Source organism: Periplaneta americana, chromosome 3, assembly GCF_040183065.1.
Source record: "Periplaneta americana isolate PAMFEO1 chromosome 3, P.americana_PAMFEO1_priV1, whole genome shotgun sequence".
Taxonomy (NCBI): Eukaryota; Metazoa; Arthropoda; class Insecta; order Blattodea; family Blattidae; genus Periplaneta; species Periplaneta americana.
In genome coordinates this window covers 153,719,409-153,928,432 of record NC_091119.1, presented here as the reverse complement: position 1 = coordinate 153,928,432, position 209,024 = coordinate 153,719,409, and the positions used below count along the sequence as shown (strand labels likewise).

Below are 209,024 nucleotides of genomic sequence, written 5' to 3'. Positions count from 1 at the left end.
AAATACTGTAATAAAATTTTAGAATGTTGTACACAATTCACAATATCATTAACAAACAATAAAAACAATAATGGACCAAGATTGGAACCTTGAGGCACACCAGAATTTACCGTAAAAGGCTTAGAAGTATGTCCATGAAAGTTCACAACTTGTACTCTTCCTTTCAAGTATGATTTAATTAACGATAGCAATGAGAAGGAAAATCCATATTGTTTCAATTTCAATAAAAGAATATAATGGTCAACCTTATCAAATGCTTTCTGAAAATCTGTATAAATAACATCAACTTGTAATTTATTATCTAGTTGGGAGGAAACAAATTGAGTGAAATGTAGTAAATTTGTAACAGTTGATCTTCCAATCATAAACCCATGTTGATCATGTGAAATTGATTGTGCTACGTAAGTATAAATTTGTTTATATATTAATGATTCAAATATTTTAGCTGGTGTCGATAAAACTGCAATAGGTCTATAATTTTGAATTTCGTTAATTTTACCAGACTTGAATATTGGAGTAATTTTTGTACATTTCCATGCTTTAGGGAAACAGCTGTATTTTATAATGAGATTGAATATACTAGTTAGTGGTGATACTAAATTATCTGCACAAGCTTTAAATACATAAGGTGGTATACAGTCTGGTCCTGCAGATTTTTTGGGACGTAATTGTCTTGTAGCACATTTTACATCTTCATGTGTAAAATACATTATGTATATTATATATATATATATATATTATATAATATTTATATAATATATAATATATTATACTTAATATATTAAATATATTATATAGGCCTATGTGTGTCTGCACCGGTATGTATGTGTGTATGTAGCCTACCGGTATGTTTTTTAGTAGGTTATTTTACGACGCTTTATCAACATCTTAGGTTATTTAGCGTCTGAATGAGATGAAGGTGATAATGCCGGCGAAATGGGTCTGGGGTCCAGCACCGAAAATTACCTAGCATTTGCTCATATTGGGTTGAGGGAAAACCCCGGAAAAAACCTCAACCAGGTAACTTGCCCCGAACAGGAATCGAACCCGAGCGCTAACCGTCTACCGGTATGTATGTAATGTGTGTGTGTGCGTGCGTAATGTATTTATCGAGTGATTGTATCTGTTGTATATTGATAGTTTACATTGTTCCTTGACTTGAAACTTCTAAATTATCGCGAAATGCAATGTAAGCAATAGACTTACTCCTCCAGTACAAGATATAGGCCTACAGCTAGTTCAAATTTGAAGGAATTGTGTATATGGAAAGTGGATAATGGCTAACATGACTATATTTTTTATCCTTTAAGTTATGCATCGACCCCCAGAATGCAGTGGCGTAGCATGAAATTTTGAGCAGGGGAAGCTAACTCAAGTTGTCTTTCATGCAATATGAGAAAACGTATTACAAGAATACAGTCTTAAAATAAATAGTAGTCAATTTCAAGTCAGCAGTCGAAGATTGGTTGGAACATCGTAAGTAACACCAATAAGGCATGACCTCAAATGAGACGTAATAAAATATGATTTCACGGTTTACACATATCTCTTAACAAATAGACACGTATACCTATAACATTAGCTCACTCCCTGTCATACTTAGGGAAATCACAATATTAGTATCATTACGTAAGTATGCGTCTGTCTTTTGGTTGTGTCCTTCATTGACAGCAAGGGAGTCAGTCATTTGTTTTTTTAAATTACACTTTTGTTCGTAAGTCAGTCTTGATAATACAATTGTCCTAAAAAAATTCAAGTAAATTAGTGTCAGGAACTGTTATTTCGCTCATTATTTATTATATCAGCCACAATGCACACTAACACTTCAACTGAACATAACTGACGAAAAGGGATAACTCGGAAACTACTTATTTTCAATGTTAAAGCTAGCTTCTTTTCGAGCCTTGCGACTAGGGTAGTTTAGTTAGAAAGGGGTGGAAAATCTGCGGGGTGGATTACACAGAAGAAACCGGTTTGCTTGAAAGCTGGTGTGTGCAGGCTTCTTGTTTACTGCTGCATCACAAATCATCCTGAGCTGCCGCATCACAATATTTAACGCGTAAATATAAATTCTATTAAAATTGATAAATAATTTTGTCCATAAACTGCAGGTTTAGTATGAAATTATTATTAACTGGGGAAGCTAAGCTTTTTAGCTTACATTGACGCTACGCCACTGCCAGAATGGCAATTTTTCTTCAAAAATTAAAATTTTGTTTCTTTTTTGTTTCTAATTATATCCTGATTCTTCTAGTTTTTAAACATTATATAACATGTTTAGGTTTTCCCACTATTGATGGACGAAATTTAATTGTTTTATACTCCATGCGCAGCTGCTTGCGCCAAGAAGTGGGTTGAAACTATTTACGAAAGGCTTACAGACCTCACTGTGCTGTGCAGGTGTTTGCAGGACAAGACTCAGATTGCAAACGAGTATTTTAATGGTTTGATTTGAAGACGTTGCCCCAAAGAAACATATGTAGGTCGTACAACCCTGAAACTTGGGGTCATGAATGCTATCTGTCACTTCAGTTATAGTGCAATACACAATACCCTAGACCATATATACCCAGATTGCTCGGCCTTATAGGCTTTGACGGTAACAACTTTTGTCAGGTTTACTATGCCGCCATCTAGTTATTACATAAGGAGTAACGTCATAACTCCCATTTTAATTGCGACTTTACTACCATCTCGTGTTCGTTTACAGCGGACGGGTGGCGATCCTGGCGGTTCTCTTCAAAGTGCTGCCGATTTTAACATAAGGTTGAGCAATCTGTTGCATATATGATCTAGGATAATACGTACACAGATTCAAGCGTTGGATGCACCGAGGCATCGCTATGACTTCCTATTCATAAAATCGTTGACTTACGACAGCGGTCATCAGCACAGTGCACTCTCGGGCTAGCGTCTCCTACCTGCGGATAAGAGACCTGGCTGCTGGCGGGTATGCTCTCTCCCTCTTCCTGCTCCACGACGGGGCATATTACAATGCATTTCTTACCCATAACCCATTTCAGCGAGTGCTGACGACCACTAGCTTACGAGTTCACAATTCACGATGATATTAGGCTGGGATTACGATCAACGTTCGTTTGCGTTACGTTTCGTTGCTTTCATTCGTACGTTGAACTTCTACCGAACGTTCAATCAGCTGTTTGTGATAAACATTGAATTTTACGATAACTTTGTTTGAGACAACATAAATAAAATCCTAGTATTACAAAAATATGTTACTTACTTACTTATGGCTTTCAAGGAACCCGGAGGTTCATTACCACCCTGTCATAAGCCCACCATCGTATCCCACCTCCCTCAAATCAGTTTTAATATTATCCTTCCTCCTACATTTCGGCCTACCCAAAGGTCTTTTCCCCTCCGGCCACCCAACTAAAGGCTGGTTCACAATAAACCGGGAACGAAAACGACAACGAGAACGGAAATAATGTTAAAATAAATGTATTTAAATGTGAGCATTTGTGAATGCATACATTTAATTGCATTTATTTTAATCATATTTCCGTTCTCGTTCGCTTTGTTTCCGTTCCCGGTTTATTATGAACCAGCCTTAATACTCTATATGCATTTCTGGATTCGCCCATACGCGCTACGTGCCCTGCCCATCTCAAACGTCTTGATTTAATACAAAAATATATTACAACAGAATAATATAGAATGACGATAATGATGAAGTAATAATATTAATAATAATAATAATAATAATAATAATAATAATAATAAAACCACACACTACTAAATAGCTGGACTAATGCGATTTACGGATATATTATTTATGTACTAAAATTCCCTTTATTTCGGGTTAAAATAAAATAACGTATCTAAAATACTGTCAGTGAATTATCAAAAAGATAAAAAAAAAATAATAAGTTAACCTCAAGTATGAACCTTGGTCCTATTACACTACGACCTTTCACTTTATCAATGCGCTAAAGAGAACTACGTGACCTGACATAATCAAACAAAAATCGTTCCTCGTATTATGTAATTTTTAATTGATATTATTTTATTTAATATTTCAGTAGCAATATGGCCGCATCTACAACGAAAGAATAGGTGAAAATCAATTAAGCGCGCGCCGAGCTTCTGTTCCGTGACTGGATGACGTTCAACTTACGTTTATCTGCGTTTGATAAAACTATATCTTGGCAATGTCGTATCAGCGTCGTCTTGCGTTCGTTCATTTTAACGTTAACCGTAATCAAATACACGGAGTTTGTATATGTCAAACTTCAACGAACTTCACCGTAACGAAACGTACCGTAACGCAAACGAACGTTGATCGCAATAATTTGATCTTAAAATTGATAATATTGGCATTGAAGTCACAGTTATTTCTTTAACTCATTAAAATAGAATATGAACATTTGTATTACCGATAAGAATAATCCCTAAAGGTAAGCGTTCACTACATCGTATCGCACTCATCGGACGAATCGCACGGATCGGAAAAAGACTATCTTTGCTGTAATTGTTATGTAACCGCGTTCACTACATCGTATCGGACGCATCGCCTCGCGGCAAATCCGTTCACGTTTCTCGGATGGGCAACTTTTCCGATGCGTGCGATCATGGCCTTCTTTAATAAATCAATTACTATTATGTTGTGTCATGTTCAGTGTCGCGCCAAAATGGCAGACGGAAAACTTATTTCGCTTGTAGAAAATTGCGAAGAATTATATAATTTGAGGCGTTCCCATTACAGTAATCAAATCGTTTCTTACACTTATATGTATTATGTAACCAATATCTCTTTCGTTTCTTCCTCTTCAATTAAGCCGCATGAAGCAATTACAAATTTTTATTCGCTGACAGACGTAGCCTAATTAATAGACCTAACTTCAACTCCTCTGTTTTCAGCAAAGTCAATATCGTACGACGTCATGTTTTAAACAGCTGATAGGGGAATCCGATGAGGCGATGAGGTGGAGCCGTTACAGTGAACGCACTGCACTTAAAATAGCCGTTGCGTGCGATTCGTACGAGGAGTGCGATACGATGTAGTGAACGCTTATCTTAATTCGATGTGAAATGACCTTGGTTACTTGAACAGCACGTGTAACAGCAGCACTACTCCAAATTAGGTAACCTTATCCATTTCATTGATTTTCTTTTCGTCGATAAATACTCGGTATCCAGGACAACAGGCTAGTCGATAAATGAACCTGACCCTCTGCCGTTAGTATGCGGACTATAATGTACTACAGTGGAAGCAATGTTAGCGTATTAAGTTCTTGTTCAATGTTTTTCTTGACGGAAAATATCGGAGTCAGAACTGAGAACAATTTCAACTACTTTCAATGAGTTTATAAGTAATAATGTAAGAGTTGCGAGAAGACAGATCTATTTGCGTGGTCTAGACAAGTTTCGGATAAAAAGAAATTGAAAAGAGGAAATAGTCAACGTTAAACACTTCAAGACCAAGACGTTTCACAATCGCGATTTGAATTTTCTGTACTTAATACAAATTTCCCCAACCAAAAACTACAATCAATCTTTCTCATTCATAACAATTTTCCGTCAAAATAATTTTACAGAAGTTATTGAAACAATGTATGGAGATAAGATTCAAGTTTTGACCACGAAACATAACAGTGGCCATGACAACCCCGTGAAGGAAACGTTCAACAATCAGAAGCAATATCAATTCGATATCAACACTCAATACTTGACAAGAAGGAGACGTTGTAATGCCGTAATGTTTGTTTAATATTAGGTGTCTTTTAAGCAGATTATCTTCTTTGAACTAAATAAGACTTTAGAATTCAATTCAAAAGTGGAAAAAATTCAATATACGTTTTGCATATTGTAGTGTTAATTTTTTGTCGAACTTGGTAATAGCCTATTGTTATGTTTGTTTTGTGGTAGAGTTTGATATATGGTTGAAAGCGAGCATGTCTTTAACAAAGAATAAGGTAGAGCAATTGAAAGAGGAGCTTGAATTCTTAGAAGAAATCTCGAATATTGTAGAGAGATTTACTCAATCTCTATCTGTAGTCGTGAATGAAGAAGACGTTCACAAACAGAACGCGTCAGAAGAAATGAACATAAGTAAAAACTCATCACACAGTATTCGGCAACAAAATCATGACAATGTATGTGGTGTGGTGCAACAAAATAACGTAATGAAGGAAATTCAACAAAAGAAAGAACCAGACCATGTTGAAAAACAGGGCAGTGAGAATGAGAACGAGCCTTCACCTAATGATCAGCATTCATTGCTAGAAGAAAATATAACAGAAAATTTGGAGTTCTTGTCCTGTAACAGTACTAAGGTGGAGAGTGAAAATACAAATTTAAAATCAGATTGTGATCAGGAAGAAGTGGAAGAAAGATATGAAGAGATAAACGAACATAGGAAAAGCGACTGTAAACAGGTACTAGAAAAACAACTGAGGGAGGAATCAGAGCTTCGTAAGGTTCTAGAAAAATTGTTAAAAAAACATTCTAAATTACATAAGACGCTTACTGAGAAGTGTAAATTCGAGAAAATGAAACGAAAACAGGCTGAAATTAAATTCACTAAAGAAGAGAAACGACGTAATTCTCTTGAAAAGAGATTGGAATCTGAAAAACACATTTGTAAATCTCTTGAGGAGAGTATAGTAAATGAAAGGATTTGTCGTAAAAAATTAGAGGAAAATTTAAAGAAAGAAATAGAACTTAAAAAAGCAGCAGAACAGAGATTACGATTTGAAATAAATGTCACAAATACCGTTGAAAACAAATTTAAAAAGAATAATGGAAATCTGCAATTCACTGAGAAAGATTTTCGATGGAAAATTATTGTTGCAGACGAAGATGACTGAACGTACTTTGGAAGAAGATGTCGATTCTGGAAAACATAATTATTTTATCGACTTGGGGTCCAGTTCACAATGCTGCAGACGAATATGACTGAACGTAATGTGGAAGAAGATGCCGATTCTGGAAAACATAATTATTTTATCGACTTGGAATCCAGCTCACAATGTTGCAGAAGAAGATGACTGAACGTAATGTGGAAGAAGATGCCGATTCTGGAAAACATAATTATTTTATCGACTTGGGATCCAGCTCACAATGTTGCAGACGAAGATGACTGAACGTAATGTGGAAGAAGATGACGATTCTGGAAAACATAATTATTTTATCGACTTGGGATCCAGTTCACAATTAGAAGTTTCGAAATTGATGGAGAAATTACAGAAACCAGGAATGGAAAATTTGGAAAGAAAAGAAAGGTATGCCTACATGGTATGAGTATGGGCAGTATTTGAAACAACTTTTTAATATTATTTTGTCAGTGAAAAGCTTAAATCTAGGACACATTTTCAATTGCAAAAGAGTATGATAATTTATTATCTTTATATTAAAGAAAAGACAGAACCAAGATGACTTCATTTACTTAATTGCAATTGGAGTGGATCGATTTCCGCTGCCATAAAATTCACATTTTACTATTATTTTATTGCATTGTGACAAAATCTGCACACCTGTGAATAATTTCAGGATGTGATATATTAATTAAATAATTGCCAATTTTTGTTACAATTTTTCATTGCAAATTACGGATATTTTTATGTTTTAATCCGTATTCATTAATTGTAACTTAAAATGTGGGGATACATTTCAGGAGGTGTTTTCTGACAGAAGAAGGAACATGTCCGAAAATGAAAATTTTCCATAATAATATTGGTATTCGTAACTAGGGAACGAAGTCTGGACACCAAAACATTGCCTAGAGACAGCTACAGGTTTAAGGAACAAATGATGACGACTGTTGTTTACTTTACTGATGTACTTTCAGGTCCGTATGCAAAATGAAAGACGTCGCATGAAGGGAACTCTGTTCATTCGAAGTTAAGGGTGCGGGTTTTGTATTGTTTACTACATTATAATACATTGTTTCGACACATCACGCCTATTTTCTGTTTAAAAAGTAAGCCTTCCGTAAGGAGTTCAGTGGTGACCTAACAAAGGTACTGTAAAGATGTATTAAAATGCCGCCAATAAAATATGTAACTTTGCCTGTGCTTGTAAAAGACTTCGGATATTACTATTTTTCAGTCAAGGACGAAAATATATTAGGCTATGCTGTAAAGTGTGTAAGTTAGACATAAAATTTAATAAGCGTCATGATTTACAAGAGCATTGTGACCTAAAAGACACCACAAACATCTGGAATCGTTCAGTGATTTGATTTCGGATCAGTCCACTTTTTATTATGACTTGTGTGTGTTGTAAGAATCCATATTTTAAACACTTCATTGAAAAGTATACGTTTAGAAAATTGCCGACTTCAACAACCCTATATACACAATATTCACCTTATTGTTAGGAAATAACTTTAAATTCTATACCATCAGATGTTGGTAACAAGAAAAGGGTTAAACTAAAACTGAAGAGTGTTCTTGAAAATATGTTGCATACCGTATTCGAAACTCTGTGAAGTGCAATATGAACTAAATAGTGAACAGACACAAGATTATTTTTGTCCCTTTTGCGGTAGAAACGTTTGAATCATGGTGTAGTGAAGCCAAAGCTCTCAACTCCACCATAGGCAGAAGTTTAGTGCAGCTTTCTGGGGACCCTCGAAGCAGTCAATATCTACGTCAGCGCATTGGTATCGCCGTTCAGCGCGGTAATGCTACAAGTATTCTTGCATCCTTCCCCGAGTCCTTTTATTTAGATGAAATTTTCTTCCTTTAATTATTCAATTTATTTGTATTTTATTAGGCTATAGTATACATGTCAATGTGAATACAGTTTCCTTATATTAATTACAAATAATGTATATGGTTTACACAGGTTTTAACTTAGATTATAATAAATAAACATTAGCTATCTCAAATTCGCATCAATAGCATCGCGTCATGTCGAAAGAAGTGTTTGATTGACAATCTAAACAGGTTTATATGTGACAATTTACGAATGTACACAATTTTACAATGCAACAAAATTAGTGACTCTTAAAGTACACCGTTTTTATTTAAAATGTATCACAATTTTCTACAAAGAAGGGAATGAAGTAAGTTGCTATTGTAAATGTGTGTTATAACTAGAACCCGGATGTTTGGCAAAATGCCTTTTTACTGGGTAGAAGTAAATCATTATTTTCATAGATATAAATGTGATTTGGGGTAATTCAAAGTGATAGGGAAAATTTTTATTTCGCCTTTTTAAGGTGTTTCTTGCTAATACGAGTATAATAATAAATGCCTTTTTTGTTATATTGAAGCAATATTTCTTGTTTATTTGCAATTTTCTAATTAATTGTAATGTAATGTGTATGAAATTTAACTATATGAAAAGAAGACTCACTTTACTAACAATAGTAAATAAAAGTAATTTATTTCGGTGCTTAATCTGCTAATAATCGTGCTTTAATACTATTGGTGTAATATGAATAATGATCGACAATCCACAGTTATAAAATATAATGTCATGTCTTCACGATACCAACAATCAGCTTTATAATTTTAAATATTAAGTTCGTTCTCATAGAACAGGCCTGCAGAACTGTAGCTCTTGAGAGCGACTGCTTTCCTCCACTTTTTTTACCCAATCCACCTTTTCTACCTGTGCGGTCACGTCGTTCTAGTTACGCTCGGCTGCATCAACATTTATTCTCGGGGCGGAAGTCGATCATCCCTTATAGAAGTGGAGTGAGGCTGACGTCATAGTTCCCCTCCTTGCGAGTTCTGCAGGCCTGTCATAGAAGTTGTCACGTAGCATTTTCAATTGTTTACTTTCATAGTTATGTTACAGTTTTGTGTTAAAAGTGTTTATTATTGTAGGAGAAAGAAATATGAGTGAGGAACAGTCAGTTATTGTCGGGTGACAGAAGGTATAAGCAAATACCTTCATATTAACATGGTGAAAGAAAAAATGTAACTTTTTTATCTGCCCCTATCAGAATGTTTGCTTGTAAGCCAAGCCTAGACACACGGGGGTTATTCTATCCACAACGACTTGTAGAACATGTTCTTCCAGAACAGGTGTGCGAACTAGAAGCGCCCGGTCTCTGTTTGCACTTATTCCGACAATTTAATGACTTCGCAATTATGAGAAACGTAAAAAAAAATAAGTTCGCCAGGGGCCGTTAACAGAAAGAAAATAAAATTTCATTGAAAAAATTTATTGCAACAGACACAGCAATTATTGTTGAGCTATTTTTCAACATATTCCCCACCGGAATTGAGATATCTGTCATATCATGGGATCAACAGAGAGGTGCAGACGGCTGTCAAACGCTGAGTCCGATCTCAGGCGGCTGACTTATACGACACAGGGATACAGAAATTGATCCCACGGTATGACAAATGTCTCAATTCTAGTAGGGGGTATGTTGACAAATAGCGCAATAAATCAATCAATAAATCTTTCAGTTGGTGAGAGTAAGTCACTTGCAAGATATTAAGCGAAGTTAATGGGTTATCCGTTCACGAGCTTTGTGATTATGGAGAGGAGGCAAGGTGTGTCGCGAGGGTAATGGTTCAGCTTTGTCATAAAGCTCTCCTCGGGATCGGTTTCATGTACTTAGTTTGCTGTCCTTATCCAAACATTAAGAATTAAGGCGAAATCGGTAACTACGAGGCGCATCCAGAAAGTAAGTTTCCCTATTAAAAAAAAAGAGCACACACTTTCAGGAAAACATTTATTGGCAACAGGTACAGCAATGTTTCAGCTATTTTTCAACATAGCCACCATCAGAATTGAGACACTTGTATCGTGGGATCAACTTTTGTATCCCTCTGTCGTAGAACTCTGCCGCCTGTGAATGGAACCAGTGTGTGACAGACGTCTTCAGCTCTTCGTCGTTGCCAAAACGCTCACTGGAGGACAGGAATTTCTTGAGGTGCAGGAGAGGGAGGGAGTGAGTGGGGAGGGGGAGGGGGAGGGGAGGGAGGGAGAGGAAGGGGGGATATATATATATATATATATATATATATATTCGGCCCATAGACCTGACAGAGCTGCCGATGAATTTCAATTGGCGCAATGCTTTGTGCATTAAAGAACTTTATCACCGACCGAACCTCGCAGGCGGCGGGAGAAGGAATAAGAGCTTCCATTTCGGACCACTGCTGCCACGCTACTGGCACCAGGCGGGACCTGTCCGGCTGGCATATGATTGATACGTCATAGATCTGTTACGCATGCGCAATTGACACGGCTAATTACGTTTACTTCCAAGGGGAAAAAATCGGGAAACTTGGTTTCTGGATGCGCCTCGTATATCAATGGCTACCATCCATCCTACAAACATGGCGGTTTATTAGTGTACATGACAATGAAAATTCGAGTTAAAAAGAAATTTCAGTAAATTCTTCTGTCCAGTAGACTGGGGTACACAGCCTATAAATTAATTATTGGCAGCTTCTATCATTTACAATCTGTATAGTTTAAGTGATTAGGACTACTTTATGGTTGTGTGGTTTAACTATTTATTTGCCTCATAAAACTTACATTGTCGTTTCTGTAATATGCGAAGTCTTATGTAAACAGATAACTTGTATTTTTAAATATCATTTTGAAATAGGCCTATTTTATAATTGAGGTACTTTGTAGCAATTTGTTATAACTGTCATAAATGCCTCAGAATTTTGTTACTTTAACTCAATAAAAGTATGTTACTAAAGTGTGTTGTTTTTCTTCAGCCCTAATACTTAATTTCAGCTACAATTCTTTCATACTGTGGAACTTAAATATAATCTCAAATTAAGAACCTTGGTTACTCGTCGACTTGTAAATGTTCATATAATGTTATTTTAGTGAAACATCATGTTTATCTCCAGTAATACACAATTTCATCTGCATTTCTATCATACATCGGAACCTTAATAACAACCTCGATCGCTTTTCGACTTGTAAATTTGTACATACAGTACTGTAGGCCTATGTGTTTTATAACATTTTAGGATCATCAGATAGATCATTTTCGAATGTACTCAACACGTAAAATGTTCATATCAAATTATTATTAATTCATATTAATAACAAAAGAGAAACAGAATACTTGCTTTGTAAAAAGATGTTTGTGTCTATATAAAAGCAAATATTCATACCTTTTGACTTCATTTCGACGAATTATTTGTGTCTGTTTCTAATTCGCTGCTAAATAAATGAAGGGTTCGGAGCCATAGTGGGCCAAGCGCCATTTATTAAAAACGGAGAAAGTAAGGATTAAAGTTAAGTGAATATCATAGTTTAATGAAGACTGACATATCTTTAAGTTTTAATGTGTATACTTCATATTACTTGCTATATGTTTCCATTGAATTATGGTAATAACTTCATTTTAATCCTTGTTTTCTACAGTTTTAGTAAATGGCGCTTGGCCCACTATGGTTCTGAACTCTTCAAGTGTTGTGTTCATATCATATAACTCTTGAGTCAAGTTATTATAAATAATTAATTTTAATTTTAAATTAATCACGTTTATTCTTTTGATTAATTATCTGTATTTCTCTTAACACTCAATCTTACAAGTTACATATAGAATATACTAATTTATAGTAGCTACTAATATTTCTACATGAATGAATATGTTGACATTCTTCTCTCACATAATAAAGAACTCCAAGAGCTGTAAAGACATTAAGAAAAATTTACACTGTAGCACACTCATTTCACCGAAGTCCAGTACCATTTTGCGATGGTCTGCTTGTAGGTATTTAAACATAATTATACAAGAGAAACAGGAAAACTTGTTTTGTAAAAAGATGTTTGCGTCGTTATAAAAGTAAATATTCATAGGCTACCTTTAGACTTAATTTCGACTTTATTTTTAATTCGCTGCTAAATAAATGTTATGTTCATAATATATAATTAATATATATATAATATATATATAATTAATCCTAATTTTAAATTAATCTTTTGGTTAAATCTGTATTGAAATATTACCTTTGGAAATAATTATATCATTTCGTTTTACGTAATTAATTTGTGAAGAATATCTGGAAAGTGGAGTAACGGTCAGCGCGTCTGGCCGCGAAACCAGGTGGCCCGGGTTCGAATCCCGGTCGGGACAAGTTACCTGGTTGAGGTTTTTTTCCAGAGTTTTCCCTCAACCCAATACGAGAAAATGCTGGGTAACTTTCGGTGCTGGACTCCGGACATTTCACCGGCATTATCACCTTCATATCATTCAGACGCTAAATAACCTAGATGTTGATACAGCGTCGTAAAATAACCCAATAAAATAAAAATCTGGAAAGTAAGAGCTGATCGAATATTATCGACGAACCAGAATTCTGAAAATTTTCACTTATGCACAGTCTATTAAAGTGAATAATTTGAAAGTCATATAGTCTAATATTAAATATGTGGTATTTTTCGTTAAAAATATTGGTTAAACGTGAGAAATACAATTAAGAATAGCGCCATCTGTGAAGTCTGTGCTTTGTTTCTCTTCCTTCATGCGCAGTATCTTCTGATCGCAGTTACGAGATATTACAGATCTGATATCAAGTACCGAACATACTAATGGGCGTTCATAACAGTTGCGAGAAGGATAACGAATAATTCCCCAGTCTCATTTTTTTTGTACCTGGTTATTTAACGACGCTATGTCACCTACTAGTTTGTTTAGCGTCGATGGTATTGGTGATAGGGAGATGAAGCCGAGGATTCGCCATAAATTTCCTGACATTCGCCTTTCGGTTGGAGAAAACCTCGGAAAAAAACAACCAGGTTATCAGCCCAAGCGGGCATCGAACTCGTGCCCGAGCGCAACTCTGGATCGGCAGGTCCTCAGTCTCATAGCCATTAGTAATGAAATGTATAATTCGTACTCAGTATGGAAAACAAGCAACAATGGATGTAGGGAATGCACACAGGTCCCCAAAAATGACTGTATTCATTTACGGCAAATTTATTTGGTGAAGACATTGGAAAGCTCGTACAACGCCACGATAAATGCGTCAATTATCGTGGTGATCACAAGGAGAAATAAAATATGGTTGTAAGTGAGGCTTAAATATAATAGGCCTAAACCATTTGATTTTATCTTTGTTTCTATATAAGAATCAAACGGCCATCTTATAATAAATACAGTCATCGAACAAATTCGTAATAATTACGTCACATTGACGTCGTTGTTTACATTCACAGTATGTCTGTCTACTGTGTTCAAGAAACTCTATAGTAAAGTTATGCGTACATTGGTTGCTAAAGTGCAGGGCGATTTCTCAGGGCATGCTATGCTTGCTGCGTAAGCCCATATTTTCGTAGCATGTGTATTTCTCAAAATGGCGTTACGTACATTAAAATTTATTTTGATTTTTGGAATACTGTATAGGCATATTACCATACGCAGGTTGCACACCGCAAGTATCGCAACGTTTGCTCGTTTCTCGGAGCTACAGGAAAGACGTAGAAATAGCGAGAATATGATGCGCGCGCAAGTGCCTTCCTCCTTAGTCCGTCCTAGGCGCACATGCTTCTGTTATGTGCTGTTTGAAGCTCTGGTCCGAGAGCTACACCAACGACTATTTAACGTTACATAGAGCAGTACTGACAGCGGGAATGTGCTGTGATTTGCGAGTGCAATGTAATTGTATGAGCGGAATGCATGCTGAATGTATTATTAATTGCAATGAGTTCGGAATTGTGTGTTATTGAAACCTTATCATTATTAAATCCATTTTCCCGAAGGACTATTCAAGAGAAGACAGACATTATAGAGAATACATGTGCGCTCGTTCAGTGCAGCTCAATACAATAATGTGCATTGGTTGGCACGGTCGAAAAAACTAAATAAACTGTTTTGTTGGCTATGTCTGTTATATTATATCGAACTTCTACATCCGATAAGCGAATATGATCCATGACTCATAACGATTTCATAATTATAAAATGAATTATTTATGTGGGTCTGATTATTTTTATTAATTATAAATTATTATATCCTCCCATCTTCCCCTATGAATAAAAGAGCAAGCCTAACTTTCATGACTAGCATTCGCCCCTGCTAAAGTGTCCCGGACCCTATGCCAATGACTATACAGCCTGATTAAAGATGAACAAAACTAACTGCCGCTCTGCTCGCTGTGTTCGTTGCATTTGTCTTTCTCGTGCGCTTCGAGTCTCGCTCATCATTCTCGAAATAGCATTTGGTCGACGTCGAAAGATTTCATAACTTTGAATAACATACACCATTCAATTAGATAACATTAAATAATTGATTAAATGGTGATCTTACTCGTGTTAATTATGTAAGCATGTGCGGCTTACAGCTATTTCGATGCTACTTGTCACCATCCTCAGAGCCTTCTGTGTCTCGGCGCCATCTCAACTTCGCTGTCTGTAAGATCGCCATTTAATCAATTATTTATATTCAAGTGTTAAAAGTAGTGTACGAAAGATTCAACATGGATAAATAACATTATAAATGTTTAAATGAGACAAAAAAAAAAAGACAAAACAGAACAGTATCTTACTTATAAAAATGTTCTGATTCTATTATATGATATTACATATGGTTATATGAATAGAAAAAAAAAACAATTCTCAACTAAATTTGCATTTCTAAGAAACGTAAAACATAACGTTAATATCGTTTTACTTGAGATTGCACACTTGATCTCAACCTATGAAAAGAAAATTCCTAGTCTTTTAATAAGGGCCTAGTAATTAAATAAAGACTGGGGAACGGGTTATTATACACTGAAAGATAGAGATGATGTTTCAAATAGACTACTTGATTGTTTATACATATATAACAGTTTCCAAAGTAGAACAAAGTTCAGTCAGGTATAAACAAGGCGATTGAAGGCTGCTTGACGTTCAGGACTTCGGGAGTGATCAATCTCGGCGTCTCGAAACATTAACAAGCAGTCTTTACGTCAACGACGCGACGTATAGAACATTGTCGTGCGGGTTTTCGGCTTTGCGGGCGCTGTTAGTCTTGCTTTTTCGGCCGTTGTTCATCTCTAATCCTGAAGGCATTCACTGCATACAGTAGTCCGCTGAAATCCAACTCAGGCGAACGTCCTTTCGAGACTCTGGGGTTTGTGGCAGATAGAACGAACGTTAGCTAAGCTCAGAAGGAGATTCACCTGTGTCCAGATGGTGTGAAAAATAGTGTCTTTCCATGTACTACATCTAGGCGACATGCAAAACTCCGGAATGTATGAAGCTGTCCTAAAGAATAAAATTCATTGCTAGGCAATATTACGTCCGTCTCAAGACAAGCGGTGCAATTATAATTAACATAATTCCCAGAACTTACAACTCTAAGTTATATTTCTTCTGAAGATAGAGAATTTCTTCCTCAGTTTGGAGCTCTTTTCCCTATTTAACCACTATTGTGTATAATAAAATAGTTTTTTAATTCAATTTGCGCGAAACTGTTCTAGATTCATAATGAATTATCGCCTTCAGCATCCTTATGATTCTGAGGCATTATCGTAATAGCTTTCTGAATATTTTCACGACGTTCCAATTCCAATTGTATGTTTTTCTCTATAATTTTATGTCGTTTTATTTCGTTGTTCAGATTGAATTCTATTCTCTTATTAAAATCCATTTCTTCTCTCAAAGTAATCTGCATAATTGTTTTCTGCTTGGAACATTTCCTTAAATTCTCTTGAATTAATTCACAACGTCTTGTTTCATCTTTAATTTTACTCATGAATGATTTCTTTTCTTTTATATACTTTTTTATTGCTTCTTTAACTAAATTTTGCTTCTTTATCTCGTTTTCTACACGTTGCTCCAGGATTCCACGCAATTTCACCTCTTTCTGTAGAATTTTCTGCAAAGGACTGATATCAGTAATTTCTGATTGATCGCTACCAGTACTTTCTTTCCTTGCACCATCTTGTCCAACTGATAACAAGCTTGTTTCATTTTTTGATTGCTGATCACTTTTCGTATCGATTTTCACACTTATTTCCTTGTTGCAATCTCCATCACTTCCGTCTATTTGTTGATCCTGACTTTGTTTCATGATTAAATTCAAAAGTTCTAGTAATTGTTGTAGAAAAGTCCATTGTTCCATAAGAGAATAGTCCATTTCAAATTTATCATAGCACTGTTTTTCCATTTTAATCACAATTTAACGCATCATCAATAGTAAGGTAAACTTATGAGTTTATTATATAGTTTTTGTCGTTTATTGCTATTCGAACTCTTCAGTTATTTACGAAATGACTAATCATACCGCATATTACGAAGTAGCAAACAATAACAACTTACACTTTCTAATCCTATCTATGATATTTAACCACAAATACAGTATCTACAAAATTAAAACATAAAGAGTCACAAAACGCACAAACAGCCATATGTCCTCCATATACACGCACTGATTTGCAAATATTCATTTCAGTATTTTGTTATTTAAACCTTTTCCTTCGCAAAGTTAAATTTTACGACAAAATAATTATTTATTTACTGCACATGCAAGAAGAAAAAGATGAACGTTAGCTGCTCACAAAGTTACAACAATGCACGATAATAGAAATCCAATTCATAGTTTCGGTTGCGCTCTAATTTGACTCAAAAACATTATCAGAATGGCTCGGCACACTTAAGTGATGCAGCATAATAATTCCAATAAGGTCAAATGTGAGACCCAAGGTTCTCTATTGATCGGTTTACCATGGATACCGTCTGTTTACTTCATGAAACATGTGAAGTCCAGAGGAATGAAACAAAAACAGTAGAAGTTGCAGTCTGAAACTAAAATTACTTTTCATTCAATTTACTTGTAATGTCACATTTCAAACAATAAATTGGAAATGATGTAGCTACTAATTTTGCTGTAAGTTAAAGTAGTTACTTTTCTTAGGCCTATAAGTTACGGTACCTTTCTTTCTTTCTTTCTTTGTTTCTTTGTTTCTTTGTTTGTTTGTTTGTTTGTTTGTTTGTTTGTTTCTTTCTTTCTTTCTTTCTTTCTTTCTTTCTTTCTTTCTTTCTTTCTTTCTTTCTTTCTTTCTTTCAATGTCTAATTTCACAAAATGAAACAATTCAATATTCTAACAATACAAAATTTCTTGGTATAAGGCTAGATGAACATTTAAAATGGTCTGTACACCTTCAGGAACTAGGGAAGAAATTAAGTAAAATTTGCTTTGCCTTGCGATTACTAATAAGAGCATCATCAATTGAATCTGCTCGCACATTGTACTTTGCATACTTTCACTCTATCCTAACGTATGTTATAATCTTTTCGAGTAATTCACCCAATGCAATCCAAATATTTAAACTACAAAAGAGAGCTATTAGAGAAATAGTTCAAGTGTCTCAAACTACCAGCTGCAGACCATTCTTCAAAAAATTACATATCTTGCCATTATCCTGTATTTATATTTATGAAACCTTAAATTTTATCAAATATAATTTGCATAGCTTTCCTACAAATTCAGACACACACCAGTACAATACAAGAAATAAAGATAATATTTTTATTGAAAGTTTTAACACAACTCTATATAAAAACATTTTCATTCATGCTGGTCTTCTTATGTTGTACAATAGCCTACCAAATTATCTTAAAGAAATATCTGCACATCAGAAATTTAAGAAAGCTCTTTATAAAATTTTAATCAAAAACTCCTTTTACAGTATGAATGAATTTATTGAATTTATTGAAAATTGTCATAATTGAATAGAAAAAGAATGCCTTACTCCAAAAGACTTTACTTCCTCTTTTCCAGATCCTGACTTCGAGAAGTACGTCTTCTCATGAAAGACGCGAGGGTTAAAATTGACTCCTGACTTCAAGAAATATTGCAAACGGGACTCATAGCTGAAATCGATCGATCTGTGGTTTTCTTCAATCAAGTTCCAAGTTTTTTATATTTGTATTTGTGTTGCATTTAATTATAGTTATTGCTTTTATGTATATTATGTAATTAATTATTAGTTTGTAAATATGACATATCCCATATCATGTATATGATCATTGGATGTAATAAATGATTATGATTATGTTAAAATGAATATTATTCCCATAAAAATAAATACAGAACAAACTTCACTTTCTTTCATGATATGGAATGACTGCTGTTACAAGATATTGTATTTGAATATCAGAAGTCGAAAATGACTTGACCACTTTCAATTCCTTTCGAGTTGCTGTCTTTGTCTTCCTAGAATTAATAATGTCACTGTTGTTTAAATTGCATTATTGTTCTTTTGGAAATAAAATTAATTTGTTATAATATGTTTATTTTTGTTTAAAATATAAGTTTACAAAAAAGCATAGTAATTAATTTTTAAAACCTTCATATTTTACACTTTTTTATTTAGCTGAAGGCTTTAATTTATTCTTGTATGAAATGTGTTGTTACAAATGGTTTTATTGGAATTTAAACCTTTACATTTATATGAAAGTTTTTCTACAAATTTGCAAACAAATTTTTTGTTGTTTACTGTAATCTTTCATTAAATTCATTTAATTTTCATACATGTATGATACTAACACCACAAAAATATTGGAAACTTCATTTTAAAGAACTACACTGCCTGCTCGGCGCATCCATGCATTCGATGGCTGCCATTAGATGCATTCAAGCAGGCGGTGGGCCCAGGATAAAAAGTTCCACAGCAGGCAGTGCAAAATAATCGTACGAATTACTTGGCAACCAGTATAATAACAATTCATACTCAAGAACCAATCAACATTCTTCTTACAGTATTGTAATTTTGTTATAATTTATTTTGAAAATAATTGATAAACAGCTGTGTTTCAAATTTGTAAGTTTCATAATATTCGGATATTATTTACGGTACAAATTATAAAGTACAGCTTTAATGTGATTCCTCTTATTTTATTCTTTACTGGTAAGAAACTTATTTTATGATTGTGCACAGATGGTTAAAATTTAAAATATTTATACTAATTTAGCCAAAACTAAGCTGTAATATAATAATACTCATTTATATGGAGAAACTATTTCTCTTTGTATATTGTACAACTTAAAGATCATAACATTTTTGTTATACTGTAATAGTTATGTTCGTATTTTCCTTCTAACATGAAAAGGATGTTTAATATATCCAGCATTTTCAAAGTACAGAATAAAATAAATATTTCTGATTAAACTAGAATGTTGTTTTACCACTCGGTTTTGGTAATTATTGTGACGAATAAAATTAACATATGCCTGCAGCACAAACCAATGACTTACCGTCTTCCATCTTGTTTATGATTAAACAGCGAAAAAAAATTACTCATAAAACATAAAAGAAAATTTAATAAAGTATGAAAATAAACACTGTAAGTGATTAATAGGCCTATCGAAATGATGAAGCATTATAATATGTTATGTCTTCACAGTCAATTATATAAACTAACGGTAATCTAAAAAAGATATCAGCAAGGAGCCTCTATCAGAAAGTATTTGTTTATTTATTTATTTATTTATTTACTATCATTCATTAATTCATTCATTCAATCATCCAATTTGCTTCCCATTAGGTGCCTTAGATGCAGTAAATGCGCTAGAACAATTAAGAAGTGCCAAGTCACATATCGTCGTTGTTCCTGCAATAACTCCTATGTGACATATTTACATATTTATCGATTTTCAGATTTTTGCTCTATTAAATAACTTAAATAGTGATACAGCAAATAATAAAATCTCCTGTATGTATTTATATTTCTTTTTTTTTTTTTTTTTTTTTTCGAAAATGTAAGAATTCGCAGTCTCCTATATACCACTGCCATAGAATGAATCAATGTGTTTTTTTCTTTTACTGAAAAATTTTATATTTTTACATAGGAGTTATTGCAGGAACAACGACGATATATCCCTGAATAAGAAAACGTTTACCACATTAATTAAAAATTGTATCCAATAGAGTACCAGTATATCATAAACTGAAATGCTGATAATAATAATAATAATAATAATAATAATAATAATAATAATAATAATGATGATGATAATAGTTATGAGACTAGCAATTATGTTATCCTGAATTTTAATTCGTCATAATTATTATGAAACAACCACAGTTGTAGACCTCATTGCCCGTTCTGATCCTACTTAGGCCCTACATCAGTCTGGAAGCCCCCTGAAAGGTCGACCTTCTTCTTCCACGAGGGTAGCAACTTCAATTCTAATTCAATTTTAAAACATATTTGAAATCTGAAATACAATAGCCTACCTAATATTGTTTGGATTCGTAGCATAACACTAATAAAAATAACAATATGAATCAAATAATTAATAAACATATTATAGCCTACATTCTGCCAGTCTGCTTGCTTTCTAGAGTGAGCTGTCTTTCAGATGATACTAGTCCCTTAAATTCTTTTATTATACCGGTATTGTTAAAATTAATAGCAGAAGCCAATTCTTGCTCAGTATTTAACAGTATGACAGAGTCTAGCTTTCTTGAGGAAATTATTTTGTTTTCATATGTGGTAACTGGGAAAAGCCTTTCCACACGTAAAATTGTCCGATTTCTGAAGCAATTTCGTGCATTCTCTGGAGGTGTTTGCAAAGATAACGTTAGAAAGTGACTAACCATATTCCCGAAGCTGTTTTACTTCAACTTATAGCTCATCAATAATATTATGAATTTGTTAGTCGTAATATTATCACTTACACTTTATTTCTTTTTTTCCTTTCCACGTTTTACCTCCCCTGTAGTACCAACTTACAGACCACTGCGGTTTAGGGGAAGGAGAGTACCGGTATTGTCTTTGACTCAACACTAGACATCTACATATTGCGGGTCTCTCTGGACATGGGATTGGCACAACGCTATTATCCTCTATAAACGCCGTAAAATGGCATACTTTGCACATCACAGAACAATCACAAGACATCAGACATCCATCCTGTCTCATATTCCTATGCCAGGAATCGAACTATGGATCACTTGGATGGACAAAGCGCATGCTATCCTTCAAATATTAAGATGTCCATTTATATGTTCTCCAATAGCACAGTCTTTTAATGCAATTTCACTCAGTTATAGTTAAAGCGTGTGATTCCAAAATGCGTTAAGTTTAAGTCCATTTTTATGAAAGGGCTGGGCTAGTTTTTGTATCCACCGGCTTACAGACTGAGCGAGTTTTCAAGTGACATGCACAATAACAGAACCTTTTAGACAAGGATTGGTGCTGTTTTGGAAGAAAACATGCTTAAAATATGATAAAGGGCTCAAAGAAATGCATAAGTCATTAAAACGCCCAAATGGACTGAGTGAGTTTTGTGATCAAACTCTTCAATTTTTCCTTCGATTTTAAAATTGAATTAATCTGAGTTTTGCTGCTTTCAATTTTTCCGCTAATTTTCTTTCATGTGAGCCACATTCACTTTCACGAATTACTTTGATTCGATCCTTAAAATAATGATAATACATTCTAATTTTACTAAACAAGTTTTTACTCGTAACAAATTTATACAATGCCATAAGAAATTAAATTGTTAAATAAGAAAGCAAATACCATAAAGACAAGCTGTGGTCAGAGCCTGAAGGCCATGTGCAGCGGTCCCAATCCTTAACAACAACCTCTTTTTGCTAGAAATTCCTACATTCCTTAGAGGATTCAGGCATTCAGTACTAATAGTTATCAGTGTTGTCAAATTTCATTTTAACCTTGGAAGATTCAGTGCAATACTCTTACCAAGCTCTCAGAATTTATTTAATGCATTAAGCTATTGCATTATAAAATTATAATACTGTACTTTAATTTTGGAATCTGGTCTCTTAAAAGGAGTAGAATTGAGTAAATGGCTATTCAATGGCTGGTTAGCAGTCGGGGAGAGAAATAGTCCATAAATAGAGGTAAAAATACATTTGTTTTATAGATTTTTACATCGGTTCTAAGGAAAATCGATCTCTAAGAGAGGTGGTCTTTTAATTTAAGTGATTTTTCAGAGAGGTTTCACTGTACTACATTATAAACTAAATTATTAACTCCGCTATAATTATATAAAAACAAAATGGACGTAAAATAATACTACTGGTATTCAAAATCTAAGTATGAATAGTACCGGTATCAAGCATTCTGTAAGAACTTGATCTTTTATTTGGGAACACAGTTTGAGTCCATTTTCATTACCGTATTAAATGATATGGACTTCCCTTTCACCATTCCTCATGTTCATTCGTTCTCATATGCATAAATAAATATGCAGTGACAAGACATATAATTGTGAATTGTGTGGCCAGAGATGTGACAGATATCACATAACAGTGTGTTATAACAGACTAAGAATACTGAGTGAATATAGTAGAAACTAAACCTCAATGCCCATTCGGGCAATCATTTCTTTATTATTATTGTTACATGCATAAATATCAAGTATTATTATTTTAATAATGACGTCTTAAATGCATAGTTAATTTTTTACATTACATATACTGGACGCAAACTCATTATGTTATCCCATTCAAATATGATATTAAAAGTACCGTCAGATGGGGATACTTTGTGTTCAAGAGGTTACTTTGTGCCAGTTCCTTTCTCTAAATATAACCGAATATTACCCATGATATAAGGTGCACTGGAAAGTTTTACTGGTCTGATGTGAAAATAGACATCTGAAGGCTGCGTTTAACATGCGGAGAGTACCTGATTGAAGGACTCGAGGAAAGACGTTCACCATGATGAAGCACCAGCATTGAAAAAAAAATCTCTACCACAACTGTCAGAACTAACCACCTTTGATGAACTTTCTATTGTACAATATCCTATCATCTGTTATGAAGATGAACTGTTTCCCGCCGAAGTCAATTACATCAATAAGAATGAAGGATGTGTGACTGTGAGATGCATGCAGAAGAGCAAGAAACACTGGAAGTGGCCCAGTGATAGACTTACTGGTTACTACATCTGTACTAATAATAAATCTGTGTACGGTAACCACAATTTTTCTGGTAATTTTCGATTTTCCAAAAATAATTGGTGTTAACATGTATAATTAACCATACCGAGACCGAAAAACACTTTTTTGACATTTTTGTTTGTATGTCTGTCTGTCTGTCTGTCTCTGTCTGTCCGTCTGGATGTTTGTTACCTTTTCACGCGATAATGGCTGAACCGATTTATATGAAAATTGGAATATAAATTAAGTTCATTGTAACTTCGATTTTAGGCTATACAGTATGTCATTCAAAATACTTTATTTAAACGGGGGGTTATAAGAGGGCCTTAATTAAATAAATCGAAATATCTCGCTTATTATTGATTTTTATGAAAAATATTACATAACAAAAGTTTCTTTAAAAACGATTTCCGATAAGTTTTATTCTATGCAAAATTTTGGTAGGACTGATATTACTACCAATTAAAGACTTAGGTACTTATCCATCCATTATCAACACATGTTTTAAATATAATATAGGGCAGTACAACACCTTATTTCAAATGGTATCGTTTGGTGACAAAGCCTTCTTCCAGCTGAGAGTAACAACAACATTCAGTTCTTACAAATATATTCTATTTCAGACGCTGTTAGATCTAACATAATACCAAACTTAAAAGTAGAATTAATCGAACACCTCCAGAACATTCATAGTTCTAAATACAACTTTGAAAGTAATTCAGGAGCAAACGATTTGTAATTGATAATGAATTAATTATTAACTAACAATAACAAAGCTGTATTTGGAAATATAACAGATTTAAGTAAAGTTATTTACAGCAAGTGCTGCGGAGCTAGTTGATAATATTTTGATGAATATCCGTCTCCTCTCTGAGTTTTCGCATGAAAGGATTGGCATACCTATGAGGATTTGCTTAAAAGTGGCTGAATTAATATTGACATGATATATTAAATGAATCCGTGATCTGTGTTCATTATGTTTTCAACGTTGATTATGATTGTGATAAAAACTCACATTTGAAGTTCTATAATAAATAATTTATTAAATAGATAATTTCTTAAACTTTGTGTTCCTGTATTTCCTTCAGTTGTATACTGTAAGATAATATTGCACAATGCTAACTCCTAACAGTCTGTCTTGTTCCACATATAAAAACCATATATGGCACAAAGTTAGCCTTTTGAGGGATAACTTTAGGTCACCATTAATGACTGTATAATAGATCATTATATTACATGACATGCAATTCAGCCTGAAGATCTTAAACTAGAAGGTTCAAGATAAATGGTGATGGGCAAGTTTTGCCATTAACCGCAATTTTTGGTTGTATGGCTGCAAGGTAAATTTAGAAAAGCTCATAAAATGGCAACAAAATATCCCCATCTGACGGTAGTTGCCGAAGTGTTATTAAATACTGTATCTTTGTAGAAATAACATTGTTTTAACGTGATTTCTAGGGACCTTAGAGTGAGTAGATAAGGAAGATTGAATATACAGCTGATACCTCATGGCTGAAATATCTAGTGCCCATAAGAGAGCTTCAGATACCGAAGAGGACGATGAAGTACATACGAGTAAGAAAATAGCATCTCAAGGGACCAACCTGCCTAATCATATACATCAATCTGCAAGCTCAAATTTTCTATTGCAAGAACGAGAAGAATCAAAAGATGCAGTAAAATTAGAATATAATTCAATTCAGGATCACCGAGCAGTAAGAAATCTTGTTATCTCATGTATTGAAGCATCGTCTTATAGGCCTCGCCTCTCAATTTCACCATTAACAATTACAACCAACGTGCCACCTCCCAGCAGATATGCAACTAGTTTGCCAAATGATTGTCTGAACCCTTCAATCAAATGCATGATTGTACCACCTTTATCAGAAACGAACTATCAAAAAATTAATTCTTCTGCAATTACATGTCCTAAAGAAAAAACTAGCGTATCAGATCCAAATATTAGAGACAGCTTTTCTTCTCTAGTAATTGCTCCCTCGCATAACTTCAGAAATATTTCAAAGGTGAAAGAGCATGCAAGGGAAAGTTTGACAAAAAAGCGGCAAACTGTTTATGTACGAAAAGTATTAAGTTTGGAAACGGTGAGAAATATTTCAAAAATATATTATTCAAAGTTCTTATCAGACACTAATATTTCAGAGAACTCACCTACAAAATCAATCAATAAACAGGCAACTAAGACTTCAAAAATACCCATCAAGACTGCTCAAAATGAAGATTTCCTTCACCAACAAACAAAATCCATGCGAAATGATTCTGTCGAGGAAACAAGAAATGATTGTTCACAAGTACTGTTCTCAAAACTACCAAAAGTGAATGAAGAAGGTTCAGCAAACACTTGCGTTAAACTTGCATCTTTGAAACTCTCCTCAGAGACATTACCGAGACCAGTATCTTCTGCAAGTATGTACAATCAAAGAACGCCTGCATTTTTGGCAAGTGATCAACCTCATGCTAGAGTGCAGTCATGGATAAATACGACTGTGCCTAAAATTACTGAAAAACCAGTAACCAGACCTATGTCAGCTGTAAATGTTGATAATAAAGATAAACAGATACGTTCTAAGAAAGAAAATCCATTTAATAAATTTAAGTCAATTAAAAAGAAAATTTCTTCAAAAAGTGCAGAAAAAATATGTTCAAAAGGAACTTCTAAGGATTTATACAGACAAACTAGGCTATCTCAAATGAAGACGTCAACAAATATTTCAGAAAAAAAGTCTGTAAAAGCAACTTCCAAAAACATAACAAAACAAATTTCACCTGTGAGTGTATATAAACAAAACAGACCAGCAGTATCTCTGAAAGATAGTAGCCCTGTACCTAAATTGCAGACGATCAAAAGGGAAATGTCGAAAAAGAATCCAGAAAAATTTCCTTTGAGAAAATCCGCCTATGTGTCAAGCAGACCAATATCATCAGCAAGCATTTGTAAACACAACATCTCAAAAAGTCGACTTATGACTAAAACCCGACCAATTGGAAAGGATAGTGCCTCTTCTAGTGTTCTCTCGGTTTACAGAAAGAAACAATCCATTAATTTATCGTCAGATAAAGACAAACAGCAACAACAGAAAGAAAACTATACTCCAATGGTTAAAGCCAACTGTGAGTGTGAATTTGCAATGCCGCAAATGATTAGAGTTGACACTGTTACTTCAAGATCACGCCCGGTTTTGAAGAATCTTACGAATGAAAATAACAATCTTCACAATCAGAACAGGAAAGACACCACAAATTCCAGTTTGCAGGCAACTACTATGAAAAATATGCTACCCAAGCTGAAAGAAGTACCTTCTCATCCCCAGGTACGCAGTTAATATTTAAATACATATAAATAACTGTGACAAATGGAATAGATGCAAAATAGCATGGTATTAAACTGAGTACTGTACCGGAATTCTAAACTATTCATAATTTTTGTCCAATTTATTGTCAAAAAATATGAAACAGTGCAATTGCATATGAAATACCAGTATAGATACCTAGGCTAATCTTTCAGAGGTTTGTTAAAAGTCAAGCTCAGCCTCATATATATGAACAGTGTTCTGGCACCTATTTGTTGTATTTTTATCATGGAACCGCTTAGGCCTTCAAAGTCTTAAAGTTGGGCGAAAAGAATGTTAAAAACGACAATTCACATGCATCGGGCAGTACTCATCTCTACATCCGCTATAATATATTCTTCGCAGAGTTCCACCACCTTTTTCTCCAGAAGAAAATCACTGTGTGTGTGTGTGTGTGTGTGTGTGTGTGCGTGCGTGCGTGAGTGTGTGCGTGCGTGTGTGTGTGTGTATCCGTGCGTTTTTTTTTAGCGCTTCAGTAAAGTGCTTCATGCCTTTGCTGCAGCAAAATGAGGGTCGAAAAAAACGTAAGTAGGTAAACTGACTGCAAAATGGTGGACAATTAATATTGGCTTCTATTTCTGTCGTAATAAATTTAACCCTAAAAGAACCGAACATGTTAAATAGTTTCGACTCCCATGATAATGACATGGAATTATTATTACTAGACGATTTTGACAATAATAAACGTTGCAAAACACCAAAACACACATTCCGCCATGATGGATCGTGCAGCAAACTCGTAAAGTGAAGTTTTGATTTGCTACACACTTACTACAGCGACGGTGAAGCAAATTTAATAAAAGAACGGTCTTGCTGCAGTGCTTTACTTCTTGCTTTAAGAAAAAACGCACGGTATATATATGTACAGTGATATCCTACTATATATATATTCATATATTCGATAAGTAATGGCAACAATGCCATAAATAAGTGCTCCTAGCAGTGACCATTGAAATCTTGTACTACGTAATAGAGCAGCAATTGTTTCATAAATTTGCAATATTTAAGCCTCGAAGTAGTCATATTTTGTAAATATAGTGGCTGTTTCTGATTTGTCGTAAACAATACAGCTCTAAAAGTACGAACAAAGATGCTTCATAAAAATCTAAGTTGCAAGAGAAAAACACACAACTCAGTGCTTTAGAGCATTACAAGAAGCCTGTGAGAGAGAAGTCCTACCATACTGAAACATTGCAAGTTGGGTGTCTGACTCTTTGATTTGCTAAATTTCTTTTCCGGTATAATTATCTAAATTTAGGATGATGTTTATGCCATTATATAAGCTCTTTATTCCTTCTATAAGTTGAGTGGGGTAACCTCTTACTCTCATTATGTTCCATAATTTCCTTCTTATCACTCTGTCGAAGGCTTTTTCAAGGACTACAAAAGTTAAATAAGCAGGCAAATTAAATTCTCTCCTATAAATTGTCTCATAATAAATATATTGTTAGAATACGACCTTCCTTATCTAAATCCATTCTGTTCTTCTAAAATCAATGCATCCATTATTGGTTTTAATCTGTTATTTAATATTCCAATATATATTTTATATATAGAGTTCAATATGCTGATACCTCTATAATTACTTGTTTTATTCCTATCTCCCTTTTAAAAATATATATCACATTTGCTGCTGACCATGATTCAGGAATTACTTTATTCATCCAACACCTATTAAAAATATGTAATAATCTCGATTTTAACAACAAACCACCTTGTTTTAAAAGCTCTGCATTTATGCAGTCAGGTCCAGGTGCTTTTCTACACTTTAATTTTTTCATCGAACTTTCCAACTCATCCAATGTAATTAGGTCACATCCTGTTTAATTACATCTATTTTAGCTGTATCTGTCTCTGATTCAATAGCAGTATTATGCCATTGGGTGGTTTTATTATCAAAAAGCCCAGAACCTCTCTGATCACACTTTGATTTGGTGAAAATAAGATACAATACTTACAAAATGCTCCCTTTAGGCGCCTGGTGTATGCCAGCCATGGAGAATATGTCTCCAAACATTGATGATTAAATTTCCTCTTTAAGAGGGTAACACTTCAGAAAAATTATAGGTCTTAGATGGAATCCAACAATCTTCCAGTAACTGTTCCTTTTTCACAGTCGAAATCAATTGTAATTAGCCCAATTCTCTATGACATTGATTATAATTAATTTTACTTCTTTAAAGTTTAAAGGACAATGACGAAGCCAGTGTATACATTATTGTATCAGATATGGTGCAAAATAAAGCAAGCTATTAAATATTAATAATAAAGTCAAATATAATATATTGAAATGATGTAATTTTATTCAAATACAAAGACTTTGTGTAAAAGTGTAGGTATTATTATGTGCTTTCAGAGTAGTAAAGACATTAATAGGTGTCATTACAACTAAGAGATGTAATATGTTATTTTCATAAGCAGGAAGAAGTACCAATGCAATGTGAATGCGAAGATATACATGAGCAAGAACATGATCTTCAAGACAGTAAAATGGAGGTGATTTCTGATAGTGTAAGAGACACAATAAAAACAGACAATTTTACAAATTTGGTAAGATTAATACCGGTAATAATAATAATAATAATAATAATAATAATAATAATAATAATAATAATAATAATAATAATGATAATAATAATAATAATAATAATAATAATAATAATAATAATAATAATAGACACGTAGTGACAGATAGGATAGCAAATAAAAACAACTGCAACATTATTTTGATTAGATAAAACTAAGAATGAAACATAGAGTTATAGATTTTTCTGTTCTTTCAATATACATTTTAAGAAACCGAAAACAGAATAAATTCTTCTTCCTCAAAATAACTTAAGCTTGTTTTAAGCAAAGATTAGTAATCCTTTCACATTTTCCTTGGCATTCTTGGGTTTCCTCTACGGTACGAGATATTATCACGTGAAGTTTCAATGGAAAATGAGACTTAAGGGTACTGTATAAGTTTTTTTTTTATTTTATTGGGTTATTTTACGACGCTGTATCAACATCTAGGTTATTTAGCGTCTGAATGATATGAAGGTGATAATGCCGGTGAAATGAGTCCGGGGTCCAGCACCGAAAGTTACCCAGCATTTGCTCGTATTGGGTTGAGGGAAAACCCCGGAAAAAACCTCAACCAGGTAACTTGCCCCGACCGGGATTCGAACCTGGGCCACCTGGTTTCGCAGCCAGACGCGCTGACCGTACTGTATAAGTAGATGCTTATCTACTTTCAGGGGTGTGAAAAACTTACTTTAAATATTACATAGAAACAATGAGCATACCGGTACTTGGAAAGAGTAGATGAGCATATGACATGCGAGATAAACTAATGCATTCGATGTACTTCACCAGCTAAATTCAGCTGAGTGAGAACTAATTATTCCTAGTTGAGTGGTAACGGGACTCAATTTTTCAATAACCTTTTATTGAAGCTTTAATTTCATCATGAATTTGTCTGAATATGTCTTATATATGTGGAGGTCTTACAATATGCGCAATGTAAGAGGAGGTTTTGACATGAGTTTACTAACAGTTCCCTTATAAAAAAAAAAAAATGTTGCAATTGTTTAAATAATTTAATAAGCAACATAAATATTATCGAAATCACTCACAACGGTAAACATATTCTACCTTTAATATCAACTTTAAAAAGAAACAACAATCAGTAATATTACAAACTGCTGTGGTATGGTAAGGTATGTATCAAGTTGTTTCAATCTTCACTAAAAATCTATATAATGCCTGCCAATGAAACCAGAAACCGGATAAAGTAAAGATTAATAATAATAATTATAATAATATTAATAATAATAATAATAATAATAATAATACCGAAATAATCATTCAGAAATGAAGTTAGGCATCACTTTTTGACTGATTAAATTGTTTGTATGCTACCGTAATGTAGAAATAGGTAGACCTACATAAAAAATACTTTTTTTCCATTTAGATTTAGACTAAATTATGAAATAACACTGAAGAACAGTTGTTTAACCACTGTATATAAATTCATATTTTGTTCACAAAATAATATAGTAGTAGATTAGCACCAGTCATCAGTTATCTTGCCCTCAATAACCATTTGTAGATTATATTTTCCATATTGATTTGAAGGTCCATTATTCCATATGTGATGTTTACTGTTAAAGTCACCAACTATGATAAACTTGCGATCAGATGGGATCAATAATTCGCAGGTGCTCGTGTAAAGGGGGTTAAGTATGAATTGGCTAAACTGGAATAAGTAGAGATTTGAACTATCCACAATTACTTTTTTCTTGTGTTAAAGGGGTTAAGTTATTCTTCCATTTATGATGCAGTTACAGTGCTTCATAGTTTGTGACAAAGGTGTTTTGTTCAGTACCAAAGGAGAGAAGTTTACATACCTTACAATTTGACTTAACCCCCTTTACACGAGCACCCACGAATTGTTCTATATCTTCCATTACTAGGTTTATTCCTGGAGGTACGTATACATTGACAAGTGAAAATGAAATGTTACTTTGAAGTACAGTAATAATTTTGTCCTAATATATTCAATTTGGCCTTTAAATTGTTGTTTAGATTCAATTACATGAATGGAGTTGTGTATCATGGTAACAACACCTCCACCCCCTCTATTTTCACGAAACAGAAAAAAAATTTTGTAGTCAGCAAATTTGTAAAATTTTAAAATATCATCAATCTCAAAAGATTCTTGTATGCATATTATAGAAGGCTTTTTGTCTTGAACTTCTTGCTTGCCCCCTCACCACGACAAGGTGAGTACCCACGAGACACAGCCCTGCAGTATATATTGACTACACCCCAACTCTGGCTACTAGCAACAGGCATCTATAATGAACACCGATCAAAATACCCCTCATTTCTCGTGAAAAACAACAACTGAATAGACTACAGTGGATTATAGTGGACTTTAAGTTATCAGCAAACAGCTGGATACATTAAGAAGATTGATTGATTGATCTTTCCCTCGGAAAAATGAAACAGTTTTATCCTTACAATGGATTCTGCATAACTGGGAACATCTTATTTAGCTATTTTTCTCTTGATTGTTCCGAAAATATAAAATCATAAAATAATAGTTAACAACTATTATGGAAAAATAAATTACTAATTAAAAATATTGTCTGGTACAGCTTCTTTATGTAATTGTAACTTTATCAGGATGAAGATATGAACGAAATACTGCTTAAGTTCAGTAATTTGAGTATATACGACGACGCTGAAGAAAAATCACAGTGGAATCTGCCATCACCTGATACTACATTCAGTTTCAAAGAAGTAAGTGTAATCATTTCACTGCAGTGAAACATGATAATTATTTCAAATTTTGGCTAAGCTTAGAGATTTATAGTAATACTATACTAAACCATTTTGCCAATTTACCATGAACTGGTTATTTTATGACCACTTGTCATCTGCATTACTTATAGCTTTATTGAATTCACTAATTCCATGGTCCTACAGCCCTTGGTGAGCCTTGACTTCTCCTACAAGAATTTTTTTAATATGACACTAAACAGACCGTAAAATTCCAATTTGGGTGTTCTTGTTGCCATTATTTCTTAATGTCCTTGTTATTGCGCCATAAATTTTTCATATTTAGCCGTTTTTTTATTTTGCTATCAAACTGAAATTATAATATTACAGACCAAACAAAATTAAAATGGTTCTCCACAGCATGACGCCGAGCATCCACCTAAAACAATGCAGGACATCTCACTGACAATGGGCAAACATCTAGGCTATAGGTGAGAATCGACCCCAGACCTTGTTTACACTGTGGTCAGTAGCTCATACTGAAGAGGAAACACAGTGACAATCTCACTCCACTTTTTGTTCGTGTACACAACAATGTCAATGAACTTGAGTACAGTCACAGTCTGCATCAGTGGCGTATTATCATCTAAAAAGTTAATGACATTAAATGTGGCTAATTGAACAATATCTTTATTTTCTATACTTTCATCTAGTGCCAAGGAATACACTTCATTGTTTGTATTAATTAATTAATTGTGCCTCTACATCAGAACTAAGTACTACCACTATTCTGCCCACAACTGTGTGAGATAACAGACTTATGCACTTGAATTGTTCGATTATGTTAGGGCAAACATCTTCTGCAGCTAAAACTAAACAGTCTAACATTCTTCCCCATTGCGAATGGTTTCGTTTTATCAGCAATATAATTATTTTGAAATGCGGAAGCTGGCACGAACCAATTTTTGTGCTGTGGTTTGATCACTATATTGTGCGATTTTTTTCAGTGTTTTGCCTTTTTAGACTTTCTAACAACTGCTTCCTCTCGTCCCCTAAAACAGAAAACAAATTCTTATGTTGATATAAAGTCATGTAGAATTACATTAAGCTAATCGTTAAATTTGGCGCAGCTGAATATTAATTGATGAGTTAATTCCGTAATTTATTACATGTTTATTTTAGAGTTAGAATAGTTTTGACTAATGATAAGAGCTTCATTAAAGGTTAAGCGAGTATAGTAAATGGATGCCAAGTTTTTTTAATTGCTTGTTAGTGTTATTGATCCCTCCTATCATGAATGGCGATTGTCTGCACAGGTGGGAGCTTTAATTTCCTGCTACTCTGTGGGCCTTCATGGGCTGTAAATTCTAGGTTGTGTTCAGGCATGGGTTCAATTCCCTTTTAGGCTGATTACCTGGTTGGGTTTCTTCCCTCAGTTTTACCCACTCTTAAGGCAAATGTCAGGTAGAATATGGAGGTTCCTCGGCTTCATCTCGCCAAATACCATCTCCCTATCACTAAATTCATGGACGCCAGATAACCTAGTAGTTTATATAGCATCGTTAAATATTCAATTACAGAATTGTAAAAAAGCCGCAACATAAATGATTCGGAATATGTATGATAAGAACTTTCTTGTGTTAAGGGGAGAGAATGGTATTTTTTAAAACTTTTTTCCTGTTTGGTGTAAAATATTAATTTTTTGTATGTCGAGAGCTCATAGCTGTAGCAACTCAACCAAAAATAAATATTTTGAAAAAAAAAATTATTTGGGGGCCCAAATTTGACAAAAAATATACCCAATGCAGGATTTTACTAAAATCGATATATCTAAACCATTTTTAAAGGTAGATTCATCCAATTTTTTGCAATGTACTTGCAAAAGCATGCTCTACAAACTGTCTGTAACAGAATTTTGATATTTGTCGCTACGTTTGTAAAATAAACAATTAAAAACACTTTTCTTCTGATTTCCTTTCTTGCAAACGAATGGACATAGTTTTAAAATGAAATCAACTAAAAAAATTCTGTTACAGAGAAAAGTTTCCTAATAGTCTAAAGAATGTGTGTTCTAAATGTTATGCATCTATCTTTAATAGTTCAGAAGTTATATCCATTTTTGTCTGGCAATGTAGCAAAAATATGAAGTTACCGTAAACCAATAAAAGGGAGTGAGTGATTTAAAAATCCATAGCGCAGGAAGTTTAAAAATGGCGTCTTAACATCCGATAAGGGCACAAATACCCACGAAATGTTATGCAATGCATTCCACACATATCAAAGAATATTTTAAAGAAAAAATTTTTTTCTTGAAAATTCAATTTACCAGAAACAACAATAAAAGGGGGCGAGTGATTTAATAATCCATAACGCAGGAAGTTTAAAAATGGCGTCTCAGCATCTCATAAGGTCACAAATACCCATTTTTCACCAAAAAATACCATCCTATCCCCTTAAATTTTAACGTACCTTGTTAAGATGTTTCGACCTATTTTCGGTCATCTTCGGTTTCCATATGACAGCCTACCAGATTACTAACTGTATCCGTCTCGTGTGGAGTTACTGGTCTCCTCAAGTGGCGGATAGGGGAATGCTACCAGATATGACGGTTACTAGGGAAATAAAATACCCTGGGCAGACCAAAACCAGTACTGCTGCCTTGCAGTGAGTAGTTGGTTCTACAAAGGCTTGGGGAAAACAACTGTGATTACAAATAACCTGGCCCTCCAGGGTGGGAGTTTAGACGTGAGACTGATGATCTCACTCTGGTGAAAAAAAAATATATAGTTGAGAAACATAAAGGATGCAGGCTGGGAGATGTCTAGAATGATCTTGCAAGGGCAGAGATAAAGAGATGTAGACAGAGGGCTTTGGAAAGAAAGGATTGGTCAGCTGTTCTTAAGGAGGTCAAAGATAAACTGAAAGGGCTGTAGCACCACAGATGATGATGATGATGATGATGATGATCATCATCATCATCATCATCATCCCTCTCTTGAGGAACTCGTCTGTGAAGTAAACCACAATGTATTGACTATTGGTTAGAGTTCACAGGTTGGTGATTCTGGAAGGAACTATTTCAACATTGGTAACTTGACTTCCTTGGTTGAGTACAAAGGAAGCAGTCTACGTGAGAGAAAAGGTACATTATTTATTCATACATTAATTTTTTTCATTACCTCTCTGTTAGGTTTTATTGGTATATTTTAGGTTGGTATTTAATTAATCATAAGTATTGTTGTAGTGTCACTAAAGTATTTTTTACCTTAACAGCAATCAGAAAATTTGAAATCTTATACAGTGACTTTCAGCAAACGTTTCCGGTATTTCTGTTGGCTAACCAGTGGCAGGTATCCTCTCCCTGCTATCACTGCTGCTTGCATTCTCACGTTCATGGTGTTTCGCTGAATTAAAACTTATGTACTATGTTATATTAATAACATTCAATACTCACCCTCCTAACAGAAGCTGCTGGGAGTCTTGTGTGATACATAACTCACATTACATCACTACGAAACCTGTTTCACTATGCCTGTTCACTAAATTTAGTATTTTTTTCTACACGGAATTTAGTGGAAATTTATATCTAAAATTGTCTTCTATTCTGGATATCTTTTTCCGTATTATATTTTCTAAATTGGACATCCCTGTTTTATGACTAACCATTAAAGATGATGATTCGACTATTCTCATTAGTTTGTCTCTCTTATCTGCAGTGCTGATGAATCCCCTAATAATGCTTAACATCTGACTGGCTTTTATGTTAACCTTCAGATATAAACTCGTTTCGTGTACTTGCCAAGAGAGAAGGAATGAGGGAAAGAGTGCTAGAGATGACCACAATCCCCATTCCCTGAATTAACTTCGTCAGTCTGTACTATAGTCTGTCATTGAATCCGCTAGTAAAGGCACACAGTTACAAAGATGAAATTGCCTAAATTTCCCCCTTATTGTTAAGGTAAGAAAGTGAAGTTTTAGCTAACTAGAGTGTGGAGGTGACGAAAATTAATAATTAATTGCATGAAGTCGAAACATAAATTAATGAAAATTGTTGTTGTTGTTTTCTAATGCCAGGCGTTTGACAATAAAGTCATTTGACCTCTTGCATTCCAATACTTTTCAAAGATATTATCATGGCCAGCCACTGAAGCACAGATTTTGAGGTGTTCCGAATCCATCTCTTGGTCTGAGTCGCACAATGGGCAGATAGGGGACTGATATATTCCAATTCTATGCAGGTGTTTGGCCAAACAATCATGGCCTGTTGCCAATCTAAATGCAGCTACAGACGATTTTCGTGGTAAATCGGGAATTAACTGTGGATTATGATGCAGAGAGTTCCATTTTTTCCCTTGAGATTGTATTATCAAATTTTGTTTCTTGAAGTCTAAGTATGTAGATTTAATAAATCTTTTCACAGAGTAATACGTAGATTTAGTAACAGGTCTGTAAGTAGCAGTACTGCCCATCTTTGCTAAAGGATGAAAATTGTACAGCGCACAATATGCAAATAATAATGTAAGTCGAAACACAAAGCCATGTAATAAATTTGTGGGAGGAGGGAAATCAACACGTGTTTGATTTTGCTTTGCTTTCCCTACTCTTCTATCCATTATTATTATTATTATTATTATTATTATTATTATTATTATTATTATTATTTTTTTTTATTTTATTTTTTTATTTTTTTCCATTTTTACTATATTTTTACTTCAACGATGTTTTCAAGAATGCATATAATCATTTCTAATATCAAATTTCAGCATCTCCAAGTAAATCGTCGTTCTAATAATATTTTGGTATTGCAGCGAAGACATGGGCATTGAGTTCCGCAGCCCACAGTCTGGATCTTAGACGCCGTCTTGAGAGTATCTCTGAATTTCGAAAACACTTGCTGGAGATTCTGTATGAGATTGAGGAAGAAAAACATCGGTTGGAGACGAGTCGAGAATTCTGCATATCAGAAATCATACACTTCAAACAATATTTTAATAGATACTTTTATGTTCCAATGTGGCAGTTATGAAAATGAACCAATATTCTGTTGAATGTGTTCCTTGTGGCAGTTATAAAATTGTACCCAGTGTTCTTTATTTTTACTGAACTCAGAAAAATTAGTGTTTTAAATATATTACATGAATATAACACATTAAAATACTCAACCAAGTTAATTTATAAACTGCTACAAATTTCAAGTTCATTTATATCTTGTGCAAAAGAGTTAGTGCCAAAAATGTTTCAGAAGATTTACTATTATCAGAGAAAACTTTTTAAAAAGGAAATAACCTGATGTGTTTTTATGTTGTTGTTTCTTTAATCTCTATAGAAATAATCTTTAGTTAGTTTTATGAAGTGCATAGTTCGAAAGTTTAATTGTATGGTCGATCAATTGAAAAATGTGCATCATATTTATAAGGCTAAACTTCTAAAACAAACATTTGAATTTAATTTAAGATTAAGTTATAGACGATCAGTAATCAATCTCGTTTCCAATTCCTCGACTTATAATCATACTTAACTAAAGGCTGTGAAGAATAATTCATATGGACAAATGCAAAATAAATTCTCACGATTTATAAATACAGTAAAGAGAGAATTTATAACTAATCAATGTTCGCAGAGTTTTTCCATCCATTTAAGACAAGTACAATGCTGACAAACACAAAACAATGAAAGTAATATGAAATTTCTTAGTACATGTGCCACTCTTCACTTTCACACAAACATCACATTGTACATTCTCTCTCAGTGGTAAACTATCCCAAAATTGCATCTGCTCATTAAAATGGCTCAAAGCCATTTGGAGTCGAAAAGGTCCCAGAAACAGATTTAAAAACTGAGAAGAGACAGATGATGTCTCTACTTGTCCAATGTTTAAATATCTCAAGTGCACGTTGTCCTTAGTAATTTCGCCTATCGGCTCCCATAGTAGATCTTGCAAAAGTCCACTGCTGTCATTGAATTTAGGAGGTGTTGGATTACTGCAACATAAACAATCAGTTTACTAATCATGAAAAGACTCAACACAGAATAAAATTGTATTGTATTGTATTTATTTACATTCCATGGAATTCGTACATCGCTTCACAGCTAGAATATGGAACATGTCAAAAAAATCGTAATAGTACTATAAGTCTTAATTCTAGTCACAGTCTAGTTGAAATATATACAGAAGAGTTTTACAATATAGTCTACTGGTTCAACACAAAGGTATAGTATCAATACTTAATACAACACAAGAATATTCATGAAGCATTGTTGAATGTCATAAATTCACCTAGAGAATAGAAGGCGTGAGAAATTAGGTACTTCTTTAAATTGGCCCTAAATAATCTTATGTTTTGAGTTTGATTTTTTATATCCATAGGGAGGCTATTCAAAATTTTTACTGCCATATGAGGAGCAACTAATCAAAACGTATATTGTCCACCAGTGGACAAAATTGAGTTTGATATGTTATCGTGTACTTTTTCATACGCTCTAAACGTTCCCATATTCAAATTACTGTACATCAAATCGTATAATTTGGCAGTGAAAAAGTGCTTTGAAAACCAGTGGTTGAAACAAATTGTATATTGTCCATGAAGGTGATTGAATCGAAACGTATATAGTCCACTAACATATTTTTTTTTCTATTTTTATTTGTTAAGGTTGGCAATTACTGACGAATTACAAAACGTTCATAGCGTTCATGTTTATGTTATGGATAATAAAATTATTATGTTCATTGTTGCGAGAATTGGCACTTTTATAACTTAATTATTGCCTGAGTATAAAGACAGTTAGTGATCAGAAACAAACCAAGAAGTGCGTTCTTCTAGTATTGCTTAATCAAATTATTATGGATTTAGAAGAGGAAACTGTATTAGTGGGAGAAGGAAGTGAAGACCGTGGGACAAGAAAAAGAATGAAAAAGAAATCAAAGAGAGAACAAGAGTACGAAAACAGGTAAAGTTTAAAAAATACAGATTGTATTATTATAATAGTATCGTCAGGTGAATGCATTCTGTTCTAAAATTAAACTTAATAATTTTTTCAATATAAATATTTTTACAGTCTCTTCTTGGTTCTGTCTTCCACAGATATCGTGATAATGATCCACACTTAATGCAATTTGAACCGCCCTGCCAGCACAAAGAAGGTTGCTTTCGTTGCTGTTCTATTCCTGTTAATGCTCTCTGTAAAGCAAAAAGGACAGTATTTGCTAATCCAAATAAAAAACAACAGGATATGCGGCTATCGTTCCTTTTGGATGTGAATAGTCCAAAATGTAGGCGTGTTCGGGGAGATACTGCTAAAGTAAAGCCTACTGCTTTCACAGTAAAATACCATGTAAGTTAGTGTTCAATTTTAACCAATTTGTACAGTATGCTGCTGATATATATTTTTTTATTATTTAAGAGGATTTAATGTAGCCTATTTTCCCCGCAAATAGAGATTTAAAAAATAAAATCATCACTTACTTAAGATTTCTCTCAGTTTTTAAATTGAATATTGTTTAATTAACACAATGCAGAGAGTTTTATTTTCACCAAAGTACTTAGAAACATTCTTACACTCTCCTAATTTTATTCACAGGTCAAATCAGCAGGAGAAAAAATTCCTGTATGTGCTAGATTTTTCAGAAAACTGTTTAGCATTGGTCAAACACGTGTAAATACAATTTCAAAGGCATTGCATCTGGTAAGGGAGTAATTGACAAAAGAGGAGGTGACCATAAGGTTGGGAAGTATGAAGCCAGAAGGAAGGAAGTCGTTAAATTCATATCAAAATTAAAAGGGACAGAGAGTCATTATAACAGAAGTAAATCTCAGAGACTTTACTTATCTTCTGACTTGAGCATAAACAAGCTTTTCAAAATGTACATCAACACTGTAGCATCCAATTTGAAAGTGAAGAAATCGTTTTTTACCAAATTGTTCAATACAAAATTCAATTTAGGGTTTGGCACACCTGCTAGTGACAAATGCAGCTACTGCCTTAGAATACGACATGAGATACAAAACGCTGAAGATGGTAACAAAAAGCAGCAGTTAATGTTAGAACTTCGTGCTCACAGATTAAGAGCAAAGGCATTTTATACGTTAATGAAACAGAAACAGCATGGAAGTCTATCCTTTGCTTTTGATTTACAATAAGTTCAGCCTCTTCCAAAGCTCAATATAGGCGAAGCATATTATGCCCGTCAGATATAATTTTATTGTTTCTGTGTAACCAATATAGAGGCTACAGAACCGGCTTTCTATGTCTGGAACGAAACACAAGCTGGAAGAGGGCCACAAGAAATTTCTTCTGCTGTTATAGATTTTCTGTCAAATACAAACTTTGATGAAGCCACCACTACTCTTCGACTCTTTGCCGATGGATGTGGTGGCCAAAATAAAAACCAACACTTAATACATTCAGTTGCATTTTGGCTCATCAAGAGATCTCCGCCAAATCTGAAAGAAGTGTGTTTCTTCTTCCCTGTTCGTGGACATTCTTTCTTACCCGCGGACAGAGTTTTTGGGCTCCTTGAGAAAAAACTACGTACAATTCCTGAAATTGTGACTCCACAAAAATATAAGGAAGTTCACAACGATGTAGGAAAAACAAGGGATATAGGGAAGATTGGAAATTAAACAATTATAAAGAATTGTCAAAGGTTTGGAAAAAAATAGAAGGCATAAGTGAAATGAAGAGAATTATTTTGAAGAAATCTAAACTGGCTGGAAAAAACAACAAAGAAGATGTCACATTCAAAACAGAAATCCACTATAATATTGACGATCCCTCAAAATCGTTCACAACATTAGCTAAACGTGGGTATAAGGGCCATGCTGTAGGCGAGGTCTCTGAACTCCCATTAACTAGTAGAGTAAAGGTAGAAAAAAGGGAAGATGTAAAAAGTTTCTCAGATTAAGATTTGGTGAAGACTGGATTTTGCAAGAAGAGTTGAACTTCTTCAAAGAAGCAATGGATCTGCCGCATGCAGCACAACGTGATGACGAAGAACACACCTGTGATTGTTTACATGAAGAGCCCGGATTTTGTAATTTGTAATCACAGGATAGTAACAATGGTTTAAAAATATATGGTGTATCATTAACTTCATAATATAAATAAATGCATTCCATTGTAATTTTGTGAACTTCCGTAATAATAAGTTTAATAATAAATTTCAAACCTTTCTTTTAGGTACATAATTAGCTTAAGAACATTATTTTGACTCATATTAACTCATCAAAATGTATATAGTCCAGTATTGCAAATCAAAACGTATAATGTCCAAAACATTATTGAGTTTTACAATGTAACCAGTGAATTAAAGATCTGCTGCAATATGGGATTTCATTCAGTACCTCTTCATCTAACTAACTGTAAAAAGTGCAACAGATTTCACTGGATACTTTTCCAGTAAACAGTTTTTCGCCTCTCCTAAAAAATTTATATTAATGGACAATATACGTTTTGATTAGTTGCACCTCATATAACGCACTCCTTTTTGATAGTACGATAGACTTGTCGATGGAGTATGAAAGTAATTTTTTATGCGTATTTATGCTATGAATTGTTGAATTAGTAGTTACAAAGTTTTCACGATTACATACGAGGAAATTTATTAATGAAAAATATACTGATAAACCATGGGCATTATTGTAGATTTTTAAAATGGTCCTACACGACTCCCTAGATTTGGCACCTGCTATTATTCGTATTACTCTTTTTTATAGTAGGAATATACTGTTACTATCTGTAGAATTTTCCCAGAATATATGCTACTATAATCAAAACTGTATTCCATGATCGATTGAAAATTATAAAATGATCTTAAATCTGAATCCATCTTACTGAATTCTAAAAACTTGATGCTTAAAGAACTACTAATACTCCTGAGAAGACTCTAGTAATTTGACAGACCAAAAAATAGACAGATGTTTGACAGTTTGCAGTTTCTTTTAACAAAATTTCGAACTCAAGATCTACCACTAATAAATTTGAACAGCTTTTACATAGACAAAGAAAAACAAAATAAATAAATAAAATAATAATAATAATAATAATAATAATAATAATAATAATAATAATAATAATAATAATAATAATAATCGAGAAGGTGAATGGAGTTCAAGTCTACTACTACCAGTGCTATAATACAGTAGGCCTTATAACAAGCTGAAGAACTGCTTACCTATATTTCATGAAGTTTGTCCAAAGTGTGATTACGACTTTCTGGACCTCCTCATCATTTTGACTCATAGACAGCACATTCCCTTCTAGTGGGAACAAATACATTAAATCATCTCCATGTTCCACACCTGAAATGAAGATTCTTCGTTATACATATAGCTATAATATTATGACAACAATATTGAGAATAGATTTGTCAGCAATGTTTGGTTAAGCAAGGAATATAGACTACTAGTATATGACAAATTTCAAATACCAGTAATTACTCCTATAGGCTTCAAATCATGCTTCACGAGAAGTAAACTGTAATGATAAAGAAGTTATATGTTCAGTTCATATTCGATTTATTGATTATCAATGCATGAAGTTCATATTTGTGCTGTAGAAACTTTTTATTTATATTTATTTTTTTAATCTATTATCATTTCAGATTTCTGTTTAATTTACATTTAAGTAAGTATGTTTTTTTGACAACTAACTTAGCTAAAGAGTCATATATAAGTATTTTCAGAATATTCAATTCTGTTTTCGGAGAATGGTGTACCCTTTATTATTCACACAGTGTGTTACCTATCATAATTTAAATAATTCAAAATAAGATCTTGAGAAAGAATCTGATTAAAAGTATTAAAGTTTAGCTTTGAATAAGATTCTTTGCAAAAATATAAATTTTCAGATAACTACTACAAGAACTAGGTACTGAGAAATGTTACCAATATAACATTATTTCATAATATATTTGTTAACTTTTCTCATGCGTTCGACTTAGTATACAGAAATAAAATAATAGATTGTTTAGTTCAATGAAATACCTTTTAAACTAATAAGGCTAATTGCATAAACATTGTGACAACAGAGTAAGAGTGAAAATAAATAATGACCTCAGTGAAAAATTTAAAATTGAATCAGGAATTAAACAAGGAAACAACCTATCTGCTACCCTATTTAGTATTTTAATAGATACTGTGCTAAAACAACTGGATTTAAGAAGTAATATATCTACAAAGTTAACACATTGTATAGCATATGCGGACGATATAGTATTAATGTCCAGAATCCAAAAGTCTTTAACTAATTTATGAACAACTAAAGAATGAATCCTTACATTATGGCCTAGTAATAAATGTACAAAAAAATATATATCTAGAATGTATGAGAAATAAAAATAACCTAGACAATGTTCTGATTAATAACGAACAGATTGAACAAATTAATTATTTTTAATATCTAGCACAATAGTGAACAGTAATAACTCCATTGAGGAAGAAATCGAAACAAGAATAATATTGTGAAATAAAGCCCATTACGCAAATTTAAATCTGTTCAAAAGTAAATTATTATCTAGGAAAGCAAAATTGAGGCTATACTATACTATAATAAGACCTGCAATGCCATATGCATGTGAAACATGGGGACCAGTAAGTTTACTTAAAGAAGCAGATACCCAAAAATTATTATCATTATTTGAAAGGAAACTATTGAGGAAAATATATGGGCTAATCAAAAAGAGGGATGGAAGTTGAAGAGTTCGGAGAAATAATGAATTACCGGTATATAAACTAAATAAAAGTGGAAACATTATTAATTTTATTAAATTACAAAGATTAAGTTGGTTCGGCCATATAATCAGAATGTCAGATGAAAGATTAGTCAAGGAAATATTTAAATTGAATCCAATAGGAACAAGAGCACAATGGAGATTATTATTATTATTATTATTATTATTATTATTATTATTATTATTATTATTATTATTATTATTATTATTTCCTCTGATGAGAGCCCCCTCGAAGGTTGGGGTCCTAAACAGAAGTTCGCTGCTGCTGATCATCATCATCATCATCATCAGCACTACCTTTTGTTTCATCTGTGTCATCACTGTCGATATATTTTTTAAGAAAGAAAAGTGGTTTGTTGTATCTGATGTTATATTCAGCTAATTTACCATTGTTCTTCAGTGTTGTTAAACGTTCAGGTACAAAAATGCGCCCTTTGTAGGCAAAGTTATATTTATATATCGGCCAATGTCCAGTTACAGAATGCAATAATGCTGCCTTATGCAGTCCATGAATTAGGTGACGATGTGACAATACCTGTAAAGAGATATTTCCATATAAAATAGTATTTGCTCACTAAAATATAAGATATGCTCCATCCTGTATAACTTTATCACATTATGCACCACCACCAGTGAAGTTACGCCCATCGTGGTAGGCATGATTCAAAAAGTAGGAAAAAGAAAGGAAGGGTACAGGGGAAAAAAAGATCAGGGTGACATGAAGCAAATTTTTCAGGAGAGCAAATTGAAAGTTCGACCTTAATCATTCTTTAATACAATGCTCAAATTTAAACTGCATGTTTCTCAGACGTTGATCGATTATGCTCAATAATATTTAACATGATGATACACTCACATATTAGGTAGGCCTACCTATTGGTAGTAATAACTCGTTTTTTACTTTTGGCGAATCCTGATCTTGTTTCCCTTCAAATGTAAGCCATTATTATATACTACTGTACTTAAGAAACGCGCTCCTTTTTGGTGACAGAAAATTCACAGAATGGTTAATCGGAGGACAAATAATCGAGGTTCTACTGTACATAATGCTGATTATTGCTTATTCAAATAACATTGGCATACATTGTTAAAAGCAATTAATTCAAGATAATATGTCAACATAAGCTTACTTCCAACAATTTCCCATCATTATCGCACAAATCCTCTGAATCCGTGAGATAATAATGTTTAATCCTTTGTACGATGTCATTTTTTACACTGGATGGCAGCATCAGCAATTTTGGTAGAATCTTAGGGCAGTGAGATTTCAGCAACATTCGAAGAACTTTAAAGGTGAAAAATGCTAGAATATGAATATTATAATATTAATAATAGGCTAATCATTAAAATTTACAAACACCATTATGCATGACTGTATCAAAATATGAGTGCTGAAAGTCAAATGTTGCAGTTCAGTGAATGTACTATGTAAACTGTTTTAAAGTGGATACTTACATGGCATGTAGTCACTGATTCCATTATTTGTGCTACCCATCAACCAAGGAACATTTTGATAACTGCCATTAACAATCAAATCCAGTGGATCATCTGAGATGAAAGGCTCAGGGTTATAGCGTGAACCATGTTCTACCACAGGTGTGAATCCAGTGCTTGGGACAAGCCATATATCCTGTAAAACAAAGCATCTGCTCTACTGTAAATAAAATCAGTTATGTTTTCCATTAATGCAATTTTATATGTGACAGTAACAAACTCTAAAATAGAAAGAACCTAAAACTCCACATCAGTTCAGGGGGTCGCGACCCACACTTGGGAATCACAGAATTAGAGTATATACAATGCGTGCCAGCGATTTTGGCAAATGGATTTTGTTAATTAGAACTTCAGAGCGAGTTACTCATTGTTGCAAGGTCGGTTGATATCTCTCTCAGGCTGCAGTGGTGACAGTTGTACAGTAAACACGCCTGAATCGTGGATACTACTGGATAGTCACCTCCAAGAACTAGGTACATATCGCAAACTGTAGAACTAAAGTATTATGTTGTCCTACGTGACTTTGCTCAAACCGTATCTAATTATAGAATGGAATGGCATTTTCTGGAGGGGGCACTATGACCCAGCACTGTGACCTTTCACGATCTATTGCACTGACTCTTAAGTTAGGCGCATTACCAAACTCACACTGCCTGACTACACTAAGGTTCACTGCATACCCAGATTTCGAGCAAGCCATCCCACTCATCTTTAAGTCAGCCCCCCTCTGTGCGTCGCTTGTTGGCATTCGGAGAATGCTATAGAATGATGACGAAATGGAGAAATGTTGGTGGAATGATGTATATATCTAATATGTGGAAACAGGAGAACCCCGAGAAAAACTCCAACTGCGATGATGTCCGCCAAAGTGTCACTACGAATTTTTCAATGAAAAATCCCAGACCTAACCGGGACTCGAACCTTGACTGCCTGCATGTCAGACTGAATGTCTGATCACTCAGCTACTGCAGGGGACGTATATAATTTTACTAGATACTGTAAATTTTCGATGACTGATTTATATTCTAACTCTTCCATTCTGGATATTTCTTCCTTTTCCATGAACTCACTGTTGATGACAAGATTCGTCACTGCTACTGCTGTCACTGGTTGATACCTACTCTTCTATTAGATTTAGTTTTCTTTTACTTGTAAACCAAGTTCTTTTACAATTTGTTATAAGGCTACTAATATCACTTAGAATCTAATTGTGTCTTAGTCTTCTGACTGTTCGACTGTACTCCATTTTATTGGTTGTCATAAATAAATGTCTTCCTTACTGTGACGAAAATCTTGTCTTCTTCTGTTTAACCAATCACAATCCTCATTCAGAAGAATTGACAGGCTCCCGTCAAATCCATGCAGAGGCAGAGTTGCCGCATCTTTTCCGAATTCCAAGAATCCCTTCAGTCTCACTGTGTCATTTCGAGGGTCACCAGGATTGTAGCAACTGTGCAATGTTGGGACGAGGGGACAGGATGGAATTGTCAGAGGTGTTTGTGTAGGAAATCATAAATCTGTAAGTGGATGTTCAAAAGAGCCACCGAACTGCACTCCATGTAATAAAATGGAGTATATTACCTCCTGTGTGTAAATATTCTGAATAGTATAAATACGTCGACTAGCATATTTATCACATCCTTTCTGTTTGAGATCGCCAGTACTTTTAATATCACCTCAAAATTTGAGACTGACCAAATACAAGAACAACTTCACCCTCCCATTTATTAGTTCATTATACATTATAATATAAATAAATAAAATATTATAAAATAAATATTATATTAAATTATAAATAATCACAAAGACAATTTTTTAATTTGGCTGGGACTAAATTGCCATTCAAACTTATAATTTATAATAAAATACATTAAATTGTTGCTATAAAATACGAGTATTATATTTGATGTATATCATTCCAGCACAAATAAAGACTTATGGTTTAAGAGAATTCGCTATACATAGAGGGCATCCGAAAACTACTTTTTCCATACCAGGGATGCTGAAAAAGTTATTTCCGCAAAAATATGGTAATGTATTTCGTAAAACTTCGTTTACCCTCAGCGTGCAACCTTCAACGAAAGATGGTGCAGTTAAAGTCGACGGAAGAACATTTGACTAAGAAATTATGTGTATATAGAACTATTCTTTTCGTTGCGAATTTTCTAGCTTTTAAAACCCAAGTGTACAGTACAGCAGAGCAGCTAGTGGCGAAGAAAAGGAGAGACTGGCTCATTGTCCAAGGATTATTATTCCTTGTAAACACATGCTACGCGTAATTTAAATCTTTGAAGGAAGTTCTCATATTCACCTGGTGTGTCGAATGATGATATTTCAATGTGTCTCTTTCGGTTACTTAACACACTTGAAATCGGGCGTTCCTGTTGCTTCTACAACTTGTTCTTGTATTTTCTGAGTGTTTATTATGAATCTTTGGGAACACAATTTGATGCAATTCATACCTACCTATTTTTCGCCTCTCGCTTAATGAAGTTATAAACATGAGTAATAATTCCTTTGTTCTGGTTATGCAGTGTTTTTCATTTTAATTTAGAAAATATAGGCGAACGAAAGTCGCTTACAGCAAGCTATTGAATCCACTTGGACTGTACCGTGGTTCATTTGTATGTTTCATAAAATGATGTAAAAATATAAACAACACAGAGAGTGTTATCGCAATTCATTCATACAGGACAACAGTAGCTCGTCTACTGGGCACTGTGAGCAAGGTCGTACACAAATTCGGTGGCTTCAGCTGTATCTGAGTGAATTTTGTTACACTTATTTTTTAAGCATTAAATACTTACAAACATTTTAATCATACTTTTGACGATCACATCTGCTGGTAACATACGCATGCATGTTACTAATGAAGCTGTTGATTCTGTTGAACAACCCAAAATGTGGGCTTGCTTTTGGGCTGTTTGTAGTGGATTGTCATTCCTTGCCCAGGGCATAAATATGGTCCCTTCCATGGATATTGCTCGATGAAACAGTCCTGTATGAATAATATGTATTCTTAGAAGCAAAAAATAAATACTTAAGCATTCATGCAATCAGCGTCTTCTCATTTAATATGTATTTCTACAATAGCATGGCTTTGCGCAGACATATAGATGTAACAAAATGAATTGAAAACTTTTAGAAAATTGCTTTTATGGATGTTTGTTGAAAGAAAACAGATGAAGTAATGGAAATGAAACTTATCAGTTTGAATTAAAATTTAGTAAACAGTGCCATACTCTGCAATAAAAAGTAAAATAAAAATGAACAGCTAAAAAGGACTATATTTATTTATTTAACACTGCCTATTATTATAGGCTGGCTACAAACATAAAATATAAAATAACAAAGGATACAATTTCATGTAAAATACTGTGATATATTTTGATAACATTCAAAAGTAATAATATAGGCCAAAACAATTTATATTTTGAAATCTTAAATTAAAAATTACTAATGACTAACTCAAAGATTTGGCACTTGAAAAAAAAAAAAACTCCTGAAGACAGTAGCAAAATAGGAAAAGATTTTGAATCTTACAACATTGTTTCTTATAAATTTGAAGTGATCCCTTTATGGCTAACAGAGCTATGCATTTCAGGTTATATATATAAAATTTGTTTTGAACAGTAAGTTCTGTGGAAGGTCATTTCATGTTACATAACAGTGAAGCATATCATACTTTGAATAACAAAACTTTTCAAGGGAAAGAGATAGTAAATACTTAATTTGAATAAAGATAGTTACAGTGACCAGTATAGCTTTCCAAGAAAATAAGATAGGAGAATTGATCTGACTCAAGACAACTTTTCCTCATGTTGACGAGGTCATGAGACTAATTATTCAGAGCTGACACATTTGCTTGCTGTTGACAAAACAGTATTGTGGACATAATTTTGCATGACAAAAAATGACTGTTCGGGATATCTATGAAGCACTTGAAAGATTACACGCAATTTATTTTGGTCAATTTTAAAGTAAAGTTCCATTAACGTCTGTTTTATTTTTATGTGAAAACAGTGTGTCTACTTAATCTATTACGTTACACACAAACTTAACCCACGGTTTTCTTGTTATTTATCTGATTGATAAGATCTTGCTATTTGTTTGCTAGAAAATTATATTTAATTAATGATTGTGGAGTATTATATTCGACATCATTTCCCATAACTTTTTACGATTTACATTATCATATGCTTTTGCAAAATCTACACACAAAATATATATCAGTAAATTAAACTTCTGTTTTTTATTTTTTTTAATTTGTTGCATTGTGAAGATGCATCTGTAATGCTTTTTTTTTTTTTTTTTTTTTTTCGAAAAATCATGTTTTCCTTCTTCTATGAAGTGTTCACAAAACTGATTTAATTTATTTTTTAATACCTTCGCATATAGCTTTGAGCAGAGTAATTCCTTGGTAGTTGTTATAGTCAAGTATCGAAATCAATTGTAACAAGATTATAAAAACACAGACTTGCCTTTCATTGGTTGTAACATAATAAGTAATATTATAACACTATGTATAAAATTTCACTCTCATAATTCGATGGTCAGTCAATATAGAATTGCAATAAAATATGTCCATTCAGTATCTGGTATTATGCAATGCTGTAGACGTAAGCACTATGTAGTTAAACAATTTCTGAATAGCGTATTAACTCCATTACAGGAAGTGAATTAAATTTAGCAACTCTTATGACTTGAAAGAAATTCCAAAATAAAATTACCAGCATTAATTCTTCTTCTTCTTCTTCTTCTTCTTCTTCTTCTTCTTCAGGTAGTTTTGACCTTCTTAACGATTCTCCTCCATTCGTTCCTATTCTGTACGAGTTTTGTCCAGTTCCATCTTTCTTAAATCTTCTAAAACATCGTTTAACCATCTATTTTTTTGTCTTCCCTTTTTCCTTATAGTTGGTGGTTTTCAGTTATAAATTTTCCTTACTATTTTTTCATCTTCCATTCGGTTCACTTGTCCAAATCAAGCCAGTCTCTGTGCCTTTATATAGTTTATTATGTTTTTATTTTGAATTGCATTATTTAGTTCTTTATTATTCCGAATTCGCCAATTACCATCTGTATCTTTAATTGGGCTAAACATTTTTCGTAGTATTTTCTTATCGAAAATTAAGACCAGCATTAATTAAATTTACTATTTCTCTTATAAGTACCGATACCGGTAATACTTCTTCCTCTTATTCCTACATCTTAGTTGTACAGGTCACTCACAAAAACGCTGTCAGGTAACTGGATAAATAAAGTTGTGCTGTGTAAGGAACAGTTTTTGGTCTTACGTTTTTTTACACCACTCATATTGAAGTATGTCATTTGTGTCTCTGCCTACTTTATTGGTGATTATGATGAAGAATCCTATTGTGAGGTTGGAGTACGGTACCCATTAGGTCGAATTCTTTTCGCCCCATATGTTGATATGACATGAGTATGGAAGTAGGCAGGGTGAATGAAGATGAAGGTGATAATCACGGAGTGACATGAGCCCAGGGTTCAGAGCCGAAAGTTACCCACCATTTGCTCTTAATGGTTTGAGGGAAAACCTCGGAGAAATCTCAACCAGGCAACTTGTCCCAACCAGATTTCAATTCCGGACCCCTCTACTTTTGCAGTCAGACCTACTTACCACTATTTCAAAGCAGTGGACTTCGGTCTCATGTTGCTGCTTTAAATTTGTCTAAAAATGGACTAAATTCGAACTTTTAAGTAATAAACAGAGCGCAAACCTATACTGAAAGAATAAGCAGAGAGTAGACTATTATATGAATACTGTCATACAGCTTTGTAAACTGAAGTACCAATAAAATTTAACTGAAATACTTCGTGCATATAGATATCACAGCAATATATCTTGGTGTAAATTAATTTAAAAATATATCTCATGATATGAGTAATTAACTGTACTGAGAGAATACATAGGATTTTAAAGAACATTCTTTTACAAACTTACCTACTGTTAGAGGTGACAGCATATGATAATGAACCGAGGCTCCTCCAGCTCCATAACCCATAATAGTCACACTTTTAGGATTACCACCAAATGCTTCTATATTGTCCTGTACCCAACGCAATGCTGCCACTTGATCCTTCATGCCATAGTTTCCAGGTGCTTCATCATCACCAGTGCTCAGAAATCCTTAGAATAAAAAATCATAAAGTTATATTGTTATTTTACAGTTACCGTTTTGCATTGTATTTATGTATATGGGCACCGGGAGCGATTCCAAACTCTAAATGGGGACACTTAATATTCATCCATTACAGCATCAATGCTGCGCGGTGTTCAGTGGGGAAGAAAGGGGTTGAAGAGAAGTCATGGCTCCGCGAGAGAGAGTAGAATTCGCTTTTGATGCCCAGCCCTGATGTATACTGTATAATGCTCATTATTTATGAAATTCGCCTTTAAGTGTGTTAGCAAGTGACGATTTGAATTAGATATTCAAAATTCCAATATGTACTGATACTCTGAAATAGACTACAGAATAAGAAATAAATTTCTGAAACTAACCATTCTTCTCTTGTTTTTTTATTTTCGTTTCTCTTCTCCCCCCCCCTTTTACAGAAGAAAAGAAAGAGTGCCAAAGGTAAAGAGGCCTACTGTTCACAGCCATAACTATTCTACAATTATTGTGTGAAAATAGTACCGTAATCCGTTGTTGTTGTTGTTGTTGTTGTTGTCTAGTGCCCTGCATCTGGCAATGAAGCCATTAGCAGTCGTGCTTTCCAATACTTTTGAACTGTAGTTTCTTCTGATCTTAATGCTTCACAGGTCTTCAAGTGATCTTCATTCATTTCTGCTGGATCATTACACAGGACACATATTGGTGAAGCTGAGATACCTATTCTGTAGAGATGACTTGCTAGACAGACATGATTTGTCAATAGTCTGAAGGCTGCAACTGCTGTTTTCCTTGGTCTCTGGGGGATTATATCTGGGTTGGAGAGTAGTGCAATCCATTTTTTGTCTTTAGCATTTGATTCTATTTCTTGTAGGTATGAATGAGAAAATTTTGTAGTGATCAAGCGTTTTATTGAGGAATATGAGAAATTAAATTTAGGCTTTTGTTTTATTGTTGTGCCTTTCTTTGCAAGTGTGTCTGCGGTTTCATTCCCCATGACTCCACAGTGTGTTGGAATCCATTGGAGATGGACAATCTTATTAACTTTTTGGAGTTGTGTTAACATTTTGTAGCATTCTCTTATTTTTGTTGACTTCTTTGTAGCATTGGAACATATTCCCTGAATTGCAGCTTTAGAATCTGAAAGAATTACTGTCTTGTTATATTTATTTAAGAGAAGGTTTAATAATTGTCGGAGAGCAATGTGTATAGCCTCTATTTCACCATCATAATTTGTTGTCTCTGCCAACAGAATGATAAAAGGAAAAATGTGTACATGTAACCCCAGCTCCAGTAAGGTTTTCTGAGGTGGATCCATCGGTATATATGTGTAGCCATTCTTCTGTAGGGTATCTAGTATTGATCGTTTCCAGTGCTAGAAGTTTTTGTATTTCTTTTGGTGTGTCTGATTTACTTATTTCCTCTGTCAATTCCAAACTGAAGGTAGGTTGCAATAATTCCAATGGATTTTTTTTTATGAGTAAATTTTCTCTGGTGTTATGAATGTTCAATTTGGATTTAATCTGTGTTACCTTTTCTAGGAAACTACTATGAGTTTTAAGGATTGAGGAAGGGAGGTTCTTTTCTGTCCATTTAGAGTTTGGCAGTCGTAACATTTTCTCATGTTGGAGCAGTGCTTGTTCTTCTATTTTTGTTGTTATGGTGGGATCCGTGTTAAGGTAAGCATGGCATCAACAGGTGTGGATTTAACTGCTCCAGTGATTAGACGAAGAGCCTGATTTTGTAGTTGTTCAAGTTTATTGATGTTAGCATTTGCTGCTGTTATTAATGCTTCAGAACAGTACAAGAGGTTTGGTTTAATATACATTTTGTATGTTGTATTAAGGACTCTCCTTGAGCAGCCCCATTTAGCAACAGCTAACCTTTTTAGGATTTGCAGTTTCTTTTCAACCTTTTCTGAGATGTTTGTTATATGTTTTTTCCAACTAAGTTTTCTGTCGAAAGTGATGCCCAAGTATTTGGCATCACCAACTGCTTTGAGTGGTTTATCATTATAATTTATGTTAATAGTCACTGGTTTATATTTTATTGTAAATAATTCATAAGTTGTTTTTTCTACATTAATAGTCATGAGATTTTTGTAGCTCCATTCATGTACTTAGTTTAGGGCTTTTTCTATTCTGTCTTTAATTAATTTAGGTTTTTTGGAGAGCCTGGAGTCCAAATGACTACGTCGTCAGCAAATAAAGCAATTTTGGTTTCTGAAGTTTTTATTATTGATGGAAGGTCGTTTATATAAATATTAAAGAGTGTTGTGCTCAGAACAGCACCTTGTGGAAGTCCTCCGTGTGTTTGTTTATATTTGGAAATGTATGTATTATATTTTGTACCATAATCTAAAATTGATAGTTTTTAGACAAATATTGAGCAGAATCCATATGATTTATTTTGCAGAAAATAATCCTTTGAAAAAACAGAATGATTGTCAAAAAATGCTGTCAGTCTTAGCAGGTTTTCTTTTCTCAGAGTACAGTTGAATATTTTTTGTTTGTACTACAATTAATCAAATACCCTTGCTATTGTAGTTCATACAGTCCGCTAAAGCAATATCAGAGAAATGACCCTCTAACAAATATTGCGTAAATAATGAGCTGATGTGTCAAATTGTCATGGCATCTTTACAGTCATATGTAAGAATTTTTAAGAATTACATATATGTAAAGTAGAACTTACCAAAAGCCCCTAATCTGTAATTTGGTGCGACCACTACTATGTCTTGATCCATTAGATACAGAGGGTTGTTCATCTTAAAACCAGCTGAACCCCTGTAGAATTCTCCATCGTGAAACCAGACCATAACATCTAGCAGTGTTCCGCCATATGGCTTTATCTGAAAGTTTTACTCTGTATATTACAATGATGGATGGAAATTGAATATAAATGGAACTAAAAAAATTAAACCTACAATATTGTTAAAAGAATTACAGAAGAACTATTGCTAGTGAAACATGAACTATACATACCGGTATTCACTTTAGCTTTGAATATCAATTATATTAGACTTCTAGAAAAGCGAATATATAAGAATGTGGTGAAAGAAATCTAGAGCAGACCTATTCAGCGATTTAATGTAATCTCTCCATCAAGCAACTTATGAGAAAAGTACTAAAAAGTACTTTGAATTGAATTTTATGAGGGAGGCACTATGACCCAGCATTGTGATCTTTCAAGATCTGTTACGCTAACCCTCAAGATAGGCGCACTTCCAGACCCATATTGGCTGACTACACTAATGCCGCGTATCCAGGTTTCAATCAGGCAACCCCAGCCTAGTTCCTAGCCAGTCCCCTTCGTGCGCCACCAGGTGGCATCCTGTGAGTGCTATGGATTGATTTGATGACAGAATGGAGAAATGTTGATGGAAATATGTAGATGCCTAATATGGGGAAACGGGAGAACTCCGAGAAAAACCCCAACTGCGACCTAGTTCACCACAAGTGTCACTACGCACTTGGCAATGAAAAATCCCAGGCCTCACTGGGTCTCGAATCCAGACCGCCTGCATAGCAGACTGAAGGTCTGACCACTCGACCACCATACAAAAGTACTTTGAAATATTACTTGTACTGAGAAATGATCTCATGTACCATTATAAAATAATTAATTTATTCGATCCTTTATTTGCTTGTGTTTTATGTATGAAAAGAGTGGATGAATATTCTGTTGCACGTGAAACATTGTTGATCATTTATGTACAGCTACAACTCGCAAGATGTAGACGAGAAATGAATGGAGATCCTTAGAGGTGGATTTTCAGATCCAGATATACTACCACAGAAGTGACTCAGGAATCACCAGTTATTGCAGACCAGCCTTGAAAATTAGCTGTCTCACCAGTTAGCCCTTAGCAAGCTGGTGGGGTCCATTTTATACTCCATACCCCTTAGCTTACAGCGTGTGCATTTCAGATCAACTTTTGGAGGATTAGACATCTCCTGATTGTCATCATGATAATTGCTAGCAACTCTCAACATGGGGGTATCTTTCGTCTAGCACAGAGAACACTTGCATATGCCAACAAGTCTCATCCAGTGGTCGCAACGGCACCGTACATGATTGTAAGTGCTTTTCAGGGAAATGCCATCAATATAGCTTAGGGGTAACGAGTTGGACTCGTATTTCAAGGCTACACTCGGGCATGGGTTCGAATCCCGTTCGGGCTAAATATCTGGCTGGGTTTTTCCAATGCTACATGCTACAATATATGCAGGAAAATATGAAATATGCAAAAATATACACCATTAACTTTTCATATTCGTCATCAGGTGTTCAAAACGTGCATAAAAATGTTTTAGCATGACTTTCAACTGGCCAGTAAAAATATGCTTTTGCATACGAATTCTAGCCCTACTCATGACGAATCCTTGGTCTCATATCACCAAAGTATCATCTCACTAGCGCCAATTCCACTGACGTCAGATAACCTTAACCTACAATTGATACAATGTTGTTAAATAGCCTAAGAGAAATAGTCTAGCTGATTATGTCCATCTGACATCACCAAAGCTAGTAGGCCTACACCTAATCGTAATTAATTTTTGATGACATGAAATGATACGAAATGTTGAGAGAAATGAGAGAACCTTAGAAAAACCCTCATCCTCTAGTCTTGTCCGCCACAAGAGAGTATTAACTCCATTTAACACCAGGGATCAAATCCCCAGTCTGTTACATAAGTCTATGCTCTAGCACTGAGCTACTGCAAGAACCCATTCCCAGTTTGCTTGTGTTGAAATCTTTATGAGACACGCTGCATTCAGTTTGTGTTATTTACAAAAATGGATAATACTAACTCTAGTAATTGCTTCCATTCCGCTGAGCAACGTATTTGTCATTTAAAACAACAATGATACCGGTACGAGTCTATCCACTTACTAAGTGCATTTCCACAAACTCTTCTGTCTTATGAAATTAAAAAAGTATAGTAAGGTAATTATTCAAATATGATAATTAGTACCGGTACCAGTAATAAAGGCTTTTGGTCTCTCTCTCTCTCTCTTTCTCTCTCTTGTTTTATACCGAATAACTTTTAACTATTCTACCCAAAAGTTTACTTTAGGCAAAATATATATTTATATGTATTACTTTTTGTCAATTGTTTTAGCAAGACTGTTTCGTTACCTGTGGTGTATATACATTGAGGTAAAGACAATCTTCGCTGCCTGACACTCTGCTAGAAATTGGTGAAATACTGATACAATCCTCTGCATCATGTTTTGCTTCTAGAACACCACTCCAAGGCAGAAGTTTATGTGGTGCCTGTACAAAAGAGAAAAAAAATTAATTGCTTAATCTACTTACACCGTATAATGTATAAATGAAGTCAAATATCTTACTTTTGGGGTTATAAAGACTACGTCCTTTTGTGTGCAATCCATACAACGAAAGTTTATGTTCTTATTTCATTGTATATGAAGGATTTCATCCACAACATGATAGAGGAAATTAATGTTTACATAATGCGTAAAACATGTAATAGGAAAGTATTGTCAACTTTATGGTGTCAGCCTGGCTGACCTTCTATCCCCAAGGTTGCGGGTTCGATCCCGGGCCAGGTCAATGGCATTTAAGTGTGCTTAAATGCAACAGGCTCATATCAGTAGATTTACTGGCATGTAAAAGAACTCCTGCGGGACAAAATTCCGGCACACCGGTGATGCTGACATAATCTCAGCAGTTGCAAGTGTCGTTAAATAAAACATAACATTTAATTTTATGGTAGCCTATGGTATTCATTTTTAAGTGGTTACTTGAGTTTGAAGTCAGTATTACATGATGACGATGATGATGATGATGATGATGATCATCATCATCATCATTATCATCCATTATCAATGGCAAGAATTAGACCTATTGACCTGTTCCATCTCAGAATTGTTCATATCATCTTTTAATAATAATAATAATAATAATAATACTGGTAATAATTAATTTTGAATTATACTAACTTTTACATATAAAAGGAAGAAAATGACTGCATGATTTGATTTATGGACTCCTATGCCTTTTAGTGCCATATACCAATATTTCATATTCTCATAATATTCTCATTTACACATTTCTTATATAGAAAAACTTGTCTGTGAATCAAGATGGTGCTTTAGACCAATAAATTATCTTTACAACTTGATTATGTTTCTCACAAATCTCAAAGAAAGTAGCCTACTAGTATACATATATTTCTCACCTGAACAAATGTATGTGGACGAACTAAATAATATAATCTTCCAATATGAAAATCCAAACGTTATTTTTATTTAATTTCAGTTATATTTATAATTCTTATATTGGAAATGGTCTCAAACTTTATCAGAAGTGTTCAATTTAAAGTGTACTATTTTCTGTAACAGCAACAAACAAATAACTTTTAATTATTATGTGTACCGGTACTTACTTTAAAGCGAAGGTGGTTAACTGGTGGTTGAGCATAGGGGATTCCCATAAAAGCACAATAGCATTTTCCTTCCTTAGAATAAAAGTAAGTTCCTTCTATTACTCCCTTGTTCACCAACACTTTTACTGGTTGAAAATCGCAGCAGCTATCATAAGATTCTACAAACTGCAGAAGAAATAATTTCAGTGAAATGAAATTGACAATATGAAGTGCGACAGTAAATGTACCTTTACATTAATCTTATTTAAGAAATTATTAATGAGTTATTTTCTTACCCTCAATGGAAAAATAAATGACAAATAAATTTGGAGAAAGGAGCACAGCAGTACATGTTTCATACTGCAAAGAAGTACGAAGATAATTCTGAAAATAAACACAAGATTCAGTAAAATAATAAATTGTAAAGTTATGCTACACCATAAATAATACTTTTAACTTACTGGAAACCATAAATATACTAACAGAAATGCATAGATAAATTGCCTTGATTATAATTACAAACTTCAATATTGAAATTAATGGAAATTAAATTCAGGCACACTTTTTCAAGTGTAAAAGCAAATCTTACCATATAACATATAATAAATAATTTAATTACTCTTCATTACACAAATTTCACTTTTTACCACATATTACGTTTAAACAACTTTAATTACATAATTTTCATTGCAGAGTTCTGTATTTTTTTAGCGTTCCGAAGTACAGAAATGAAAATGATACAGATTTATTATTATTATTTGTGTCTTATCTATCCGAAAATGTTTGATGTATAACAGTAACAGCAAGTATTTTTATAATGCACATATAATACAACTGCTAACATTTAGAATCTTAAAAGCACTAGAATGAACATTTATCAGAATGTAGAAATTGCACTCAAATGAGAGTGTTGGCTTCCCACTCACCAATTACTGAAGAAATTAGTCATATGGGAACAGTAAACACTACAGAACAGGTTCTACTTGTCATTATTCCAATAAGCAACCTTGAAACGATAAATGAATTGATAATTTCGCAAAGCAACTTATAAAGCTTCTTACTACCGTACTACCTACACCATAATGACGCACGAAAAATAGGTAGTTTGCAGTCAATAAAGGCTGGAGACAAGCGGTTATAATTAAGCTTTGAGAAAGAAACTCTCCAGAATGTTTTGAAAATTTTGTTAATCTTTCTAAATATAAAGCATGTTCTTCTAGTACCTAATCAAATGCTCTACCACACAAACTAATGATCCCTTTTTAAAGCATTCTGTTTAACGTGAAAAGGATGATGAAGATTTTTGTTAAAGATGTTGATAACAGAAAATAATGTCATTGTTAAATTTTCGGTCTTGCTAAAAATTTTAAACCACTTCATAATATTTTTAAATTCACAATTTAATGAAATTCTGTGAAAACCAGATAGATACTGTACGAAAAAAAAGGCGATGAAGGAATTATAACATTTATAACCTGCTGATTTCTTTTCCCCCCTATTAAATTTAAATAAGATAGACAATGGCAAAGTCTACATCCATAACATAATGCTAAACTGTTTTGAATCAGTATGGATTGAAAAAAACCTGTGAATAAAAATTAAAAAAATAAAAGGATAGATGTAGAAAGAATATTGTCTGAAAAATAAAGAATTACATTCTTGATCTTAGGACTAGCAGGAATGGTACACTTTCAATTAACACAGCCAGAAAGACTGGATTCTTAGGGTTCATAATTTGTATTAATAGTTTGTTAAAGTTAACAGCAAACTTTCCAAGCATGAAACTATTGTATCTGTCATTGTATAAGGACTCCCAAGATCATCTAGAAATGTTATTTATTTATTTTTTTAATTAGGAGGTCATGCCGAACAGGGATGCAATAATAACCTGACATGTAGACAGTTGAAAACAATTTTTAAGAAGCTTATTAGATATTGATTCTGTGATCCATGACCACTCATATTTGGGCAAAATAAATTATAACATTCTGGGTGAATTTAGTTATGTTATTGTATATTATATATATATATATATATATATATATATATATATATATATAGGAAGCTTTGTAGTGAGTCATTTAAAAGCAAAACTGAAATACAGTCTTTGTACAGAATGTTTAACTTCCCAAGATAATATGTATTCAAATTTGATATATGAAAATAATGTCTAATAAAATATTATTTTTATTGATTTAACAGGATTTATTCACAGAAATTTCGACATCCATCTTCCTGGATTTCCCTGTCTCAGTTATGAAAATTTCCCTGATGAATCATGAGTACTACTATGAGTGTAGCTCCATGTACAATTTTATATAGCTCAACTAAAATATGTTTTTATATTGACTTAATCTGTTTACTATGTATTGTATTTTTTTGTTTAGCATAACTGATGAATTGTATGTACTGTAAATTGAATAGTATACTGTATAGGTCAACTGATGAATTGTTTAAGCTTATAAATTGAATTAATCTACTTCATATGAATTGTATAGCTTAACGAAAATAAGTTTGTAAATTGAACTAATTTGATTGTATATGTTTGTATAGTTTGGCTGATGAATTGTATATGTTCTTAAAATGATTACTAGTCTGTGTAGCTCTACTGATGAATTGTATATAGACCTACTGTAAATTGAATGGTAATATGTATAGCTCAACTGATGAATTGTTTATGATTATAAATTGAATTAATCTACTTGATATTAATTGCACAAATTTGTATAGCTTAATGAAAGTATGCTACTTTGTATTGTATATATTTGTATAGTTTTGGCCGATGAATTGTATATGCTTTAAATTGAATAGTAATCTATATAGCTCTACTGATAAATTGTTTGTGTTTGTAATTTGAAGTAGTTTGCATGATATGCATTATCAATTTCTGTATATCACAACTGGTTGAATTGTTTATGCCTTAAATTTAATTAAATTGTTTTGTATTATAATATAGCTCAACTTATGAATGATCGTTTGCGTTTGTAAATTTAATAATCTGATTGGCTATGTATTGTATACTTTTAGTAGAGCCATCGATGTAGCTCAGTCGACAGACTCGCTGGGCTGCTGATCCGGAGCTGCGTTCGGGCTTGGGTTGGATCCCCCTTTGGACTTTGGTTTCTTCGGAGGTTTTCCCCAGCCATGGGACTGAAGCCGGATGGTCTATGGCGAGTCCTTGGCATCAACCCCTTTGATTTGATTACCTGGTTGGGTTTTTCCGAGGTTTCCCCCACCGAAAAGGCAAATGCCGGGTAATATTTTGGCGAATCCTCGGACCTCATCTCATCTCACTACATCTCGCCAAAATGTAAAAAAATGTAAAAAAATTGTACAAAATTGTAAAAATTGTAGAAAATTACTAAATTGTAAAACTATAAAAATTTGTAAAAATTGTAATTGTAATATTGTAAAATGTTGACATGTTCCACATCTTAAAGCTTCATTGCTCATGTAAGATCTATGGAATAAAATAAATGAATGAATGAATGTACAGTTTCGGTTTCGCGTCGGTTTTCAATCTCTAATTAAAAACTTTCTTATTTTTGTCATTTGCATTGTTTAATATATAAAATAATTTAATATACCATGTTTACATTAATATAAATACCGGTACGAGTATAAACCAATAAAAGTTTGGTAAAATTGATCTTTAATGTGCTTGAATATTTTGGTACATCCATTAAAATTAACTTAATTGCAAATACAGATTTCAAAAAAATATATAGGCCTACAGTATGCAATACATATAAAGCTTAATTGCATCTCTAAAAGGCTGCAAAATATCAATAAAACTTACCTTATTAGGACCTTTACGGATATGAATATACCCGAGAACTTTATGCTCTAACAAGGTTAAAAAGGCAACACCAACTATAACAAAAATAACTAACAAAATAAAAATAATAAATAAACCAAAAACCTCCTTAAACATAAATACTATTTATAGAATAAATCTATATTCAAAGATTCTAAATCCATTGCACTTATCTGCCAAAACAGTATAAATTTAATATATTGTAAATTTATTTCAATTCAACAATCGGATTTTATTCTTCCAACAATAATTCCTTTCTACAATTCACCTTAAACGCTCTCGTCAACAATTGGATCTTCACTCGACACAGTATTCGTTATAGCACTCCACCGACGACAATGACAATTTACTTGGACTATTACGCACAACAATGAACTGTTAATCTTAACTAATATTTACAAAGCACTATTTACAAATCAGAACTACCAGTTCTCAGTTCACAGTTCTTCTATCTCAGTCACTCGAGTTCACAGTATCTCGAACCACAGACCTTCAGAGACAGTTCACTGTACTCGAACTCAGGTCCCTCCAACTGCGGTCCACTGCACTCGAACTCAGGCCTTCGGATGCTGATACAGTTGCGGACGCACACTCGAGTCGAACTCCGGTACACAAGACTGGCTTGCTTGCTCTGGCTTACTCACTGACTGAATAACTGAAAACTGCTGTCGTTCCTTCGCGACCGTAATTTATAACCACAGCGACGTAGCCTCGAAAGTTCGAATTCGCGAGTCTTCCACTTCGACGGATTTCTCGGCCTCTCTAGGCAAGCAGAAGATGCGCGCGCAAACTCCCTCTCCACTCTCTCGCCGCGCGCCGTCCTAAAGTGCTCCGCGCGATCTTCTCTCTTGCGGGACGCTGGTCGTGAGTTCGAATCTCACGTCGCTGTCACAATATTTTTATTGGCCTCAGCAATATCTCTAAGTTGAATGCAACAACCGTCCTTCAATGTGGCACACACTGTCACCCGTGGTGGATGTGCTTGGGTGTCTGCATCGTTGGTCATCTTGCACATCTGTCTTGCAGTTATCGAACTCAGTGTACCAAATCCACACCTCTTTCTGCACCGTACATCTCAACAATTTGGCGATGAATTTCTGCTTATAAGGTGCTCTTCAGATGCAAAAATCAGATCACACTAATCACTTCCACATTTGACCATGTTTCCGTGCACGGAGCTATCGTACAATTAATATTGCGAGGGTCTGACCCAGGGGCGTATTTTGCGGGCTACCGGGGCTACCGGTGGTAGCCCAAGGAAATTACAAAAGAAAAATTTTATAATATAACATAATGTAATAATTTTGTATTATTAGTTTTACCATAGTAATTAAAATTAAAGTAATTGTTAGATATATTTTGTGTAATAATAGGGTCAGCGGTAGCCCAAACCCTTTAACCAGTATACGCCCCTGGTCTGACCACAGTATTGTGGTCTGATGATTTGACGCAACATATGCATGATAATGAAGTGGATAAGCTGTGATCTGCTGCTGCAGCTCTGGCAGAAAATCCGAACGAGAGGGGAATGTTACCTGTGAAAGCTCTTGTTATCTTACTTTTTTAATCACCCTTGTAGTCCATCTTCTCGATGTGTCATAGTCATTAGGTTTGCTCATTTAGCACTTTTCGACAGTTTTCAACTGTTGTGAGTATCCTCATGAGTCGATGTGCGCATGCTCATGACAGTTGCAAACTATCAGAAACTGCTGTACGAACAAACCTATTGTTGTTGATATTCTTTTGTGTCCTCATCTAATAATGATCAGTGTTGTCAAAACTCTCAATGAAAAGAAAGCATAATTTGAATATAGTGTACTCCTATACTAACAATGCTGAATGGTTTAATTTTAGTAGTCCACTGCTGTGGAGTAACGATTAGCAAGCCTGACCGTGAAACAAGCGGGCCAAGTTGGGACAAATTACTTAATTGAGGTTTTTTCCGGGGTTTTCCCTCAACCCAATAAGAGCAAAATAATGCTGGGTAACTTTTGACACTGGACCCAGGACTCATTTCGCTGTCATTATCACCATTTCATTCAGACGTTAGATAATAACCATAGTAATTAAAAAAAAGTCGTAAAATATCCAATTTAAAAATTTTTAATTTTAGTCGCCAAATTGATCGGAAAATACAGCTAAACACTATATAGAAAGTGTAGTTATAAAAGCTACACCTAGTTACAAAATAGCTAAGTTGGCGACACTAATAATGAAATGTTTGCAATTGCCAACTGTTAAACAGCAGTTTCTCCAGTTATGAACATTTTCACATATTAATTCCAAATATAATTTTTCAAAGTGTTTTATATAATTTATTACACAATATGAGTTATTACACATCTCTTGTGTTTGTGTTCATCTCAACCCCTAGGGCAGTACATGACGGGGACATGCTAAATTTTCTAGGGTTATTTTACTACATTCCATCTAAACTTGGTAAACCTGAGCTATTGTGTTTAGGAGAACGCCTTATTACGCAAGCAGGAGTTGAGAAAAATCGCAATTGCAATTGAAACGTGATTGTATTTGTGTTTTCGTATATTTAGCCGTATTGGCGAAAGAGGGCTATACGAGGGATGAGTGTATTATATAACCGTAAAAGGTTTGATAAAATAAATACCAAATAATATGCTTTATTAGACCTTATGAGCATGTTTGTGGATGCAGTGCAGTCCATTATAAATTGAGGTTAGGGAGAGCTCTATCTTTATACTTTATGTAGAGTATTGTTAAAAAGAAAACTTAAGTGGCCCTTGTCATCAATTAATATACAATCCGTGAACATATAACAATTCATGATAATTTGTTGCAACAGTTTGTAATAATAACTGCACGGTATACACTATTGTTTTGAGACTTGAGGATTTAGCAACGGTTTGACTACTGTAGGCCTATATGTCTGTTTATGTTCTAATGAATTTAATGCATAACGCATGTATGTAATCTGACAATTTTTATGCAGGCATACTCAAAAATGTATACACACTTCAAAATCCAAAATATCTGAATAAACATTTTATTACTAAAGTGATACATCAAGGGATGGCCGTGAGACATGTTTAACAACTACTATGACAACAAATGCTCGGAGTGCTCCCCATTAGCATTCAAACACTTCTGGGTTCGATGAACTGTTCCATGTGCACATTAATCAGTGCATCCATTGTGATGATTGCACACGCCATTTCAATTTCCTTATGTAGCTGGTTTTCTGTGATACAACACATCCTTTAGGGTCCCTCATTAGTGGAAGTTAAATCGGGTGATCGTGGAGGGTACTCAAAAGCACCTCTTCGTCTTATCCATTGATCTAATATAGTCTTAGTGAAAGTGTTATAGCGCCATCTAGTTAAAAATAAAATCGCTCATTCCCATAGAGTACATGAATGTCAGGTAAAATGGATGTACGAAGATGTAGAGGTACACAAGACCAGTGACAGTTTCAGAATGATCTAATTAGGTACATGGAGGATGACAGTCCATAACAGACAATGTCATTAGTAAATTGACTCGTTGTATGAATGTGTGGAGCTCAGTACACACAATAATGGTGATTCACTCTACCATTCTGCTTAAATTGCTCGCAAATTTCTTCTTCTCTTGTACCTTTTCCTTGAATGACAAACATGCAGCCATATTTTTTTTTTTTTTTTTACTATCCTGCCACTTGCATTGTTGACTCCGACATTTATGCGATTAGCATTATCTTTTAATAGAATGTCACACTACACATTACAGTATTAGGGCTAATTCAGTTAAACTTTGAGAGTCCACATAATATAACATCTGAGAAAGTGTGTAGTGTAGAATATTTTATAGAAGACAGGGAGATGTTTAATGTTCTGCACGGGAATTTTGCAGTTTTTAACCTCCTTTACGTAGACTTTCAACATATTAAAAACATAGTTATTCACACATATTTCGGTTCCGCGATGAAAAATGCAGCAAAAATGTGCTGGAACACCGTCCCAGTGCATTGCGCCAGAAAAAAAAAAACACTGTGTAAGACCCCCAATTGACATATTCATTGCAAGGAACTAAACATTGTATTAAACTGTTTTAGGTAAAAATGGAACTTTCTTCATCTTCTTCATTGACTTCAGTTGGTTTGGGGGATGTGGAAGGTTTTGGAGGTCTATTAGGCATTCCTCTTGATCAACCACACGCATTGGAAGCACTTGGTACTAAACGCAGAAGGTAAGTTTATGAAGTTCATAGTGTTGACCTTTTAAGTAATTAGCCTGTATTTATTTATTTTTCTTACAGGTATTCAAATCCAGTGGAACTTGACAATTTGTCATTGCCCATATAATTAGTCAATGTGTGATTTGTAATTTGAATGTATACTAATATTATGTGCTGTATTGAATTATATGTGCTACTATTTAGTCCATGTTCCATAAATGGATACGTTTCCATATACGCTGTAGCAGACAAAAGGACTCGTTTATGCCACATATGATTCAATAACAGAACCCGTTAAGGACAGAGGGTTACGAACACACATACAAAAATTATGGCAAAACATGCAGTATCACTTTTGACAATATCTACTACAAGATTTATAATAGCCATACATAAATTTTACCACTGAATCTTGAAAGAATGCTGAATTGAATGGCTGATAGTTCACTTAATTTAGATTATTAATTTTTCCTTTACCATTTGTTTAATTGTTGCAACAAATCCAAAATATACTGAAACATAAGATATCAGATAATAGACGACGTTAAGATAATGAGGAGACAAAGAGGAAGGCAGAAAATAGGAAAGATTGGAGAAAGCTGGGTTTGCAGTGAAAGACCTGACTTTGGGCAGAACACTGAATGAATGAATGAATGAATGAATGAATGAATGAATGAATGAAGGAAGATAAACTAATGATGCCATTGATCCCAAACTTTTGCTAGATCTTACATATTGCCTTGTTATAGTGAAACTCAAGTTTTAATTTTTATAACTTGAAAATTAACATAGTTTCATAATTTTATACATGCTGTGGAAATTATTTTTTCCAAACTAATGTTTTAAAATATCACAAAACCCACATATCTTTTTCAAATTAAGTAAAACGTGAGCTTCTTATAGCTGTATGTACATGCAAGATCCGATAAAAATTTAGGACCAATTAGATCATTAGTTTAACAGGAATTTGTACCTATGTGATCTTACATTTCAGTGTATTTTCGATTTGTTCCAACAATTAAACAAATTATTTAGGACAGATGAATAATCTAAATTTAGTGAACTTTATGTCATTAAATTCAGCTCTCTTTCGAGATTCAGTGATAAAATTTATGTGTGGCTGTCATATTGTGGTAGATATTGATGTATATCGAGATATTTATTCTGGGCATCCTCTGCACATAACTTTATAATATTTGCTATTAATTTTCTAGCCTCACTGTGAATTGTTTTATCACGTGATCTTTCTGCCATATTACTGATGTATTAGACCTATTTATATTTTTTTCTTTTAATTGGTTTATTTTACGACGCTTTATCAACTACATTGGTTATCTAGCATCTGAGTGAATGCAGGTGATAATGCCAGCGAAAGGAATCCAGGATCCAGTACCGAAAGTTACCCAACATTTGCTCTTAATGGATTGAGGGAAAACCTCTGAAAAAACCTCAGCCAGGTAACTTGTCCCAACAAGGATTTGAACCCAGGCCTGCTTGTTTCACGGTCAGATATGTTAACCATTACTTTACAGTAGTGGATTTATTTCTATGTCAATAATGGAATATAATCTGAAATTATAATAAACTACCTGATTAAACTTGCCTGGTGTAAAGTAAAAGACTACGGAACATTACAAAAATTAGCAATATCAATAACTATAAAACATTATTACGACAGTAAACAGTTCCGCTCATAAACCACCTTACACGACTACTGCCAATATGTGGGTGCAGTTTAGAAGTAGCGTGAGCTGCATTGTGCATGCTTGACCAAGTCCCTCTCCCTCCATCTATGTGCTTCGCTAGCTCATTTCCCCTTTTGCCTATCATACACTGAATTTTCTGTTATCAGATAACAGTGTATAAGTATAAATGATTATTTCTGTTTCTTGAAATTTGCAGTAGTTCTCGTTCTATCAAACGCCGAAGATTTGATGATGAATTGGTGGAGTCAAGTCTTGGAACACCCGGGAACCTTGCTTCTAAAGTGGCTCGAACTCGTACACAGTCAGCCTCTAGTCCTGGCCTCAGTCCTTACAACACTACATACAGTTCACGTGTGCCCTCAACTCCAAGTTCCAGCAGCGCTCCAGGTTGGTGCATGTCAGACTTGTAACTAATTTGAAGACCTGAATATGTGTGTGTGTGTGTGTGTGTGTGTGTGTGTGTGTGCGTGCGTGCGTGCGTGCGTGTGTTTTTTTTTTTTAACACCTTTTATGGACTTCATAACATTGTAATCAGGAGTAGGTAAATCCTGGGTGCCAGGTCATTATGGCGCATAATAATTTTTATGTGGTGCCTGAATTCTTTTATTTGGTTCCAAATGTTTCAATACTTTGATTTCTTTTATGTCACTACGACTAATATATAAAGTTAATAAAGGTTATCATATGAAGAAGTTTGAGTGTGCTTTTTAATTAATATTGCTATATTTCTTGTACATTTCAAGATAATTATTGTCCTCTGAGAGTGTGTTTGTATTGTGTATATATTTAATATTGTTTTAATATATTTCAGTAAATGTATGTTCATCTTGGCTCAAATGCTTTTCTTATTAGGTCAGTTGAATAAAAATCAGTAAAATCTTACATGATTACTTGGCACTGAAAATTATTACTGGTCGGTAAAAGCAATTACTAATTTTCAGTTGAACAACAGTTTATTTTTACTGACAACAAATATATATATATATATATATATATATAGAGAGAGAGAGAGAGAGAGAGAGAGAGAGAGAGAGAGTGTGTGTGTGTGTGTGTGTGTGTGTGCGCGCGTGCGCGCGGCGGGCGTGCGTGCGTGCGCGCGCGCGTGCGTTTTTTTTTTTTTAATAATTTTCATTAACATAGGCTTAAATAAGTTACTGTAGCTCTTAGAAATCTTAATGCCAAATTTGATTATTTTCAGTATAACTTACATATTGCATTTGCAGGATTTGTGTGCGTTAATATTGTCATAAAGTGTGCACTGATGTAGCTTGATGGCTTCCCTGTTTGATCAGTGAAATTGCTGTCGCTACAGAATATTTTTTCCCCCCCCAGTTCTTCTCTATCTTCCAGTAATTGTGGAAGAGTGTCATACATAAATTGTGACTTTCACTTCTCAGATAAATTTCTTATTTCTTTCTCATAACACTTACGTTAAATAATCAATTTGTTGCAAGCATTGTTTAAAAAAAGTGTAATTTTGTTATTAATCGTGAATCGAGTTTCTGTTTATTATAAACCAAAAAAAAAATTCTTACTGGTATTGCCTTGTTTTAGTGGAGCTGGGATCGTCGAGTAGTGTTGTGGCTTTACCATCTGTGATGACACCACTGACACAGCCAGAGAACCGACAGCCACGACGCAGCACAAGCAAACCTTCATCTTCATCTGGAGGAAGAAGAAGCAGAAGACCTCGACACACACATTCAGTTGCCACCAAAGATCTTGGCCGATGGAAACCAACAGATGACCTAGCATTAATAATTGGCGTACAACAGGTCAGGATTTACTTACCAATTTTCAAGTTTGAAATAATGTTACCTTGAACTGTTCTTATGATTGTAAACAGCTTTAGTTTAATTAACATGAATGCACACTGGTTCGAGTTCTGATGATGAAGGAATTTTCTCGTGAAATTTCGGCCAGTGTATGGGACCAGTGTCCAACATTGTGATGAATTTGGGAAGCTAAAATTGGTAGCAAAATCCGGTTATGGAAACCAGCTACATTACTGGTCAAAAGTTTTCGATCAGCTATGAAAACAACTATATACTTTATTTCAATGTACAAACACATCGGAAACTAAATAGACCAGCAAAATAAATATTTTCTCTCTTTAGCATTATGATATGATAGAATATTCAAAACGAAATCCCTCTTTTAACCACAAATCCATAGTTGTGATAGGTGATCGAAAACTTTTGACTGGTAGTGTATAACAGCAGGGGAGATCATCGTGTTAGGCACATTATACTTCTGTTCTGGTTGGTTGATCATTTACCTCTGCTGAGGCATGTGAACATGAGACCGCTGGTTGGCCTTGGCCCTTATAGGCTGTCATACTACGAATTTATTTATTTAATAAACTATCCTTTTATTGAAGACAGATTGATAATGTGATTCGTAAAAATTAGCTTCAGGTTTCCTGAAATGGCTGACAGTTTTGTAATCTTCCTGTGTTGATGTTTCATTAGTCTGTTGTGTTTTCCTGTAGACAAACGATCTCCGCACAGTTCACCGAGGCACCAAGTTCTCCTGTAGGTTTACAGTCCAGGAGTTGCAGCAGAGATGGTATGCCTTACTGTATGACCCATCTGTTTCACGTGTGGCGGTGGCTGCAATGCGAAACCTTCATCCTGAATTGATAGCAAGTGTCCAAAGTCGTGCCTTGTATTCAAAGGCCGAGGAACAGCTATTAGGTACAATCAAATCGGTATGTATAGTGTTTTCCTAATGACCAAAAAGCTAGAATAACGTTTTTAGGAATATTTTTCAGTGTTAATTATAATGGTTATGTATTTTGGGTCCCTATCATCACTGCATGGCGCTTCCTCAGTTGCGGATAGAGGAGACGGCCTACTGATAGGGAGGGTAACTGCGAATATATTGAATAAGCAGTTGTGGACAGCTGATAAAGGGTGGTCCTCCAGCTTGGGGGTTGGGAGAAAGGCTAACAATCTATCACCGTAAAAACAGCTTGTTACGAAACCTCAAAATAAGCCTTGGAATGGGACTGATTCCTTGGGACGATCACAGCAAAGAAATAAGGTTATGAAATTTGGTACTTGGAATGTTACAAGTCTATATAGAATAGGAGCGGTAATATAAGTAGCAAAAGAACTAGCTAGATATAGAATAGACTTTGTGGGAGTACAAGAGGTTAGGTTAGATGGGAATGGCATATCACAAATAGGAGATTACTTGTTGTATTATGGGGGAGGAAACAATAATCACCGATAAGGAGTAGGATTTTTTGTTCATAAAAGAATAAAATCAGCAGTAAAAAAGGTCAATTTTATCAGTGACAGGTTATCATATTTAGTACGTAAGGGTAGATGGTGCGATACTGGAGTTATAAATGCTCATGCCTCTACAGAAGAGAAAGACGACTATATAAAGGATAGCTTCTATGAGGAATTGGAACATACTTTTGATCAGTTATCTAGATATATGAAAATTTTATTGGGGGATTTCAATGCTAAAGTAGGACGGGAGGATATTTTTAAACCGACTATTGGAAAAAAGAGCCTACACGTGACTAGTAATGATAATGGCGTTAGGTTAGTCAACTTTGCCACATCATAAAATTTAATTGTCAAAAGTACAACGTTTTCCCATAAGGATATACATAAATATACTTGGACTTCTCCAGATGGATATACACACAACCAAATAGATCACATCTTGTTAGATAAACGAAGGCATACTAGTATAGAGACATTCGAACCTTCAGGGGGCAGACTGTAATTCTGACTATTATTTGGTAATTGGAGAACTAAGAGAAAGACTATCAGTAGCCAAGTGAGTAGAGCATCAAGTTAAAATAAGGAGATTAAATATTCCGAAATTAAAGGACGAGGAAACTAAGCAACATTATCAGGTCGAAATTTCAAATATGTTTGCCGCTTTAGGAAATTCTGACGAAGTTGAGGAAGGTGTGGTGGAGGGGTGGTGGAGGCGGCTGAGAGCAGGGGTGGGGGTAGTGGAGGTGGCAATACCGATTTAGGATGTTAACCACATGTAGAGTCAAATATGAAAACTATTCCGATTTCATCTACTTGTGGACTGTTAAAAAAACAAGCAATGAGAAAAAAAATGTATTATATGTGAAATATATCTACAGGCCTAAGATATTTCTCGGCAGAATCACCTCCGTATTAGAGTCGCTTATAATATTTGTGTACCGTATGAGCTTTTATATCTTTGTGTCAAAGAAGGTTGCCACCTGGGAGTTCAATCATATTTGATACAATCTGCCCAAGCTTCGCATTGGTGTTGATACTTTGTGATTCAAACTACTTCTCATATGGGTGATAATTGCATAGTTCAAGGTCCAAACTGTAAGGAGAGTGGAGAATGCCTCCTAACCAGACTGGTCTAGGAGTGCTTATTTACGTACATACTTTATACTCATGCAAAGTTGTGAAAGAGTACAATGGCTTACAGTTGATTGTAAGAGCCATAAACTTCACATATTTTACTTAATTTTTTAAGATTTCTGAACAGTTTAATTACAATAATAATGCATCAAGAATAATATTATTGGAGATTGAAACAGTTATTATGAACTTCTGTAGTTTAATAAATGTCTATTGTAAAGGCAGTTTTAAAGGGAGATCTAAATATTTTGAGGTCACTCTCAGTGATCTAGGGGTGAAGTACTCTCCTTTAGACCCAAGGCTTGTGGGTTCAACCCAGCTGGTGTTGATGGATTTTTCAGGATGCAAAAATCTGGAGTGCAAGTTCTCCAAGAAGAATTTTAAGCTGTTTGTCCTATGTCGGAATTTTCCAACATGTTAAAGACTTCCAAGCCTAAATTTCTCCTCTCTCACATCCTAATAATACCTTAGTTGCTTACTAGGTGTCATTTGAGGCGATAAGCTTATCACTTGTTTCTCTGCAAATAAGTGTAATTAAATTCCTTGTAGGTATTGAAGCCTCCACTAGGGGGTACCTATGAATTTAATCAATGAATGAAATATTTTGAGGTTGGTAATTATATTATTTGAGCGAAGATTACATTACATGCATGACCAATTTGATAATTCTTTTTCATCTAAAGTTTCATTGAAAAGAAAGATTTATTATTCATTCATTTATTGTTCAGTCTTCTGATTGTCTTGTCTTACTAAACTTTGTTATTATTTTCCAATGACTGTATGTTGGATTAAGTCAGTTTTTCTCAGACCCATTCTCTTTTGCAAACATCTCGTTCATGAAACCACAAGTAACTTTTTGTTTTAGTACACCCAATGTCAGTTGTAATTTATTTGTAATTATTTTACATTTATTATTATTATTGTTGATGATTTTTGTTTTTATGGTGGTGATGGGTATTTACTTTTGATTCATAATTGATACAGTATGTAATGCTTTCATGTGGTATGGTGGTAGTGGCGGTTGTTTTACAGCGCGTTTCATCTAGATTGTGGAATATTTAGCTTTAAGAGGAGAGGATGGTATTTTTTAAAACTTTTTTCCTATTTGGTGTAAAATATTAATTTTTTGTATGTAGAGAGCTCATAGCTGTGGCAACTCAATCAAATAAAAATATTTTGAAAAAAAAATATATATATATATTTGGGGGCCCAAATTTGAAAAAAATATACCCAATGCAGGATTGTACTAAAACCGATATATCTAAACCGTTTTTAAAGATAGATTCTAACAGTTCTTTGCAATGTATTTACAAAAGCATGTTCTACAAACTGTCTGTAACAGAATTTTGATATTAGTCCCTACGTTTGTAAAATGAACAATTAAAATTTAATAACAATTTTCTGATTTCCTTTCTTGCAAACAAACGGAAGTATTTTTAAAATTAAATCAATTAACAAAATTCTGTTACAGAGAAAAGTTTCCTAATAGTCTAAAGAATGTGTGTTCTAAATTTCATGCATGTATCTTTAATAGTTCAGAAATTATATCCATTTTTGTCTGGCAATGTAGCAAAAAAAATGAAGTTACTAGAAACCAATAAAAGCGGGCGTGTGATTTAAAAATCCATAGTGCAGGAAGTTTAGAAATGACGTCTCAACATCCGATAAGGGCACAAATACCCACAAAATGTTATGCAATGCATTCCACACATATCAAAGGGTATTTTAAAGGAAAAAAAAATTTTTTGAAAATTTAATTTACCGGAAACAACAATAAAAGTGGGCGAGTGATTTAAAAATCCATAACGCAAGAAGTTTAAAAATGGCGACTCAACATCCAATAAGGGCACAAATACCCACAAAATGTTATGCTATGCATTCCACACATATCACAGGGTATTTTAAAGAATTTTTTTTTTTTTTGAAAATTTACTCATTTTTTCACTAAAAAAATACCATCCTCTCCCCTTAATATAAGCTGTTTTAAATTGAGGCTGCTATATTTATGTAATTAGATCTAGTCTAGTGTGCACCATGAGGAGACAGACTGCTTTCATTCCCTGTTTTATTTTAAATGTGGGTGCATTGCAGACATCACAACCTGGACTAGAAGTCTTCCAGAATTTACTGGAACAGAATCCACATATCCTGTTCCCTGCTCGTACTGCTAAGGCACTTCTGACTCACTGGCAACTCATGAAACAATACCACCTGCTGCCCGACCAGACAGGTGAAACACCAAAATTTACGGCTTATGGTATGGAGGTATATTAGAATGACTCTAGAAATAATGAAGCAAAGCCTTATGCTATGTTCTTCTAGTACTGTCATTTCAGTAGCATACATTTTGTGTTATGCGTAGTACAGTAATTTCTCTCTTCTTGTCATTTCATACTAATGCAAATTCAAGGTGGCAATGTTGCTTTTTCACTTCGGTCTTGATATAGTTCAGAAAATTGGAATTTACACTGTGTTTTCATGAAGAAAATTATATACATGTTTAGAAAAGCATGGCAATGTGTCTTTTATGTACTTTAATTAAATGTGTCGCTTATTTGCATTAATTTCATTTACTGAAATAGTTCTCTTTCATGTTACAACTGTAAAATTTATGGACTTCGTAGTCAATTGTTCTAAGTTCGATTTACTGTGCTTTTCACAATGATACAATTTTTATGAAATTGTAATGAAATTCATTTCGACTCTTGAAATATTCACTGTTTTGAATCATGTTTTAAAATATGTTTTTAATTTTTCAAAGAAATTAGTGGAGTACAAATATATTTGTCTATGAAGAGTTTCCTTCTGAAAATACGGTCCTATTGTGATGTGGTACTGTAAATTCTACCTAGATCACTTGCTGTCCAAATATAAATTTCTTGTGTTTAATAGCTTCAGACTATAAAATGTATTCAAATGTATTATTGTAGCAGTAGAGACATGCATGGTTAGGTTTGCACAAAGTGGACCATGAAAATAAATAATATTATATTTCTTTTAAAAGTTGAGAGAAGCACAATAAAATAAAATTTTCTATGCTACTTAATGTGGGGTTCCTGCGACTATCACCAGCATGACATAGTTTTAAGTTTCATATTATAGAGCTACAAAACTTTGATAATTCTGTCTAGAAGTTACCATCATTATTTGTTTTAAACTGAAGAATAAATTATATTAGCATGACTTTAAACTATTGGTTGCTTAAGTATCAAGTTTTTATACTCGTCGACATATGTGATAAGCCTCTTATTGGATGTTTGCTTTTAAAATAACAAATAACATTTTACTTTACTCTCAATTAATTTCTTCTGTAAGAGACTCTGGGGGGTCATGTTTGTCAGGATCCATGTTCATAGAACACATTATATAATGATACTTTAGTCTTGTTTCTAAGTAAATAATTTTTTATTTTTATAACCAAAAATTTTAGTCTATACCATTACAAATGTTTATGTTTTCTTTCTCACAGAAAACAGATCAGTACTCAATAATTGCCCTTATGTTGAGTTTTTTTTTATGGTATTTTAGATTATATGATCTTTGATCCTGGCTGACAGATCCATGGACATGCATGTTGAATATATTATATTCATATAACAGTTTCTTATCTCTATCTGTAATTCTTCTTTTTTAAGCTCTAAACTTACGTGAAAAGCTGTTTTTTATTTCTTTTAGTACTGAAACTCAAGTGTCTGAAATATTTCAATCAGTGTTTGTTATACGTGCATATATTGACATTTACTCATGATTAAAAAGTCTTTTTGCTCCAAAATTCCTATGAAGATTACCTTACCAATCAAGATTTTGAAAAATCATTGCCTAAAAAAACAAATATCAGATTTTTAAATACAAAAATACCGTATTTGCTCGCGTAATTTGCGCCCCGCGTATTTTGCGCACCCTAATTTTTAAGGGATTATTTTGAACTTTATTTTTGCTCTGTGTATTTTGCGCACACATTTTACGTACATATTTTTTTCAGTGTAGTAGGGATTTTCCTTCCCTACAGTCCATCGTAGGTCATTCACCAGCAACTGAAGTACCTGCTTCAGAAAGAAACCCCAAAGTCCTGCTATTTTAACAATGCTTGTCCTTGGTAGAGACAAGTTACCGGTATAGAAAATTAGCCCTACCGTAAATACTTACCTATACATATACTAATTGAGATAAAGTCAGAACAGGACCTCTTATTTGAAAAATCCGCATATTTTACGCACCCCAATTTTTCAGTGGCCAAAGTTAATTAAAAAGTGCGCAAATTACGCGAGCAAATACGGTAACTGCTTTTAATAACACTGGTTGGTCAACAATGATTTTGTTAAATGAGTAATTCTTTTTTTTTTTTATCGATTTTTTTTCTCTCTTTTGATATATTGATTCTGATTATGAAGTCAGAATTTCTCTGTTGGGCTCGGTTTTTTTTGTAACACATTTACAATTTTGTTCTCTTCATAGCCCTTTATCTCCATATCAATATATTTGAAAGTGTACGCTGAGTTAGCTCTGTGGTAAAATTTCTACCTCGGGACCAGGAGAGATGGCAGTGCACAATCACTAAATTGTGCATCAATATGCCTAGGTTAAATCCCAAATTTCTCCACAGTGCATATGAAGAGAAAGCATATGTTACTGTTGATAGTTCGGATGAGGACGTTGAGCCTGGCAGTCCCCTTGGTGCTATTCGACAGGAGTAGACTACATGCCAGCACTGGGTTTCCCCTTCTCCCTTCCTCGCCTTCATCATCATCCTCACCCATTCGCTACACTATACTTACACGAACACTTACACATACACTCACCCTAGTACACTACAGAACTCTTCACAGATGCACATCATGCATAATGTTGCCTGCCAAAGTGGTGTGCAACTTGAAAATGGGTCACAGTCCTGCCATCTATTCGAAGTACGTGGAACCCGAATCACGCAAGTAAAGTGGGTGGGCATTGGACACACACATATATTTAAAAGTATATTAGTCCATATTAATATTTTCTGTATTAATTTTGATCATTGTTGGCATATTTCATTGCCATTGAGTACGAAGTAAAGCTAGCAGCTCACTTACCGGAAAAAATTCGTTCGCCCCATTCAGATTTTCATTCTTTGCAATATTTATTTGGATTTTCATTCTTTGGAATATTTTAAATGGAGCATCGTCCACTTCGCTGTATCGCCTCTGCTCGCATGACCGGATTTCAATCAAAATTCTTGCCAGAGAATTCTAAACGGATTTCCGTACAGTTCAAAATCGAAATACAGAATGTCATGGCAAATATATCGATTGCAAGGCCTCCAAACATGGTAATATTGAAGGTATAATGAAATGGATGACACGAAGGTTATTTTATTAAGTTCAACAGTATGAAGAGCTTTATAATTTATGAAATTAGAATTAAAGCAATGTAATATGGAGGAAGAACATATGGAATGAGATTGGGAAAATACTAACTTAACTAGGTACTGGTATGTCTTTCGTAGTTACAGAGCTATTCATTTTATTTCCAGGTTCAGTTCAGAACACTACAATGAAATAATGTGCTCTAGGGTAAATTACAACACTATTTGATTATTCATTCGGAAATGCGGACAGTGAGCGATACTGTAATAAAAATCCGAATGCAACGAACTAATTTTTTCTGGTAAGTGAGTACTACTTTAACTGTAATGAATCCTGTCACCTCTGCTTTTCCAAGAGCACAGCTATCTGGTTACCTTTTCCATCTGGTCCAAGCGTTTTGGAAATGTCTAGAATCAGAGGAACATCACTGAAGAACATCAGGCCGAAAGTTCCATTCACTAATAGCTCTGATATTTGAGAGAAAATGTCACTGCCGTTGATGACTTACAAGAGACATGATGATGATGATGATGATGATGATGATGATGATGATGATGATGATGATGAAGACGACGACGACGACGACGACGACCTTCTGAAAATCTTCGACTATGTGGAGGATAACTCTGTTAAAGGTCATATGGTTGGAAGAGGAAGGCAACAAGCAATGTTCCACGCTGCCATATGAAATTGTTATATTCGAATTTTACAAAACCTTACAAGAACTCTTAATACTTATGAAGCTCAATACTGTGCTGGGAAATCCTCGTATCTTTCGCTGTACCAGGTCCTGCTGCTTCTACAAAGTGAAGAGGCAAGAGTACGGAATGATGTTGAAAGACTAGAAGGTAACTCATCAACGAAAAAAAAAAAAGTACACAGACATCGACAATAGAATACATGGAATTGTCTGCAGTATGAACATCACAGTGAAGGCCATAACACCTGAGTCTATTTTCGAGGGATCGTTCTCAACCTCGCAGAAAATATTTTCTTAAATTACATACAGATGCCTCAAACTAGCAAGCTGTCTCGTTCGCGCAGGCGCATAGAGCACTTCTCCCCTACCACTGTCCGCCTACTACTGTGCACTGTGGACTAGAACGGTACAGCTCAGTTCTAATAACAGTTGAGAAGGCTGTATTCTGTATAAGAACGTGGCTATGTGTGACTCGTTTGTGATAAAGTATTTCTTCTATTATGATGAGTAGTACATTATCGGGCAAAGCTCTACATAGTCAAACTTGCGAGATGATTTATAATGTGACGGAATTCAAGAAAAAAGAAAGTGAAGTCAGGATATTTCTCATGGATGTTAAGAAGATGCGGGAAAGAGTGGCAGCAGCAATAGGAATTTCTAAGATGATGTTAACTAGGATTGTTGCAAAAAGCACTACATTCAAAGTGGATGACGTCATAGCACTGACAAGGGAAAAAATAATGAAATCACGGAAGAGTCTTTGAAGAAGAAATGTGAAAAATCCATGAACTATGAAGAGGAAGATGTGAAGTAGATTCCTCTAATAGAACAAGCTGTGGACAGTTGCAGTTATCATTTTTGTGGGGAGTCTAGAGAAGAAGAAGAAGAAGAAGAAGAAGAAGAAGAAGAAGAAAAAAAAAAGAAAAAGAAGAAGAGGAAATTAAAAATTTGTATTGGATTTATAGTTGGGCTTTGATATTTAACACCTTTCAATCTAATTTTTTCACTCTCAATTTTATTTTTCTTTGTATTGCAATCCCCTCCTGAGCATGAGTCTTACTCATTCAGGAGTGGGTTAGTTTATCTCACATTGTATTAACTTGTATTCATTTGAAACTTACTAGCAATAAATAAATAAGTAAGTAAATAAATAAATAAATAAAGTGAGCAGCGATTCAGATGGAGATTTTTCGGGAGTAAACGAGATCCCTTTGGAATGGCTAAATAGAAATTCAATTGTGTCTTCCTTTTATTGATTTGTTCATATTGTGCAGATAAGTGATCTGTTTTCCTTGATTTAAAGTGAAAAATTGAAGTTTAATGACAACACTATAATCTACAATTTGGGTACATATAACTAAAATAATGATAAAACATTTAAGTCAGTCATATACTGTGTTATACTAATGAATACATCTTTGCAATTAGAAAATAAATCATAAACACCAATAACATTAAACGAATTATTATGTATTAAAATACTGATCAATATATTATAGGGAGGGTGCATCTTGACTACATTTTCAAGAGGTCAACTTTTCAGGTAATATGACTATACATGGGAATCGGAGCGTAGGTGGGCCCCCTCCGTTAGCTCTACTACTTCCCCTCTCCAGGCAGCTTCCTAGTTTGAGGCATCTGTACTTACATCAGTCACTATCTTGATTTGACCACATCTTAACCAGTCACAATGTTTTACTCATAAAACCAATATTTGATATTAAATTTTCATAACACCTGGTTTCATTTACTACAGTGTTGACAAGTACAGTAAGCATGTGTGATGAATAGAAGCATGTGATGAATTACAGCATGTAACAAAATATACCACGTGACTATTCACAATTTGTGATGAGTTATTCATGGCGAGTCATACTGGTTACGATCTTGACTGTGATGAAGGGCCTTAACCTATATAGGGCATGCGTCTGAATTTTCCAGATATGAAGTTAGCATGCCACTGTGCAATAGTGAGATATAATTTTCTATGAAGGAGATATTATGTAGCATGTTATTGACTGTCGCTCAGATCAGCACTACTATTATCTGTATCCTTTTCTCAAAATATTTCTTTTTTACTTTTATTTCACTATTGCTCTGTTGAAACCTGCAGTAATACCAACAATGTAAGTTACTTTTATCATTAACAACTTTATGTCATGAGTAACTGTCAAGAAATCCGTATAATTCTTTTTATTTGCGTAAATAGAATTTGGCTGATGCTATAATATTTATTGTCTATTTATTAGTTCAATCCCTGCCACGAGGAGAGCATGTCCTGAATTTCTCTGATGCGGAAGAACTCATCAATGATACAGAGCTAGCAGAGACGCAGGATGAGGCTTTAGAACAAGAATTGGCTGTAGCAGATAGGTGAGTTATATAAATATTCTGTGATAAACATTACAATCGTAAGGCAGGTTACATAAGGTACATTTTAGCATAACTTGTTTCTCCTGACTAATTCCAGTTCTCGTGATATTGTATCGTCTTTAAGATATAAACTGAGACAACTGAGTGCTTTAAATGTACATTATAAAGCCTTTACTTACTTACAAGTAGCTTTTAAAGAACCTAGATATTCATTGCCACCATCGTGACTAACTAATTCAACAGTTCATAGCATAAATACACGTCAAAAAAATGACTTTCATACTCCATTGGCAAGTCTATCGTGCTATCAAAAAGGAGTGCGTTATATGGTAGTAAAAATTTTGAATAGCCTCCCTATCGATATAAAAATTGAAACTCAAAACATAAAATTATTTAGGGCCAAATTAAAGAAGTACCTAATTTCTCACGCCTTCTATTCTGTAGGTGAATTCATGACATTCAATAACACTTCATGAAATTGATACTAAAACTTCGTGTTGTACTAGTAGACTATATTGTAAACCTCGTCTGTATATATTTCATCTAGACTGTGACTATAAATTAAGATTTTATAATAGTATTAAGTTTTTTGACTTGTTCCATATTCTAGCTGTAAGCAATGTATGAATACCATGGAATGTTAATAAATACAATACAATACAATACAATACAATACACATAAGCCCGCCATCAGTCCCTTTCCTGAGCAAGATTAATCCAATCACTACCATCATATCCCACCTCCCTCAAATCCATTTTAATATTGTCCTTCCATCTATGTCTCGGCTTCCCCAAAGGCCTTTTTTCCCTCAGGTCTTTCAACTAACACTCTATATGCATTTCTGGATTCACCCATACATGCTACATGCCCTGTCTGTCTCAAACGTCTGAATTTAATGTTCCTAATTATGTTATGTGAGGAATACAATGCGTGCAGTTCTGCGTTGTGTAACTTTCTCCATTCCCCTGTAACTTCATTCCATCTAGTCCCAAATTTTTTCCTAAGCACCTTATTCTCGAACACCCTTGACCTCTGTTGCTCTCTCAAAGTGAGAGTCCAAGGTTCACAACAATACAACCAGTAATGTAATTGTTTTATAAATTCTAACTTTCAGTTTTTTTTAAAGTAGATTGGATGATAAAAGTTTCTCAATTGAATAACAGCAGGCATTTCCTATATTTTTTCTGCATTTAATTTCTTCTCGAGTGTTATTTATATTTATTACTGTTGTTCCAAGGTATTTGAATTTTTCTGCCTTTTCAAAGGCTAAATTTCCAATTTTTATATTTCCATTTCGTACTGTGTTCTGGTCACGAGACATAATCATATACTTTGTTTTTTCGGGATTTACTTTCAAACCTATCTCCTTACTTGCTTCAAGTAAAATTCCCGTGTTTTCCCTAATAGTTTGTTGATTTTCTCCTAACATATGCACGTCATCTGCATAAACAAGGAGCTAGTACAACTCATTCAATTCCAAACCCTCTCTGTTTTCCTGTACTTTCCTAATGACATTTTCTAGAGCAAAGTTAAAAAGTAAAGGTGATAGTGCATATCCTTGCTTTAACCCACACTGAATTGAAAAAGCATCAGAATATTATACAGCTTTTAAAGTTAAAAATTCATTGCAAGAAATGGCTTTATAGATTAACCTTCGAATCTCTTAGTGTAAAACCATCATTCTATTATGCAATTCCTGTTTCCCCCCCCCCCCCCACAAATGCTGTATAGTACAGAGGCTGCTGTGAGGCTTGGACATACAGTGTTTTCTATTAATAGCAGTTTTGTATTAAGAAACGGTTTTTTGGCCGTGCTCTTTGTTCCTCTGATGTATGAGACTCGCATAAAGAAATGGGGTATATAACAGACGAAAGAGTGTAAGGAATTGTTATCAAACAGAACCACGAAGGTCGTGGTTAGAGGTCATAATACTTTGTATTAGATAAACCCGAGTCTACTGTTATCGGGTTTGTAACAGTTGTTACTTTCAGTAAATAAATAAAACCAATATTGCCAATTTAATGTGAATGTGTATATAGAGTGATTAAGGAGGAATACTAAATATTTTAGGTGGTGACAGTATGAACTAGTCCACACCTGTGGAGTAATGGTTAGCGCGTCTAGCCGCGAAACCAGATGGCCCGGGTTCGATTCCTGGTCAGGGCAAGTTACCTGGTTGAGGTTTTTTCCGGGGTTTTCCCTCAACCCAATATGAGCAAATGCTGGGTAACTTTCGATGTTGGATCCCGGACTCATTTCACCGGCATCATCACCTTCATCTCATTCAGATGCTAAATAACCTAAGATGTTGATAAAGCATCGTAAAATAACCTACTAAAAAAAGTATGAACTATTCTCAGTAAAGAAGTATATATTAAACATGTGTCCAATTTTCAGTGGGTGTGGAGATACACATAAAATGCCTTACAAATTATATGGAGGAACGACAAAATAGACCATTGTGCATGTTGCTTTTCTGAAATAATCTGAGGGTAGCACTGTTCATAATGATTGTAGAGAAACAGCTGTTTGTAGTTCCTTTAACTACAAGGATGGGCTTGTTCTTCCAGCATCACGTAGCCCCTGTATATTTTAGCTGTCAGGTGACACATCATCTAAATCCCAGAACAATGAATTGGCCATTGTTATCACGTGTGTTTGTCGTTATGGTCCCCAGATCTTACACCTGTCGATTTTTTCTTCTGTGGGGATGGATGAATAGTGAAGTGTACAAAAACAAAGTAAACATAGGGAACAAATTGCTTGCTCACTTTATGAATAGGCTGCCCTTTTAAAAATTGACAAGACCACCTCAGAAGAGCAACACTTACTGTTGTACTGTAATGAACAGGACGAATGTAGAGACCTCTAAGAGATAAATATGTAACTATTACAGTTCTTCATTTTTCAGGCATGCAAAAAAGGAGATACGACACTTGGAGAATGAATTAGGACGTTGGCAGGTTCTTGTTGATTCTGTGACTGGTATCAGCCCTCCTGACTTTGACAACCAGACACTGGCAGTATTGCGTGGGCGGTTGGTTAGATATCTAATGAGATCGAGAGAAGTAAGTAATTTATACTTGTACATTGATTCATAACAAGTACCATTGTCTTTCAGTATTCATATGCTAGAATGGTTTGCTCACTTGATGCCCAAACTTTTTCCAGAAAAGTCCATGTGTAATTTTAGTTTTTAATGAAAATTTGTATGCACTTGCCTTAAACTTTGAACAACAGATCTCTTTTGCAGATGCTGAAAATGGTTCCCTTCAGAATCCAGGCAGTTATAGACATGGCATTTGAAATACTTTTTTTTTAAGTGCCCACTCTACTGAAACCTCTTAGTATATAGTTTCTTTGAAGTACGTAATTTTGCGAGCCTTATTCATGTATATCTTTCTTATAGGAAGGAAGTCTGTTGGTGCTGAATCATAGGATTTTAATAACCGAACATGTTTTTGACATAGTAGTTAAAAAAAAAAAAGAACTTTTAATTTCTCATCTTGTTGGAAATTGCCGTGCATTAATTCATTATCTATTTAACTGATTTGCAGAGTCACTGAATATTTCGAGATGTACTTCTGTAGTAACAATTTATAAAAAACGAGCTGGGCCCCACACTAATATGCTCCAAATGCAAAGATTCTATATGCACATCATGCGAATTTTCTTTTGTCATTACACTTGTATTATGAGGGTTGAAGTGCCTGCTCAGTTGAAACCATGCTTCATCCATAAAGCAAAATTTCAGGATATGTAATATTAAAATACTGAAATTAAATAAGAGTGGACACTTCGAAAATAACTTTTGAACCAACATTGCTTGATATGTGCATAATTTCGCTTTTGACAGCTCTTTGACACACACAATTTGGAAAGTTAGCCTCTTGGGTAAGTCTTAATGAATGTGATAGTGATGCCTGGAATTGCTCATTTAACAAGAATTATGACTGAATTTTTTTAACTTTTATACTTTTCAACCGATTTTTATGATATTTTAGGAACATACTTGTACCATAGTACTCATAGTTAATTCTCAAGATATTGCAAATTACATTATTAAATATCATTCGGTATATTGGAGTGCAAGAGGTCAAATGACTTTATTGTCAAATGCCGGCATTAGAAAACAACAAACAACATATCATTCGGTGAATGACAAACAGTCAGGTATCCGGCATTAGACCAAACAAAGATTTTAAATAAGTAATTGTCCTTGATAAATTCTTTGCATAATAGTTTTGAATTTTTATATGGGTGAATATTATAGCAGATAAAATTTTTTTAATCTTTAATTTTTATGATTTAAAAAAATAGACGTTATTTACCTAATTAGAAGGTCAGAAATCATATAAAAAATCACTACATATCAAAACTCAATATGAATTTCGTTCTTTGTATATATTACAACATTCTCACCAAGTTTTAACCTATTCCGACAAATATTCTGCAAGGAACATTTTAAACACAGAAAAGTGGTGAAAATTAAAAAAAAATGAGTATTCATCCCTTTGAAAAATATCTGTTGGTGGCTTTCAAATGGCGGAACAAATAAGATGATAATATTATGTGAACTTTCTTCTCACGAATATTATGTAAAGAAGAGAATTGAACTTTCTTCTCACGGAAAAAAAAAAAAAAAAAAAATAAAATAAAGTTTTTTTTTTTTTTTTTTGCCAAAATCTCAAATTTCAGTCATAACTCCACTTTAGAATTGTATCATATATTCAGTTTCTAGGCTACTGAGTTGGATTAATAAGATTTCCTATTGTCTCTAATTTTGTTATTAATTTTTGGGTAAGTTTTTTAAAGATACATTTTGTTCACTGAGAGTGTTCTGAAATAGCCTATGGCATGTTTCAAACAAACTTGTGCGCCAAACTTTTGCTTGATTATGTACACTTTTATTGGTCAACAATTAAGCCAATATTAAATTAAGCATGAATGTGTCAAAGTCACGGGAAAAATCAAATGAAATGGAGATGAGAGAGATCTGTTTTACAAGTTTCAAGCTTTTTGTTTGTACTTAACTCCTTATTAAAGGGTAAATATTTGCAGTGACTTTATTACGATTTTTTTTAGATCTCTAGCAAGCAAATTATTAGGTATTTTTTATCTTAAGTTTATTTATACACACTTCAATATTTATGGTCATATCGAGTGTAGTATCTTTGGGTATATCAGTAGGCTATTTACTATTGTTGAGTTTCTGTTTCTGTTGTGTTTTAGAGATGGCTTGTGCTCATGTAACTGATTGAAATTTTGTTTTAATGTTTAAGATATTGGTGATTAAGGCGGTGATGAATCATTGTGTGTAAATTTCTAATTCAGCATTTGCCTTTGTGGCAGAGGGAAGCGATGAAAAACATCAGTCAGATTAGTTGGCTACAGGATTTGAATGCGGAACCTCCCGAGTGCGAGTTTCAGACATTACTGTCTGAGCCACCTCACTCGGTTTTTTGTATAATTATCCATCTTACCAATTCCTAAATCGCAGTTGACCTATGCTTATTTGGTTACTCTCTTGCTAGCTCTTTTTGGGTATTATCTACATATCTCTTCTTGAGGTATCCAAATTATGAATTTTTGTGATCAACTTTCTTCAGGCATTCATTGTTTATGGCCATAGCAATACAGTCTATTTCTTTCAGAAGTGTGTCTAATATCAAATTTATCCAACATCTATCAAATCTCTGATACTATTACTATTATTTCATCTTCACAGAGAATTTATTTCTATGGCAAATTCTTTTCTTTTTATTCTGTCTTGAATTTTCCAAACTTCTGATTCGTATTTAATCCACACTTGTTAAATTGGAGTGTTTGTTGTTCTCTGGACCTCAGTCATTCTGTTTGTTGCTCTCTGGACCACAGTCATTCTGTTTGTTGCTCTGGACCTCATTCATTCTGTTTGTTGCTCTCTGGACCTCATTCATTCTGTTTGTTACTCTCTGGACCTCAGTCATTCTGTTTGTTGCTCTCTGGACCTCAGTCATTCTGTTTGTTGCTCTCTGGACCTCATTCATTCTGTTTGTTGTTCTCTGAACCTCAGTCATTCTGTTTGTTGCTCTCTGGACCTCATTCATTCTGTTTGTTGCTCTCTGGACCTCAGTCATTCTGTTTGTTGCTCTCTGGACCTCAGTCATTCTGTTTGTTGCTCTCTGGACCTCATTCATTCTGTTTGTTGTTCTCTGAACCTCAGTCATTCTGTTTGTTGCTCTCTGGACCTCAGTCATTCTGTTTGTTGCTCTCTGGACCTCATTCATTCTGTTTGTTGCTCTCTGGACTCAGTCATTCTGTTTGTTGCTCTCTGGACCTCAGTCATTCTGTTTGTTGCTCTCTGGACCTCATTCATTCTGTTTGTTGCTCTCTGGAACTCAGTCATTCTGTTTGTTGCTCTCTGGACCTCAGTCATTCTGTTTGTTGCTCTCTGGACCTCAGTCATTCTGTTTGTTGCTCTCTGGACCTCATTCATTCTGTTTGTTGCTCTCTGGACCTCAGTCATTCTGTTTGTTGCTCTCTGGACCTCATTCATTCTGTTTGTTGCTCTCTGGACCTCATTCATTCTGTTTGTTGCTCTCTGGACCTCAGTCATTCTGTTTGTTGCTCTCTGGACCTCAGTCATTCTGTTTGTTGCTCTCTGGACCTCATTCATTCTGTTTGTTGTTCTCTGGACCTCATTCATTCTGTTTGTTGTTCTCTGAACCTCAGTCATTCTGTTTGTTGCTCTCTGGACCTCATTCATTCTGTTTGTTGCTCTCTGGACCTCAGTCATTCTGTTTGTTGCTCTCTGGACCTCATTCATTCTGTTTGTTGTTCTCTGAACTTCAGTCATTCTGTTTGTTGCTCTCTGGACCTCGATCATTCTGTTAAATGTTTCAGTAAAGTGGTAGCTAGTTTTATTAATTAACATTTTAAGCATAGTTTTTTTTGGCGCTCTTTATGACATGAATCATTTTGACAATGTTTCCAATTCCAGTAACATTTTTTTTGTTTTTTTTTTTTTTTCAGCATTTTATTGCAATAACATTTTGAAAGCTCCCTATTAGATATGCACGAGTATGAGGAAATATATTTTTGTGTTGTCATTTCTTCCACTACTTTCTTGCGTTCTAAAAGTTTTAAGGGCTTGGTGATGGAGATCTCTCAAGAGTTTTGTTTTCTCAGATCACAGTGGGACGCTCAACCCACGACCACAATGTTGATGTGGATCTATCATTGGAGGGCCCTGCTTGGAAGGTGTCACGTCGGCAGGGCACAATCCGACTCCGAAATAATGGCGATTTCTTTTTATCCAGTGAAGGGAAGAGGGCAATATATGTTGATGGACGCCCAATATTAGCAGGGAACAAGTACCGCCTCAATAACAACTCTGTTGTAGAGGTAAGTGTTAGTTTTCTCGTTATATTTCTAATAAATGCTCAGATTAAAAATAGAGTTTAATTGTCGATTCTTGTAGATTGCAGGTCTTCGGTTTATATTCCTAGTGAACCAGGACCTGATTAGCGTGATTCGGCATGAGGCTGCAAAACTGAATCTTCAGCCCTGAGCAGATTGTGGTTTGGGCCGAACTCTCATCATAAGCATCAACTTTTCTGGCGAGAAGTTCACTAGAAAAAACGGGTCTTGTTATGTACCTGGGATTTCCCTCCACATTCAACCCTTGTAGAGGCTGTTTTGCCTATGATACACATACCACACTTTACGTCAACTGAAGGTATACTAGATATGTAATTTGTATTTATAACCATATTTAGTTCATTGTCTTTGTTTACTATGTAAACCAATGAGGGAGAGCTTGTTTTATCACTGAATTACTTACCTCCTTTTTACTGTAAATATAGTGAAACCTCTATCGCTTTTAAAGGAACTGGAAAGAAGAAACTACACAGACAAGAAAAGCTGTAGTTGCAGAAGAACATTAAAATGCACAGCACAATAAAATAGAAGAATATTATTAAAAAAGTGTCCCTATAAGACACTGAGCAAAAAAAAAAAAAAAAAAATTTTTACAGTATCTATTTCAATTTTCTTTTTCTGAAGTATGGTGCCTAATGGATGCCTATTTTGGTGGAACTATGTGTTTCAAAGAAAACAGATTCAGATTCTTCTTCACTTTCAAATTCTATCTGTGACTTTGTCATCTTTTCCCTTGTAGAAAGTAACTTACTTTTGGCAAATAAAGCATAGGCTTTGGCAAAGTTTAGCAATGATTGAGGTTCATGTTTGCCAGATTCGTCACCTTCGTTGCTACAAATTTCATCATTTTCGTTGCACAAGTTATCAATGCTCGAAATCCAGCAGGTGACGAATAAAAAGAAAAAAATAATCTAATTTTCTTGCCACATCAGCTTATTGCTCTGTATTTGCTAGGTGATAGACAAATAATTGTAGTGATTGGCTATGTTAGTCTCTTTTACAATTCCGTAATATGTAGATAATATAACTTACAATGATAGGATTTGTTAAGCTGTTATCAACAGCTAACATACACCATACTCCACATTACAAACCATGATTATAAAGTAACTTTCTTCTCTTCATGACTGTAATAAACTGACTTCCACCTGCTTGTTGTAACAGTCAACCAGGTGAAAAATGTACTGTACATTGTAAGCATTTTTGTATTTTCTTTTCTTAGAAGTGATTGTTTTAAAAATGTCGTTCAAGAGCATACATTTTGATATAGATTGCGAAAATTTGTGACTAACGTCAGTTTACTAAACTACTAATTCAGTTTAACATTGTTTAAATCAGGTTTTTTTTTTATGGACCTATAGAAATTTAGTGATATCCAAGTAAATGATACAAATGAGAGCAGTAGATAGAGGTTTTACTGTAGAGACTTAAAAAAAAAATAGCTTCCAAAACAGTGGGGTGTTAAGTGCACCTAAATATTAAGCTTGCAGTCACAGATGTTTGCCTAACAGACGGCCAAAATATTTGCTAGTTGTATTCTGTGGAAATAGTGCTAAAGTACACTTTTGAAGTGTTTTGGTGTTACGGATGTCTATTCAAATATTTTAATTTTCAACATACAAATTCGTTAACATTTATTGGGTAGTTTCCTAGTACCCGGTACTCGTCACGTAAGTCGTTTTTATGTTTGCACAGTGGTTCCTTTCTGAAAAGAATTTCAATAGTTTGTTACTAGATGTGATTTTAGTCAGTTTGTAATATATTTTTGGTCCAGGGAAAATACACATTTCTTATGAATAGACCTATACAACAATGGCTGACTTAACGGCTTATGTAACGAGTACCAGGTACTAGGAAACTTTCATTTATTGTAATGAGGTCTTGATGTTTAGTACATGAGGTCTCGTACAGACAAGAAATGGATGTAGTGCTTGAGACATCTAATTACTGTAGTAAAACCTCACTAATTTCTGTCATAAGTTAAAAACTTTGCTTACATGAAGGAGATGAATTCTGTCTTTCCCTATGAAGTCATATTTTATGAACAGCAGGACAGAGGGATCCTTGTGACAATAAACAGTTTGTGTAATATTCTGAGCACTTCACAACTAAATTGATGAACACATAGGAACTTCAAAAGCTAGTAATAATTTTTGTCGCCATGTGAACTTTAGACAATTATAACGAATTTTGATGCAAATAAATGGTAGTCATTGTTATGTTTTCCATTAAAACCACAAGAAAAATTTGTTTATGTAATAATGTACTCTTATGTAGAAAATCAAAATTACAATACAATTGCATAAAAGTTTTCACAGGAGTAGTCATAAGACAGTAATCTGTTCATGCTTATTGATGATGAAAAATCATAGTTTCTACAATGACAATACAGTTAGGTTTCCTTCCAAACTGACCATATGAGTGCGTATCAGTATAGCTATCAGTTTTGAAAGAATAGTCACTTTTTCTTACTCAACTTTGAAAACTGAGTCTTCTATAGGAAATAAACATTTTGGCATATTGAAGGATGTTTCCTATTCTAAAAGGATATAAGTAAATTTTAATCCTCTGTGTCATCTGTAATTTAAAGACTATTTCTTACACAATATTTATTCTTCAGTTTGTCAAGGTTATAATGTGACTTCTTTTGCAGTCGCTAGATGATAGCATAGTGAAACTGATGAAAATTGTCTTGAAAGTGAATTAGACTGATCAACCTGTTATGTGTGATCAGGGGTTTATATTGAGACAATGGAATTACTTAAGGGGGGAGGTACACATTTTGCTAGTATAATTTTGCTATATTTGAACATTTTTTCATCAGAATCAATAAGTCCTTTGGATATAAAACTTGGCATGCTTAATATATACTATCTGTACATCACTAAGCAATTTTATTGTTTTTGAAAAGCTAATGGTTATTTTTTTTTACAAATTATGCAAATTTGTACAGTATTTTGTACAGCCGGGTACCAGGAATCGATAGCTTTAGGGCAGAATGTATGAACTTGATTTTCATCTGTAGGTCTCTTTTGATACCAAATTGTCCAGATTGCTCTTCTCATTTCATCAACAGATGCATTATTTGCTCTAATTGCATTACCATAATACACAGTAAGTGTATTAATGACAGCATTTGTCAAAAGGTTCTTCTGACAAGAGACTTGCCATCGCTAAAGGTACGGTTTGTTTATGGCGATCATCACCGGATGCACATTGCCAGCAATTATAATCGCTGGCGATGATCGCTGAGAAGTAGTTTCTTTATTGACGCACATCGCTGTCGATTCTCATTTGTTTATTCCTTTATCTACTGCATATTGTAAGTAAGTTAATGTAAAATTTGAGGTTATGGCAGCCGAAATGTAGTGCAAGGGAGCTGGTGGAAAACTTACAGAAGAGAGAATTTCTGCCTTACCGAGCATTGAACGGAACCCTGTGGATGTGATAAAAGTGTAATCTGTAATGTAAGGATATTTTAAGTAATAATTTTTTATAACTTCACATTTAAGACACTTGCTAGTTTTCTTTAAAATTTCACCAAGTTCTTGCCACATAAATTTCTTCGCCTGTGTGTCCTTATATTCCTTCAAGCTCATATGAAAAAGAGCATTATGTTGTGACACATATCCAATGATTATTTAGTTTTCAGACTGCGAAAAATTGCAAAAGTCTTCATTTGTTTTGCAGCCATAACATACAGACTGGTTAATGTGTACAGATTAGACATTCGATATTACAACATGGCCTTCTCTAAATATCGATTATTGAATATGAATGAGGTGATGTGCGTCCTGAATTTTCTTCAGAAGCAACCTCCAGTGATCTGCATCGTGTCCAATGATCTGCATAAAGAAACCGTGTGCATCCATTTCAACAGCTAGGAACTCCAGGCGACAATCGCTGGCAATGTGCGCCCGGCGATGAGCGCTGTAAACAAACCGCAGCTTAAGCATTTTCCCTATCATGCTTTTAACTTCTGCAACTGGATCCCCATTCTCTTCTGTATGTGTAACACATTCCTTTTTCTCTATTTAACTTCTACTCCATATAGTTGGTCATCTGTTACAGCTTTGTAACTGTTCATGTTACCACAGTTCAGATAGCTAAGACCATGTTTTTCAACACTGCGATTGAAAATTGTTTTCATGCCCTCCACCTCCATATTACCTGCAGTGCCTTCGTGCTTTATGTCGGATAGATCTTCATGAGTCTCAAATCATTCTGTGTACTCATTGGAATCAATCTTACCTTTTCACTGGCCACAACCTTTACATATTGTCGACAAAACCTGTGTATCGATAACTTTTCCTGTCTTTGCACAGATTACATGGCACACACACCATCATGTGAACTATGTCCCCTTGTTAACCATGTTTCATCACATGTAACAGATATGTCACTACTTGTAGTAAGAGATGCCTTCTCTTCAGCTGCCCTGCTTACAAATTCCGAAACAAGTTGTGATGTAGCAGCAAGAATTTGTTCCTGTACAAGAGACTATGTTGCCTTTTTCACAGGTGGTGCAAGTTATGAGCCCACAAAACACAAAGAATCCTGCTAATCCTTGCTATAAGCATCTCATTGAATACATGGCATGTCTGTTTACGGAATATATATGGTTATTTTTACCTAATTTATAGCAGCTGTCAATAGAACTTACTTCTTCACTTACTACATACTATTCTAACACTGCAACCTAACCCTACTATTCTATGTACCGGTACACTAATATTTACATTTTTTTTCTACATATACAATGCATTCTTGAAACTTTCCAAACATTATATTTATATTAAATGTCATATTTGCATCATTATCATTAACAAATCAATGTTGCTGGAAAGTTTCTTGGCTGAAGCACTACTACAGTCTAGATTAGGTAAATCACGTGGTCTGTTATATTCACTTTTTGTATGCTTATTCCCATTACATTTGGCCCTTGTATTCCTATTACATGACTTACTTTACTAATTTTATGCTGACTACAAATACTAACCTGAACTTTACTATAAGCACAAATAATACAACAATTTTCGATAATAACAAGTTCCTTGCTTTCAAACATATAAGCAACGCTTCTCCAGCAGACGAAGACAGAAGATAACTTCCTATTTCTCAGGTAGTATGAGAAATTCAGTTGTCATTACTATGGAAACAGCTTGAATGCGTAAAATTCAAATTAGAACGAAATATTACAAATAATACAACATGAAGTAATGAGGGTGTGGCAGTACCAAATTTAAAGGTATGACCTCTAATACACACTCTTACATTTTCGAACGTACTTCTGGAAGTATTCGAGATATTTTGAATTTTTTTTCACCAAATTAAAGATGAAAGAACATTCTATAAAAGTAGATAAAAACAAAAAAACAATTTTGTCTTCAGAGATATACCTCCCTCCTTAATTCAATGATGCAATACAGAAAAGATTGAAAATCATTTATGTATACATTTAAGTTCACTGAATACAAGTAAAAGTGATAGTATGGAATAATAAAATGATTAATGTTTATGGGCGATGACACTCACAGGCCCTCTAAATAAGGTAGTGTATAATAAATAGTACATTTTGACACTGAAGTTTGGGAATTCTACTTTATACATGAAGTTAGTTTAACATTGCTGTTAGACAAGCCCATAGCTTTCTTTGAATCTATGGTGTAAAGATTTGATTAATTTCTAAGTTGACAAATGTTTCACTTTTGTATACTTTTTGTTTTTCTTTTTTTCACCCCATATATTAAAGTCTTGGAAAAGTAGACTGATAGCAGGTGTTCTTAATCCTTTGCATTGCAGTATCTTCTGTCCATGGTTTAGGATATGCATTCAGTTATTGTTGTATAACAAAACATTATTAGTACATGATGCTTTGCTATAGTTATTGCTAGCATCTCAGTGCATTCAAACATATACAATCAAAAACATTCTATATAAAGGCAGGACAGCTCAATGATAAAGCATTGCAATAAGAGTGGAAAAGCTATGGTATTGCCATCTGTTAGTCCTGGGGTGATCAATCCAAGTTCTTAGCTTGTATACACGAAATTTGTGTAATTACAGACAGTCACAATTTTTCTTAGCAGGAGGAGAATAAGGATTGATGTGATGTGTAGGTTACTAAAAATATTAAATTATTCATGAATAACTTGTGAAATTGTATTTATTTTCAATAAGCAACCATTGATCAAATTTTATTTTTATTTTGTATGTTACAAACGTGTACTTTGCTATGCTTACAAATGCTGAAATTTTTTTGCTTCTTTTTTTTCCTGGGATTTCTTCCAAAATCTGCATTAATTTTCTTCAAGTAACAGTTATTGAGCATTACATTGTAATACCACAGTCTACTATATACAGTCACGAAGCTTGAGTTTTGAGGGTGCTAGAAACAATAGACTGTGACAGTACTATTTTGCATTGCCTGTAATGAGGCGATATTAGCGATCCTAGTGGTGAGCAACTATCTAATGTTTGCATATTTACTATGTATTGAGCTTCGCAACTGTATATACTAGACTGTGGTAATACTGTATTTATTTACAAACTCAATCCAGCATGTTTTAAACAAAGTGTTCAGAATTGTTTAAAACATATCTGTTGTTTTAAACACAATGTTTAAAACTTCTCCTTCTTATTCTTCCTCCTCCTACTCCTCCTCCTCCTCCTCCTCCTCCTCCTATCACATGTTAAGCCTGGTGGCATATTACGGTTTCACTCCATTATTTCAGTGGACAGCCCAAAGATAATGTTTAAGACATGTTTTTTAAAATTCATTTCATACTAGTTGTTTCTAGAAAAGATGCAGTAGCAATGTTCAGACTCAACACACACCATCTTGTTTGGCTGGTCATTTGCACAAAATTAACGTCAAGGACTCACCAGCATGCATCATCTGTAAAGACCCAACCTCCACCATGAATGCTGACCATCTACTTCAATGTTGTGCAATAGAACAACATAAGAAGCTAGAATCCAATTTACTAGCGATCTACTGGAATGCAAGAATCACATCTAATGAATGCCATTGGAATAAAATAAAAAACAAATTATTTCGTTTTCTGGTGGCTTTATTTTACCCTAATTATTTGCAATATATGAGGTCTGTTCAAGAAGTTCCAGAACTTTATTAAAAATCTATCTCTAGGCTTGAATAATTTCAAGGAAAAATTGTTCCGGGGCTGGGTATCGATCCCGGGACCCTACGCTTAGCGTGCGAACGCTCTAAGGACTGAGCTACCCCAGGAACACGACACCGTCACAATTTTTCCTTTGTATCCACACAACTCAAATGAGCTGACAAAATGCCAGAACTTAACTATGAGTGGACACAAATACCGTGTGACTTAAATTGTGGCTTTCTGTTAACGTACCTCCAGTAACGAATGTATTATGCAATTCTGGCTTTCAGATAGTAGCTCCCCATAAAGCAGGTTTGAATAATTTCCTTGAAATATACTTGACAAGTGTGAATAGAAGTATGCCAGTTGTAGGGCTTTCTACCCTATATTCTAAAATTGTTTACATTTAGAGAGGAACTTAATTTTAAAAGAAAGTTATGATTTCGGGTTGAAATATAATTTCAAGCTAAAATGTATGTAGATCATATTTAACAACATTACAACTTGTATCGTGTGCTATAATATGTATGTGGATACATGTGAGGAAGAAAGAAGACAACTTTTATATACGGTCTTTTGTATTTGTTGACAATAAAAACTGTGAAGTGTGTTCGAAGATATATTTTGTATTTATGCATGATTATTTAATCTCTCTACCATCTCTGTCATCAGATATCTTTATCTTTTAGTGCTGCTTATGATTAGGTTTTCTCTGGAGCGGTTGTTTGCGTGCTTTCAATCGGAGACCTCCGGTTACCTGCGATTGATGCCGGGCAGGTTGTATATGTGGTGTGGCACAGACATACACTTTCCGCTGAGCATTCCTTTAATCGGATCAGGTAGTGATTCGAGTCCGCTGACGTCCACGTATCTTTTAAAATAAGTTGTAATTTGTTGTTGTTTATTCTCTCTTTTATGTTAATCTCTCTCTCTTTCTTCGTCTCTTTTTTTTAGTGTTGCTTAAAGTGCTACGTTAGCTGACAGATTTTTTTTTCTAGTTTTGAAATTCATAGTATATGTGGAAATACATATTAGTTTTATGTCATTGATCAAATTAATAACATTCAATATAATGCAAAACTAACGCAGAAGTAAAGCTTTTCAGTAGGTAATGTAAACATTTATACTTTAATTCCCCTAGAAACTCTCGTTTAATTGCAAACAGGGTTTGTCAATTATTATTCTAATCGGTTTAGTTAACGTAAAATATATTACGGGAGCTTCAGAATGAAACAAAAGAAACGTGGGCTATCAATGGGATAAAGTATACTGTACAACATAATTTATTCATATTCTTCACCGGACAGAATTGTGATTATTGTGTTAAAGGATGTCAGCATTTGAACTACCTCTTCTAAAACTCGCCACTCTTGCTCTGTAATAAAAATATAAGTGGACATCAACTTAAGGATAATTGTAATTATATTATTGCCACATGTTTCTTTAGTTTCATTCAGAAATATTTTAATCCAAACAGTAAAATATAACTCAAGTTGTCTAAACAGTAAAATATAACTCAAGTCGTCTTGTAAATATTTCATATGTTTTTTATTCTCTCGAAAGTTAAGTTTTAGAGAAATTTCAAGACTTTTTCCTAGACTGTGAGCCTTTGGGAACAATAGCACTAAAACAATTTAAAAAGAAATCGTATCAAATGTTTTGCGTAATTGTTTTCATCAAGTTCGCGATTGTGCAATCGCTTCAAATGGTCTAACAAATTCGAAGTTCCACCACCCTTAGAGTAAATTCGCCCACAAAATTTACAGTGTGCGACTTTATTATTACCTTCAACTAAATTAAAGAATTTCCATGCGACGGATATCCAATTTGGTGCCATTTTATTCCACTTACAACTACCGTCAGTCTATATGCGCTGGTCGTCCTTGAGCTGTCGCTTCGCTCTGAACTACCGCATCCCTCTGTATGGACCCTGTTCCACCTACAGTAGTACCGGAGATCACCGGTGGAGAGCTTTATTCGTAATCTCCGATTCCTCCGCGGTAGTAGTCACTCCGATGAGCAGCACTGTTATCTTTCCTTTAGTAGTTTCATGTGTTTTATCATAAAATATTACTTTTCATGTGTTACTGTGATGGATTAGCATAAATATTAAGCCTTTCATTTAAAGTATAGGTAAATGTTATGGTATTGCAAAGTATTGATTTTGATGTTGACGAAAAAATATATTTTGGGCATTTTAAAACTTTCTTCTTCAGAAACGAGCTTACAGACACATCGGCAAAAAAAGGAGCAAAGGTTGTACCAATTTTTCACACTGATGCATTATACTATAGCATAAAACTTCTATTAAACAAAATTTGTCAGAATAAAAATCAGAATAATTTGGCTTTACACGTACAGGAAAAACATTGGAAGGATGTTATGGAAATTCCAGGTTGGCCAAGAAGAGCGGCAGTTGTGTCTTTCCATCTTACAACAGGCCACGATTGTCCAGCAGAACATCTGCACCAAATAGGAATCCGGACCAATCCATTCTGGATGTTCTGCTATTCACAAGAGGAAGTGGACAGAAAACATATTGCATGCTGCATGGCTATAAGATCATCCAGTGAATACGACAGATACTGGGAAGCAAGAGGTCGTATGGATTAATGGCGGCTACGCCAAAGTTCTGCCACTGGAAAAAAGAAAATTATATTACTGTTGCCATCTGGTTTATGGTTTATCTCTTCTGTTTAGTTGCAGCGGCAAAAACGTATTACGGCGAACGCCAGTAGGGGAAGTTATCTCCACCCGCGCTGCTCGGCACCTCGCTCGCATGCTCTCTCTCTCTACTGCCTCTCTCTACTATCTGTTCTGCTTCGATGGATCACTGCCTACCACAATGTAATACGCATTAGACAACTGTCCACAACCACAATGCAATACGCATTAAACAACTGTCCACAACATGTACTGACACAACACAACACAACATAATGTGGTTTTCATTAAACAACACTCACCTGTCAACTTTGCACGTCCTCGAAGTAACACAATAGTCTTTTTTTTTCCCACAGGTTGGACCCTCGTAATGACTAGCAAGTAGCGCGTTAACACTTATGCCACCCCCGTAGTCAATCCCTACCAAACGACATTCACTAGCCCACCAGTTTCTACCCACGCTATTCGGTCATTGTCCCCTTCTACAATACGTTATGGCAGTTCCCTTAAACATAAATAGATTCATTTTCCCTTCTACCCCCCACTCGCCTCGGTAGCCAAGAGGTCTAAAGCGTGAACAAAAAGCGTGCGTTTAGGTTTAGTTACGGACTTTCTCGGATCGAATCTCCCCTCCTGCGAAGTCGTAAGAAAAAAAAAGAGAGAGGCAAGAAGCAAGGAACAGAGAAGGAGAGGCTGGAGAGAGAAAGAGAGAGAGGGTGAGAGACTGACAGGACGAAGTTCCTCTTTTGCTTCGTAGATGTCGTTACTCTTTTTGTTCCACTTTCCTACACTAGATGTCACCCCACCCTAAACCCCTATTTCCACTCTTTCCCGCTAGGGTGTGTGGTGAGCTTGTAGGGGAAAAGTGGAAAGGGGACGTGGACGGAGCTTTGCGTTCGCCGTGTTACGTTTTTCCCGTTGCAGCAACATCCGACATTTCTATGTCATCTGGATTTGAGTTAGTAGCATTTTGAGATGTCATGGTTATCATTTTTAAAATGTTTTTGTATTTGCATTGTTCCTGTTCTTTTTTCTCTTTAAAAGTCGAATATATCCAGTTCATTTCTTATATCTCAATTTTATTTTAGTTGAGAGTGTATGAATCTTTGATTTTTATGGTTTTGCTGGAACATCGCATTAATAAACCTCAATCTTACCCCTAGACTATAAATATGTTCAAAGAAGTGTAAGGAATCGTACAGTGTATGTTCCTTTTCAATTGTGTATGTTGTTGTTGTTTTCTAATGCCGGGCGTTTGACAATAAAGTCATTTGACCTCTTGCATTCCAATATTTTTCAAAGATATTATCATGGTCAGCCACTGAAGCACAGATTTTGAGGTGTTCCGAATCCATTTCTTGGCTTGAGTTGCACAATGGGCAGTTAGGGGACTGATATATTCCAATTCTATGCAGGTGTTTGGCCAAACAATCATGGCCTGTTGCCAATCTAAATGCAGCCACAGACGATTTCCGTAGTAAGTGGGGAATTAACTGTGGATTATGATGCAGAGAGTTCCATTTTTTCCCTTGAGATTGTGTTATCAAATTTTGTTTTTTGAAGTCTAAGTATGTAGATTTTATAAATCTTTTCACAGAGTAATATGTAGATTTAGTAACAGGTCTGTAAGTAGCAGTGCTGCCCTCCTTTGCTAGTGCATCCGCATTCTCGTTTCCCAGGATTCCACAATGGGATGGTATCCATTGGAATACAATTCTTTTATTGCGTGATATTAATTGAGAGAGCATTTTAGTTATTTCTTCTGTTTGAGATGAAGGTGTGTGTTTAGAGACTATTGATAGAATAGCTACTTTGGAGTCTGACAATATAACTGCATTATTAAATTTATTGATGTGGCATAGAAGATTCTTGAGACTTTCACTTATTGCAATGATTTTTCCACCAAAACTTGTTGTTCCATATCCAAGAGATCTATAAAGTGAGAAGAGACAGCATGTAACATCTGCACCGGCACCTTGTTCTCTGGAGATCAAGGATCCGTCGGTGTATAATGAAGCCAGTTTTGTGGAGGGTATCTAATATTAATTTTCTCTAAAGACAATTGTTTCATTATTTCAATGTTTACTTCTGATTTCAGTATTTCTTCTGTTAAATTTAGATTATATTCTATATTTAATAGAGTTAAAGGGTTTGGTTTAATTTGTAAGTTTTCTTTTAAATTCGGGATATTGATTTTCTGTTTTAATTCTTGAACAATGGATATGAAACTTTTTTGAGTTTTCAATCTACAGAGAGGACTGTATGAATGCCAATTGTTTCTTGGTAATCTGATAAGTTTTTCATATTGAATCAGTGCTTTTTCTTCTATTGTCATTTTGATGCTGTTAATATTAGTGAGGAATCTCATAGAATCTATTGGAGTTGTATATAATGTATATGAGTTTGCGGTATGAAAAATAGTTCAGTTCAGAGGAAATAGGGATTGCCATGTGATATACCCTATAGCAGTGTTTCTCAAACTATGGTTCGTGGACCACCTGTGGTCGTCGAGGTCTGCCCTTGTGATCCTTCAAAATAGACAGAACAAAAATAAAATTCAAATGAATTGCGTATCACACTATAGCTGAAAATCTCAGAGTTTGGAAATGACATATGACAATCACCTTTCACTTTTTCTCCCAATACTGATATTTTATGAAATTTCTTACCTTACTCGTCTACCCACTTCCCGCTCTACTCTCAGCAACAAAAGAGGGATTTTTAAAGCCCTATGAACGTGGATTTTCTCGCCATCTTTTCCCTGCATATCTGGCGCCGAGCCTCTAAACCAGCCACTCGAATTCATAACAGAGGACCAAAGTACCGAACCTTTTCATGTATTTATGACTTTATTAATAGTTTTGCTGACATCCAGTCTGCACATTGAAATGAACACGTAACTGTACATTGTACACCAATAATAGAATGTGCCAAATTGCATATTTACTTGTTGAAAATCGAGTATGTTTCTCCATTAATATTTTATTTGTTTTTCCATATGATGATATAACAAATTTTAGACTCCACCTATTTTAAAATCCGACAAGTTTACTTTTTACACTGCGTGTTTCATCTCTAAGTGCCGTTTCAATTTCGCGGGTTTCATACACTCCTTTGAAAGCACTTTGTAACAAACAACACACCGAGGTTTTGGTTCACTCTCATTGCCACACCAAGCAAATCCAAGTTCCAAATAACTCTTGACATATTTACGAAAGTATTTTTTCTTTGAATAGCTACCACTAGAACTAGATATTTCTTTAATGGCACTATAATCACTGATATTAATATATTTCTTCACACACAGCTTCTGAACTATTAGCACTACCTAATGAAGCATATCATCATGTTCCTTTCTTTTCAAAGATCCGGATCGAAGTCAGTTTTCCATTATTTATAATAGGTGCTATTTAACAGAGACATGGACAACTACTAGCATGTACCACATAAGGATTTCAAACAACTAACTGCTAACAGGCAAGCAATGAATCAACAATGCACAGAATTTCTTATAAATTGTGATTGGCTACAAAAAATATAATTAGAAAAGTATTATAATAAATAAATTAATTATATTTTAAAATATAAGTATACTGGTATTAAAATATGCAACAAAAATGATAAATTTGCTTTCGTAGGGAACAAGAGTAAGATGGTCCGCAGAACTGTTCTGACTTAAAAAGTGGTCCCCAGTTGAAAAAAGTTTGAGAAACGCTGCCCTATAGGATCATCCCTAAAAACCCTCACCCCCACCACAAGCAAAAACTGAAGTAATATCTGAAGGAGCAAAGTATCTTCCCCCTATGAGATACTTTACAACAGTTTACTTTTAGCTTACAGTGCACCGAGTTAGCTCTGTGGTAGCATGTCTGCCTCCAGACTAGCTGCCCTAGTTCGATTCCCGGTGGGGTCAGTAATTTTCTTGTAAAATTTCTACCTCAGGACTAGGAGAGATGATGGTGCACAACTTCTAATCACTAAATTGTGCACCAATATGCCTGGGTTAAATCCCAAATCTCTCCGCAGTGCATATGAAGGAAAGGCATATGTCACTGTTGATAGTGATTCGTCTGTCGGATGGGGACGTTAAGCCTGGTGGCCTCCTTGGTACTATTCGACAAGAGTAGGCTACATGCCGGCACTGGGTTTCCCCTTCTCCCTTTCTCGCCATCATCCTCACCGATTCCCTATACTAGACTAACATGAACACTTAACATACACTCACCCCAGTACACGACATAACTCTTCACAGATACACATCATGCATAACATGGCCCGCTGAAGTGATGTGCAATTTGAAAATGGGTCACAGTCCTGTCATCTATCCGAAGTATACGCAACCCGAATCACGCAAGTGAAGTGGATAGGCATGTCACACACACGCACCCCCCCCCCCCCCACTGTTTTAGCTTACAGTTACACTACTGTTTTTTTTAACGCCATTTTAATTCATATATAAACTCAAACTTCCTCCAATGTTCATTAAAAATATATAAATATATACATGTATAAAGTAATTTTTGAAAAAAAATTGTAGAGGTATTTGGAATCGACACTCTGAGAGGAGAAGGATGATTATAGAAATTTGTAAACAAAAATACTTATACCATATCTGCTTAAAGAGTACAATTTATAAATGAAGTAAAACATGTTTTAATTTTGGAATGCAGGAGAATGCCTTTTGTGTGTAGTATAGAGAACGAAAGTTCAAATTATTATTTTATTTGGGTGCATTTTAAATTAATCACCATGTGATTGTTATTATTATTATTATTATTATTATTATTCATAAGCTTGTTACGAATCCTTCAAATAACTTGGACTCTCACTTTGAGAGAGGAACATAGGTTAAGGGTGTTTGAGAATAAGTGCTTTGGAAAATATTTGGGCTAAGAGGGATGAAGTTACAGGAGAACGGAGAAAGTTACACAACACAGAACTGCACGCATTGTCTTCTTCACCTGACATAATCAGGAACATTAAATCCAGACGTTTGAGATGGGCAGGGCATGTAGCACATATGGGCGAATCTATAAATGCATATAGAGTGTTAGTTGGGAGGCCGGAGGGAAAAAGACCTTTAGGGACGCCGAGACGTAGGTGGGAAGATAATATTAAAATGGGTTTGAAGGAGGTGGGATATGATGATAGAGAATGGATTAATCTTGCTCAGGATAGGGACCAATGGCGAACTTATGTGAGGGCGGCAATGAACCTCCGGGTTCCTTGTAAGTTAGTTTATTCATTTTTGAAGTCTAGAATTTCTATGCTTTCAATCCTGACAATTTATTGATTTGATCTACTGTCAAAGAGGGAAGAGGACACTAGGAAAACCTTTAAAGAGACGGCTTGAGAACGGGCCATTAGGCGCAATACACTTGTTGGGGCGATGATGAAATATCATACTGCCATCTATGGTATGCCATAGAATACCGAGTTCCTTCGTAGTTCATTGTTTGCTCAACAGGTTGATCCAATGTCGCTGAATGGTCTTTACAATCTATTCTTACCGGCAATCAAAAGTAAAAGCCCAACATGGCGGCAGAAAAGCCGCTGGAGCAGAACACATTGGAAATAAGGACCAAAAGTATCGAGCAAACTCTTATCCCACTAGTAAAACAGGTAAGAAAAGGAGTTTAAGTGCTTTAATTTCGGAATAATGCTAATATTTTAATGTATATGCGGCAAACCAGTGAACATATTAGAAACTTCATTACTGTTTTGACCCTGTGAACATATATTCAGCGTGCTTGTTCTGGGTTTATGCTCCGCCCCTTACCGGTGAGGTGGATGGAGGGTTGGGATTGGTTAAAATGCTAGTACAGAGAAGGACAAGGGAAGAAATTGTTCAATGAGATATGTCTGATATTTGTTATTGTAAGGATATAATGGGGCAGAAAATCAATTATGGGTGAGGATGATAAACATTTGAAATCTGCCATAACATTGCCAGCATATGGGCAAAAACAAACATTTCAGATCGTTAATGGGCGACATAGTACATGTTATTTTGTACGTATCATGAGAGGGAGGGCCACACCTTCCGATAATAAACACATCATGTTTTGTGAACGATAATGTACCATTCGTGAAAAAAGCATTTGATGATTAATTAAACATAGACTTTTTTATGATTAGAAGTATAATAATTATTTTTTAAACGGTCTTTATTAAAGCAGGCTTCCCGTAAAATTATCCGTCAGTTGCGCTTATTTTTAGTTTTAGAATTCGTATTTTGTTCTTCAGATTTATTTGTTGATTGGACTAGTAGAAGACTTAATAAACAACAACATTGTATGTTTTAAGAGTCTATGAGACATTACTATCTGTACCATATGTTTCAGTGTTAGAACTTATCACCCGATTAATGGGAAGCCGATTCTTTAATTACGATACTTGTTTTTATTTTCAGTTTTCATTTGTAGTCATGAATTGATACAAAATAATCAACCTGATTATAAGTAATTTTATTATACGATAATTCTCATACAAATTACTACAAACGAAGAAACTCTTGTGAACAACTCATCATGTTATAGGGCTATTATTGATCTGTAGTATGGGAATTTTAGTCATTTTACTAGAATGTTTCAATCATCACAATACCGAAGAACTTGACACAGACTATTCTTACTGTTTTAGAATCTATTACATCATTGCCACTAATACGTTGTATGTATTAATCAGCATATCGCTGGAAAAAGTGGAAAAGCTCGTAAGTCCTGAGAAAATTTTCATGAATGCAATAAGATTGTTCTTTGTTAAATTTGTTTTGACATACGAACCAAAATATGATTCATAAAATCGTGTGAAATAATTTTGAGATAATTTTATAAACCATACTTTTGTTAATTTTATGAATCGTACTTTTTCCCTTATGTCAAACAAAATTTTACACAGAACAGTTTTATTGCATTCCTGAAAATTTTCGTTCTCAGGGTTTACGAGGTTTTGCACTTTGCCAGGGATGTGTTTTGTATCTAATGTTTAAATAGGGCCCATTTATATGGTCATGTTCCTTTACATTTTTTAACTTAGTCTTTAAATTTGTTTAGATTTTCATAAGGACCACCATACATTTTATTTTAAATGGAGATGCCTTGCCATCGGTTTGAACTAAAATTCCATTTTTTTCTTTCAGTTTTCATTTGCAATACATTTCAAATGGAATTTAGATGACTGCGTTTCTACGAAATTTATACCGCAGCCTTAAATGCCGAAAACAGTGCTCCAGCACCTGGTGTTTATATACTGATGCATAGCAGTTAATTATATAGTGTCAAATATTTATTAAATTAAGTTAGCCATCAAACTGAGAAAGGAGTATTCTTTCAAATGCGTTCGTGTGGGGAGAAGAAAATAATATACCTTTATAATTATTATAACGTAATGACATTCTGAGTTTTATCAACTTATTTTCAGAAAATTGACTGATCTGTGGTATCTGCCTCTTTTTAGAGAGAGGGAAAACAGGTCGCATGTGGTTTTTGTTCAAAATATTAGTCTCACTAATTTAAATATTGCAGCACAAAACCATATTTGCATTAATTGAGTTTAATAAAATATGTGTATTTTCTTTTTTGTGTGAGCATGAAACTACAGTACAGTGACATACTGTACTTGCAAGTGCGATGAAATTATGTTGCAAGATTATGCAGCATTTGTCGGGTATGATGACTTGAACATGGTGGGGATAGGTATGTTGACTTGAACGTGGTGGGGGTATGGGGATCGTAATAATTCGCCATTATCTTTATTTCATAAAACATTTCTCCACAATTTATAACTGAACAAGGTAATAGTAATAGTACCCATCTCTGACACATCATAGCATATTTGGTTCATGAATGTAAACTATTAAGTTCTCCGATTCTTATTTTTATATTCTACTATATTCGATCATTGATTAACCATTTTTGTACAAAAATTTTAAATGTGTAGTTCTCTTCTAAACTACTTTCTTCGCGAATATATACATTTAATCATTTTCTGTAAACAATGTACGAATATTTAATTACGAGGGAAGAAATGTTACTAATTATGTTTGCTGCCAACGAATACAAATACAAATTTATGTTGTCATTCGGCTATTGCATGAGTGTCCAAACTCCTATAGAACTAAGAGATATTGCACGTCAAGCATGCTCTGCTAAGGTCAATAACTTTCCATATAAAATAGTAAAAACGACCTTGAAGAATATGCACTGCGGGTTGCTTACGCCAGGTGCTACTTCGAACGAGTTGCAATTGGACATCTATGGGCTAGCAAGTTATTTAAGTTTATATTAATTTGATTACGTAGAAGGATAAACGACATAGACAGGAAATGTCTTTTTTATGTGTGTATTATATAGAACAATTCATTCCCTACCGAATATCCTAATAAATAAATTTAAACCTGATGTTTATTGGCAGGGTAAATGTGATTTTATATAATTAAAAATTATAAGAACCTTGCATGTGATATAGGACTTCTGAGTTCATAAACTATGTGAGAATCTCATTTACTTCTAACATAAATTTATTACAGCAGTCGTCATTTTTTATGAATTAGCTTATCAGATTTACTGATGATTATAGGTGTGTTGGTAGACTGCGTCATCCCGAAGAAAATATTTTAATGCGGTATTTATAGCTGTTATTGTCAAATGAACAGCATAATATAATGAACCTGATGTCATTTCAGCTTCTATCACTTGTCCGCGGATAGTGAAAATTGTTAAAGATATAATTTTGTAGATAGAAAAAAAAAAGATTATATAGCTGTGTAATGTATTAAACTATTACAAATATTTAGTTTATTTACCGAGTTCATTGTGTATTAACGGAAGTCGTATTTTCATGATGGGACTCCATGATAAACATGAGAACTAGAAAGATCTTAATATGGAAGTAATTAACACACATTTATTAAAATTTAAGATAAATTATTTGAAACATTTTTAAAGAATAAAGTATATTAATTAAAATTTAATTTTAAAATTCATTTGAAAAGAGCGTGTGTTAAATTTCAAACCGAGAATAAATTATAAGTCTATTATAAAATTGTAAATTGAAATTGATATGAGTGTACATTATTTTCTTAAATTTGGTAAATATAAAATTGTTATGCTGATGTATGTTTAGTTGTTACGGCTGCACGATATCGGAGAAAAGCCGTCAACATGCTGATATTTTGCATTTTGCAAGTAGGAGAGCAATAATCTTGTTTCGAGTAAAATCGAAATTAATTACGTCGAGAATGGAATAATGGAGGTTAATTGATTAGTTCGTTACGAATTATACATTCACATCTTAGAAGACGTGGGCCTATTTAACACGTTTTTAAGTTATTATAAATAGCAAAATCTGAAATCCCGTACGTTTTTTTCTACACGGAAATTACATCACATAATTATTTCCACTTATATAAAATAAAATAGAAATAACCATCGACGATCGATACGTCGCCTCCGAGTTGACACGTACTCACTACTTGCTAAGCAGCTCCCATTCCCGGGATTGGAACATGACTAAAAACTAAAATATTGGTCAGATTTATCTATAGTATACTGCGGAACAACTGGGGATCGCTTCTATTCTAAATGGAGCTCAAATAGCACAACTCGGTCGCATAACTAACAATTTACTAATTTGCCATGCATATTGCTAATAATTGTTTTAATGGTCCATAACAATCCATCAGTCATGCCGAAAGCGCGGGATATTTGTCGCTACTCAGCTGTCATGCATTTGTGGGCTGCATAACAATACTTAACTGTCATGCTACTCATCGACCATCGCTGTGGCTGTGCGTTGCGCTACTGGCGCGGCGCTCTCCACTCATTCTTATCTAGGCCCAGTTTCGATCACAGATACCACCCCTACGGTCGGACCACTGTTTCTTGCCCCGTGAAGCCGTTTGTTACGTTTGATGCCAGTGAGAACTGTACCAACGATCTAGTGCAGGGATTTACTGAAAATCGTTTTTCGAATGAGGTTAAGAGAGAAATCTTTGTTGCAGTTTTAATCGCATTATTTGGAAATAATACTAATTTATAGTATAAGAGAATAACATTAAATTTTATGCGCGAGTAGAAAGTTTAGCACAGGGGGCGAAGCCGAAGGTGATAATTTCCACGAGCGCATAAAATCTGTTTACTCTCGTGTGCTCTACAATATTTTATCCATTGCTGGAATCTAAATTTAATTATTTGTATCTAAATTTAGTTCTAAATTATACGCGTTTTCTTTGTGAATGAATTTATGGATTTTGTGATTGCTAATGCGCTGGTTGTCATGGAAAAAGTTTTTAATTCACAACAGTGAATTAAAAACTTTTAATTCAATGCTGTGAATAAAGACATTGTTTAGGTTGCTAAGGGCTGTGAAATAAAGACCAGTTTAGATACCAGCTATAGACAAAAGCTTTTACCTACTTTTGTTGTAGTTGGGTTTCCTCTATTGCAAAAGTATCATTTTATTTTCATATATAGTAAAACACACGTTGCTATGTATTTTTACATAGTAGCATGTTATAAACATTTTATAACACGCTACAACAATAATTGCACTTGTTGATTTTACGTTACCGGTACTATAATGTGGTTACTAAGAAACACTATCGCGGCATCCTGGGTTTTATCCCTGCACTTTTATAATAATAATATTATTAAACCTGATAGTTTGTATGTTTTCATTATATTGTAATGCCAGACGAATTTCTCACGTTTTTCTCATCCCAAGTAAACATTTATTTGTTATAGCAATTTGTCAGAATCTGAAAAGTGCGATTAACTTGTATCCTAAATGGATAAAAGATACTTATAAATTAAAAATAGAGGAAAATACGTAAGCTAAAACACTCTTGTTTTTTTTTTAATCTCCAACTTCAAACGCCGTGTCCTTACAATAGACATAGAAGAGACATTGTTATTGAGAAAACGCTTTTGTCATTTTTTTTATCTGTTCTGTGTTACCACTTTTGATACTGATTCGTCCGTCGGACGGGAACGTTAAGCCTGTCGACCTCTTGGTGCTATTCGACAGGAGTAGACTACGTGCCGGCATCAGGTTTCCCCTTCTCCCTTTCTCATCATCACTCATTCCCTACACTACACTGACACACTCAAACTAGTACACGACATAACTCTTCACAGATATACGTCATGCATAGCATGACCCGCTAAAATGGTGTGCAACTTGAAAATGGGCCACAATCCTGCCATCTGTCCGCAATATGCGGAACCCGAATCACGCAAGTGAAGTGGGTAGGCATTAGATACATTATTATATTTGTGAGCTCACGTATCAGATTAGTGAAGAGTAAATACTGGAAGTAATATCACTAAGCACAATGTTAAGTTATTAATATTACCACAGTCTACGAATATAGAATGCGACTAAATTCTATATTTTCTATAAAAAATCTTCTGATTAAGACGCTAGGCGCTAAAATACGTAAAAAATGTCGCCGAGATTAACCGCCGACAACTGAAACAGCTATAAGGGGGGAGTTACTGTACCTCCTTGGTTACTCGTAGGTGAATTTTCACAGAAGTATAGTTAGAATGTAAGGAAGAACTATATCTGGAGCCTCATTATAAACCAAATTGATATTTTAACATTTATATCGCTTTGAAGTGCCTGTTTTCATGTATAGAAAAATATTTAAATGATTGCAATCTGACCGATAATATAGCCGATAGAAGTGCTTAGGCCGGGTCCAGTTGTCGACAGAACATCGGTCAATAGCCTTTCATATTCTTTTAACTTATACTGAGTGTTCATTTCAAAGTGTGTCATGACGTCACTGTTGTGAGTCAGCGATTTGAAGCGAGTTTGAGCTTTTATGTCAGAGAAATTCCCTATTAATCAAGGCGTTCAATCTAAACTTGAGAACGTGTACGATATAACTTGAACGTCGTAGCAAAGATGGCGGTCTGTAAAGTCTGTGTGCTACCATAACCTCTTTCGAACTGTGTTTTGCGCGGGCAAGTCGTACGCAGGGTATTTGTTATCGGTTGCGTACCGCAACATTCCACAACACAAATCAAATGCTCCGTGTCCATGTTGACCGTCCAAGTTAATGTCAACAAATACGTAAGTAATCGTCTTAACCCTCTCCACATATCCCGACAGTAAGAAAAGACTCACCTCAGTACGTGTTTCCAAACAGTTCACATTCCTGCCACTACCGGCGTTACCGTACGTATCGGTACGTACTCTTCAGAATGAACGCCGTACTTGCCAGGCAACTTCTCTGGCACATAAGTAATACGCCTCTGTGGAAGTGTAGGAAGATTGAAATCTCTGTCGATCTGGTTGGAGAGTTGGTATAGCGCTGGCCTTCTATGTCCAAGGTAGCGGGTTCGATCCCGGGCCAGGTCGATGCCATTTAAGTGTGCTTAAATGCGACAGGCTCATGTCAGTAGATTTACTGGCATGTAAAAGAACTCCTGCGGGACAAAATTCCGGTACATCCGGCGACGCTGATATAACCTCTGCAGTTGCGAGCGTCGTTAAATAAAACATAACATTTTTTAATTCTCTAGGCTCAACAGATAGCCACATGACGGCTTACAGCGAGCCATGACACACTTTGAACTGAACACGCAGTATATGTAGAGGAGACTTAAGGTTAGAATTTCGATAACATTCCTGGAGAAATATCGAACGGTACAAGCGAAATGGTAGAAATAAATCAGGGAGTGCGACAAGGGTGTCCCCTCTCACCCACTATGTTTAATATATACATGGATGAAGTCATACAAATATGGATGACGAAGATTGAACATTTTACCATTAATAAGCTAAATTTTACAACATTATTTTATGCAGACGTTCAAGTGATAATTAGTGGCAGTGAAAATGAACTACAGAGAGCAATTTTCAGATTGAATAAAGTAACCATTGATTTTAATATGAAAATCTCAGCAGAAAAAAACAAAAACTATGGCATTTGTAGGATCACAACCATTACGGGTGAAAATTGAATTAAATAATATAATTGTACAACAAGTAAATACATTTAAATATTTAGGCTGCAATGTGACCTACAAGGCAAACTCAGAGATTGAAACTAAAATCAATGTTTTTAATCATTTTTGCGGAACTATACGACAAACATTGGGCAGAACAGTGAGGAAGGAAACTTTATTAAAATTTTACAAAATTATGGTTCTACCAGCATTCCTTTATGGCAGTGAGAGTTGGACATTAAGAAAAGATCAAGAACGTAGAATTGTAGCTAACGAAATGAAGTTCTTAAGATATGTGGCAGGTTACACCTTGATAGATAAGAAGAGAAATGAAGATATAAGGAAGGAGCTAAAAATGGAAAGTTTAATCGAGACGATTAACAATTATAGAACTAACTGGATACAACATGTAGACCGAATGCCTGAAACACGCATAACAAAAGCTGCTCTACAGTATATGCCTAGAGGAAGAAGATCGCTGAGAAGACCTAGAAAGAGATGGCGAGATCAGTTGTGAGGAGACGTAACAGGCCATTCGAGAGGCCTAATACTTGTTTGAAGAAGATGATGATGATTCCTGGAGAAGAGATGGAGTCCGGCGGCGACTGGCGTGGATAATATCAATAACGGATCTAGGTGGTTGGATCCGACAGCCGAGGGGAGAGATCAGACCTCAAACGAGACCGACGGCCGACCTCTTAAGTAATCCCTTGCTTTGTTCCATGTGACTTTCAGATTGCACAAACGTAACGTAACATAACATAACTCTTCACGAATGCTAGACCAGAAGTCCGATTTGACGAACAAGTATATGCGGTAAAGCCTAAATTTCAGAGGTCCTAGTCTTGCTGGTGATGAAAATCGTAAAAAGATTTCTCCAGTTTTTCAACAATATCTGTATATTATAAAAGTAGTTTCAAAATAACGGCAAATTAATACGTTTTGTACTGATTATAAGGAAGGAGGGAAAAAGTGAGTGGGGATTCATAGAATCCATAGTTCCTTTAATTGCGTAAAACATTTGAAATAGTTTGGCCAAGGATTCCATAATTGTCAGCTTTGTGTCTTAGTGTTCTTTTTGTATTAGCGGTAAACGACACCAACCGCTCAGATATTAAATGCAAAGGAGGAAGGTGATTCGGATATTCTGGATACAGTACATTTACAGTTGATGTAGTACTTACAAATGGCTCTTAAGGAACTCGGAGATTCATTGCCGTCCTCACATACCTAAGCCCGCCATCGGTCCCTATCTCTACCATAATATCTCACCTCCCTCAAATCCATTTTTATATTAACTTCCCATCTACGTCTCTGCCTCCTGAAAGGCCTTTTTCCCTTCGGCCTTCCAATTAACACTCTATATGCATTTCTGGATACAATTAATGTATATAAATTATTATATTTCATAGCTACTATACCTGATAAAATTGTTTGTCTTTTTTGCGTTGTTTACATTCACTAACACGTTCTTTTCCATTTTTTAAAAATGTTTTGATTACTTATTCACCATTTTTATTTTAATTATTAGACCCTACCTTGTCTCTTTCGTCCTCATGAGGGAAGAAATTTTCTCATGAAATGGCCAGTTATGGAACCGGTTCCGACCCAGCATCGTATGCACTTGGGAAGCTACGATAGGTAGCGAAATCCGGTTACGAAAGCCAGGTATAACGGCTGGGAGGATCATCGTGCTAACCACACGATACCTCTGTTCTGGTTGGATGATCGTTCACCTCTGCTGTGGTATGTGGACATGAGGCCAGCAGCCGGTTGGTCAGTCTTGGCCCTTTATGGGCTGTCGCGTCACGGCTGGAACGTGATTTCGTAGAATAAACTCATTGAAGCCGAGATCGGGAGTAAAACTTAGTAAACTTGTTTTTTGAATTCTGAAGTTTTACATGTATCCGATTTGAAAACATAAATATAATTTTTCTTTCTAATTCGTCGTATTTATACGTCAAGATTTAACATGCAATGTGAAGTTAAAGCGTTCTCCTCTAGACCCAAGGGTTGCAGGTTCAAACCCAGCTGGTGTGGATGTATTTTTCAGGACGCAAAAATCTGAAGCGCAAGTCCTCCGGAAGGAACTTCAAGCCGTGTGTCCCGTGTCGAAGTTTTCCGGCACGTTAAAGACCTTCAGACTTAAATTAGAGCCTCTGGACCAAATTTCTCCTCTCCCGCGTCCTAGTAATATCTTAGTCGCATGCTAGGTGACGTTTATTCCTCTGTCCCTGTCGGCAAATAAGTGTAACTAAATTCCTTGTGGGTACTGAAACTCCGTCAGAGGGTATCTATTTTCCGACATCGGAACGATGGGTTAAATACATACATAAATATAAGAGGCACTCAATAAGTTTCCGGACTGCTCTGTATGCAGCACACAGGGCATAGGAAACTGAAACCAAGGAAACGTCTGGAATCTGTACTAAGTGCATCACTTTGAAAGGCAGAGAAGGAGACTATTCATAAGGCGTATATGAAGAGTTTCCAGAAAAAAAAAAAATCGCAATAGATCCTTGACATGTTTGCACAAAATCACGTGTAGAAGTTCAGTTTTGAAAACAATCTGTCGCTGTTTGATAGACTGATTCAACAGGCATGCAAGCAACGATCTTCAGTGACACGCACATACATGTTATATGTTTAACGGAGTAATAGGCCCTAAATACAAATGCAGTTCGAAAATATATTGATGGGACCTTGTACAGTACATACGAAGGTCACTAGTAACTTTTGGAGCGATAATGTGTTACACTCTCGCAACCATTCTTTTTAAATGGAATGGTAGGTATGCATACCTGACTTTGCTTCATTCACACAAGCGTTTCCATCTGTGAGTAACGAGCCGAAGTTGTAATTATTTTTGATGCCGAAGTTGTTTCCCTCGGTGCACCGTTGTAGGCAAACTACATAGCCCCGCACGATGATTATTAATGGTGCAATAACGAAGTATAGAGGGGGGAGGGAAACTCCGCGGAAACCTACCACAAAACACCGTCTTTTCCATCACAATTTCCACATGAACTTCCCCAGGTTACAAGCGTGAAAAGTCCATGCTTTAGCCTTTCGGCTAACTGTGCGCCTGTTCGTTTCCTTCTTTCTTACGTTTCAATCACTAACAACGCCTGAGAACACTGCACACCCGCAACACAGCTGCGACAGAGAAGTTGCCGAACAATCTGAGGTACGATAATATAGAATTTATTTACAAAAGATTAAACACAAGGTCATTCAAAACAAAGAGGCAGTATGTAAACAAACTTTAGCTTGTACATTATGAGCCATTATTATCGACAATATATTGCCATTTCTCTGGAAGTTTATAAATTCCTTACTTCCAAAATCTAGCGGTTTTCTGGTTGATGAACTGTTCCATGTTGAATCTGCAGTCCTCCAAGGTAGTGAGGCGTTTGCCATTAACCCTTAAATTGACAATGTATCCTATAGGATATAAGAGGATAATATGTTATCTATATATATAATTTGAACTGGTAATGGAAATTACGGGAAAACGGCTGGACGGATTTTAATAAATGACCCCTCATTTTGAAGCTTGGAATCCAAAGTTTCTCAGAAAAATAGTAGTTTTCAGTGAAATGTCAATTTTCCTACATAATTTTCCTATTTTCCAAAGTCCATCTTTCGTCAGTTCTGAGAACTAATTAATTGCATATCAGAATAAAACAAAAAACACACTACAATAAACAATAGACTATTTCACATCATAATGTCAATATGTCGATCTTCATTTGTGTAATTTTTTGATAATGTATACAAAATAATTTACAGGTCTGATTCTTCGGTCTGTAGTTTTATGAGAACAACTGTGTATTGGATATTAAGAACTACAAAACTTAAGAATGTTGGATGACATTATTACCATTAAAATGAAATATTATTATAGTTAATGCAACACATAATGATATACTGATGATATGAAAGTGAAACCTTTTGGGGCTTTAAGTAAGTAGACGCAGAGAAAGAATATTTTATATTAGATCTTCATTTCTATAATTTACTGAGTAACGTATATATATTACTGAAAACTATAAAACTTACGTTATTAAAAATGAAATACTTTTGTAGTTATTAATCAAGTAGTGTGGGTCTTTTCATATATTTAATGGCAGTGTGGTATAGATATGTATATGATGTCTGATTCTCTAATTTTCCTTGGTAGTAATTGAGTCATGCTTCCTATTTTAGCTGCGTCTTTAAACTGCATAAAAATTAATTTAATATTTCTTTGGTTTAATAGATTAGATTTGTGATCGCTGCCAAGCATATTTTGTTGTAGGGAAAATAGCATGCCATTTACTTCTTGCTACCGTGATGAGTGAGTTTATTTCCCGCAACCAGCAACGAATGAAACACTGAAACTGCTAACGATTTACGATGGACAATTTTATTTAGGGCGCATATAAGATTCTACAACTCTGACATATCATTCGCCTCATTTTCTGCATCTCAGCAATAGATTCCTCACAACAGGATATATTACAGAAAATATACGGGATAACATTCATTGTTACACAAATTAATCCAGCAGTATTTGGTAGATCAGTATTGTCTGGAGGAAGCGCAAAAATTACAATTCCTAAGAAAAGACCAAAAAGTATTACTTACTTATAAAATAAGAGGCCTACAAGATTTTGTCGTCTCTTGATCACCTCAGCAAGATCTCTTAGTGGGAAAAAGTGATTTTTCCCCTCTACATTTCAGGATAGATCACGAAACATGCAGCAGCTATACCAAGATGCTAAGTCTTTTGTTCAAAGCATACAAACCTTACATTTTCTTAACTTTCACCTACAATCCGCAATGACCTGAAATAGCTACTTCCTTACTCCCACATGAAAAACTCGCTGATCGTCCTGACATTGTTACTTGCTATTTCGCATTGAAACTCAAGAACTGAAGACGGATAGGTGCAAGGAAAAGTATTTGGCATAAAAAAACATTAAGAGGGGGTATGTTTAACTATTATGGAAGCAAATAACTTTCAAAATGTCAAGTATTCTTCACTGAAAATAAATCTGAAAAATTTTTATTTGAACGTCTCACGAACTTAGTTTGTAGCAGCATTTGCTGCACAGGCCACTAGTATGCTATAATTTTAATAGAACAATAGAAAAAAATTGGTAGGAAAATTAAAATTTCACAATACTATAATATTGCACAACACATAAAAATATGGACATTGCGACAGTTGTTTTCTTTACGGTCCGACAAGGTTTAATAAAGTAGTGTGAGAAATTAAGCTTTGCCAAGTTAAGGGTTAAGGAAATTCTGAATAGATCAGCTCCCCTTCACCATTCCTTCCAGTGCAGTTTCTTTTCAACCAGTGATCCAGCCAATTCCTTTTCCTCTTCCTGATCAGTTTCAACACCATTCTTTCTTCATCCACTCTTTCCAACACTGCTTCGTTTTCGTTTCTTATTATATCTGTCCATTTCACATGTTCGATCCTTCTCCATATCCACATTTAAAATGCTTCTAGTCGCTTCTCTTCACTTCGTCGTAATGTCCATTTTTCTGCTCCATATAATGCAGGCATTATTGCGACACAGAAAATGTTTCTTTCATTTTTAGATTATTTAAATAATACAAAAAGGATGTTGACAATTGAGCAAATTTATAAGTTGTACCAGCAAAAGCCAATGCGCTTATGATATTGTTGACAAATGAGAAAAAAATTAAAAAAATCCTTCTGAATGAAGGAAAAAAAGTCCCTGTCCAAAATATTCGCGGACCCCCAGATTGAGCTTCGGGGACTCCCGGGGATCCGCGTACCCCACTTTGAGAACTAGAGTATTATGCTGTATGCGCCATTAGTGGCCAACACCTCTTTTTTTTTTTTCAATTTTCTGTAACCTTAGTTATGACATTATCGTTTCTATGTCCTTTTATTACGAATCCTATCAGTTCTACAGCTGCCTCTGACATTCCATAAAATTGCATTTCTGCTATTGTTAGCGAGCCTTGTTACTTTTCTTCATTTAGTAATTGCTCTTATGCTGGATTACATCTTTCTAAACTTGTTGATACTGATGCGAGGATTTTACGATTTCAGGATGTGTTATGGTTTTTAAAACATCCAACGTTTCGGAAATGTGCGTCGACTTCAACATTAGTTCAGTCTTGGAACATGGCTGTTGTTAACATAAAAAACGATTCCTTTTCTTTCCCATTCTTCATGATTAAGCCAACACGTAGTTCCGAAACGTTGGATATATTTCATAGACTATGTTTGACGCTAAAACACTAACGTTGAACACAGTGAAATTATTAAATTATATTTATTAATTTTACGTAACATAGGCTTACATATCTTTATGTAAAATGTGATCATATCCACAAGTAGCAAAAATGTTAAACATACAGTAGTTACAGGTTATGTAATAAATTTAAATTTTCTATCTGGTTCAATTTCGCCTTAAAATGTGGGCGGAAAGGGGAAGATCCATCTAAGATTCATGACAGTCAACGACTTGTGAATAGAACTCGAACATTCGTGCTTTAAAAATGACTAATTATGGCGTTAAACATTTCAAGAAATACGCACTAATAAACAAATAAATTACGTTTCCCTAAAAGTGACAAGAATACTAATTCTCGATTGTATAATTTGAACCAAAGTAGCTTCGTTGTCTAAAATAAGCGATAACTAGCACTTTATGGCCATCACTTGACTGTTGCTCCTCGCAATGGTTTTCTGTCGTGAGAAACTTTTCCACGCTACACTCTGTTATTGAGGTGTATTTAAATGTTAACTGTTCTACAGGTAGAGGAAAGTATTTGGTATTATATGGAGAATTTGCCTTGCACAATAACTCCAGTTTCTCACATCTGTTAGCGTTCAGAAATTTTTCAAATTGTGGACATTAACCATTCTACCCCTGAACAATGGCTATTCCTCGACTCGATAGAGAACAATGTTATGTCCGGGACTCATATGTTTTGTTCGAGTGTTTTGTTTCGTAATCAACATGGGAATTCGTGTATAGCATCTCCCTTTCATGTCCACATCAGAGTAAAGAGTATTAATATCGATAATGTAACGTAAAAAAGTATATAAAACTTCTTGATTTGCCATATACTGTAGATGTTAGCATAATTATTGAGAACACTGCATTATTTTGTAAGAAACGCGAATATATGTAGTTGTATATAACCTAACTTATACCGGTAAATTGATAGTTTTATACAAATCTAGCTTTCAGGTATAGCCACAGCATAAGAAGAGTATCTTCCTGTGAAGCTGATTTGAATAATTTTAAGGGAAAAATTGTTTCGGGGCCGGGACCTTTGGCTAACCGAACCAACGCTCTACGGATTGAGCTTGTGTGCACTCAGTGTTGAATGTTTGACGGTTTGTCAATCCACTTTGAAGTATGTGGATAAAAAGGGAAAAATTGAGTCGGTGTCTGGTAGAGTTCCTGGGTAGCTTAGTCGATGAAGCGTTGGTGCGCTTAGCCAACGTCCCGGGCTCGATACCTGGCCTCGGAACAATTTTTCCCTTAAAATGATAGTTTTGTAGTTAATTTATGTGCATAAAGTTAAAGCCTCTGAAATAAAACAAACTATGAAACTTCCGGAAGATACTTATCGATAATTTAATCAGTGAAGTTATAATATATTAAAGAAATCTGTCTTGAATAGGAGCCCTAAATCTGTGTTATGACAGGTTCGAAATATGGAGTGTCTCAATATAATGTACTCACACTTTGAATGTTATAATATCACAAATACAAATTAAGATAGAATTGCTTGATAATTATTGCATAGGATATGGTAGTGCGAAATCTATGCGTGCGTTCGTTTGTTTTGTAGTATAGGACGCGCCACCGATTTTGACATGTGAAATAAGTAATGGGAAACTTAAGTGCGAGTGTCTAACTTTTGTAGCAGTCTATAAACGATAAAGCTGGCAGTTGTGATTGGCAGATTGTTGATGTGACGCGTATTTAGGAGGAGGTACCGTTCTCAGCTGCAGTGGCAACAGAAACTCACTGACTGGATACTGTACTCAAGGACACACCGCAGGAAAGTTAAGTGCGAGTATCTTACTTTTGCCGCAGTCTGGGCAGCAAGACTGACAACTGTGGTTGGCAGATTGCTTAAGTGACGTGTATAGGAGGTGGTACCATTTTCAGCTACACATCAATAGATGCTTGCAGACTGTGCATTGTACTCAAGGACACGCGTCAAAAACCCTGGCGTCAGCAATAGCGGTCAATTCTACCAGAAGGCACCACAACATTGTAACCGAAAATGACAGAGCCACTTTTATCGTTTGAGCAACGTGAGTGGATTCATAAGTGTTATCGGAATTCGAAGAATGTGAGTGAGGTGCGATGTTGGAGAATTTGATTTGGAATACCACCACATACATGGAGAACAATATTGCAAGATTACGTGACAAGTTAGAGGCTGATAGAACAGTGCAAAAGGAGAAGAAGAGAGTGACCGAGAGTGTCGACGACAACGATAGTGTTTCAACAGTGTTGCTGACATTCACACAATCCCCGAAGAAGTCTAAGGCAATGCTCTTGTGAGATTAATTATGTAAATCCACTGTCCACCGCATTTTGCGGCGTGAAAACTGGAAGGCGTACATTCCGAGATTCCTTCGTGCAGTGAATGCGGACGATCCAGCTAGACGACTTCAGTTTTGAGTGGAGTCCGTCAAGTTAGCTCTGTGGTAGCGCGTCTGCCTCCAGATTAGCCGTCTCGGGTTCGATTCCTGTCGGAGTCAGAGATTTTCGTGTAAAACTTCTACCTCGGAACTAAAGGCTGTGTGATGTATCTTGTCTCACTGTGAAAAGAAAAAAGAGGTATGTCTTACTTCGTCTGTATTTTTATGGCGATGGGGGAGTGGAGCGATGCCGTCCATCTATCCAGTGGCGGAAGGGACTGGTTGATACATTCTGTAGCGCAAAATAAAATAAAATATATCTCTTCGTACTATATAGTTCCGTCACTGAGTTTGTCTTTCAAGAAACTGAGTTCCGGTAGCCTGTACAATAACAAGGTTTTGAAAGGAATCCTGAAAATGTACAACCCTCATTTGAAGGGACTTGGTTTTATTGCTACTGAGACAAGATAAACCTTACCAGGTATAGGAGAGGTGGCGGTGCACAACTTCTAATCACTAGCTAGATTGTGCACCAATATGCTTGGCTTAAATCCCAAACCTCACCGCAGTGCATATGAAGAGAAAGCATATGTCACCGTTGATAGTGATTCGTCCGTCGGACGGGGACGTTAAGCCTGGCGGCCTCCCTGGTGTTATTCGACCTGAGTAGACTACGTGCCGGAACCAGATCACCTTCATCATCATCCTCGCCCATTCCCTACACTGCACTTACACGAACACTTACATATACACTCACCCTGGTATGCGACATAACTCTTCACAGATACACATCATACACAGCGTGGCCCGCCGAAGTGGTTTGCAACTTTAAAATGGGTTACAGTCCTACTATCTATCTGCAATATGCGGAACCCGAACCACGTAAGTCAGTGGTCGTCAGTACTCGCTGAAATGGGTAAAGGATAAGGAGTGTAACTAAATATGCTCCGTCGTGCAGAAGGGAGAGGGAGAAAGCATATCCGCCAGCAGTCACGGATGCACGCTAATGCCTCTTATCCACGGGTAAGAGACGCTAGCCCTAGGGTGCAATGTTTTGATGACTGCTGACGTAAGTGAGTGGTTTATGAAAATGTATGGAGAAAGAAATCTTTTCAGGAAATAATTGTTTGGTGTGATGAAACAACTTTTAAACTTAATGTTACTATTAACTGACGTAACTGTGTACTGGGCTAATGAAAATCCCCGCGTAGTGGAAGGGCGAGCAATTAATCTACGAGGGATAACACCGTGGTGCGGTCTGTTTTCCAGAGGAATGATAGGGTCTTTTGCTTGAAACGACTGTTACAGGTGCCTACTTTGTATTGCAAAACAACACCATTCCGGTTTCTCAATGAAGAGTGTAACTTTCAGCAGGATAGTGCGCCACAATATTACCACACCAATGTGAGAAGATTTTTTGAAGTCACTTTCTCCGGGACGTGGATAAGACGAAGAGGAAATATGGAGTATCCACCTCGATCTCCTGATTTAAAACCTATGGATTTCTACCTGTGGGGTACACTGAAGAACACTTTGTACGCCACAAAACCACGGACACTTCAGACATGTCACATCAAATGAAAAATACTTGTGCTGCTATTCAGCTAGAAACAATACAGTTTGTATTTCGCTCTGTTGCACGTCATCAACATGCATGGATGTTGGTCATAGATATTCTGAACACTTGTAACTTTAAGTTAACCAACACAAGAGAAAGTAAAGGTCTGTTCATTTATTTAGTTCAAATAAATTGGGATAAATTTTGTATACGTTATTTTAGAGCACTCTGTATAATCATTTTTACTCGGAGTAAAACATTAATGCATCTATATTTGAAATCAAAAACACAAAATGGCGAATCACTTTAAGAAACGATTTTCTTCGTGATTTTTTTTTGTATTATGTAGAATAACTGACAAATGGAATAGTCTGATTCGTATCGTCCCTCTCCTCTCGAGCGTCATTTCTTCTCTCAATTGTCTTAGAAGGCTAGAATAGAATAGTATTCAACATTGATAGTGAAGTAATATAACTGTGCAGATTTTAACAGCTTATTCCTTGAATAGAGTACAACAAAAACATTCTATCAGTTCCAAATGAATACTTTTCTCAGAAAAAAATAATTTTCCCCTAAATGTTAACACTGTTTTGCTCGATCAGTACTAGCTGTGCGATTCTGATCTTTGCTCTTATCGTTAGAGAAACTGATAAATGATTAATCCCTTTGCATTTTTTCAATAAAATGGACAGTTTTCTTGCAAATTAAATGAAAAGATTAACACGTATCGTATACACACATACACAATTTTCGCGCTTGACTTTTATGTGTCTAACAGCATTATCATGGTTACTTTCTCGACAAACAGTTCATTATTAAAGAGAAATAAATACGTAAATAAATCTGATATCATGTCACCATCCAAAATTGATGCTTCAAGAGAAACCAATACCATTGCTGCTTACCTTTAGCTTTGACATCTCGAATATTGGCGAACATGAAGTAGTTATCTTTGATCAGAATATTAACGATATATAAATTTACATATGGAAGATGATCGGATTTTCCCTTCCTGTATCCTGAGAAAATTGAACAATTACTATGCAGCTAATATTATTACTATATTTGAAAACTGCCCCCCCCATTACGGACTTAGTAGGTATACCCTAAAATATATATATATATATATATATATATATATATATATATATATATATATATATATGCAAACATAGATAATGAAATTAAAAAAAGAAACAAAGAAAAGGGCATGAAAAATTACAATTGCTATTAATGTGACACCATGTGATTAAGAATTTAACAGGATTTTTTAAACACTGTTATCACAATGCCATCCCTCAGAGATGTTGGAAGAGCAAATTGCCATCGAAATTATTCGAAAAAAGCTAGTGTAGTCTCTCGAACACCTATGAGCAAGCCGAATACTTCAACGTGAATTAAGGAATATTTCAGGTTGAAATAGTTGACTATGGGCTCATAGATCGACTTCTTCTTAAGGTGGACCTCGGCTTCAAAGCGTATCGTGGAGTCCAGAATGATGCCCTATTTAGTGTCAGCATTGTACTCGTACGCTAAAATATCTACTTGTCTCTTTGACCCATTTTCAGTTAGAAGATTTCTTCTTCTACTATCCAGCCCCTATTTCTTAATGCGGCAGCAAATTTGGATCGTATAAGATGGTGTCTAGAGTGCCTCAAGAGGAATCCCTGTTCACAGAATCCCAAGACATGTGCTAAAGTTTCGATCTCCGGGCAATTATCAATTGAATTATCGCATTTTGAATGTGGGCATAATTTGAACAACAACTATGACTATTGACTGTCTGCAAAATATACAGTATAGAGATCTTGTACAATAATGTTAGTTTCATTTTCAGATGCATTATAAAAAGGACAGTTAAATATAGGCCTATATTATTTTCTGCAATAAAACAATACTTTAATCAAACTATTTATCTTTCCGCTTCCAATTAAAAAACATAGAATCTCTTTACAGTGTAAAAAATAAAGTACATATTTCATGTTGTTAAGAAACGCCTAAAACTTCTGCAAAACTTGTGTCACTTTAGTAATGCCTTTTTTTTTCTGTGAAAACTTCAGACTGGTCATCTTAACTATATAGGCCTGCAGTACATGAAACGAAATGAAAGAAGCGGAAGTAATATTTTAAACGGTTATTTTATGCGTCTTGTTTTAGAATAGCGTAGCTTTAATGATCATACGGACTACAGTTGCGTTTTATTATATGTAAGTGTCGTTTGATTTAAAGTGAAATTTAATTCCTTGCAGACGTTTTGGGCTCGTGATACTGGCGCCACCGTACTTGGCATGTCGTCTGATGGGATCAGAAGAAAGCGCGTAATCGGATTTGGACGCCCAGTCTTGGCAGTAGAATGTAGTAGCCACGAGAAATTTAATTGCTCTGTTCAAGTTTATTCTAAAATGGACAGCCTCTGTTTTCCCATTAAAACATATTGCAGAATTTAATACCCTTAGTAACATTGTCGTCCTCAGTGACCTACCCGTTACCGTTTTGTTGGATCCGAGGTCTGCGGGTTTAAACCCGGTCTAGGGTGATGAATTTTAAAAAATGATGAAAGTTCAGAGCATGGCTTCTACGAAAGAACAGTTACGTAAAAATAAGTCCTAAATGAGACGACTCTAGGTAAATTTACTAGCCGTTTTCGTCCATATCAATATTCGGAGGTGGCACTTACCTATATTGGTGTCCTCAATGCTCGTTTATTAACGAAAAGTTACATTTGTTCAGATAAAATTTCTGCACATTTGAAGAACAAACCTAAAATTCTTTCAATCACAATGCACAGCTCTCTTAAATTGACTGAGTATATTGGTAAATAAATCAACGACTTTCCCAAAACACACTATGAAATGTTTAATATAAAACAATTTTATCTGGAAAAGGAAGCAATACCGAGCAATGTTTTAAACATTTTTGTTTGAAATATCACAAAGAATAACCCTCTGAAATTAATGACATCACTTACGGTTCACGCTGTAGATTTTTAATAATGAAGTATATTGACCAGGAAAAAAAAAAAAAACAAACAAATGCACACTTTCATTGTAGGGAGTCGTAGCTTCATTTTAAACTTTTAGGAAATTGATTACCTTTGTGTGAGGCCCAGATAAATGTTTACTAAAAATATAAATTATTTTCAAATAAATATGCAGGGTGCCCCACTTAACTCTTTGACCTCCGATAGCGTGTGAAGTATTTCAGATATACACAAACCGACAATTACAAGTTGAATTACATCGATTTATTTATTATTTTATTTTATTGGGTTATTTTACGACGCTGTATCAACATCTCAGGTTATTTAGCATCTGAATGAAATTAAGGTGATAATGCCGGTGAAATGAGTCCGGGGTCCAGTACCGAAAGTTACCCAGCATTTGCTCTATTGGGTTGAGGGAAAACCCCGGAAAACACCTCAACCAGGTAACTTGCCCCGACCGGGATTCGAACCCGGGCCACCTGGTTTCGCGGCCAGACGCGCTGACCGTTACTCCCACAGGTGTGGACAATTACATCGAAGGGAACATCTGATACACGCAATGTATTTTTTGTACATGAAATAATTTTCAAGATATTAGAGTCAACTTCTTTTTTTTAAATGGGAACTAACATGTTTTGTATTGCAAATGTTGCGTGAGCTCTGTCTAATAACAACTGAGTACTTTATAGACTATTTGAATGTCACCGCTAAGAGTAGAAACAATGTCTGACGCGGCCTTCTTTATGTCTAGTTCATAATGTTGACGTAATTGAAGATCGAACACACCCTAGTATTGTACACTATCCAATACAACCCTTATTTTTTCAGTTCTGTACTGGACACCGATAAGACATCGGTGAGAAATCTGATTGCACACCGGAAATTTTGTGTTTTGAGAATAATTGTTTGTTTTTTATTGTACACTACTTATATGTCTCACTTCATGTGCAACACTTCCATAATATTAAAATGTACAGTACAGGTGATTGTGATTTATTTGACACACAACTCTAACCAGAATTGTCCTCCCTCTGTTCGATCCTTGTTTACCCTTACCGGTGACATTCAAGCAGTCAGTAACGTAGCCGGATTCCAGTTCATCGTATGGTAATGCAGAATTCCTGCACGAAAATATCATACGTACTTCGGTACATCACAATAATATGATATGCCTAAATAATCACTTAGTGATTTAAGACGGCGCTTATTCCGTCGGATCCCGGCCACTTAGTCATTCGTAATGAGTGCACCTCTGCACATTAGTGTGTTGGATATTGTGCCACTGTCACACATCTTTGACATAGTGTATGGGGGTTGGCCACTAAAGGGAAACTAAGAGCTGGAACTTAAACTGAGAGATTAATATTAGAGGAGAAAAATTCTCTCCGGCGCCGGGGATCGAACCCGGGTCCTTGGTCCTATGTACCAAGCGCTCTCACCATTGAGCTACGCCGAAGTCCAATCCACAGCAACGGATCGAACTCCTCTCCTCCATTGTTTTTCCCTTTGTGGCCTGACTCCAAGTTGGGCATGTATGTTGACATTTTATATTAAGTCAATTGCCATTATACATGGAGCGCACTCAGTTGAGTGACTTAGTGACCGGGATTCCACAGTAATATGCACAGTAATCTGTACAGAAATATGCACTGTTGCTAGAACAATCTACGTAAAGATTATTACTTTTTGGTCTTACAGAATATATGTTATGGTATGGATTGGACTTCGGTGTAGCTCAATGGTGAGAGCGCTTGGTACATAGAACCAAGGACCCGGATTCGATCCCCGGCGCCGGAGCGAATTTTTCTCCTCTAATATTAATTGTTACCATAACAGATATATTCTGTAGGACTAAAAAATAATAATCATTACGTAGATTAAACTGAGAGGATTCAATCCGGCATCGAAACTGGAATCCGGTGTGGCTTTTCCAACAGTATTATTTCCCCCTTTCAGTTGTACACCTTTTGTATGAAACAATTTTTCGTTTGGTGCTTGCGTACAAGATAAATGGGTCACCCTGTATATAATGGAGTAAAAGGTAAAGAGCTATTTATTTGCGTTGTACCACCATAATTAAATTTGTTATTGTCGATGAATGGACATTGAATTTTGTCTGGAGTTCTCTCATTCAGGAACAAGATTGTTTTACGTTCTGTGAATCTAAAAGACACAAGACTTAGCTTCTCTCTTCCGAAGGAAGACATGCTATAGTAATATACGTTGCAAGAGCGGTATGTTGACGTTTTCATGTTCGAGGAAATGATTGAAAAAGCGAAACGTAGTTGAGCTTTTTTAATTTCCGAGAACATGAAAACAAACATACCGCTCGTGTATCGTACATTGTTTTGTGCGAAGATCGTTTATTACATACCTGAAAGACGAATTTCTAATTAGTTGCAATGAAATCTCCATGTTGGTTTCTGTTTAATGACGGCAACTTCGGAAAGCCAAAATATCTCTCTTCAACATTGTTGCTATAAAATGTTTTCTGTGTTTACTATACTCCAACAGGCCGTGATATACGTCTGTCTCCCCCCCCCCCCCAGTCTATAAATGCGAACTTAAAACAAACGGTACGGTTATGTAATGATTTATTTTTCATTTTAATATTTTAACAATATTATTTATATAACATATTGCAGTAATAACATCGGCATCTGGAATCTTGTTGAGTTTTTCACGGCTTCCTTAATGTTACTTGTATCAGGAATGCAATAAGTTTCGTGGAGTAGTAGACTTTGCTTAATTTTTGCAAATATTTAAAAACAATAATTAACATTGCAATTTAGGTGAAATTGCAGTGGTAAGTTTCTAATTTATAATTATTACTATGTTAAACATCTCTAAAAATAATATGTTAAAAGCCTAAAGCAGTAAAATGGATGTCGCGCTTAAGCGGTAAGAAGAGGGAAATTGTTATGTGTGTTACGTTGGGAATACTGAATTTGGTATTTCACACTTACAGCGTATTGGTTCTGTGCGGAAAACAAGCAAATACGCACGATCTCGCACAAAATATTTTATCGCTTTTAAAAATATATCCCCTCGGGTGTGTTTGAACCAACAAGCCTGGAATTCAGTGTAACCCCTAGTCCACCGGAGAAGAATATATATATATATCTGTGTGTGTGTGTGTGTGTGTGTGTAAGACCTAGCCCCTGAAGTAATAATAAAGTTCGACTTGACTTACCGAAGCTACGTGGACAAGGAAATGTAATTCCTAATTTTTCGGAAACTGAAATCGATCTACGTGCAATCGTCTTTGACCAGATATACGACAGGGGCACGTAGATAATTATAATTCGAAAAGATGCGGGACAGTGTAGGTTATAGCCTGTGGGTTTGTTAGTACTATTTGCTTCAGTGAGAGTGAATAAAATAAAAAGTAATTTCGAAAAATATTCCCCAGTGATTCGAGCGCTATGAATGCGAATTGAGTGCTTTCCATTATACCGTGGCTGAGTCTGATCGGTTTTGGGATTGGAGCATACGGACAAGACCTCAATATTGAGCGAGCCGTGTTCACATTGGCGCGATAGTGAGGCGGCTTCATTAGGATGCTGGATGATGTCTCCTTCAGGTAGGGCTCAGTGGTCGAATCTTAATCGGAGTGTTGCCTATTGATCAGGAGGCGCCTGCTGCCGGCGCATGCGCAGACGCCGTCCCGTGCGTTGCCCAGGCCCCATGTCCCCGCATCGCGGAGGCCGTCAAGTCTTCCGAGTACAGTTGCCGGCGTATCTTTCTTTATAATGTGGTGCGATTTTTAATAATTTATATTCGACAAGACAATATGGCAACCATATCAGACAGACAGGTAACATACTTCATGCACCTGTCATTACTTTCCACACGCTAGTCTGTAGATTTGCTGTACTTTTGTCACAAAAATAATATTTTATTTGCGTATTGACATTTGGGGCAGTGCAATATGGCGTGAATAACTTATTCGTTTTGATTGGAAAGATTCGGCCATGCCAAGGTCGCCTGTTGATGCATGTTAAAGCAACAAGGATCTAAGTGACACTGCGTGTCGCTAATGTTTGGGCCGTTTTTGTGTGTTAAGTAAAATTGTTCGATGTCTGAATGTGACATCTGATTTATGTTGCTAGCGCTTTTTGAAGTAGTGTGTGACGTGAGCTAGAATGCAAGTAGGTGCTCATTCTTTGTGCTCATGTTATCGCAATGTCTTTGTTCTTCCCTCTCGGCGCTGCATGAGCGCGCAGCGGATGCTGTTGAGGCAGTTTCCCCTCCAGAGTCACTTCGGGCTCAAAGTTGCCTGAATTAATTTGTTGTGAATGGGTGAACTTCATTGAGATCTCAAGAGCACGCTTCATAGTGATCTGAATCGTTTTACAGTCTTTCGATTCATAGATTTCCCGTGAGTTGACAACCTGCTCGTGTTTCATAAAGTTTTGAAGTCCCCTCCAAACAAAAGTTGCCTACTTTACAAGTCACGATAGCTATTAACTTAAAAAGTTTTGTCTTGAAGCATTAGAATTTATAAGTCTCACTTCCTCGTAAACAGTACTTTTTAAGTCATAAGGTTCAGAGTGCTTGAATGAATACTGGCACATGTGAAAAAGTCAGCTGTGTTCAATTCGAGTAAACAGCTTCATAGTGATTTCAGTCATTTTACGTACACTTTGTAGTTTTTGTTTATTGGCAACCAGTTGATCGTTAAATTTCTTTCTCAAAGTGTTGCTTTTACATTGGCGCCAATTTATGAATTTCCTGTTATTTCTTTTTTGTACTGTGGAAGTATTTTGCTGCGTCCACCGCTGTGGAGTAACGGTTAGCATGTCTGGCCATGCCCGGGTTCAAATCCTGATTGGGACAAGTTACCTATTTGATGTTTTTCCGGGGACTTCCCTCAACCCAACAAATGCTAGGTAACTTTCGGCGCTGGACCCTGGACTCATTTCGTGGCATTATCACCTTCATCTCATTCAGACGCTAGATAACCTTAGTAGTTGATAAAGCGTCGTGAAATAACCAATTAAAATATATTTTGCTAAATTTACCTTGTTAATAATGTATTGAGAATCGGACGTTGCAGATTTTTTCTTTCAAAAGTTATGTAAATCAATTCTAATTTGTAAGAAACGTTTTCTGATTATCGTGGAAACGTGGCTGTAACGAGAAAACCAGTCTGGAGATGGTATTTTTTCATCGAAGAAAAAAATTATTTAGTCTCGCACGCTCAAGGTTCTAAAATAATGTAAATAACTACAATTACTAACGGTGTGTCTTGAAGATTTGTAATACAACACACCAAACAAAGCTTAGGACAGTTACTGCTTAGACGTGAAATTCGTAGTTAAAGAAATGCATAGAGGAAAAAAAAAAACAATGAATAAGTTCCATTAAAATTTGAGGATACCATTTGTTGATGTGATTTCGTAACATGTGTCTATTGTATATTTGCCAAATATCGATTTCAATCCATGCGTTTGTAAATTATAAAGGTTTTTTTTTATTTATGCACGTATTAATGCTATATTTGAACTCTTTCGAAAACCTAAGAATATTAAGGAAAAAACGCTGGCTCAATTCGTTACACTTTCTTCGAGTCGTGTTTCCTTAATAATTGTTGAAATTCATACGCACAAAATTTCCCTCTTGATCCTCAAACTTAGAATGTATTTGTGAAACCCATAAGACAGTTAGACTGGTAAACTGAGCTAAGGTATTTTTTTAAATTTTATTTCCCAGACAATGTCAAAAATATAAATCACATTGTAAAGAGTATTACACATTCGTAAAAAGAAATTCACTGAGGGACTGAAAAAACATATTTTCTCTTACGAAATGATAGTATCCCCTTATTCTTTTAAGTGATTTCGAATTATTTTCATAATTTATGGCTTTTAATACTGTGAAGAAACTAGCTATCCATTTTGTAAAAATATTCAAGTGGTTTTTAATAACTCGTGGTTTATTTTATGAAACCTCCTATGTGACAGTACAGAGCATAAGTTTTGAAGAGAAAGAAAAAATTAATTAAAAATCAATAGGCATATCCATCATATTCACCAACGGTTTCTACCGAATTATTTAATATCCCTATGCAGGCCTATTGATGTTTAATTACTTTTTTCTTCCTTCTGAAAAAATTATGCTCTGTACTGTCACATAGGAGATTTCATAAAACCAACGACGATGTATAGCATGAAGATCACAACGTACCATATACATTCTCGTGACAAGTCGTTATTGCATTTTTCAAAATTGAAGATTTCAGACTGCACTGGATACAATATTTTGTAAATTCATGCGGAAGAAATGAGAACACCAATGCCGCTATTATTCTAAGAGCGTGCAAACAGTGTTCATTGCATATACTAAGGTCGAATTTCATTTCGTTTCGAAATGCAGGTTTGCTAGCAGTCAGATTTGAATGTTGTTCATTTTAGTAAGAAGATTCGGGGAAAACAATGGCCCCATCGTAATTGTTGAATCCTGAAAGTAAATACTTTTGAATAATAAGCATGTCATACATAATGAATTCACCGACATAATTCAGGCAGTATTACGTTTACCTAGTGATATTCGAGACTACGTTCGGGCGTGGATTGGAATCCCGCTAGAGCTGATTATCTAGTTGGAGTGCAAGGCGAATGTTAAGTAACCCTGTGGCCAATCCTTGGACTCGTCTCGCCAAATACCATGTCGCTACCTCCAATTATACCGACACTAAAAACCTCATGTGATTCAGCATCATTAAATAGACTAATATTAAAAGTACATGTCAGTAATAATAATAATAATAATAATAATAATAATAATAATAATAATAATAATAATAATAATAATAGATCCACCTGAATTTATAACGCGTTGGGCAGTCTCGTGGTCCAGGCAAAATGATTTTCTCCGAGTACTTCGGTTTCCCCATGACTCTCGTAAAGTCTGGACAAATAACGGCAAGACAAGGCCCTGTCATTGCAAAAGAACGTAATAATAATAATAATAATAATAATAATAATAATAATAATAATAATAATAATAATAATAATAATAATAATACTAGTAATAATAATAATAGTAATAATAATAGACCAGGGGCCCAGGTTCAAGTTCCGGCCGATCCATCTGAATTTATAACCCGTTGAGCAGTCTCGTGGTCGAGGCTATAAAATGATTTTCTCCGAGTACTCCGGTTTCCCCATGACTCTCGTAAAGTCTGGACAAATAACGGCAAGACAAGGCCCTGTCATTGTAAAAGAACGTAATAATAATAATAATAATAATAATAATAATAATAATAATAATAAATAATAGACAATAGACCTGGGGTCCAGGTTCAAATTCATGCCGATCCACTTGAATTTATAATGCGTTGGGCAGTCTCGTAGTCCAGGCAATAAAATGGTTTTCTTCGGGTACTTCGGTTTCCCTATGACTCTCGTAAAGGCGGGACAAATAACGGCTAGGTAAGGTCCTGCCATTGCAAAAGAATGTAATAATAATAGTAATAATAATAATAATAGACCAGGGGCCCAGGTTCAAATTCCGGCCGATCCACCTGAATTTATAACCCGTCGGACAGTCTCGTGGTCGAGGCAATGAAAGGATTTTTTCTGCGTTCTCCGATTTCCCTATGACTCTCGTAAAGGCGGGACAAATAACGGCTAGGTAAGGTCCTACCATTGCAAAAGAATGTAATAATAATAATAGTAGTAATAATAATAATAATAATAATAATAGACCAGGGGCCCAGGTTCAAATTCCGGCCGATCCACCTGAATTTATAACCCGTTGGACAGTCTCGTGGTCGAGGCAATAAAAGGATTTTTTCTGCGTACTCCGATTTCCCTATGACTCTCGTAAATGCGGGACAAATAACGGCTAGGTAAGGTCCTGCCATTGCAAAAGAATGTAATAATAATAATAATAGTAATAATAATAATAATAATAATAATAATAATAATAATAAATAAAGAGAAAACTGGTTCAATTTACCTTGTTATTTATTCATCTGTCCAAAGACTGGTTGGATCTCATAAGTGACACCAATAAGGCATCACTCATGAGGCAATTAAGTCAGGAGATAATGGAGTAGAGCAGCGTTGTCAGACAGAGACTAAACGGAGCGGAGCGCTCCATTAGAGTGGTTGCGTGCTCCGGTGTTTCCACAGACATAAACAAGTTCAAGCTCCGATCTAACTCCACAACTGGTTTTGGAGCTTACAACTCTGACACTACTGGGGTAGAGTAACTAGTTCCTTTTCCCCCTCCATTGCATACATCGCTGACTAGTAATATATTTCATTAATTAGACTTGAGATGCGAAAATAGTGAAATGCAACTTAAGGAAAGATTAGCACCTCATCTTAAAATAAGAATTAAAATTAAAATAGAAACGTGGTGAACAAGCGGAATAAAATAATTATATCTGTCTTTATTTGCTAATATTTAGTTACATGTTTCGTACAATAGAAGACAGCATCAATGATGAACATTGTGGGACCGTATCCATGTTAAATCAGTTTAGTATCTAATCGCTGATTCTGTGTAACAATGTCGACCGATGTGATTGTAATCCGACTCTGACTGAATTCGCTCCTATAGATAGCCGAGACAGATGTGCTGTATGTCAGTCACTTGTGCAAAGCACTCCATAAACCATTTCAGATTCGTTTGTTTGGAAATCCTTATGCATTCCAAAAGATAAGTGTCGCTCTCTAATTATTATTATTGAAGGAACTCAAGTTCTAAAAAAGTCGCACTTGACCAAACCGCTTTCTAGAAAAGTTGATATTGTAAGTAGGAGTGAAAGATAAGTACAGTCAACTCTGGATATAGTGAACTCGGTTATAGTGAACATTCGGTTATAGTGAACCTAAATCATTGGTCCCGACCTGTAACTTATACATTAAAAAGTACATTAATATTTCCGTTTATAGTGAACCCTCACTTCGATTATAGTGAACCTTGTATCCTGACATATTCTTATTTGAAGTCAGACCTTCTTGTATAAAATTGAAAGAATATGTTGAGAACAACATTCTAAGTATCTTACTCCTTTAGTCAAAGGACAAAAGTAGGATTAGTGATTCCTAGACAATGAGCTGTACTGTAAATCCAGGCAATGCGTGACGACCTTGCCTCATTCTACCATTGACATTCTGTTATTGGGTGGGTTATTTTACGACGCTGTATCAACATCTAGGTTATTTAGCGTCTGAATGATATGAAGGTGATAATGCCGGTGAAATGAGTCCGGGGTCCAGCACCGAAATTGACATTCTGTTCTCAGGCACTCTACTCTACTGATATTTAAAATTCTCCACCGTCAAAGTGTTGCTTTTTGTTCTCAGAAACATTTCCATTATGACGGAAATCGAAATAACGGAACATGAAATTGCCTTTTTTTATTAAAAGGGAACGGACATTATGTCCAGAGCATAAATGATGATAAGACTCCGATGACTTTCAAACTCCATCAAACCCTTCCCAGTTTCCATTAAGTGACTCGGGAAATTCCAAGGGTGAGTACGCAGTCACACCATAACAGCGTTTGTCATTTCTACCTGATCAGTCTGTTTTTAGTGTTCCAACAGTGAATGTACTGTATAAAAATGTCGAAACGTAAAGTGTTTTTTGACATTGAACGTGGTCTTTCCAAGCGGACGTGGGTCGACAGCATAGTTTAAGTAAATCAACTGTGAGTAACAGTATGCAGTAGACAGTGTAATCCATTCCACAAAAATGAAATATTTCATTTTCTTGTTCACAATTTCATTGAAATATTTTATTTTCTTGTTCACAATTTCATTCATTTCTGTCATTTAAGGTTAGGAGCGAGATACTTCGGATATAGTGAACCTCGGATATAGTGAACAAAATATTCAAGTCCACAGGGGTCCACTATATCCGGAGTCGACTATGTTAAAGTGCTACATTCAGTACAAGTGTATAATCTTACTTGTGAAAATGGCACCGTAATTTCTACTATTGTGTAATAATTTTCGGTCAAGATGTAACATACATAATATATACATACATACACACATAAGTGTTCTGCCCATGGACAGGTCTTTCACTGCAAACCCAGCATTCGCCAGCCGTTCTTATTTTCCGCCTTCCTCTTAGTCTTCCCATATGATCCACATGTCTTAATGTCGTCTATCATCTGATATCTCCTTCTGCCCCGAACTTTTCTCCCGTCACCATTCCTTCCAGTGCATCCTTCAGTAGACAATTCCTTCTCAGCCATGACTCTGTCCACTTCACACGTTCTATTCTTCTCCATATCCACATTTCAAATGCTACTATTCGTTTCTCCTCATTTCGTCGTAATGTAAGAAGTGATATAGAATTAATTTCACAGCTACGTCGCATTTCTCGTAATTCACATTTAGGTGCTTTGTTTATCGTGGGATAACTAGTCTATTTATATTCACTTTAGAGAAGTGTTAGGCCTACATTCCGAGAAGCTATGCGGCTTAATTAGGAAATTATTTATGAGCGTGTTGTGCTTCGGGTACAAAGCAGCATTTCATTATTTTTGCAAATCACGTCCAAAAATATATAACTTCTATAAGCCGGCATTAAGCAGAGCAGCAATGGGGATGATAACTAGAGCCCGTTGCGTCCAACGATAGAATTAGGAAGCGGACAGGGTAAAAGCATTGTTTCCACCATAAATGAACAGGTCTTCTCCGTAGACAAGCTTACATTCTACATAATACTGTATATTAAAAAAAAAAAAAAAGAAGAAAACTCTGCTGCTTTGTTTTGGAGTTAGATGTTATTGTGTAGACCCTATTGATTTAAAATAAATATCCCTCAGTTTTACTAGGTTCTGACTGATATGTACAGCAGTGGCAAAAAAAAAAAACCGTACCGACCTTTGTAGCTGATTTCAGAGCCTTGTTGACTCCGGAGCACGATAGACTGGTAACGAAGACTTTCGTGGTTCGAATCCTGCCAGAGAAGGAAACTTTTTTTCTTCCTTATTCAAATTTATTCCCAACACTTTCCGATTGCTGGTAAAATTCATGTTCTGGGAATAATAAGTTAATTAAGTAGTAAAATATCGCTGCAAACGAAAAATATTGGGAATAAATTTGAATAAGGAACAAAAAAAAAAAGTTTCCTTCTCTGGCAGGATTCGAACCACGAAAGTCTTAGTCACCAGTCTATCGTGCTCTGGAGTGAACAAGGCTCTGAAATCAGCTACAATGGTCGGTCCGGTTTTTTCGCCACTGCTGTACATTTATTATCAGGCAGTAATCTGACTTAACGATGTGTGTCAGAGGAAGAACAATTGTTTGTATACATTTGAAGTATGATTAGTGTAGTACTCGTATGTAGCTAATCGGCAGTGTATGAAATGGAGGGGGAAAGGAACTGGCCACTCTACCCATTATCTCCTGGCCTAGTTACCTCATAAGTGGTGCCTTGTTGGTACCACTTGTGAGGTTCAGACTTGTCTTCGGACAGTTGACTAAACAACAACAGTTTTACTAAAATTATATTGCATGTGCATCATTCCCTAATAAAGTGCCTAGGAGAAGGTGCAGCTTGAACTTTTTCCATTGCTAGTGATGAAAAAGGAAATCACAATGTTTCGAATATTGGTTTTATCTTAGACTTAGGGGAAACAAAATGAGTTGAGACGGAGTTATTATTCGTTGGGTTGGTCCCGGTTAAGTAAGCAGATTTAGGTGTTTGTAACGACCCCAACGAGTAGGAGTCCCTTCTCAATTCCATTCTCTGTTATCGCTTGTAGATGAAGACAGAGCCAGTCTTCGAAATGTGATTTCGTTTTTCATCATCAGCAACGGAAAAAATCCAGCTTACACACTTCTAAACAATTGACTAATGCGTTTACCTTCATTTAATCAGTAAAGAGATTCATACGTGTGGATGGATTAATATGAACGTTATTATTCCAGAGGATAAAGAGAAATTGCTATATACAGACGCTGTCCAAAACGACATTTTCTATATTAGAGACGATGAGAACATATATTTATGTGAAAATATCTAAATAAAAGTTTTGCAGTTATATGGCGTACCGTTATGTGAACGGCTATAGAGTGTCGGCTTTCTCTCTCTAGTAACCCGGGTTCGAGTCCTAGCAGTTCCAAGTGAAAAAAAAACCTATGATTGATGGCAGGTTTTGCGGAGTACTCCCGTTTCCCCTTCCGACATTCCACCATTACTTTATGAATCATAGTGCAATACTATGTAATTCGCCGTACAGCAAGGGCAACGCCTACGGCGCCTGAAAGAACTACAACTTTGGTGCGTCGCCCACAGATGGGGATCTTGAGTGAATGACGTAAGTCAAGTACCCGCCATTAGATAAAAATAATATTTTGCAGCAACGTGCTACTTTCTTATTGTCCGAACAGCGAACAGCCCATGAAGGGTCAAGGCTGGCTGATGGCCTCGCCCACATGCCTAAGTAGAGGTAAACGATCATCCAACCAGAACGGAGGTTTTGTGTAATCAGTACGATGATCTCTCCAGCCTTTATAGCTGGTTTCTGAGACCGGATTTCGCTAGTTATCGTAGTTTCCTAAATTCATCACGATGCTGGATGGGTACTGGCCGGAATTTCATGAGACAGTTCCTTCCTCGTGAGGACTGGAACCAGTGCGCATTCCGTAACGTGGATCCTGATATGATGCCTTGGACCACAAAGTTACGGAGCGAGACCTTTCTTATTGTACTTGGTAAACTGAGAAAGTAAAAATGTATTTTTGTAGGACATACAGGAAACGAAAGTGTATTGTTTTGTTTGTGTAGATAGGACATTATTTCTTATTTGTATATACTAGTTTTTGAATTGAGCCGTTCATAGCAGAAGTGGTGTAAGTCAAAAATGGGTAATGAGGGTTAAAGTAAACATTCTGTAAAATACAGCGTAAAGTAGCAATTAATATTCAATTTATTTAAACTATTAGTAGTCAGTGGATAGCTGTATTTTACAGAATTTTTACTTTAAACCACATTACCCAATTTTGACTTACACCACTTCTGCTCTGAACGGCTCAATTATTAACGAGAATTTGACTCGTGGCATAACAGAAGAACAAGATAGCTGCTTATCGCGTAAAATGTATAATGAGAAAAGTGTATGCTATCTAAAATTCTAAACTCTTTTACAATGGCACATCATTTATAGCTTGTCATGTTTTTATTTTGAGCTGCAGAACATCTACAAATCATCAGAATTATAATAATAATAATAATAATAATAATAATAATAATAATAATAATAATAATACATTTTTATATTATTTTATTTATTTACTATTATTATTTATTGTGCTGTGCAACAGCCTGAAGCCAATAACAATTCAGTACAAAGCATAACGACAAAAATAATAATGACAAAATTACAATAAAAGTGCATAAAATAATTATTACACATAAATACAGTAGTTATTACAATTAATGACAATGAATGTACGGAATAAAATGGATGATTTTAAAATACATAAAATAATGATTGTAATTGAAAATAAAAAGATGGAATCATGTAAATTAATAAACTTTAAAATGATATAAAAGATAACGAGAATAATATTATAATACACATCTAAACAAAAGACATAAATTAATAACTGACATAAAACTCCGAAAGTAAATACTACACATTAAATGGATCGAAGTTCAATCATGCAAATTAGCATGTTTTATACATCTACAATAGAATTTCTATTGTGAAAAATGTTATGAAATTTTAAACCCTTAGCAGGAATTCGAAGACTGATATTGCTTAGGAAGGATTCACAATCAATATCACCCTTAATGACTTTACAAAAAAATAAATAATCAAGATCTTGACGTCTGGCAAATAAACTATAGCAATTAAAATATTTGCAGTTAACCTCATATTTATTATCATCAGAATTAGGTAGAAATCTATAAGAGCACAAGAAAATAAATTTTCTTTGAATATTATCCAGCTTAGCCGAGTCAGTTAAAGTAATGGAGTTCCATATAACAGATGCATATTCAAGCTAGGATCTAACCAACGTTAGTATAAAATTAATAAACACATAGGAGTAGAAAAATAATGTTATATATCTAATTAGACCAACCATTCTTAATGAATGGTTATACATATATTGCACATGTTCAGGGAAATATAATTTAGAATCAAGTAAGATACCAAGGTCTCTAATACAATCTTTTGTAGTAATTATGACATTATTAAGAGAATAATGAACTTTTTGGGAAGTTGTTTTACGCGAGAAGGAAATAGCAAAAGTTTTGGATTTATTAATTTTCATTCCATTTAATAATAATAATAATAATAATAATAATAATAATAATAATAATAAGAAGAAGAAGAAGAAGAAGAAGAAAAAATAAGAAGATCCGTTCGGATCATAGTCTACAGAAATAGTCGTCTGCCCTTCGTCGTGGGCGTGTGTTCGACAGGTCTGTGCGTCATAGATTGTCGGAATGCCATACAGAGATCAATCTTTTATAGTTACTCATGCTACTTGCTTTTGCACTCAGCATTCTTGTCCTCATTTCGAATACTGTGGTAATGGTGTTATTTCATCTATCAGAGTGTAGGCCTATCCTGCACTTTCCCTTAAGAATCCATCGTCTACATACAAGAACATTAATAATGAACACGTCGAGAAGTTTGTGTTTAAATCTGTCTCAGCGCTGGCCACCTGTTGTTCATTCAATATGATCAACTTGTCTAGCAAGTAAGCAAGTAAAGGGAAAAAAGAGTAATGGCTTTATACTCGTAGTTTTTTCTTGTGATATCAAACCTATTTTGTTATGTAATGCAGATGCTTATTGCTCCTTGTGCAACCAATATGAATAATTCACGTCGAAACGATTTCCCCGAAGAGGTATTTCCCCGTTTACTTACTACATAAGCCACTAGCGCAGTCCAGCATTTTCCCAATTTTATTTTTGTGGTTACGTAAATCATTATTCTTGTGCACAAGTACAAAATACTGCGTCTCAGGATGCGATTTGTAAGGCAGAATGAAAATGATCCAAAACAGTTATGACGATTCCTTCCCCACTGCAAACTTACTAATAGAGCCCGGATGTTTAGGCATTTATTTTGGTTAAAATAGGCAGGCATATAGGCACTAAAAATAGTAAAAATAGGCAATGAAATAGGCATTTATTATTCATGGAAACAGACAAAAAATAGACAAATAATAAACTATCCCATACGGTACTCACTTTCCTTGGTTACATGTCACAACAAGATGCTTTTTTAAGTTGTCAACTGCCATAGTGAGCCGCCTGTCAGAGAGAACGTTTTTCATGGTGGAAAATGATCTTTCTACTTCTACTGAAGTGATTGGAGCAAACTTAAAACAACTTATTTCAGAAGGACTGTTTCTACTTTCTTTCAGAGATCGGGAAAAACCGACTGTGTATTGTCTAAAAAAGAGGGGTGTGAGAAGGCATCAGAGACTTCAAAGTTCGCGTGACTTGTGCGTGCAAGTAACGGGACTTGGAGACTTGCTTTTAATACTTCCCTCATCCCCTTTCTTTTGCTGGTAAACCCTGAAGTGACCTGAGCACTGAGGGTTATACTGTTCAAACATCTTTGTTAAGTGATATAAAAGATGGAACCGGTAGGGGAGAAAAGTTTACGACTTCTTGGAAACACATAGTGCTGGAGAATAAGATTCTCAGCAAATATTTGTGTGAGGTGAATATATATTTTTAATTTGTAGAACCGTTCTGTTTTGTTTTTTTTATATAGTTTATGTGCGGTTTATTTTAAATGCAGTAAAATATAGAAAATATACAATAACGACGTAAAAGGCTAAAAAAGACATTTAATCTTAAAATAGGCAACGGGAGTTAAAATAGGCAAAAAAGGCAAAATAGAAATTGGGCCTATTCTCCCCAACTGTATGGAAACGTGTTTATCCCTAATAGATCTTTCATAAATACACTCAGTTAAAAAAAGGCATTTTGTCTAATATTAATATACCTATTATAATACACATATTTCTAGGCATAATAAAACACAGAATTAACTGTTCACAGATGAGATTTCTAAGCTCATTAAATGGAGTTACTTTACGAGATAGAATTAGAAGTGAGGGAATTAGAGAAAAATTGAATGTCGAAGACATGGCAACAGAAATAAAAAGTTCCATTCCAAATGGAGTCATTACGTTCAGAGGATGCCAGTTAAACGCTTGTCTAGAAAATTATTAAACTATAAAGCAAAAGGAACCCGAAAGATACGATGACCATTTCGCCGATGAACAGATCAATTTTTGTAATCCCAGAACGGGCATTTGTTACCCACAACTGCAAGTGGAAAAAGAAGAAGAAGAAAATTATATCCACTTCTGCTGCTTTACTTTATACATTAATGTGGTCGAAACTGAAATGTGCGTCTGCAGTTTGGAAATTCTGTTCCAAGGCTAACTCGGCTAAATTACAAAGTATCATATGCAACCTGATTCATATGATTATGTCCGAGATTTCTGCCCAGTGACTTCAAGAATAGTTACGATAAAACATGTGTCTGACTCAAGTATTACATTTATATTCCAGACGTCTCGATCTTGATACCCTGTTTTTATTCAAGGTTCTTAAAGGCATTTAGACCTAGTGTGTGAATCTTTCATAAATAGCGTTAACTTTCGTATACTTCAGAAACACTAAAGAAGTCACAATCTTTTCTACAACCAAAATTCTAAATCACTTTTTTGCACGATCGTGTTTTTTTTATGTATTTACAGCCACAGTTGTTAGGCCTTGAAAGTTATAATTCCCACACAGAAACTTATTGCTAGGGAAGCCATTCTTCATAACATAAAACTATACTGAAATAGACCCATTACAGCGCACTTATTGTTACTTAGTTACTATTACAGTGCAGTTTTGCGAAGGCTTTGGAATAATATTGCTCTAAATTTTCAATGCAAAATAATTTTATTCGAAATTTTAAAAATATGATCGTTCAAAAAATTTTGTACATACACGTTTTTGAAGTGCATTACAAAATCTTGGAAATCAAAAATCTCTCTCTATTTGTTTTCCAAACTTCTCCTCCATTTTTTAAAAACCACTTTCCAACCTTGTACCGTAATATACTATTCCCGGTCTCCAAATGCATAAAAACTGTCAATTTCTATACCAATAAATTTGATCCATTTAGCTTTTAATGTTTACAATTTACGTAATGGTAAAATATTTAGCATATTATATTATTCTATCACCATCACTGTTATTGCATTATAGTCATCCTTGTGCTAAGCTATTATTAAGCAGTCGCTGTTGGTTAGCACGTTAAATAAATAAATAAAGTGAATGAATAAAGAAATGAATAAGTAAATAAAGTAATGAATAAAGACATGAATAAATAAATAAATACATTAATAAATAAGTTAAAGAATGAATAAATAAATACATAAATAAATAAATAAATAAGTAAATAAATAATGTAATAAATGAATAAATAAATAATGCTTTATTGAAAAACTGACTTTTGTAAGAGACTACAGTTTTTCAGTCTTCAGGCATCTACGCGTTCCTGCAGTATAGAGAGGTTGTTATTACATATTGGTGACGAAGGGTCTCCATTCAGAGTTACAGTTTTAATTAAAATTCGTATGTGTATCTTTTAACAAACACAGGCGTTTTACATGTGTATATAATGCTCAGAATTTAATAATGGAATTACTATCCTTCTTGTTTTCCGATATTTAATAATGTAATGTTAAAGAATTTTAAAAACAGCTTTTCGTATGTCGAGAGAAAGAAGGCATAGTGTGTGTGAAAGTGAGTAAGAGACTGAGAGCCATTTTACCCTGTGGGAAGTAACATAACTATCGGATACCATTATTATTGTCTAAATTGTGTACAAAATTACAAAATATAAAACTAGCCGAGCGAGATGGCTCAATGGTAATGCACTAGACTCGCATTCGCGAGGTCATGGGTTCGAACTCCGTGGCTGGCCAATCTGACTAAAGTTTTTCATGATCTTCCTCAGTCACAAAGACAAATGCCGGATTGGAAAGTTACATACCATGATTCATTACCGCCTTAATCACCAGTCTTAATCATTTAAAATTGAATTCAGTTAAAACGAATACAAACCATATATAACTTATGACAACAAACAGAATGATAACAATTGTCCACGGTCTACTAATATATCCAAAGATCCTACATACACGATATAACCTAGATGTTAAAGCGTGTATAAATAATCCTGAAAATTTAAAAAAATGTATATTCTAGTAGTAAATGAACCGAACATGTGTAGAAACTTTTATTACAGAGTAAATTCAACCTTCCACATATCGCCTTGAAAGTAAGCACCTTGGGCAATGACACACTTCTGCCAGCGTCTGTATCACTTTTCAAAACTGTCTGCAGACCGCTTTAGGTTACCTCTTTCAGAGCGCGCTTACATACTTCTTTACCTCTTCGGCCGAAGCGAATATGCGCTCCTTGAGTAAGTCTGTGACCTTCGAAAACAGGTAGTAACCAGATGGAGCAAGATCCGGAGAATGCGGAGGCTGAGGAAGAACAGATATATTGTGCTTTGTAAGGTATTCGTTCACTTTGAGCGACCGATGTGCTGGGGCGTTGTCGTGATGGAGAAGCTAATTCTTTCCTTGTCACAAGTGATACCTTTATCGTCGCATTGCATCACGAAGGTGACTACGAATGGCAGCATACGCCTCCTTATTTTTGACCTTCAGGAATGAATTCTAAATGTTTCAATCCCTGGATATCGAAGAACACTTCCTGTATAACCTTTCCCTTTGATCTGTCTGCACGAAATCGTTTTTGTCGTGATGGGGCGGGTGATTTTCTCGTCGATGACTACCGTTTGGATTGTAGGTCGTAGAGAAAACACTATGTATCTCACGCTGTTCGAAAGATTTGAATCCTGGTCCAGTATGTCAATCAGTTCTCCACTAACCAGGGTTCGCTCTTCCCGTTGCTCATCGGTTGATATTCTCGGAACAATGTGCTCCAAACACGTTCCATCTTCAAATTATTGTTGAGGATAGTTTGTACAGAAAATGCGAAATTTCTAGCACGTTTGTCATCGTCTATAGACTCTGTGGTCTCGTTTAATCTCTTGACCAACTCTGGCAATCATTTCTTCATTTCTTGCTGATGTAGGTCTTTCTGGAGGTAATCATCTTCATTGAAACGCGATCATTTTTTAATCTCTTCTGCTACTCATGAATTTGCATTTGTGACATTGCTGCCTCTCCGTATGCTTGGCGTAACAGAGTAAATGTCGTGCCAAGGATAACACAAAATTTTATGTTCATTCGCTACTCTTTAAGGGTCATCTTACCACTCCGACTGAATAGTAGATTTACTCTTTAAAAATTACCGGAACGTCTTCACCTTACCAACTATCAGCTGCACTATCTGGCTGTATGCTGTGTTGGTCACATCACCTATAGTCCGGGTCAGCTTACTTCTCCCATTACTACATATGCTAGTGGATTGTGGTGATTTTCTAGTTTGCAGGTTGAATTTTCTTTTGCCAACTTCGTTTCGAATTTCGATACTAACAAATACTACAAATGGTAGTGATTTTGTAACTGGTATGTTGGCAGCTGAGACAAATATCGACAATATTTGTCGGCACTGGAATTCCATGAAATTAAAATTGTACTAGATTTCGGTTACTGGAAGCTAGTGAAATTTGAACATACTAATAATTAATTAATATCAGTATTAATATTAATACATAATATTTATTTTATGTGTTGCGTTGTGGTTATAATAATTTCAAGACTATAGTAGGTAAGTTTTCGGAGTTAGTAATTTTTAGGTTAGGTCTCGTGAGTTAATTGTTTAGTAGTCAAACCATTGAATTTCGTATTGCCAGACGAAATACTTGATATGTTGATCCCTTTCTCATATAGTTTGCCTACGAAAATATGTTACAAATTATTGAATTATTTAGAATAACCTTCCAACTTAAAGTACGGTACCGTAAGTAAAATCGTAATTCAGTACGAAGGATCGTGTGATATCTGGTAACAGTTGGCAACACTGACAAGACGGTAATATCTGCTGTTTAGGAACTGTTCTTATGTGACCCTCACTATACTCCCCCGAATCCGTAGGGCAGTTTGTTATATGCGCCTGAGGACATATACTATGAGCCACGCAGGCAAGGCAGAGAAGTTGCCTAAATAGCACGGCAGCGGAGGCAAAGTTCGGTTTATTTTTTTACTCATATGTATAAAACTGATTCTACTTTTTAAAATAAAGTAGGCATAAAATTAACTAAAATATTTCCTCCACAGCTGAAAACACATTACACAACGTGAAGGAGTTTATATTTAGTTACATTGCACCAAATTTAAATATGCTACGGAAGAAGTTAATTTATCTCTCAGAGAATTGCAAGTTTTGTATTCGCGAACTTCAAACCGTTTAAGGAAATTACCTGAGACTATACTAGGAAACCCTTCGAAACTGGTGACGTAATAGTTTAGATGTTTAAAAAGTCTTAAATTTCGAGTTAGAAAAATCTTGTTTTATTAATCTTCGTGACTACAAATACAAAATCACACGACATTCACTGGAAATCTATTGACTCTTTCGTTTATACGGTATTTGCCAGTAGAATTACTTTCTTGTATGAACTATATAATTTCTCTTTTAGATATACAGGATAGACAATAAGCATGGCATATTGCTAATAACTTCTTAAATTTTGATTTAAAAAAAGTTTTATACAAATCTGTTAGAAATAAACCATACAATATGATACCGGTGTTCGATAAAAGTTATTCTGGCATACAAAGTGTGACAGTAAACTTTTTTAAGTTACACCGTATATTAAAATTTACATATTCCTAATCTCCATTGAATGTTACATATGAATGTGTAAACATTTTATCCATTCATCTGTTTCATATCTTTTAACTTGTTTTGTGGACTTTAAACTTGAGAAAATAAGTAAAAAAAATTATGTTGAGTATGCCATAAAATTAAACAAAACACTATCACTAACCTGACGACAACAGATGCTCAAAATAAGAACCATTCACAGCCAAACAATGTCCTAGTCTATCACGGAAACAGTCCTTTCTCTTCCTCATATTTACATGACTGATCTGTTTCATCTCATATCTACAATAGACTGTTTTCGTGATAGGCTGGGATTGTTTGGCTGTGAATTGCCCTTATTTTGAGCATCTGTGGTAAAGTTTGGTTAGTGATAGTGTTTTATTTAGTTTTACGGCCTATTCAACATGATTTTAGACACTTATTTGTGTCAAGTGGAAAACCGAAAATGAACGTAACATAATAACTACCACATAAACCATTCCACCATATCTAGTAATTAAATATATATATTGCTGACAAAGGCGCTGGACAAACTTTGAGTCTTGAGCCACTATGTGGCAGCAGAATCCGGACTGTAGTCTGCAACACGTTGCTTACTGTTTAGTCTCTTCAGAGACTGAAAATAAGTATTAATCATGAAAGAATTTCATGATTAAAAGGATTATACAGACTGAATCGTAAGTAATGTCATTAATTTCAGGGGGTTATTCTTTGAGATATTTCAAACAAAAATGTTTAATACAATTTTGCTCGTTTTTGCTTCCTTATCGAGATAAAAACTGTTTTATGTGAAACATTTCATAGCTTATATTATTATGATTTACCGAAGTACATATGATATTTCCGTGCAAATATTCTGCTTCATCACATGATAAAAGATGAGTGGAACGGAGAAAAATTCTCTCCGGCACCGGCATTTGAACCCGGGTTTTCAGCTCTACGTGCTGACGTTCTATCCATTAAACCACACCGGATTCCCATCCCGATGTCAGATCGAATTCTCTCAGTTTAAGTTCCACCTCTTGGGTTTCCTCTAGAGGCCTACCCTCATGCACTGCGTCATGATTGTAGTGGCACAATGTCCACACATGTGCAGAGGTGCACTTGTTATGAGTGACCAAGTGGTCGGAAATATCATATGTACTTCGGTACATCAGTGGACAGCTTGGAGGAAGATGGGGCGAAGTCAGTAGACAGGAATATAGAGGTCAGCCCAGAGGATACCGTGGTGGCGTCAGAAGAGAGAAGTCGGGGTTCGGAGAACAATGGGAAGGAAAATAGACCAACTGTTAGTGCCGGAAACGCCTCAAAAGCGACCACCGCAGACCGGAAGAGGGAAGAAAAGCAGCCCAGTGGCAGTCCGAGGAATGGGGCGACAAAGACGACCACCTTGGAGCGCGCCAGAGGAGAGAAGAAGCCGCAGGCGGGCCTACAGACGAGGGTGGACAAGCTGCCTAGCACCAGCCCGAGGGTCGTGGCTTCGATGGCAACTGCGTCGGAGCGTTGGAGAGGGGAGCGTGGACAGCAGCCAGCCGAGGAGAGGGCGGATATCACACCCCTACGGAGGAACTTGAGGAGCTCCACGGTTCCGCAAGTAGGTCAGGGGAAAAAGTAGAGGTACCTCACCCCCCTCAGCATTGCAGCCTTCAATATTGAAGGTTTTAAAAAGAAAGTATCATGTGACCGATTTATGAACTTTGTACAGTCCCTAGATATAGTGTGTTTCACAGAAACCTGGCTTAGCTGTAAGGATAATCTAGAACTGAACAATTTCATTAGTTTTAGTAAGGGCAGAGATAAACGTGGCAGGAGGGGTAGGTGGGCGGGAGGTGTTTCCATTTCTATTAAAAAGGACATAGGAGATAATATTAAGAATTTGAACACGGGCCTGGAAGGGGTTGTCGGAGTATCATTAAGAGTGGGTGAATTAGATTTAGTGATTTTGGGTGCTTATAGGCCGCCTTCCGGTTCGCGGTATGCTAATCCGCATTTCTTTGAGGACCTGGCAGAGATCGTTTCCAGTTTAACAACCAAATTTCCAGGGGCGGAGCTCATTGTTCTCGGTGACTTAAATTCAAGGACGGGCCGCGAGAACATTTCATTAGTAGGCGGGAATACGGAAGAGGACGACAAAAGGGGGCCAAATAGAAATAGTAAAGATAAGATTCTGAATGGGGAGGGAAGGGATTTATTGGCATTTTGTGACGTCTTCAATCTAGAAATTATGAACGGGAAATATGGGAGGGATCTAGAGGGACAGCTGACTTTCATAGGGGCGAACGGAGGTAGTGTGATAGATTACATACTGTGTAGCATGAACTTAATCGACAGGATTGCGGATTTCTGGGTGGGGGACAGGATTGAATCACAGCACTCACCTGTGGTTTTGCAGATTCATGTTCAGTCAAATAATACAAAGAAGGAAGAGATAAGACTTTGGACGGAAAACCGGGGCAGAACTGTTAACAGATATAAATGGAACAGCGAGCTACAGGACACATTTCTCACTAACTTAAATGAACAGCTTCAGGGGGAGCGGGGGGAATCGGCGGAGACGCTGACAAATATTTTAAGAACGGCAGCGGGTAGTATGGTGGAACGAAGAAAGAATAAGGGGAGCAAACGGGATGACTGGTATGACGACGAATGTAGGGTGGCTAAGAAGATGGCTGAAGAAGCCCTAAGGGTATTTAGACGCGTGGGGAATGATGAAAGTAGGATAAGGTATGTTCAATTGAGGAGAAATTACAAAGATATCATTCAGCTCAAAAAGATTAACTGGGAACTCAGGAAAGCAGGTGAGCTGAGCAGAGTGGTAGAGAACGGGGATATATCTGAAATGTGGCACACTATTAAAAGAATAAGAGGTGGGGGATGGGTAAGGAACGAAATTACACCAGAAGTATGGCGGGAATATTTTAGGGGCGTTTATGGGGAAGGAGAGATGTGGGGGGGATTAGTGATAGGACCGGAAGAATTATTGGGGTTTCCGGAGGTTCCGGAGATGGACGCAGATATTTCACGGGCAGAAATTAGAAAAGCGGTTTCCTCTTTGAAGAATAATAAAGCCCCAGGCTGGGATGGTCTGCCATCAGAAATATTTAAGGCTGCTCTTGTCAATGATAAATTTGTACAAAGGGTGCAAATTGTGTTTAATGATTTATTTAAGTATGGGAAGTACCCGGAAATTTGGGCTACATCCATCATTCATCCTATCTATAAAAGTAAGGGTTCGATTGGATCTCCAGACTCATATAGAGGCGTGGCCTTACTGCCTACTATGGGTAAAATCTATTGTAAAATCTTGTATGAAAGAATGAAGGGGTGGGTGTCTCGGCATGGCAAAATTTCAAAATTTCAGATGGGTTTTATGGAAGGTCGTAGCACAGTTGACAACATATTTATTTTGGATTCACTGAAACAGAAACAAATGTCTAGAAAAGGGGGGAAATTGCACTGCGCTTTCGTGGATTTTCGAAAGGCTTTCGACACTGTGGAGAGAGAAGCGCTTTGGTATAAATTATGGATGAAAGGGATGTCGGGCAAGATGATTAGGGCGCTTCAGGGGATATATAATAAAGTGGAATTTTGTGTTAAGTACGACATGAACAGAGTGTCTGAAAGCTTTTGCAGTCGCAGAGGTGTGAAACAAGGTTGCATACTGTCCCCCTTGCTTTTTAACCTGTTTATTGACGATATAGCAGAGATTATGTTACGAGAGGACATCGACGCTCCCGTCATAGAGGACGTGAATATTCCAGTACTATTATACGCTGACGATTTGACATTATGTTCTAAAAGTGTTAAGGGATTGCAGAAAGGACTTGACAAGCTTCAAATATACTCTAGGGACTGGGGATTAAAAGTAAATACTGAAAAGACGAAGACTATGACCTTTAAGAACGGATGTGTTTACAGTAAAACGGAGACTTGGACATACGAAGGCCGAGCACTGAACAACGTGAAAAGTTTTGTTTACTTAGGGGTAACAATGACGATGAACGGAAAATGGAATAAACATATAGACACTACAAAACATAGGGCATTGATTAAAGCGATAGAAACGCTGAAGATACGTAACAAAATCCCGGAAGTCTCTCTAAATTTATTAGATAAAGTATATAACGCGGTAGTTAGATCTACAATTACGTATGGGGCAGAAATTTGGGGTTGGGGAAGAACGGAAAAGCTTAACCAGGTACAAAGCGACTTTTTAAAACGGATAGCGGGAGTGGGGAGGGGAACGGCTAACAGCGGAATCCTAAGAGAATTCGGACGCCATAGAGACTCAATAGAATGCAAGATAAAAGTTTTAAAGTACTACTTGAGGATTGTGCATGGAGATCAGTCTCTTATTAGAGCGATCTGTTATAGGGAGCAACTCGAGAGGAGAGACCAAGTAACCTGGGCAGGTAGATTACGCAGAGGGTTGGAAGAAATAGGCATGGGATTTATAATCGCGGAAGATTGCAGGAACAAGCGAAATGTCTGGCGGAAAGTCAAGAAACGCCTGAAGGATATAGACAGGCAAATAACAGAAGGGGAATGTAGGGATAAGGTTGCTCTGGAGATCCAATCGATGATCAAAACAAATTGGGGGGCCGAACTATATCTCTATGGAGGTAGCAAAGATGGTAGACTGGGTTTAATCTGGTTCCGTCTAGGAGCCTGGAGGGCACTTAAAATCGTCAACGAAGAGGGGGCGAGAATATGTCCTCTTTGCGGTAGAGGCGAGACATCACACCACATTTTGTCGGAGTGTGAAGCCACAGAAGCTCTGAGGAAACGATTCCTGCCAGAGTCCTTCATTACATCTAGCAGGGGGCACTTGGCGACATACGCTGTATTAAATAACGTTAAATCCTATGACAGTGTGGGAAAATTTTTGGCAAAAGTTCGACAGTTGAGGGTGGAATTGGCCGAGGGGGAGGGAGCCGATGGATAAGAGAAAGATTTATTAGTGTTGCAATGAGTAATATTAACATTGAGCGAATGATAGAATTAGGAGATAATGTTATTTTTTGTGTATTTTGTATTTTATTGCGTGTGTATGTTTTTATTTATATACTGTATTACCTTTATAATTATTATTTGGATTATTTGGTGCAGCTTCAACAAGAAATTGAATTGTTTATACTGTATATATATATATATGTGTGTGTGTGTGTGTGTGTGACACTGTGCGTGTCTGTTTTTCATATCTCCCTTTTATTTTATTTGTATTATTTTTGTGAAGTTTGGTATAAAGTTAGATTAGTTATAATAGTGGTAATCAATGATAACGGTAGTAATAATAATAACTGTTGTTTCACTATTTTATTATTAGTAGGCATTATTTTCGTTTTGAAGATTCAAACTGTGCATAGTTACAGCACGAATGGCCGTATGAGCTCGTGCGAAGGATCTTGTGTACATGAGTTTGTATAATTTATTATGCATCAATAAATGCACTTATCTATCTATCTATCTATCTATCTATCTATCTATCTAATATGCGAAATGTAATCACTTTGTGATTTAAGACGGCGCTTACTCCATCGGATCCCGGCCAGTTAGTCACTCATAACGAGTGTACTTCTGCACATGTATGGATATTGTGCCACTGTCATACATCTACGACACAGTGCATGAGGGTAGGCAACTATTATTATTATTATTATTATTATTATTTATTTATTTATTTTTGTTTTAGCTAGTAGGCAAAGTGAGAACAAATTAAAATTATACAAGAAAACTGTTTCTAGCCACTACCGTAAGAGCCAGGCTTGTGTAGCCAATAATACAACATAAAATTTACAAATACAGTTTACTAAATACAGTAATTAACTTAATTCAAACCGATAACGAACACACAAGAGCAAAAAAATAAGAAAGAGAAAAAGCACATTTAATATAAATTGACAAACAGAGAAGCCAATGACATTCAGTAAAAACATGAAAATAGTCGACAGAAATAAAAGATAAAAAACACACTTTTGTTAGTATCATTTGTTAATCTTATAGTGGATAGAGCGTCAGCACATAGAACTGAAAACCCGGGTTCAAATCCCGGTGCCGGAGAAAATTTTTCTCCGTTCTACTCATCTTTCATCATTTCATTGCTTGTTTTGGGAAAACTATTGATTGAATTCTCAATATGCTCAGTCAATTAAGGTAGCAGTATTACAATAATAGACTAAATGATTGAAATAATTTTAGTTTTGTCCTTTAAATGTACAGAAATTTGATCCGAACAAATGTAACTTTTCCTTCTACAAAGGAATTTTTCAGTGCTTTATTTGTTCGGATCAAATTTATGTACATTTAAAGGACAAACATTTCATAATACACTGCGCTCTTAATTATGCAAAGCATAATTGAGAATTCAATCAATGGCTTTCCCAAAACATGCTATGAAATATTTAATATAAAACTATTTTTATTTCGAAAAGGAAGCAAAAACGAGCAAAATCGTATTATACTTTTTTGTTTGAAATAGCTCAAAGAATAGCCTCCTTCAAATAATGACATTACTTACGGTTCACTCTGTAGTCCAGTCGTAAAAAAATCAGGTACCTTACACTCCTTATGTCTTCACAGAGACAGCATGTGCCTTTTCGAGTTTTGTTTGTGAAATACTGTGGCAAAACTAAGACAGGTGATTCGAAGTTCCCTTACAAGGCTGTGACGGGCATATACAGCTGTCTGGGGAGTAAGTGAAAATGACAAGACATCGCTGGCCGGGCGACCGCCCGCAGATAGTAGCGAGCGCCGGACAATCTGCTCGCTCTATTCATACCACGTCTCCGGTTGAATGATGTAGTTTTGTCATGCAAGACGACGATTCACAGAAGTAGTTTTGCTTCTGTTTTGTCTGCATTAGCATAAGCGCCGAACTTCTCTGTCGAACTGAAGTTATATAGACCTAGTAGCTTTAGGCTGATTGAGTTTGAAAGGAAAGTAGGCAACAATTTAAAGAAACTATTTCCTGTTCTTTTTTAATACAGAATGAAACTTCTCGTCGTTGACTTAAAACCAGCTGTGGCTCGCAATGGTAGCTATGCATTTCTCTTGCTTCCTACCTTCCCCAACCCCCACCCTCTCACTCACTGGAGTCAAACGCCGTTCCATTTGTATTTGTCTCTGACCTGCGAGTGGCATATGTCTCTCTCGAAACCATGTACGAAAGTTCCAAGTAGGATAGGAGGACGCATTTTTTTGCTGTCAATATGATGCGAATATTAAATGTATGATTTGTTCACAAGTATTACGAGGAAAACGGTTGTATAACATAAAACGGCATTATACTACATGTTACTGATGAAACATTAAAAGGTTAAGTATTATTGTTTTTATCATCATCATCATCATCATCATCATCATCATCTCTGTATGTCGACCCTTTTTCAGCAGATGTACGAATAATGCGGTTAGCTCTTCAATTTGAACTCACTGATTCACTATGTGATGTTAAATGAAAGCTAGATGTATGGACTTGACAAATGTTGAACTTTCAAATCTTTGCCAAAAAATAAATATCCGAAGCTTCGTTCTTTCGCTTGCTCTGTTGAAGCCATGTTCGCTATAACTTACATTTGTCAAAAATTATTTTCAGCAATTAAAATGTTAAAAACCAAATTTAGATCACGACTGACAGACAAATATCTTCGTGATCAACTACGACTGGCAGTAAGTGACATAATTCCTGATTATGAAACTTTGTCGCAGAGACATTCTGAAGACAGTTAATTTTAGATTGTGATATTGTTCATTTATTTCTTCGTTACACGTACTAAACATTAGTTTGTAGCCTTGTACTGTATAAAATTATATTTAAGTGCTTGACGTAAGGAAAATGAAAATCCGTTAATAAGTCAGACAGTTGCTTCACTTCCCCTTCGGGTGTTCGCCTCCCTTCATAGGTGCTATGCACGTTGCAGGTTACACAGTGGCTCGGCGCACGATTACATTTTCGCCACCGCTGTTTTAAACGTTTGGACGAACCTTGCCAGCCAGTAACAAGAGGGGTTGGGGTTTTGCTACTTGCTACCGTATATCTGACAGGATGTTCCTACAACACGTTAACGTTCTTTGTTATCCTCTCTCAGTCTAGGGCCCAGTTTCACCAACCCTTATTAAATATTTAACATGTCGTTAAGGCAGTTTAACAGTAAACTTAACGGAAGAGAAGTTTCATCAACTGTTGTTACTGCTAACATCATGTTAAACCCACTGTTAAATTAACATAGCATACTCCCGCACTTAAATCCTTAACGTCCTGTTACAGCGTGAATCATGGCTGCCAGAGAACATATTATGTTACATGCCGCATTATTATATCGAGATATATTTGCAGTGAAAACAATTAGCTGCAATCACTACTTCAGCATTTTTAATTATTCAGAATAGGTATGTTCATAAATACTAAAATGATTCATATTAATATTAGCATGCATCCACAGTAAAGAGAAGATATATGCTTATTAACGTAAGCATTTCTGTGATTATTATTTCGTATTAATACTCAGATATAATTGAAGATTTTCAAAACGATATTTCTTTATTTCACTGATTTAACAGTTCACATGTAATTATGACCAATGACGTGTGAAGATGTGTTAGATATATAAGATATTAAAATAATGTTAACGCTTACCATTGTAGTATTCAGCATCACAATTATTTTCATTTTCTATTGGTTCTATTTGAACCTGGATAATTGAAAGAATATTCATACAAATATCAACTTTAAGAGTGAAAGTACCACCGTCAGTTTTAAAATGTTTCACTGTATCTTGTACATGACCCGTCTTAGTATTTCTTTTAATATTTTCATAACATTGATTTGTTTCATAGTTTGCGTTTTCACATCCAAATGGCGATTGAAAATATTGGGTTGAAGAGACCCATGCATGTTCCTTTTTCCTAATAAAAGTTCCATCACTACGTTTGAGTTCAATTACATTCATATACTGTAATTGCTAGATTTACTAAAATAATTTATTTCTCATATGAGGTAAAATTACTGCTCCTTACACTTTCTTTTTCTCGATTTCCGTTGTAATTATGTTAGTCTCCAATACTTCCATAATGTAAAAAATACAGTTCTCCGCTGAAAGAAATGACTATACCTACTAAAGGCACATTCAGTAAACTTTCATACAATTACTGCTTCTTTGATTCCTGTTACATTACCCTTAACATCATGTTACCCAACTAAAGTACCTCAAATGGTTGGTGAAACACTATTACACTAACAGGATCTTTAATTTTTAACAACACGTTAGTTAACATGCTGTTAGCGTTATTTTAACGAAGTTTGGTGACTCTGGGCCTAGGCCTACTTGTAACCTAGTTAAATTCAATTTTTAAACACGTAATTTACAATTATTTTTCATTCTAGAATATGGATATTGTGATTGGTGTTGGTGTGCGTAGTAATTACTTTCTATTTAATAGTGGTAGAGGACATTACATGCACTTTGATACCAAGTCATGTGTTGTGTTTATACAGAGTGTTTCAGAAATACTTTGACAAACCTTGGGGGTATGTTCCTCACACCAAAACAAGGAAAAAAGTTAATACAAACTAAACATATGTCCGAAAATCCGTATTTTTTTAGTTATTAATGAAAGAACATAATGAAACATCTGTTAGATATTATCAGCTTGGTAGCAAGTGTTGCAACTTCAATCAATTCAAAACTCATAATAAATGTTCAGAATGTTCTCGTCGGATCATGGACTATCGCACCTTTCTCCCACACGGTATCGACTTGTATCGATAATATCATTCGATTATCTAACAAAATGAATAGGTTATAAACTTAAGTTACATTGTTGGATTGTACCTCGAAACGCATTGAACGTAAACTTCAATTGTTATGGTTTTCTGAATTGATTAAAGTTGCAATACTTGCTACCAAGCTGACAATATCTAACAGATGTTTCATTCTGTTCTTTAATTAATTACTAAAAACTAAAGATTTTCGGACATACGTTTATATAAACTTTTTTTCTTGTTTTGTTGTGAGGAACATGACTCCAATGTTTGTTAAAATATCTCTGAAACACCCTGTATATATTATATTTCCAGAGCGAATATGACAATTCAAGGAATGGAAGACAATTTCCGTTAGTTATGTTTTGGGGATAACACTTAAAGCGACGAGTGTATCTAAATTTGCGGTATATAATTACATGAAAAAAAATTATTCGAGAGGAAAGCTTAAAAATCCTCGCAAAAAACGTATTCGCAGCTCTCTTGTTATAGGCCATTCGGTATCTCGTGAAACCTACCTGCGCGTGAGGGGAAGGAAAAAGTGGACTGAGAAACTTCCCTCCCTCGCTACGCTTCGACTTGCAAGTTAGCTAGCTCGCTTACCTCCCCACTTACGGTTCTCACTATGAGCTACGGCGTACGAATGCATTTGGTTTCACGAGATAACGAATTACCTATACAACATTGGATATATATTTAATCAAGAAGTTTTAACAAGGACAGTACTTGCTTCATATAAAGAAGGCTTTATACCCAGTTTAGACGACATTTTACAGGGAAGCTCGCAAAATGCGAAACACAACAAATTGAATTTCACGACATGATTGCACCCTCGGTATATCGAGGAGCGGTATAACGGGATTCACTGTACTACATTGTATTGCCATCATGCTCTGGACAAGATTCGAACCAAAGACCATATTTTTCACGCTATTCATGATAGTTCTGAAGGAATGTAACTCGATTTAATTAATTAACTAATATTTTGCCCGGAAGTGATTTTGGCAGTTTTCAATATTATATCTCTGTTGTGTACATTCGTCTGAGTTCTTTTCTGTGTGTACTATTTTATACTTTATACAGTAAATATGTGTAGGCTACATTTTTCATATCGATCAGGACGGTCTAGCAATAGTGTTTTCGCTTCGTATTTGGGACGACCGGGATAGAACACAAAGCAAGATATATGGCACAGATACAGTTCCCAAATAATATGCTTTATTGTCTCTATTAAGGTTACTGAAATGCGCTTTCATTCGTCCCACAAAGCTTTCCATTTGCAAGTTTTATTCAATATCATTTAATGATGCATTTGGAGGGAAGTATTTTTAATGTAGAAGATTAGAATCAAAATTAATTTAAATACATGTACAGTAAACATACGTCCTTTGCGAGTGTAATCTATTTCGTTCATTGGACGCTTACATTAATGTAGAAGTAAATTTATAGTTAGGGCTTGCAGCTGATTTCACCGTCCAATATAAAAAAGTTTTGAGACTGCCGAATGTTCAACAAATATAAAATATTTTGTAATTTCATCAGCGTTGTATACTCTGGCGATTGTCAAATCTATGGTGAAATACGAAGACGGTATTTCGATCCCTCAGCTGGGTTGACTATCGTCATATCAGGTATTAAGCAGTACACTGTATTGAACTTCAATATACCGAATGATAACGTAAAGATTTCCTCTTCAGACGCCATGAAGGTGTATGGGGAGCATGGAGGACAGCTTCATCCTTTTGTCAACTCGACATTACCATAGAATGAGGTGGTATTGTGAACACAATTCCCCGATCGCCTTTTACTCCAGGAAAGACCCGGTATTTAATTTTATAGGAGACTGAGTGAACCCAGAAAAAGTTTGGCAACAAGAAAAACTTCTTTTAGAACCCGGGATCGAATCTGCTCTACCAACTGAGTTACCCGGTCGCCCAATATAATTAATAAAAAGAGCATTATTCTATCCTGTTAAAACAACTTCTTAATTTCTTTAAATTTGAGGCTGAGATGTTGCGTCTGGAATATCTAGATAATTTATAGAGGTGCTTATTGGACGATACATGAAGCATTCCTAAGCACTTTACCCCAAGTAGGCATTTTATGCATTCGTGATGGAATGAGTTGCGTGCCAACTGTGTTGCCTGGCCAAGCCGGTCATACCATTCGCAACACTACACATTCTTTTCCAGCCATAAGATCTGTATACAATACTTCTCGTAATGGTCTGCGTACTTCACAGATTTATCCTTTGAAGAGGTGGAAAAATTCATACATATCTTGAACCAACAGTAAAAAATATAAATTATACTTGACAGGAAATTAAACGCAGAATAAATATGAGGAATGCCTGCCCTGCTATTATTCGGTTGAGAAGCTTTTGTCAATCAGTTTGCTTTCAAAAAATCTGAAAGTTAAAATTTATAAAATGGTTATATTACCGGTTGTTCTGTATGGTTTTGAAACTTGGACTCACATTTTGAGAAAGGAACAGGAGTTAAGGATGTTTGAGAATAAAGTTCCTAGGAAAATATTTGGAGCTAAGAGGAATGAAGTTACAGCAGGATAGAGAAAGTTACACAACTCAGAACTGCACGCATTGTATTCTAACATAATTAGGAACATTAAATCCAGACGTTTGAGATGGGCAGGTCATGTAGCACGTAAGGGTGAATCTAGAAATGCGTATAGAGTGTCAGTTGGGAGACCTGAAAGAACAAGACCTTTGGGGAGGCCTAAACGTAGATGAGAAGATAATATTAAAATGGGATATGATGCTAGGAACTGGATTAATCTTGCTTATATGAGGCTTATATGAGGACGGCAATGTACCTTCGGGTTTTGTAAAAGTCATTTGTTAGTAAGTATTATTAATTTTATCATTATGCAAAGAGAAAAACAATGCTGTAAAAATCTACTTCCAGATTTTTTTTTGTTTCCAGCATCCATACCTAATAGAGCGCGCGGTGGCGTCGCGGTTAAGGCGTAACACTGCAAAGCTGGAAGGTCACGTGTTCGATTTTCGATTTTCTCCATTGATCTTATCCTTCCAGTCGAATCTTGTCCCTGGGGTTTACTCAGTATCTAACAGAAATGAGTATAAAGAGCATTTCATTGGGAATAATGAAGGCGAGCACGTAGGACTATCATCCCTACTGTCATTAATGCCGATTTTATCTCTAAAGGTGAGAGCGCTTAACTCTCGTCACCTGGGTTGATTTGGTCTATAAAGAGAATGATTTTATCTTTGTTTTAACTATATCTAATACCGAAAGAATAATTGTTAGTATGTCGCCTGTGTGTAATGTCCTAAAATGGACAGAGAACTGAGATAGCCACTTCAAAATGTGGATAAACTTTTGAGCTCTGAAGAGATTCCATCCATAATGTATTATAGCATGCTAGAAGAGAAAGAAAAAGTTATCAGTTTAATTTCGCATAATAGCTCGAGTAAGTTAAGGGTATGTGAATTCATTAACTGTAAAAATGGGAACAGTTAAAAAAAAAATAAAAGACAACTCATTGGATTTCAGTTCGGGAAAATCCGGTTTGGCTATCTCTCAAACCCTCGTCTTCCGTAACAACCCAGTATGAGCGCGCATCTGGTCCATTTTGTATGAGTCTTGTTTTAGCTGAGTGGTAAAAGGGGTTGAACGTCACCGGTTCAATACCGGGAATTTCTCTTCGCTTTTACTGCCAGAATTAGTTTGGTATTGGAAATCTGTCGCTCTGCGGTGACCTTCTCTAATAATGTTTCCTATTAAAGAATTACTTTTTAAATACACACGTTTCTTACTTCATACTTTACATCGAGTATTCTTATAATAAAAATTAAATTATGTATGTATGTATGTATGTATGTATGTATGTATGTATGTATTTACACTGCAAGTGGGCAAGCACCCGGTGGCAGTGGTATATACAATATTAACAATACACAATAAATGATAAGCAATACACAATAAAATTTACAATACACAATACAATTTTATACACAATACAATAAGAATACACAATACAATTTTATACACAATACAATAAGAATACACAATACAATTTAACACAATAATAATAAAACATAAAATAAAATACCTAATTTTACAATACAACCTACATAATTATGTACAATACAACCTACATAATTATGTAGGAAAACTGAAAGAACCAATGAGTCTGTCATTGGTGTATCATGTTAATTTCATATAGGGAGATCTGAAATTCGTGTCATAAGTTTCACTATTCTGAGGTTAGTGATGTAAGCAAACCCGAAACGATGACTTGATGTATGTAGTTACTAGAGACCGGATTTTAAAGGGAATCCCTTTTTTATTTCAACACGAAACATGAAATTATTAATTACGATGTTCAAACCTATCTTCCACCGACCAAATTATGTGGTTTTGACTTCCCTTTTTTCCCTTTTTAGTCCATATTCCCCTTTTTTCACTTTTTAAAAACAACTCTTATTTTGGTCCTTTTTTTGACAGAATATCGCAAACATTTAGATCATTTTCCTATATTTTTTCGAATAGCCCTGAGCAAGTGAAAATAAATATCGTTCTTCTTCTGATTCCGGACATTGAAAAACTAATAAAGTGTGCTGATTTAGAATTCAGGATAGAAAGAAAATTTTCATCTCTGCTTCAGATGATGTTGAGCGGTCATTTTCTGCTTATAAAGACATTCTGCATTCAAAGAGGCAGAATCATGTTGAAACATATTGAAATGTTGAATGTGATCAAATACAATACTTTCCTTACGTTGTGAAGCGATAAATATAAGCTTGTGTGTGCTATGTGTATCCATGAATGTGCTGAAGTGTGTTTTCAATTAAAATAGCACCCTTTTGAGGGAGTAATATAGTCCTTTTTGAAGTCCTTTTTTGACTATATCAAATACAACACTTTCCTTATGTTGTGAAGAGATAAATGTAAGATTGTGTGTGCCATATGTATCCATGAATGTGCTGAAGTGTGTTTTAAATTAAAATAGCACCCTTTTGAGGAGTAATATAGTCCTTTTTGAAGTCCTTTCTTGACTATATCAAATACAACACTTTCCTTATGTTGTGAAGAGATAAATGTAAGATTGTGTGTGCCATATGTATCCATGAATGTGCTGAAGTGTGTTTTAAATTAAAATAGCACCCTTTTGAGGGAGTAATATAGTCCTTTTTGAAGTCCTTTTTTGGCTATATCAAATACAACACTTTCCTTATGTTGTGAAGAGATAAATGTAAGATTGTGTGTGCCATGTATATCCATGAATGTGCTAAAGTGTGTTTTGGGGAGTAATATAGTCCTTTTTCAAGTCCTTTTTTTGGCTGTAACGTTCCTCTCTCTTGTCCTTTTTTGATGAAAAATTGTTCCTTTAAAATCCGGTCTCTAGTAATTACTGATGCCGGTTACTTTCAGATTTGTCAAATCAATACATCAATACTGATGACCACTACAAATCAAAATATAATGTAGACGTAATATATTTAAGTATACAAATCAGAGTAACTACGATTTTTTTGCATCCTACTCAGCAGTTCTTAAATATCCACGCCATAATCTGATTAAATTTCTTCGCAGAATTAAAGCCTAATTTTCTTATTAACCAACCATGCACTTAATTACAAACGTATAATACATTTTATTATATTATGTTTCCTCCTACAATCTGCACAGTTATATCACTTACACCCTGTATACATAACCCACATAGGCCTACCTATTATTTCCATAGAGAATAGAGCGAGACTGACTTCGTGGAAAACCACTTACACTTCTGTTTATATGGTACAACGAGTGACATCAAAATAATATTTTTTAATTGACAGTATCGTTCAGAACTTCCAAATATTATAGCCCCGTATAATTTTCGTCTATTAATAGTTATTTATGCAACTTGTTTGTGAAGTGGAACTTACTTGCACGAGTGGAAAGGTGCGGCTTACGCTGAAATTACACGAGTACAAAAGAGTCCACCCCACACACATGTCCATACATGCCTACTTATTTACTTACTTATGGCTTTTAAGGAATCCGGAGGTTCATTGCCGCCCTCACATAAGCCCACCATCAGTCCCTATCCTGAGCAAGATTAATCCAGTCTCTATCATCATATCCCACCTTCCTCAAATCCATTTTAATATTATTCTCCTATCTACGTCTCGGCCTACCCAAAGGTCTTTTTCCCTCCGGCCTCCCAACTAACACTCTAAATGCATTTCTGGATTCGCCCATACGTGTTATATACTATGCCTATCTCAAACGTCTGGATTTAATGTTCCTAATAGAGATGAACAAAACTAACTGCCGCTCTCGCTCGCTGTGTTCGTTGCATTTGTCTTTCGAGTCTCGTCTCGTCATTCTCGTGCGCTTCGAGCCTCGCTCATCATTCTCGAAATAGCATTTGGTCGGCGTGGAAAGATTTCGTAACTTAGAATCATTGAAATAAATAACATTATAAATGTTTAAATGAGGCAAAAAGATGAAACAAAACAGTATCTTAGTTATCAAAATGTTTTGGTTCTATGGTTATATAAATAGAAAAAAAAATTCTCAAATAAATTTGCATTTCTAAGAAACAATAAAACATAATGTTAATATCTTTTTATTTGAGATTGCACATTTGATCTCAAACATATGAAAACAAAATTCCTAGCCTTGTAATAAGGGCCTAGTAATTAAATAAAGATAGAAAGGTAGAGATGATGTTTCAAATAGGCTACTTGATTGTTTATACATATATAACAGTTGCCAAAGTAGATAAAGGTTCAGTCAGGTATAAACAACTATGGCGATTCAAGCTGCTTGACGTTCGGGACTTCGGGACTGATCAATCTCGACGTCTCGAAACACTCACAAGCAGTCTTTACGTCAACGACACGACGTATACAACATTGTCGTGCGGGTTTTCTGTTTTGCGGGCGCTGTTAGTCTTGCTTTCTCGATCGTTGTTCATTTCTACAATGCGTGCAGTTCTGCGTTATGTAACTTTCTCCATTCTCCTATAACTTCATCCCTCTTAGCCCCAAATATTTTCCTAAGAACCTTATTCACAAGCACCCTTAATCTCTGTTCCTCTCTGAAAGTGAGAATCCAAGTTTCACAACCATACAGAACAACTGGTAATAGGCTATAACTGTTTTATAAATTCTAACTTTCAGATTTTTTGACAGCAGACTAGATGACAAAATCTTCTCAAACGAATAATAACAGGCATTTCCTATATTTATTCTGCGTTTAATTTCATCCCGAGTGTCATTTATATTTTGTTACTGTTGCTCCAAGATATTTGAATTTTTCCACCTCTTTAAAGGATAAATGTCCAATTTTTAGTTTCATACATTCCTAATTTTATTTTTTACCGTAACAAAAAGATTTTTCTTCATAAAAACAGAATTCTATTACTTTTAGGTAATGTTATATAATATAGGTAGTAACCTAGGTCATGAAGTGTGCGATAAAGTAACTTTATTTCACGGTGTTCAAACAGGACTACTTTTCATACGCAAAACTGTTTGGAAAACCCCTACCTTTTTATGGACATACATAATAATAATAATAATAATAATAATAATAATAATAATAATAATAATAATAATCATCATCATCATAATCATCATTTTCATCATCATCGTCGTCGTCATCAGCACCATTATACTGGGAAACTTTGGACCTAGTGGATAGTAAATAAATAAATATAGTTTCTAACTAGAAGTTCCGTTAAGAAAGTTCCAAAAATTATGTCACTGTATCATTTTCGTATTTTATAATTTCCGCTAAATAAAATAAACATTTCAAGAAACTTTGCACCCAGGTTATCATCTCATTACGTTACATAGTGTTCGAGGATATAAAACTTTGTCATTAAAAACAATATTTTATATAAGTTTTTTGGCTGTGCATGTAATTTGACAATACATGTAAGTTTTCACAGAAATTAATTTCGAATCAAATTAATTAGTAATCGCTAAACTGCTTTTCTAGACTCACTGACCTAAATTTATTTTAAGAATTTTATTGGTTGCAGTGAGTAATATATCGTCCGTTTGTAAATGCTGTGGTTGCCAGACGACCGCAAATCAATTGCCGCTTGAGTATTGTAAAATAGGTGTAGTCAGCTTCAAAACAAGAGAGAAAGTTCCTTATACTTTCTCATTATACGAAGTGTAAAGAGAAAGTGTGGTGCCACGAATGATCGATTTCGAGATTTTCTCTGAAATATACGTTTTTGCCATCCCTGTCGAAAGAAGTGGCTTTGGGAAGCCGTCTGTATGTCTGCATAGGCCTATTTCTGCACATTTATGTGCAGCGATTTCTCCTAAACTATTGGGTATGGACGGATTTTTTTTCCCTATTCAGTATGCACTAGTGTGTTTATCTGGGAATGATGCACGTGAAATATAATATTTTAGTAAAATCAGTGGGTATTTGTTTCAAATGAGAAACACAATAGCAATATTTTTAGTAAAATTAGTGGGTATTTATTTCAAATGAGAAACACAATAGCGATTCACTTTAAGATGAGACGATTTTCTTTGTGATTTTTTTTTGTTTGCATTAAATACTGTAGTATAATTTGACATATACTTTAGGTGTAGTATCGTTTTGTTAAGTGAAATTAATTTTACATAGGGGAGAGTTGGGTAGTATCGGACATCGGGTAATATCGGACATTGAGTTTCTTTCATCTACCACCAGATGATAGTACCTGAATGACATGGTTACGTTTCTGTGATGTCGCATACAGAAACGTAACCATGTTATTCAGGTACTACCATCTGATGGTAGATGAAAGAAACGCACTGACCGATATTACCCGATGTTCGATACTATCCAACTCTCCCCTATGTAGCCTATAATTATTTACACTTTCAGTTACAAATTGTATTCATTTCGGTCAGAAACAGATACTGCAGAGCACTTTATTCGCCGTTTTCTAGTCGTAAACTTATTTTCACGAGAGTGAACAACTGAGGGAAGGTCTGCTATGTTTATAATTTTTGTCAACTTTGAATTCCGATTTTCGTAAGAAGAGAATTAATATGACTCCACCGCTCCACCGCTCTTTGGATCTCATGGTATGTGCCACCTTTGTGACACTTTTTTTATTTTTAAATCACAATAACGCTCCCTGCGGGTTCGATATAAAAGCACGTAGATTACACTATAAATAGTCGTTGAGAAGTATGTTTACGCTTTGCTATTCCTTGCTGTATCTTATAAGAATATAATTTGTAGCTTCTCTGAAAGCATAATCTTTCTGAGCCACTTTATCTTTTGTAGCGAAGAAATCAAGAAGAAAGTCATATAATCAAATTTTAAGCTTGATGTTCGCTTCATATACAGGCTAATTATTTTTAGTGAAACTTATTAATATCATGTGTATCATTTTCGGATGAATTGACTCAGAAATGGAGAACGTGGACAAAACTGTCCATTAGATAGGGGAAATAGCTGTGTACAGACGGCATACTAAAAGCTTCTGTTTTAGTATCAGGGAAACTGAGGACATGTATTTCCCTGAGGCTATCGACGTAGGTCTTTAGTTTTCTTTGCAGCATCATGATACTTTCTCTTTACAGTTTCTCCAAGTATAAAACGTGGGGGAATAAATTCGTTCATTACCCACAAGTGAAACACAGTAGCTACAGTATATAGCAGCAGTAATGGTTACGATGTGTAAAGCGGAGAATTCAAAGCACGTGCTACATTAATGTTTACAGTCAAAGAACAGAACACTCGCTACTCATATAGTGTAGAGGCAATTAATATAGCTTTGTGAACCGAACTTCAGTATAGAAAACACATTGAAGCATTGATTGTCTTGTAGCGGAGAATACCAAGAGCAAATGAAATGTATCTAGAAAATAAAAATAAAAGTTTCTTAATATGGTTAAAAAGTAATTTGCGTTAAGTAAGATTACTGTTCGCATTTCAGAATATCCGAGCAAGGAATGCGAGTTTTCCCCCCACTCTAATAACCAATTCCCCCCGACATGGAACCAGCCGGCCAATGTCTGAGCCCGTTTGTCCCAGCCGGTCAATGACACCACTTCCATCCACCGGCGCTGAGTTACTAGCTTACCCTCTTTTTTTTTCGTCTGGCGCGGTAGTGTTGCGGTTAAGGCGTAACGCTGCAAGCCGAAAGGTCGCGGGTTCGATTCCCGATGGAGTCATGGATTTTCTCCATTGATCTAATCATTCCGGCCGCACTGTGGACTGAGCTTCTAACAGAAATGAGTGCCAGGAGTATTTCTTTGCGGACTGACATCCTTACTGACATTAATGCTGATTGTTCAAGTGGGGGTCTTAACCTGCCGCTACCTTATGGGTATCCATGGTTTGCAATGGAGATGACTTTATGTAACTTATATTGCAAATTGTGAATAATTGTAACTGTTTCAACTGTTAGAGAACATACTATTGAACGTATAGCCTATGGTCAAGAATAAACATAAGTGTCCCCTCGAAAAAAAAAAAAATTACAAGTGAAAAAGAGTTTCAGCATGAGCACTTTGTTCTGTCAAACCAGTTGTCCTGTGAAGAAGTAGCTGAAGTATTTCTCTCAGAAAATATTTTCCGTTAGCGAACGTTATGAAAATAAACTATTTTTTAATATAATGAAATGTCAGTTCTACACCTGTTAACTTTCAGCAAGAACTGAGTTCTAAAGAGTTATGATAAGTGTGCTGGTGAAATGCGAAAAGAATAAAACAAAGTCTGGATTTCAATCGATGAAACAACAGATTTCGTTTCGCCGTATGGTCATTATCATTGTCCGATGGGTACAGACGGGCCTAACATATTATGTTGTGAATTACTAGTAGAGTCAGAAAGTACCGGAACTTCGGGTGGCAACGCCATGCTCTGTAGGCAACTTCTCTGTCTTGTCCGTGTGGTATGTGACCTACTCTTCAGGCGTATAGATTCAGTGCGCCTTCGAAGTACGCCCCTGGGCAGTGACACACTACTGCCAGCGTCCATATCACTTCTCGAAACATTCCTGCAGCCCATCTTTGGTCACTTGCCCGCTGAACGCTTGTCGCATGAATTTTCACCTCTTCGGCTGACGCAAACCGCCGTCCTTGAGTAGGAATTTAACCTATGGAAATAAGTAGAAATCTGCTGGAGCAAGATCTGGAGAATGTGTTGTACGAGGAATTCGCTCACCAAGAGCGACCGATGTGCTGGGGCATTGTCATGATGGAGAACCCAATTCTGTCCTTGCCACAAGTTGGGTCTTCTTCGTCGAACTGCATCACGAAGACATCGAAGAATTGCAACATGCGTCTCCTTACTGACAGTTCGACCCTCAGGAATAAACTGGAAATGCACGAGACCGTGCGTATCAAAGTACACTTCAAGCATCACTTTCTCCTTTGATCGGTCGGCACGGAATCTCTTTTGCCGTGGTGAGCCGGGAGATTTCCACGTTGAAGACTGCCGCTTTGGCTGAGGGTCGTAAAGGAAACACCATATCTCGTCACCTGTGATCACTCTGTGCAAGACAGTTAGATCCTTGTCCACCCTGTCAATCAGGTCTCCACTAACCAGTTGCCGCTCTTCCCGCTGCTCATCTGTTGGACTTTTTGGAACAACGTGCTCACACACACGTTGCATTTTCAAATCATTGTGGAGAATGGACTGCACAGAACCATGCGAAAGGCCTAAAAAGTAGCCACATCATCTATTGACTATCTGCTGTCTCGTCTGATTTCTTGTGCTTCTCGAGCTATCATTTCTTTCGTTCTTGCCAAACTGGGTCTTCCTGAACGTGGATCATCATCCGTTGAAAGACGGTCACTTGTGAAGCGCTTGTGCCACTCATACACTCGGGTCCGAGACATTGCTTCTTCTCCATACGCTTGGGGCATGAGTGCCAATGTCTCAGTAAATGTTTAACATACAATTTAACGTTACCTCTCTACTCTTTCAAGCTCATTTTACCACATATACCTACACGTCTTCACTAAACGAAGCGGAAAGCTGCACTGTATTACACGTCTTCACTAAACGAAGCTGAGAGCTGCATTGTATTTCGATTGATTTACGGATACGTTAGTCTTCCCATTCTCATGCGCAGCCGCACTGAGTTTATACGCCTGGAGGTTAGGTCACATACCACACGGACAAGGCAGAGAAGTTGCCTATAGAGCATGGCGTTGCCACCCGAAGTTCCGATACTTTCTGATTCTACTAGTATAAGTGCAGTGTCAAAAGTGTCATTCACTTGCTGTGGCCTTTATATGTGGAATATGAAAAATTATTCATTATTTTTACAATAATAAAATTCATTACTCATTTTATTTTTGAAAGCTTCACAACAGATAAGGGACAACATAGACAGTATCTCCCTTATCTTTACTATAACTTAGAGGGTAGCGAAGTCACTGCCCTAAAAATGAGAAAATAAGTCTTGGAATACAGTTTTAGTTTGAAGTGTTGTTAAATAAAACGCCAAAATTATAACACCCGTCATTTGTCGCTATGATAATAAAACATTTATTCGAAAGTATATGTAGGCTAAATATTAATAATAAAATCATATCTTCGCAATACTTCGGTTTGCAGAGTGTACCCCGCAATAGAAAGTTTTCAATCTGGAGTTTCGTTGAAAGAATATCATAATGATAGCATCTACCATTTCAGTCCGCTAAATAAACTATTCTATCATTTCATACAGCAAAATATATTCTGCAGTTGACCAAATCGTCAAATAAAACCTCAGAACTTAAACGTCCCATCATTTGAATCCGAAGCGTATACTCTTTAGTTGAAAGTTCCTTCAGTTATAATACTGAAGCAATAATTTAACAATTTATTTATTCAATCTGGCAGAGCTAAGGTCAGTAGGCCTTCTCTTCCGCCCAGCCAGACTGTAATTCTAATTGAATACAATTGACAATTCTAATTGAATACAATACTTAAGGGCAAAAATAATAATACAATATAAATTATTGGAACAGGTTTCTGAACTTTGTTGTTTAGGTTGTAACATTTCATATTTGAAATCTGCAGGAGAATAAATTATCCAGATTCCAATAGATTACTGGTACAATAAGGAGGACCCTCTGTGACAAGGTAAGAAAAGACACAATCACTAAATTTTGTAAAAACAATGGCAATCTCGATATTAACACTATACGGCTCCGAGACTTGAGCGTTAACAAAAGGAAGAGGAAAAATAATAGAGGCTGCTGAAATGAGATTTCTTCGATCAATAGCGGAATACACTTTATTATATCATTAATACAGCAGTAAAATAAAAAATGAATTGAAACTGAATGGTTTGAATGATGTCATAGGCTTACAACAAAATAGAAATAGATGGAAACAACATGTAGAAAGAATGGAACCACATCGTCTACCATTTCAGCTCCTCTATTACAAACAAAAAATGGAAAGAGGAGAATAGAACGCCCAATCCTTTTGTTTTCTTTTAACACTGAAACCGGAACAGGCACATTATGCTTAAGTCGTGAAGAATATGATGATAATTGAAAGGTTCAGAGCCATAGTGGGCCACTTGCTAAAAACGGAGAAAGCAAGGGTTATTAAAGTTAGTGAATACCGTAGTTTAATGAATATTGACGTATCATTTAGTTTTAATGTGCACACTTTATATTACTCGTACTTGCTATAAATATTTCATTATATTATGATAATCATTCAATTTTAACCTTTGTTTTCTCCATTTTTAATATATGGCGCTTGGCCCTTAACCCTTCAATTACCAGCGTAATCTTGAGATAGCGAGCGAGACCCATGATTCAAGGCTGTGCTTGGACATGAGTTCGAGCCTCTCTTGGGCTAATTACCTGATTGGGGTTTTCCGATGTTTTCCCAACTATAAGAGAATGCCAGGTAATTCCGTGGCGAATCCTCGGACTTAATTTCCCAAAAGGACGTAGTTATACAACAACAGACCAACTAGAAATTTTGTAAAAATGAGATTTTGCAAATAGTTGAAATTATCTTTAAAAAGTAGCTGAACACATGGTTTCTTAATTTCCACTCTCAACTTTGAGCTTTACTGTAGTTCCCGCTCACTTCCTTTTTCTCCATTTTATATCCTGCGTCAACAGACCAATACATATCTTGTTATTGCAAAATTTACATCATATCTATTACTGTATAATGGTAAATATTTTGCTGTTTTGAATTGAAATTATTTTTTCCATGCTCAGAATCAGTTGGATTTGAACAAAATTGATACTATGAGTTTATAATTAATTCCAACTAAATACCCCAATATCTCTAAAAAGTTATTTTGCTGGTTGGTCTGTTGTTGCATAGCTCTGTCCAAATATCATTTCGCGGTCATCAGTCCCATCGACACTAGATAAACGAATAGTTGATACAGCGTCGTTAAATAACCGAATACGCATGAAAACCTGCATTTTTTTCTGACGCCATACGCTTCTGATATAGGGAGAGTGTTTATCCCTTTGTTGTGGAAAGTAAGCTAAAAAGAGTACGAGCTGAAATAATCTGTTGGAGAGAGGCCTATCTCGTCCTACTTTTTATAATTCGGCCTTCTTTCGAAATAATTTGGCCAGATATCAAATAAGCTTGGGTTATATCGCTCGTTTGTTCACAGACGCGCTCTAATTCAGGAAGTGGGGAGGAGTTGTAAAAATCTCGTAAACGTTTATACTCACTTAACTCTCATGCCCTTTAATGCCGTAAAATGAAATATTGAGGTATTAAAACATCCAAATCCATTTTCATGGCTCTTTCGCCATATATTACGTTAGAGCATTGTCCCGCCCCCCTCTCTTCCCCTCGCCGGTGTGTGATTTAAAGGAACACAGGGATTAGCTGTGCCACATATATCACTATTTTTATTAACTCCATGCTCTGCTACGAGAGGCACGTAGCTTAGTCCAGTGGTAAGCAAATCGCTGTTCGTGGAAAGGTTCTGAGATATTTGACAAATAAATTTTTATGTGTGGTATAACATGTTACATCGACTTGGTTGTTACTCGGCTGACGGTCTTGGATCAAGAAGACCAAGCTTCGATACTTGGTCGATTCTGTGTGACTAGTGACGGACAAGGAAAGTATATATGTGATAGGATAAGTTTCCTATTATTATTTTGAACTTCCCGTTCCCGTTATCATTTAATTGTCACCGTATCATTAGGCTATATATGTCACTCGCAATGCACCGCATTATTTAAGAGTGCAGCCACCGGCGTAGCTCAGTCGGCTAAGGCTCTTGCCTGCCGATCCGGAGTTGCGCTCGGGCGCGGGTTCGATTCCCGCTTGGACTGATTACCTGGTTGGGTTTTTCCGAGGTTTTCCCCAACCATAAGGAAAATTTCAGGTAATCTATGGCGAATTCTCGGCCTTATCTCGCCAAATATCATCTCGCCAAATATCATCTCGCTATCACAAATTCCATCGACGCTAAATAACCCCGTAGTTGATACAGCGTCGTTGAATAACCAAATAAAAAAATTTAAGATAGCAGTTTCAGATTCAAATTAAGTAAATGAAAATAACATCTCCATTGTCGTTTATTTTGCCGAGCATATTTCTACGTAGCCTATTAATTGCCGATATTTAGACTATATATAATTCTATGTTAAATGAATTTACGTGAATACGATAAATATTTATTCCGTCATGTACAGTAGTGGCAAAAAAAACCGGACCGACCCTTGTAGCTGATTTCAGATTGCAGCGATATTTTACTACTTAATTAACTTATTATTCCCAAAACATGAATTTTACCAGCAATCGAAAAATATTGGGAATAAATTTGAATAAGGAACAAAAAAAAGTTTCCTTCCCTGGCAGGATTCGAACCACGAAAGTCTTAGTTACCATTGTGCTCTGGAGTGAACAAGGCTCTGAAATCAGCTACAAGGGTCGGTCCGGTTTTTTTTGGCCACTGCTGTACAGTCTTAGAGAAAAAAGTTTTGTTGCACAGATACCTTATAAGGCCCAGAAATGAGGCAGTGCACATGATTAGAGGACAAGCGACCTGGTTCACAAGAGAACGACTAGTTGATATAATAAAATTAGTTTTGTTTCGTTGTAGATCTGATCATGAGCACTGCCTCCTTTATGAGACTTATAAAATATCTATGCGACAAAACATTTTTCTAAGACTGTACATAATGATTTATACGTCCACATAATTATATTATAATAATCTGTGGAGCGACAGTCCATGAAGGGCCAAGGCCGACCAGCCGACTGCTGGCCTAACTTCCAGATGCCTCAGCAGAGATAGACGATCATCTAACCAGAACCGAAGTAACGTATGATCGGCACGATGATTCCTCTTGTCGTTACAGCTGGTTTTCGAACCGGATTTCGGTACCTATCGTATCTCTCCAAATTCATCACGAAGCTGGGCGGACACAGTCCCATACACTGGCCGAAATTTAATGGAAAAATTCATTCCCCATGGTGACTTGAGCCAGCGCCTACCCTGTAAAGCGAATTCAGGCATGATGCCTTAGATCACGACGCTACGGAGTGAAACAAAAAATCTTCATATGTTTTTGACAGAACTGAATCCTCAAAATTTTATTTCTAGTAAGCTGTTTCTCTTTAAATGTACGTATTTCATTTTCCAATTCTAAGTTCGTAGACATACGTTATGTATATTATATACACCTTTTTCTCAGAAGTGATATTTTTTACTTAATGTATTTTGCTTGTAAACCGACGAAATAATAATGATTTTGAATTGAATATTAAACTAAAAGTACTGTAATTTCAAAATCCTATACACTTTCTCTGTTACATTACTCGTAATAGTTCAGATTATTTTTTAGGACACTACGAAAGAATGTTCTCAGCAATTTAATATTTTGTATTTTGTTATCATTTTTGTAAAGAATATTGTGAAAAAAATCTATCTCTGTCGAGTCCATGAATTTAAAGCGCCATCTGTAATGCCTGTGAAAAAATCCTTTAATGTCTGTGAAAAAAATCTAGTTTCTATGGCCTGTAATTAATATTACGAAACATTATTTTCATAATGATAATTAAATAAGAGCAGTAAGTTAGTAAACAACATGGAAGCATTTTAAAATCGAATTTCTCGAACTGTTATTGTATGGAGTTTCAACTGATTCTGAAGGTGCGTCTTAAAAGTTTGATTTGGAATGTAGCGCTATTTGTTACTAGTGGGAATTTTAATATATGATTTTATTTGAACGCTAAATATGACTCTTACAAAGATACCGAAAGTGAAAGAGTTTGGCAAATCGAAATTGCAAGACAAACTGATATTTGTATATATGAGAACGTTTGTGCAACAATTGTGGACTATTTCTTTGTTTAAAAATTGTTAACTTTATCAAGAAACTCTTTCCACTACAATTTGTAATTAAATACACTCGCCAACATAAAAAGCGAAACACTTCAATTTTCTTACATTTTACTAGTAAAAAATCTAATTAATGTTATTGATAAACATACCTATCGAAAATATTTTGGTTACCACAATAATATACCGACATTTAGTTTGATTAACAATGAACACTTCAATTGTTTTCTACTCGCAAACATACAGGCATTTGTATGAATACGTTAAATTAAAAATAAAAGATTTAAGTGTTTTTGCCTTTTGTGTGGGTTCTGTATAATAATGCCTTTAGCCTATTAAAGATAATCGAAGTCAATGAGATAATAATTGACAAAAAGTACAATTTTGGACATTTATGAGACAGAAGGCCTCCCACAACACATCGTTCACTACAAATTATACTTTACTAGCCAAACAGTGGATCCTTCTCCTAATAGAGAGAAGTTACCAACTGACTGGCTGAGCTATATCTTGGCCCATAGCCATTAAATTCTAGAATAATTTAGGTCATCAAACATCATGATAGAACATAATGTTTCTAGTGAAACCTTTTAAAATTAATTTCGTCTATTTGGGTAGTTGCGTTAAAGATATAATATATCTTTTATACTGTTTTCACAGTTTTTGTCTAGAAAATATGCAACAGGTGGGATCATATGATGAATGTAAGGACCACTATGTAAAACTGTTTTTATTTTGGAAAACAGTTTAAAAGTTTGGTGAGAAGTGTGACTGAACTTTGTGTTATGTCTTGACAAGACAGAGAACCCTTGTAAACTCAGTTCAACTATTGGCAAGTTTCCACAATGTGAAGAAGCACTTGTATGAGTTCTCTGGTAGGATTATACAGTTGAAAGGCATCTTTTGAAATATTGCAGAATCAACCAAATTATTATGAAGAACTAGAACTCTAAAACAAGAACCTCACTGTTGGGATTATGAAAGCTGCTTTCTAAATTAAGACTCCCACGTGATATTCAAATAATCTTCACAGAATAACATTTACCGTTTTAAGTTTCTGATACAGTTTTCCATAACTTCTTACAATCTCGATAACAATATTGTGATGCTCTCTTTTTATTTAAGGTTCTTAAAGAAAATACAGAATGTCCAACTTGCTACCAAACCCATGACAAGAAACAGGTTGGTAGACTACTACTCCATGTCACAACAATTAACTCCACACATACTACAGATACATTCCTCTTCATTTCTCACAAAACAAACATATTCCTGTTCAAATTTCGTTGCAGTATACTCATTAGTGACAAAAGTAAAACAGCCAGCCAGCAGTTTGGTAGCGAGTGGAGCACTCTTTCTTTTATAATCTATGAATAATTTATGGACAAATTTAGTTTATACATTCTCATTAAAAATCCTAAATCTGTTTTCCCCGATATCCTACAGGAGTATTAAAATATAAAAACTTCTTCCAAATTAAAACTTAGGGTGTTATTCATAGATATTTCGCTAGCCCGTGTTATGGGCATGCTAAACTAGCTCCGGCTATCGACTGGTTACTTGTACAGGATTTCTATCGTATCATATTGCTAACACTGGTTTATGAATACGAAAAACGTTAGTTCGCTGATCATCCACTAGAAGCCCGCGCTAAGAATGTCTATGAATACGGCCCTAAAGTATTAAAAATATTAAAAAAGGTAATATACTGTACCTTATTGACAGACGATACCATTTTGACACTGATGTTGACACTATATACACAGGTGTCGAAACAGTACCATCTGTAATAAGGTATATTACCTTTTTTATTTTTGACACTTTAAAAGTTTTAACTTTTAAGATGTTTTTTGTGTTTTTATAATAAGTGTTAAAGTGAATAGCAAAGACAATTAATAAAAATTGCTAAATACTATAATGAAATTTACTTAACATTAACACGTAATTTCTTAAGTGGTTTACTATATATATATATTTTTTTTTTTTTGTGTATTAACACTATGTATAGTGCTATGTATGAAAATTATTATTATTTTTATCATCATCATCATCATCATCATCATCATCATCTTAATCATTATTTTAATCATTATCATTTTCTTCTTATGCTAGCTTTTTATTGGTATCAAGCTGTTAATTAGCAGATTAATAATAAATGTGTAGACTATATATATATATATATATATATGTAGGCTATACATATGTTGTTGCAACAAACAACATATATGCCACATACTGTTTGCTTGAATGTTGGAATGTTACTTGAATATTCCCATAGTCCGTCTTTGTTTCCACGAATATTTTTCTTGATTCCCATAGCTTATTTTTTTCTGCAGATTTCAACATTAGTGACACATCGAGAACGGCCACTATGCTCCGAGCGCAGTCTGAGAGCTGTGGCACGTGTTGGGCAGGCTGTGAATCTGGCTGTGGAGAGGTTTGTCACAGTGGGAGAAACGATAGCAGATGACAACCCCGAGATAAAGGAGGATATGTATGAAGCCTGCAAGGAAGCCAGAGCTGCTGGTATGTGGCTTGAAGAGCCAAGTGGAACCATTCTTGGGATATCAGCAACGTAACAAGTCTAAATTCCCCCTTCCTCTGTTTGAGTACCATTAGATGTCATTTGGAAGTTTCTCTCCTATTTGATATTATGAAGACACAGTTTCTCATTATATGTACAGATGTTTATGCATTTTGTAAAAATCCAGTTCCTGTTGCCAATCATATCTCTGCTTATTGTTGACTCTCTTAGAACTATCATTCAGACATGATTTACTACTCACTCAAATAATAAAATAAGCTTTCTTTACTCCATTGCATTCAAAAGCCATTTTTGTATGACCTAAAAAAGTAAAGGTCCTGATTTTATTTATAAATTGTAGCTACTCTTTAGATAGATGTATATAATTAATTTTGCACACATTCACATAAAATAATCATTCTACTCATAAACTATTTCGTTATTTCATTTTGTATATTAGAAACTCATGAGCAAAATTTGATAAACTAATATTCCAAATTAATTGAACATGTATCTCCTTAATGATAAAGTACATAGATATAATTAGAATGAGGCTTTTGTGTAATTCTAATTACAGTCACACTGAAAGCCTAAAGACTCGTATACAGGGTGCCCCACTTAAGTCTTTCACCTCCGACAGAGTGTGAAATATTTCAGATATATACAAACCCGAAATTATAAGTTAAATCACATCGAAGAGGACATCTGATACATGTAATGCATTTTTTGCACATGAAATATTTTTCAAGATATTAGAGTCAACTTTCTTTTTTAAATGGGCTCCAACTATGTTTTGTATTGCAAATGTTGCGTTAGCTCTGTCTAGTAACAACTGGCTATTTTACTAACTGTTAGAATGTCACTGGTAAGAGCAAAACATAAGCAATGTCTGACCAAGGATCGAACAAAGGGAGGACAATTCTGCTTAGAGTTGTGCGTCAATACTTTTATGTCTCACTTCACCAAGTGCAACATTTCCATAGCATTAAAATGTACAATACATTGTGATTGTGATTTAATTGACGCACAAATCTAACCAGAATTGTCCTCCCTCTGTTCGTTGCTTGGTTAGACATTGCTTACTTTACTCTTACCGGTGATATACAAACAGTCAGTAAAGTAGTCATTTCTTATTAGATAGAGCTAACGCAACACTTGCAACACAAAACATAGTTGGTTCCCATTTAAAAAAGAAAGTTGACTCTAATATCTTGAAAAGTATTTCATGTACAAAAAAAAATACGTGACGTATGTTAGATGTCCCCTTCAATATAATTTAACTTGTAAGTAATTGTTGGTTTGTTTATATCTGAAATATTTCACACGCTATTGGAGGCGAAAGAGTTAATTGGTCCACTCTGTATATGGATATAAATTCACATATCCAGAGAATGGAAACTGTAAGGTTGTTAATACAAATCCTGAATCGCAAGCCAAAAGGAGGGATGGAGACACTAGAAAAGGTATCAGTCTAATTCTTGATATGGTGAAATTATAGTGACTATGGTGGTGGCGGTAATGATGCTGATGGCGATGATGATGATGATGATGATGATGATGATGATGATGAAGACGATAATGATGACGATGACGTTGACAATGACGAAGATGAAGATGATGACAATGATGACAGTGATGATGACGATGATGATGATGATGATGATGATGGCAGCAGTGGCAACAATCTCGTATTAATTGAATCTCTGGTTAATTCACTTGCCCTGAATCAGTTTACATTATTAGAAAAAGAGAAGTACATACAGCAAATGTGCCTACCATAGGAAGCTATTGTGGATTTGTATTTGAAAATCCAGTTTCAACTCTAATATCAATCCTTCAATCAACTTTAAATCTAATAATAGGGCTTTCAATTTCTTGCATTACTCGTATTATCATCTATTCTTTGAACTGACACTAATTATTAATTGCTGCAGTTAAAAACATAATTAGGTTATAAAAAGCATTAACATGATCTGTGCTCATCACAGTTTGGAAGTCAATTGGAATAGTCTTCAGTGATGTATTGGTCGAATATTCTTCTTCCTCTCTCTTGTATCTGATGATTAGTGAATATGTTTTTGTGAGAAATGCATAGAAAACATAGAGTAGTAATGTGACTGTTATGATGATAGGCACCGCGATTGAGAAACTGTGTGAAGCTGCTCTGGAAGACTCTCTAACGGATCGAGGGGCTGTGGTGAGGGCTGCACGGTGTCTGCTTGGCTCAGTGACGAGGGTTCTCCTATTAGCAGACATTGTAGTAGTGAAACAGTTGCTCCTTGCTAAAGACAAGGTGAGTAAATCTTGCATTGAGGAATAATCAAAAGTGATTAGCAGATAAAAATGACAACATTTTGGAACTACTTATTTGTTCTATCTTTTAAGAATATAGATAATATAGGCATGTTACATATTACTCTTCACGCTGTATCTAGGATAAGGGTGATCTAAAAAAGAGGGCGCAAGCAATGGTGCATTGTCAAGAAGAGCTATAGATTGGACTTTCTTCATTTCTCCATTGCTTAAAAAAAAATAATAAGAAATTCACAAAGTTTTCAATATGGCTCTGTCTTTGTCTTCAGGTGAAAGTGGAAGTGAGAATGATCCCAACGACTAGCATACCCTTCTCAATGCTCTCATTTTTCACCTGAAGACGAAGCTAGAATTCATCTACTTGTATCTTCGAAACATTGTGAATTCCTTATCCATTTGAATAATTTCAAGGGAAAAATTGTTCCTGGGCCGGGCATCGAATCCAGGACCTTTGGCTGAGCAAGCCAACGCTCTACCGACTGAGCTACCCAGGAACTGTACCAGATCCTGGTTCAACTCATGTGAATTGACAAGATGTCACAAACCCAAATTGAGTTCACACTTGCTGTGTGACTTAAAAAAAAAGTGGATGAAAAGAGAATAATTGAACTGGAGTCTGGTAGATTTCCTAGGTAGCTCAGTCAGTAGAGCATTGGCGCATTCAGCCAAAGGTCCCGGGTTCGATGCCCGGCCCGGAACATTTTTTCCTTTGAAATTATTCAAGACAGCTTTACAGGAAGCTATACCTGAAAGCCAGATTTGTATCTTTATTAATTTATTTAAAAATCAGTGGAATAAGTCCAATTTAATATCTCTACTTGGTCAAACCAAGAAATGGATTCGGAACACCTCAAAATCTGTGCTTCAGTGGCAGGCCATGATAATATCTTTGAAAAATATTGGAGTGCAAGAGGTCAAATGACTTTAATGTCAAATGCCTGGCATTAGAAAACAACACAACATATCTCTACTTGGAATAAGGTTACCAAATATTTTGGTTGAATTTCGGAACAAGTTTTATTTATTTATTTATTTATTTATTTATTCATTCATTCATTTATTTAATCTTTTGTTTGTTTACTTAAATATTTATTTATTTACGTATATTTATTTATTTATTATCTGTTTACTCATTTATTTACTTTACTTATTTATTTATAATCTATTTACTTCGTACGTATTTCTTTTGCAGAATGTGTTAGTATAAAAAATACTTACTTTTGTTTTTTTTATTTGTTCATCTTTCTGTTTCACTGATTTGTATTTAATATCACTACAGATAAATAGGAATTTAATATTTAAAGTATTGTTTGCCATTCTTGTAGATACAAGGATAATTCAACTAACTTTCAGAATAATTTGGCAGTGAATCAATCTAAAAACAAATTAGGATAAAGATATCATTCCTGCACTTACAAATCATGAATGACAGCCATAGAATAAATTCTGGGAAATTTCAGGTATAAACCTTGTTCAGAAATACAAACGTCAGTCTGGGAACTGTCTCCAGGAAACAGGGACGTTTGATAACCTTGGTTCTATTTTTAGGTCTTAGTCAATTTATGTATTTTAACTCTGTGATGAAATGGAAATGTTTAAACGTTTATGAACCACTTAATGTGTACCATGCTTTAAAAATATCAGTGACAGACACATGTGAAATAAATTACAGTTATTGATAGTCATCTAGTAAGGATAGTCTTCTCTAGTAGGTACATTAATCCTTCATCTCTGGCGACTGATTGTTTACATTGCTGTGCTCTCTGATTCAGGTGGCTCGAAGTTTGGGTCGGCTAGAGAGTGTTACTAATTTCACGGAGTTCGTGAAAGCATTTAGTCAGTTCGGAGCAGAGATGGTGGAACTTGCACATCTCACCGGTGATCGTCAAAATGACCTCAAGGATGAGAGGAGAAGGGCGCAGATGGCAGCAGCAAGACAAGTACTTGAGCGTTCGACCATGATGCTTCTGACATCCTCGAAGGTAAGAAGTGAATCTGATAGATTAGAGAGGTTAAGCAGTCTAGGTTCTGAGTTTATTTTAATTCATTAGAAGGATAGGAGAAAATTACTTTTAGTGAAAAAACTCGAAAGTTAAAAATACAACACGTTTATTTTAATAGAAAATATGCATTAGTTCTGACCATCAACAATCGTCCTCATTAGATTAGTGGGTAAAATTTGGCATTAATTTATTCTTATAAAGATACAGGAGAAAATGTCGTCACAGTTATTAGAATTAAACATTACTTAAGCCAATTGTATTGTATTATTTTACTTACATTACTTACATTTCATGGTATTCATACATCACTTCACAGCTAGAATATGAAACATGTCAAATAAATCTTAATAGAATTACTAAGTCTTAATTATAGTCACAGTCTAGTTGAAATATATACAGAAGAGTTTTTCAACATACTAGTACAACACAAGGTGTTAGTATCGATACTTAATACAAGACTATATTCATGCAGTGTTGTTGAATGTCATATATTTCCTACAGAATAGAAGGTGTGAGAAACAAGGTACTTCTTTCATTTGACCCTAAATAATTTTATGTTTTGAGTTTGATTTTTTATATCCATAGGGAGGCTATTAAAAATGCATACTGCCATATAACACACTCCTTTTAGATAACACAATAGATTTGCCGATGGAGTATGAAAGTCATTTTTTTGATGAGTATTTATGCTATGAACTGTTGAATCAGTTACAGTTTTCACGATTACATACGAGGAAATTTATTAATGAAAACATATAATGACAAGCCATGGGCATTATTTGTAGTTTTTTTTTAAATGGTCCTACATAATTCCCTAGGGAATATATCGGTCCCCTAACTGCCCATTGTGCAACTCAAACCAAGAAATGGATTCGGAACACCTCAAAATCAGTGCTTCAGTGGCTGGCCATGATAATATCTTTGAAAAATATTGGAGTGCAAGAGGTCAAATGACTTTATTGTCAAACGCCTGGCATTAGAAAACAACAACAACAACATAATTCCCTAGATTTGGCATCTACTATTATTCTAATTACAGTACTCTTTTTTGTAGTGGGAATATACTGTTTCTGTCTGTAGAATTTCTCCAGAATATTATTTCAAAACTCATTACTCAATGGAAGTATGCAAAATATATATTTTTTTAAGGTTTTGATATTTACTACCTCTTGCATAGATCTAATAGCAAAACATGCTGAATTTAGTATCATGTCTCTTCAAAACAATTCAGCCACTTCTTTTCTAATGTTTACTTTCCCGTCTTTACCCTTTTCATTAACTTTGCATCCATGTCACATAGTCTTCCTAGTTTTCTGATGTAAGCGTTCCACTAATTATGGCTTACATCACTTAGAGTCTGGTATAAATAAATATTATGTATTAATTCTTATTATTTTGATATATCAGACTGAACCATTCACCATGATGGCTTGAAGCACAAATATTGTATGTCCACTTTTTCAAACTTTCAGGAAACTGGAAGGAAGGTTTTTCCTATTGTATATACATCTTATAAAAATAATGGAGCAAAATATATTTATTGTTATATTAATAATGCCCCATACAATACAATATATTACTTGTGCAGAATGATTTAGCCTCATATGTTCAGTATATTATCATGTTTCAAATTTGACCAGATATGGGCACACAATATCTGTGCTTTAAGCCATCGTTAATATTTAGTGCCTGTGAATGTTCCAGATATAATAAAGTAAGTTCAAATCAGTTGTCACTTTCCAAGCTTAATATAAATAAGGCAGACTGAAAATACTAAATTTTCACTTTTTTCTCTTTTGCAGACATGTTTGCGACATCCAGACTGCCCATCTGCTCGAGAGAACCGGGATACAGTTTTCTGTCAGATGAGACGTGCAATGGACCTGATTCATTATGTTGTTAAAGATGGGGTGCTGGATTCTGCAGCTCAATTGGGAGATGCAATTTCACCCATGGACCAGCATGGTGCTAGTGAGGTAAATTTATTTAATTTGTGATAAGAAATAAATATTTCTGTGGTGTTCGTGTAAAGGGGGATAAGTCACTTTTTTGTGCAGATGAAATTTTGTTTCCCAGATGAACACACAAGTTAAATTATACAAATGAATGTGCAAAAATCAAAGAATACCATCAGTTGATGTGCATTATTTGTGTAGAAAATTATTTGCAATAAGGGTTCGAAGTTTAATTTTCATTTTTCTCCAAACTCATTTTTATAACTTATCTCCCTTTACCCAAACACCACAGATTTAATTTTTTAGGTTAGATGCAGTAAAGCTCAGGTATAGTAGTATATTTATAATAATATTAATAATAATGATGATGATGATGATAATAATAATAATAATAATAATAATAATAATAATAATAATAATAATTTATTAAAGTTTCAGGGAAATAGCCTTGTAATGTTATTCGAAAGTTAGGACATTTTTTTTTAAATTGCTGAACTGTAATTATCAAGGTTTTCATAAAGAAAATAATAAAAAAAACATAATATTATTCACGGAAAAATGTTGAACATCACGATATCACGAAAATGTAATAAATAAAAGACAGTAAAGCTACTCTTTAGGGAATTATTACACTTTTCACTGAAAATGTATTTCTCGAAATGGTGGTTTTATGTCTACAGAAGCAAATCACTCTTATTTAGTGTTACTGTGAACGTAATAGAGAATTTTCCAACATCTTTAGAGGTTTTATGACTGTATATGATTTGTAAATGGCTCTATAGTTTGCCTTCTTTCTGACAACTATTAATAATTTCAGAGAAAAATGGTAATCAAGAATAAATTTTATATTAATAATTTTTGTGTAAAGAAGTCTCTTCTTTGATGAATGAAATGGTGTGTTTATTTTTATGTAAACATTATTTTTACTCAGCCCATCTACGTCACTGCTTTGTCTCGTTTATTGGCAATGAGGGAAGTGACTTATTATCAGTGTAAAGGATATCAAATCAGACGTGACTGCCCCACAGTATCACAAAAATTAAGTGTCTGCTCTTAATCACACCACAGTCTAATATCATACAGTCACGAAGCTTGAGGTGATTTTTTTGCATTTCTCGTGATACAGCACTCCAAGTGATTAGCAACTGAGAGTACTAGGAACAATAGACTGTGCCGGTACTATTTTGGATTGTCTGTGATGAGGCGATAATAGTGATCCGAATGGCTAGCAACTAAATTTCTACTGTCATTGGATTGAAGATGCCAGTGAGAGCTCATTGGTTGGTATCATCTTCACAGTTCTCAATTCTGTGTCAACACTATTTTTATTTTTGATTATGTTTACATGTGTGTAACAACGTTCTTGTTTAATTGGTTGCGTTGCAGGATGACTGGGAAGTAAGTCGGACTGTATCCGGAGCATTGAAGCAGTTGGAAGATCTAGTGGAAATGACTCGACTCACTCTGTTGGGACCTGACTCGAAAGAACGCTTAACTCAGGCACTGGACACCATTGTGGAGCGAACACAAGACTTCACAGATTCGGCCTACACAAGCCACGAGCATCGTGAGAATATTCTGCTTCTCTGTGATCGTGCTAAGCTCGACCTCAACCAGCTCCTCCGAGTAGGTGTGAGTCTGGTGAGTGAGTGCTTCACTGTGAAAACTGCAGTGCACCCAGCTTCTTATTCATCATTATGTTGACGTAATTCTTGGTTAGTTAATTGTTTGTTAGATTTTTTGTTTTGTGTACTTTCCTAGTTTATTTAGTTTGTTCTGCTTTCAGTTAACATAGCGGTAATAGATTTAGTTATTTTGTTATATTGTTAATAATAATTTGTTACCGTTTATTTTGTTTGTTAACTTCTTTTCTTTGGTTTAAATTTAACAATTGTTTTAAACTACTTACTCGAAGTTGTTGTTGTTGTTATTGTAGTTGTTGTTGTGCATCAATGGTGTATTGATTTGGCAGTAACTGAAGGTGCAGTGCATTCGTAGCTTGACTGAACCGTTATAACATAACCTAAATAATATAGACAAGTGTTAGAAAAATTTTAATTAGGGATGATGAAATAAACAAGAAAACTTTTAATTAAGGATGATGAAATAAAAAATAAACATGAATAATTTTAAAAGGAAAGTACAATTTTCAAATTTCAATGTTTTAGTGGTCCGGCCGATCTACGAACGCACAGTACTTCCATATTGTCTTTCTTTACAGTAAATCTCACAGTATTTTTCGTGTATCAAACCTTTGCCCTGATTCTGAAAGGCTCCTGTGACTTAAATAAGCAGGAAGAAAATTATTCTGTGATGAAATTTTAATTTAAAATGAATGATGGATTAAAAGAATAATGTAAATATTATCGTCCATTACTTTCATTTGCAGGCTGAATATGATTATTCATTACAAATAATAGAAGAAAATTAAAGCTAATCTTTATATGTTATGATAATAGATGGCCGTCAGAAAAGTAAATGGTTTCATTAAAACTTGACTGATACTTAGTTTATGTAAAAATGTATCCACTATTTTGAGTGGATTTCTTTATTTCTTATAACTACGTGCTGTTTTGTTTTTGTATGACATTTTGTCATAATTTACATATCCTTTCAAACACATCACATTTGCCCATTGATCAGTGAAATAAAGTTACTTTGTTGAATTAACTTAAAGACAAAATTATGAATATTTTTCAGATTAATTTTTTGTACCATATTCTAAAGTTGATGGTTAGACATTTCCAGTATTTACTTTGACTGTTTCACTTTTACTACGTCATACTACTTTTGACCAGTAAAATGGTACGAAAGGACGTATTTCAACCAGTCATGGCTGTTTATCACTACAATTTTATCTCTTTTCTAGCATTTGTTTGTTTTTATCACTTCCCTAGCATTTGTTGTTTTTATCATTTCCCTAGCATTTGTTTGTTTTTTATCACTTCCCTAGGATTTGTTTGTTTGTTTGGCAACATTTCAAATTGCAAATTCTTTACGATACTATAAAACATGCTTTGTGATCGTCATTTGTTTCCCTCATAGATAATCAACTGAAAATGGCAGCTCCGTTCACACATTTTGGTGAAGCTAACATAAGTGAAATAGAATTTTAGTGAGTCAGTTAATATTTATTTTATTGTGTTAGAGTACTTTATTTCTTCTGATCTTTATATACTTTCTTCTCTTTTTATCACCTCCCTACCATTTGTTTCTTTGCCATCATTTCAAACTATGGCACTCTGAAACATACTTTGCGATCATAATTTGTTTACTGATAGTCAAATGAAAATGGTGGCTCCGTTCGAACGTTTTGGTGAAGCTAACATTAGTGAAATAGAATTTTAGTAAGCCAATTAATATTTTATTGTATTAGAGTACTTTATTTCATCTAATCTGTATATACTTTCTTCTAATCGTGTAAAATAGTCAATTAAATCCCACTCAAGTTTTGATTTTCTCTAGATAAATCAAAACCTCTAGTGAGATTACTGTGGATAAAACCATTGGGCTGATATAGACATTTAAATATATAGACTGTTATTTTGACATGGCCGCAAAAATGGCGGAAAAAAACTACTGCCCTCTGTCAGAAGGTAGGAGAGATAGTTGGAACCATACACGGAATAAAGTGAAAACTCTCTTTTAAAAAATTTCTATGAGAAGAGATTTGGCATGCAGCAAAAGTTCTAAATTATAACAGGTCAATGAAATATATTATTGAAATATTAAAACCCTCTGTTGTTTGGGGACATATAAGAATCGTAGCAAGACCAATGTTATTATATGGCAACAAAGACGTTTATGCTTTGGTAGAAAAAGAATTATGACCAGTAAAATTGAAGTTTTTAAAATCTGCTTGATAAATAAAATTGGATAAAAGAAGAAGTATGAATAATCTGCAAGAGTTAAAATAGAACCAATGACAGAAATAGTAGTAGTAATAGTAGTGGTGGTGGTAGTAGTAGTAGTAGTAGTAGTAGTAGTAGTAGTAGTAGTAGTAGTAGTAGTGATGGTAGTGGTAGTGGTAGCGGTAGCGGTGGTAGTAGTAGTGGTAGTTAATGCCTGAGCAAATTGAATGGTTGCCATTTGTTGTCATGTATTCCAGTAGTACACGAACAGTTGGGGAGTCATGCTTCTGAACCAATAATATAACACAGTAATAAATAGTGATTCAATTGGCAAAAACATATGTACAGAGTATATCTAACTCGACAGCTCCTGAATTGCCGGCTAAGAGATAGAAGATCTTTGAGAAGACTCCCAGAATGGTGGTAGGAGATCATAACAGATCTCCAAATCATATATTTTGGATACAATTGTATTTATATTGAAGAAAAGAGCTTGAAGATTTTAAATAACAATTGAAATATATTGACAGGAACAAACGGAGGGCAGCTCGCCGACACATGAGATGGAGGAGGCAGTGGTGGTACTTCTGCAGGCAACACGGGACCTGAGACACCAGCTGCAGGCCACCACTATTGCGCAGGCGGGAGATCTGAGCAATGTCATAAATGCTGCACGTGATATGGTGAATGTCATTCGAAATGTGGCATTGGCCTCTGACACAGATCGTTTGATGGAGTGTGCTGATAAATTTCACGAATACATAGAACATATACTAGAGGTAAGGTAATTTTTTTTACTAATACTGACAGGTGTGTAGTTCCCCAAGTCTGGTGAATTGAGACAAATATACCTGCTGTTGCGAATTTTAGTTCAGAGCTTAGGCCTCTACTTCTACAGATGTTATTTATCATTTGACTGAACCAAACTCTTTTACATGCCCAGCAACATTTTAAACAAAAGCATACATAATAAATTGGGCCTGCTCTAGTATGCATGTTGACAGTATGGCAAACAATAATGTGTCTTTCTGCTGAGTTGAAGGAAGTTATCTGCTAAAAACAGGTATATATTTCATTATAAATTGAAATTTACATTTAGACTCATACAGTTTATGAAAATGTTGTGGTGTCAGTTCACATGCAAAAACTGCAGACTGGTTGGAAACATCCTAAAATAGGCTATGTGTGTGTCTAATGCCTACCCACTTCATTTCCGTGATTCGGGTTCTGCGTACTGTGAACCATTTTTACTAAAATAGACTATTATCTTTAAAATAGGAAGTATAAAATATGGATAGGCACTTTTAAATTACCTAATATGGATTTTGGATTATGTTCCCTAACTTACGTGCACAAGAATAAAATAGGTGAAAAGAGCAATGTCCGAACTCTAGTTATTATGATGTCACTAACACCTTTCTTTTGAAAAGAAAGAAACGTGTTAATGGTGGAGCCTGGAGGTAAAAATAGGTAATATGGAGATATGTTGTCAATTTTGAAATCTTTCAGAGTTTTACATCCTAGTACTACGAGTTATTTGTGAGTATACTTTGTAGTTCTCCTCGTATTATGTACCTGAAAGTGTATACTTTATTCAGAACTTAATAATATATTTCTATGTAAGAATAATTGGGATAATTTGACCGAATCTTTGCACACTTCATGAATAGGGATATCTTATGCGAAGTTTTACCGTTAGATGGCAGAAGCGCTCCATGCAGTACTACATGTTGTAGGGCTATATTATGTCACATGCTACAGTTGATTAAGTTCTCCCGCTTGTTGGTTTTCTGTGCGTGTCAAAATTATATTTATAATTATTTTGTATAACCTAGTATAATTTAATATAGTTCAGTATTTTCTTACATCTTAATTTAATTTACAATAAATAATAGCATAAACTTGTATAATACTGAGCGATTCACCTTAAGAGATGGATGGGAAAATCTGCAATATGCAGAATATAGATACATGTAAATTGAATATTCATTAACCTAAACGAGAACTTTGAGAACGAGGTGCACGAATAAAATAAATAAATAAAATAGGAACTTTGTCGAAGGTGAATATTATCTCTTCAATCATTAGTATTGTAAGTACCGTATGCTAATAACAGGATATGTAGCCACCAATATGTTTTTTTTTTTTTTATTATAGGGAAGGGACTATCGAGACTGAATTCCTCGTATTTTTTCTCTAGTTACGGAAAGATCAAATGCAATGTTTGATAAGATGATATAATATGATCGCAGTAGTATCACAATTATTCCTGTGTTTTGTAGGTTAAGGACATGCAGTTTTGAATACTATGTAGGATGATTTTGAAAATTTGAAGTAAAAGCATGGTTTTAATAATTAGTCTACAGCACATTAAAAACATTATTCACGAAATGGATTTCACTATGGATCGTCCTGGATAATAAACATCTCAGTTAATCCAGAGTTTACTGCAGGCGTAAAATGCTGGCCACTCCTAGGCTAGAAGTACTGAATATAATCTTAGCTAACACAGCTTGCTGTCGAGGTTGCATATGTTTTTATTAATTTTTCTTTTTCCTCTTTCAAAATGAAACTGTAGCCAGCAATTCTTTACTTGAAGTAGCTATTTTTGTTTGAGGCGCAATTTAATTAGTTAAATTTTTTAAGGTTTAAAGAATATATTCAGAATATTTCGGGATCTGAATGAAGACAAAAGGCTTTCTCTGGTTTTTACAAATAGGAACATAAGAAAAATTTGGTATTTTGAGTTGTTTTTAAGAGTATTCAATGTATTAATACACTAAGTAAATCTTAATGCTTGTATATTGGAAAACAAATGCACACGCAAAGAGCATCCCTCAAAGTACATGTGCGCTATCTGTTGGTGCTAGTTCAGGATATCCTTATTCAATCCAAGCATAAAAATGAGTACTCACTATAAATTTACAGTTTGAACACTACCTCACTCTATAGCGAAACCACTTCATTAGACTTGCATACAAAGGTTATAGTGCCCACATAGTACCCATCACCATGAAAATTTACGTAAAAGTTTTTATAGAGGAGTGAAATGTAAAGAAATCTAAAGATGTTTTGAATTTTTCCCTCTCTCTGGAGGGATGTAATTGAAACGTAGGTTTAATTTTTCAGGCATTGAGTGGTGATCATTATTATTATTAGAAATAGATAATGAATATTTAATAATCATGCACAGAAAAGCATTTACTAACTGGTATCTAATACGAGATAATTGGCTCTTAGTACAGATTAAACTGAACCCAACTTTAATCTAAAATAAAATATACCAGTCACTTTGATAATTCACTTTTGTCTTTAAAATATGGTGCTGTTACACATTAACTTCAACAATCATATTACATCCATAACCACATCTTTGCAACATTTGCTTTAATGAATTGTTTAATAAATATAATTAATGAAGATATCGTTTTGTCTTATAATCATATTATACAGTACTGGCAAAAGTTATGTTTGAATTACAGGTGTGTAAATTGTTGCGACACACAGCTACGACAGACATGCTTCAGGTGTCAGCCAAATATGCAGAAATCAACCTCAGGATATACGGTCCACAGGTTGTGACTGCAGCCCATACGCTTTCTATTCACCCTACCTCGAAAATTGCCAAAGAGAATGTGGAAGGTAATGGACATTCCATGATTGTTTATTGAAGATAAATATTGAATTATTTGTCGAGATTTCATCATAAGGCAAATAGTATTGTTTATTTTGTTTTAGGCTATACTCAATCACATTAGCTAAGATTTTAGAATATCAAAGAATAAATGTACCTTGTCTTGTTCGAATCTTGATCTTACTCCAGACCTATTTTGACAGTAAGGCATGTTTCAGATAATAGCTGTTGTTTTTCACTATTAGAGTAACAGGAGTGATAAAATGTTGATTCATTTGTAAGCAAAACACCCAGTGATTACTAGAAATTATAACTATAATATGATCAGGGAAATCATATTTATTCTCGCAGCATATGTGATACATTCTGGTATCAGGGATATGTAGAGGTGGGAGGGAGGGATTTAAGAGCATGGATACCCTTTCCCCAGTGTTTTGTTGGCAGTGTTCGCCGATATGTGGGATGCGCTGGTATCGGATGTGACTGCAGTCGCCAAAGATGTGGTCGATCTGTGTGGCCGATCAATGGAGGACAACAAACAAGTGTACATGTCTCTTCCAAGGCCTGGGGTAAGTTAATTTTGTGTTTAAAAAGTATTTGAACTCCATAGCTATGCATTTTTCCTAGTTTCAAACGAAATTATAAAACCACCAGCATGGCTCAGGCAGTAGCTCATTTGCCTGCTGATCTGAGTTGCGCTCGGGCATGGGTTCATTTCCCACTTTGGCTGATTACCTGGCTGGGTTTTTTCCCAGATTTTCCCCAATCATAAGGCGAATGTCTGGTAATCTATGGCGAATCCTGAGCCTCATCTCACTAAATACCATTTTGCTATCACAAATTCCATCGACGCTAAATAACTCCAGTAGTTGTTACTGCATCGTTAAATAACCAAGTAAAAAAAAAATACATTCATTCACAGTGTTCTCCCCAAGGGCAGGTCTTTCACTGCAAACCCAGCATTCTCCAGTCTTTCCTATTTTCCGCCTTCCTCTTAGTCTCCATATATGATCCATGTAATCTTAATGTCGTCTATCATCTGATATCATCTTTTGCCCCGAACTCTTCTTCCATTCACCATTCCTTCCAGTGCATCCTTCAGAAGGCAGTTTCTTCTCAACCAGAAAAAAAATATATTTATATTGTATATAGTAAAAATAAAAGTATAGTAAATTATATTTTTTTTATTGATATCAAGTTTAAAAGCATTGTTCCTTTAATAATAAGTCAAGAAAATTTTTTAAATTACTGTTAACTATTCTTTAAAATTTAGAAGTTAAAAAATATAAAATATATATTGATTATTTCAGTATATTTGATAATGTACATGCATAATATGGTACTATTTTGAACGTCTGATATTTTAAATCATATTTTATTGATTTTTAATAATTTACTCATAGGTACATTTCTAACACAAATTTAAAGAAATACTGTTATAACTTTGCAGCCATTAAGAATTATACGAGGTATTGATATTGTTTGTATAGCTAAATTATAATTTGTAAATAATAAGCCATTTCATTTTGTTTTCTTATATCTGTGTTTCAGAAACATGGTACAACTAGTAAACCATTGAAGCCTGTACGCTTGGATTCTGAGGTATAGTCTGATTTGTAAAGTTTTATTTTTAACTCATGTTCATATTAAGTTACAATATCTAAATTAAAAGTAATAGTGATGTAGAATGGTCTGAAAGGTACATGCTTGTGTTCTGTTTATTCATATTATTATTCTGCTTATTTCTGATAGCCAGGTTCGTAACAACTAACAATACAGTAGAACCCCAATTATCCATCACCCTTTCAAACCAATTGGCAGATTATCCGACTGTCTTACTCTCGAATTTCTTTTTTTTTTGTACAGAAATATATGAAGTACTGTACAGTATATTAGCACGTTGTTTTTTCTAGAGAGGTTTATTACAAGACTTTAACCCTTTCATAGTAAGGTCTACTGTTTGAGTTGTCGTACTGTATAACTTCCATATTAAATATCTTCCACGGGTATCAAAAGAAATCATGTTGTTCTAAGTATAAAAAAGTGCAAAAAACTGAATGGTTTAGGGAACGAGAAACTGTGGCTCATCTCAGAATACGAGACTGACGTCACAGCTGTGTGCAATTTAATAAAGATCAAGGCTAAAGTGTATAATAGTACATTATGCAACGAGCCTATAATGATAGTAATTAAGAATCGAGTATGGATATTTATGAAACGAGCGCAAGCGAGTTTCATAATTTTCATACGAGCTTCTTAATTACCATTTTTACGACTTTTTATGCTCGACCACATTTCTAACTTGAAATTACCAGTATTCAGATGTATACATTTTATTTGTAGGTATCTGACAAGATCGGAAGTGACCTTGTTCTAGGTCGTGAATTGTGAGATGTGCACAGACGCGAAAGTATTGATTTTTTCCGAGGAACAATAATGTCATTGACCTTGACGTAGTCCCGTTAAACTTGATAATATTATAACCTTGATTATTGAATTCGACATTGAAAAACGAGATGACAAATTGAATTTATTTGAATATTATTTACAATTAACGCTAATTATTATAGTAACAGAACATAACCTTCTGCGACAGTATTGGATTTCCAGCCTCCGTGACTTTTCGCTAATTCTCTTTCGATTGCATATCCGAGAATAATCGATACTTGCCGTTTTATAACGGTACAAAACTGACTTGTCATTGGCTGAACACATGTAAGCTGAGTTATCATTGGCTGAAGACCTGTACTTTAATGAGTAGGTGTACTTTAATGACATGCATTAAAGGACTGCTACCGGGTGTATAATTAGTACATTTCGGCATGGTCGAGCATAAAGTATGTAGATATACAACTTGAGACCTCCACTATTCGTATCTTTCCACAGACAGTCATTACAAAGAGTTTCCTTGCCCCTTAAAAATCCATTGCTTATTTCGTCCATACTGATATTCCATAGCAACTCTGCTTCATCTCTTTGTACATGCTAGAAAATCCCAAGGCAACACCTCCCCATTTCCCTCTTCTGATCAGCATTCAAAGCTTTATGGACTTAACTCGCATAGACTAATTTAGATACATAGTTGAAAATTTGTCATCAATAAGAAAAGATAACATTAAAGATTTAAAATACTGTTGCTTATGAAAGCCATTGCCATGAGTAGTGGGCAACAGCTTATCAACACTTCCACCTTGCGCATTGTTATATTATATAGTAGATACAGTGAAACGTGTTCAAATCAGAACCTGAATAATCCGGAATCCTGTCTATTTCGGAACAATTTATTGGTCCCTGCGAAATTCATATGTATTATGTGTAATTTTTCCTGAATAAAACGGAAACTGTCCAACACGGAAACGGAAACTGTCTGCTACTGTTCAAAACGGAAATAATATTTTGGACACACTGCTTTAATGTAAACTATATTTTGAAACACTCAATAAAAGAATTGTATTCCAATGGATACCATCCCATTGTGGAATCCTGAGAAATGAGAATGCGGATGCTTTAGCAAAGAAGGGCAGCACTGCTACTTACAGACCTGTTACTAAATCTATGTATTACTCTGTGAAGAGATTTATTAAATCTACATACTTAGACTTCAACAAACAAAATTTGATAACACAATCCCAAGGGAAAAAATGGAACTCTCTGCATCAAAATCCACAGTTAATTCCCGATTTACCACGAAAATCGTCTGTAGCTGCATTTAGAATGGCAACAGGCCATGATTTTTTGGCCAAACACCTGCATAGAATTGGAATATGTCAGTCCCCTAACTGCCCATTGTGCAACTCAAACCAAGAAATGGATTCGGAACACCTCAAAATCTGTGCTTCAGTGGCTGGCCATGATAATATCTTTGAAAAATATTGGGCAAGAGGTCAAATGACTTTATTGTCAAACGCCTGGCATTAGAAAACAACAACAACATATTTTGAAACAGTATGTGCTTTCAAGGAATGTACGAAATACGTAGGTCAGTAAGATAAAAAGAAGTTTTCTTTGTAAAATTTTTGAGGGTGCGAGAGTGTGTTGGGCTGGTGGTCATAAATTTTATTACCCTATTGACTAGGCAGATGAGTCCCTTCAACGATGTTCAATTCTTCACTCCTGTATACTGTCGTAGCTGGGTAGAACGCAAGTAGTGATTTCGTGATAAAAAAAATTGCGTAAAAATGCTGCACTATCATTAATTGATGAAGTAAAAGTTATGGAGGAAAATGAGAAACGAAGAGTATGGTAAATAATGTTGAAATTTATGAATGGAAAACTCAGGTGTAACTTAACACTTTCAAAAATAAAGGCCAATAATGGTGACATGAAAGGAAACAGAAAACAACTGGTTACATAGAAATAAATGAACTGTTGTGGAAGTGGATTGTTGTTGCCCTTTCAAAGATCGTGCAAATTTCTGGACCTATTCTGCAAAGAAAACCCTTGAACTGGTAAAGAAATTAGATAATCCAGAATTCAAGGCTTGTAGGCTCCTAGTCCTATTAAATAATGTGCTGTGATATACAGTACAGTATTATAGTGTTAGATATTAAATTTAGCGTAATTAATAAACTTTATAGTGTTTAATGAGTGAGTTACGATACAATTTATAAGGAAATGAGATTTTCATCAAGATCATTCACCAATTAAATAAGTGACAGGAAGCTGATTTAATGTCAGTAGTGTTGTTGTTGTTGTTGTTTTCTAATGCCAGGCGTTTGACAATAAAGTCATTTGACCTCTTACACTCCAATATTTTTCAAAGATATTATCATGACCAGCCACTAAAGCACAGATTTTGAGGTGTTCCGAATCCATTTCTTGGTTTGAGTTGCACAATGGATAGTTAGGGGACTGATATATTCCAATTCTATGCAGGTAATGTCAGTAGTGTTAAACGGAATATTTTGTAATTCTTACAATTTGCGGCATGCCATTTTGTTTTTCATTTATACAAATGATAAAATATTCCAGTTTAACTTCACACCTGAATAACACTGAAACCTGTCCACAACAGAAAAAAAATTAGGACCATGTCTCTTCCGTCTTGAACAGGTTTCACTGTATTATTTTATTTATTTGAAATAGATTCTAAGGAAGTCAATCTAAAGCTTGGTATAAATGGATGATACTTATTTAACAAACTCACAAACGGATATTTTAATATCAGTATAATAAAACCTAAGTTGTTTTTGCGATAAATTTGATAATATTTCACAGAGGGAATGTCTTACGAACATTCACAGACTTCATAATTGATTTAGTTACCAGATATGCGAGGATGAAGACAACATTTTCCTTTTTCTGTAGCATAGATTACTGTTCTTGGTGGGAAAATTCATGTTGGTATGAAAATGAACTGTGATGACTGTATTAGATGGTGATTCTGAGTTGATTTAATCTGAAACAGGAGCAAGCTAAGATTGCAAAAGCTGGCCTGGAGATGAAATTGATTACTTCTGAGATGGATGCAGAAACGGATAAATGGCAAGAAAGTGGAGCAGGAGGAGCTGCCTTAGAAGAGAACAATGATATTGTGAAGAGGGCCAAGAACATGAGCAGTATGGCCTTTTCCATGTATCAGTTCACGCGAGGAGAAGGTGCTCTGAAGACAACACAGGATCTCTTTACTCAGGCCGAATATTTTGCTGAGGAGGCCAACAGACTCTATAAAGTAGTGCGGCAGTTCTCGTATCAGGTAAGCTTTTGTTCTTATACTGGCCTGTGCTGCTGGTGTTAGTATTTACTTGTTACTTGTCACACATTAAGTGAATGATAAACCCACTTCTCTATACAGTGTTACATTTCATTCCTGACAAATATTCAGGCCTTCATACCTTACTAGAAGTTTTAGTACCAACATTTTGATAACATATCTAAGAGAAGTGTTCAGTAAGTTAGTTTTTGCAAGATGGTGTGTTTTTTCGTCGTTACAGCATATGGCCGCCACTATTGGAAGTTGATTTTACTGAATTCAGAATTGCCAACCTAGATAAGTATGTTGAAATATTACAAATAACTGCTCTAGAGTTGTAACTAAAACTACTCCCGTCATCTGCCGACACCTATGACAAACTTCTTGCTGAGAATCAGTCAACTGTCCATACTCTAACGTACGCTCTGCTCGTTTTTCACTCTTGCTTGATTTTGTAAAAAGTACTTCCCAACTTTGTATCGTAATATGGTAAATTAACAAAAATTTATTGACATATGAAGGTCCACACCTGTGGAGTAACGGTTAACGTGTCTGGTCGCGAAACCAGGTGGCCCAGGTTCGATTCCCAGTTGGGGCAAGTTACCTGGTTGAGGTTTTTCCGGGGTTTTCCCTCAACCCAATATGAGCAAATGCTGGGTAACTTTCGGTGCTGGACCCCGGACTCATCTCACTGGCATTATCACGTTCATCTCATTCAGACGCTAAATTATAACCTAAGATGTTGATAAAGCATTGTAAAATAACCTACTAAAATAAAAAATAAAAAAACTACTACTACTACTGTTATTGTAATATATATTATTATTGCTGTACTATTACTATTGTTGCTTATTATTATTATTATTATTATTATTATTATTATTATTATTATTATTATTATTATTTTACATTTTATTCAGTAACTTACTGGTATCCTTCAATACTACTACAAATTGTTAGTTTTAAGACACCTGCATTGTACAGGTTATTATTGCGCATTTTTGAATGAGGTTCTGCGGTTTGAAGAATATTTTAAATTAAAACTCCATAAGTTCGATATTCTTTTGTGTTATCTTTATATTATCACGTATTTCCTTTTCATCCTCTAGTTGAGTGGAAGAGAAGGCCGTACAGCCTCTGCCAGATTAAATAAAACATTATTATTATTATTATTATTATTATTATTACTATATTTTTATTTTTTCCACTGTTATATAGCACTATAATAAAATTGGACTTTTTAAAAGGGGGGGGGGGGAAGAGGCAGAAGGAGGACAGAAAGAATCACCCATCTCAGTAGGCTAGACTAGACGGCAGTTCGGAAGACGGTCGGCTCCTACATGCTCCGTAGCATTTCTGATATGTGACGTCACAAGCTTGTACAGTAGAACCAATCAGAATCAGTCTATAACAAGTACTTCCAGAGTTCGTTTGTTCACGTGTGAGCGTTTCAATACATTGAATAAGTATTATTATTATTGTTATCCAAATATTGAAACCCTATTTTACCTTTGGTATATTAGGGTTGTAGTTTGTTACATGTGAAATACAATATGTAGTGATAATACACAATTTTAAAGAATTAATAGTAGGTGTGAATCATAGTTACAATATAAATACACTAATTAAGAGACAGTAAACAATACTAATACGTTATGCAATAATTACTTTCAGTTAAAACAAAATGAAATAAAATTAGAAATTATAATCGAAGGTGTAGAGAAATTGCAAGATTATTACATTAATTTGTGATCTTATACATAATTTTAAGCAATATTAATGAGATAATGCACATAATTGGCGTAGTTACAAATAAAATACCTATTATATAGTTGGTTTGCGATAGTAAAGAAAAAATAAAAACAAAATTACTTATGGTTACAAACTATATACCTGTCATCAAATACTCAACAATAGTAAAATCTATAATACAAACATAGTTATTGTTGTCATTACTATTATTATGCCCCAAAGATAGACACCTTGTTTTACATAGTGCATTAGGATTTTATAACATCATTAATTTATATACAATTAACAGCTACAGTCTTGCGTGGATGTGGTATATAAACTCTGTGAATTGTTTGTAACAACATTTTTTTCTAAGAAAATGGTAAAGGGGTGTGGAGTAATTTAAATTGCAATCCGAGATATGATATCTTAAAAAGTGTCTTTTCCTTTCGAACACTGGACAGTGAAAAATCAAATGTTCAACAGTCTGATTCTCTTTGCATATGCACAGAGATTCTTCTGCACTTTTGATCCTAAATCTTTCAAAGTAGGAACCGAATTTTCCATGGCCGGTCATAAATTGGGTGTAAAAGAAGTCGGTTGAGAACTGACTGCAACATAGTCTGTCTTGTACATTGGGAAAGAATAATTTCTTGGTCACAGAGCCTTTAACACTAGAGTTCCAGTATGTATTCCACTTGAGTGTAGTTGTGTGCTTGATCTTCTGCTTGATGTACGAAATAGGACAGGTGGAATATTTATATTCTGAGTTGGTTGAGGCCGCTTGCTTCGCTAATGTATCCGCTCTTTCGTTTCCTTCAGTACCTGTGTGGCCGCGCACCCACATTAAGCAAATACGACCTTCAAATTTAAGTATTAGGGATCTAATTTCGACGGCTATAGAATGCAAGTTGTATTTATCGTCAATGGTTTGTAAGGCAGATTGAGAGTCGCTGTGAATACATGAGTCAATCCCGTTGGTAATGCTCCATTTCACTGCTTGCAAGATGGCAAAGAGTTCTGCTTGGAACACGGAGCACATGGGCGCCAGGCAGAACGTGGCAGAGTGGACTTCAGTAGTGTTGTAGTAGGTAACAAAAGCACAGTCCACCAAGGTGATGTCGTTCTCCTTTTGCAACCGAGAGCCGTCAGTATAGATGTTGTATTCATGTCGATCTGAATAAGTAAAACTAACATTTACTGTGTGTGTGTAAGATAAATAAATGGAAGACGAGGCTGTAAAAAGACAAGTATTGCACAGGCAAGTACGGAAAATAGTGTTTAAAGTGTATAATTATTTTAAAAACGTTGACGAGCAGAACGCTGCTGGCCATCTTGATGCTGGCTGCAACGTTGCCAATGCGCAATAAACGACTGCAGAAGCATGTGGTGTGGGATTGAGAACTGTGCAAAGAATGTATTGTTAGTGAAGGAAATAGTTTACGTTTGGTCTCATGCTTACAGTAATCAACAGCTAAGGTCATTATTGTCGTTTGATAATTTAAATTCTCTCCTGCGCTATTTGTATTACACGTGCGCATGAAGTACGATGTGGCAATGTTGTATGCTGCCTTGCTCTCTCTGTCTCTCTCGACGCAAACGCTAGCAGACTACCGCCTTCCCAATTGCCTTTGACTCTAAATAACAAATGACTCACTGTTCAAATTTTAAATATTGTTAAATGTTGACAGATATCAACTGAGATTTCCTATCTTGTTAAATGGAGGATTATACTGTTTGGCAGTATGAAATTTTAATCTTAACTTCATATTGTAGTATATTAATGAAATTGAACTTAATTTGTTTTAGGTTCCTGGAGGTATCCACAAAAAGGAGTTACTAGAGAATCTGGATCGTGTCCCAACATACGTACAGCAGCTTCAGTTTACTGTTAAAAACCCCACAGTTGGAAAGGCTGCCACCTTCACCAAGGTGGATAATGTCATTCAGGAGACTAAAGGCCTTATGGATGTAATTTCCAAGGTGGTGACGACTTGCTTCACCTGTGCCACCAAAGTAAGCCAAATTAAGTCTTACATGTATTCAGAACATTGTGGCTTTTATAATATTGCTTACAAAAATATATTTGTATTTAGTGGCATAATTTTCTAATTAATTGGATTAAAATTATTGTCTCTCATTAGGAGGTATTGTGATACTACAAAAAGTTGATTTAGAGAGTTTTCCGGAAACACATGTTTTTCAGCATTTGTGATATTGAAGAATTGTTCTTGGACTTTCTGTCCATCTATCTGTTTATAGCAATTTCTCCTAAACTAATGGATGTATTTTGTTCGTATTCATTATCTACGATCCAATTTATCTCGGAATGATGAACATGAAATAGAATATGTTTTTATAAAAAGTTAATAGGTCTTCATTTGAAATCAAATCCACAAAAATCTTTAACAATTTTTTAAATATATTTCTTTAAAATAAATTGTTATTGGGTTTTACCTCTATTTATAACTGATAACTTGTAATCAAATGAAAATGAATGTGAAGATAATATGCACAAACGTATTCTTAAAGAATGAATAAATGAACATATTAATTAAGAAATTTAGTGTAATGAAAGATTTAGATTAAATTATGCAATTCAATTGTGGAAGATGTAATGCATGATATTGTATTCTTCAAAATCCTGCAAGCAGAAGCAAGTCTGTCACAGCAAGTTGTTAAAGACTCTGCACTGGTTACTTACTTACTGGCTTTTAAGGAACCCAGAGGTTCATTGCCGCCCTCACATAAGCCCGTCATTGGTCCCTATCCTGAGCAAGATTAATCCAGTCTCTATCATCATATCCCACCTCCCTCAAATCCATTTTAATATTATCTTCCCATTTACGTCTCGGCCTCCCCAAAGGTCTTTTTCCCTCTGGCCTCCCAACAAACACTCTATATGCATTTCTGGACTCGCCCATACATGCTACATGCCCTGCCCATCTCAAACGTCTGGATTTAATATTCCTAATTATGTTAGGTGAAGAATACAATGCGTGCAGTTCTGTACAACATCTATTTCCACATTTTCTAGTGGTTTGTGTGCTTGCCACTGAAATCAAGATCCTCAGGTTCAACCTTGCTGAGAGTATTGGATATAAAAGATGGCTCAATCAGTTGAGGCACTTTTCTGCCAGTCTGAAGTTGTGCTCGGGCGGGGGTTCGATCCCTGCTTGGGCTCATTACCTGGTTGAGTTTTTTCTGAGATTTTCCCCAACCGTAAGTTGAATGCCAGGTGATCTATGGCGAATCCTCGGGCTCATCTCGCCAAATACCATCTCGCTATCACCAGTCTCATCAACACTAAATAACCTCGTAGTTAAATAACCAACTAAAAAAAAAAAAAAAAGAGTTCTTCACTAAATATGGTACGTAATATGAGAATAAAAACAACTCTGGATAATTGAATTTGTAGAGATTCTGAATACTGGTATTTTGAAACTTTCCTGTTACAGTATAACCTTGATTTCCGTGGATTATCGTCTCGAGGAGGAGCATCAGGCTCACCTTTCCGAGAGGAGGATGGCAGTGGAGCAGGAGCCGGTGGTGAGGGAGGAAAGCTGGGTGGCGGCTCTGGAACCGACCCGTCCATCTGACAGTTTGGAATGGCCCGAAGGGCCAAGGGAGATGCACGACGCACACGAGTCTCCTTCTTACTCTTCTAGACAGCCAACATCTCTCATGGCTGCGTGAGACTTCAGTAGCTTGATTTGATGGCTGCAGACACCATATGTGCATAATTGTGATCCATTGGAAGGTGGGATAGATCTCTAATACTTTATCAGACATACAATTGAATAATTAAAGAAATAGCATAGTTCATATCCTGAGTATGATTGAGATGCAAATGTATTAAATATATTAAGAGAGAAGTGTGTACAAGAAGTCACAATATCAATATAAGATATTATCTTCTTTTGCAGTAGAACTTCTTTAATCCAAACAGAGGGGACCAAACTACTTGGACTTTGCATTAACTAGGTTTCAGCTTTTTCTGTAGTAATATTCTGTCCCGTAACTTATAGTTCCCACACAAAGATGGCTGAAGTTTCCTTAATAGCATTATTTTTTATTTCTGTTCTCTTACTTTAGATTTGTTTGCTTCTCAGAATGGTATGACTTTATAATTGTGGGACTTGAGTCCTGTTATTGAAGAAAAATGTTACCTATGGTTTCTCACTCTAGAGGAAATATATAGTTGGGGATATTAGAAATAAAAATGTTTCATACAGTGTTGTCTCACTAAGTAAATAATATAAAATCTATAATGTTACATGGAGATTTAGAGAACGAGTACTTTATTCGATGATATTTTAGGACTATGATGAGGTTATGGGAGTTAACATGCCCCGAAGTCTCTTGGGTCCACCACAGATCTCACAAAATATGTCAGGAATCGAACCTTTGTTGAGAGGTCGTCATCCAATAGGCTTCACTAAGCCGTATACATTGCATAAGAAGGAAATTAGTTCTAGTACTCTTTCATAAGGATATTTATTACAGTTCTGTAAAATTGAATGTAATTAGATTCTGCCTTTCACATTTGCCTTATTATCTAAAAATAATATAAAACTTTTTAGAATTAAATTCTTAATGCATTTGGAAAGTTTGAGTATATTAAACAAAATAATTGATGCCGTAAATATGTATATCTATATCTTAGTGAATTGATCAGAATGGTCATAGTACAGATCCATATGTCCAAAAAAAAGCAAAAGAAAAACCTTATTGGAATAAGTTATAAGAAATACTTGATGGAAATGAAGTTGAAGTTACAGGAGTGTGGTATGAGTGACCTACCTAAATTTTCTTCAAACAGGAGAATTCGTTGAGAATTTGGTATACAACTGGTTAGGAAAGAAGAGTCTGTGTAGGATGCTAGCATTGTGAAAGGAATCAAGAGATAAGATCCAAATGTGGTTAACCTGAAATATTACTTCGTAAAGAAAGATGTTCAGCCACAGTTTCATTGTACAGTTCCTAGGGGATGCTACTCAGATTCTAAATTTTTATACAACATGTTGTATTGTTTGGTGTTCCCACCAGTTGTACACTTACATGGAACTGTTACATAGAGGCTGGAAATATTGTGCGACTGTGAGAGTCATCTTTCGTTGCTCGTTATTGTATTAAACCATATTACACAAGTTTCCAATTGTTGAAGGTCAGCATGAATATAAATTACATACTGTAGCAGTGCTTTGGATGAACATTCATTACGGATTTCAGAGGTTCTACTCAAACTTCAGATTCTTATGGAGGATTCATTCCTATACATATACATTTATTCTAAGATATTTACCATATTTATGTGGATGTAAGTTGTCCTGATTGAAAGAGTTTTTTCTTTTCGACTCAGGATGCTCCCAATTTTGTGGATATATGATTCTGTGACGGAAGTGGAGAGAGGGGAGGTCAATGTCTCTTTTGAGACTGCCGCTGCCTCTATAGGACTTCTCGTGAGACCCCAGAGACCTCTGACGGACAAAGTAGGAAATAAAGTAGAAAGATATATGAACTGTACTCGAAATAAAAGAAGGGAAAAGTGTTTCTCTCTTACTAACACTTTAAAAAATACGATCATGCTAAGAAACCATCTGCTGTGGGCCGTTATTGTTATTACTAATTGAAGTAAATCTCAAGTTAAATCTTGGAATCAGGCAGGTGTTACGTAGTAATTACATTAAATTACATTTACTGTAGTCAGAAATCTATTCCTTGGTGATCCTTGTCAAAGTGCTGAGTAGGAATAGAATTATAAATTTTTCATGAACTTATTGTCCACTTTATATTTTGTAATGGGTAGCCCACTATTAATATGAATGAAGCACATATTTAAATACCTAGTCATATTGTCCTATTAATACCTCCACTGCCACACACTATTTATACTTAAGACAGTGGCACTCACAACAAGAACCATTTGATACACATATCTAAATAAGTTTTTAAACCATCAGTGCCAATAGAATACAAAATAACATTGGAAATATATTGGAGTTTTATAGTTGATTTTGAAGGGGAAGGGAAAGATGAGTAAATTTTCATCACATTTCAATAAAGGAATTAGAGTACAGTAAGAAATAGTACTTTATTATTAATATCCTCTATAGGTTAGAATCGATTTTCAGCAGAAACTTTAAGATAAAGTGCATTACATTAGCAGATTCTTAGTACATTGTATTATTATGCAATGTAAAGTCGTTATGGATATTAGAATTTTTTAAGAAAGACGAAGATGAAACAAATAGAATCAGTTATATAGTGGTTAGATTCATTTAATAAATAAAATGGTAATCTTTCGAGAACTAGAACGTAGGCAAGATCTATTGTCATTTATTTTGTCTTCTTTCTTTTGCCACAATCAATAGCATGATCAATATAATATGTTTTATATACAGGCATATTATACACATACACAACATTTAGAAATACAGTGGAAAATTTGTCGTTAAAAATTACGAGTACAGAATTTGATAAATGTTAAGTAATCTGTTCTCAGTAAAGACGTAATTTATTCCTGTACGTGTTTACCCTCATTATTGGTATAATTTGGCAATTAAAGTAACTAGACGAAGATATTCTGATAAATATGGTAAATATGATAGCATGTCCAATGGCTCTGTTATTTACTTTGGTGTTTGTAGCCATTAAAGCAGTTGGAAGGGAGAGGGAAATGTGCCTTGCAGTTCGTAATTTTAAGAACTGCTGATCTACAAGATACTGCACCTTCCTGGAGATACTCAGTTTCAGCAATGCTTGCTTTTCCTCTCTCTTTTGAACTGTCAGAGACAGCACCTACATAACTTTCTCAGGATGCGATAATTAAAGCCTCAAGGTGTGTGTATCTTCCCAAGTCATGTGAAGCTCATAAAAGACAGACACATAAAACAAGCTGGGATAGTGGTGCATCGAGTGGGTGTGTGCAGTGTTGATATTCGAGACATATCCATTATGGTATCTGTTTCCTCTGTCTGAGATTATTGTAGTGGGCGTTTTGTATTGTAGGAACAAACAATACATTCCTATGCAACGGGGAGAAACTGGTACCCCCTCCTTCCTCACAAATTACAAACTCTATTTTCTCATGTGAATGTTATCACTTTTTCAAAATTAAGTATTATATAGAATATTGTGGAAGTCTCTTGAAATATAATGTATGTCATTCCCAGCAGTGCAGCACGTTGTTGCTTTCTTCCATTACAGTGGCAAGTATGGAAGCAATACGATATGAATTGGTTTAAAAGCCACGAACATAGCTGTTGTGATTGTCATTGTCACCATTAACGTCATGATATCGATCATAATCACAGTCATTATCATCGTCGTCATTACTGTTTCTGAAATATTGTTTAAGTTGTCCTTCCTGATCTGTCATGCCATTGACTCCTGGTCTTCCCATTTGTATTCTAGTCTTTTCTTCCTTAATGCTGTCTTAGCAGTCTCCATGTTAGTATAATCGTAATGTTGATCTCTTTAATGTATCTCTAATCCGATTTGAAGTTTCATTTTTTAAATATAATTATGATCCATTTTGAATCTTGCGTACATTACTGTTAACACTTGAAGATAAGTAATTGATTACTTATAATTATGAACAATTAATTAATCAATTACTTATAATTATGAATTTAAGTAGTGAGCAATTCTTTGTCCATGACAAAAGTAGAGACATTAACCTCTCTTTTCTTTAGAATGTATTTTAATACAAATGCGAGTTACATACTCAGTTATGTGGTACTGTTTGACGTACTATCTATTTTTATTTATTATCTATTATCTATATTATCCGAGTATAAATAAAGAGAAATACTTCGTAATTTATATACGTACTACAATTCTTTTCAGGTACCATAACAGCGAAATTTTTTACATTTTACATACAAAATTGAAATATAATGTTCAGTCTTCACGAATGTCCATATTTCGTCATAATTTTTTCATGATAATGTTAACTATTATTGCTAACTGGAATCTAATTTTTAATAATGTTTCCCGAAAAGATGATATTTCTTCTCTTAAACTTTGCAAACTAAACTATTTTTTAAAAGTAACATGAAGTGAGCCACTGGGATAGCTCAGGTTGTAGCATGTTCACCTGCTGATCCAGAGTTGTGTTCAGGCATGGGTTTGATTCTTGCTTGGGCTGATTACGTGGTAGAGTTTTTTCCGACATTTTCCCTAACTGTAAGACAAATTATTTTTTAACTAATGGCGAGTACTTGGCTGTTCGTCATTCATCCATATGAAGCCAGTTGTGCAGACCAATTTACCGACAGAGTCATTGCCATAGGAGGCTTGTCTATGCTACACCTGCGAAGAAATGAGATAATATTGGAGATTTGTTGGGATGGCGCAGAAGAACTGGAGCTCCCAGAGGAATACATTGTGTTACTTTGGCCAGGGACTTGCCTAACACAAGTTATAAATCAAGGGTATGCTGAAGATCGAACCCGGGTCCACAGGATTATAAGTCCAGCACTCTAGCCACTAGACCACCGTGGCAGCTCTGTAAGGCAAATGTCAGATGGTGAATTCTCTGCCTCATTTCGTCAAGTACCATCTCACCCTATCATCAATTCCATTAACGCTAAACAATGTAGTAGTTATCATTAAATATTTATTTCTCTTCTGTTGACCTGAAGTTTTGAGTATGATTTCCATTCACATGCAAATCTAGAATGTTCACTTGATATTTTGTTAGACAATTGGTATGTGTTATAAACTGGACGAATAATATTATTCTCACAGTTATTAATTAGCCTACTTGCTCTGACACACATTTTTATGCTGATTCTCTAATATTTTTTTTCTCTCTCTATGAGTTCGGGAGGGGAACATCCCATGTACCGTGGCCTGAGGTCTATTGTGCGCCTCTGGGATGAGTTGCAAGCCCACCGACCCCGCCTATGCTGAACCAACCTAACTGCTAACACCCTGATGACCAGTCCCGACATCCTTCATATCCGTGCACCATTCATTCCCCCCTCCCCTTAAACGGTCTGAGTGGTAAGTCCCTTCTTCCATCTCCTGAATGGTCTGAGATGTAAGCCCCCTCTCCCTTGGGGAGGGGAGTGTGTTCCACTGCTAGCCACCAACTATCACAGCTTGACATGTCCATGGAGGCCGGCTGAGAGAGTCAGCAGCTTCAGAGGGCCGCCAAAGGCACGATCTGAAAACCAAGTATGACAACCAGAAATGAAGAGGAAAGGATGATAAAGAAGGAAAGGAAGTGGCGAGAATGAATTGGGTTCCATATGCCTGATAAAGTTACCTGATATTCATCCATAGGAGTGAGGGAAAAACCCTGAAAAAACCTCACCCAGGCAACTTGTCCTAAGCAGGGAATCGAGCTCCGGCTCGCTGGGTTCAGGAGCAAAGATGCTACCATGAGACTACAGCAGTGGACCTTCTCTAATATTTAGACAAGTTTAATTTATTTCTGTTTCGTTTAAATGCCGTGGGGATTTCCTTCTAGGTCTTCTCTATGTTACTACATGGAACTGTTGAGATTTTTCCATTATCACTATCTTCCTAATCCTACATGCCATATTGTCAGCCTAATAGCGAAAATGCTTCATTGTAAAAGTGTGTGATATTGACAATATACAAGTGTGTAACCAACACTTCCAGTTCTGCTGTTGTACAAGTCATACTAACTTTGTAAATATGAAAAAAAAACTTTTCTTATCATCTTCACGTTATTTCTTGTTATTCTTGTAAATGTGCATATAAATGTATATACAGTGGTGTTACTTATGCTCTCACAATGTAACAGCCTAAAGGAGGCTTCTTACTCATACCCATCATCATTGTCACCATATGCCTTTCAGCAACAAAGTGCTAAAATGTCATTCATCCATTTTCCAGTTTCTCCCATTGTTCTGTTTTATAAACTGAGACAGTGAGCTAGGCTTCCATTTGATTTATGTCATAATGTTGCTTGAAAACTCGAGTTTGTTCCTTATTTATGAAACACCCTGTATATGATGCTTGAGAGACTTGGTATTCTGTAATGCAATCTCATAATTGCTCACATATTGAAGTACACTGGGCATGTAACCAATATCAAGAGGAAGCTTCCAAATAATTTGTTATAAATAAAGATGATTTAACATTTACCGTATCTTCCAGAGATACTGACTGAGATTAAATGTGCGAAACATTGAGATTCCTGATACAAGTTGTTTGAAAGTACGTTTTTAATAGTAATTGCCTCTGCACTTGGCAGATTTGTGGGTAAAAGCTAGTGTGGAATCGTTTACTATCTCATAGAGCTTCATGGGTCAAGATAATATAATAAATTATGAACATTTAAATATGAAATTATTCCATTAGCAATGACACAGTAATTAATTTAGAATCTTATAGGCATCTGAAAGCCATGATCATGGGTTAAAATCCCATATGGTGCATGAAAGTTTGTCCCTTGTTTCTATGACATTTTATTATTTCTTAACATAATACTGGCTACCATGTACCCTCATTTTCTTAGGTCAAAAAACCCAAAAGAAGACGGTTAGGTATAAATATTTGGACAAAATATGGAAAATCTTTACATATAAATGATTGAATCATAGGTGGAGAGAGAACCGTTTCCTTGAAGGGGCAAATCAAAACCATACAATTCCCATATAAAGGGGTTATGGGGGACATCATTTACCTCATCCCCCCATTATACCTAGCTTAACCATGGTACAGTATATCGGAAGATGATCATTTAATAAAATTATTTTCGGGGGCATGTTTCTTACAGAGTTACGTCCATATCCGCGATGTTTCGGACCGAGTTGTATAGGGCTTGAACTGTATGTCTGCTACAAATTATAATATGGCATAACTTAAAACAATCTCCCTATTTTTGTCTCTCGTACAGAAACACATGCATACATCAATAAAATTACGTAACTGTGCTAACAGAAACTTTTTTATATGAAGCTTACCTTCCTGAAGATATTATATGAAATGTAAACTCTAATTATTTTATTTAATCTCGTCTTTAAGTTTACACATTATTCCGGGATCACTTTTCTTTTCTTCTGCATTGTTGTGCAATATGTTATTCATATTTCTCCAAATGGCAGCCTGAACACCTGCAGACTTCTAACACATGAATACAGGCTGTTACAAAAGAAACATTACAATGCTTCCATTCCTCAAATGAGGTATAGAAATTCTTATAGATTCAGAAATTTAAAATAAATATTGTAGTCCAGACACATGATCTGAAGACATTAATTCATCAATTTAAGCACAGAAACTTAATCATAAACAAAAGCAAAAAATGTCTTTTGAATTCAATATTTTCTAACGTTAATAGGAACAAAAAAAAGAGTTGCGACAAGTTTGGGGGGGCGCAGTGCCACCCCATGCCCCCCCATAACTCCGCCTATGTTAATTGAATACTTACAAAAAATGTTTTCATTATTCTTTTTTCTGATCATACCTCTGTCTATATTATTTATTAAATAAACATTTATAATATTTAGGGATTAAGCAACACTGTCAGAAAAAATGGAGAATAAACAAAGTTATCATAGGTGAAAATCAACCTATACCGTAAACATTAAGTTTTAACTGAGAATGGTGACCTAGTTATCTAAAATTTACCAAATTTTTGGAAACATGCCAAGTCTTTCATAATATAGAATTAAAATTAAAATAGATATTGGTTCTATACTCGACATACTCTCAGTACTCAGCAACAACAATAATAATAACAATTGCTCAGCATGTAATGTGCCAGGTTCTCTTTAGCATCACAACGTTTTGCCTCATTTAAAGCTACCCAGTACAAGACATTGTATAATTAAGTTCCTAGGGAACTAAGACATACTCGCAAAGTACCACATTAGACTTAAGAAATGTGTTTTATTATTGAAATCGATGGCTTCCCGAAAAAAAAAAGAGAAAAAAGAAAACTAGCACTCTATAATGACATCCCAGATCACATTGTATTATTATTGTAGTACCATTTGTTACCAAAGTGCTTCCCAAGAAGTTACAACATTCCACCGTATATATATCTTTATGGGAATGAAAAGTACAGAGTTCATATTTATTATTATTATAATTATTATTGCACTTGTATATGTGTGTATGTGAGTATGCGTGTACGTGCGTATGTGTGTGCGTGTGATCAGCATGGAGGACAGAGTGTTTAATTTTGCATATCAGTACTCACATGCTGTTTGTTTCATCATTCTCACTGTCTGTTATCATGATTTCACAACCCTAGTCATCAGAATCATCGGTGATCATGAAAATATACTTGTACTATGTATGTGAATTGCTAAAATATTTACTGTGACATTTTAAGCAGTTGTGTTTATTTAATGACATCACCCAACTCAGAAGGAAGGTAAGTCTTCAGGCCACACGAATCCCTTTTCCTACACTTCAAAGGTTGCTCCAAAAGTTACATTTTAGAAATCACTTACCCGGTACTTAACCAAAATTTTCAAAAGTAAATAGAAAATATGGCAATGTATTAATTACATGTTTGTCATATTGTAGTGTAATCTTTGTCCATTTAATAGATATGGCACTGGAAACACGAATCTGCATCTCATTTAATAAATATATTGCATCTTATCAAGAAGTCACATTTTTCATTACAGGAAGATTATCTTTGAATCTCTTAGTTTAGACGCAATGGTTTCGTCACACAAGAAACTTGTTTTAGGTACTTGTGTTTTGACAACCATTGTAAGATATCTTCCAAAGAAGTATTTATGCCATATTCAGATATCTTCACTTTCTTTAGTAAGTAGCTTGTAATAAATCTTTAACTTGTCAGACATCTGCATATATTCAGGTGTAAGAAACTACCAGTAGCCATTTTAAATTCACTTTCTATGGTAGATTATTTCGAAATTCCACCTTTGATATGTTAAAATTTAGCTTTGTATATTACAAGTTAGATTCTTTTTTCGTCATAGAACAGTAAAAGAGGAAGTGTGGTGTAAAGCTTTTGGAGAACTCGTATATATAGAATAGAATGTCTGTTGGGTAGATTTTTTAGCAAGTGTACAGGATGTTGTGTCGTGTCGGAAATATTATACCTTCACTCCATTACTCTAATTTAGTGATCTGACCAAGTGAAAATACGTGCGGTAATGATGTACTGTTAGACATAAGCTTTGTTTTATTGAAAATTGTGAGTATAACATATTTTGTCTGATCCTTTTGTACTGAAAAGTTCCAACATATCAACATAAACTTTTGAGACAGTGTCAAGATTATAACATTCTTTGCAGTTATGAAACTTTATAAAATGTACAATTTTTGTTGAGACTTTTGACTATTAAAGGAACATTATATTGCAGTTTTATTAAATTAAAATTAATATACATAAAAAATGAAGCAAGTAGAGAAAAAAACCAGTTAAAATAGAGCTATTAGCATTAGAAGGGAA

The 209,024-nt window shown here is 35.1% G+C and overlaps 4 protein-coding genes and 2 non-coding genes across 12 annotated transcripts; 3 read left to right on the top strand and 3 right to left on the bottom strand.

The window, feature by feature from the left end:
* The first annotated feature begins 19,199 nt into the window (after positions 1 to 19,199).
* Positions 19,200 to 37,483, top strand: LOC138696686 (titin homolog). 3 transcript variants are annotated; one of them, XM_069821975.1, is made up of 6 exons: positions 19,200 to 19,800; positions 25,263 to 27,133; positions 29,594 to 29,683; positions 32,345 to 32,461; positions 35,486 to 35,582; positions 37,249 to 37,483. In XM_069821975.1, the coding sequence occupies exons 2-6, from the start codon at positions 25,313 to 25,315 to the stop codon at positions 37,464 to 37,466; spliced, it is 2,343 nt and encodes a 780-aa protein (XP_069678076.1). In that variant the 5' UTR covers positions 19,200 to 19,800; positions 25,263 to 25,312; the 3' UTR covers positions 37,467 to 37,483. The 3 variants fall into 3 exon arrangements, with proteins under 3 accessions (XP_069678076.1, XP_069678075.1, XP_069678077.1); XM_069821974.1 differs by having other exon boundaries at positions 19,201 to 19,800; positions 29,594 to 29,722; XM_069821976.1 differs by lacking the exon at positions 29,594 to 29,683 and having other exon boundaries at positions 19,204 to 19,800.
* Positions 37,484 to 38,020: 537 nt separating this feature from the next.
* LOC138696687 (carboxylic ester hydrolase-like) lies at positions 38,021 to 60,206 on the bottom strand. The gene is made up of 12 exons (XM_069821977.1): positions 58,777 to 60,206; positions 58,484 to 58,571; positions 58,209 to 58,373; positions 56,936 to 57,073; positions 54,488 to 54,644; positions 51,625 to 51,810; positions 48,470 to 48,660; positions 45,624 to 45,798; positions 45,299 to 45,471; positions 44,556 to 44,703; positions 42,612 to 42,738; positions 38,021 to 38,421 (listed from the first exon to the last, which is right to left on the bottom strand). The coding sequence occupies exons 2-12, from the start codon at positions 58,544 to 58,546 to the stop codon at positions 38,076 to 38,078; spliced, it is 1,869 nt and encodes a 622-aa protein (XP_069678078.1). The 5' UTR covers positions 58,547 to 58,571; positions 58,777 to 60,206; the 3' UTR covers positions 38,021 to 38,075.
* A 4,256-nt stretch (positions 60,207 to 64,462) lies between these two features.
* Positions 64,463 to 95,853, top strand: Rcd5 (microspherule protein Rcd5). Of its 4 annotated transcripts, XR_011331441.1 has the most exons (11): positions 64,463 to 64,609; positions 66,071 to 66,204; positions 68,095 to 68,285; positions 69,453 to 69,673; positions 70,390 to 70,608; positions 74,366 to 74,531; positions 80,563 to 80,686; positions 83,599 to 83,755; positions 87,858 to 88,073; positions 88,150 to 88,407; positions 88,558 to 95,853. XR_011331441.1 is itself a non-coding variant. In XM_069821972.1 (10 exons), the coding sequence occupies exons 2-10, from the start codon at positions 66,077 to 66,079 to the stop codon at positions 88,237 to 88,239; spliced, it is 1,485 nt and encodes a 494-aa protein (XP_069678073.1). In that variant the 5' UTR covers positions 64,463 to 64,609; positions 66,071 to 66,076; the 3' UTR covers positions 88,240 to 95,853. The 4 variants fall into 4 exon arrangements, 3 of the variants coding, with proteins under 3 accessions (XP_069678073.1, XP_069678071.1, XP_069678072.1); XM_069821972.1 differs by having other exon boundaries at positions 74,366 to 74,504; positions 88,150 to 95,853; XM_069821970.1 differs by having other exon boundaries at positions 88,150 to 95,853.
* Positions 95,854 to 103,388: 7,535 nt separating this feature from the next.
* On the top strand, positions 103,389 to 207,928 carry alpha-Catr (alpha-catenin related). 2 transcript variants are annotated; one of them, XM_069821968.1, is made up of 13 exons: positions 103,389 to 103,519; positions 174,238 to 174,427; positions 176,558 to 176,718; positions 178,511 to 178,720; positions 180,544 to 180,717; positions 182,083 to 182,337; positions 185,078 to 185,326; positions 188,030 to 188,189; positions 188,626 to 188,750; positions 189,733 to 189,783; positions 193,589 to 193,876; positions 197,414 to 197,620; positions 199,063 to 207,928. In XM_069821968.1, the coding sequence occupies exons 1-13, from the start codon at positions 103,433 to 103,435 to the stop codon at positions 199,201 to 199,203; spliced, it is 2,298 nt and encodes a 765-aa protein (XP_069678069.1). In that variant the 5' UTR covers positions 103,389 to 103,432; the 3' UTR covers positions 199,204 to 207,928. The 2 variants fall into 2 exon arrangements, with proteins under 2 accessions (XP_069678069.1, XP_069678070.1); XM_069821969.1 differs by lacking the exon at positions 103,389 to 103,519 and adding an exon at positions 127,724 to 127,855.
* TRNAM-CAU (transfer RNA methionine (anticodon CAU)) lies at positions 125,422 to 125,494 on the bottom strand. Its single transcript has one exon. It is a non-coding gene; the product is annotated as a tRNA-Met (tRNA).
* On the bottom strand, positions 177,160 to 177,232 carry TRNAS-GCU (transfer RNA serine (anticodon GCU)). Its single transcript has one exon. It is a non-coding gene; the product is annotated as a tRNA-Ser (tRNA).
* Positions 207,929 to 209,024: the final 1,096 nt, after the last annotated feature.

Coding starts and splice junctions, on each gene's coding strand:
- Rcd5 (XM_069821970.1), top strand. CDS start 66,077: ATGGAACTTTCTTCATCTTCTTCATTGACTTCAGTTGGTTTGGGGGAT. Junction 74,532..80,562: donor ACCAAAATTTACGGCTTATG/GTATGGAGGTAT, acceptor TCTATTTATTAG/TTCAATCCCTGCCACGAGGA. Junction 80,687..83,598: donor GAATTGGCTGTAGCAGATAG/GTGAGTTATATA, acceptor TTCATTTTTCAG/GCATGCAAAAAAGGAGATAC.
- LOC138696687 (XM_069821977.1), bottom strand. CDS start 58,546: ATGAAACATGTACTGCTGTGCTCCTTTCTCCAAATTTATTTGTCATTT. Junction 58,374..58,483: donor CATTTATTTTTCCATTGAGG/GTAAGAAAATAA, acceptor TTTCTTCTGCAG/TTTGTAGAATCTTATGATAG. Junction 38,422..42,611: donor ACAAACTTCATGAAATATAG/GTAAGCAGTTCT, acceptor TTTATGTTGCAG/TAATCCAACACCTCCTAAAT.
- LOC138696686 (XM_069821974.1), top strand. CDS start 25,313: ATGGCTGAAATATCTAGTGCCCATAAGAGAGCTTCAGATACCGAAGAG. Junction 27,134..29,593: donor AAGTACCTTCTCATCCCCAG/GTACGCAGTTAA, acceptor TTTCATAAGCAG/GAAGAAGTACCAATGCAATG. Junction 29,723..32,344: donor CAGACAATTTTACAAATTTG/GTAAGATTAATA, acceptor TAACTTTATCAG/GATGAAGATATGAACGAAAT.
- alpha-Catr (XM_069821968.1), top strand. CDS start 103,433: ATGGCGGCAGAAAAGCCGCTGGAGCAGAACACATTGGAAATAAGGACC. Junction 176,719..178,510: donor TGCTCCTTGCTAAAGACAAG/GTGAGTAAATCT, acceptor TCTCTGATTCAG/GTGGCTCGAAGTTTGGGTCG. Junction 197,621..199,062: donor GCTTCACCTGTGCCACCAAA/GTAAGCCAAATT, acceptor TTCCTGTTACAG/TATAACCTTGATTTCCGTGG.